The following is a 288358-nucleotide window of genomic DNA, read 5'->3' on the forward strand; positions in this document are numbered from 1 at the left end:
GGGCTGAACGCATGGTGCATCGCAAAAAGGACTTGAAGAAGACGACTCACCTACGGGACTGGCATCAACACAGGGGCTGACTTTCCTTTATCGCGCACACCACCCCTTCTTACAGGGGGAGTCCAGCTGAACGAACTTCGGGGGGGCCAACTTACTACTAGACTTGACCGGTTGCATCCGGACAGACTGCCTTCATCTACCTCACATCCTAGGGCACCTAGACAACTACTTGTGGGTGCCCCGGTTTGGGCTCGCAATTACGGGCCTGGTCATACATGGGTCCCCGCTTCTGTGTCCAGGATCACAGGTCCTCTCTCCTACGAGGTTGCCCTGGACAACGGTCGTGTCCTGCGTCGGCACATCGACCAACTTCGCTCTAGGCGAGACTTTTCTGCTGAGACTCCTGGGTCTTTTCCAGGGGGGGAGGGGGACCCTTTGGAGCAAAGGGAAGGGCAAGAGCTACTGCCCATCTCCACTGAGGGAGCCACAAACGGCTCGTCCCAAGATTCCGCAATTGCTCCGAAAAGGAAGTCATGGAGCTTACCCACACAACAGGCACTCACGCCTACTCCAGCCAGGGAGTCACCCCGGGGGCATACTCACTTTCCACATACGTCACACAGCACTCCAGTCACGGAGGATACCCGGGGGCATCCCAACAAATCATTCCCCGCAAGAGAGCTGGCACACAATTCCCAAGGTTGGCCTGACCTTACCCCAAATCCTACAGGGGGTCAAACATACACAGAGCTAGTCGAGGAACCAAGTCCCGACTACAACAACCCTAGCACAAATCAGGGAACACCTGAGTTTTGGGAAAGTACAGAAACCCACACGAGCCCGAACACAGAATGGGGTTCAGGGAATGGACAGCCTCCTGACAGGTCTTGGACTGACCTAGGAGGTCCTACAGAGACGCCCAGCAGCGGCTATCACTTCAAGGGGCCCGAGGGTCTACAGCTAGGCAGGTCAACCAGGTCACAAAGCAACAGAAGCCCTGGCCTGACGAGCCCGGTGGGCAAGCGAGCAGGCCAGGCATTGGGGCACAGTCCTTGGAAGACACCAGGGCACAATAGAGAGAAAAGGCTCACGCCTCCCTCCAGTCAGGGGACTTATGCCAGTAATCCAGAGCTAAGAAGGTCACAGAGAGCAAAGAAATCTCCCAAGTACCTAGAAGACTACATAACATTGCTGGCAAAGCAAAAGCCAGTAAACAGTGGGAACATTGGGGAGCAAATGTCGTATAAAATAAATGTTGTATGTTGGTAGTAGTTTTAGCCCGGGGGAAAGGGGTGTTATGTCCCGAGCCTTGCAAACGGCTCGGGCGTTTGCAGGCAGTCCCGGGCAGGTGCAAAGCTGCCCGGGACCAGACAGGCTGTCGCCAGCGCCGTGCGCATGCGCGGGTGCTGGCGCGGGAAAAGTAACCCATTTACCCGGGAGTTGCCTATATAAGAGGCTGCGAGGCGTTTGGGCGAGGCTGAAGCCATCTTCCTGTAAGCTGAACGCTGAATAAAAGAAACTGAGAACTCCAGCTGCTTCTCGTGTCTGCTTTCCCGCCAAGGACGCAACACTCTTCATTCATGACCTCTTTTTTATTTTATTTTATTTTTTCTCATCTTCATTTTTTTCCTGGGCCCTTCTTCAATTTAAGATGAGCATTGATAACAGCTGCCTTTTATTTTTCCCACTTTGATCCCCTCGTCTGAATATTCTGTCTTTTCATAAGTTTGATGAATAGGATATTTTTCATCTGTGGACATCAGAGCTTTTCATTAACCTTTATTGATTTCAGCTCCATAATTCCCTTTTGAAGAGAGTAGGCTTTGGTGTAGTTGTTGGATACTTTTTATATATATATATATATATATATATATATATATATATATATATATATATATATATATATATATATAGGTCTTTGGTTGTTCGGGTTTTCTCCCTCGTAAAATTGGAAGTGTCTTGGCAACGTTTCGACGAAGTCACATTCGTCATCTTCAGGCTGGTGTTTTTAGCTTCTTGCTTTGAGCAGCAATGTGTGGTTTTAGCTGTTTCTTCCTTTTAACTGCCAGTGAGGGTATGAACTGATTGGATGGGAGCTTGGCTGTGTTCTGATTGGGTGGAGGTGTGTTCTGAATGGTTAGGGGCTTGGCTGTGCTCTGATTGGCTGGGGGAGTGTTCTGTTTGGTTGTGCTCAGGTTAGTCTGAGTTGCAGAGGGGTTTAAGATTTTGGGGTTAGGGAGTCGTTTGTCAATAAGGGCAGGTTTCCAAATGGCTGGTAGGCGGGAGGTATCATCTCGCTTGTTCATGCTGTGTGGGCGTTTTTCTATCTCGATGGCTTCTCTGATTATTCTTTTATTTTATTATTACAAACCTAATCCAAAAAGAAACCCCCACCAAAATCCAAGACAAAGAACAAGAAAACGGCAAAGCCCTCCTCCCATACATAAAAGGCACCACAGACAGAATCAGTAAGATCCTTCATAAACACAACATCAAAACAGCATTCTGCACAAACAGAAAAATATCCACCATCCTTAGAAACCCCAAAGATAAAATTGAATTAGAAAATCAAGGAGTATACGAAATCCCATGCACCACTTGTCCCACCACATACATCGGACAAACCAACAGAAGAATAAGTGCACGCATTGAAGAACATAAGAACTCAGTCAAAAAAGAGGAACCAACATCTTCCCTGGTCCAACACCTTAAAGCCACAGGACATGAAATTGACTTTAAAAATACCAGAACCATTGCCAAAAGTGAACATTTTAATAACAGAATAATCAGAGAAGCCATCGAGATAGAAAAACGCCCACACAGCATGAACAAGCGAGATGATACCTCCCGCCTACCAGCCATTTGGAAACCTGCCCTTATTGACAAACGACTCCCTAACCCCAAAATCTTAAACCCCTCTGCAACTCAGACTAACCTGAGCACAACCAAACAGAACACTCCCCCAGCCAATCAGAGCACAGCCAAGCCCCTAACCATTCAGAACACACCTCCACCCAATCAGAACACAGCCAAGCTCCCATCCAATCAGTTCATACCCTCACTGGCAGTTAAAAGGAAGAAACAGCTAAAACCACACATTGCTGCTCAAAGCAAGAAGCTAAAAACACCAGCCTGAAGATGACGAATGTGACTTCGTCGAAACGTTGCCAAGACACTTCCAATTTTACGCGGGAGAAAACCCGAACAACCAAAGACCTATATACAAATACCCGCGAAAACCTCAGAAAACAAATATCGAACCTCTACGGGGAGGAAATCCACCATCTGACCAGGACCTATGAAAAACTTGAAGTCCAAAGAGCTTCCATTTTATGTGACCTCGCATTCCTACGTAACTGCCGAGATCAAAATCTAATCCCCACATGTTTCCAACTGAAATTCCACTCCAACTCTGCAGCCACCAAACGGATCCTGAAAAGAACAGAATTGGCCCTAATCAGAAATGAACTTCACACAAAAAGATTCCTCCTAGACCGAATTAACAAAGATCTCCTCACACTCCACCTCAAACTCAGCAACAAGATCCACCCCGCACTTTGGGACAAATCCAAACAACTCGCCGTCTGGAGAGCCGAAACACAGACCACCCTCAAGACAGATACACACACCAACAAACTCCGAAGACTACAAGAACGCCAGAAACAAACCCCTCCTCCCTCACAGCCACACATGAAACAAACAGTGCATAACATCTCAGATAGGATCCTCACCAAAGCCGAAACCAATGTCCTTTCCAAAGGATTCAACTTTGCAGTCGCTCCCAAACACATCCCCACTGAAACCATTATATGTGGAGTTGAAACCAGCCTGACCAAAATCAACCCCGATGACGCTAACAAAATCAGACTCAAAATCACCAACATCCTCTGCACCAGCAAGCCACCCAAAAGCAACTTACCCAAAGAGGAACAGACAGCACTACGTAACCTGAAAGAAGACACCAGCATAATAATCCTACCAGCAGACAAGGGCAACGCCACGGTGGTTATGAACACATCTGACTACCAAACCAAATTAACCAACCTACTCCAAGACTCCACATACAAACCCCTAAATACAGATCCCACCACCTACCTGGAAAAAACCACCAGAACCAAGATAAAAGCCTCCCCCATTAGCGAAGAGATCCAGCAAAGAATCATTCCCAGAGAGAAATCATCCAGATGCCCTAAACTCTATGGTCTCCCCAAGATACACAAAGAAGGAACCCCACTCAGACCTATAGTCAGCTCCATAGGCTCACCTCTACAAAACCTAGCCAAATTTCTCGCCAAACAACTACAGCCCTATGCAGAATCCATCACCTCACACGTAAAAAACTCATTCCAGTTTATAGAGATCATAAAGAAACAAAGCTTACAGCCCAGCGACCTACTAGTGAGCTTCGATGTCATATCCCTCTTCACCCAAGTGCCTATCAAAGAAGCCTTGACAGCTATCCAAAACAAATATAACCCCCCCAAACACATCTTAGATCTGACCAACCACTGCCTATCCAACACATACTTCATCTATAATGGACAAAAATACAAACAAACAGAAGGAGCACCCATGGGATCACCCCTCTCACCTGTCATTGCCAACCTCTACATGGAACACTTTGAAACCCAAGCTCTAGAAAAATCGGATCACAAACCCAAACTCTGGCTCAGATACGTAGACGACACCTTCATAATCTGGCCACATGGGAAAGAAAAACTGGACAACTTCCTCACACACCTCAACAGCCTACACCCCAAAATACAGTTCACCATGGAAACAGAAGCTAACAACCAACTTCCCTTCCTGGATGTCTTAGTCTACAAGAAATCCAATGGCTCCCTAGGACACACCATCTACCAGAAGAAAACACACACAAACCGCTATCTGCACGCTCTCTCACACCACCACCCAGCACAGATCAACTCTGTAGCCAAGACACTCATCTCCAGAACAAAACGCTTAGCTGACGAACAACACCTAAAACCCGAACTACACACTCTCACCAATGTACTAACATCCAATGGATTCCATAGAAATAAGATTACAAACCTAATCCAAAAAGAAACCCCCACTAAAATCCAAGACAAAGAACAAGAAAACGGCAAAGCCCTCCTCCCATACATAAAAGGCACCACAGACAGAATCAGTAAGATCCTCCATAAACACAACATCAAAACAGCATTCTGCACAAACAGAAAAATATCCACCATCCTTAGAAACCCCAAAGATAAAATTGAATTAGAAAATCAAGGAGTATACGAAATCCCATGCACCACTTGTCCCACCACATACATCGGACAAACCAACAGAAGAATAAGTGCACGCATTGAAGAACATAAGAACTCAGTCAAAAAAGAGGAACCAACATCTTCCCTGGTCCAACACCTTAAAGCCACAGGACATGAAATTGACTTTAAAAATACCAGAACCATTGCCAAAAGTGAACATTTTAATAACAGAATAATCAGAGAAGCCATCGAGATAGAAAAACGCCCACACAGCATGAACAAGCGAGATGATACCTCCCGCCTACCAGCCATTTGGAAACCTGCCCTTATTGACAAACGACTCCCTAACCCCAAAATCTTAAACCCCTCTGCAACTCAGACTAACCTGAGCACAACCAAACAGAACACTCCCCCAGCCAATCAGAGCACAGCCAAGCCCCTAACCATTCAGAACACACCTCCACCCAATCAGAACACAGCCAAGCTCCCATCCAATCAGTTCATACCCTCACTGGCAGTTAAAAGGAAGAAACAGCTAAAACCACACATTGCTGCTCAAAGCAAGAAGCTAAAAACACCAGCCTGAAGATGACGAATGTGACTTCGTCGAAACGTTGCCAAGACACTTCCAATTTTACGCGGGAGAAAACCCGAACAACCAAAGACCTATATACAAATACCCGCGAAAACCTCAGAAAACATATATATATATATATATATATATATATATATATATATATATATATATATATATATATATATATATATATGATTAAAAAGGTTAAAAATATGAATATATATATATTTTTTTTATATATATATATAAAAAAAAAACCCTGAAGGTGTTGGATGATTCCAACGAAAGCTAGGTTATTAAAAGTTTTACTACTTTCTCTTGGTGATCATTACTTATTATGGATAATACACCCAAGAGTCGTATTTTTAGTTGTATAGTCAACCCATATATATAGATTAAAGACTCAAAGTAAAAGTGCAGTCTGTGGTCTTTTTTAAAAAACAACAACAGGAGTTTGAATATTAAATATCCATGGTGGTTGTCTTTATTTTTCTGTTTAATGCTTTACTTTTGATGCCCATCCAGATGACGTGGACATCTGGATTGAAAAGACACATTTAAAAAAATGCAGTTTCATACGGTCTCCCTTTTAGGTAATATCAGAAGAATAATTTGGGGCTCCAACTCAAGCTGGGGCTGCAGAAGAATAAATAAAAATGAGATCCAGACAGCTGTGAGGAAAGAAGAAGTATTTATTCCAAAAGCAAAACAAGTTTGCCTTTAGAGACCAACTGCAGGGAAGTGGGGTACAACAGGAGATTTTTATAAGGGGAGCTTGTCCTGGATGTGGAAGTGTCTATGTGCTGATTCTTGGGTGATACGGTGTGTGTATGTGTGTGTATATGTGTGTATGTTTATTCTTGTGAACATGCAGTTCCACTGAGAGACCTAATTTAATTAACTCTGTTTGTGTTTCCAGACCTTATCTTTGATATGTGGATAAGGTCTGGGTAACTTATTTGGAGCCTCTTGATGCGGGTGAAGAAGGAGAGTTCAAAAGCTGGCTTGAAACTCAACATTAAGAAAACCAAGATCATGGCATCCGGTCCTCTCAATTCCTGGCAAATAGATGGGGAAGAAATGGAGGTAGTAACAGATTTTATCTTCCTGGGCTCCAAGATCACCACAGATGGGGACTGCAGCCAAAAAATGAAAAGACACTTGCTCCTGGGGAGGAAAGCTATGGCAAATCTAGACAGCATACTAAAAGGCAGAGATATCACCCTGCCAACAAAAGTCCGTATAGTCAAGGCCATGGTTTTCCCAGTTGCAATGTATGGCTGTGAAAGTTGGACCATAGGAAAGGCCGAGTGCCAAAGAATTGAGGCCTTTGAACTATGGTGCTGGAGAAGACTCCTGCAAGTCCCCTGAACTGCAAGGTGATCAAACCGGTCAGTCCTAGAGGAGATCAACCCCGACTGCTCTTTAGAAGGCCAGATCCTGAAGTTGAAACTCAAGAACTTTGGCCACCTAATGAGAAGGAAGGACTCACTGGAGAAGAGCCTAATGCTGGGAAAGATGGAGGGCAAGAGAAGAACGGGACGACAGAGAATGAGGTGGCTGGATGGAGTCACTGAAGCAATAGGCGTGAGCTTAAATGGACTCCAAAAGATGGTAGAGGACAAGAAGGCCTGGAGGAACATTGTCCATGGGGTCGCAATGGGTCAGACCTGATTTCACAACTAACAACAATAACTTATTTGGGAGTTTGAGGAAATTTGCTAATTTTACTTGATCAACTTAGCTTCAGCTCGACTGTCAATTATCTAGTGGCGGTACTGATTCTTACACTCTGTTAATTTTTTTAAGGGAAGATGGAAACAATAGAGAGAATAAAATATATTTAGATATAAAATGTCTCACAGTAGCTAGATCTTATTCTTTTTCGCTTTCCTTTCAATTGTATCTGATTCTTAGAGATGGTCTGGACCAATCCCTGCAGTTTGCTTGGCAAGGTTTTTCAGAAGGGGTTTGCCACTGCCACTGCCACTGCCACTGCCGCCTTCCTAGGGCTGAAAGAAAATGGCTGGCTCAAGGTCACCCAGAGAAAGGATATGGCTGAGCAATAGGCCACCTAATCATCGCTATGTTTGGTAGTGAATATTCAGAAGCTACAGCTGACACAGAATGCAGCGCCATAGATCAGGCATCTTCAGACTTGGCCCTTTTATAATTTGTGGACTTCAATTCCCAGAATTCCTCAGCCAGCGTGCCTGGCTGAGGAATTCTGGGAGTTGAAGTCCACAAGTCATAAAAGGGCCAAGTTTGAAGACCCCCTGCCATAGATGGTTCTGCCAGCCCCCAGGGTGGCCCATATAACACGGCTGTTTTGAGACCTGCACTGGTTGCTGGTCTGTTTCCAGAACCAATTCAAGTTTCTGGTTATGACCTTTAAAGTGGTTTATGGCAAGAGTCCAGGCTAATTGAGAAACCTTCTCATCCCAATGTGATTGGCCTGCCTCACCCATGCCAGCAGAAGGAGGACACAATGGATTCCATTGGATGAGGAATTTTGGACCTCTCAAGGTCCAGGAGGGAGGCTTTTCTTCCAGAGCGGCTTCCACCCTCTGCAACATCGTGCCCCTTGAGGTGAGATCTTCCCCCAACCTCTTGGCCTTCCATAAGGCCTCAAAACCTGGGTCTGCCAATTGGCCTAAGGCCCCGACATGAGAATTCCATGTTGGAGGTCATTAGTCAGTGGTGGGATTCAGCCAGTTTGCACCAATTCAGCAGAATCGGTAGCTAATTTTTTGTTGCCCAGGCCCAGAATGGACTTCCGGAAACGGCATCCACACAGAGAACCAGTTGTTCACATATTTGAATCCCACCACTGTCATTAGTGGACTTCTTCCAAGATCCCACCTCCACCCGATCATATTCTGGTTTTTAACTTATTGAATGTCAGTCTATATAAAGTTTTAATGTTTGCACCTCCACTTTTTTTAATGGAGATGCAATAGCTCAGCCGCTAAAGACGCCGAGCTCGTCACCTGGAAAGCTGACAGCCAGGTTCGAGATGCGAGTGCTATGCAATAGGGTGAGCTCCCGTTCCTTGCCTCAGCTACTGCCACCTAACAGCTCGAAAGCAGTGCAAATGTGAGTAGATTAATAGGTACCACTTTGATGGGAAATAACAGTGTTCCAAGCCCCTCAGGGTGGAGTCATGTTGGCCACATGACCACGGAAATAACTTTGGACAACGTGACTCCCATGGCTAAGAAACAGTCCCTCAGCTAAGAGCACCAACCCCTAGAGCAGGGGTCTTCAAACCTGGCCCTTTTATGACTTGTGGACTTCAACTCCCAGAATTCCTCAGCCAGGCACGCTGGCTGAGGAATTCTGGGAGTTGAGGTCCACGAGTCATAAAAGGGCCAAGTTTGAAGACCCCTGCCCTAGAGTCAGAAATGACTGGACACGGGAAACTTTTGCCTTTACCTTTTACCTCTGTTTTTAGGAAGTTTGCGCTTTTAATAAAGGATGGAACCTCAGTGATTTTGCTATGATCGTTGCTTTTCTCCGTAATGAAGTAATTGTCTAAGATGAACCTCTGTTGTCCTTTGTCAGCTGCATCTTATGTATTGAGGTGAGTAATATTCCTCTTTTGGGGAGACTGAAAGTCTTAGGAGGTGTGTTTTAAGGGCAGGAATAATTATTTCAAGTCTGAGGGGATCATATAAGATAGGTCAGTCGCTATACCTGGTGTCTGTCATGTTTACAAGAGCAGGCAAAATGGCCTAGAAGAGGAATTTCATTCTCCTTGCCCCAACTCTGAGTATGTCACCAAATGTTTGAGAACCTTGTGAAATATATTTAGTACATCCGGAACTAATAAATCAGTGAGAAACATCCAGCTGAAAATTCTGCCTTGTCCCTGGTTTGATGCAATTCTGTGAGGAAACATAATTCACATGTTCGATCTGCAGCCTCAAAACCTTTGACTAATGTATAGGAAGGTCACCTGATGCTTTGTGGTGGTTCTGATCAACGATAGTGGATCAACCTTCATGAGACAAATAAAAGAACTTTCATGCACTTAGGTACATCAGCCTCAAAAAACGTTACCCAGGTCAGCATGTGTTTGTGTACAGACACACACACGCACATCCAACACATCAAAATGGGGTTGGGTAATCCAGGGTTCAGAGTATTGTGGGAACACGGGCTCTATTGTGTGAACTAGGCTATTATACTGTATGAAGCTATCAACACACGATAGGTGAATTGTGTTCTGTTAACTTGGATTTACAGTTTAACACAGGGATATTCAAACTCGGCCCTTTTATGACTCATGGACTTCAACTCCCAGAATTCCCCAGTCAGGCACACTGGCTGAGGAATTCTGGGAGCTGAAGTCCATGTGTCATAAAAGGGCCAAGTTTGAAGAGTGCTGGTTTAACATATTGGCTGAATCTAACTATAGAGTGTGTTGATTTTCCCCAGGTGTGGAAGCTATGTGAGCTGTTTAACTACTTCAGATGAGTCCTATATAATCATCTGAACTGTAGTTTTCTAACATCCACCCTCAGCATTATAGAAAATGGGATTATAACGGTTGTGATTTATTGATTCTTGCAGAAAACCCATTGCGAGCAATCAGATTTCAGCATAAGAGATCTAAGTTCCATCGTATTGTACAAGAGCTCAAACGGATCTGGAGGTGTATTCCTAAACAAGAACTTTTGATTGTCGTTTATGTTCCCAGTGCCCTACTCTAGATATCTAATCCCTATTGATTTGCTGCATTTCAGTTTATTTGATCAATCACAGTAGATAATGGGAAGTCAGTGTGTTTTGGATTCTGTTCAGTCAGGTATTAAATATAACTTTCATGCTCCTTATTTTTCATGTAAGTGTGATGCTTCTTTGTCAAGATCTGTAACAAATTCATGACTTTGCAAGGTCCCACTTACAGAGTATCTTGTGAGATCTTCTTCATGAGGACTTTAGGGGACTGGAGGCTAAAACATATAAGGAATGGTTGCTGGAATTGGGTATGTCTACCTTAATGAAGAGAAAGACAAGGGGGGAATGATAGCTGTGTTCCAATATCTCAGAGGCTGTCACAAAGAAGAGGGAGTCAAGTTATTCTCCAAAGCATCTGAAAGCAGATAAGAAGCAATGGATGGAAAATAATCAAGGAAAGAAGCAACCTAGAACTAAGGAGAAATTTCATGACAGAGAGAAAAATTAATCAGTGGAACAATCTGCCTTCAGAAGCAGAAGCTCCAACACTGGACATTTTTAAGAAGAGATTGGACAACCCTTTGTCTGAAATAGTAGAGCAGGCATGTCAAACTTGTGACGTCATGTGACATCGCACAATGTATCGGGCCGGTTTTGCCATTGCCAGCAACGGGGTGGGCACGGCTTCACGTGATGCGTCTGGCCCGTGGGCCAGCAGTTTGACACCCCTGTAGTAGAGGGTTCCTTGCTGAGCAGGGAGCTGGAGTAGAAGACCTCCAAGGTCCCTTCAAACTCCATTACTCTGTTAATCTTATGGTCAATCATTTGTCACTGCGGCCAAAACAGGTGGTCCTCTAGTAACACAGGAGCTTCTACTCAGCAGATGATCATGAACAAGTATCTTCTACCTGTCAATTTCCTACACCCCTTTTACATCATCTCTTCCTGTCAGAGAGTGTGGCTGCACTAGTGAGGCCACTCTTGGAATACTATGTCTAGTTCTGGTCACTAGAATATAAAAAAGATGCCAAGACCCTAGAACAGGGGTCTTCAAACTTGGCCCTTTTATGACTTGTGGACTTCAACCCTCAGGCATGCCTGGCTGAGGAATTCTGGGAGTTGAAGTCCACAAGTCATAAAAGGGCCAAGTTTGAAGACCCCTGCCCTAGAAAGTTGCAGAGAAGAGCAGCAAAGATGACCAGGTGTCTGGAAGCTAAATTGTGTGATGAACCATTGAGGAAGCTAGCTATGTCTAGAGCAGTGTTTCTCAACCTTGACAATTTTAAGGCATGTGGACTTCAACTCCCAATTGCTGGCTGTGGAATTCTGGGAATTGAAGTCCACATGCCTTAAAATTGTCAAGGTTGAGAAACACTGTCTAGAGTCTGATGAAAAGAAGGACAAGGGGGATATGATCGCCATCTTCCAGTACTTGAGAGGCTGTCACAGAGAACAGGGGGATTGACTTATTCTCCAAAGCACCAGAGGGCAGGACAAGAAGCAACCTAGAAGTAAGAGGTAATTTTCTGACGGTGAGAACAATTCATCAAAATGGAATAAAATAACAGTGTGAAAGAGGAGGCAATTGATGCACTGTAAATAATGAATTCTAGGGCTGTATAGCATCTCCAGTTTGACCCCATAGAGGTTCTCCAGAAGGTGGGGAGCTGCAAACATCTTTGCTCTGCAACCCTGTACAGTAGGCTACTCATACCATTCCCAGGATTTCACTGTCAGTTGCACCAGGTAGACTGGACCAGGAAGCCATCTCCACAGGAAGGTAAAACTACTTGGATTGAAATTGACTTCCATTCATTCAGACAGACAAATGGCTGTCCAGTCTCTTCTTAAAAACTTCCAGTGTTGGAGTATTCACCGCTTCTGGAGGCAGGTTGTTCCCCTGGTTAATTGTTCTCACTTGTCAAGAAGTTTCTCCTTAGTTCTAGGTTGCTTCTCTCCTTGATGAGTTTCCATCCATGGCTTCTTGTCCTACCTTCAGGCACTTTGGAGAATAGCTTGACTCCCTCTTCTTTGGGGCAGCCCCTGAGATATTGGAACACTGCTATCATGTCACCCTTCATCCTTCTCTTCATTAAACTCGACATACCCAATTCCAGCAACCGTTCCTTATATGTTAATATAATATAATAATAACAGGGCTTTGCTAGTCTGTTTGTGTTATACGTCCATCCCCTTCTTATCCTGCGGTAAATCAGGATAGTTTGTCCAAGTCTTTGGCACATATTTTCTATCTATTGTTTCACTCCTTGTCACTTTGATAACAAATCTTGCATATCTCTGCCAAAGTAATTTTCCTTACTCTCTCTACACAACAGCTGGTGCATGGATTTGAGAAAAGGACAGAGCTACTTTCAAGAGAAGCAGACAGGTGTTACATTTGCGTTCCCATGCTCTCCAAAACACCTTTTGGGGGATCAAATCCAGCCCTTGTCAGTCTGCACTTGACAGATGTCAGTGAGCAAATAAACTCTGCATAAATAGTCTGTCATCAATATTTATTTCTGGATCAAAGACGGCAGAAGGGTTGAAATAAAATTCAGCTTTCTTGACACACAGAGACAATCTGATGTTTCCTTTATATTTTTAGTTTTTCTTTAAAGGATTTGTATCAGAATTTTCCCAAACCTATTGGAGGATTGGTACCTTCAACCCCAGGCCATCATTTTAAAAAATAACCTCTGCTTTTTTTACTACAGGACCCAGAATTAACAGCTGTAAAACAAGGACCTCTTACACTATGGTAACACTAGATAAATTTGCTGCCCTTCACTTCTCCCTATATCTAGCAATTTTTTTTTCTTTCTTTCTCCCGCACCCTTTGCAGATGGTTGCCAAAGAAGGAAAGAAAACAGAAATAAAAGATCCACCCAGCCTCACCTTTTTCCATGACATCTGGGGAAGCAGGAAATAAAATCTGAAAGAGTTTGCAATTCATACTTTCCTAGGAAAGTCTTCTCAACTAGCATTGCTAAGCACATGGTGCTATGGTTCTGCTTTGCTTTGCTGTGGTTTAGCTTATGTAAGACAAGACTTCTGGGTTAGTTTTGTTCAGACAGACCTGGTTAGAAGTGTCAGAAGTAAGTCTTCATCCTGGTTCATCCAAGCCAGGGATAAATAAGCAACATGGCAACTGCTTTGGGAAGAAGGTTACAATTTATTGAAGAAGCAGAAAGATGGTCCTTGCAAGAAGGAGCAGAGGAGAGGAAAGAGGAGTTGAGCACATGGGCAGTAGGTTTTTATACCCCCTCTAGCCTTTTGTTTGGAATAGTTTCCTGTTCTTGTGGCATGAACCTTGAGGCTATTTCTGAGTGTTTTTCTAGGCCTTAATATTTGTGGTTTAATCCTACTATCATAACCTGCTTCCCAGGTGATGGGGCTAATGACTCCTAGAGTTTGGGTGGGGCATGCAGATCTTCTCTTTGTCTTCTTGAGTGCTCTGGCTTCAACTTTCTGATGGTTTTACATCTGCATTTGTATGGGGCTAGCTCTTGCTTGGGGCAGAGAGATAGATTTGGGGCCAGGTTTGGTTTTAAAAAGTCCTTTTGAGGAAAAATATATTTTTCTGCCCTTTTAATATTTCCTTCTCTGGGCTAACTTCCCTCAGAAATGTCCAGTACATTTATTAGGGTTCTTATTTAGGACAGCATATGGGAATGAGTTAGAATCAGCCATTGTTGAGGCTGATTCTTAAGGTCCCAAAAGGATTGGTACATAAATTCAGGACAGTTTTGGAACAACATGGAGTAAACTGAAGTCAGAGCCATTCATCTTAAAAGGTGATTTAACAAGTTTTGATGGAAACAGAGAAGAAGGAAGGATTCTACTCATATCATAGGAAGGGGAAAATCTAAAAGTTTTTTTTTTCCAATCAGAGAAAGCAAAACTGTGACAGAGAAAGGAGCAAAAGAGGTGACCCTTGCTTGCTCCTTAATGCCTCCTTAATGCCTCCAGATCAGGGATTCCTAAACATCTTCCATCACATCTCCCTTTAGTGTAACCTTAATGTACACATCTCCCCTAAAAATCTAACTCCAAAATGAACACAAATGAACACAATGAAAACAATAGAGAGAGACTTTTCCAGTAGGTTACAAGTATTCCTCATCCTACAGCCAGTTGCTTAGTGAGTATTCAAAGATATGACTATGATGAGCTGCCAAAAAAAGCCAGCCCTGTGCTAGGCTGCATTAATAGAGGGATAGAATCAAGATCCCGTGAAGTGTTAATATCACTTTATAATGCCTTAGTAATACTTCATCCAGTTTTTGTCCCCACAAAGAGACTCTAGAGAGGGCACAGAAGAGCAACAAAGATGATCAGGGGACTGAAGGCTAAAACATATAAAGAAGAAACAGAGTTATACCTAAAGTTAACTTAACTCTACTCAACCAGTCACATTATGGGAACACCAAAATAAATCAGTTGCCTTATGTTTGCAGAAGACAACCAGACTGAGCCTGACGGTAGGGTAGGGTCAAATATATCATCAGTCTGGAGTTCCTACGCCCCTGAAAGAGACCTTAAGTCTAGCTCCCCTTGAACTCCATTGACTCTGGCACCAATATGACTTAACTATTAGTAGATCAGATTCTTGTGGATAGGTTGCATGAAATAAACTCATAGATCGTTTTCTTGAGCTCGATCTTGGCTCCCAGTCACTGGAAAAGACCCTGATGTTGGGAAAGATGGAAGGAGACAGCAAAGGAGATAGTTAGTGTCATCAATGCAATGAACATGAATTTGGGCAAAGTCTGGGAGATAGTGGAGGGCAGGAGGGGGGCTGGTGTGCTGTGGTCCATGGATTCGCAAAGAGTCGGACATAATGTAGCAGTTGAACAACAACAGCAACAACAAAATCCTGGCTCCTGGTTTCTTATGCCTGACAATTCTGCCTAACTAGTCCTCCAGGACAGATGCAAAAAAAGTCACAATTTTTTCTGTCCCAGATGTCAATGCTCAAGCTTGGTAGAATACACCACATCTGCCAAATTGGCTGGCCATCTGCTTAATGAGGAAGGTGTCTAGTAATAAACCAGGTAGGGCTGAAAGAAGGAGGGAGAGAGTATATATCCTCTTTGATGAAGTGGGTCATACAGAATTTATTTGGACAAATTAAACAGAAAAACAATAGTACCTAAACTTATATACCACTTCACAGGACTTTACAGCCCTTTCTAAGTGGTTTACAGAGTCAGCATTTGGCCCCCAACAATCTGGGTCTTCATTTTGCTGATCTTGGAAGGGTGGAAGGCTGAGTCAACCTTGAATGGGTCAGGATCAAACTCCTGGCAGTAGGCAGTCAGCCTGCAATACTGCATTGTAACCACTGTGCCACCAGAGAGTTTGCTGGCTAGGGAAAGCTGAAAGATCTTCCAGATTCTAGAGGGGTGAGGTGCATCTCTCTGCAATTAATGTTTGGCAGCAGTACTGCATAATTTTTTGGACAATCCTTGCAAAAGGATTACGTTGATTTCATTAAGACAACTCCAGCCCGAGCCAACCATAACTATTGTTTCTGAATAATTAACCAGCGGCTAGGAGAATATAAACTAGGAAGTGTATTTTATTTCTTGCATTAAGGCAAATGTTTCTTTTTGAAGTACCTACGGCGTTGCAGGTCATAGTTTAGCATCTGTTGCTTTTGCACATAGCGATCTCCAGGGAGAAGGATGGCATAAATTCTGGGTGTTCTAAGTCTGTCCCCGAGGGTGAGATTAGCAAAAGTGCAGCCAAGACAGTTGACGATGCCACAAAATGTGACAGAAGCAGGGATAGAGGACTTTATTCTCCAGACTAAGGAATGCACTTAACCTTTGGATGGTGCGTTGGATTTGAGGCCACGTAAAAACAAAAGCTAAGAAAGAGAACTGTGTGAGGCTGTGGGGAGGCCAGGAAAGAAATGGAAGGAGAGGAGACGTTGGCTATTCAGAGAGAGAAAATTACCAAGCTGATAGCTTATCTCAGCTCAGCTGGCGAGAAACCCACAAAGCAGCATTTTAAGTCACTCAAAGCCTTCACCTCGACTACCACATTGCAAAAGAGGGTTGCAAATTCCTCTTGAGCAGTGGTTCGCAACCTTTTTAATGCCGTGACCCCCAACCAGTCGTAAGTCGAGGACTACTCAACCGGTCGTAAGTCCAGGACTACTCAACTGGTGCAGCACCGTTTGCAGAATGGGACTTTGGCGGGCTCAGCAGGGCAGAGACAGCCTGGACAATTCCTATTGGCTTTTGAAAGCCAATAGAATTAGACTCTATTCAAGAGAGTCTATTCTATTGGCTTTCAGAAGCCAATAGAATAAAAGGGAGTAGCACAGCTAAGGAAAAGGGGGGAAAAAATGACGGACTGCGTTGTTTGGCGACCCCCGTGAAATGGTCGTTCGACCCCAAATGGGGTCCCGACCCACAGATGGAGAACCACTGCTCTTGAGCTTTTGAGAGGCTGAATTTATCCCAGACTTTCATGGAAGCTATCTCGTAACAGGTAGACCGTAATGGGGCCTGCCCAGGGTAAGTCATGACAGTCATAAAACAGAATCACCTACACCAGTGGTTCTTAACCTGGGCGATATTGCCCCCTAGGGGCGATTTTATTTTTCAGGGGGGCGATGAAATGAAAAGGGGTGACTACGGGGGCGAAGGAACGAAAAGGGGGTGATATGGGGGCGATGGAGCAAGAAGTTTTGGGGAAACTTTTGAGACTTTTTCGTACAGTGAATCGCTGTATATCTATTGTAAAAAACATCAGATCGCTCGCTATTAATGGACTGAATTATGTTTTCAAATGTTCCTCCAGCTAGCTTCAGTACAGAATGCCGTACATATGCAAAGACGCATCGGTTATCTTCATGTGCATTGTGCAGCAGCCTCTACCCATACAGTGGCACGCCATTGGCCAGAATATGGGAGATATGGGAAAAAGACTGGAAATAAATAATTTGCATCGATATGTCCTGATGAACAATTTTAAAGAAAACAAAAAAAATGTTTGCATAAATTGAAGAATTATTTCCCATGTTGTGATTGGGAGGTTATTTTGGGGGAGGGGGGTGATGACAACTTCCTCATTGGCTCAAGGGGGCGATTCATTCAAAAAGGTTAAGAACCACTGACCTACACGACCAACCTGATTTTACAACCTTTTTTGCAATGGTCATTAAGGGAACCCAGTGGTCAAGAAGCAAACCCACTGTACTCTACAGCAGGGGTCCCCAACCCCCAGTCCGTGGACTGATACCGGGCTGCAGCATGCCAGCAACCAGTCTGCACAAACAAGCAAAGCCCCATCCGTGGGATGCGGGCAGCACACAAAAAACTATTCACTCTCCGGTCTGTGGAAAAACCTTTATCCACAGAACCGGTTCCTAGTGCCCAAAAGGTTGGGGGCCACTGCTCTACTGAGCAGGTTTGGCTGAAAACCAGAAGTAAATGCTGAATTTTGGTAAAAATGTTATAAAATGACCATGGGACACAGAAAACAGCTATAAATGCAGGATGGTTGTTGAGTGTGCAACCTGTGCTCGTGTGGCCCACTTGGTCACATTCCAAATTTATAATCGCCATGAGAAGTAAAGCAATCGACAACATACAAGTTGATGAATAGAATAGAGCAGGAAGAGACCTTGGAGGTCTTCTAGTCCAGCCCCCTGCTTAAGCAGGAGAACCTACACCATCTCAGACAGATGATTGTCCAGTCTCTTTTTAAAGATCTCCAGTGATGGGGCGCCCATGATTTCTGGGAGTTGGTTGTTCCACTGGTTGATTGTCCTCACTGTCAGAAAGTTTCTTCTTAAATTCAGCTTGCTTCTCTCTTTGGTCAGTTTCCAACCATTGTTTCTCGTTCTTCCCTCTGGTGCTCGGGTGAACAACCTGGCCCCCTCTGCCTTGTGGCAACCCCTCAGATACTGGAACACTGCTATCATGTCTCCCCTATTTCTTCTTTTCTTTAGACTGGCTAAACCGCAGCCGTTCTTCATATGTTTTAGCCTCCAGGCCTTTGATCATCCTAGTTTCTCTTCTCTGAATTTTTTCCATAATTCCATAATATAATAATTCCATAATAATTTAATTAGATGGCCAGTTTTAGAGAGGGGCTGTAACTAATGACTGAGGTTCTTGGAAGCTACAAGTACTCCTCTTCTAAGCCTCCTTCCAGAATCCCATCCCTTGTGAAATTATGAAAACAACTTCCAAAATTCTGAGCCAGCATTTATGAAACTCGTCCAACGCATCTGAACAATGCCCAGTGGCAGAAGCTTGATCTAGGGAAGGATTGCTAGCTTTTACATATTAATTATTATTTTTTTTCTACATTTTCCATCATTATAACTAAACAAGGCTCTTGAGAAAAAAAATGAAATTTCAGAAACCAGAACACATTAATTAGGTAATTGGAACAATGGACAAATAAAGCATATGTTTTATGATTGTATTTGCCCATTACTGTTCACTGGATTTGCTGAGTTGTCCCAAGTCCATTATCTACCTTTTTTTAATTACCAGAGGTTGTAGCTCTGCCAGAGATTCTGGAAGACACCCCTAAAAAAGAAAGAATATAGAATAACAGAGTTAGAAGGGACCTTGCAGGTCTACTAGTCCAAGTCCCTCTGCTTCAGCAGGAGACCCTATATCAGCAGCCCCCAACCTTTTGGGTACCAAGGATCAGTTCTGTGGAGAGATTTTCTGTGGACCCGAGAGAGCTTGGTTTTGTGTGCTATCTGCATCTATCACCTGTATGGATAAGGCTTATTTGCATGGCCCAGTTTCTGGAGCACCGTGGAGTAGTGTCAGCCAATGATCTGGAGGTTGGGGACCCCTGCCCTATATCATTTCAGACAAATGGCTACCCAGTCTCTTATTAAAAACCTCCAGTGATGAAACACCTACAAGAGGGGTCTTCAAACTTGGCCCTTTTATGACTTCTGGACTTCAACTCCCAGAATTCCTCAGCCAGCATGCCTGGCTGAGGAATTCTGGGAGTTGAAGTCCAGAAGTCATAAAAGGGCCAGGTTTGAAGACTCCTGACCTACCACCTTTGAAGGCAAGCTATTCCACTGATTAATTGTCCTCACTGTCAGGTCACAACTCAAGTCTGATGGTAACCGTACAAGAATAACAGAATTGGAAGGGACCTTGGAGGTCTTCTAGTCCAACCCCCTGCTCAAACAGGAGATCCTATACCATTTCAGACAAATGGTTGTCCAATCTCTTCTTAAAAATCTCCAGTGATGGAGCAACCACAATTTCTGAAGGCAAGCCGTTCCACTGATCAATTGTTCTCACTGTCAGCAAGCTTCTCCTTTGACTGCGGTTCTTTTGGGCTATAATTCTCATCAGCTGTGATAATTGGTTGTGAATATTGAAGATGGGATTCAACGTTTGGAGGAAGTTTACATTCTCCACCCGGAAATTGGCATTTCTGGATTAAGGTGGACAAACACTCCAATGGAGGTAGTTCTGAACTTATGACCAAAATTGGGATCAGAATTTCTGTTGCTAAGCAAAGTGCTTGTGAAGGGAACCACACCCAATTTTACAAACATGTTTTAGCCATGGTTGTTAAGTGAATCATTGCAGTTAAGTGAATTAACAATAGCAACAAAACTTAAGATTTATATACTGCTTTACAGGGCTTTACAGCCCTCTCTAAGTGGTTTACAGAGTCACCATCTTGCCCCTAACAATCTAGGTCCTCATTTTACCAACCGTGGAAGGATGGAAGGCTGAGTCAATCTTGAGCCAGTGAGAATCGAACTGCTGTCAGCCGGCAGTCAGCAGAAGTAGCCTGCAATACTGCATTCTAACCATTGCGCCACCATGGCTCTTATATAGCCATTAAGCAAATCTGTCTTTCCGTTATTACTTTGCTTGTTGGAAGCTGGCTGGGAAGGTTGCAAATGGCGATCATATGACCCCAGGATGCTGCAATTGTTGTAAATACATGCCGGTTGTCAGCACCCAAAATTTGATCATACGACTGTGGGGATGCTGCAACAAACTTAAGTGTGAGAACCGGTTGTAAGTCACTTTTTTCAGTGCCATCGTAACTTTGAATGGTCACTAAACAAATGGTTTTTAAGTCAAGGGCTACCTGTAGGCTAAATCATACAATGAACAGCTAAAGGAATTGCCGTACTTTTCAGCGTATAAGACGACTTTTGCAAGCGTTAAAATCGGCGCCGAAGTCAGGGGATCGTCTTATATGCCGAGTTGTCTTATACGCCGGAAATAATGGTAGTTTCCGGCGTATAAGACGACTTTCTAGGCATGCAACTTAGCACCAAAGTCGGCGGTCATCTTATACGCCGGGTTGCCTTATATGCCGGAATATACAGTAGATACAGTTAGCCTAACTAAGAGAAGACTGATAGCAGTCTTCCAATACCTGAAGGGCTGTTACAGAAAATTAGACTATCGACTTATTCTCCAAAGCACCTGAGGGCAGGACAAGAAGTATTGAGTGGAAGATCATTAAAGAGGAACCCAATCTAGAATTAAGGAGGAATTTCCTGACAGTAAGAGCAATTAATCAATGGAACAGCTTGCCTCCCAGAATTGTGGATACTCCATCACTAGAGGTATTTAAGAAGATATCGGGCAACAGTCTGTCAAGATGGTAGAAGGACTCCTGCCTTGGGCCTTCAAGAAGACCTCTAAGGTCCCTTTTCAACCCTATAATTCTAGGAAATCTGAGAACTGGCCACCATACATCAGTTAACCCAGGGATCTTCAAACTTAGCCCTTTTATGACTTGTGGACCAACTCCCAGAATTTCTTAGCCAGCATGCCTGGCTGAAGAATTCTGGGAGTCGAAGTCCACAAGTCATAAAAGGACCAAGTTTGAAGACCCCTGAGTTAACCCATCCATCCAGGGCAATAGAAGAGAAGCCTACAGCTTTCTGGTATGAATAATTCAGTTGACTCGCTACAAAGAACAGATCTAATTCACCGTTGCCCTAAATTTCCAAACTGGAGAACATTTATTTATCTTCCTACCTAGAGATACTAAGGGCTGGGACTTTTTGCATAAAAAAAAAACATTTGCTCTACTTGAGCTAATGAAAATGCCTGCTTTCTTGATCTTTCTTTTCCTTTCTATTTTAATTTTCTTTGGCTTCCTCTTCCTACATGCTCACAGCTGTTAAAAAAGGCTGAGGCTGCATCTGGCAAAGTTGGATGAATAACCAAAATTACTTTATGTTTTGTTGGAAAATCCACTGTGGACTTATGTTCTAATACTGTCAGGTCACAACTCAAGTCTGATAGTAACCGTACAAGAATAACAGAGTTGGAAGGGATCTTGGAGGTCTTCTAGTCCAACCCCTTGCTCAAACAGGAGATCCTATACCATTTCAGACAAATGGTTGTCCAATCTCTTCTTTAAAATCTCCAGTGTTGAGAGGAAGAAGAGGGAAGTAGGGAAGAGAAGAAAGGGAGAAAGAAGATAGAGAAGAAGGAGTGTGGATACGGTGAAAGGGGAAATGGGCAAGCAACATCAAAAGTCATGTATATGTATTTATTTCATTTTATTAAAAGTATCTTATATATGAATGTAAAAAGAATGTATGTTAACATCTGATAAATATTACGGTATATGTATGGGGGAGAGGTTGGAAAAATAAAAAATTATTAAAAAAAAAAATATCTCCAGTGTTGGAGCACCCACAACTTCTGGAGGCAACTTGTTCCACTGGTTGATTGTTTTAACTGTCAGGAATTTTCTCTTTAGTTCTAGGTTGCTTCTCTCCTTGATTAGTTTCCATCTATTGCTTCTTGTCCTGCCTTCAAGTGCTTTGGAGAATAGCTTGACTCCCTCTTCCTTGTGGCAGACCCAGTGGTGGGATTCAGCTGGTTTGCACCACTTCGGGAGCTAATTTTTTGTTGCCCAGGCCCAGAATGGACTTCCGGAAGTGGCATCCACACAGAGAACCAGTTGCTCACATATTTGGGCAGACCCTCAAATATTGGAACACTGCTATCATGTCACCCCAACCCAATAGCATATAATTGAATGAATGAAATAAAAATGTTGAAATAAATCCATGATGCTTAAAATCCTTAAAACATGGGAACCTGATTATTATGTAGTGGTTTAGGGAGATGATCTGGAAACAAAGAGAATGGGGTTTAATTCCCAATTAGATATGAAGCTCGTTGAGCAATTATCCACTCATAAGGATATAGATTCATATTATGACAGGACCGAGATAACAAATAACACCTTGTTGGCTTAGCTGAAACAATCAGTCCCATTGATGGCTACAGATGGGTGTGGATAGTCACTGAATAAATAAAGTGGGGAACACATATTATTATCATGGGAATATAATACTTGCAGAAACAAATGAAATAGCAGCCCCAGGTTCACTTATAAAGATGGCATTATGACAAAAATATACTTATTTTTTTCCCATTGGCTCTGTTGTTGCAGAAGGCATCATATTTAGACTGAGAAAGGCATTAATCCTCATACCCAATCACCAGGGATTGTAACTGCTGTTATCAGTCTAAATAAGCCAAGCCTTAAATTGCAAAGAGGTATGCATGACAGTAATATATTGGAATTTTTCTTTTAAATTACACCTGTCATGGGCAGTGGAAATGCAGACCCAATCTGAAAGTTATTTACTTGAAAATGTGTAAGTGACAGATGGCAAATTAAATTTCCACATTCCCAACTCTTCTTGCCAAATATTTATTAACACAGGCAATTGTTTAATTGATTCAGGAAGGTTTATTTGCTAACAATGTGAATATTGTGACCAATTGCTACCCTCCCCCAAATGCTGTTTTTCACAGCAAATGGGCGATAGGAGGAATTGCTATTTCAAAGGAGTTTTAATGTGAGAAAAAAAAATAGATATGTTTTGCAAGGGTTGTTGCTTTTAGTTGCGATTAGGTCAAAGAGTAATCTCTGCAAATGAACAATGGAGTTTAACTGGAAATCACAACACAAATTCATTTGGTGTGTTAGCCTCGCATTTCGCGGGGGGGGGATATAAATGCTAATGAAAAATCCCCATCGAGGGCCGTTTAATAGCCATCCAATTTCTTGCTCAGAATAGCTCCCTTTATTTTTTTTTCCTACACATCCATAATTATTGGCTTCAGGAAACATAGTCATGCAATCAATATGGAGAAACTCCAAATATCCAACACAGTGTACAGACCTGAAAGGTCCAAAGGGAAAGTCTATCAACTGGATATGAGAAAAGGTTTTGAAGATCCAGATAGTTGTTGATACGGGTGTGAATTTTTTAGGAATGGCCTAATTAATTCTTATTAACAAGCTCAGACTTTTAGCGCAGGATGGAAATTTAATTGGAGCAGTGGGTCCTTTAGGCATGCTGGATGCACAGATGCTACTTTGTGTCTGTCAAGGAGAGAGAGACTGGCTGAACCAGGGTTAGGAGCCAATCAGAATAGAGATGGAAGGGACCTTGGAGGTTTTCTAGTCCAACCCTCTACTCAAGCAGGAGACTCTATACCATTTCAGACAAGTGACTATCCAGTCTCTTATTAAAAACCTCCAGCGATGAAACACCTACAACAGGGGTCTTCAAACTTGGCCCTTTTATGACTTGTGGACTTCAAGTCCCAGAATTCCTCAGCCAGCATGCCTGGCTGAGGAATTCTGGGAGTTGAAGTCCAGAAGTCATAAAAGGGCCAGGTTTGAAGACTCCTGACCTACCACCTTTGAAGGCAAGCTATTCCACTGATTAATTGTCCTCACTGTTAGGAAGTTTCTCCCTAATTCAAGGTTGCTTCTCTCCTTGATTAGTTTTCATTCATTGTTTTTTGTCTTGCCTTCGGGTGCTTTGGAAAATAAGTTGACCCCCTCTTCTTTGTGGAAGCCCTCAAATACTGGAATACTGCTATCATGTCCCCCATGGTCCTTCTTTTCTCTAAACTGACCATAACCAATTTCTGCAATCATTCTTCGTATATTTTCATCTTCAGGCCTTTAATCATCTTAGTTGCTCTTCTTTGCACTTTTTTTTTTCCAAAGTCTCAACCTCTTATTTGTAATGTGGTGACCAAAACTGGATGCAGTATTCCAGGTGAGGTCCTACTAAGGATTTATAAAGAGGAACTAATGCTTCATGTGATTTTGATTCTATGCCTCTGTTTATACAGCCAGGGATTGTATTCGCTTTTTTGGCTGCTGCCGCACACTGCTGGCTCATGTTTAAGTGATCGTCCACTAGGACTCCAAGGTCCCTCTCACAGTTACTGTTTTTGAGCTAGGTTTCGCCTAATCTGTACTTGTAGTTTTGGTTTTTCTTAGCCAGGTGTAAAACCTTGCTTTTCTCCACACTGAAACTCATTTTGTTGGATAGGGCCCATTGTTCAATATCTTTTTGGATCCTGAGCTTGTCTTCTGGGGTGTTGGCTATTCCTGCCAGCTTCGTGTCATCTGCAAATTTGATGAGTTCCCCTTCTATTCCCTCATCTAAGTCATTTTTGAAGATATTGAAGAGTACTGGGTCAAACAGGGAATTAGTCTGGAATGCTTATGTGGGCACAAAAGGGCAAGGCCTAACATTATTTGAACGCCGTTAAACCTTATCTAGTTTAGTCCAGGTGCAAAATGCCCAGTCTGGAAAATTCCTGTGTAACAAGCATGAGCAATAAAACAGCTAACTGAACTCTTCACATGTGGATCTGGTTGTTGGCACCCAACAGTAGCTCCCTTATTCTAAATTTCGTTTCATCTATTCTTTCTAAAAAAAAAATTCTCACTGAAAAAGAAAGTCTGAAAAACATCGTAAGAAATTTCTTTGACCACGAAGCCATCTTCTAAAATACTTTTAGCGTTCCTGTCAATTCTATGCCATCTGGAATTTAGGGAGGGTAACCTTTCGTTGCTGAAAGCATGGCGTTCCTTTCCAATGTCACTTTGATCGGTTCATTGTTATGCTTTGCATTAGTGTCTGCAGCGCACCTGGCCTCGCTGAACTGCCAGCTCGCTTTTCAAATGCTTCAAAAGCTTTCTGACCCCTCTGCCATTTGCCCCGCCAATGCAAAAAATAGTAAATTCACAACTGTGTTATGACTGATAAAGAAGAATATTCTACTGTATGCAGGTAGTCTTCGAGCCCAACATTTATATTGCTAAATGAAACATTTGTTAAGTGATTTTACAACCCTTTTTTCACTGTTGTTAATTGAATAACTGCAATTGTTAAGTTAGTATCATGGTTGTAAAGTGAACCTGGCTTCCCTGTTGACTTTGCTGGTCAGAAGTTCACCAAAAGGGGATGATCACGTGACCTTGTGACTTTGCAACAGTCATAAATATGTACCAGATATGAAGTATCTGAATTTTGATCACGTGATCGTGAAAGTGCTGCTACAGTTGTTTAAGTGTAAATAACAATCATAAGTCACTTGTTTTTCCAGTATTGTTGTAACTTTGAACCGTCACTAAATGGCTGTAAGTTGAGGACTACCTGTATTGTATATAGCAGAGGTCCCCAACCTTTTGGACACCAGGGACCAGGTCCGTGGAGAAAGGTTTTTCCGAGGATCGGAGAGTGTGTGGTTTTGTGTGCTGCCTGCATCCCACGGATGGGGCTTTGTTTGTGCAGACCGGTTGCTGGCATGCTGTGACCCGGTACCAGTCCATGGACCAGGAGTTGGGGACCCCTGGTATACACAATATACAACACAATAATATTGTATGTTATGTTATATTGTATTCTGACTAATATCCAAGCAACAGGAGATGTTGAAAAGGGTTTATTGGCTTGGTGGATTTTCAAGGGAGGGAAAAATCAAAGGTTTATAGATCATATTATATATATATATATATATATATATATATATATATATATACACACACACACATACATACACACACACACAAACCATATATATATATACATATATACATGTATATCTCCTCCCCCTGTCTCTCTCCTGACAGCTAACAAAGTGAGAGAGAGCCTGTGGCTTAGAGGTTATAACAACTGCCTAACGTGCAGATAGCCCAGGTTTGAATCACAGAAGAGTAAGTCTGGCTGAAGAGAGTTAAAGGAACTCGAAATAGCTATACCAGCTCTCTCTTTATTCTTTGTTAGCAACCTAAAAATGTAAAATGATGTTGCAGTTGGCGACTGCTGCTTGTGATGGCTCTAGATTGAGCTGATACAGGCAAAAGAAAAGAAAAAGAAAAAAGATTTCTTTCTCCCATATTTGGGCTGACAGGGTGCACATTCAAGGTAAAATCTGCTCCCCCTGTCTCTCTCCTGATAGCTAACAGAGTGGGAGAGAGCCTGTGGCTTAGAGGTTATAACAACTGCCTAACATGCAGATAGCCCAGGTTCGAATCTCAGAAGAGTAAGTCTGGCTGAAGAGAGTTAAAGGAACTCGAAATAGCTATACCAGTTCTCTCTTTATTCTTTGTTAGCAACCTAAAAATATATATGTATATGTGTGTGTGTGTGTCTATGTGTGTGTGTGTGTGTGTGTGTGTGTGTGTGTGTGTGTATGCACATACACTCCCCTTCCCCAGATAAGGGAGATGTACATGATGAAATTGTGGCTGTATGCATGTGACCAATAATCTTCCAGGCATGCTCCCATCAGCCAAATAATGCACACTCATTTGGGAAGCATTTGGTGCCACAGATATTACAACTCTTCTCTTGCTTTCTATTTCCTGTCTGTACAATTATTTCGGCTGAAGATCATAAAACTGTGAAACATCTTTTTACATATTAACAAGACAGCTCTTAAGATCCACTGAGTAGATTTTGCAATGATAGCAACTTACAGCAGAATTTTCAGGTCGCCAGGAACACAGCTTCTCTTTTAAGATCACTAACGAACAGGTTTTCAATTTTAATTCCAAGAGAACGGCACTATCGATTCACATATTTGGAGGTTTTTATTTAGAATGCATCATTCATCCCTTTTGCAGAATTAATTTAATCCAGCAATACTCGAGGTACAGGAAAATAAGTTTTAGCTTCCGAGGGAAGCTAGTTATTTCTGAAGGACATATCTAGATATTTATAAGCCTGTAATATTAGTTTTATTTCATATCTGCTGCAGAAGAGTGACTCATCAGGGTTTTTTAAAAAAACCAAATTATAGTTATAAAACGAGTCTGCTCCCAATGAGATCCCTTTCCTCTTCCTCCTCTAGCTCTAAGGTGGATAGTAATACATCACTTAAAGCTTTGCAGGATGGAAATAGCATAACCTGATGCAAAAATACATAGAGATAGACTTCAGTTGTAGCAAAAAATAGATTTTGGTGACCAGAAAGTCTCTCTTATGTACATTAAGGATTTAAAGCAGCTGGAAGTAACTCTTGAGTAGTGAGAGTTGCATTGAATATTGTGGGGAGGGAGGGTGGACACAAGGAGATAACGACCTCTTTGGAAGTCAAGGATGGTTTAGCTTTTAGCCACAATGTTTACTTTTTTGTTTTGTATTGCACCTAGTAATATCGTGTTGTTGTTGTTTTTTTTACTTATTCAGAGTTGCTATGCGTTATGTGTGTTGGGAGTTGTGCATTATTTTTCCTGTCTTACTGTGGAGGTTTTACTCTATTTTTCTTTTTACTAGATATGTTTTATTTATGCTTGTAACCCACCGGGAATTTCAATGATTCAGTGGCCTAGGCATCCAATAAATAATGGGGAGGTATTAAGAATTTATTTCAATTCTTGGGTTTTTTTTTCTTAAAAAAAAAAAAACCCATATTAAGTCTAGTCAAGGACTTAGCCAACTGTGGCAGTCTATCTTTCCAGCAAAACTCCAGGGAAAACAACTGGGTCACCGAGAGTTAATAAGTATGCTTGTACACAGGGTCTGGGGTCTGCCACCCCTTCCCCAAATGAGATTGCCTATTTATATTTTAAAATTCCATTTATTTGGTAGACGTTTCTTCAAAACCTTAGACGTAATAGGCCACAAGAGTTAAAGTCTAAGCTGTTTTGTATGTCAGATGATAGAATTTCCGCTCACAATCACAAACGGGTGCTTCGATAATGTAAAAATTCAAGGATAAAAGAAGTCAGGTTATTCCGGTGTTTTCCCTTCTCTCTTTCTCCCTCAGAATAAAAAAATAATCAATCCCTGGTTTTAACCATGACCTGTTGGCATTGTTCCTCAGATGTTGAAGGGCAAACTCTTCATATGGCTGGGTGTCAAGCATAACGTATCTTCTCTCTTCTCCCCTAAGCAAATTGAGAAGCAACATTCCCCCTTGGATCAGGGGTGTTCAACCTTGGCAACTTTTAAGACCTGTGGACTTCAACTCCCAGAATTCCTGAGCCAGCCATGCTGAGGGGAAAGGGAGAGGTTTCCAAGCTGAGCCATGCTGGCTCAGGAATTCTGGGAGCTGAAGTCCACGAGTCTTAAAGTTGCAGTGTTGGACATCCCTGCCTTAGACAGTCCTGCTAGAATTACTAGCCTGGTGGAAACACTCTTGCTCAAAATCATATCCCCTTTTCTTTATGGAGAGCAGAATGGGAACCCACTTCTTAGAACTATGGACAAGATACCTAACGCAATTTTGCTTGAGCCTCTTAGCATCCCTTTACTCCTCTCTCCGAGAAGGCCTAGTAAAGATTAGGCTTTCTCTAGACCAGCCCTGGTGGACTCTTGTCAGGATGTCGCCATAAACTCCCCTAAGATGCCCTCAGGACGGCCAATGTATTTCATGGCAAATTGGTTTAGTTTTATAAAGACAGATTAACCATAATGGATGTGAGCTCTGGCTACTGAGCTGGGTTGTTCGTGACAAAAAATGTTCAAACATTTGTCAGACAAAGGAAAACAGGACCCCAAACTCCGCTTTATCACTCTGTATTTCACAGCTTCCTTGATGTTAAATTGCTTCTCTATGGCTCCAAATGGCATTCATTATGTATTATGAGGAACATAACCCAACAGTATGAAACATCGATCAGAAATATAGTGGCCAAGTTCAGGGAAAAAAAAAACCCCAGCCCATATTTTTTATACTTCTGAAAACACTGTTGTAATCTTGCAAAGGGGAGCAGGGAGGAAAGGCAAAATGAAACCTCAGGGACGGTCACAATGTCCTCAGCCTTTCCAAATTACCTTCAATTTATGTGTCCCCCCCCCAGTACGTGGTAATAATAAAACACTTCCTATCTAAGAGGAACCAGACATCTGAGAAAAGTACAGGGGCAGCTTTGCATCCTTGAGCAACGGGAAGGAGCTGAAATTAAAAGATGAATGATCTAAAAGAGAAACCAGTTCCTTCAGATAAAACATTCTTGAGTCTTTGAAAACTCAATCCCGTTCTGGTTTTTTTTTTTTTCAAACTCACAAAGCAAAGCTCCTTTAAAAGGGAGAATTCTTTCTAGTAGCAAGTTGGGAGCCGATGACGGGAAGAAATACAGTAAGCTATATGCTTAGAAGCAGCTTCACTGCCTGGGCCTTCTGTTTTGCCCGATTGTCCTTTTTGGCCTTCTCAAGAAGCTTTTCAAACTGTGATTAAAAGAGTCTTTTAAACTCTACCATTTTTTTTTTCTTAAAGTGCATACAACACACCCGGATAGTTTTATCCAGCCCCGTGGCACTTTGCCAGCGATTGCTTCTTCTGGTTTCTTGGCTGCCGTCTCCTCACACAGATGTTGTTCAGGAGGTTTATTTCATCCCTGAAGAATGTGTATCAGCATCGGTGTAATAAGAGGTTGGGATCTCTTGAGTTCCTTGGGAGAAAGAGAAAAGGGGATTTGTGAAAAAAGGCATATATTTTTAAAAAAGAAAAAAAGAAAGAAGAAGAGATGGATTATGACTCAGGATGTGTCAAAACGTCTTCAGCAAAAAGCCATTAGAGCAGGGGTTCTCAACCTTGGCAAGATTTAAGACAGGGGTCTTCAAACTCGGCCCTTTTATGACTTGTGGACTTCAACTCCCAGAATTCCTCAGCCAGCCTCCATTTTGTTTGTTAGATTTAAGACAGGGTCTTCAAACTCGGCCCTTTTATGACTTGTGGACTTCAACTCCCAGAATTCCTCAGCCAGCCTCCATTTTGTTTGTTAGATTTAAGACAGGGGTCTTCAAACTCGGCCCTTTTATGACTTGTGGACTTCAACTCCCAGAATTCCTCAGCCAGCCTCCATTTTGTTTGTTAGATTTAAGACAGGGGTCTTCAAACTCGGCCCTTTTATGACTTGTGGACTTCAACTCCCAGAATTCCTCAGCCAGCCTCCATTTTGTTTGTTAGATTTAAGACAGGGGTCTTCAAACTCGGCCCTTTATGACTCGTGGACTTCAACTCCCAGAATTCCTCAGCCAGCCTCCATTTTGTTTGTTAGATTTAAGACAGGGGTCTTCAAACTCGGCCCTTTTATGACTTGTGGACTTCAACTCCCAGAATTCCTCAGCCAGCCTCCATTTTGTTTGCTAGATTTAAGACAGGGGTGCTAAAAACAGGATCACCAACATGATCGCCAACGTCCGATAACGGATATGGCACAAGAAGAAGAAGAAGATTCTGTTACTGTGACCTTACAATGAAGGTAGTGTTAAGGTTTGGTTTCCTGTCTGGACCACCTCAAAGGGATGACAGGACCACAATATCTGGAGCTGATGGAATTTGTGCTCCAGCAAACACTAGTTTCCCTGATGCTGCAAGAAATCACACGTCTTCCCACTGGGAATCATTTTTAATGCTCACAGAAATGGGTTGCTGATCAACCCAAGAGTTGGTTTAGTGCAGGGGTCTTCAAACTTGTCCCTTTTATGACTTGTGGACTTCAACTCCCAGAATTCTTCAGCCAGGCATGCTGGCTGAGGAATTCTGGGAGTTGAAGTCCACAAGTCTTAAAGTTGCCAAGGTTGAGAAACCCTGCATTAGAGGAAGTCCTCGACTTGTAACCGTTTGTTTAGTGACTGTTGGAAGCTACAGTGGCACTGAAAAGAGTGACTTACAGCCAGTCCTCACACTTACGACCGTTGCAGCATTTCCACGGACACATGATCAAAATTCAGGGGCTTGCATCCAGAAATGGTTGCCGTGTCCTGGGGTCATTTGATCCCCATGTGCAACATTCCCCGTTGGTTTCCAACAAGCAAAGTCAATGGGAGAAGCTGGATTTGCTTAATGGCCATGTGGCTCACTTCCAACTGCAGGGATTCGCTTAACAACTACAGCAAACGGGTCATATAATCGGGCATGGCTCACTTGACAATCACCACGCTTAGCAATGGAAACTCTAGTCTTCATCGTGGTCGTTAAGTCGAGGACTACCTGGAGTCCAATCAACGGCCACCCTCACATCTACCAGATCAATAGCTACAGGAAACACTTTTTAGGCTTGCTGTCAAATATACATTGGGAAATAATTTAGCAGTGTCAGGAGATGTCTAAAGGTTGAATCATGGCAACTGGATCAAAGTTTGTAAATCTCAGACGTTTCGTTGCCCATCCAAGCAACTTCATCAGTCAGAGCAAAATTAGCTAGGCAGAGAATAGCCATAGCCCTTACACTTATATACCGCTTCATAGTTACAGCTTCACAGCTCCTCTCTAAGCAGGTTTACAGAGTCAGCATATTGTCCCCCAACAATCTGGGTCCTCATTTTACCAACCTCAGAAAGATGGAAGACTGAGGCATCCTTGAGCCGCTCAGGATCGAACTGCTGGCAGTTGGCAGAATTAGCCTGCGATACTGCAGTCTAACCACTGCACCACCACAGCTCATCCTATGGGTTTTGACAGGTTTTCCTTGCTTTGCCTTGGTGACCTGTGGCCCGAAGCGCCTAACATTCCCTTCCTCAATCTGATTTACCTATTCTAGCAATATAAACGGAGTAGCAAAATGAACCCCAAATGTACATACTATTAATTTTGGACTCAGTTTTCTGAAGATGATTAGGTTATGTGAATGGTCTTCATGCTGCAATATCACTTAGACCAGTGGTTCTCAACCTGTGGGTCGGGACCCCATTTGGGGTCAAACGACCATTTCACGGGGGTCGCCAAACAACGCAGTCCACCATTTTTCCCCCTTTTCCTTAGCTGTGCTACTCCCTTTTTATTCTGTTGGCTTTTGAAAGCCAATAGAATAGACTCTCTTGAATAGAGTCTAATTCTATTGGCTTTCAAAAGCCAATAGGAATCGTCCAGGCTGTCTCTGCCCTGCTGAGCCCGCCAAAAGTTCCATTCTGCAAACGGTGCTGCACCAGTTGAGTAGTCCTCGACTTACGACAGGTTGAGTAGTCCTCGACTTACGACTGGTTGGGGATCGCAGCATTAAAAAGGTTGAGAACCACTGACTTAGACTTTTATACCGCTCCACAGTGCTTTACAGTCCTCTCTAAGCAGGTTTACAGAGTCAGCCTTTTGCCCCCAACAATCTGGGTCCTCATTTTACCGACCTCGGAAGGATGGAAGGCTGAGTTAACCTGAATCAGAGAGTTGTTGGAATGTACCAACTGTTGCCACACCAACATCAGGGGTTTCTCCCCAAAATAGCTTGCAATATGTCAATGAAGACTCAACATCCAGTGCCGGGAGGCTTACCTGCCTACTTACCTGATTTAGATGTCCTGTCCAGATTGCTCCTGCTCTTCCATCGGCTGCATGGCTTCTTGCACATAAACAATCAGTTCTGAGGCTTCTCCGCCCTGAGTATAAACGGTCACTGTCCCAATGCCTTCCACATCATCTGAGGAGACCACCAAATGATGCTGCTCGGCCAACTCCATCGAAGCTGGTTGCAAAGTTTCCTGAATCATCACGGTGTGATTAGCTGTCTCTTCCTCTTCGGTTACCTGTCAGAACAACGGGAAAGTTACAAAACGCTTGCACAAGGGAGTGATAATGAAGAGGAGCAAAACTGGTAAGACCAAAGGCCTAGATCCCATCACATGTCAATTACTGGCTCCAGACTTCAGTAGTGTAAACTTCAGGGAAACGACAGACCAGAATTGACTATGGTGGGTTGTTAAGTCAAGCATGTACTGGAATTGCCACGTATGGGCAATCCATCACAAGAAGATGTTTGCTGGATTTCTGTTCTGTCCCAGCCTACGTGAGTCCTTGTTATGCTCACAAGGAGAAACCCCTCTTCCAAGAAACAGGCAGGAACCGTAAGAAAAAACCAACCCCTTTCATTCTCACAGACCTGAGTCAATATCCAAGGCAAACAAACACAGTCCACAGAAACTCGATCTTCAACACGAACGGTTGCCTTTGGCAACCAGCACCTCCCATGCCTTCCCTTTTATAATTCAGCCAAGGCGTGGCTTACTAATGCCTTCTCCTTTGCCTTTGGAGCCGCCCCATTGCATTCCTCTGTCCTTTTTGCTTCTCTTGCCTGCGCTTTCGTGCATCCGGGATTTGTCCCAGCTGTTCTTCATCACTGTCCAACTCAGGGTCCCAGCACAGCTGTGTCTCAGCCTGAGCGCAAGTAGAGGGGCCAGGCTCCTCATCCGACTGTAAGTCTTGAAGCTCCTCAGAGCCTTCTTCTGACTCTGATGTCACTCCAGGCCCCTCCTCCTCCTCTGAGTCCTCAGACTCAGCTGCCGGATCCACTGGCTGGCTAGGAATCACAACAGTTTTCAGCTGGTCATCGTTACATGGCAACTGAGCTGAGATGGCTTAGTGTGTTCTAGATGGTTTCTCTTTATGGTAGAAAATGAACCAGGAAAAACCAACAACAAATATATTCTGAAAGTTCTACAACTGGCTATTGAAGCAGAGAGCTCTGCAGATTTCATACAATAATAGAAGAGTTCTATTTTTGTATACATTTCTCTCTCTGGACCAGAAGCCACTGGTTTAAGCCATTGTAGTCCTTGACTTCCAGCCATTCGTTTAGTGACCATTCAAAGTTACAACAGTGCTGAAAAAAGTGATGTGACCAGTTTTCACACTTTACGACCACTGCAGCCTCCCGATGGTTATGTGATCAAAATTCGGGCGCATCCTTCCCCAGCTGGCTTCCAACAAGCAAAAGCAATAGGGGAAGCCAGCTTTGCTTGATGACCGTATGTTTTGCTTAACAACTGCAGGGATTCACTTCACAACTGTTGCAAAAAAGGTCGTAAAATGGGGCAAAACTCACTTAACAACTGGCTGGCTTAGCAACAAAAAATATGTCGAGGACTACCTGTATTCCATAGCAAGCACTAAGAAATGTATCAATGTCGACCAGCATTTAGGCTAGACTGTATGTAAGCATCTTGTGCTTTTCTACAAGAAATTATTTATTTATTCGTTAAATTTATGTGCTGCCCATCTCACTAAAGGTGACTCTAGATGGCTTACAATCAATCGGTTAAAAATGCCAATGTAAAACAGTTTGGTTTGGGACAAGGGCAGAAAAAGTGGGTGTGGAGCTCACTTCTGGGAACATGATATTCCAGAGGGTAGGAATCACGGCACAAAAGACTCTTCTCCTGGATCTCACCTGCCAGAATCCCTTGACCTACGGGATCCACAGCAGGTCCCTTCTGCCATGCCAGGATGGGCTAATCCCATTGGGTGAGGTAGTCTGAATCTATGCCATGAAGTGATAACCCACACCTTGAATTGGACTTGGAACCAAACTGCCAAACAGTGCAGGTTGGGGAACAGGCGTAACATGGGCCATCCTACGGGCCTCAGAATATGTCAGTGAGGCTGCATTCTGTGTCAGCTATAGCTTCCGAATACTCTTCAAAGATAGCCCCATGTAGAGCACATTGCAATAGTCCAAGCATGAGATCACCAGGGCTTGAGAGATTGAACCCAGGGATGCTCCAGAAAAGGGAACAACTAGTACACAAGATATTGAACAACAACAACAACAATAACAATGACAAAGTAGCAACAATGGTGCATTGGAAGATCTGCAAGAAATATCATTTGCCTGTAAGCAAGAACTGGTGGGATCATAAAATAGAGAAAGTCATAGAAAATGATAAAATTAAACTGCTCTGGGACTTCAGAATTCAAACAGACAAGCACCTGCAACATAACACTCCGGACTTAACAATTGTCGATAAGAAAGACAAAAGATAGTGGCAGTACCTGGAGACAGCAGAATAGATGAGAAAGAACTGGAGAAGATAACAAAATACAAAGACCTACAAATAGGAATAGAAAAACTGTGGCAAAAGCAAGCAAGGGTAGTACCAATAGTAATAGGCGCCTTGGGTGCAATCCCAAAACAATTGGAGCACCACTTGAATCCCATTGGCATTGACAAATTCGCTATTAGTCAATTGCAAAAGGCGGCCTTATTAGGAACTGCTTCCATCCTGCGACGATATGTGTAATACCATCAAACATCCACATCTGCCTATCCCAGGTCATTGGTAACAACTCGATAGGTCGACAAAAATGCCAAATCCAGTCTGAACATCTGGCTGACTGTGCGATGATCCATCATCATCATCATCATCATCATCATCATCATCATCATCATCATACTAATAATAATAAAGTTGGAAGGGACCTTGAAGATCATCTAGTCCAACCCCCTGCTCAGGCAGGAAACCCTATACCATTTTGGACAAATGGCTGTCCAGTCTCTTCTTAAAAACTTCCAGTGTTGGAGCATTCACCGCTTCTGGAGGCAGGTTGTTCCACTGGTTAATTGTTCTGACTGTCAGGAAGTTTCTCCTTAGTTCTAGGTTGCTTCTCTCCTTGATTAGTTTCCACCCATTGCTTCTTGTCCTGCCTTTAAGGGCTCTGGAGAATAGCTTGACTCCCTCTTCTTTGTGGCGGCCCCTGAGATATTGGAACACTGCTATCACGTCCCCGCTCGTCCTTCTCTTCATTAAACGAACTTCTATTCCCTTACTGGAGGACCTGACTTTAATACTAAAACCAACCCTACATTTTAATGGCCCTAGATCAAAGACAAGAAACAATAGGTCCCTACTTGCTAGTACACCAGTTTCTAGAGCAGTGTTTCTCAACCTTGACAATTTTAAGGCATGTGGACTTCAACTCCCAGAATTCCACAGCCAGCAACGCTGGCTGTGGAATTCTGGGAGTTGAAGTCCACATGCCTTAAAATTGTCAAGGTTGAGAAACACTGTAATCTAGAGGGACATCTCCTTCTCCTCAAATCTTCTCCTCTTGCTCTATCACCTATGATTCTGTTGCGCTTCCATGTTTTTCTTTATGTCAGAGGTCTTTCTCCATTATATCCAAAAAAGAGAATAAGACTTTTTTCTGCCCAGATTGCAACCAAGTGAAGTCTTTGTATTCTCTGTTGCATGTATGATCAGTTCCCAATCCCTACAACAGGAATTTTCAAAGATGACTAAAGCACCAGATATTACCAGGCAAGTCAGAAAGGTTCAACCAGTTTATGCTATGAATTTTCTTTCCACACGGATGTGTAATTCCCATAATAGTTTATCTTAAGGAAACAACTGACCCCAAACTGCAACTATAAACCACGTAAATTACACATCCGGTAGACTAAGAATGAAAATATTGGATGGCCAAGGCTTCCTTCTATCTCAGACATGAGCAGCAAATGGAGCAAAGAATGGAAGAGAACAATTGTGCGCTTATTTTATTTCAGAACACAAACACAATCATTCTGTGCCAAAAAGGTCGTTATACGATATGCTTACATTCAACAAGACACGATTTTAGGTGAACCTGCCATAGTAGATGTATCATAAAATTGATTTAAGCTGACTTCTTTGGGGCACCAGAAAATGCATTGGCTAGATTCGGATTAATTTATCATGAAAGAGCGGGAGAAGCATCCAAGTATCACACGCCAGAAAATGCAACATAGCATGTCACAGAGATAGACATTGACAGACGAGCTGGATAGACATTCCTGTTCTTTATGTCAATACAGTTTGGGATGTCCTGTTTCTCAAATGAAAGATCACGAACTGGAATCTAGCTTGATTACAGGATAAAAAATGGCACATGTTAATGACCTCGATAAATATTCACACATTGATATAGAAATTATCAACATGATAGCAGCTTCTTGTGCGTCAGGTGCAAATAATCGGGAGCATCTGTTGAGTTCAAAGCACAGAAGGGTTTATTATTGCTACCTATTGTTATGACCCAGATTGTCTAGGCCAGGGGTAGGCAACCTCGGCTCTTTTATGACTCATGGACTTCAACTTCCAGAATTCCTGAGTCAGCATAGCTGACTCAGGAATTCTGGGAGTTGAAGTCCATGAGTCATAAAAGAGCCGAGGTTGCCTACCCCTGGTCTAGGCAGAGGCAGGCTTCCATAGAGTCTTTTATTGCTCTGCTAATTCCACAAGAAATGACCCTACAATGGCAAGGAAAGCTCCACTCCAATCTTCCCTGAAGGCAGCCGCCCACAGTCCCACAAACAAAAGCCAGTAATCACCAAGAATTTGCAAAGGCAAAGAGGATGTCTAAAAACAAGGTGGAAGTTCACAGGGCAAGGTCTGTAAGTTGTCCACAAGGCAAGGTAAGTCGACAAGAAACACGAGTCAAAAACAGAGTTTTTCCAAGGCCAGAGAAAGCAGAAACAATTGTTCCCAACAAAGGTGTCTATCTCTCTTGTTCTGCATAGTTTTGTACATTGTTTTGCAGTATTTGTAGATTCTGGGTGCTGGATATCAAAGCACAAATGGTGAAAAATATCAATGCAAAATAACACTACCTATGATGTTGGTCCATAAATTAGGCTCAAATATACGTTGGAATAGTACAATTTTTAACAAGCATGCAGCATGCCGAAAAGGTGGGGCCGACTTTCCAAGGCACGGGGAAGATCCATCCTCTACTTCTCACCCCATAACTTCTTGAGACGTAGAAATTCTAACAGTTTCCCTCACAAAGTTTGGTTTGGGATAAGCAGATACAATTCGGACAACGCCTTGCCCGGTAGGTCCTCCAGATGTGATTCTATAGAAGACTTTGCAGATAGTAACTGAGGGCCAGTTTGGTACAGTGGTTAAGGCACCAGGCTAGGATATGAGTTCTAGTCCTGCCTTAATCATGAAGTCAGTTGGGTGACCACTATCTCCCAGTGCTAGGAAGGAGGCAAAAAATTCAGGGATTTGACCAGAGTCAACAATGACACCCACACATCAGTGATAACTGGCACTTTTAATTGGTCTGGAAACTGTTCTATCCCAGCCTATTGCCGTCCTTGTTAAAGGCACAAGGACCAAACCCCTGCTGATACAACAGGCTGGAGACTTTAAAACAAAACAAACCCCTTTTAATATGGGTGACAAAGCTGCCAAACAGTCCAAAACACAAACAGCAAAACTCAAGTCCAAAGGAAGGAAATAGTCCACAGGAAACACGATGCAAACAGAAGAGTAGTCAAAAGCAAGACGAACAGACCAGGATTCCAAAAAGTACTTTGCAAATGGTTGTCTTCAGCAACCAGCACCGCCCACACTTCCTCTTTTTATAAAGCAGTCCCAAGGCGTTGCTTCTCAGTGCCTTCTCCTTTTACTCTGGAGTTGCCGCATTGAATGCTGCTGATTTACTCTTGCTAATTGACGACGTGTACGTACATCAATTAGCATGTCCATCAGGTGTGAGTCTTCCGAGTCTGACTCATTCTCCTCACACAGCTGAGCTTCATCAGGAACACAACTGGAGGGCCCAGGCTCTGCATCAAACCGTGAGTCCTGTAATTCATCAGAGCCTCCCTCTGCCCCTGATGGCCCTTCAAATGCCTCCTCCACCTCCTCCTCAGATTCCTCAGACTCAGCTGTTGGGAGCACAAGCTGGCACGGAATCACAACAGAAATCTTCTAGTAAACAGTACAGGTAGTTCTTGACTTACAACCATTCCTTTAATGACTGTTCAAAGTTATGATGACATTGGAAAAAAGGGACTTATCACCGTTTTTCGCACAACCACTGCAGCCTCCGCATGGTCAAAATTCAGATGTTGGATAATTGGCTCATATTTATGATGGTTGCAGTGTCCCCGGGTCACGTGATCACTTTTTCCGACCAGCCAAGTCAAGGGGGAAGACAGATTCTCTTAACAACCATGTGACTAACTTAACAACTGCAGGGTTTCACTTTACCACTGTGGCAAAAAAGTAAAATGGGGTGACAATCACTTAACAACTATCTAGCTGAGCAAAGAGAATTTTGGGCTCAACTGTGCTCATAAGTTGAGGATTATTTGTACAATGACTTTGGAGCTAGTGTTCTTCTGCTAGGGAGGGGTCTGCATCACTGGCAATCTGGCCACAGCATTCTGCATTGTTGAATTACTTGCCGTTTTCTTTTTCTTTTGTATATTACAAAGGTAAATTTAAAAGGCAAATTTAAAAATGGAAAAAAAAATTAAAATGGGTGAGAATAAACGATCTCCTTCGGTGCTTCATGTTTGCAATAGAGGTATCTCACTAAAATTTCATACATCCTTGATCAGACAAGGCGTGCGTTTTCCAAGCTGATTCTCAACATCTCTCTTACATTTTTAAAAACGATAGGCCATTTTCTTTATAAAACAGATTTTGTAAGAAGCTGAATCTCTCTTGAGGTCTCTTAGTACCACAATATAAAAAACGATGTTGAGACTCTGCAAAGAGTACAGAGAACAGCAACAAAGATAATTAGGGGGCTGGAGGCTAAAACATATGAAGAACAGTTGCCAGAATTGGGTATGTCTAGTTTAATGAAAAGAAGGACTAGGGGGACATGACAGCATTGTTCAATATATGAGGGGCTGCCACCAAGAAGAGGGGGGTCAATCTATTTTCCCAAGCACCAGAGGACAAGACAAGAAACAATGGATGGAAACTAATCAAGGAGAGAAGCAATGTAGAACTGAGAAAAAATTACCAATAAATCCACAACTGCCTTCAGAAATTGTGCGTGTCCCATCACTCGAGGCTTTTAAGAAGAGACTGAACAGCCATTTGTTTGAAATGGTAGAGCAGGGGTGTCAAACTCAATTTCATTGAGGGTTGCATCAGCATTGCGGTTGCCCTTGGGGGGTCGGGTGGATGCGGCCAGGGTGGGTGGGCGTGGATGGAGTGGGCGTGGCCTACTGGATGGGCATGGCCAATTCTACATCGTTCGTATCAAGGGTGCCTGTGTGGGGGCCTAGGCAGGAGTGGGACAGATCTGAGGGTCTCTGGTGAAGGGGGTGGGACCGGGGCAAGCGCCAAGGCATGGTCCATTTCTTCATTCCTCACAAAGGGTGACACCTCCCCAGCATGCACCCAGGGGGCGGGGCCAACACGGCAGTGGCTGGTTCCTTGCTGTTTCCAGATGGCCTTGTGGAGCTAAGACTGAATGCGTTTCAGCATAGATGGCCACCACAAAATTGTACATTGGTTCCCGGCTGGCTTGGGCCATGGCCAAGGCAGCGGGGGCCGTTCCCTCACTGTTTCCAGGATGGCTTCGCGGGCCACATGAAACCACTTCGCAGGCCGCATCCGGCCCCTGGGCCTTGTGTTTGACATGTCTGTGGTAGAGGGTATCCTGCTTGAACAGAGGTTTGGAGGAGTACAAAACCTCCAAGGTCCCTTCCAACTTTGTTATTCCTATGTTTTATATTCCATCTCCTCCCTTTTTGCACTTTCTAATAAGTGGATTTGACAAGGCTGGAAAAAAACAAAACCTTTGTCAGACCGTAACGGGGATTTTAAGGAGCGCAGTTAAGGCAAAGATACAATAAATTGTCCCTGTACTATACTAACAGGATGGGGGCTGAAAATTACTTTTTTAACATTATGGCATCTCCTGCTGCCAAGTGTCCATAATTCTTTATTATGTTACCTATGATTCAGGTGGCAATCATTTATGGATAGCATGAAAAGACTTCAAATTTTACATAAGACTGTTGACATAGGTCTGCGGGCAAAACCTGTATTGTTAAGCAACTGTTCGTACATAACTCATTCGGAGGCCCTGCTTGTAATAACCAATGCCTTGATCACTTCTTCTTTCGATTAATGTAATGCTCTCTACATGCGGTGTCCTTGAAGAGCACTTGGAAGTTACAGCTAGGCCAGAATGCAGTTTTTGATGTTCCTTGTTACACCCATGTAACATCACTGCTCTGTCAGCTGCAATGGGTCCACTAGGCTTCAGGTACAGTACAAGGTGCTGGCCAACAACTATAAAGTTCTCTGTGGTATAGAGTGAAGAGGCTTGCAAGATTGCCTTTCTCCTGTTGTTTCTGCTTGTTTCTCCACCAAATCTAGTAGAGAGGACATGCTCTGGGTCTTTTCTGTCAAATAATGCCATTTTGCTGGACCCTGAAACTGTGCCTTCTCACTGAGTGTTTTTGCTGAAGATAGAATGGAATAGAGCTGGAAGGGACCTTGGAGGTCTTCTAGTCCAGTCCTCTGCTCGAGCAGGAGAGCCTATACCATTTCAGACAAGTGACTGTCCAGTCTCTTCTTAAAAACCTCCAGTGATGGAGCGCCCATAACTTCTGGAGGCAAACTGTTCCACTGGTTAATTGTCCTCACTGTTAAGAAGTCTCTCTTTAATTCCAGGTTGCTTCTCTCTTTGGTCAGTTTCCAACCATTGTTTCTTGTTCTGCCTTCAGGTGCTTCGGAGAATAGTTTGGCACCCTCTTTTTTGTGGTAGCCCCTCAAATACTGGAATACTGCTATCATGTCATCCCCGTTTCTTCTTTTCTTTAGATTGGCCAAACCCAAGAGGACATGCTCTGGGTCTTTTTTGACAAATAATGCCATCTTGCCGGACACTGGAGTTGTGCCTTCTCAACAACAGCACCTGTCCTATGATGGGACAGCATCCCCCAGAGATTCAGAAATCCCCAACAAGTCTTCTACAAGGCATGGATGACCTGGCTGTTTCTTTAGGCATTTGGGACAAATAAGCTCTGTTACTACTAATGGTGAGTGGGGTCAATAATAATAATAGTAGTAAAGTTGGAAGGGACCTTGGAGGTCATCTAGTCCAACCACCTACTCGGGCAGGAAACCCTACACCATTTCGGACAAATGGCTGTCCAGTCTCTTCTTAAAAACTTCCAGTGTTGGAGCATTTACTGCTTCTGGAGGCAAGCTGTTCCACTGATTAATTGTTCTCACTGTCAGGAAGTTTCTCCTTAGTTCTAGGTTGCTTCTCTCCTTGATTAAGCCTACAGCACCCGGTATTCCCAGGCGGTCTCCCACCCAAGTACTAACCAGGCCTGACCCTGCTTAGCTTCCGAGATCAGACGGGATCGGGCGCGTTCAGGGGCTCTGGAAGATTATCTGTGATACAGGTAGTCCTTGACTTACGTCCAAAATTGAGTCCAAAGTTTCTGTTGCTAAGCAAGACAATTGTTAAGTCAGTTTTGCCCCATTTTATGAACTTGCTTGCCACAGTTGTGAAGTAAATTACTGCACTTGTTGAGTTAGTGACATGGTTGTTAAGTGAATTTGGCTTCCCCATTCACTTTGCTTGTCAGAATGTTGCAAAATGTGATCAAGGGAGCCGGGACACTGCAAGTGTCATAACTATATGCCGAAATTTTGATCCTGCGACCACAGGGATGCCGCTTCAGTCGTATGTGTGAAAAATAAGTCATAATTCCCCCTTTTCAGTGCTGTGGTAACTTCGAACGGTCACAAAGTGTACTCTTGAAACTTGAGGACTATCTGAAGTTTGAATCCTATAAGCATCTTGGGTGATATGGACTGCTATATAAGTCATATATATGTAGGGATGAATAAACATTGTGACAACAAGCTTCTATAATTAGATCAGAGCTTTCATACAGAAGTAGTAATAGTAATAGTAGTAAAGTTGGAAGGGACCTTGGAGGTCATCTAGTCCAACCCCCTGCTCGGGCAGGAAACCCTACACCATTTCGGACAAATGGCTGTCCAGTCTCTTCTTAAAAACTTCCAGTGTTGGAGCATTTACTGCTTCTGGAGGCAAGCTGTTCCATCCACTAATTTTGTCACTTGGTCAAAGAATGCAATAAGATTTGTCTGGCATGATCTATTTTTGACAAACCCATGTTGGCTTTTAGTAATGACTTTGTTTGCCTCTAGGTGTTCGTTGATTCGTTGTTTGATTATCTTTTCCAGGATCTTCCCAGGTATTGAGGTCAGGCTGATAGGTCTGTAATTTCCTGGATCCATTTTTTTTCCTTTTTTGAGGATGGGAACTACATCAGCTCTTTTCCAGTCCTCTGGTAGTTCCCCTGTGTTCCAGGATCTTTGAAAAATATAGTTCAGTGGCTCCGATATCACATCTGCCAGTTCCTTGAGAACTCTGGGGTGTAATCCGTCTGTTCCTGGCGATTTGAACTCATCTAGGCTGGACAGGTGCTCACTAACGATTTTCTTGCCTATCTTAACTTGTGTTTCTGTTTTGTTTTTTGTGGCACTATTTTTGATAGGTTGGTCTGTTTTTTCCCTTTGTGTAAAGACAGATGCAAAAAAGGAGTTAAATAGTTCTGCTTTCTCCCTGTTGCTTGTCACCTTCTTGCCACTTTCACCCACTAATGGACCAATCATTTCCTTCACTTTTTTCTTGTTTTTACATGTTGAAAGAAGCTTTTTTTGTTATTTTTGACTTTGGTTGCAAGCCTTAGTTCATTTTGAGCCTTAGCTTTCCTCACTTCATCTTTGCAGGCTCGGGCTATTTGCTGATATTCTGACTTAGTTATGTTCCCCTCTTTCCACTTTCTATACTTGTCCTTTTTATCTTTCAATTTGTCAGAGATTTCTTTATGCAGCCATGCTGGTTTCTTTTGAGAGCTGTTATTTTTCCTCTTTGTTGGTATTGTGCTAGACTGTGCTTTTATTATCTCATTTTTCAAAATTTCCCAAGCTTCTTGAGTTGTTTTCCCCTTGAGGATTCTCATCCATGGAATCCTTCCCAAGCCCTCTCTAAGTTTATTGAAATTAGCTCTCTTGAAGTCCAAGACTCTAGTTTGACTGTGTTCTATTGGTTGTGCTTCTATAATGTTGAATTCTAATATTGCATGATCACTTCCTCCCAGGGTTCCTATGGCTCCAACACCGTCTATCATTTCATCTCTGTTAGTGAGAATTAGATCCAAAATGGCTAATCCCCTAGTTCCATTCTCTACTTTTTGGGAGACAAAGTTGTCTGCTAGGTTTGCCAGGAACCTGTTTGATCTTCCACTTGGTGCGGAGTTTGTCTCCCAGTTGATGTCAGGGTAGTTAAAGTCCCCCATTACTATTGTGATGTGCTTCCTACATACCTTAGTTAGCTGACTAGCAAAAAGTTCATCTATTTCCTCTGTTTGGTTGGGTGGTCTGTAGTATACACCTATGGCAATGTCATTTCCCCCCCCTTTTATATTGACCCAAATGCATTCAAGACAGTTTTTATCATTGTTGTACTCTATTTCTGTGAAGATGTAGTTATTTCTTATATAGAGAGTCTGGGGCGATGAAACAAACAGCTGTATACTTGCTAATTTTATAGCTATATTTGTAACCGCAGCTACAGGTATTTTAATCGCTGGTCTTTAGCAGAGGCCCCAAAACCGTGACACCTTTTGAAGACGAGAATGGAATCTGGTAACCTACCACTTTTAAAAAGCAGTTGGAGGGAGATCATAAGGCTAAGGAGGACACCAACTAATTGATAATCATTGTCATCTGACGAGCGTTGAGAACACTGAGCTGGAAGCCAAATTGAATTGTACCTTATTAAATGGACTTGCTGGCAGAATCAAAGGTCTTGTGGGGGTTTCCTAAGCTGCTGGATCAATCAGAAGTCTTACTCCCTGTGAATGGGGTTGGCCTTACAACTGAATGACAACTCAAACAGACAACCAAATAGCCCCTCACTTGAGAAGCACACTTCCAAAAGTCATGTGTATGTATTTATTTCATTTTATCAAACGTATCTTATATATGAATGTAAAAAGAATATACTGTATGTTAACATCTGATAAATATCATGGTATATGTATGGGGGAGAGTTTGGAAAAATAAAAAATTATCAGAGAAGCACACTTGCAGTGTTAACCCCCACTAGACAGACCACGCCAGGAAATCAATTCCATAAAAAAGACCAATACTATTTTTCTTGAAGATTTGCTATTATAGCAGAATCTTGGAAGTTCAACTGTGATGGACTATTTCTTACAGTCCAGTGAACAGGAATGTGTCTGTCTGAACTGCTTCTAAATGCTATTTGGCAGTTCTGGACTTAATACGTGGCTTAGTCTCATTTTCCTAAGCAACAGCTCCTACATACTTCTATCAAAATCTTCTTTCTCACTCTTGACTTATAGATAGCAGCATCTTTGTAAAGACGGGATCACCGTAACTTTCACAGCAGCCCACGTCTTGTACTGACTTAAAAAATACTGTGGCTGTGTAGCATTGGAGAAGAGGGTATAAAATGTCCAGACACAGAAGTCTACTGTATATTCCCAAATTGACAAAAAATAAAATAGTTGAAAAAATACCCAACTTTCCCTGAAATTTCAAAAGGGTGACACATGATGGGGTGTGCTTCCGTTCCTACCCCAGCTCCTGCCAAACTAGCAGCTGGAAAGTATGCAAATGCAAGTAGATAAATAGGTACCACTTTGGTGAGTAGATAACAGTGTTCCCACGGAAAGGGACAAGTCTTTGGACAATGCTGGCTCCCTTGGCTAGGAAACAGAGATGAGCACTAGCTCCTAGGAATGGATATGACTGATGAGGGGAAGACTTTACTTTTTAAAAAAATTATTTAATCTACTTGCCCATCGAGGGGACCTCTCTATGAAGTACTGGTAGCAGAAAACTGAATGTGGTGTTGATACTTGGTATCAAAGTCAACTTACAGCAGACTGGTCTGTTGATGTATGATAATACTAGCAGAACTTGGATGAGCGGCAATGCTAACTTTTAATTTGCTCCTCCACTTGTCCCAAGACTGGTCATCTGAATCAATAAACTATTTACAATGTCATGGTTCCGATTAGAAGAATACTGTATATTCCGGCGTATAGGGCAACCCGCTGTATAAGACGATCCCTGAGTTCGACGCCGGGTCGCAAGACAATCGACGCCGAGTCGCAAGACGATCGACGCTGAGTCGCATGCCTAGAAAGTCGTCTTATACGCCGGAAACTACCTTATTTCCGGCGTATAAGACGATCGACGCCGAGTTGCATGCTTAGAAAGTTGTTTTATATGCCAGAAACTACCTTATTTCTGGTGTATAAGATGACTTGGCGTATAAGACGACCCCCGAGTTCGGAGGCTGTTTCAACACTCTCAAAAGTCGTCTTATACACCAGAATATACGGTACTTCAAAGAACTTCAAGGCATTGTTTACCTTAAAGTCTCTTTATTAGTACAGCATCCTTTGGCACGAACATGGTGGAGGCCAAGATCTGAATTCCCCTCCCCTGAGCACATAATATTCAAGCACAGTTCCCTCCTCTAATTAGCAGTCATAAATCACATTCTCCAATCAGTTTGAAGGGCAAAGTTTCCTTTCCCTTCTGTAGCCTGAGGTTTCTTATCTTAACTAATCCCCACATACATTCTTTCTCCTCCCTCCCACCATCATCAAATTTAACTCTAAAAATCCCACACAGCTTATACAGAGAGTGACTGCCTCTTCATATTTTGTCAAAGCAAGAATGTCCAATGTTAGCAGCGTTGACATTACACGTATGAACATCCTACTGAGATTCAGATGGTTCTGACCATGCTAATCTTTAGGAAGGCCTCACATAGATGATTATTCCCTGAAGTACTGGGTCAAGATGTTCCTGGGATGATTACAACCCCTAGTTTAATGAAAAGAAGGGCCAGGAGAGACATGATAGAAGTCTTCCAATATTTGAGGGGCTGCCACAAAGAAGAGAGGGTCAACCTGTTATCCAAAGCACGTGAGGGCAGGACAAGAAGCAATGGATGGAAGCTAATCAAGGAGAGAACCAACCTAGAACTAAGAAGAAATTTCCTGACAGTTAGAACAATTAATCAGTGGAATGATACCCTCTAGAAGTACTCCATCACTGGAGGATTTTAAGAAGAGATTGGACAACCATTTGTCTGAAATGGTATAAGGCAGGGGTAGGCAACCTTGGCTCTTTTATGACTGGTAGACTTCAACTCCCAGAATTCCTGAGCCAGCCATGCTGAGAGGAAAGGGAGAGGTTTCCAAGCTGAGCCATGCTGGCTCAGGAATTCTGGGAGCTGAACTCCACGAGTCATAAAAGAGCCAAGGTTACCTACCCCTGGTATAGGGTTTCCTGCTTGAGCAGAGGGCTGGATTAGAAGATCTCCAAAGTCCCTTCTATCTCAGTTATTCTGTCATTTTGTTATGTGAGTTATTTGCCGTTGGTGTGGCAAAACTCAATGACTAATTTGTACTTTAACGTTTTAATCTCCAGGAAGGCCAGAGTCACTCAACCATTTAAAAAGAGAAGGAGGGAGGGAAACAGGGACGGCGGAAAGAAGGAAACAAATTACAGTTTGGTATGAACTGCTCATCTAATTAACCAGCCTGAAGCACCACTGGGCAGGGTTTGGTGATCTGACTTATCTGCAAATGTTTGCTTTGAAAAGCTATGTTTTTACTGCTCTCCAGAAATCTAGTAAACAGGGAGTGGCTCAATTATCTAGGAATTCTCCTGTTCCAAAGGAGGGGAGCCAAGACCAAGAAATCCAAGATGGCTGAAGGTGGCATTCTTTTGATGGTGGGATTCTCAACCAGACAATCAGTTTGAAGCTATTAAAGCCAGTGCATCTCTACCCATTAGCGGGAATGAAGAAATAAATACAACTCTAAACAAAGGATCTGAATTTGGGAACTTCTGGCTTAGAGAAATGCATTTTTTAATATCCAGAGACATGCACATTTGGAGGGCCAGCTGCGGTTCGGTTCACATGTTTGTTAGGATAGAATTTCTAATTTTGAAAACACAGGGGAACTCAAATTAATTTCTCCCCATCTCTCGACTAACATCACAATTATCTGAATGCATTACAGGAGAGCAGGGAAAGCGACCTACATCTGTATAGGCTGCCTCTGGTAAAAAAAAAAAAAATGATACCAGTAAGTTAGTAGGCAAAGGAGAAATTAGATGAGTGAGCAAAGAAGAGACGTCTAAGGCTAAACCACTCAGCTCTAATTGTGTTAATTGAATAATGCAGACTCCCTAATGAGTCATTCCCAGAATAGCTTGTTCCAGCTCTGAAGCCTAGTTTGGTGCTCACTGGAAAAGATTTCAGATCCACTGGCATCTCAAGAGAGGATCACTGAGTCTTTTTGCTGAAGATGAAGCTTTTTGGATGAGAAGCAAAACTTCCTCCTCAAAGATAAAAAAAAAAAAATTGCCTTTTGAAAAAGCAGCTTTGAGGCACTTGGAAGCTAGGCCGGAATATGGTTTTTGATGTTCCTTGTTACACCCATGTAACATCACTGCTCTGTCAGCTGCAGTGGGCCCACTAGGCTTCAGGTACAGTACAAGGTGCTGGCCACCAACTATAAAGTTCTCCGTGGCATAGAATGAAGAGGCTTGCAAGACTGTCTTTCTCCTATTGTTTCTGCTTGTTTCTCCACCAAATCGAGTAGAGAGGACATGCTCTGGGTCTCTCCTGTCAAATAATGCCATTTTGCTGGACCCTGAAATTGTTCCTTCTCACTGAGTCTTTTTGCTGAAGATAGAATGGAATAGAGCTGGAAGGGACCTTGGAGGTCTTCTAGTCCAGCCCCCTGCTCAAGCAGGAGAACCTATACCACTTCAGACAAGTGGCTGTCCAGTCTCTTCTTAAAAACCTCCAGTGATGGAGCGCCCATGATTTCTGGAGGCAGGCTGTTCCACTGGTTAATTGTCCTCAATGTTAGGAAGTTTTTTCTTTAATTCCAGGTTGCTTCTCTCCTTGATTAGTTTCCAACCATTATTTCTTGTCCTGCCCTCTGGTGCTTTGGAGAATAGTTTGATGCCCTCTCCTTTGTGGCAGCCCCTCAAATACTGGAACACTGCTATCCTGTCACCCCTGTTTCTTCTTTTCATCCCTGGTGACCAAAACCTTGGGGGCCACTGTTCTAGTCTAGAGGAGACCCTCTACCATTCTACCAGTGGCTATCCAGTCTCTTCTTTAAAAACCTCCAGTGATGGAGCACCCACAACTTCTGGAAGCAAGCCGTTCCATTGGTTAATTGTCCTCACTGTTAGGAAATCTCTCCTTAGTTCTAGTTTGCTTCTCTTTTTGATTAGTTTCCATCGTCTGTAAACTCAACAGGCTTAATGATTTAGAACAGTGGTTCTCAACCTGTGGGTCGGGACCCCATTTAGGGTCGAACGACCATTTCACGGGGGTCGCCAAACAACGCAGTCCGCCATTTTTTCCCCCTTCTCCTTAGCTGTGCTACTCCCTTTTATTCTACTGGCTTTTGAAAGCCAATAGAATAGACTCTCTTGAATAGAGTCTAATTCTATTGGCTTTCAAAAGCCAATAGGAATTGTCCAAGCTGTCTCTGCCCTGCTGAGCCTGTCAAAAGTCCCACTCTGCAAACGGTGCTGCACCAGTTGAGTAGTCCTCGACTTACGACCGGTTGAGTAGTCTTCGACTTACGACCGGTTGGGGGTCGCGGCATTAAAAAGGTTGAGAACCACTGATTTAGAATTTGCAAGCCACGCATTTGTAATCACTTATAGCACAGAATCTAAACAGGTAATCAACAGTAACAGATGGGCTACTGAAATCAGAAAATTGTACCATCTCACCCATCCCTGCCTTGGTGCAAACAGATAATTCATGTGCGGTGAATTGTCAAGCTTGTTGTTCTATGGCAGCCAGGTGTTGCTTAATGTCACAACATCACAGGACAGACCTGCAATATATCCTGCAAATGGCACTCTGCAGCACCTACAATTGCCGTGGCAACAAATCGGATTGCTTGGGATAGACAGATATTAGGTGCAGGGGGGCTTGCAAGCCAAGGATAATATAGCCTGAATGGATGCTCAAAAGGGCTTTTTTTTTTTTTAGTCGAAAGCCCTGCATAATTTTAAATGCCGCGGAGACATGCAAGTAAATAACACGGCAACAAAAGGTGAATAGGAAGGTGGCTGCTGTAAAGGTGAGCGGAAACCAAAAATCTCATTGGGGACCAAGGCATCGAGCTGAATGCTTATTCAATTTGATATTCTCCTGAAATGAGAATGGTCAATAAACAAATTTAGCAGCTTGCCTAGCTGCTCTTATCCATACGTTTCTGCTAGTTTTGTCATTCGGCCTGAGTGCTGTGACGCCTCAGCTCTGTGTCTCTGGTGGACATCAGTCTGCATCTTTTACCATGACAAATTGCTGTGTTTCTCGGGGTATGTTCAAGTCAAATCAGATCAGTGTTTAAACTCCTGCCAAAGGGCGCCTGTTGAACTGAAACACTCAAATGCCACCTATCTGAAACTTTAATTTTATATTTCTCCGACAAGAAAAGAAAACAGGTTCATAGCAGCTGTCAGATCACATGGAGACGCCCTTCCACTTTAATTCTTTTTTTTTTTAATCCTTCAACACTGGAGGTTCTTAAGAAGAGACTGGACGGCCACTTGTCTGAAATGGTAAAGGGTCTCCTGCTTGAGCAGGGGGTTGGACTAGATGACCTCCAAGGTCCCTTCCAGCTCTATTCTGATTGACTTCCTTGGTAGCATTGACATAAGAAACCCGCTTTGCTAAACAGTAGGCAATCAAACAGTTGTTACACACTATTTAGTGTTAATTTATTATTAAGTTTGTAAACTGCCTGATTCCCAGAGTGATACTTCCACTCTTTCTCTTTTTGAACTACAGGTAGTCCTCGACTTACAGACTTGTTTAGTGACGGTTTAAAGTTATAACAAAACTGAAAAAAAAAGTGATCTAGGACCATTGCAGCATCTTCCATGGCACATAATCAAATTTCAGACACTTGGCAACTGACTCATACTTATGATGGTCGCAGTGTCCCAGGGGGTCATGTGATCCCCTTTTGCGACCTTCTGACGAGCAAATTCAATGGGGAAGCCAGGTTCACTTAACAATCGTGTTGCCAACTTAACAACTGCAGTGATTCACTAAACAACTGTGGCAAGACAGGTTGTAAAATGGATGGGCATGGCTGCAGTGGTAATGGCAGACTGGATGGGACTAAAAAGTTCAATCAATTCCAACTTTGCGAGATCTTTTTTTTTCCCATGAGAAGTTGAAATTGATTGATTGAACCTTTTTTTTTTTTGCACACGGCACCAGAGGCCTAAAATGAAAAAGTTTTATAAAACCCAGCTGAAGGCCTAGGACTGGGGCGACGGTGCATGGGCCCACATGCATGCCATAGGTTCGCCACCATGGCTATAGGGTGACTTTGGCTGAAAATCAGAAGTAAATGTTGATTTCTGAAAAAAGATGTCATAAATCACGGTTTTGCAATGTATGGCTGTGAAAATTGGACCATAAGAAAGGCCGAGCGCCAAAGAATTGAGGCCTTTGAACTACGATGCTGGAGAAGACTCCTGCAAGTCCCCTGGACTGCAAGGCGATCAAACCGGGCAGTCCTAGAGGAGATCAACCCTGACTGCTCTTTAGAAGGCCGGATCCTGAAGTTGAAACTCAAGTACTTTGGCCACCTAATGAGAAGGAAGGGCTCACTGGAGAAGGGCCTAATGCTGGGAAAGATTGAGGGCAAGAGAAGAAGGGGACGACAGAGAATGAGGTGGCTGGATGGAGTCACTGAAGCAGCAGGCGTGAGCTTAAATGGACTCCAGAAGATGGTGGAGGACAGGAAGGCCTGGAGGAACGTTGTCCATGGGGTCACGATGGGTCGGGACATGACTTAGCAACTAACAATAACAAATCACAGTTATATCACTGTGGGGTGCTGCAAAAGATGGTATATGTGGGCCAACTGTCCAGTGCTGAAAATTCAATCACTTAACTCAGGCAGGGGGAGGGACAAATGTCATAATTTTGGAACTGGGTTGTAAATAGTACTTTTTTGTGTGGGGGGGGGAGAGGCATTGTAACTTTGAAAAGTTGCTAAACAACTAGTTATAAGTCAAGGACTAACTGTAAAGACCCAATGGGACTGAAAAAATGGATTGTGAGTAATATCACATGTGCACATGTCTACACAGATAGATGCAGAAACACACACATACACAAACACACTTACTTTACTGATAAAAATTGGTGGAATTGGCCCTCTTTCAAAAAACTACTGACAGAAGGTATTTGGAGATGAGTTTTGTAATTAGGTAAGTAATTAGGACTGAGAGATAAACGGGACACAATTATCTCCTTCAAAAGAACTGTGGGAGGGGGATTGAAATCTGTCCCTTTTCTTCTGCCCACTCAGGCCCCCCCCTTTTCTGATTAGAGGGATTTTTAGATGACAAAAGTGGCGATAAAGAGACTCGTGACACCAATGCATTAAAATAACCTCCAGTTTTTTCACTGTTTTCAACAGCTGAAAGTCACAGGGCTCAGAGAATGCCACAATATCCCCCCTCACCAAAACAAACAACAATCAACTGACTTTAAAATCATATATTGAAGAGTGATGAACCCAAAATGAATAGAGATTGAAAAAGCATCCATTCTCCCCGTGGATTTTTTTCCCTCACGTGGTGGACAGACTTGAACACTGGGCGCTATCTAACAAAATGAAATTCAATGGTGAAAAAAGTAAGGTTCTACATTTAGGCAAGAAAAACCAAATGTACAGGTATAGCATAGGGGTACCTTGCTCAATAGTATTAACTGTGAGAGGGATCTTGGAGTCCTAGTGGACAATCACTTAAATGTGAGCCAGCTGGTGTTGCAGCTGCCAAAAAAGCCAACACAATGCTGGGCTGCATTAACAGAGGGATAGAATCAAGATCACGTGAAGTATTAATACCACTTTACAATGCCTTGATAAGGCCACACTTGGAATACTGCATCCAGTTTTGGTCATCATGATGTGAAAAAGATGTTGAGACTCTAGAAAGAATGCAGAGAAGAGCAACAAAGATGATTAGGGGACTGGAGGCTAAAACATATAAGGAATGGTTGCTGGAATTGGGTATGTCTAGTTTAATGAAGAGAAGGACGAGGGGGGACAGGATAGCAGTGGTCCAATATCTCAGGGCTTGCCACAAAGAAGAGGGAGTCAAGTTATTCTCCAAAGCACCTGAAGGCAGGACAAGAAACAACTGATGGAAACTAATCAAGGAGAGAAGCAACTTAGAACTAAGGAGAAACTTCCTGACAGTTAGAACAATTAACCAGTGGAACAACCTGCCTCCATAAGTGGTGAATGCTCCAACACTGGAAATTTTTAAGAAGAGACTGGACAGCCATTTGTCCGAAATGGTATAAGGTCTCCTGCCTCAGCAGGGGGTTGGACTAGATGACCTCCAAGGTCCCTCCCAACTTTATTATTATTATTATGGATCATCGCACAGTCAGCCAGATGTTCAGACTGGATTTGGCATTTTGTGTACCTATCGAGTCCTTACCCAGGACCTGGGATAGGCAGATGTGGATGTTTGATGGTATTACAGATATCGTCGCAGGATGGAAGCAGTTCCTAATAAGGCCGCCTTTTGCAATTGACTAATAGCGAATTTGTCAATGCCAATGGTGTTCAAGTAGTGCTCCAGTTGTTTTGGGATTGCACCCAAGGAGCCTATGACTATTGGTACTACCCTTGCTTGCTTTTGCCACAGTCTTTCTATTTCTATTTGTAGGTCTTTGTATTTTGTTATCTTCTCTAGTTCTTTCTCATATTATTATTATTATTATTATTATTAAAATGTATTTAAATGGCCTTATTTATTTATTATTCAAGAAAATGTCTTTTTCTTCTTAATAATCACTGATAAAGATGGTAGGAGGTTGCGGGGGAAAAAAGCACAGCAAAACCAAGACCACAACAAGAAAACAATCATATCATTCATGCAAGAAGCAGGCTACAAAGCCAAAGATCATGAGTTCAAGTCCTGCCATAGCCACAGAAGCCAGCTAGGTGGCTTGGGCGAATCACCAGAAGACTCTGAGTTCTAGTTAACCTCCTAGGCATGAAAGCTGCCTAGATGCCTTTGGGTCAATCACTTTCTCTCAGCCCAACCTGCCTTAGATGGTTGTCATTGTGGGGAGACAGGAGGAGGAAGGTGTGTTGGATATTCCAATGGAATAGCTTGCTTTCAGAAGTTGTGGGTGCTCCATCACTGGAGGCTTTCAAAAAGAGACTGGACAACTGTTTGTCTGAAAGGGTATAAGGCAAGGGTCTTCAAACTTGGCCCTTTTATGACTTGTGGACTTCCACTCCCAGAATTCCTCAGCCAGCATGCCTGGCTGAGGAATTCTGGGAGTTGAAGTCCACAAGTCATAAAAGGGCCAAGTTTGAAGACCCCCTGGTATTAAGTCTCCTGCTTGAGCAGGGGGTTGGACTAGAACACCTCCAAGGACCCTTCCAACTCTATTATTCTCTGTCAGGTGAATTATTTGTAAAATATAATTCCTCCACATCCGTTTCTGCCATCCCAGCCCAGTGCCTGGATCTCAGCGGGAGGCTCTTCCAAAGGGTTGGGCTAGCTATAGAGGAGGCATCTTTCTTTTTTCAGCAACATTATGAAGCAGCTTCTGAATCCAGAGAAGAGCCCGGGCATTTATTTAGCTCAACTTAATTGAGTTTCTGCAAGGCTAGCTAAGGAATTGCTCAAGTCCTTCATGTCAGGTAATTTGGTGCTCGCCTGCCTGCCAGCTCAATTCCTTCACTCATCACTTCTTTCAGCAGGACAGCCAAGAAACTCAGCAAGATAATCAACAAAAACAGAAGAGGGCCTCGGACAAGCAGGGAAGGGCCAAGGTGGCAGTCCAAGGCTACAAAGGTGTTTTGATCAGCCTGAAAGAATTTATCATGGTCACTCAGCGAAAGCGGGAAGCGGGCCAGCCTTCTCTGCTCCTTGTCACAAGCATTCTTGGGGGGGGGGAACATCATCTCCAACAGCTTGTGGGGGCAGCTACAACAGGATTATTAGCCATTGCAAACAACTACCAAATGATAGAAGGGTTGAACTGTGGGGTCCTTGGTATTCTCCAAGCTTGGTGGTTTTCTTGCAGACATTTCATGACCTGACTGGGTAACATCATCACTGCTCAAAGGAAGTGGCGGTTTGCTCAGAGAGCACCAAGGACCCTAATAAAAGACATTTCTTCCCTAGCACTGACTTAAAACCCATCGTACCCCAAAATAGTGGTTACGATAGGAAGCTTGATCAAGCTTAATGTCCATAGAAGCTGCTTTGCCAGTGAGCTTGATAGCAGTGTTCCAATATCTCAGGGGCTGCCCCAAAGAAGAGGGAGTCAAGCTATTCTCCAAAGCGCTGAAGGCAGGACAAGGAGCAACAGATGGAAACTCATCAAGGAGAGAAGCAACCTAGAACTAAGGAGAAACTTCCTGACAGAACAATTAACCAGTGGAACAACATGCCTCCAAAAGCTGTGGATGTGCCAACACTGGAAGTTTTTAAGAAGAGACTGGGCAGCCATTTGTCTGAAATGGTATAGGACCGTGGTGGCGAACCTATGGCACGCATGCCACAGGTGGCAGGCAGAGCCCTCTCTGTGGGCACGCATGCCATCGCCCCAGGACTTTAGCTGGGTTTTATAAAACCTTTTTGCTTTAGGCCTCCACCGCCATATGAAAAAAAAAAAAAAGGTTCAATCAATCAATCAATTTCAACTTCTCGCGGGAAAAAAAAGGTCTTGCAAAGTTGGAATTGATTGATTGAACTTTTTAGTCCTACCCAGTCTGCCGTTACCACCGCAGCCACGCTTACCCAATGGGCTATGCCCACCCAATGGGCCACACCCACCCAATGGGCCACGCCCACCCGGCACCCAATGATACATAAGTGGGTTTTGGATTGCAGTTTGGGCACTCGGTCTCTAAAAGGTTCGTCATCACAGGAGGTTGGACTAGATGACCTCCAAGGTCCCTTCCAACATTATTATTATTATTATTATTATTATGGATCATCGCACAGTCAGCCAGATGTTCAGACTGGATTTGGCATTTTGTCTACCTATCGAGTCCTTACCCAGGACCTGGGATAGGCAGATGTGGATGTTTGATGGTATTACAGGTATCGTCGCAGGATGGAAGCAGTTCCTAATAAGGCTGCCTTTTGCAATTGACTAATAGCGAATTTGTCAATGCCAATGGTGTTCAAGTGGTGCTCCAGTTGTTTTGGGATTGCACCCAAGGAGCCTATTACTATTGGTACTACCCTTGCTTGCTTTTGCCACAGTCTTTCTATTTCTATTTGTAGGTCTTTGTATTTTGTTATCTTCTCCAGTTCTTTCTCTTCTATTCTGCTGTCTCCAGGCACTGCCACGTCCACTATCCAGACTTTTTTGTCTTTCTTATCGACAATTGTTAAGTCTGGGGTGTTATGTTGCAGGTGCTTGTCTGTTTGAATTCTGAAGTCCCAGAGCAGTTTAATTTTATCATTTTCTATGACTTTCTCTATTTTATGATCCCACCAGTTTTTGCTTACAGGCAAATGATATTTTTTGCAGATCTTCCAATGCACCATTGTTGCTACTTTGTCATGCCGCTGCTTGTAATCAGTCTGTGCAATCTTCTTGCAACAGCTTACCAAGTGGTCCACTGTTTCTTCAGCTTCTTTGCATAGGCGGCACTTACTGTCTGTTGCTGTCTTCTCAATTTTGACTTTGTATGCATTTGTCCTTAAGGCTTGGTCTTGTGCAGCCAGAATTAGTCCCTCGGTCTCTTTCTTCAATTTTCCTGCTCTTAGCCATTGCCAGGTTTTATTATTATCTGCTTTCCCAGCTATTTTTTTCATGTATTGGCCATGTAGTGCTTTGTCTTCCCATGCCTCTATTCTGTTCTTCATTTGGTCTTTCTTGTAGGCCAGTTTGGTCTCTCCAGTAGTAGTAAGCCTTCCTGATATACTAATTTCAGTGCATCTTCATCATTGTTCTTCAGATATTCTTCCAAAGCCATTTTTTCTTCTTCAACCATCTGATGTACTTGTAGCATTCCACGCCCACCTATTTGCCTTGGTAGATAAAGTCTATCAATGTCACTGCGTGGATGAAGGGCATGATTCATTGTCATTATTTTTCTGGTCTGCCTATCCATTGCTTTTAGTTCTGCTTGAGTCCAGTCCACTATTCCAGCTGTGTACCTAATGACTGGGATTGCCCAGGTGTTGATTGCCTTTATGGTATTTCCTCCATTGAGTTTGGACTTTAAGATCTTCTTCACTCTCTTGATGTATTCACCTCTAATCTTTTTCTTGACTTCAGTGTGCTTGATGTTGTCAGCTTGAAGAATACCCAAGTATTTGTAGTACTCTTCCTCATCCAGACTCTTAATGTTATTTTCGTGGGGCATCTTGATTCCTTCAGTTTTCACTCACTGGGGGTATTATTATTATTATTATTATTCTCAATCATCGCACAGTCAGCCAGATGTTCAGACTGGATTTGGTATTTTGTCTACCTATCGAGTCCTTACCCAGGACCTGGGATAGGCAGATGTGGATGTTTGATGGTATTACAGGTATCGTCGCAGGATGGAAGCAGTTCCTAATAAGGCCGCCTTTTGCAATTGACTAATAGCAAATTTGTCAATGCCAATGGTGTTCAAGTGGTGCTCCAGTTGTTTTGGGATTGCACCCAAGGAGCCTATGACTATTGGTACTACCCTTGCTTGCTTTTGCCACAGTCTTTCTATTTCTATTTGTAGGTCTTTGTATTTTGTTATCTTCTCCAGTTCTTTCTCTTCTATTCTGCTATCTCCAGGCACTGCCACGTCCACTATCCAGACTTTTTTGTCTTTCTTATCGACAATTGTTAAGTCTGGGGTGTTATGTTGCAGGTGCTTGTCTGTTTGAATTCTGAAGTCCCAGAGCAGTTTAATTTTATCATTTTCTATGACTTTCTCTATTTTATGATCCCACCAGTTTTTGCTTACAGGCAAATGATATTTTTTGCAGATCTTCCAATGCACCATTGTTGCTACTTTGTCATGCCGCTGCTTGTAATCAGTCTGTGCAATCTTCTTGCAACAGCTTACCAAGTGGTCCACTGTTTCTTCAGCTTCTTTGCATAGGCGGCACTTACTGTCTGTTGCTGTCTTCTCAATTTTGACTTTGTATGCATTTGTCCTTAAGGCTTGGTCTTGTGCAGCCAGAATTAGTCCCTCGGTCTCTTTCTTCAATTTTCCTGCTCTTAGCCATTGCCAGGTTTTATTATTATCTGCTTTCCCAGCTATTTTTTTCATGTATTGGCCATGTAGTGCTTTGTCTTCCCATGCCTCTATTCTGTTCTTCATTTGGTCTTTCTTGTAGGCCAGTTTGGTCTCTCCAGTAGTTAGTAAGCCTTCCTGATATACTAATTTCAGTGCATCTTCATCATTGTTCTTCAGATATTCTTCCAAAGCCATTTTTTCTTCTTCAACCATCTGATGTACTTGTAGCATTCCACGCCCACCTATTTGCCTTGGTAGATAAAGTCTATCAATGTCACTGCGTGGATGAAGGGCGTGATTCATTGTCATTATTTTTCTGGTCTGCCTATCCATTGCTTTTAGTTCTGCTTGAGTCCAGTCCACTATTCCAGCTGTGTATCTAATGACTGGGATTGCCCAGGTGTTGATTGCCTTTATATTATTATTATTATTATTATTATTATTATTATTATTATTATTATTATTATTATTATATGTTGTAAACTTGACTTGTAGACGCTCCACTTATAAACCGACCATATAATTGATCATTTTAACTAACATTAAAATAAATCTTAAAAATGCATAAGCGTAACAACACCAATATATGGTTTGAAGTCATAAAAGCAGAGGAGGCGATTTGACAATTCATGGAACGGCCTTTTTCAAAATGGTCTAACCCAAAGTAACACCAGTGTTTTATAGAATGGTCCATTTACAGTATTGCCGCAGGCTTGTGGGATCTACAAATACATACATTATTCAAAAGTGTAGTTTATATGGAAACTATAATGTTTTTTTTAAAAAAAATATGAGTGATGAAAGCTTTTTTTTAAACTTCTCTGCAAGCAGGAAATGCAAGTGTATAACTGAATAACAGAGTTGGAAGGGACCCTGAAGGTCTTCTAGTCTAACCCCCTTGCTCAGGCAGCAAAACTTATACCATTTCAGACAATAAAATGATCTCTTTTTAAAAACCTCCAGTGCTGGAGCACCCACAAGCCGTTCCACTGGTTAATAGTTCTGTCAGGAAATTCCTCCTTATTTCTAGGTTGCTTCTCTCCTTGATTCGTTTCCCTCCGTTAATGCTTGTCCTGCCTTCAGGGGATGGGGAAAACCTTTTTTAACGTTTATGTGAAAGGCCCACTTTCTGATGATACAGGTAGTCCTCGAAATACAACCATCACAGAGCTTGCTCATTATGGCTGTATGTTGTGATGGTCGTTATTTGGTGACCAACCTGATTTTATGAACTTTTTGCGGGCGTCATTAAACGAACATGGTGTAAAGTAAACGTAGCAGTCATTAAACCAACATTGTGATTGTTAGCAAACCCATCATATGTGAATTAAGGGAAATTAAGTAAAACATGATTGAGGGGGAACCGTCGGAACTTTAGATCCACTTTGTAAGTCCCCATTTTGGGGGTTGGTGGTAATTTCAAAAGGTCACTAAATGATTGGTTGGAAGTTGAGAACTACTTCTGCAGTTTTAACAGATCAGGTAGGTCTTCCTCAACCATGATGCCTTCAATTAATTGGAGATGGGCTTCCTCGTTAAGCCTGATGGGCAAGTGCTGTAGGGCACAGATCTTTTTCAGCAATACAGCTAGTCATGTATTGACTATAATTGAGGCCCAGTGTGATGACCCAGGGCACAGCACCGAGGCAATGCAGTCAGCTGGCAATTCAAACCGCCCTTTAATTGCTCCAAATTCTCCCCAAATGCTCCCACGTTTCTGGCAAGCCTCCAAACACAGGAAGACACATACACCTCTGGTTGCAAGTAGTTTCATGTACAGTCTGATTAGGAGAGGAATTTGCTCAAGGCCATGGAGATAAGAAAGAATGACACATACATCATAAACCTAATGAGTCTGTGTGAATACATGCTTGCCTGAGCAGTTTCAAAAGGGAATCCAACATACAGTCTGAATTCTTGAAACATCCAAGCAACATTGTCAGCCAGTCCAATGGCCAGAGTTTCCGGGTTTCCAAGCAGAAGTCACAGAACAAGAGATCAGCAACAACACACACAAAACTGCAAAGAATCAACGTTTGTTCTCAACAAATGCCCCTCCCCACAGCGTCTCCTTAAATCTCTCCAGGTGTGCCTTGTGGAGGGGGATGGGATGCTTAAGTCTCCAGATATACCTTGTGGAGGGGGGTGGGATGCTCTCCTCCCTAGTAGTTGAGCCTGCCTGCATTGTTCCCTCCTTCTCTCCACTCTCAGTGCTCTAGGATCAGGTGGGGGTGGCCCTTGCTCATCGCCTGAACTCTGCCTCTCCTGTTCCTCCTGTCCCACTCCTGAAGGGCCCTGGCCTGCCTCGGCCTGCTCTTCCCCACATTCCTCTGAAGCCACAGACACCTCTCCCTCGACCTCCATAGGATCCTGTTTCAGCTCATTTTCCTCCGCAGATTCAGGCTCCCACAGAGGCATGACACCCAGATTTCTGTTGCTAAGGGAGACAGTTGTTAAGTGAATTTTGCCCCATTTTACAACCTTTCTTGCCCCAGATGTTAAATGAGTCCCTGCGGTTGTTAAGTCAGTAACATGATTGTTAAGTGAATCTGGCTTCCGCAGTGACTTTGCTTGTCAAAAGGTTGCAAAAGGTGACCACAGGACCGCAGGGACACCACAACTGTTATAAATATGAGTCCGTCGCCAAGCGTCTCAATTTTGATCACGTGACCACGGGGATGCTGCAACAGTTGCAAGTGTGAAAAATGGGCACGTCACTTTTTTTTTTTTTAATGCTGTTGTAACTTTGAACCATCACTAAATGAACTGTTGCTAAATCTAGGGCTACCGATACTTGTTTCTAGGTTGATTCAAACAGCAGTATTGTATGCCTGTGTGTATATATTTATTTATTCATCTTCCTTAGTGGCTGCATTTGAACAATTCAGCAAAGCTCGTGTAGCCAGTCCAATTGAAGGAAAGAAGAAATATTTACACAAAGAGAGGAATCACACAGAGAAGGCTGGTAAGGACAGCAGCTGAGAGAGGAGGAGAGGCAATTCTCACAGCAGCTGGAGACCAACTATCACTTTGATGGGGGGAGAGAGAGAGAGAGAGAGAGAGAGAGAGACAGACAGACAGACAGACAGACAAAGAGAGAGAATTCAACTGGGAATGAAAAGTTACCTGTTTCACCACAGTGACGGTTCCTGGGGCCATGGCAACCACAGAAGCTAGAGCAGCGCCGTCATGGGACTCTGATCCCAGCTCTATGATTTGCTGAAGGATGTTGACAGCTGTGGCATCCAGCCTTCCTCCTTATGGGGGAGAAGCATTAAGATTAACACGATGGGGATGATGCAAACTTTGTGGCATTGTGACCACCATTCCCCTGACTCACCTTCCCGCACTGCATCCTCTAAACCAGCGGTTCTCAACCTATGGGTCGCGACCCCATTTGGGGTCGATCGACCATTTCACGGGGGTCGCCAAGCAAGGCTGTCTGCCATTTTTTTCCCCCTTTTCCGGCGGGTGCCTTACCTCCCATGGGCTGGGCCAGCTAGTGGCCCAGCCGGTGGTCGGCCTGCTCCGTCTCTGCCGCTTGCCAGCTATGCCTTTGCCAGCACAGGGGGCGGCACCACGCATGCGCGGCACTCCCGGGCAGGGAAAGTCCTCGGCTTACGACCGGTTGGATAGTCCTCGACTTACGACTGGTTTAGTCCTCGACTTACAACTGGTTTAGTCCTCGACTTAACGATCGGTTGGGGGTCGTGGCATTAAAAAGGTTGAGAATCACTGCTCTAAACAACCACTCTACACAGTAAAGGTAGCCCTTGATTTACAAGCATTTTGTTTAGCAAGTTACAATGGCATTGAAAAAAGGGACTTCTAACCGATCCTCACACTTATGATTCTCACATCCCCACAGCCACGTGATCGAATTTCAGGTGTTGGGCAACCAGCATGAATTTACTGTGGCTGCAGTATGCTGGGCACATGTGAACGCCACTGAGAACCTCCCAACCAGCTTCCAACAAGCATGGTCAATGGGGGAAGATGGATTCATTTAACCACGGCTCAAGAACTGCAGTGATTTGCTTACCAGCCCTGACAAAAACAGTCGTATAATTGGGCGTGATTCACTTAAGAACCACCTTGCCTAGCAAGGGTAATAAGGGTAATAAGTCAAGGACTACCTGTAATGCCAAACATCCCTCCGGTCTTCTGACTTCCAACTTCTCACCACCCTCCTTTCATGCTTATTTTCTCCTTCATGGGGGCTTTATTGCATTTTATTCCAATTTCCTCCCAGCATCGGGTGCAAATTTCCTCTTCAAGTTATTTCATCTTTAATATTAGTTGAATGCTCATGCTGTCTTTTCTTCTTATCTTTCAAATGTGTTAACTGACAGCTTGCCCCAAAGTCACCCAGCCGGCTTTCATGCGAAGGCAGGACTAGAATGCTCCATCTCCTAGTGATTGGCCCAAAGTCACCCAGCCAGCTTCCATGCTTAAGGCAGGACTAGAATTCACTGTCTCCTGGTAATTGGCCCAAAGTCACCCATTGGGTTTTTGTGCCTAATGCAAGACTAGAGCTCGGAGTTTCCTGGTTTCTAGCCTGGTGCCTTAACCACTAGACCAGGGGTTCTCAGCCTTGGCAACTTTAAGACTTGTGGACTTCAACTCCCAGAATTCCTCAGCCAGCAAAAGCTGGCTGAGGAATTCTGGGAGTTGAAGTCCACAAGTCTTATAGTTGCCAAGGTTGAGAACCCCTGCACTAGACCGAGCTGGCTGAAACATCAATTAAACACCATTTTTTCAACTATGGTGCTGGAGAAGACTCCTGCGAGTCCCCTGGACTGCAAGGCGATCCAACCGGTCAGTCCTAGAGCTCAACCCTGACTGCTCTTTAGAAGGCCAGATCCTGAAGTTGAAACTCAAGTACTTTGGCCACCTAATGAGAAGGAAGGACTCACTAGAGAAGGGCCTAACGCTGGGAAAGATGGAGGGCAATAGAAGAAGGGGACGACAGAGAATGAGGTGGCTGGATGGAGTCACTGAAGCAGCAGGCCTGAGCTTAAATGGACTCCAGAAGATGGTGGAGGACAGGAAGGCCTGGAGGAACGTTGTCCATGGGGTCGCGATGGGTTGGACACGACTTTGCAACTAACAACAACAACAACAAAGAGCATTTTACCATTCTCTGAGGTATATCTTAGGTCCTGCAGAGCGGCAACAGCAGCTTCAGTGCCTTGCAGATCTCCAGCTTCGGTGATATGAAGGTATTGCGTAGAGGATTCTTCAGAAACTTCTGTAGTTTGCTGAAAAACAGAAAGCAGTTGGAAAAGAAATGAAGTGAAGAGGCACCAGTATATTACAGAACTGCCAAAATACTTACTTACAGTTCAAGCTTAAGTATATCTTTTTGAACAGAATAGCATCACAAAATGGCTCTCGACAATGAAACAAGTTAGAATCTTTTGATGTATGAAGGAAGCAAAGATTCAGCAACAAAAGAACATTTTATTTTATTTATTTTTTTACCAGAAAAGTAATCTGGAAATGACTTGTCAAGGTCAAATACAAGCCAGTTGCACAACTGGGAGATTCTTATCAAATAAATCCTATCTCTCATCATTATCAATCTCATTAATTTTACTAGTGGGTGCATAAGGATATGTGCATAAAAAAAATCAGCAGGATTATAGGCATGAAAGTAATTCTTTTGATCAGAAGAAAACTGTTACTTATCGCATTACTTTCAATCCAGACTTTGCCTAAAAAACACCAACAGTTGAGGTTCTAATTTTTAAGTTTAACACGAGTCATTAAGATTTCTACTTATCTTCACAGTTTTTCCCATCATTTTTTCAAGGAGACAAATGAGACTGCAGTCTTATAACCCCCATTAATAATCTCCATCAAATGCAAGGGGCTTCTTTCTAAATAAATATGTCTAAGAAGATTGCACTGCATAACTTTATTGTAAAAAAAAGGTAAAGAAGACCTGTGAATTTTATTGAAATTTTTATAAATATTTTACAATAAAATCCCACCCCACCTCTCTCCCTCCCTCTCCCATTAACCCTCCCCCCTTCCCAGAGCTGAATACAGAGCTAAAAACAACAAAAAAAGAACATAAAAAATTAAATAAACATCAATCAATTATACATAAATCCTAAAAAAATTTAAGAACCCCTTTAATTCCATTACAATAAAATCAACAAATCTAACCATAACAACTTTACACAATAAGTTATTCAAAAGCTAAATAATACTTTCTAATCCCATATTTATTCCGAACAAAATTTACCCATCTTTTCCATACTGAATTATATCTCTCTTGTGAATGGTCTTTCAAATAAGCCGATATTTTTGCCATTTCTGATAAATAAGAAACTTTAAAAAACCATTCCTCTAAAGTAGGCAAGGAGTCTTTTCTCCAATATTGCCCAATCAATAACCTTGCTGCCGTAATAAAATTCAACATTAAAATAATCTCTTTACTATCACAATCTTCAATAATACCTAACAAAAATAGTTGTGGTGTGAATTTTATCCTTCTATTAAATTTTTTTTGAATATTCCACCAAATCTTTATCCAAAAAGCCTTTATATTTCTACAAGACCACCAAATATGATAATAGGTTGCGTCCATACAACCACATCTCCAACATTTGGGCTGTAAATTAGGGTACATACGGGACATCTTTTGGGGATCAAGGTACCATCTATAAAACATTTTATAAAAATTTAAGACCCTGTGAATTTTACTCTGCTTCTCGCTATAAGGGCGGTGCTCATCTCCTTTTCAAGGCCATTAAGCAAATACTGTCCGAAGATGTTTCTGCGGTCATGTGGCCAGCATGACATCGTGGGGCACTGTTACCTCCCCACTGAAATGGTACCTATTAATCTACTTGTGCTTACATCCTTTTGAACTTCTAGATTGGCAGGAGCTGGGTGAGGACGGAAACTCACCCCATCGTTATCACCTTTAAAGCCCTTCATGGCATACGGCCAGGTTACTTACAGGACCGCATACTGCCGCACAGTTCCCAGAGACTGGTGAGGTCCCACAGATTGGGCCTCCTTCAGGTCCCGTCGGCCAGACAATGTCGGCTGGCGGGCCCTCGGGGAAGGGCCTTTTCTGTGGTGGCTCCGACCTGGTGGAATCAACTTCCCCCCGAGGTTCGAACTACTCCCACCCTGCCGGCCTTTAGGAAAGCCATTAAAACTCTCCTGTTCCGGCAGGCCTGGGGCTGATGTCCCCGGGGGGGGGGGATATGATCGGACATGCTGTATGAATGTATTTATTTTATTGTTTTATTGTCATATTATTGTTTTAATTTTGTACGCCGCCCTGAGTCCCTTGGGACTGGGCGGCATATAAATTTTAGAAATAAATAAATAAATAAATAAATCGTGTGGCGCTTGGACTGTGAAACTGGGCTGTCAGCTCTTCAGGCGACAAGCCCAGTGTGTTAACTGCTGAGCCACCGTGCCACCCTAATTTTATTGTACTAATTAATTTTAACACATTCCCAAGGCCCTTTTTAAAAATCCAAGATTTAGTTGTTTTGTCATCAAGCCTCCAATTTAATATTTCACTACATCGGTACGACCAAATTGGGACCAGAATTTCCATCACTAAGTAAGTCTGTCGTTAAGAGAGACATGCCTGGTCTTGTGACTTTTTTTTGCCATGGTTATTAAGCGAATCACTACAATTGTTAAGTGAATCACACAGTGGTTAAACGAATCCAGTTCCCCCCTATTGACTTGACTTGTCAGAAGCCAGCAGGCTGTTAAGTTAATGACACGGTCGTAAAGTGAATCCCCCTCCTCCATTGACTTTACTTGTCAAAAGTTTGTGAAGGGCGATCACATGATCCTGGCACACTGGGACTGTCCTAAATACATGCCCATTGCCAAATGACCAAATTTGGATTCTGTGACTGTGGGAATGTTGTGACAAAGTGCAAAGATAGGTTATAAATATAAGAACTTTTTCAGTGCCGTTGTAATTTTAAACGCTTGTTAAATGAATATTTGTAAGTTGAGGACTAGCTGTAGACACATTCATTTGTGAACTGAATTTGGACATAAACGCATTTCTTACTTCCGTTCTATCTTTATCCCCAGTATAATAGCTATTGAAATAAAGCTTGGAGGTCCACCTTTAGAGGGTCTAAAGCCTAAAGAAACTTCCCATAAATGCATTTGTACAGTGCTGATCTCTACATAATGACATTGAGATAATGTTCTACATTGGGGTCAACTCCCAGTAAGAGTGGAACTTCTGTGGTGAATATATTGAATAAAACGTAATGGATTAAAGGGGACATTCTGTCAAGGAAAAACTGGAGAGGAACAGAACTAACCTAAAGGATTTTATGGTATTATGGCCTGCCTTCCTGGGCTCCATGATCACCACAGATGGGGACTGCAGCCAAGAAATTAAAAGACGCTTGCTGCTGGGGAGGAAAGCTATGGCAAATCTAGACAGCACACTAAAAAGCAGAGATGTCACCCTGCCCAAAAAAGTGTGTATAGTCAAGGCCATGGTTTTCCCATTTGCAGTGTATGGCTGTGAAAGTTGGACCATAACAAAGGCTGAGCGCCAAAGAATTGAGGCCTTTGAACTATGGTGCTGGAGAAAACTCCTGCGAGTCCCCTGGACTGCAAAGTGATCAAACCGGTCAGTCCTAGAGGAGATCAGCCCTGACTGCTCTTTAGAAGGCCAGATCCTGAAATTGAAACTCAAGTACTTTGGCCACCTAATGAGAAGGAAGGACTCGCTGGAGAAGAGCCTAATGCTGGGAAAGATTGAGGACAATAGAAGAAGGGGACGACAGAGAATGAGATGGCTGGATGGAGTCACTGAAGCAGTAGGTGTGAGCTTAAATGGACTCCAGAAGAGGACAGGAAGACCTGGAGGAACATTGTCCATGGGGTCGCGATGGGTTGGACATGACTTTGCAACCAACAACAACAAATACTTTACTTCCCATATTGATTACTGGTTAAAAAATACCATTAGAATTCTAAAAAAAGAGGAATAAACAAAAATACTAAAGTTCCTAGACCTTTCCCTTAAATCAAGGGTGGCCAACTAAGGCCCCTTTATGACCTGTGGACTGCAACTCCCAGAATTCCTGAGCCAGCTATCCCTGCCTTAAACTTTGCTATCTGGTGCAACATCCCCGTGATCACGTGATCAAAATTTGGACACCTGGCGTGTATTTATGACAGTTTCAGTGTCCTGTGATCATGTGGACCACTTTTGACGAGCTTCTGACAAGCAAACTCAACAGGGAAGTCAGGTTCACTTAACATCCGTGTTACTAACTTAACAACTGCAGGGATCTCCTTAACAACTGTGGCAAGAACAGTTGTAAAATGGCAAAATTCACTTAACGATCTTGCTTAAGCAACAAAAATGTTTGTGGTCGTAAGTCGAAAACTACCTGTATAGAAATGCGACTTGAACTGAGTGTCCCAACACTCATTCAAAAAGTGTATCTTCTGGCTCAGGTTTCAGCTTGGAGACCGAAATGCCTGGGCTGATGTTGGGAGTTGTGATGGATGTTAGCCACATGTTGTTGCTATGGCCACCAATTCCTCATGTGTAATTTCAGCCTCATAAGAGGCTTCATTATAAAGCAATAAATGACATTGAACAATTCATTTGCACTGGGTAACCCTGCCTGCATAAAAAAATATAGAAGCAGGATATTGCAAAAATATAGAAGCAGGATAATTAAACCGTTTTGTTTTTAGTATTATCCTGGTGTTTGGATTGTTTTATGTATGTATGTATGTATGTATGTATGTATGTATGTATGTATGTAGGTCTTTGGTTGTTCGGGTTTTCTCCCACGTAAAATTGGAAGTGTCTTGCCACTTCCAATTTTACGCGGGAGAAAACCCGAACAACCAAAGACCTACATACAAACACCCGCGAAAACCTCAGAAAACATATATATGTATATATATGTATGTAGGTATGTATGTAGGTATGTATGTATATATAATATGTAGGTCTTTGATTATTTGGGTTTTCTCCCACGTCAAATTGGAAGTGTCTTGGCGGCGTTTCGATGAAGTCTCATTCGTCATCTTCAGGCTGGTGTTTTCGGCTTCTTGCTTCTAATAACCAAAGACCTACATATATATATAAAATTAAAAGGATCCAACATATTATATATGTAGGTCTTTGGTTATTCGGGTTTTCTCCCGCATCAAATTGGAAGTGTCTTGGCAATGTTGCGACCAAGTCTCATTCGTCATCTTCAGGCTGGTGTTTTCGGCTTCGTGCTTCTAGAAGCAATGTGTGATCATAGCTGTTTCTTCCTTTTAACTGCCTGTGGGGGTATGAACTGATTGGGTGAGAGCCTGGCTGTGTTCTGATTGGGTGGAGGTGTATTCTGATTGGTTAGGAGCTTGGCTGTGCTCTGATTGGATGGGGGGTTGGCTGTGCTCTGATTCGATGGGGGAGAGTTCTGTTTGGGTGGGGCCTTTGTTGTGCTCAGGTTAGTCTGAGTTGCAGGGGGATGTGAGATGCTGAGCTGCATTGCTATAGTTTGGCTTCACGTTCGTGGTCGTGCCTCATCTTCATGGTGGGTGTCAGTTTGCTTCATGTATGGATTGGAGGGGTTTAAAGTGGCTAATGATGCAGCTGTGGTCTGGCTTCTGGTTTGTGGTCGTGCCTCATCATCGGTGTGGGCTTGGGTTTGCTTTAAAGGCTCTCACCCAATCAGTTCATACCCACACTGGCAGTTAAAGCAAACCCAAGCCCACACCTAGAAGCACGAAGCCGAAAATACCAGCCTGAAGATGACGAATGGGACTTCATTGAAACGTCGCCAAGACACTTCCAATTTGACGTGGGAGAAAACCCGAATAACCAAAGACCTATATACAAACATCCGTGAAAACCTCAGAAAACCTCAGAAAACATATATATATATATATATATATATATATATATATATATATATTGTCCTATAAATTCATTTTATAGGACAATGTTGCTCCAATTTTTCCTCGATTCCCCATAACGTTTCAGGGAAAAGGCGATATTTTAGACAGCTGTTGCTGCTTGCATTTACCTCCCACTTGCCTTCCGCATCCTGCTCCATTATTTTAAGTCCGTGTTTGTTTTTGAGGTGTCTGTTGAATTCCCATTTTGTGCCGTACACAAAATTGCACACAGGACACTTGATACCACCTGAGAGGGAAGGAAAAAAACAAACAAAAGAGTGTATGTTTAGACCCTGATCAGAGATTAGAATCCAGGCCACAGATATTAAATGATAAAAAAAACATACTGTAAATGTACCAGGATACAAAGGTTTTTTTTTTTTTTTTTGTTTAATGATTCCTAATCTGTTTTACCCCACTAACCTTTTCGCAGGTTCTGTATTTCTCTCTTCTCCATACAGGTAGTCCTCGACCTAGGATCACAACTGAGCCCAAAACTTATGATGCTAAGTGAGACAGCTGTTAAGTAAATCTTGCCCCGTTTTACGACCTTTCTTGCCACCGCTGTTAAGTGAATCGCTGTGGTTATTAAATTAGTAACACAGTTGTTAAGTGAATCCGCCTTCTCCATTGCCTTTCCTTATCAGAAGGTCGCAAAAGGGGATCACATGATCCCGTGCCACTGCAATCACTTGCCAAGCACCCAACTTTTGATCATGTAACCGTGGGCACGCTGCAACAGTTGTAAGTGTGAAAAGCAGTCGCAAGTCACTTTTTTCAGTGATGTTGCAACTTTGAACACTCACTAAATGAACTGTTGCAAGATGAGGTGGCGCAGCAGTTAGAGTGCAGTACTGCAGGCCACTTTAGCTGACTGTGTTCAGCAGGTCAGCGGTTCAAATCTCACCGGCTCAAGGTTGACTCAGCCTTCCATCCTTCCGGGGTAGGTAAAATGAGGACCCAGATTGTTGGGGGCAATGTAAATATATATATACATTGCTTACTGGTGTACACCGCTTAGAGAGTGCTTGCACTTAAAACGGTATATAAGTCTCATAAATAAATAAATAAATAAATGAGGCCCACCTGTACTAAACAGTCATCGGCCATTTCGTAGAAAGATTTTTGGAACACGGTTACAAATTGATGGTAATATGCACAACTATATTTCGGATGAATATTGCTTACTTGTAGGAATATGTGAATTATATATAGCTAGTCCTCACTTAACAACCCAAAATGGGACTGGCTGCTTGGTCACTAAGCAATGTGGTCATTAAGCAAAGCATCATGCAGCAGACTGCAGCAGACTTATGACCCTACGCCCATTGTGGTCGTTATGTGACTCATTCATGGTTGTTAAGCGAGAGATCAGTTGTAAAGTGCCTGAATTGCGATCACATGACCGTGAGGATGCTATGAGGGTTGTTAGTGAAAGGACTGGTTGTAAAGTTACTTTTTCAGCATAGTTGTAGTTTTGAAGTCACCAAACAGAACAACTGTTAGGGTGAGGACCATCTGTTTATTGATGGAATACATATCATCTATATCTCTTTTGAAAAGTCTCTAACACAATGGTTTTTAAATTCTCTCTCTCTCTCTCTCTCTCTCTCTCTCTCTCTCTCTCTCTCTCTCTCTCTCTCTCTCTCTGTGTGTGTGTGTGTGTATGTGTGTGTGTGTGTGTGTCAACTGAGAATTACAGTTAGTCCTTGACTTATAACAGTTCATTTAGTGACAAATTGCTCGGACTTACAATAGCGCTGAAAAAAAATGACTTATGACTATTTTCACACTTACAACCGTTGCAGCATCCTCATGGTCATGTGAACAAAATTTGGACGCTTGGCAACCGACTCACTCATTCATACATTCATGACGGTTGCAAGGTCTTGGGGTCATGTGAACACCTGTTGCGACCGTCTGTCAAGCAAAGTCAATGGGGAAGCCGGATTCACTTAACAACCGTGTTGCTAACTTTAACAACTGCGGGGACTCACTTAACAAATGTGGCAAGAAAGATCGTAAACTGGAGCAAAGCTCCCTTAACAAATGCCTCGCTTAGCGACAGACATTTTGGGCTCTATCGTGGTCGTAAGTCGAGAAGTGCCGGTACTCCTGCTAATTCATTTAGGAAAAACTAAGTAAAAATTAGGTTCTTTGCTGAAATTTATTGGTCTTCAAGGATTCAAAGACTGGACAGGCACCTGTCTAAAATGGTACAGTATAGGGCAGGGGTAGGCAATCTTGGTTCTTTTATGACTCGTGGACTTCAACTCCCAGAATTCCAGAGCCAGCCATGCTGAGGGGAAAGGGAGAGGTTTCCATGCTGAACCATACTGGCTCAGGAATTCTGGGAGTTGAAGTCCACAAGTCATAAAAGAGCCAAGGTTGCCTACCCCTGGTAAAGGGTCTCCTTCTTGAGCAGGGGGTTGGACTAGAAGACCTCCAAGGTCCCTTCCAACTCTTCTGCATTTTTTTCTGTATTTTTCTGATTTTCTAGGACCTCCACCACTACTACCTTTAAACCTGTTAGACATCTCCCTGATTTTATTTTAAGCTGGACATGCTTCTCTGTTAAATGCCTTTATATGCCACAGCACATGACTCTTGATACAGGACAAAGGCATCACCAGTTACAAAAACCCGAATTAAACTATTCATTCCATATTCCCCTCTTAATAAAAACTCAATTAGAAGGGAGACTTTTGCCTTCTTTCTTTTAAATTAAAATAACTGCAACAATAACACTCAGTTAATTAAAATAGCCACCTTTGTCACTCTGACTTTAATTAAGGAACAACAAATGAAAGTATGCCATTGAGCCACTGGCATATTCGGCAGGGCGATTAATTGACATCACAGCTGAAGAAAATTAATTTCTCTTCAATTCATTAACTGGTGTGGCAATATAGAGCCAAAAGGTCACTAAATGGCGTACCTTATCTGCTTCTGACACTGAAGTACACATAAAATTGAAGGATTTCTCTTTTCTGAAACAGCGAGGCAGCTCAATTTCCTGCCAACCCAGACTCCTAAAAAAATGGCCCTTTGGAAATGATTTCATTTATATTTCGCAGGATGGACTGAAAATATATTCTGAGGATTAATGCAGGGAGAGCTGCAGGAACACAACTTTGTTTTACAAATTCCTGACTGCTCAAATCTGGGAAGAGGAAAATGCGAAGGATGCCATGGAGATACTTACTGAAAACAGTGCAGTATTTATGCCTGTATCTGTAGCTGGAACCCCAAGAGAGTCTATGGGTTTGCTATATAGGGTGGCTTATATTTAAAGCGATTTGAACTTCACTGTACAAACCTATCTATATATTGTGACCGATATTATAGTCATACTGTTTTCTTTCAGGGGTAAGGTAAAAACAGGTTGGCAGATAACAACAACAACAACAATAACAACAATAAAGTTGGAAGGGACCTTGGAGGTCATCTAGTCCAACCCCCTGCTCAGGCAGGAAACCCTATACCATTTTGGACAAATGGCTGTCCAGTCTCTTCTTAAAAACTTCCGGTGTTGGAGCATTCACCACTTCTGGAGGCAGGTTGTTCCACTGGTTACCGTATATGCCGGCGTACAAGGCGACCCGGCGTATAAGACGACCCCCGTCTTTATCGCCGAGCTGCATTCCTAGAACATCGTCTTATACGCCGGAAACAAGTATTTCCGGCATATAAGACGACTCGGCATATAAGACGACCCCCGTCTTTGGCGCCGATTTTAGCGCTCGCAGAAGTCGCCTTATACGCCGGCATATTCGGTAATTCTTCTAACTGTCAGGAAGTTTCTCCTTAGTTCTAGGTTGCTTCTCTCCTTGATTAGTTTCCATCCGTTGCTTCTCCGGTCAACGGAAAAACCTCTCTCCACGGAACCGGTCCCTGGTGCCCCAAAAGATGGGGACCTCTTCTCTACACAGCATATTAAACCACAGTAGTTTGATTCGTATAGCATATTTAGCCAAAATGAAAACAGGTAATCCTCGACTTACAACCGGTTGCTTAGCGACTGTATGAAGTTATGATAGACCCCGAATCACCTGGATTCAAAGTTCTGATGGCTGGCTTCCTCTCTGGGGTCATGTGACCATCTTTTGAACAGTGGACAACTAGCCTGCATTTATGGGCGGCTACAGCCTGCATCTGATAGTCATGTGACTGAGATCCATGACTTTTTTTTTTTTGGCTGGAAACTCGTATTTACTTTCAGTTTCTGCCAAAAAAAAAAAAGTCCCCTAGTGAACGTGGTTTTCAACTGACAATTACAGTGTTTGCTTAAGGATGGTAGCAAAAAATGGTTATAAAATTTGTGTCGTGGTTCCGACAGATGAAACTCTTCAAAGAACTTTGAGGCACTGTTTACCTTAAAGAATTTTTATTAGAGAAGCATAACATCGTCACTAACACAGTCTAACCAAAAACTGAATTCCCTTCCCCTCAGCACTTAGTATCAAAGCACAATTCCCTCCTCCAATTAACAGTCATAAATCACATTCTCCAATTAGTTTGAAATGTAAGCTTTCTCTCCTGTTCTCCAACCTGCCAATTCTTATCATCTCTTATTTCAATAACCTTGGTTCACACACTAGGTCCAGCATTGTTATGTCTAGCTAAACTCTCATGCACGTTCTTCTCCCCAGCATTATCTAATTCTAACTCTAACTCTCAAAGTAAAACTTAAGAAGAAAATGGTTGCATCTCTAACTGTTGTCAAAGCAAAAACATCCCATGTTAGCAGCGTTGACAATCTGGTCTGCTCACATGGTGAGCCACTTAACGACCATCATGTCTCATGACTGAAGTTGTACGCTCAATTACTGTCCTAAGTCGAGGAATACTTGTATAAGTATGCTACTTCTATTTATAATATTTTATTTTCCTGGGCTTATAGTGCTGATTCAGTTGCTGCTGCCTCCGAGCAACATCATCCATACTAAGGTTAAAAAAAGAATGCGTTAGCAATCAATATAACGAAGGACAGCATCCACAATGCACCAGGGAACAATTAAAATGCAATTAAAGGAGCATTCTACTTCAAAAGGAAACAGCTTTAGCACAGGTCCACCCCAAGGCCTGCTAAAACAACTAGAGTTGGCTGGCTTTCCTGAATCCCAGGTGGGTTGGAATAAAGAGTATCGCATCCCTGGAGGCTTTCAAGAACAACCATTTTTCTGAAATGGTATAGGGTTAGGGTTAGGAGGGGATTGGACTAGAAGACTTCCAAAGTCCCTTCCAATTCTATTATTCTATGTTCTAAGAGGACTCATGGAGAAAGCTGTTCCAAAGATGGCATCATCCATATGTCTATCATGATATCTCATTCAATAAACTTCTAAAAACTTGGGATTCGTCAAAAAGCAGCACTATAACGGTATATACTGTTTGTTGATACATGATATATCTTGCAAGTAGGAAGGAATCAACAAAGCAATTCCTCCTCCCTGTAACCAAGTCCCAAGCTGGATCATGTACAGGTAGTCCTCAAGTTACGAATGCAATTGAGCCCAAAGCAAGACGGTGATTAAGTGAGTTTTGCCTCATTTTACAATCTTTCTGGTCACAGTTGTTAAGTCATTGCAGTTGTTAAGAGAATCTGGCTTCCCCATTGATTTTGCTCATCGGAAAGTCACAAAAGGGGATCATGTGACCCCGGAACACTGCAATTGTCATACATTCATGACAGTTCCCAGGCAGCTGAATTTTGATCATGTGACCACAGGGATGGTTCAATGGTGGCTAAGTGTGAAAAATTGTCATAAGCCCCTTTTTCAGTGCCATTGTAACTTCAAATGGTCACTAAACAAATAGTTGTACATTGAGGACTATCTGTACTTCATATTACCTGAGCAACTTGCTTTCCTAGCACATACTGTGATAAACACATCCCTCTATGAAGTCATCATAAACTCTTGTTATTCTCAACCATGGCCAGGACTCTCAATAGCCTCCCATATATTTTATGCTAATCTGTCTTGCTCAAATTTCTTTGACACTGGAAGGAAAACTCAATGCAAATTCCTCGACACATTTGTCTCGTACCCCCATTTCCATGCGGCTGAAACATAGATTCATGCTTCTTATAGACATAAATTCTTTGGGGAGGAGAAAAAAAAAACCAGCAAAGAAGAAAGAATAATTTGGCAATGCTTTAAAATGTCATGCTTGGGAAAATTATGTTTTATTCATTACTCAGAGCAGCCTTGCATTATGCTGGCATCTATTCTAGTGTAACAAAACGGGGGAAATTTTAAATCCTCCCAAGCTGCTTTTAAATGGGGAAAGAGAGTTTTACATAACATCCATTCAAAGTGGAAAGATAACGTGGAAACAGTCAGAAATAAAATAAGAAAAGTCATCTCGCTCAACGGACCAAGTGTTTCAAATTAAGACACCACAATCTAAATTGGAGACCTTTATTTCTGCATTGGCAGGGATGTTGCATTCTTTTGTGATGTCCTGGATCTTTTAAATCCATTTCATACCTTGCGAGATATTTGATTGTATGGCCAGGCTGCCAAACTGCACAGCAGCACAGTGTCCGTTAAGAAATGAAAGACAATTTCCTGAGAGATTACATTTGAATACTCTACTGTTCTCTCTTTAAAAAAAAAAAAAACTTATTTTGATGTCCAAAAAAAAAAAAAGAAGTATTTCTTTTTCATGTGCCATCTGTCTGGCCAATTTTTTGATGCTCAATTCTCTGTTTGGAAGAAGGTCCAGCTAATTTTACATCTCTAGGAAGTAAATCTGTTTTGGAATGAAATTTGAAATGAATGTGGCCCAGGGAGCTTCACAAAAGAGAGTTACCGTACTTTCCGGCGAATAAGATGACTTTTGAGAGCGTTGAAATCGGCGCCGAAGTCGGGGGTCGTCTTATATGCCGAGTCGTCTTATACGCCGGAAATCATGGTAGTTTCCGGCGTATAAGATGACTTTCTAGGCATGCGACTCGGTGCCGAACTCGGGGGTCGTCTTATACGCTGGGTTGCCCTATACGCCGGAATATACGGTAACTAATCAGGATTCTAACTTCAGGCCACATTCATAAAGATCTGGTCCAGGGGTAGGCAACCTTGGCTCTTTTATGACTCGTGGACTTCAACTCCCAGAATTCCCCAGCACAGCATGGCTGGCTCAGGAATTCTGGGAGTTGAAGTCCACGAGTCATAAAAGAGTCAAGGTTGCCTACCCCTGATCTGGTCAGTACTTCTTGTAATGAATCACATGTCACACTTACACAATCAGATGCATTTTAGGCAGGACACTTCATTTTGATAGAAATGACCTCTGACCCTTGAAGTAGACAGTTGAAGGCCAGGGAGGCAGTTGCTTTAACAAGATTGTGACTCTGTCAAGTGGTGAGAGGCCAGGTGTCACCTCATTTTGAACAGACAGATAGTGCTTTGTTAGAAGGAATGATTGAAGCAAAATATCTCTCCCAAATTTTGTACAATCCCAAAGGATTTATCAAATCTGATTGACCGTTGTCGCAAGGCGGGTGGGGGTTATTGTTTCAACTGTTTTTCGTAAGTGGTCCAGAGTCACTGAGAGTGAGTGGATGACTATATATATTCTCTTAAAAAAATAGAAAATAAACAGAAATCAAAGCTGGTGAGATTCGCAGGCCAGAGATTGATGGAAGTTGATTTCCATGTTCAGGTTTGGAGATGCCGGACCAAACCCAATTCAACTCAACCAAGCCAACTCATCCAACCCAACTCAGCGTTACTGACCCAACCCAACCCAACTCATCCCAGCCCAGCCCAGCCTAGCTTAACTCAACCTAACCCAACCCAACCCATATATGGCCAATTAGACTGTTGCTCCTTTCAGATGTTTCATATGAAAACGCAGAAATAAACTTGGCTTATTTTTCCCCCGGTGAAGAACAACACCATATTAGAATTCTCATTCATGTTTTTTATCAGTTTCAACTTAAACCATTTTTCTTTCTTGGAGATGAAGCTCAAAGTCATTCCATAGAGAGGGAAGGAGAAGGAAAGCCATCATTTATCAGAGGAAAAACTAACTCAGGCAACAACTGCAAAATATCCTCTTTGTGAGAAAAGTAACCACAGGTTAATGGAAAGGAAAGTCTCTGTGCTTTCAGAAAAGACAGATTACCTTGCTGGAGAAGGGCTTCAGCTGCAAATTCACCAGAGCCTGCATTAACGTACTCTTCACTGGGATGTTTCCGGTTATAATGCCTTTTGAGGGAACCAGATATGTTGCAGGAATAATGGCAGTGAGCACAACGGAAAGGCTACAAAAGGTAAAAGGAAATGAATTAATTATATCCGGCTTCAGATGCTGCACATCTCACTGTTAGGTTAACATAATAAGATTTAGATCTGTCTTGCTACGGATTTGAACAAGTAAACTTGTCCCATTATGAAAACAAAACATAAAATGGCAACACATCTTAGATTTTATTACCTTTTTAGGCCCCGTGAAGTTTTACATCATGATGGAAAATTATCGGCACCAAACATTCAGTGAACTATTTATTTGCCATGACGGCTAAATTCCGCTCTCTTTCATAACGAGATAGATTGCCAGAGCAAATAAATTTACAAAAACAACTGCAACCTTTTTACTGACTAAATAAATTACCCGGCAATAAAATTAATGCCCTGTGCTAATTTACTGGCTTATGTCCAAATGCAAAGAGACAGAAAAGCAGAGTGTTGAGCCCCGTTCAAAAATGATTTCTAAAGTGAGACTAATACGAGCAGGAATGCACCATATGCAGAAATTGCTCACAAAAAAAAAAGGCATTTGTTCCAAGAAGTTTTAGGCTGCAGAACTGCACTTTCACAAAGCCTCAAAAAGCCAACAAATAAGAAAGCTCACATGTTTCCATTTTCAGTTAATGTATGCTGAATTTTTAATACAGTTGGCATCCAAGATTTATACCTAGAAGGCCTGGACCGATTTAAGCTTGTTCAATATGTGAAGATGAGTGTCATAATAACAAATTAGCGACTGAATATAGACCAGGGGTAGGCAACCTTGGCTATTTTATGACTCGTGGATTTCAACTCCCAGAATGCCTGAGTTAGCATGGCTCAGCATGGAAACCTCTCCCTTTCTTTTCAGCATGGCTGGCTCAGGAACTCTGCGAGTTGAAGTCCACGAGTCATAAAAAAGCCAAGGTTGCTGTTGTTATTATTATTAGTATCATTCACTTCCTGCTTTTCTCCCAGAACATTTTATCCCCATAATAATATCTCTGCAGATGAGTCGATCTGAAAAACAGTGACTAGCCCATAAATTACAGAACTTCCTGTATAATTTTTTATTTTTTGGAAAAAAACAACCCAACCCTAAATAAAACCTAAAAATAAAATATAGACATTTATCAGCAAATAACTATACCAGTGGTGGTGAACCTATGGCACGCGTGCCAGAGGCAGCACTCAGAGCCTTCTCTGTGGACACATGGGCCATTGCCCCAGCCCCACTTCCCCCTGCAGCCCTCCCACCAGCAGCCCCCCTGGAGGAGAGTCGCCCCCGAGTGCGGCCCACACAGAGCAGCACAGCCAAGGACATGGCAATCGGAGATAAGACTCCACCCTCACAGCCTGTCACGCACAGTTGATGCTGTGGGACACGGGCGGAGGACGTGGCTGCCATGGCACTGCTGGGCTGCCTGGGCAATCTGCAGCAGGCCGTGGAAGCGGTGGGTGGCCCTTCAGGTGGGTGGGGCGGGGGTGGAACGGGTGGGGTGGGGTGGAGCGGGCAGGGAGGGGAACGGAGCAGGGGGCGGGGCGGGTTTTGGGCACTCGGTCTCTAAAAGGTTCGCCGTCACTGAACTATACCGTCCAATATAATCTGAGCACAGATTACCATCAAAATGGAAAGACCTGAAGCATCATGCAGCATTTCATGTCGAGTGGGATATAAGTGTTTGTGTTGTTTATCTAGACTAGAGCAAGTAAAAAGAAACTCAAAAACACCTTTTCCAGCAAGGAGTTTCTCCAGTTGGATCTTACTGCTGAAAAGAGTCTATCTCATCAATCTAACATTAGGTTCTGATGATTATCATAGATAAAGAGGCAGATTCATGTGGAAGGAGGTGGCCTTTACAGAATCCCTAAAGAATCAGGTCTTTTGCACAACAAAGTTGCCACTTGGAGTTATGGTACTCAGTGTCTGAGCACAGGATATTCTGGCCTTCCTCCTGTCCCTCTGACCAATGTTTAATCACCATGTAGCTAAGATTATGACGCTCTCTCCAATATCTGCCCCATGTAGATAACCTTAATTGGTTATAGATGTTAAATCATAAATCACAGGGACAAAAGTCACCCTAGAAAGGGAATGAAGTATAGCAGGAATCCTAGATGGAAAGAAACATAATGGCTCAAAGAGTGGATGAGTTTATAGATCTATATCCAAGGTTTATGAAGAGACTGTGTGGCATAGACCACAATCATCCTGTAAGCTCGTCCTAACTACAGGCACGAAACCCATAAATTAGGAACGATGCAGGATTCAACGAAGTCGTTTGGTTTATTACGTTGCTACGTTGAAGAGAAAGTCAGCTCTGGGAAGCTTCCTATTCCAGCACGCTAAATAAGCCCCGCCACCACACCCATAGTCCACACCCTAATCACCAATTACCACTCCGCCCACACCACGCCCTCATGTCTGTCAGACCCAGCATCCTGGTTTTCCGAAAACAGCAGATTAGTCCAAATCAACCCTCAGACGCGCGATATCCTGTATTTCATACTGTCCCGGTGTTACAGGTCCAGGAGGATCCGTATGACTGTCCCTTCCTATCGGCTTTAACAAACTCACGTGAAAGACCGGATGTATTCTACCAAGGAAGACCGGCAGTTGGAGTTGTACCGTAACAGGATTAATGATCCGTATTATGCGAAATGGACCCACGTATTTCGGCGCCAACTTCTTGCAGGATACCTGTAACTTAAGATATTTGGTCGAAAGATATACCTGGTCACCTATTCGGAATTGGGTTGATATTCTATGGCCCTTGTCTGCCTGTTCCTTTGCTATTTGTCCCGCCTGTGTCAGCGCTTTCTTTACTGTATGCCACACTTGGCTAGCATGGGACATCCAGTCCCCTGGCTTCTGGGCCAGGGAAGTCAGTGGTTCACAACTTGATATGGGATTCAGATCGTAGCCATATACTACCTGAAAGGGGGTCAACCCGGTACTCTTATGTACTGCATTGTTATAAGCTAGTTCAGCAAAGGGTATATACTCCATCCAATCCGCCTGTTGGTGAGATACATAGCAACGGAGATATCGTGCAACAGCTGCATTGGCTCGTTCCGCTGCCCCGTTGGTACATGGATGGTATGCGGAGCTCAACCCTTGGGTGGTTCCAATACAAGCTAGAAATTGATGCCAGAATCGAGCCGTGAATTGAACCCCGCGGTCTGAGATGATTCGTCGGGGAGCTCCACGTAATCGATAAATGTGTTGTACAAATAGCTTCGCTAGTTGCGCTGCAGACGGCAGCCCTTTGCAGGGTATAAAATGGGCCTGCTTGGAAAATAAGTCTATCACTGTCCATATAAGTGTGTAACCTTTTACATTTGGTAACTCCACAAGGAAATCCATGCCAATGTCTTGCCATGGCCGTACTGGATCAGACACTGACTGTAACAATCCCATTGGCTTCTTAGGTATTACCTTTGCCTGTGCACAAACTCTACATTTTTTTACGTATGTTTCAATATCTTTTCTTAAGCTTGGCCACCAGAATCGCCGTCTTGCTAGGTGTAATGTTTTTACAAAGCCAAAGTGACCTGCTACTTTGGAGTCATGACATTGATGGTATACCCGGCTCCGCAGTTCCTGAGGGATATACAACTTATCTCCATACCAGGCCAAACCATTACGATGGGTCAGTATACCGGGATTTGCTGATATCCAAGGATCGGTTACTAAAGCTGTTTTTATTTCTTCTTCAAAAGTTGCTAGTTTTGTGCAGACTTCTACCTTTTCGGACTCCCTATCACACTGAGGTATGACAGCCTGGATCACCTGTTCTCTCTTGCTATCATATTGGGGCATTCGGGAGAGTGCGTCTGCTAGAAAGTTCTTTCCACCCGGGACAACCTTTAAACAGAACTTGAACCGTTGAAAGTACTGTGCCCATCGGACGTGTTTAGGCGCTAGTTTTCTTGGTGTTTGAAGCACTGTTAGGTTCTGGTGATCTGTCCAGACCTCGAAGGGATGCTGAGCCCCCTCCAACAGATGGCGCCAGGTGGACAATGCCCATTTCACCGCGAATGCCTCTTTTTCCCACACTGCCCAACGTCGTTCTGTTTCAGTGAATTTTTTGGAAGTGTAGGCACACGGTTGTAGCATGTTTTTCTCATTACGCTGCAATAAAATAGCGCCAACGGCTACATCGCTAGCGTCAGCCTGTACAATAAAGGGCTTATCCGGGTCAGGATGTACCAACACCGGCTCCTGTGCAAACAAGCTTTTTAACTTTTCAAAGGCCTGTTGGCATGCCATGGTCCATTCCAACGGTTGTTATGGCCGGGGTTTTCCAGCATTTTGCTTAGTCCGTAATAACTGAGTCAAAGGTAGAGCCACATCAGCGAAGAACGGTATGAACTGACGGTAAAAATTAGCGAACCCCAAAAACCGCTGTAATTGGCAACGAGTTCTTGGGGCTTGCCATTCTAATACACTACGTATCTTATTAGGATCCATTTCTATTCCCATCGCAGACACCCGGAATCCTAAATAATCAATACGGTCTTTGTGGAATTCACATTTTGATACTTTACAGTATAGTTTGGCATCCAGTAACTTTCTCAACACCGTTCGAACTAATCGTATGTGGTCTTCCAGTGTATGCGAGTATATGAGTATATCATCTAAGTATACAAGTACACCCCTGTAAAGATGGTCATGCAACACTTCGTTAATTAACTGCATGAATACAGCCGGAGCCCCCTGTAGTCCGAAAGGCATCACCTTAAACTGATAGCTCCCTAATGGACAGTTAAAGGTGGTTTTCCACTCATCTCCTTCCCTAATCCGTATCCTATAATATGCCTCACGAAGATCTAATTTTGTGAAAATCTTGCCAGTGGCCAAGTGGGCAAGGAGGTCTTTCATGAGAGGTAGTGGGTATATGGGTTCTACGCATACCGCGTTAAGCCCTCTGAAATCGACGCATAACCGTAATCCTCCGTCCTTTTTCCCCTGAAATATTACGGGTGCTGCTATTTTAGAGCGCGCCGGCTCTATGAAACCCCTAGCCAGGTTTTTATCGATATACGCCCTCATTTCCTTTAGTTCTGCGAATGTCATGGGGTACATTCTGGGTTTAGGCAACTTTGCCCCAGGAATAAGTTCGATGGCACAATCCGTTGCCCTATGGGGTGGCAGGGTATCACACTCATGTTCACTAAATACTGCTGCCAGATCGTTGTAAACTGACGGGTATCCGAATCCGTCCCCTTCCGGTACTGGTTCTACAGCACCCAGCCCTTTGTCTCCACTATGATCAGATGTAGGTGGCGGCTGAGGACCCACGGGCAACCGCAAGCGTCGGGACCCATCCTCCCACCAGATGGTTGGTGTCCACTTATCCAGCCAGGCCAATCCAAGAATGAGGGGTTCGGACATAGAAGGGACCACGATGAATCTGATAACCTCCCAATGACCACCTACATCCATTCTGACCGGCTCTGTCACCAACGTGGTTGGAGCCCCCCCTAGCAATGAGCCATCCACCTGCTCGAAGCGGATTGGGGATTTTAGTCGAGTCACCCTAATCCCCATCTGTTGTGCTACTCCCCTATTAATTAAACACCGGGTGCACCCGGTATCGAGCAATGCTTGAAAAGACCGCGCTTCTCCAGTAATCGGACCTGTAAGAGTTACTGGAATGGTGAATGGGATGATGGGTTCACTCACCATTGGATCTTCTACAGGACCGTCCTCCTCGTATTCCTGCAACATGGGGGAATGATCACCGGAAGGTGGCTGTATCAGTGTCTGCCCCGTTTGGTTGGCTACCCGTGACTTCTCCGCCGTTTTCTTCGGGGTAGACCCTGGTTTGCCGATCGCCGTTGGTGGACCCAGTATTGCTGGTAGTCCGCACTCTGCCGCTCGGTGTCCTGGTCGGTTGCATCGGAAACACCTAAAGACGGCCTTCGGGCGCGCTGTCTCCGGTGCGGCCTGGGCCGTCCGACCTGTGGGCTGGTCTTGGCTCCGGCGGGGTGGTGGTCTATTCTCACGCCCACTGGAATGCTCCCGCAACCCAATGTCCAGTTCCATAGCAGCTTTAAACCAATCGGTCAGACGTCCCCCTATCCCTCTAACTATACATGCTCGGCGTATCTCGTTATCCAATCCATTACGAAAGTGGTGAACCAGTAAACGATCCGGCCACGATCGCAGTCTCCCCGCTAATTTCTGGAACTCACGGATGTAGTCTTTTGCTGGTCTTCCTCTTTGTCGCAGGCCCACTAACTGGGCCTCCGCCCATTGTAAGCGGGTTGGGTCTTCGAATCTAGTTCGTAATGCATCTAGGAAGAGCCCCACATCAGCTAGTTCTCTGGCCTGGTCACTATAGAGATCAGCTGCCCATGCAGCTACCTCTCCCTGGAGACTCGATGTGACTGCAACCACCATCGACCAATTGGACGAATATAGAGTGGAGTAGCGATCTAGGTGGTTCAGTACATGGCTAAGAAAGACTGCCAAGCGATCTGGATCCCCGTCAAATGTAAGTGTTATCGGGGGAGGGTTCCACACCATGTTCTGAGGCCAGGGAGTTGGCGCTTGTCCTCCGTACCGACCAGCCTCTGGGGATGGCCTAGGGCGAGTCCCTGCTCCTCCCCCTGTAGGTCCTGCACCCATTTCCTCAGGGTCTACTGGCCTGTTCCCCAGTCCCCGCACTCCTATTCCATAACGTGTACGCTCCGTCCCCACCTGCCTTGCAGTAGGATCCCGTAGCGTGAAACGGTCGTCGGGGTGCAGGTTGAGGTCTGTACCAGATAGCTGGAACTGGGAAGTGTAAGGCCGGCTATCCTTGGCAGGACTGTGAATAGTAGTGGGGTATATGCGTTCCCCAAACTGGTCTCTGAGCACATCCAACGTGTACTGCCCCGGGGCTGTGGAGCAGCTCCATTCCTCTTCATGGTCCCCAGTTACCCGGCGCTCCCTCCAACTAGTAAAGCTTGGCGCCAACCGTCGTCCGCGACCATCCTCAGGAAGCCCCAGGGTCGGGCTAAACCACCATTCGGCCCCCACATCCACCGGACGTTGCTGTCGGCTTCTTGAACCCTCGACCATGGGAGCACATACTTTTTCCTCCCCTGTGCCGCCCGCTGCCAGGCCCTCCAGCTGTTCACCGGACTCCTCCGAGTCCTCACCTATGACAGGGTCCTCTCCCTGTGTTCCTTCCGCCATGACCCCTTGTCTCTGACGAGCGCCGGGCGTTATGAGTGAGAGAGAGCTGACTTAATGTAAGCTCGTCCTAACTACAGGCACGAAACCCATAAATTAGGAACGATGCAGGATTCAACGAAGTCGTTTGGTTTATTACGTTGCTACGTTGAAGAGAAAGTCAGCTCTGGGAAGCTTCCTATTCCAGCACGCTAAATAAGCCCCGCCACCACACCCATAGTCCACACCCTAATCACCAATTACCACTCCGCCCACACCACGCCCTCATGTCTGTCAGACCCAGCATCCTGGTTTTCCGAAAACAGCAGATTAGTCCAAATCAACCCTCAGACGCGCGTCGCCGGGAGGATGTCATCAGCTGAGCGTCGGCAGCCCGTTGGAACCAGCGCCGACCAAACCAACCCCCAAACGCGCGTCGCCGGCAGGACGTCATCAGCTGAGCGTCGGCAGCCCGTTGGAACCAGCGCCGACCATCTGACTCGCGGCATCGCCGAGATCGCCTAGCAGCGTCGCAGCCCGCCTAGTTGGTAAGTTGTGCGCTGGGTCTGACACATCCATCCACCGTGACAGAAATTTATCTATAAGAAATTATAGGTACATACATATCTATAATGGTGCTCTCCAAATGTTTTAGCATTAGAACTTCACGCTAGTAGGGAACTGTGATACATCTTGAAATTAGTAGCTTTCTTTGAGGACACTGATCAGATTGTTCCAGAGATTCTTTGCCAACATTACAGTCCATTTCCATTAGACAAAGAGTCAATCTAACCCAACTTTAGAGACTTCTCTGTTCTCAAGAGGTCATACAACATACAGTGGTTCCCACTTGGAGATGTGTCCCTTTTGAATTATTGTTGTTCGGTTGCTAAGTCGTATCTGTCTCTTCATGACCTTATAGACTACAGCACACCCTTGTCCTCCTCTGTCTCCCCGAGTTTGCCCAAATTCATGGTCATTGCATTGATGACACTATCTAACCATCTCATCCTCTGCTGTCCTCTTCTCCTTTTGCCTTCAGTCTTTCCCAGCATCATAGTCTTTTCCAATGAGTCTTCTCTTCTCATTTGGTGGCCAAAGTATTTGAGTCTCAGCTTCAGTATCTGTCCTTCCAAGAAACGTCAGGGCTAATTTCCTTTAGGATGGACTGACTTGATCTCCTTGCAATCCAAGGGACTCTCAAGAGTCTTCTCCAGCACCACAATTTGAAATCATCAATTCTTTGATGCTCAGCCTTCCTTATAGTTCAACTCTCACAGCTCTGCATTACTACCTTTCTGAAACGGGAGACTTTATTTTGTTATGATAACTCACAGCACTGAAAGTGTGCCCTTTTTAATTTTTAATTTCATTAAAAATTAATGTATTTAATTTCATATATTTGCACCTTTAAAAAAAGATGGGAAACTAGTCGAAGCACTCTTATATTGTGTTGGAAAATACTTCTTTTACCTGTTCAGAATTTATACCAAGAGATAAACAGATGAAAGATGGGCTTAAGATAGATCACAATGTCTGAGGACTCTTTGAAATCAAAGAGTTTTCAAACAATTTCAGAGGTAATTGTTTCATATCTTGTATACCAGCTAATGTTCTGAATGCTATTAGAAACAATGACCAGCCTTTAACCATAGCTATAAATAACAGCTTCCTATTTGGCTAACCTAATTGTAATTAAATGTTCCAGTAATTAGCATTTTAGAGGCTGAACTTGAGTGAAACTTTGGCTGGGCGGTCAAGCCCTTTACTCAAATCCTGAAGAACACAATTGTTTGAAGTTTTACAATTATCTTAGAGGCAAACTAGCCAGGAGAGTACAAATGGTCCTTGACTTACAACCACAATTGAGCCCAAAATTTCCATTGCTAAGCAATGCTTAGTTAAGTGAGTTTTGCCCCATTTTTCAACCTGTCTTGCCACAGTTGTTAAGTGTGCAGTTGTTAAATTTGTAACCCGGTTGTTAAGTGAATCTAGCTCCCCCATTGACTTTGCTTGTCAGAAGGTCACAAAAAGTGATCACATGACTCTGGGGCACTGCAGCTGTCATAAATACGAACCAATTGCCAAGCATCCAAATTTTGATCATATGACCATGGGGATGTTGTAACGGTTATAAGTATAAAAAAGGGTAATAAGTCACTTTTTTCAGTGTCACTGAAACTTTGAATGATCACTAAATGGTTTTAAGTCAAGGACTACTGTAGTTTTTGTATTTAAATATTTTATTGTACATTGTCCAGAGTCCCTCTATGAGGGAGATGAGAGGTTTAATAATGTCATAGATAGATAGATAGATAGATAGATAGATAGATAGATAGATAGATAGATAGATAGATAGGCAGGCAGGCAGGCAGGCAGGCAGATATAAACAGAGATAGACAGATATATAGATAGATGATAGATAGATAGAAACAGAGATGGACAGATAAACAGAGATAGATAGATAGATAGATAGATAGATAGATAGATAGATAGACAGATAGATAGATATAGATAGATAGACAGATAGATAGAAACAGAGATGGACAGATATAAACAGAGACAGACAGACAGACAGATAAATGATAGAATTTATTTCCCAAAATGTTTGTTTTCATTATTGTCACACGTTTAGTCATTTTGCCTTAGAACTGGAGAAGCAGTCTGAAATTTGAAAATATCCTCACTCCCTAACAGAATAAAGGTACTGGTTTCAGAGCTAATCCATCTAAAATGAAATCTTATGTGTGGCAAAAATAATCACTTTGCAGAAATCAATTAGTGCAGATGTCCTACAAAATTCCCTGAGGAGGCCACAAATAAATCCATGTTTGCTGATGAGAATTCTGAACATGTTTTAACATTTCTAAAACATGCCCTGGGCACACAAGAACTCTCAGTGTTAGACATTCCTGTTCCCACATTACTAGTAAGGAACACAAGATGAATACGTAGTAGAAATCATAAGCTAAGAGGATTCCGGTATGGTTAAGCCCACTCTGGAGAATCACAATGGCTCAGTGGTTAAGATGCTGTGCTTGTCGGCTGGAAAACTGATGGCCAGGTTCGAGACCCGAGCATCACTTGATGGGGTGAGCTTCCCATCTTCACCCTAGCTCCTGCCCACCTAGTAATTTGAAAGCACGCAAACGTGAGTAAATAAACAGGTACCATATGGTTAGAATGCAACACTAGTTAGAATGCAATATTGCAGGATAATTCTGCCCACTGCCAGTTCAAGCCTGACCAGCTCAAGGTTCACTCAGCCTTCCATCCTTCCGAGGTTGCTAAAATGAGGACCCAGATTATTGGGGGCAATATGCTGACTCTGTAAACTGCTTAAGGCAGACATGTCAAACACAAGGCCCGGGGGCCGGATGCGGCCCGCGAAGTGGTTTCATGTGGCCCGCGAAGCCATCCTGGAAAGAGTGAGGGAACAGCCCCCGTTGCCTTGGCCCTGGCCTAGGCCGGCCGGGAGCCAATGTACAATTTTGTGGTGACCATCTATGCTGAAACGCATTCAGTCTTAGCTCCACAAGGCTGTCTGGAAACAGCAAGGAACCAGCCCCTGCCGCATTGGCCCTACCCCCTGGGTGTATGCTGGGGAGGTGTCACCCTTTGTGAGGAATGAAGAAATGAACCATGCCTTGGCACTTGCCCCGGTCCCACCCCCTTCTGCCAGAGACCCTCAGATCTGTCCCACTCCTGCCCAGGCCCCCACAGGCACCCTTAACGCGAACGATGTAGAGCTGGCCATGCCCACCCAGTAGGACACACCCACTCCATCTACATCCACCCAGTAGGCCGCACCCCCCCTGCCCGAGGGCAACCACAATGCTGATGCGGTCCTCAATGAAATTGAGTTTGACACCCCTGGCTTAAGGAGTGCTGTGCCCCCTTCAGAACTGGGTCATGGAAGTGGTAGGCACGTGTGCACACTTGCATTTGTGAAAGTGACAAATGCGTGAGCGTGAAACCATCCCCTCTCTTCCCCCTTCGCCGCTGGTCAACCGAGCCGGAAAAGTTGGAGACCGGTGCTATAGAACATAAGGTTGTAAAGCATTATGAAGTGGTATATGCTATTGCTATTGTGACTACTTCAGTGGGAAGATAACAGCACTCCGTAACATCATGCCGGTCACATGACCACAAAAACGCCTTCTGACAGTGCTGGCTCAATGGCTTTTAAAATGGAGATGGCTCCCTGAGGATTTTACTTTACCACCCCCATAGTTGGCAATGATTAGCGGAGTAAAATCCACAGGGACTCCTTTACCTTTTTTACTTAAGGCCACTTTGAAACACTTTGATTTAATGTGCTTTCTGGAATGAACTGTGCCTTGCCAATTCCAGACAGTTTTGAAAGCTACTGAGGAGCTGGATGTATCACAATCTGGAAAGAATGCAGAGTATAGAGAAGAGCGATAAGAATGATTAGGGCAGTGGTGGCAAACCTATGGCATGGGTGCCAGAGGCGGCACTCAGAATCCTCTCTGTGGGCACGCATGCCGTCGCCTCAGTCCTAGGCCTTCATCTGGGTTTTATAAAAACTTTTCGCTTTAGGCCTCCGCCGCCGTGTGCAAAAAAAAAACAACAATCAGTCAATTTCAACTTTCTCAGGGAAAAAAAAGATCTCGCAAAGTTGGAACTGATTGATTGAACTTTTTAGTCCCACCCAGTCTGCCGTTACCACCGCAGCCATGCCCAGCCAATGGACCACACCCACCCAATGGGCCACACCCACCCGGCACCCGACGATGCATAAATGGGTTTTGGGTTGCAGTTTGGGCACTGGTCTCTAAAAGGTTCACCATCACTGGATTTGGGGACTGGAGGCTAAAACATACGAAGAACGGTTACAGGAACTGGGCATGTCTAGTCTAATGAAGAGAAGGACTAGGGGAGATGTGATAGCAGTGTTCCAATATTTGAGGGGCAAGACAAGAAACAATGGATGGAAACTAACCAAGGAGAGAGGCAACCTAGAACTAAGGGAAATTTCCTAACGGTGAGAGCAGTCAACCAATGGAATAGCTCGCTTTCAGAGGCTGTGGGTGCTCCATCACTGGAGGCTTTCAAAAAGAGACTGGACAACCACGTATCTGAAATGGTATAGGGTCTCCTGCTTGAGCAGGGGGTTGGACTAGAAGACCTCCAAGGTCCCTTCCAACTCTATTATTCTATTAGATCAAGGATGGGCAATTAATTTTTCCCAAGGGGCCACCTGAGAAACTGGGACTTTTGTGGAGGGCTGAACCAATTTGAACTTAAACGGACTCCAATGTGAACTTAAACGGACTCCAGAAGATGGTAGAGGACAGGAAGACCTGGAGGAATGTTGTCCATGGGGTCGCGATGGGTCGGACACGACTTCGCAATTAACAACAATGAACCAATTTAACCATTGTGGTTCCGGCTAATGAAACACTTCAAAGAACTTCCAGGCATTTATTTTCCTAAAAGTCATTGATTGTTACAAAATGTCGGCACAGGCATCTTCCTTTGAGCAGTTAAATTATCAGCATGTTCCCTCCCTAAATTAGCCATCATATATCACATTATCCAATTAGTGTGAAGGTCAAAGGTTTGTTTCCTCTTTCTTTCCCTGGCTTTGCCCCCACCCCCCTTCTGCTCTATATTAACCCCATAAATACCAGACAGTTCTGCATATTGTCAAAAGCAAGAATATACAATATTTGCAGCGTTGACATCAACCTGATTTCAGGTCCTCAGACTCCATCTACTCAACTTCTCAGGTTGCTCCAAGCAAGGGCTGATTCACAGGTACCAAAATGCGCTTTCTTCCCTCCCGTAGCCACCAGCCAACTGAAGGAACCAACTTGGCTTCTTCTTCTGCCCCCCTGCAGCACACTTACTTACATTTGATTTCAAATTTCCAATTGACCTCCCACGGGCAGGAGAGGGACAGTTAAAGGGCTGGATGTGGCACGGGGGGGTCATAAGATGCCCCAGTGAGATTTAGGATTGATTTTAAGACCAGCATGGAGATCTCTGCCCTATTGAGAATGAAATCTTATTAAATTTGGGGGACCATTGTGCAATTTTTAATACGTGAGAGAGAAGTGGAACCAAGTGGGACAGGAAGGAAAAGAACAGTAAGCATGAAAAAAGGTCAATCAATAAGAACAGAGCTGGAAGGGACCTTAGAGGTCGTCTAGTCCAGCCCCCTGCTCAAGCAGGACCCCCTATATCATTTCAGACAAGTGACTGTCCAGTCTCTTCTTGAAAACCTCCAGTGATAAGGTAGGCCAGCCAAGCCTAGAGTTAGGGGTTGTGAGAATCCAACATTATAGAGGAACTTCACTTTAATTGAGTATGGAAGTATGGTTTATATAAAATATAATATCTAATTCCTTTAGATGGAGACTAAAAAAATGTTGCTACAGAAAGAAGCAAGAGTGGAAGATTGTAAAAAAACATTTTTTTGAAAACAGTTTTATTTATTTAGCGTATGGCATCCACAGATGTCATGCAATCACTAATATACAAAGTTAGTTTAAATAAAGTGTGATAGATAGATAGATAGATAGACAGATAGATAGATAGAGTGGACAATATAACATAGGAGATAATATATTAAATTAAAATAAAACCATAATAAAATCACCTTAACACGGAGCCATAGAATTGCAATGGGATAGATATTAGAATTCATAATTGAAAACAATTGAGGTAAGAACACTGATGTAAGAAAGGTTGGGATGAAAATAACATTTTTATTAGTGGTTATTAATGTACAGGTAATCCTCAGCTTAAATCCCTATTAGTGTACAAGTAATCCTCAGCTTAAATCCCATTATGGTTTTATGTCTTGATGGTCATATTGGAGAACAGTATTCTGCTCTGTTGAATGGCCACAAGATTATTCAATGGCTGACCCTGACCTGAGGTATTCTTTGTAGTAAGGTGCACCTAGAAATAAACTTTCCATAATACTGAAAGGCAGTAAAGATGTTTTCATTCTCGCAGGCATTTTAATCACTTAATGCTTAATGTTTAATCTATTAAATGTTTAATTCATTAAACATATTTGCTGCTTAGAAATTATTAACTATGCCAGCTGTTGCTATAATCTTTTATCGTTGTGTACTTTAATTATTGTGTTTTAATGTTTTATTTAATTTTTCATAATTGTAGTTGGTGCCATTAACATGGTGTGACCTACCCCGGGAAACGTTGGGTTTGAAGGAAAGCATATAAACATTTAAAATAAATAAGTAATAAGTAATAGATTATGAATGAAGTTTCCCTCAGATGCTGAAATTAGCAACCGAGGCCTTACCTTTTCCTTTGCTAAGAAATTTAAGTGATGACTGCAAACAAGGATCCTTTTGATAGTAGAAGCCACTCCACACTCTACTATTAATAGTTTATTTATCTCACCAGGAATATAGCTGTGATTCTGAGTGGTGATTTAGAGATGCTTCTGATAGATCTATAAATATGCATATATGTATGCATTTCTTTGATGCAGTTTAATTTCATCTTGTGCAGCTTTGTAAAGGAACGTTAAAGTGTCACAGATCACCTTGTGAGACCGACATTCCTTGATCTATTTACACCAGATTAAATAAACTTGTTACTGTCGCTTGCCTTCGTAAAAGTAGTTTTTGCTATGTCTTTCCCTCTCCGACATCCTCAGATTTGCTCCCAGCAAAATGAACAAGCAACTCAGTTTCTAACATTCCCAGTTAGAAGGTAGATGTGAAGATCTCAGGTGAACTTTTGGAGAACGGATGTCAACCAAGGAAGACAGATTCTTTAGAAGAAATATCAAAAACTCTAATTCCATTAGATAGTAAAGATGGCTGATGACAATACCTCAGTAAGTAGACCAGGGGTTCTCAACCTTGGCAACTTTAAGACTTGTGGACTTCAACTCCCAGAATTCCTCAGCCAGAATTCTGGGAGTTGAAGTCCACAAGTCTTAAAGTTGCCAAGGTTGAGAATCCCTGAAGTAGACAGAAGATCACAACTGGCAAAAGTGAGTTTCCTAATGCCGTTCCACATGTTCTCTTACTTACTAAAAATATTTCTTGGATTTTGAATTCTCAGAGTATTTCAGACTCTCTTGTATCATAGTCTGGATCCATTTTTATCTTTTTAAAATATGGAACATAATGTACAACTACTGTACAAGTAGTTCTCGACTTACGACCAGTTGTTTGGCGACTCTTCAGTGATACAACAGCCTCCCCTCAGCGGCATTTACAACCTGGTTCTGAAGTTCTGACAATCGCTTCTCCATAGTCGAGCATTTGGCAACCAGCCTACATTTACGGCCATTTGCGGTCACATGACAACTTTTTACTGAAAACTGACGTTTACTTCCGGGTTTGTGGTAAAAATGGCCTAGAGCGAACAATGGGTTTGCTTTATGATCATCCTGTTTGCTGAACAACCATTACCACCACAAAAAGGTATTAAAAACAGATCCGGACAGATGGTGACCCACTTTACAATCATAAATCATAATGGGCAGGTCCATTACAGTCGTAAGTTGAGGACTCCCTGAATCAAAATGAAAGAATGTAAATTCCTATTTCATTCCATCCGATTGGCTAAAAGTGAAAACCACTCTGTTACAGTTCCAGAATTGATTTATAGCAGGGGTCTTTCAAACGTGGCCCTTTTATGACTTGTGGACTTCAACTCCCAGAATTCCTCCAGCCAGGCACACCTGGCTGAGGAATTCTGGGAGTTGAAGTCCAAAAGTCATAAAAGGGCCAAGTTTGAAGACCCCCTGATTTAGAGGCTGTTAAATTGCGGTCCTGAAATGAATCACATTTTACAAAACAAGGCCAGTGGCAGGCTCCTTACTTTGAATGAAGCGTGTTGTTCCATGTGCCTTAGAAGCTGTGGCTTTTGGGCAGCAGTATAATCACACACTGTGCACTTGAACTGTTTTCCTGAAACAGAAAATGGAGAAATTCGGATCCAAATGGGGAAAGAATATAATAAACGGAAGTGAACTGTTGACTGTTGAGGAGCAATTTCTCTCAAGCATAAAGAGTTGGTTGCCCAAAGAAACATAAAGGATAAGTGAAAAATTCTCAGCTCAACTGTGGCCGTAAATAAAACAGGGAGGAAAGCCTGTCCCATAAACCAAGAAAGAAATTAGTTCTTGCAATAGTGGAATCGATTAAATCAACTTGATTTAATCGATTCCACTCATCTATAAGAACTGAATTTTCTCACACCTGCATTTTGAGCTGGAAACAAATTGACACGTGCAAAAACAAGAGGGAAATCAAAGAAATGGTTTGACTTGCTGAATGGAGGAGCTAGCCAGATGGTGATAAGCAACAGGGAGAAAGCTGGAACTGCTTAACTATTATTTTACATACATCTTTTTATACCCAAAAAATTGCTCTGATTTGTCAAAAGGTGCATTACAGGGGACAGCAGAGAAATGTAGGTCAAACTACAAGCCCACAAGTCATTGGTTTTCCACTGCATGGATACTTTTAATATTCTTCCCTCCGGCAAATATTTATTTGTTAAACCTTTATGCCAAAAAAGTCCTCGACTGTACAGCAGCTTCCATTACTAGTATACACAAAGTACATTTGTCCTCTTCCCTCCTCATTTTCAGCTTTTTGTTTTTTTCAAAACAAGTCTTAGTGGTTTAGTATTTAGAAAGCATATATTAAACCCACACAGAGATCTGATCTACTCCCACTGTTCCTATAGAACCAGGATGGAGAAATGCTGTTTGAAATCCTTTCAGAAAGAGCTGTCAAAAACCTGAAAAAAAAAAAAAAATCCCAAAGTGCAAAAGGCAGAGTTCCACTAATGTGAAGAAAACTTGTCTCTAAATTTGAAAGTGCTGCAGAAAGTTAGGAGCAGCTGATGCAGAAGATGACAGTTTTCCTGTAATACTAAAAAAAAAAAAAAATAATCTGATGCTTAAATATTCTCTGTGCTTGTGAAGAAAGAAAAAGTCAGATTTTGATGAACATCACTGTTGCCATGAGCCATAATGAATTCAAGCAGTGAGGTTTTATGTTGGGACACTCTTCTGGCTCAGAATATTGAAGTGAGTGGTGTCCTTGACTTACAATAATAATAGAGCCTAGAATTATGGTGACTATGTTGAGCCAACCACTAAATGAATTGCCATGTGACTGCACCCAATTTTATGACTTTTGCAGTCATTATTAAGCAAACTATATGATTGTTCCTTTCCAAATCTCTACAACTATCATACAACCTGGTCATATGACTGCAAGATGCTGCCAATGACTATAAACATGGCCATGTTGCTAAGCACCCAAAATATGGTCACATGACTATGGAGGAGGAACCATTGGCATTTTGGAACCGGATCATAACTCCCTTTTTAATAATAATAATAATAATGATGATGATGATGATGGTGCAGTTGGAAGGGACCTTGGAGGTCATCTAGTCCAACCCCCTGCTCAGGCAGGAAACCCTATACCATTTCGGACAAATGGCTGTCCAGTCTCTTCTTAAAAACTTCCAGTGTTGGAGCATTCACAGCTTCTGGAGGAAGGTTGTTCCACTGATTAATTGTTCTCACTGTCAGGAAGTTTCTCCTTAGTTCTAGGTTGCTTCTCTCCTTGATTAGTTTCCACCCATTGCTTCTTGTCCTGCCTTCAGGTGCTTTGGAAAATAGCTTACTTCCCTCTTCTTTATGGCAGCCCCTGAGATATTGGAATACTGCTATCATGTCCCCCCTTGTCCTTCTCTTCGTTAAACTAGACATACCCAATTCTAGCAACCGTTCCTTATAAGTTTTAGCCTCCAGTTCCCTGATTATCTTTATTACTCTTCTCTGTACTCTTACTAGAGTCTCAACATCTCTTTTACATCGTGGTGAAGAGAAGGGGGGACATGATAGCAGTGTTCCAAAGCACCTGAAGACAGGACAAGAAGCAACAGATGGAAACTAATCAAGGAGAGAAGCAACCTAGAACTAAGGAGAAACTTCTTGACAGTTAGAACAATTAACCAGTGGAACAACCTGCCTCCAGAAGCGGTGAATGCTCCAACACTGGAAGTTTTTAAGAAGAGACTGGACAGCCATTTGTCCGAAATGGTATAGGGTTTCCTCCCTGAGCAGGGGGTTGGACTAGATGACCTCCAAGGTCCTTTCCAACTTTATTATTATTATTAAGGCCTGGATGGTCTCGTTTCACTCGCATCCTTCAATTACCCCTTCATTTGCCATCTGGAACAATGTTTCCAAACCTTACCCAGAGCTACTCACCGTCAGCAGTGTGAAGGAGCTTATGGCTTTTCAAGGTGCCTTTTGACTTGAACTTCTTCCCGCACCTGTCGCACAGGTGTGTCTTCTCAGTGCTGTGCCGGTTCATGTGAGCTTTGAGGTTGCTTTTGCTGCGAGTGGCGTATTCGCACAGAGAACATTTGAATGGCTTGATGCCTAATAGGGAGAGAAACCGTTTTATGCAGTTGGTCTCTCCAGCTTTATCAGGATGAGATAATGTTTTCATTCTCCCAAGCTGGTTGAGAACGTGGGGGTTGCATTTACAAGGTATTGGGGGGTGGGGACATCAAATTGGGGAAGGCTATTTTGGGACTTCATCTCCTTACAAAAACCAAATAAGCAAAACTGTGCTGTGGAACTCCATATCAGCGTATGTGTACGTGCAGGGGCTGGTGTTTATAAGCCATGGATAAGATAGTGTTGCCACCACTACAATATAAGACAAAATGGGGGAAGAAAAATTCTGTTTGGGATTGTGCCAGAAGACAAAGAGTTTATACCTGCTCATTTCACAACCTTGACATGTCTCAGTCCTCTCCCGTTCATATCAATTGTTAATGATTCTGGGGTGATGCTTAATGGCTCGGTTTGCACAACATCCTAGAGTTTTGTTGCTTCAGCAAACAATACCCCAATCAAGGAAGTGCCAACAAACTAACAGTAAACAGCCCAAACAAAGAACCCCCCCAAGACCACTCCCACCGACACTGAGAGGGCAAGCCACTAGAATATAAAATGAAAGCAAACCTCACTCCCTACTAGTTCTGATGATGTTACCTAACTAGGTAATGAAATGTCTGCGAGAAAGCCACCAAGCCTCAGAGAGCACCAAGGAACTCACAGTTTAACCATGAGCTGCAAATATTCTCTTCTGTCAGCATCCTTGAAAAGGTTAAATGGTTTTGTGTATCCTAATCTAGACCAGGGATAGGCAACCTTGGCTCTTTTATGACTCGTGGACTTCAACTCCCAGAATTCCTGAGCCAGCCATGCTGAGAGGAAAGGGAGAGGTTTCCAAACTGAGCCATGCTGGTTCAGGAATTCTGGGAGTTAAAGTCCACGAGTCATAAAAGAGCCAAGGTTGCCTACCCCTGGCCTAGATGATAGGAAACTTGGCTCTTTTATGACTCATGGACTTCAACTCCCAGAATTCCTGAGCCAGCCATGCTGAGGGGAAAGGGAGAGGTTTCCAAGCTGAGCCATGCTGGCTCACGAATTCTGGGAATTGAAGTCCACCAGTCATAAAAGAGCCAAGGTTGCCTACCCTTGGTCTAGGAGGCTCACGGCTTAGAGCAGGAGGACTTATGCCAGGGTTAGGCAACCTTGGCTCTTTGATGACTCATGGACTTCAACTCCCAGAGTTCCTGAGCTAGCCACGCTGAGGGGAAAGGGAGAGTTTCCAAGCTGAGCCAGGCCGGCTCAGGAATTCTGGGAGTTGAAGTCTAGATCATGAGTGTCAAACCTTTTGGCTTGCCAGGGTCACACATAAGATATATAATATAGTTAATGTATATAAATAACATAATGTTAAAAGTTTATGATTTTGTGGGGCTGCATTACTAGCTGTCCAGGGCTGTGGCCTGTGAGCTGGAGGCTGGACATGCCTAATCTAGAACATAACATAACAATCATGGCTTATTTTTCTGGACATAACTCATGTAAACGCTGGAACTGGGAAGTTTTATTTTATTTTAATTCTGTCCCTTTCAGAGTCCCTTGTTCAGGTGGGCAGCCACGTAAATTGGATAAATAAACAGATACTGTGTTTTGCTTCTCTAAGTTTAGGACTTAAATGTTGTGCAAATCCAAGTCATTCTTTTTCTGGTTTACCATTCTCTCTTACCCATCTCTTTTGCTCTGAGCTATAATCATAAGATTGCAAAGTTCCTTGAATAAGAATGTATTGTCTTGCGGTTTGTAGAGTGCCGTGCACCTTTATGGAGGGTGGGAGGAGGAGAGGTAATAGCACAGCACACTGAATTTTGTTGCCTTTTTTGTGCGGCCAGCAGCTTTGAAAATGTGTGAATATTAAAAAATCCTTCGCAAATGGTAATATGCTAATTTAACATTTTCTTTGTAGGTACATATCAAGAAAGAATTACTTGCCGGAGTAACCCTGATTCATTAATTTAGCAATAAAAGGGATTCAACATATTGATTCCTGAATAACTGTGGACTTCAGCTGCTGAGGCAGAAAAATCACAAAACAAATACCCTGAATGAGATGAGGCACAAACAACTGATTTATACTAATTCCAAAATAGGGTAAAGGAAGGAGTTCTGAAAACTGATGTCATTACATACTAAAGCAATAAAATGGGGCTAGGGAAGAAGTTGCATTATAAATACTATAAATGAGGAATGCGTTACACAACATCAACAATGGGAATTAAAGATTAACCTTGTGCTACTATGCTCTGTGCTAGATTTTGCATCAGCTCAGACAACCTTTTAAATGATGTGGAAGTGTTGTTATGGTTAAATATGCTTGTATTTATTAAATGATACAATATGAATAAAAAAGTAAAACAAATTTGAGTTGATGATACAGTTGTCCAATGAACCCTGATGTGGAGTAAATCCCAAATTGTGCTTTGAATTCTCTCTGCTCCAATTGACTTTATGGCATTGATATCCTGCCTTTATTATTTTTATAAATAACTCAAGGCAATGAACATATCCAATGTATCTTCTTCCTCCTTCTGTGAAGTGGGTTAGGCTGAGAGAGAGAGATTGGCCCAAAATCACCCAGCTAGCTGGCTTTTATGGCTGAGGCAGGACTTGATATGATTTTGTTCATCATTTAGGTCAGGGGTAGGCAACCTCGGCTCTTTTATGACTCATGGACTTCAACTCCCAGAATTCCTGAGTCAGCTATGCTGACTCAGGAATTCTGGGAGTTGAAGTCCATGAGTCAAAAAAGAGCCGAGGTTGCCTACCCCTGATTTAGGTATTGGTGCTGAAGAAGGTCTTTTAATAAAAGGGCTGAAATATGAACAGCTCATTGTATGCATTTGTATAAGAACATGCCATGTTTGCTTCCTCGGTTTTTGCCTTCCTGATTTTTTTTTTCTCACTGGCAAATTACTGCAATTATGGACAGACAGGTCCTTGCTCCACCCCATTTACCTTCATGAGCCCAAATGTGACGCTGGAGATCCGATCCGTTCTTCATGAAATAAAAATTGCAATAAGGGCATTTCATAGCTCGTTTTCCGATAAGTCCTTTGAGCTGAACTCTCCTGCCAACAATCTTGGAAATTGTGTGCATAGACACCTCTGAAATTGAAAGGGGGGTGGGTGGGTGGGGTTAGAGAAGGATGGAAGAAGCAGAAAAGGAAAGGAAAGGAAAGGAAAAAGATAAGTTCTAGCCTTCAGGGAAGACATTTCAAAAACCAATAAAATATAGATTGTTTTGACGGCTGGTTGTTGAATCTTTTAAGCAGTACTCCTTTCGTAGGTTTTCTTTTCCCCAGCTAAGATTTCAACGTGAAAGAAAGAGCCTCATTAACTGATGGTTTTTCCAACATTGTGTATTAGGCTGCTTTCTCTAGGGCTTACTCTTTGAGTGACAAATTAGAGACCGAATGGGCTGTTGATGCAGAAACTACTTTTTTGTCTGTGTGTGTTTTCTCGCAGGAAGCCTTCTCAAACAGTAAACACCTAAGCAGGGCAGCTTCACTAACCAAATATTTATGAGCTTTAATAGTCTCCGAGAGCTGCTAACATTTGTTCAAGGCTTCACCCAGGATCTCTGGAAGGGTTGGGAATTCCAAATAAACAGCTTGTTTAACAACTGCAAAAGGCCTAAAAACCCAGATGGGATGGTATAATTGCCAGAAAAGAAGGATGCATTATTTAGACTCAGTGAGGGAGAATAACCAAACGTAAGCAAGTGGCTGTATCTTTAAAACAGTATTTCTCAACCTTGACAATTATAAGGCATGTGGGCTTCAACTCCCAGAATTCCACAGCCAGCAATGCTGGCTGTGGAATTCTGGGAGTTGAAGTCCACATGCCTTAAAATTGTCAAGGTTGAGAAACACTGCTTTAAAAGGATGCGTAGAGAGGTAGTCCTTGAGTTACAGCTGTAATGGAGCTTGGCCCTTAGTCGTGACAGTCATAAATCGGGTCGCCCATGTGACATTTTTATGAACTGTTTTGCAGCAGTTCTTAAACAAATTGCACAGGCGTTAAGGGAACCCATGGTTTGTTAAGAGCTGCTTTGGCCAAAATCTGGAAGCAAATGCAGGATTTTGGGCAAAACCATTGTAACACGCAGTTAGGTGACCATGGGATGCTGCAAACAGCCATAATTTCAGGCTGGTTGTTAAGTGTGTGGAGGTGTGATCGAGGTGGGAGGGGATGGGGAAGAGGGCTCTGTATTCAATACTTTGAATGCAGGTCATAACGAGGTTGTCTGGGGTCTGTTGCTAAGCAACCAGTCACAAGTCAAGGTAATCCTTGACTGCTAACACAACTGAACCCAAAATTTCTGCTGGTGGTAAGACAGCTGCTGAGTGAGTTTTGTCCCATTTTGTGACCTTTCTTGTCAAAGCTGCTGACCGAATCACTGCAGTTGTTATTAACACGGTTGTTAAGTGAATTTGGCTTCCCCGCTGACTTTGCTTGTCATACAAGGTGATCACGTGACTCCGGGACACTGCAACCGTCATAAATAGGAACCAGTTGTCAAGTCTCTGAATTTTGATCACGTGACCGTGGGGATGCTGCAGTGGTGATTGTAAGTGTGAAAAACGGTCATAAAACATTTTTTAATTACCTTTTTCAGTAACTTCGAAAACAGTTACTAAATGAATGGTTGCAAGTGTAAATTGAGGGCTACTTGCACCTTCCATCTTGGGGAGATCATATAGGGCACACAAATTCCCACAGAGACTTTAAGTCACTTTTTTCATTGTCATTGTAACTTCCTAGGGTCACTAAAAGAATGGTCATAGGTTGAGGACTACTGTATGTCTTTGTATGCCATATGGACTTGGTTATAGCTACTAGAAGCAAAAATAATTCAAGGGTGACTTGCATCCTAAGCTCTACCGTAGTGGCCAAAATTGTGGAAACCTTTTGGGAAAAGTGTATTTTTGAGGTTTGATGGCTAATAACACCACTTTCTTTTTGGAGTAGTATCATAAAATTATATAAAGATAATTTAATCAAAGCAACAAAGTTTGTTCAATTATAATGCAACAAAGTTTGTTCAATTATCTGTACTGCAACAAAGTTTGTTCAATTATCTGTACTGTATTCTATTCTATGAAAAGTTATAGCCAAATAACCAGAAAAAGGAAGCACAACTTGCTTAGGTTGAGATCAGGTAGCTTTCCTTCATCTGATTGTAGCCAATGAGCATGAGTGTTTAGAGAGCCAATCAGGTGTCATCCTGTTTTGGCAATGAGCCAATCAGATCACAGTAGGATTCAGTGATTGATGTCACGTATTGAAGCCGAGAGGAGAACATTTGTCAGTGTGTTATGTAATTGTTATCAAGTTGGTTGGGTTTTTTTTATGTTTTTTCATTTAGTGAGCTTGTAAAACGTAATAAAATTAAAGTCATGGTGCAAAGAGTTGACTGGTCGCCCAGAAAGCGATGTAAAATAGTATTATTAAGTGAACAAGGCTACAATTATAAAGAAATTAGAAGAAAAATTGGTGGAAACTTAACCAAAGGTGGCATTTTTACTGTACACTTCTCCCAAAAGGTTTCCACAGTTTTGGCCACTACTGTATGTCATCATTTCAACCAGAGAGAGGAGTGAACCCTAGTGATTTTGGACTGATTTAAAAATCTGACGGGCTAATTCAAAGTCTCTCTATTCTCACTCTGCAAACCATTCCTTAGGTCAGGGCTTTTCAACCTTTTTACCCATTGTACCACTTTTAGAATATGGCAACATCTGAGTACCACCAGTCGCCTAGCAAGGTGTCAAAAACTTGATAACCCCCCCCCAAAGGGAAAAAGTGACATACAGGTACCGTATATGCCGGCGTACAAGGCGACCCGGTGTATAAGACGACCCCCGTCTTTGGCGCCAATTTTAGCGCTCGTGGAAGTGGCCTTATATGCCGGCATATACAGTAGTCCTTGACTTACAACAGTTCGCTTAGTGACTGTTCGAAGTTACAATGGCACTGAAAAAAGTGCCCCCCAAGCCATAGCTGAGCAAGACACCTGCCTGCCTGCCCGGTGGCGCTCTTCCTCCTATCTGAGGTTTTCATTGTTGTGAGAATTTCTGTTGAGGATTGGCAGCAGAGGTGGGGTGGGGGGGTGTTTGGTTTTTATTCCCCCCGTCTGCTGGGTGGTTGCAGCAGGTTTTGGTCACTTCACATGACCCTGGGACACTGTGAGTCTCCAGGGTCGGAGTCAGTTACTCCGACCCTGGAGATGCTGCAACATTCCAGCTGATCGGCGCTTCTTCTGGGCTCAGCAGAAGTGTCAGGATCAGTGCTGCTTTCCAGCTGATTGGTGCTTCTTCAGGGCTCAGCAGAAGCACCAGGTTCAGCACCGAGCTCCAGCTGGAGGCTGGCGCTAATCCTGGTGCTTCCACTGAGCCCTGACAGCCTCGAAGAAGTGCCGATCAGCTGGAAAGCAGCACTGATCCTGGCGCTTCCGCTGAGCCCTGACAGCCCTGCAGCTCCAGCCATCTCTCGCTCAGGCTTGTGCAGTGCTGCTACCAGTTCAGCTCATTCCCCTCCCCTGCTACCACTTTTCTAGGATGGTCGCGTACCACCTGCCAGGTGCCAATGGTTGAAAAAAGCCCTGCCTTAGGTCATTGCTACTTGAGAGAGAGGAGAGGAGAGGACAGTCCTATCCAGAAGAAAGTTCTCTGAAACAGTTTGAGAAGTGAGCCAGGAGATGGTGTGTGTTCACACACCCACTATCCCTCTGCAGACAGAAGTTGGCAAGTCACAATTTCCTTCCCTCCTTGCTAACACCTCCAAAATCTATCCAATTGTTTGCTGGAAACCGAAAATCCTTTGAGCAACTTGGCAGGCAGGAGAGGGGAAGGTTATAGAAGCACTTAGGAGCCATTGTTAACTACTCATATGCAATACATCTTCAATTCTAGAAGGAAGATTTGCCTCGCTGATTTCAGCCTGGCGAATTACTATTCATAGTATAAGTGCTGGGACACTACATAATTTAATCCCCCAAAGGATTTCTTTTTTAAAATTATCTTCCTCATGATGATAATGACAATAACAACAGTAACAATGAAAGCCTAATAGTAATAAGGCATAATATAACAGCAGAATGTTCTTTAGCTGGCGCCCTTGCCTGCACGGTTACGCTGCATTCGAACCCATCAGCGTGGCTTATCTTACCTGGATGGTTTGTCTTTATATGAGCTTTTATAAGTCGGTCTTCAGAAAATGATTTCTCACACACAGGGCAGGAATAACTCTTTTTGTCCTTTAAAGGAAAGAAAAGGGAGAAGAAGATGGTATCGGTTCACTGAACTGATTGCTAAACTCATTACACAGTGAATAATATCTGGCTCCCAACAAGATGAGGCTCAAAGGTGGATTTTAGTTGGCGTCTGAAAGGACAGAACAGTTATCATTATCACAATGAGCCATATGGAAAGGATTTTTCTTTTTTTTTTTTAAAAAAAGAGCTGTAAGCACATGGGTGATTTCAAAATAATTCATAGCTTTGGTTTAGAATAATCTTGGCAACTTGAAGATCGGTGGACTTCAACTCCACAGGTTGGTCCACGGGTCTTGAAGTTGCCATGGCTGGACAACCCTGGTTTAGAGCAACAGAGGGAGGAGGGAGGGAGGGAGGGAGAGAGGGAGGGAGGGAAGGAAGAAGGATAGGATGGAATGGAATGGAATGGAATGGAATGGAATAGAATAGAATAGAATAGAATAGAATAGAATAGAATAGAATAGAATAGAATAGAATAACTTTATTGTCACTTTAAATGTATATTAATCAGTATACATTAAAATGAGATGTTGCATGCATGCATACACCTCTCAAAGGGTAACCACCTCCAATATACACTGCATAAATATGACCAAAATAATAATAATTATGCATATACCTACATAGCAATAGCACTTAGACTTATATACTGCTTCATAGTGCTTTACAGCCCTCTCTAAGCGGTTTACAAAGTCAGCATTTTGGCAACAACAATCTGGGTGCTCATTTTACCGACTTCAGAAAGATGGAAGGCTGAGTCAGCCTTGAGCTGGATAGGATTGAACTCCTGGCAGTGGACAGAGTTTGCCTGCAATACTGCATTCTAACCACTGCACCGGGAGGGAGGGAGGGAGGGAGGGAAGGAAGGAAGGAAGGTAGGTAGGTATTATAGTTCTAGGTCAAGTATGGCCAAGCTGGAAATTTTGGGAATTCGGTATGATCTAGTGCAGTGGTTCTCAACGTTTGTGTGACGGCGACCCCCGTCACACAAACGTTATGCGCATGCGTGGCGCCCCCATGTGCGGCGCGCATGTGCGGTGCACATGCACGGCACCCCCCATGCGCGGCGCACATGCGCGGGCCGCCCCATGCGTGGCGCGCATGTGCGGGGCCCGCCCCATGCACGGCACGCATGCGCGGGCCCGCCCCCATGCACGGCACGCATGCGCGGGCCCGCCCCCATGCATGGCACGCATGCGCGGCAGCGCCCCCTGAGGGGAGAAAATGGCGGATCGCCGCCTTTGGCGACCCCCGAAAAATGGTCGATCGACCCCAAATGGGGTCGCGACCCATAGGTTGAGAATTGCTGATCTAGTGAGTGACAATCTGTTTACCAATACTGTACAGGCATATTACGAACCAGCTCTCACAAAGGACAGGTGCAGCCTGGCAGTCCAATCTCCTTGAATTTAACAGGTCATGGAATTCAAAATTAAAACTGGTTTTAGAAATGGTAGGTTTTAAGAAGATTACCTCTGCAACACTGAAATTGCTTTTCCCCCCGCAAATGTTATGTGTAAATGATATTTGGGACCATTTCATCCCACGTGGAGAAAACGAAAAGCTAATTGGGAATGGATTCCAAGCCCCTAAACTATTATTTCTGTCAATATTTGAATATCTGCTCAGTGGGAATTGAATGTTTCAGAAACCAGAAAACAAGTACGCAAAACGTCAAGTACATTATCATTCCAAAGCTAATAATTTTGAAGCCAAGTTGATGAGCTGGAGACTCTAATTCGATTCTGAACATATGCAGCCAGCTCCATAAAGGCTCCTGGGAACTTTTGACAGTGTGGAAGAGACAGATTGCTCCACTTCTTCAAATGCCAAGGTTTGCTTTCCGAAAAAGCCAAATGTTGCATGAGACTCAGAGATAAAAATTAGATTTCCTTGCAGAGTAAGAGCGGCCTGCAAAGGAAAATTCCAGCCACAAAGAGAAAATCAGAAAATTCTCATTGCTATATGCGAGACCTTTACTTTGCTGAGATAATAAGTAAAAAATAAAAATCTTGTCGGAATATGTGCTTATTAGAAAACGTTTTCGGTGCTGAGCTGTTTTCAGCAGCAAATCTCAGTGATAACCAATCATTTTTAAATATCTCTGGATCTGGAATTCTTTTATCAAGGAGAGATTAGAATTTGGGATTTGACATTTTTAGCATCTTCAGACATTTTGGCTTAAATGTAAAAGAATTAGATATGTTCGCTATCAAAAAGCGTCAAGGTTTATAAGAGGAAAAAAAGCATAACATGAACACATTTTCTAGTATGAATAGAACATACAGAACATAACATCATAAGGCTGGAAGGGACCTCAGAGGTCTTCTAGTCCAATTCCCTGCTCAAGGCAGGAGACTGTATAACATCCCGATCAAATGGTTGTCCAGTTCTATTTTCAAAAACCTTCAGTGATGGAGCACCCAGAATCCAACAGTGGTTGGAAACTGATCCAAGAGAGAAGCTTGCCTCCAGAAATTGTGGATGCTCCATCACTGGAGATCTTTAAGAAGAGGCTAGACCAGGTATAGGCCACCTTGGCTCTTTTATAACTCGTGGACTTCAACTCCCAGAATTCCTGAGCCAGCCATGCTGAGGGGAAAGGGAGAGGTTTCCAAGCTGAGCCATGCTGGCTCAGGAATTCTGGGAGTTGAAGTCCACGAATCATAAAAGAGTCAAGGTTGCCTACCCCTGGGCTAGACAGTCACTTGTCTGAGATAGTATAGGTCCTCCTGCTTAAGCAGGGGGCTGGACTAGAAGACCTCCAAGGTCCCTTCCAGCTCTATTTCTGTTCTACTCTACTCTACTCTACTCTACTCTACTCTACTCTACTTGTTGGAATATTCATGAACAGGAAGAGTCATGTGGTAACTCAGTCAGCTAATGTGAGGAAAGTGCTACTGAGTCTGTGCAAAAGAGTATTGAGTTAGAAGCTGGATTTCCAGTCTCAAGGTTTATCTCTGGTCTGTCTCTGTAAGAAGTCTTCAATTAAGCTATGTTGCTGTAAAGAAGAATGGTATTGTAAATATTTTTATATAAATATAAAGTTATTTGAATCAGCTAAATGCAGTCAACTGTGAGAACTTCTGATTTTTCACCAATAGAGAATTTAAAATTCTCTATTCTATTCTATTCTATTCTATTCTATTCTATTCTATTCTATTCTATTCTATTCTATTCTATTCTATTCTATTCTATTCTATTCCAAGAGGCAAGCTATTCCATTGATTAATTGTTCTCACTGTTAGAAAATTCCTCCTGAGTTCTAGATTGGATCTCTTTATAGCAAGCTTCCACTTATTATTCCTTGTCCTGTCCTGTGGAGCTTTGGAGAATAAATCAATCCCCCCCCCCTGTGACAACCCCTCAAGTACTAGAAGACAGTTATCACATCTCCTCTAAACCTTCTCTTCAATAAACTAGACATACCCAATTCCTGCAACCGTTCTTCATATGTTTTAGCTCCCCAGGCCCTTTATCATCTTCCTTGCTCTTCTCTGCACTCTTTCTAGAGTCTCAGCATCTTTTTTGCATCATGGTGACCAGAACTGTATATAGTATTCTAAGTGTGGCCTCACTTGTGTATGTATTATCACTTCTCATGATCTTTAAGACTGGATCAACAAGGGTTAATCTCAAGGTAACACTTCTAAAACTCCTTTCTTTAGAGCAGTGTTTCTCAATCTTGACAATTTTAAGGCATGCGGACTTCAACTCCCAGAATTCCACAGCCAGAGTTTAACATGTTCTATCAAACCAACTGGTCACAACATTTTATGGCAATTAATGACTTCTGCAAAAAGGTGGGTCATGTGGGTGACCCACACTTTACCACAGTCACAACCTATGACTATAATGGACAAATGTAAGTCGTAAGTCGAGGACAATCTGTATTGTACCTTATTTTTTATTTTTTTTAAAGAAAAAAATAACAGAGGCAGAAAGAGAGGATGGTGAGTAGTATCCAATTTAGGCAAAAGGTAAATTGGAAGTTTTACCTAGATTTTTCTCTTGTTTTTCTCTGGCATCTGTTAAAAACCCTGCTATTCAATCAACGTGCTAGGCTCTTAAGCACTTCGGAAACTGTATGTACCTTTTCGATAGACACAAACACACACAGAGCACAGCAGTTTGTAAGAAATCAACTGCTACAAATAAAAATTGAGCCTGTGATCTGAAAACAAGCCCAGGCTTTCCATGCAAAATGAATTCAGCTGAGCATTCTTTTCTAAAATCAGGCTATAATGATCCTAATAAATACCTGTAAACACTATGGTGCAATGACAGAAGGATTCCCCCATTTGCTCAGAATTTCATGCTGCTTTCTCAAAAAGCAACTGTGGTTTTCAGAGTCACGGTACTTAGTCAGAGTAGGAAGCTGGCTATTCTGAACATTCCTATTTTTTTCCCCAAAGGTATACAACCTGTTGGAGATATTGGCCAACAGTCTATCTCCTGTCAGAATATAGGAGCTCTACAAACATCCAATGCATCATGCTGAACATTTCTTTTTAAGGAAAAATGCATAAACACAGTTGGGCATCAGAGAGGGAGGGGGAAAAATAGTATTAACAAAATTTCCTCATGCTCTTCTATGGCATCAAAAATTCTAACATACAGGGAGGCTCATGGTGGCTTAGTGGATCCTGACGTCTTTCAAGATCTTGGAACAGAAGCCAATCATTTCAAAATATGACCTAATTAAAAAACACAGACTAGTAAAGTAGATTAAAAGACTCCCAAATTGGCTTTTCTCTGTAAACACGTGTTAGGTGGAGGGGACAGAATATTTCCAGCAAATTTCCGGTCAGTTCTGCGTTTCTTCACTTTATGTTAAAGAGAGAACCATCCTAGGAGATATTTTTTGACAACGAGAACAATTAATCAGTGGAATGGCTTGCCTTCAGATGTTCTAAGTCCTCCAACACTGGAGGGTTATAGCAATAGCAAAAACACTTAAGACTTATATATCGCTATATTTTAAGTACTATGTTATTTTCTCTGTTCTGTTACAACTGCTTTCTTCTATTCTTTTGTATTTTTGTATTTTTTTTTCTCTCATTCTTTTTCTCTTCCTCTCTCTTTTTTACTTTTATATTTAATACTTAAGAAACACAAAAATGTGAGATGGCTTATATGGAAAAAATAGAATTAAGTCTGACAATCCAAATGTAACTAATTGCTACCAGTAAAAATACTCAGAATTTGGTGGGGGAAATAAACTAAAATAAGGACTGTAACAGGATTGATGATGATAAGGCAATCCAAATGAATGGAAAGAAAAAAAATGTCTTAATATGATGATTATTTTTTAGGAATATTGGAAATATATATATACTAAATTGTCAGTTATTAAAACAATAAGAATTATATTAATGCAATGTTTGCAAAAAAGAATGTTTTTAGGGGAAGAGGAAAGTAAATAAAATTAATATATGAAATACAGACTATAGAAATTAATTGTTAAGGACTGTTTTTAAAAATGTAACCCAGTCACCACACTGTTTACCAACTATTGAATGACTTATGTTTGTGTAAAAAAACTAATAAAAATTATAATAAAAAAAAGACTTATATATTGCTTCACAGTGCTTTACAGCCCTCTCTAAGCGGTTTACAGAGTCAGCATCTTGCCCCCAACAATCTGGGTCCTCATTTTACCGACTTCAGGAGGCTAGAAGGCTGAGTCAACCTTGAGCTGGTGAGAATTGAACTGTGGAACTGCTGGCAGTCTGCAGTCAGCAGAATTAGCTTGCAGTACTGCATTATAACCACTGTGCCACCGCGGCTCATATGAAGAGATTGGACAGCCATTTGACCAGGATAATATGAGTCTCCAGCCTTGAGCAGGGGGTTGGACTAGAAGACCTTTGAGGTCGCTTCTAGCCCTGTGATTCTGTGTTCTATGCAATAAAAGGGTTTCTTATTGCTTTTTCTCAGGGCTATCGCTTCTCCTTCACTGATTGTATCTTACCCTGCAAACAAAGAGCACAAATAAATTGGTCCCAGCCATCTTCCTCTCTACATAAATCCTGCACAAGACTCATGTCCAAGGAAGCTGCAAAGGCAAGCAATATTATTTTTCAGGCCTTTTGTTGTCTATGGGCTTACTGAGACTTTGGCCAGTGTATCAAGGAGAGAAGATGAAAAGATAATTAAGGCCGAAGGGAAGGGGAGGACTTTGATAAGCTTGACTGAAGGGCATATGGTTGGTGTGCCAAGGGGGCGAAGAGATTTAGTCAAGGATGCTGGGGACATGGCTGGAGGCAATCTGCTCCTAGATAAGGCCAGAAAATTAGCAGTCCACAGAGGCAACTTTATATACATTTCTCTTTTCTTCAAAAAGGTAAGGAGAGGGAGGTTATATGTATTGCTGAATAAATTTGCCTCAACTCAATCGAGGAAGAAAGGAAAGGAGGGAGAGAGGGAGGGAGAAAAAAGAAAGAAAGAAAGAAAGAAAGAAAGAAAGAAAGAAAGAAAGAAAGAAAGAAAGAAAGAAAGAAAGGAAGGGAAGGAAGGTATGGGAAGAAGGAAGGAAGGAAAGAAGGAAGGAAGGAAGAAAGAAAGAAAGAAAGAAAGAAAGAAAGAAAGAAAGAAAGAAAGAAAGAAAGAAAGAAAGAAAGAAAGGAAGGAAGGGTCATTTTCACGACCTTTCTGCATTTTTGTAGGATTTAATCTGTATAACTGAGATGTCATTTGTATTTCCATAAAGGCGTGTCATCTAGTGAAAAGATCATTAGGGCAGGGCTTTTCAACCTTTTCACCTATTGTACCACTTTTAGGATATGGCAACATCCGAGTACCACCAGTCACCTAGCAAGGTGTCAAAAACGTGATGATAAAAAAAAAAAAGGAAAAAAGTGATAAAGTACAGGTAGTCCTCGACTTACAACAGTTCACTTAATGACTCTTAGAAGTTACAATGGCACTGAAAAAAGTGCCCCTCAAGCCACAACCGAGCAAGACACCTGCCTGCCCACCCGGCCGCGCTCTTCCTCCTCTCCGAGGTTTTCATTGTTGTGAGAATTTCTATTGAAGACTGGCAGCAGGGGTGGGATGGGGGGTGTTTGGTTTTTATTCCCCCCGTCTGCTGGGTTTTTGCAGCAGGTTTTGGTCACTTCACATGACCCTGGGACACTGTGACCGTCATAAATATGAATCAGTTGCCAAGCATCTGAATGTAAATCACAAGACCCTGGAGATGCTGCAACATTCCAGCTGATTGGCACTTCTGGGCTCAGCAGAAGCACCAGGATCAGTGCTGCTTTCCAGCTGGAGCCTGGCGCTGATCCTGGCACTTCCACTGAGCCCTGACAGCCCCGAAGAAACGCCGATCAGCTGGAAAGTGGCACTGATCCTGGCGCTTCCGCTGAGCCCTGACAGCCCTGCAGCTCCAGCCGTCTCTCGCTCAGGCTTGTGCGGTGCTGCCACCGGTTCAGCTCATTCCCCTCCCCCGCTACTTTTCTAGGATGGTCGCGTACCACCTGCCAGGTGCCAATGTACCACAGGTGGTACCCGTACCACGGGTTGAAAAGCCCTGCATTAGAGTATATAGATATTAACAGTGAGTTGCTTTTCCCCATAAGCTGCCCTTTTTAAAAAATCCATCAGTGATCAAGCCAAGAAATGCTCCCCAAATTCTGCAAATCTCTTGATTACTTAATCTAAAAAGAAGCCCAAAGTTGAATTATGCAGCATAATGCAAATGCAACCACTTTATTCAGATACCAAATCTGCCCAGCATATAAGGAACTCATCCAGAGGTTGGGGTGCTCTAACGGTATGCAACTTTTTTCCTTTATAATTCAACCAATCCATAATCACAGTCCCAAAATTCAGACTTTCCCACACCTGAACCTAGGAACAAATAAGGTGGTACTGTTGAGCTGGAGACGTTTTGAAAGGCTGGTAACATCTATTTATAGAGAAATACAAACAATACAGTGATAGACCTTTCCATTTGAGCCCCGCCCTGCAGAAAATGGGGCAAATTTTGGTTTCAAAATCCCCACAGGTCAACTGACGTTTAACAGTTGCTTGCCTCCTTCAAATTTTATGCACTGTTTTTAATTTTTATTTTATTGTTTTATTTGTACACCACCCGGAATCGCCCTGGGAAAAAGATGGTACAGGTTGTCCTCGACTTACAACCACAATTGAGCCCAAAAATGTGTGTGGCTAAGTGAAACAATTGTTAAGTGAGTTTTGCCCCATTGTATGATCTGTCTTGTTGTTAGGTGAATGCGGTTGTGAAGTGAATTTAGCTTCCCCCATCAACTTTGCCTGTCCGAAAGTCGCAAAAGGTGATCACGTGACCCTGGGACGGAGACTGCGACCGTCATAAAGGTGAGTCAGTTGTCAAGCAGCTGAATTTTGACCGTGTGAACCATCAGGACGCTTCAATGCTCGTAAGTGTGAAAAATGGTCATTGGTCACTTTTTTCACTGCCATCGTACCTCCGAACGGTCACTAAACAAATTGTTGTAAGTCGAGGATTACCTGTAGTTTTAAAATCTGGTAAGCATGTAAATAAATTGAAAGCTGAAACAAAGGTACTATTAAAATTCCAGGCTTACCAACTCCGAGTGCACTTTGAGATGGGCCTGGAGTTTGTACTTATCCGGGGTAGAATAATCGCAGTCTTCGGTCGGACACTTTAGCAAAATGTTGCTATGCTTCTGGATGACGTGGCGCTTAAGGCAGTTTTTGGTGATGGAGGAATAGTTGCACTGCGAGCAGTAATGGAGATGCTCTCGTGTGTGTGTGCGGACGTGCATGTCGTAATGCACCTGGTACCAAAACAACTTGCCTGAAAACAACACAGAGAAAAACTAGTAAGTAGATGGTTCTGTTCCCAAAGTAATAATAATAATAATAATAATAATAATAATAATAATAATAATAATAATAATTACTAACTGGTGTAGTAGCTGATGCAGTGCAACAGCATCTAGTTGAAAACAATCTCTTTCCACCTGAGCAGAAAGGAAACCGCCCCAATAGCAGAGGAACAAAAGATCAACTCCTAATAGACAAAATGATCTTGGAAAACTGCAAGAGAAGGAAGACCAACCTGAATGTGGCATGGATTGACTACAAAAAGGCATTTGACTCTATGCCACATGATTGGATTATAAAGTGCCTAGAAATAACAGAAGTCAGTAGAAACATCAGAAAATTTGTGCAAAGATCGATGGCACAATGGAAGACACAGTTGCAGATCAATGGTGAGAGGCTGGGAGAGGTTAATATCAAGAGAGGAATATTTCAAGGAGATTCATTATCACCATTACTATTTGTTATTGCACTGTTTCCTCTGTCAACAATACTGAATAACTCAGGACATGGCTATCAAACATCAAAAACATCTGCCAGACTATCCCACCTCCTTTATATGGATGATCTGAAGCTGTATGGAAAAACATCATCTGAAATAGAATCGCTGCTCAACACTGTCCGTATATATAGCCAAGATATTGTAATGGAGTTTGGCTTGGACAAATGTGCCACACTTACTATCAAACAAGGAAAAATAATGAAAACTGAAGGAATCAAGATGCCCCACGAAAATAACATTAAAAGTCTGGATGAGGAAGAGTACTACAAATACTTGGGTATCCTTCAAGCTGACAACATCAAGCACACTGAAGTCAAGAAAAAAATTAGAGGTGAATACATCAAGAGAGTGAAGAAGATCTTAAAATCCAAACTCAATGGAGGAAATACCATAAAGGCAATCAACACCTGGGCAATCCCAGTCATTAGGTACACAGCTGGAATAGTGGACTGGACTCAAGCAGAACTAAAAGCAATGGATAGGCAGACCAGAAAAATAATGACAATGAATCATGCCCTTCATCCACGCAGTGACATTGATAGACTTTATCTACCAAGGCAAATAGGTGGGCGTGGAATGCTACAAGTACATCAGATGGTTGAAGAAGAAAAAATGGCTTTGGAAGAATATCTGAAGAACAATGATGAAGATGCACTGAAATTAGTATATCAGGAAGGCTTACTAACTACTGGAGAGACCAAACTGGCCTACAAGAAAGACCAAATGAAGAACAGAATAGAGGCATGGGAAGACAAAGCACTACATGGCCAATACATGAAAAAAATAGCTGGGAAAGCAGATAATAATAAAACCTGGCAATGGCTAAGAGCAGGAAAATTGAAGAAAGAGACCGAGGGACTAATTCTGGCTGCACAAGACCAAGCCTTAAGGACAAATGCATACAAAGTCAAAATTGAGAAGACAGCAACAGACAGTAAGTGCCGCCTATGCAAAGAAGCTGAAGAAACAGTGGACCACTTGGTAAGCTGTTGCAAGAAGATTGCACAGACTGATTACAAGCAGCGGCATGACAAAGTAGCAACAATGGTGCATTGGAAGATCTGCAAAAAATATCATTTGCCTGTAAGCAAAAACTGGTGGGATCATAAAATAGAGAAAGTCATAGAAAATGATAAAATTAAACTGCTCTGGGACTTCAGAATTCAAACAGACAAGCACCTGCAACATAACACCCCAGACTTAACAATTGTCGATAAGAAAGACAAAAAAGTCTGGATAGTGGACGTGGCAGTGCCTGGAGATAGCAGAATAGAAGAGAAAGAACTGGAGAAGATAACAAAATACAAAGACCTACAAATAGAAATAGAAAGACTGTGGCAAAAGCAAGCAAGGGTAGTACCAATAGTCATAGGCTCCTTGGGTGCAATTCCAAAACAACTGGAGCACCACTTGAACACCATTGGCATTGACAAATTCACTATTAGTCAATTGCAAAAGGCAGCCTTATTAGGAACTGCTTCCATCCTGCGACGATATCTGTAGTACCATCAAACATCCACATCTGCCTATCCCAGTTCCTGGGTAAGGACTCGATAGGTAGACAAAATGCCAAATCCAGTCTGAACATCTGGCTGACTGTGCGATGATCGATAATAATAATAAAGTTGAAAGGAACCTTGGAGGTCATCGAGTCCAATCCCCTGCTCAGCACCAGGTGAAGATGAACTGCATGGGTTTTGGTTGAAACATCTAACTGTTATACACCCACTCATTGCCAAGCAGTTCAACAATATACTACAAGGTGGAGAAATTGAAAAGTGGCTAACAACTGGGAAAACCTACCTAATAATGAAAAATCCAGCAAAAGGGGCAACATCAGGTAACTACAGGCCAATTACCTGCTTACCAACAACATTCAAATTACTAAATGGTGTGGTAGCTGATGCAGTACAACAGCATCTAGTTGAAAACAATCTCTTTCCACCTGAGCAGAAAGGAAACCGCCCCAATAGCAGAGGAACAAAAGATCAACTCCTAATAGACAAAATGATCTTGGAAAACTGCAAGAGAAGGAAGACCAACCTGAATGTGGCATGGATTGACTACAAAGAGGCATTTGACTCTCTGCCACATGATTGGATAATCAAGTGCCTAAATAACAAGAGTAAGTAGAAACATCAGAAAATTTGTGCAAAAATCGATGGCACAATGGAAGACATAGTTGCAGATCAATGGTGAAAAGCTGGGAGAGGTTAATATCAAGAGAGGAATATTTCAAGGAGATTCATTATCACCATTACTATTTGTTATTGCACTGTTTCCTCTGTCAACAATACTGAATAATCAGGACATGGCTATCAAACATCAAAAACATCTGCCAGACTATCCCACCTCCTTTACATGGATGATCTGAAGCTGTATGGAAAAACATCATCTGAAATAGAATCGCTGCTCAACACTGTCCGTATATATAGCCAAGATATTGTAATGGAGTTTGGCTTGGACAAATGTGCCACACTTACTATCAGACAAGGAAAAATAGTGAAAACTGAAGGAATCAAGATGCCCCACGAAAATAACATTAAGAGTCTGGATGCGGAAGAGTACTACAAATACTTGGGTATCCTTCAAGCTGACAACATCAAGCACACTGAAGTCAAGAAAAAGATTAGAGTGAATACATCAAGAGAGTGAAGAAGATCTTAAAATCCAAACTCAATGGAGGAAATACCATAAAGGCAATCAACACCTGGGCAATCCCAGTCATTAGGTACACAGCTGGAATAGTGGACTGGCCTCAAGCAGAACTAAAAGCAATGGATAGGCAGACCAGAAAAATAATGACAATGAATCATGCCCTTCATCCACGCAGTGACATTGATAGACTTTATCTACCAAGGCAAATAGGTGGGCGTGGAATGCTACAAGTACATCAGATGGTTGAAGAAGAAAAAATGGCTTTGGAAGAATATCTGAAGAACAATGAAGAAGATGCACTGAAATTAGTATATCAGGAAGGCTTACTAACTACTGGAGAGACCAAACTGGCCTACAAGAAAGACCAAATGAAGAACAGAATAGAGGCCTGGGAAGACAAAGCACTACATGGCCAATACATGAAAAAAATAGCTGGGAAAGCAGATAACAATAAAACCTGGCAATGGCTAAGAGCAGGAAAATTGAAGAAAGAGACCGAGGGACTAATTCCGGCTGCACAAGACCAAGCCTTAAGGACAAATGCATACAAAGTCAAAATTGAGAAGACAGCAACAGACAGTAAGTGCCGCCTATGCAAAGAAGCTGAAGAAACAGTGGACCACTTGGTAAGCTGTTGCAAGAAGTTTGCACAGACTGATTACAAGCAGCGGCATGACAAAGTAGCAACAATGGTGCATTGGAAGATCTGCAAAAAATATCATTTGCCTGTAGGCAAAAACTGGTGGGATCATAAAATAGAGAAAGTCATAGAAAATGATAACATTAAACTGCTCTGGGACTTCAGAATTCAAACAGACAAGCACCTGCAACATAACACCCCAGACTTAACAATTGTCGATAAGAAAGAAAAAAAAGTCTGGATAGTGGACGTGGCAGTGCCTGGAGACAGCAGAATAGACGAGAAAGAACTGGAGAAGATAACAAAATACAAAGACCTACAAATAGAAATAGAAAGACTGTGGCAAAAGCAAGCAAGGTAGTACCAATAGTCATAGGCTCCTTGGGCGCAATCCCAAAACAACTGGAGCACCACTTGAACACCATTGGCATTGACAAATTTGCTATTAGTCAATTGCAAAAGGCGGCCTTATTAGGAACTGCTTCCATCCTGCGACGATACCTGTAATACTATCAAACATCTACATCTGCCTATCCCAGGTCCTGGGTAAGGACTCGATAGGTAGACAAAATGCCAAATCCAGTCTGAACATCTGGCTAACTGTGCGATGATCGATAATAATAATAATAATAAAGTTGGAAGGAACCTTGGAGGTCATCGAGTCCAACCCCCTGCTCAGGCAGGAAACTCTACACCATTTCGGACAAATGGCTGTCCAATCTCTTCTTAAAAACTTCCAGTGTTGGAGCGTTCACTGCTTCTGGAGGCAGGTTGTTCCACTGGTTAATTGTTCTAACTGTCAGGAAGTTTCTCCTTAGTCCTAGGTTGCTTCTCTCCTTGATTAGTTTCCATCCGTTGCTTCTTGTCCTGCCTTCACATGCTTTGGAGAATAGCTTGACTATTAGCTTCTTTATGGCAGCCCCTGAGATATTGGAACACTGCTATCATGTCCTCCCTCGTCCTTCTCTTCATTAAACTAGATATACCCAATTCCAGCAGCTGTTCCTTATATGCTTTAGCCTCCAGTCCCCTAATCATCTTTGTTGCTCTTCTCTGTACTCTTACTAGAGTCTCAGCATCTTTTTTACATCGTGATGACCAAAACTGGGTGTAGTATTCCAAGTGTGACCTTACCAAGGCCTTGTAAAGTGGTATTAACACTTCACGTGATCTTGATTCTATCCCTCTGTTAATGCAGCCCAACACTGTGTTGGCTTTTTTGCCAGCTAGCCCAGTTCAACCATAAGGCTGAACACCAAAAAGCATCAACAGGCCCAGTCCATTAACGCACACAGGGTTAAATTAGCCTCGAACAAATCTAAGTTGGTTAAACGAAGTCTAATCCTATCATGAAAATACCTAATCCTATTGAATCAAACCCTTGGGGGAATATCTACTTCCTCCATCTCCCAAAAAATTTGGAGTAAATTTGAAGCAGCTTGAAAAAATAGGTCATGATTAAGGTCTGACAGCAGAGAACTTACTTCCTAAATACTTACTGATAAGAGTGACCAAACCATGATACTGCTGCAATTTTGGACAACAAGAAAGGGGATTGTGAGGTTGTGAAGCCTTGCCAGGCCTCCCTTAATAACAGAATAATAGAGTTGGAAGGAACCTCAGAGATCTTCTAGCATTGCTGGCTGTGGAATTCTGGGAGTTGAAGTCCACATGCCTTAAAATTGTCAAGGTTGAGAAACACTGTTCTAGTCCAATCCTTTGCTCAAGCAGGAATCCCTGTATCCTTTTAGATCAGTGGTTCTCAACCTTTTTAATGCCGCGACCCCAACCGATCGTAAGTCGAGGACTACTCAACTGGTGCAGCACCGTTTGCAGAATGGGACTTTTGGCGGGCTCAGCAGGGCAGAGATAGCCTAGACAATTCCTATTGGCTTTTGAAAGCCAATAGAATTAGACTCTATTCAAGAGTCTAATAGAATAGCCAATAGAATAGCCAATAGAATAAAAGGGAGTAGCACAGCTAAGGAAAAGGGAAAAAAAATGGCAGACTGCGTTGTTTGGCAACCCCCGTGAAATGGTCGTTCGATCCCAAATGGGGTCCTCACCCACAGGTTGAGAACCACTGGTTTAGATAAATCATTGTCCAGTTTTTTCTTAAAAGCCTCCAGTGATGGAGCACTCACAATTTCAGGAGGCAAGCCATTCCACTGGTCAATTGTTCTCACTGTCATAACATTTCTCCTTTGTTCCAGGTTGGGTTCTCTCCTTGATTAGTTTCCATCCATTGCTTTTTATATTGCCTTCAGGTTCTTTGGAGAATAGATTGACCCATTCTTCTTTGTGGCAGCCCCTTAGGTATTGGAAGACAGCTATCACGTCACCTCTAGTCCTTCTTGTGGGATAACAGGGTTTCTCAAAAAAAAAAGGGGGGGATTGCCCAAAATAAGGAGATGTTCTGCCACAGGGGTCTTGAAACTTGGCCTTTTGATGACTTATGGACTTCAACTCCCAGAATTCCTCAGCCAGCGTGGCACGCTGGCTGAGGAATTCTGGGAATTGAAATCCACAAGTCATAAAAGGGCCAAGTTTGAAGACCCCTGTTCTACCAGAAGTATTGATAAGGAGATTTGGTTTGGATAGCAGCTGTACTAAGTTAACATGTTGTGAGAACACAACGGCTAAGATTGCTCTTTCGGAAGCAAAGCATAAAAACTCCGTTTAAATATACTTTTTTTTCTCAAGTAAATGAATTTGAAAAGACTTGATGAAATGGATTTAATTATTTCCAGAAAGACAGAACCTCATCTGGACATAATTAACTGACACTCCTCTGCCAATTGTGTCCCTAATGAGAAACATTTCTAAAAGGTATTCTGCTAATTGAACTGTTCTTAATGTGTAGAATTGTTATGAAATGTGATTTTCAGAAAGCACTTGAATCGGGGAGCCTTATTAGTGAATTAGGAGAACTTAGATGGCTACCCAGGGAAGCATTTTTGCTATAACAGCTGTAGGAAGCAAGGAGTTTAGTTGGCTCAGATTTAAATATAACAGGGGAACAAATAAAGTAGTATGCAGGACTCACTGCATACAGTTAAAGAACGGAGACCAGACATGGTTTCAACAGAAGGGAATATTTATAGCTCATGGTTTAATTGTGGGATCCTTGGTGCTCTCTCAGCCTGGTTCTTTTTCTTGCAGACATCTGCAAGCAAAGAACCAACTCAGAAAGCACCAAGGATCCCACAAAACATGGGGATGGGAAATGTGAAAGTGCAGATCTTCAGTGGCAAGTTGGAAGCTGAAAACAGGCAAGCATTGCTAAGAACAGGGCCAGCAAGATTCCAGGGTTAGTGGATGAACACAGGTTTAATATTAAGACTGAAGCTCTGTAGATTCAAGTTCTTAAATAGCTTTTTTCAGTTGTTTAGTACAAGGAGAAGCACAAATTCCCCAAGGTAAAATATTGCCTTCTTCAATCAAAACAAAAAACAGCTTGGGTTCTCTACCTGACAGTTAATGCCAGTCAAAGATAAGCTGTCACAGCCAGTGCACTGGAATAGGTTGTTGTTCAAGATTTTAGGAAAAAAGCCCAACTTTTAATTCTTGGGTTGATTGAAGGCCTTGGCAGCCTCTTGAAATTTTTCTCTTTCTTCTTCTTCATTATTTATATATATCTTCTCATGGAAAAATGACAGATTCTGGGGGTGCCCATAGAAGGCAAGAACGGATTTAAACCATGGATTTGCCTGGTACAGAGGCAGTACTAGAAGCTCAAACACTAGAAGCTCAGTGGTGGATTTAGTAGGGCAGAATAGAGTAGAACGCCCTTATCCTTTCTCAATGAGGCATTAGTCATCTGCTGACTCTCCCATTCTGCCCCACCAAATCCGCCACTCAGCCCAACAAAAGGGAGATGCTTAATCCTTCACAGTATGTTTAACTCTCTTCTCACTTTGTGTTCTTTTAGGCCAGGGTTGTCCCAAACTCCCAAACCGTGCCAAACTAAGAAGTGGCAAAGAGATCAATGGGGCTTATACACATATGCTCCAAAGGATCTTATTGCAAGGCATAAAACAGGTCTCCACCCTTGACAAATTTAAGATTTGTGGACTTCAACTCCCAGAATTCCTCAGCCAGCCCTGAGCCCAATAGAATTGTTGAACTGCTAGGACTGCCTCTATTCCTCTATTCCAGGGGTAGGCCAACTTGGCTCATTTATGACTCGTGGACTTCAACTCCCAGAATTCCTGAGCCAGCCACGCTGAGGGGAAAGGGAGAGGTTTCCAAGCTGAGCCAAGCTGGCTCAGGAATTCTGGGAGTTGAAGTCCACGAGTCATAAAAGAGCCAAGGTTGCTCTATTCCAGTGGTTCTCAACCTGTGGGTCGGGACCCCATTTGGGGTCGAACGACCATTTCACGGGGGTCGCCAAACAATGCAGTCTGCCATTTTTTCCCCCTTTTCCTTAGCTGTGCTACTCCCTTTTATTCTATTGGCTTTTGAAAACCAATAGAATAGACTCTCTTGAATAGAGTCTAATTCTATTGGCTTTCAAAACCAATAGGAATTGTCCAGGCTGTCTCTGCCCTGCTGAGCCCGCCAAAAGTCCCATTCTGCAAACGGTGCTGCGCCAGTTGAGTAGTCCTCGACTTACGACTGGTTGGGGGTCACAGCATTAAAAAGGTTGAGAACCACTGCTCTATTCCAAGCTCGGAGAGTACCAAGGACCCCCCCCCAGTTCAACCATGCTTTTCCTTAACTCTGTTTGTCCAACCAGGTCTGCTTCTTCTTTACCAATCTGATGTGCCCTGCTCCTGCTTTCTGACCCTTGTTCCAGACTCAACATTTACTTAAACAGGACTAGGAACAGCCTCAAGGTTTTAAATCCCAGATCCCTCTCTAGGTTCCTCTCACAGGGCAGACGATCTCATTTTGAGAAGAAGCCAAATCCTGAATTTTGCTTCTTCAAGTCAGTTACAAAATAATTAATTTCAGAAGGATAGCAACACTCCTTCCTTGGGTGGCCAGAATCACCTACTGCTCTGGTGATTACTATGGAAACAAACGTCTGCTATTCATGGGTCCTAAGAGAAAACAAGCCATCAACATCCTGCTCACCACAGTATTCGCATTCCAAGTCTCCGTAGACCTTCCTGATCTTCTCACACAAGGCTGTACTCATCTGTTGTTTTTGCAAGTTGTCCAAAATCTGCATAAAGGCGGCAGCTCCAGTTCGATCCTCGGAAGGCTGAGGACAGGACTCTGAATTCTGATGAGCTTCTATGCTGGATTCTAGAAGGGGGAGGGAACTGGAGGACTCTGTCTTTTCAAGTGTTGCGTTGTTGACTACCTGGTGATGAAGACAAATGGTCTGACTCTCTTCTTCGGGATCAGGAACGCTCTCTGGACCTTGGCATTTCTGGTTGAGACTGGAGTTTTCATCTCCCAAAAGCTGTTCAACTTCACACTGGACGTTCACTGAAGCGTTGAGTGGCAGCTGGTCTTTTGACAATGGGGCCTTTTCTCCGTCTGAATCGGGCGAAGCGTTTTTCTGTAAAAAGCTACCGGAAGCATTGACCAAGCTAGCGCGTAAGGACAGCAATTCTATTAGTGGCTCACCAATTGGATCTGGTGTGTTTGCTGCTGGTGGACTTTCAAAATCCAAAAGGAGAGCAGGAGATGTTCCCAAGCTCTCAGCAGGGTGATTTTCGTGGTTTCCCTCGATGGCGTTTACTTCTCCCGCGGAAACAGACTTTACTATACAGAGTGCCTTGGAGTTTAAGAGGGACAGCTCAGCAGCCGTCTGGGACAGTTCCTCCCCAAGGGCTTCCTGCTGGATGTCTCCTCCAGGTTCCAGCAAACAAAAGCTCTGATTGATGGAACGATCAAAAACAGATGTCTCCAACAATTCCCCGTGGGCATCTTTGATATGCGAGCGGAGCCTGATGGAGCTGACAAATTTCTTTGAGCACTCACTGCAAATGTACACAAAGGGGTGCTTGCGGACATGAAGCTCCAGAGCTTGGTACTTGGTGGCTCCATGGCCACAGAGCTCGCAAGCAAAAGGTCTCTCATCCCCGTGGACGAGCATATGCCTGTCACGATCCAATTCGTTTTTGAACTTGCGTTCGCAGATCTGACAGTCGTACAGAAGCTGCCTCTTGCCTTCTCGAGTCATCAGGCAGAGCTCGTCAAAGACATTCTTCACCTTCTTGTCCTGCAAGTCATGGGCCTCCTTGATGTGCTTGATCAGGTTTTTGACATCCGAGTACTTTTTCTTGCAGAAGCGGCAGTGCTGCTTGATCTTCTTGTGGACTCTCTCCACGTGGACTTTGAGGTGGCCTTTGCTCAGGCAGGTGAAGGGGCAGTAGTCGCAGGAGAACTTCTCTCCGGTGTGCTTCCGCAGGTGGACGTTCAGGTTGGCTTTGATGGCGCTGGCGTAGTTGCAGAAGGAGCACTTGTAGGGCTTCTCGTTGGTGTGAATCCTCAAGTGGGCCTGAAGGGAGTGCTTAAATTTGAACACCTTGTTGCAGTACTCGCAGGTGAAAATTTTTAACTGAGTGGCTCCCAACCTAAGGAGAAGAAGAAAATCAAGTCATCAATTGCTAAAGCAGACATGAGAATAAGAGCCATTCGGAAAGACCCGGGTGGCCCCGAGGACTGCTTCCCAAGAGCTCCTCGCCAGCAATCAACATTGAGATAGCAATAGCAATAGAATTTAGGCTTATATACTGCCCCATAGCGTTTCACAGTACTCTCTAGGCCAGGGTTAGGCCACCTTGGCTCTTTTATGACTCGTGGACTTCAACTCCCAGAATTCCTGAGCTGGCCGTACTGAGGGGAAAGGGAGAGGTTTCCAAGCTGAGCCATGCTGGCTCAGGAATTCTGGGAGTTGACGTCCAGGAGTCATAAAAGAGCCAAGGTTGCTCTATTCCAGTGGTTCTCAACCTGTGGGTCGGGACCCCATTTGGGGTCGAATGACCATTTCACGGGGGTCGCCAAACAATGCAGTCTGCCATTTTTTCCCCCTTTTCCTTAGCTGTGCTACTCCCTTATGCTGAGGGGACAGGGAGAGGTTTCCAAGCTGAGCCAGGCTGGCTCAGGAATTCTGGGAGTTGAAGTCCAGGAGTCATAAAAGAGCCAAGGTGGCCTACCCCTGGACCATACCAAGGATGTCCAACTTTAGCAACTTTAAGACCTGTGGACTTCAACTCCCAGAATTCCTGAGCCAGCCATGCTGAGGGGAAAGGGAGAGGTTTCCAAGCTGAGCTGTGCTGGCTCAGGAATTCTGGGAGTTGAAGTCCACGAGTCATAAAAGAGCCAACGTGGCCTACCCCTGCTCTGGGCAATTTACAATGCAAGCATTATTTGCGTCTTGCCCCCAACAATCTGGGCCCTCATTTTATCGACTTCGGAAGGATGGAAGGCTGAGTCAACTTTGAGCCTCATCAGGATCGATCTCCAGGCTGTGGATAGAGTTTGCCTGCAATACTGCACTTTAACCACTGCCCAATCCGGGCTCTTAGATAAGCAGGGATTAACACTAGGATTAATAGTAATAGTAATAGTAGTAAAGTTGGAAGGGACCTTGGAGGTCATCTAGTCCAACTCCCTGCTCGGGCAGGAAACCCTACACCATTTCGGACAAATGGCTGTCCAGTCTCTTCTTAAAAACTTCCAGTGTTGGAGCATTTACTGCTTCTGGAGGCAAGCTGTTCCACTGATTAATTGTTCTCACTGTCAGGAAGTTTCTCCTTAGTTCTAGGTTGCTTCTCTCCTTGATTAGTTTCCACCCGTTGCTTCTTGTCCTGCCTTCAGGTGCTTTGGAAAATAGCTTAATTCCCTCTTCTTTATGGCAGCCCCTGAGATATTGGAATACTGCTATCATGTCCCCCCTTGTCCTTCTCTTCGTTAAACTAGACATACCCAATTCTCGCAACCGTTCCTTATATGTTTTAGCCTCCAGTCCCCTAATCATCTTTGTTGCTCTTCTCTGTACTCTTTCTAGAGTCTCAACATCTTTTTTACATCGTGGTGACCAAAACTGGATGCAGTATTCCAAGTGTGGCCTTACCAAGGCATTGAAGAGTGGTATTAATACTTCACGTGATCTTGATTCTATCCCTCTGTTAATGCAGCCTAGCACTGTGTTGGCCTTTTTGGCAGCTGCAGCACACTGCTGGCTCATATTTAAGTGATTGTCTACTAGGACTCCGAGGTCCCTCTCACAGTTACTACTATTGAGCATGGTGCCACCTATGCTGTACTTGTGCATTTGGTTTTTCTTGCCTAAATGTAGAACCTTGCTTTTTTCACCATTGAATTTCATTTTGTTAGTTAGTGCCCAGTGTTCAAGTCTGTCCAGATCCTTCTGTATCTGAAGCCTGTCTTCTGGAGTGTTGGCTATTCCTGCCAGCTTGGTGTCATCTGCAAATTTGATGAGTTCCCCATCTATCCCTTCATCCAAATCGTTGATGAAGATGTTGAAGAGTACTGGGCCCAGAACAGAGCCCTGGGGCACCCCACTACACACTTCCCTCCATATAGATGCAGTTCCATTGAGGACCACTCGCTGAGTACGGCCGGTCAGCCAGCTACGGATCCATCTGGTGGTGGTTCTGTCTACCCCACATTTTTCTATCTTGTCAAGTAGTAGGTTGTGATCTACTTTATCAAATGCCTTACTGAAGTCCAAGTAAATTATGTCCACAGCATTCCTCTGATCCACTAATTTTGTCACTTGGTCAAAGAATGCAATAAGATTTGTCTGGCATGATCTATTTTTGACAAACCCATGTTGGCTTTTAGTAATGACTTTGTTTGCCTCTAGGTGTTCGTTGATTCGTTGTTTGATTATCTTTTCCAGGATCTTCCCAGGTATTGAGGTCAGGCTGATAGGTCTGTAATTTCCTGGATCCATTTTTTTTCCTTTTTTGAGGATGGGAACTACATCAGCTCTTTTCCAGTCCTCTGGTAGTTCCCCTGTGTTCCAGGATCTTTGAAAAATATAGTTCAGTGGCTCCGATATCACATCTGCCAGTTCCTTGAGAACTCTGGGGTGTAATCCGTCTGGTCCTGGCGATTTGAACTCATCTAGGCTGGACAGGTGCTCACTAACGATTTTCTTGCCTATCTTAACTTGTGTTTCTGTTTTGTTTTTTGTGGCACTATTTTTGATAGGTTGGTCTGTTTTTTCCCTTTGTGTAAAGACAGATGCAAAAAATGAGTTAAATAGTTCTGCTTTCTCCCTGTTGCTTGTCACCTTCTTGCCACTTCCACCCACTAATGGACCAATCATTTCCTTCACTTTTTTCTTGTTTTTTACATGTTGAAAGAAGCTTTTTTTGTTATTTTTGACTTTGGTCGCAAGCCTCAGTTCGTTTTGAGCCTTGGCTTTCTTCACTTCATCTTTGCAGGCTCGGGCTATTTGCTGATATTCTGACTTAGTTATGTTCCCCTCTTTCCACTTTCTATACTTGTCCTTTTTATTTTTCAATTTGTCAGAGAGTTCTTTATGCAGCCATGCTGGTTTCTTTTGAGAGCTGTTATTTTTCCTCTTTGTTGGTATTGTGCTAGACTGTGCTTTTATTATCTCATTTTTCAAAATTTCCCAAGCTTCTTGAGTTGTTTTCCCCTTGAGGATTCTCATCCATGGAATCCTTCCCAAGCCCTCTCTAAGTTTATTGAAATTAGCTCTCTTGAAGTCCAAGACTCTAGTTTGACTGTGTTCTATTGGTTGTGCTTCTATAATGTTGAATTCTAATATTGCATGATCACTTCCTCCCAGGGTTCCTATGGCTCCAACACCGTCTATCATTTCATCTCTGTTAGTGAGAATTAGATCCAAAATGGCTAATCCCCTAGTTCCATTCTCTACTTTTTGGGAGACAAAGTTGTCTGCTAGGTTTGCCAGGAACCTGTTTGATCTTCTACTTGGTGCGGAGTTTGTCTCCCAGTTGATGTCAGGGTAGTTAAAGTCCCCCATTACTATTGTGATGTGCTTCCTACATACCTTAGTTAGCTGACTAGCAAAAAGTTCATCTATCTCCTCTGTTTGGTTGGGTGGTCTGTAGTATACACCTATGGCAATGTCATTTCCCCCCCCTTTTATATTGACCCAAATGCATTCAAGACAGTTTTTATCATTGTTGTACTCTATTTCTGTGAAGATGTAGTTATTTCTTATATAGAGAGCAACTCCACCTCCTCTTTTATTTGGTCTGTTTCTTTTAAATAATTTAAATCCCTCTAGCTGTGTGTTCCATGTGTGAGTTTCATCCCACCATGTTTCCGTAATGGCAACAATATCGTATCTGCCCTCATTAACCTGAATTTCTAGTTCACCCTGTTTGCTGTTCATACTTTGTGCATTGGTGTATAAACATTTGAGTCCTTTGTGGGTGGCCCTGTGTTTCCTTTCTACATAACCTGTGTGGTGCCTGAGTTCCCCTATTGTCTTACCACCTATTTGGTTAGTGCACTTTATATGGCACTCGCTATTAGAGGCTTCATTTTGATTGGTAGCAAGGTTGGTATTCTTGTCCACACACACATCTGTGCTACATGCACTGATAGCCCTATAGTTTTTAAATTGCCGGGGACAGGGTTGTTCCGTATCAATTAACTCCCTGTCCCCGCTGTTTAGTTTAAATTTCCCTCCAGAAAATCTGTGAATTTATAGCCGAGTAACTCAGTCCCTTTTTTTGATGGATGCAAACCATCTCTTTTGTACATCTTTTGATTGGACCAGCTACTGACATCGTGACTAATATATCCAAAGCCTTCCCCTTTACACCATTCCTTTAGCCACATATTGAATTGTGCTATGCGCTGGCCTTTTCCGTTTTGCTCCTTATACACTGGTAAAACCTCTGAGAAAGTAAGCCTACAGCCTATTCTGCTAAGTTCCTTCCCCAAGCTCTGGAAATCATTCTGCACAGAGAGTACATCTTTTTGGGACAGATCATTAGTGCCAAGATGTACAATAGCCTCCACATCACAGTCCTTGCTGCCATTCTTGATTATTTTAGAAATACGCTTCTTGTCCCTACTGGCAGTAGCACCTGGAAGACACCTGACCTCTTTCAAAGCCTCTGTGTCCTTTCCTAAATTTACATCCCTTATAATTGAATCACCTACCAGAAGGTAGCTTCTCTTTTTGGGAGCCTTTCTATTCTTGCATGACTGATGTGCAATACCTGATTCACACTTCTCCCTATCAAAATCTAGTTCTTCATCTCGGACCACAATCCCCTGCTTATTTGAGTTATCTTCACAAATACCTTTACCAGTCTCCTTAATGTCCCTATTAAGGTCAGCAAGAGCACTGTAGCTGTTGTGCAGGGACACAGCGAAAGCTTTGTGTTTATGGTTCACAGCTCTCACCCTGCCAGATCCCACGGTTGTCCACACTGCCCTTTTCCTGCAGGATCTTTGTGGTAAAGGGGGCTGATAGCAGGGAGGCTTACTAGAGTAGAGGGGCTGAACTGGACACCTAATTTCTGCCCGAAGAGCACGGATTACAGACCCTAGGTAAATGATCTGTCCTTGTAGGCTAGTGATTTGTTTACAGATAGGACAGTTTCCAAGTTTGAAAAGGGTACTGCGAAGGACGGCTGCAAAGCAGGTGTTGCACTGAACTAAGCCGGACATCTTAGATATAGGGGATGTCAGACACACTTGCCCTGAATGTACTGCTACTGTTTGTGATTTTTAGTTATATAGTTATATAATTCGCGCGCCGTTAGGCGCGCGGGCCGCTACTTTCCTGGTGGATTCTCCCAAAACTTACAGTTTAAGCAGCAGCTGGTGGAATGTAGCACGTTCCAGCAACCCGATCAGAGTTGGAATGGGGTTTAAATAGAGTATAATACCCTATAAATATAATGGAGATCCAATCAGGGCCTTGCTACTTTCCTGGTGGATTCTCCCAAAACTTACAGTTTAAGCAGCAGCTGGTGGAATGTAGCACGTTCCAGCAACCCGATCAGAGTTGGAATGGGGTTTAAATAGAGTATAATACCCTATAAATATAATGGAGATCCAATCAGGGCCTTGCTACTTTCCTGGTGGATTCTCCCAAAACTTACAGTTTAAGCAGCAGCTGGTGGAATGTAGCACGTTCCAGCAACCGATCGAGTTTAAGCAGCAGCTGGTGGAATGTAGCACGTTCCAGCAACCCGATCAGAGTTGGAATGGGGTTTAAATAGAGTATAATACCCTATATATATAATGGAGATCCAATCAGGGCCTTGCTACTTTCCTGGTGGATTCTCCCAAAACTTACAGTTTAAGCAGCAGCTGGTGGAATGTAGCACGTTCCAGCAACCCGATCAGAGTTGGAATGGGGTTTAAATAGAGTATAATACCCTATAAATATAATGGAGATCCAATCAGGGCCTTGCTACTTTCCTGGTGGATTCTCCCAAAACTTACAGTTTAAGCAGCAGCTGGTGGAATGTAGCACGTTCCAGCAACCCGATCAGAGTTGGAATGGGGTTTAAATAGAGTATAATACCCTATAAATATAATGGAGATCCAATCAGGGCCTTGCTACTTTCCTGGTGGATTCTCCCAAAACTTACAGTTTAAGCAGCAGCTGGTGTTAGCCTTGATCCTCAGGGCCTTGCTACTTTCCTGGTGGATTCTCCCAAAACTTACAGTTTAAGCAGCAGCTGGTGGAATGTAGCACGTTCCAGCAACCCGATCAGAGTTGGAATGGGGTTTAAATAGAGTATAATACCCTATATATATATAATGGAGATCCAATCAGGGCCTTGCTACTTTCCTGGTGGATTCTCCCAAAACTTACAGTTTAAGCAGCAGCTGGTGGAATGTAGCACGTTCCAGCACCCGATCAGAGTATAATACCCTATATATATGGAATGGGGTTTAACCAGCGATCTATATATATAATGGAGATCCAATCAGGGCCTTGCTACTTTCCTGGTGGATTCTCCCAAAACTTACAGTTTAAGCAGCAGCTGGTGGAATGTAGCACGTTCCAGCAACCCGATCAGAGTTGGAATGGGGTTTAAATAGAGTATAATACCCTATATATATAATGGAGATCCAATCAGGGCCTTGCTACTTTCCTGGTGGATTCTCCCAAAACTTACAGTTTAAGCAGCAGCTGGTGGAATGTAGCACGTTCCAGCAACCCGATCAGAGTTGGAATGGGGTTTAAATAGAGTATAATACCCTATAAATATAATGGAGATCCAATCAGGGCCTTGCTACTTTCCTGGTGGATTCTCCCAAAACTTACAGTTTAAGCAGCAGCTGGTGGAATGTAGCACGTTCCAGCAACCCGATCAGAGTTGGAATGGGGTTTAAATAGAGTATAATACCCTATAAATATAATGGAGATCCAATCAGGGCCTTGCTACTTTCCTGGTGGATTCTCCCAAAACTTACAGTTTAAGCAGCAGCTGGTGGAATGTAGCACGTTCCAGCAACCCGATCAGAGTTGGAATGGGGTTTAAATAGAGTATAATACCCTATATATATAATGGAGATCCAATCAGGGCCTTGCTACTTTCCTGGTGGATTCTCCCAAAACTTACAGTTTAAGCAGCAGCTGGTGGAATGTAGCACGTTCCAGCAACCCGATCAGAGTTGGAATGGGGTTTAAATAGAGTATAATACCCTATAAATATAATGGAGATCCAATCAGGGCCTTGCTACTTTCCTGGTGGATTCTCCCAAAACTTACAGTTTAAGCAGCAGCTGGTGGAATGTAGCACGTTCCAGCAACCCGATCAGAGTTGGAATGGGGTTTAAATAGAGTATAATACCCTATATATATAATGGAGATCCAATCAGGGCCTTGCTACTTTCCTGGTGGATTCTCCCAAAACTTACAGTTTAAGCAGCAGCTGGTGGAATGTAGCACGTTCCAGCTTGACCGACGTCTAAACAATACCCCAATCAAGAAACTGCCAACCCAGAAAAGCAATCAAACTGTCAGAATCCAATCATATTTCATCTTTAATTATCAAATATAGAAACTCCCAATTCTGCCTTCTCTGGATTCTGCCATAAGAGGGAGAGAAGGGGGAGAACAAAGGGGCTTTATGGCCCTCACTTCCTTCAGTAGACTTCTAGGGAGCTGAATGCTGAATGTGTGTTTATTGTAACCTCAAAGCGTTAGCATACCAAAGAACATCACCATAACAAAGAAGGGTATTTGCCTTTCATGTAGTTATCTGAAGTCTCCATCCAGACGGAAGAAAGCATCAAAGGGGTGGAATTGTGATGCCTGAAACTATCACTGGAAGGGGGGTTGATTGGGTGGGACTACTGGGGAACCCCTTAAAACCTTGAATGGGAGGGCTTGGACCCCAAGTCCTGTCTAGCATGCCTGCAACCACTTCTTCTTAATAAAGGATTCCTGTTGGAAGAATTATTCCAAGAGTTCTGTCTTCTTAAGATGCAAAGTGGGGTGGGTCCTTACACAAACAGTAAACAACAGCCTAATCCAGGAATTATCAAGAACACTTCCACCAATATTGACAAATCAAGGAATTGTATTTAAACTCCACTCTTTTCTAGCACTGAGAATGTCACCTAGCTGGTAATGAAGTACCTGAAAGAAAACAACCAAGCTCAGAGAGTGCCAAGGATCCCACAGTTCAACCTTGAGCTACAAACAATGTCTCCTACTCTGAATTATGCTTTCCAGCAGTGATGGAGGCTTGGGCTGAAAAACAGGAAAGAAATTAGGGGCCTATACCTATTGTCAGGTTGAACTCAAATCATATTAAATACAATGCTAATGACGTTAGCATCAATATCATCCTTTAGCATTATGGACAGGCAATTTCAGAGTGTGTTTTATAGTAAAGTTTCTCAAATACAATTCATCACCAACGAAGCACTCAAGGTTATATTTTCTTCAATAAATCTCCCTACTGGCTAAAACGGAAATAAGTTTTCAGGCAATATGGAGTGGATTCAAGGATAGAATATACACAGTGATATTCTAATTAAATCCTCAGCCAGACTTCTAATTGAGAGCTCCTAGGATCATTCCTTGGAGAAGTAAAAGTGTTCTAGCTACCCAACTGGCATTTTGATGCTCTCTGGTTGTGGCTGACTTACCCACTACATTTTACCCAGTTTTGCATTTCTTCTTTCCTTTGGCTTTCTCATTGCCTTCTTCCTGCAGACTACATGATCAGAGATCATCTGTAGTGGAAAGTAGTCTGGATTCTCAGGAGGGAAGGGCTCCTTCCCAGAGGGCAAATAGTCTGGATTCTCAGGAGGGCAAAGAGGCAGCGGAGCTTGTAATGCCTAGCAGGCAGAAGGATGGCTAAGGTGGTCACTGCCTAGCAGTTTGGAATAGATCTACAGTTATGCAGATATTTGCTTTACTTTGACAAGATTGATGTCCGGTCCCAGAACTCGAATACTTCGAAATCTGGGACAAATTTTACCGTTGGTATGAATTAAGAAGAACTGCTCGGATCTCAAGTTAATGATAGGATTGAAATGTACATATAATTGTATATTTAATTGTATTACACAGAAGGATGAGGCTTATGAATTATGCTTTCTAGCAGTGATGGAGGCTTGGGCTGAAAAACAGGAAAGAAACTAGGGGCCTATATCTATTGTCAGGTTCAACTCAAATCATATTAAATACAATGCTAATGACGTTAGCATCTGTACATATAATTGTATATTTAATTGTATTACACAGAAGGATGAGGCTTATATAGAGGTTAAGAATGGTGCATTATCTTTTTGTACCACGAGAAACAAACTATTTGGAATACTTACTCTGGAATGTTACGCTTGTCCATTTCTGTTTTAATTGTATTACAAATAAAAAACTTTAAAAAAAAAGATTGATGTCAGGTCCCAGGAAATCAAGAACTACAGGGGGGGGGGTGTTACTTCTGAGTAGTTTCTTTATTGCTGTTTCCCTACAGACGGAATCTTGCCGGAATAAAGGGACTATCACTATACTCTGTGAATCGCTAGGGAAAGGCCGTCTTAGTCCTCTTCCTGCTTACCAGACATTCCAACTGCCGCTGCCTCTTTGCTCTTTAGGAAGCAGCCCCTCCTTCCTGGGACTCCAGACTACATTCCACCCCTTCCTCATATGGCTCCCCTCAATCACGCTAATGGTTTCTTAAAACTGGGTCTCCTGACAAGCGTACCATTTTATATACGCCATTAGTTAAAGAGGGGAAAACAGCAATGCAATGTTCCAAATAACAGCTTTCTCACATGCTAACTGCTACCTAGCTTCTATCAGGAAAGCTGTAGCTTTCCCTAAGTGATGAAACATCCTTAGCATGAATTAAAATTCCTGGAATTTTAAAAGGATGCCTATACTCTATTTAGCATCAACACAGGGTCTCCCAGCGTCTTTCTAAAAACGCTCCTTCTCAGTAATTTAAGCTTCTGCCCAAAAGGCTACCCTGTGCTTAGATTTGTAAAATGGAGATTACCTGCTTGATTTCATTGGCTGCTCATAAGGAGTTTGCTGAATGGCATATTCCTGATAACCTCTTCGCTGAGATGTGTCTGGTACAGAGGTTTCTGAGTTGATGGGCTGCTCATCTTTGGGAGAAGCTGCTTCCACAGGAACTATCTTTGTGGCACCTGCAGCAAAAACAGAAATGCAATTCACCTAAAAAAACCTCCAAAATACTATATACAGGATAAGCAGAAAGCAGGGTAGTCCTCAATTTAAAACGATTTGTTTAGTGATCATTTGAAATCACAGCAGTGCTTATGAATAGTTCTCACAATTGTGACCGTTGCAGCATCCCCATGGTCACAACATCTGAATTTTGATCATAAGGCATTTTCACAAGCCATTTTATTGGTCTGGCCTCAAGCCTCGTTTATCTGATTGTTGTCTTGGTATTGGAGCTTCCTTCTGCCCTTCAAGGCCATCCTGTAAACCAGGGGTCCCCAACCCCTGGTCCATGGACCGGCACCGGGCCAAGGCATGCCCGAAACTAGTCCACGCAAACAAGTAAAGCCCCACCCAGGCAGTACATGAAACCACGCCCCCTCCGGTCTGCAGAAAAACCTCTCTCCATGGAACCGGTCCCTGGTGCTCAAAAGGTTGGGGACCTCTGCTCTAGACCACTACTGTGGCCTCTCTATTCATCCCAAACAATTTTTGAATGTTACCCTTGTAGCATTCTCAGCTGCCAAGCTACACAACAGCTTCTGATAATAAACTCAAGCTATTTACTGCAGTAGTATATCTTACCACAAAGCATACTAAAACTCAAAGCTGACTTTAGAAAAAGAATCTGAACGCACAAATCTCAAGAGTGTCAAATTCAATTACAGTCCAAGATTCCCAGCAATCAAGTCAGAGCCATAAGGAGGAAATTTGAAAATGTTTTGCCATCAAAAACCAGTTACAAAAAAAAGCCATCTATTTTGTAACTGGACATCACTTTGAGCAATAGGTTAAGTGACATTTTTTTTTTCTTCCTTTCAAGACGACAGATGAGTCTCCTCAAACACACTCTTTAGCTAATTCCTTTCAGGCACAAAAACCAGTCCCATACAGTATGTGAAGAGTTCAAATTATCTACTTTATTGCTCAATGCCTGACAGTTTGTACCTGGGCAAGACTAGATAAGCATTCCAGGAGAGGAATAATAATGATAATGATAATAATAATAACAACAACAACAACAACAAGATGAAGAAGAAGAAGAAGGAGGAGGAGGAGGAGGGGGAGGAGGAGGAGGAGGAGGAGGAGAAGAAGAAGAAGATGGAAGAGACCTTGGATGTCATCTAGTCCAACCCTCTGCTCAGGCAGGAAACCCTATACCACTTCAGACAAATGGCTGTCCAGTCTCTTCTTAAAAACGTCCAGTGTTGCTTCTGGAGGCAAGTTGTTCCACCGGTTAATTGTTCTAACAATCAGGACGTTTCTGACCTTGTCCTCTTGTGCCTATGTAAAGATTCCAGACTAATTGCCAGCTTCACTTCTCTACTGGCTCAGCCAACTTCTCCATATATAAACTGAGGCTTGATCCCTAACACTCCCCTACAAAAAGTCCTACTCTGAATCTAGAAGCAAATCTAACCTAGATAGAAGGAAGAGACAATCTTGAGGACATCTGCTGGTAAGAAATGGCAAACTTAAACATGGCTTCTTCTCATCCATTCGTTCACCAATTCCTTTTTTTGCTAGTGTCCCATCTGGATATTATCACCCGAATTCTGAAATACCCCCTTGCTGAGTTTTAGCTGAGTTCCAACAATTTTTCTTAATTGATGAACAACTTTTTTTTTTGAAGAATAACAACACTTCTGTGTGGAAGTAGATTAACGATCTTGAAACGTGAACAATATGGCTTCATATTTTAATTTCAACGTGAGAGCTTATCTACAAAGGCCACAGTGAAAAAACAGAGGAAAGAGAAATGAGTAGCAAACAGTTAAGACAACATGAGAAAAAGAGACTACCTGGAAAAAAAAGATAAAGCTGAAAGCTGACATTTAGAACAGAATAGGAAGCTGTTTGATAAACAATAATGAGTGTTTTTTTTTTCCGTTCTGTAACCCATCTCATTTTTTACTTTCTTTATTGTCTATCAATTAGTTTTACTCATACTTATTAAGAGAAATAACACATATTTTTTTGGCGTTAACAATAGAGCATGGCCAAAATATGGAGAATGGTCCTTTCTTTCTTTTGTTTAACACTCTAAAAATAAAAGATTTGAAAAGCACAGATTTCTTAAATCAGTGGAGTTTACCACAGCTTGTTTAATGACTGAGATTACAACAGCATTAGAAAAAGTGTCCTATGGTTGTTTTTCACACTTATGACCATTGCAGCATCCCCATGGTCACATGATCAAAATTCAGATGCTTGGCAACTAGCATGTACTTATGACGGTTGTAGTGTCCTGGGATCATATGATCCTATTTTGTGACCATCTATGAAACAAAGTCAATGGAGAAGCTAGATTCACGTGAAATGATATTTACCAACCTTTCTACTGCATCCATGGAAGAAGAGTTGATTAAAAAGAACTCCATGTCTACATAGATAATCCTCAACGTATGTCCACAACTGAGCCTGAAACTTCTGTTGCTAAGTGAAACATTTGTTAAATGAGTTTTGCCCCATTTTATGACATTTTTGCTACAGCTGTTAAGTGAATCGCTGCAGTTGTTAAGTTAGTAACAAAGTTGTGAGGTGACTTTCCTTGTTTGAAGGTCGCAAAAGGTGATCATATGACCCGTTATAAATATGTGTCAGTTGCCAAGCATCTGAATTTTGATCACGTGACCGTGGAGATGCTGCAACGGTCGTTAAGTGTGAAAACTGGTCATAAGCCACTTTTTTCAGTGCCTTTGTAACTTTGAACGGTCACTAAACGAACTGTTGTAAGTCGAGGACTCCCGGTAACAGTTGATTAAAAAAAAATCCATATCTATCATTCAAATCCAGAGTATTCCAAGTACTGGAATAACGTTATTTTGTGCAGTCAAAAGGCCAAATTTTGCACAAGACAGAAAGAAAGGATTTTCCGTAGCAGGAGACGCTGTCCTTTTAATTCTGGCTACGGGTTTAAGACCATTCCTAGACCAGGTCACCCATGTAATTCCCATGCTCTGCGCAATTAACTTGGATGCACAAGAGCCCATTAGTAGAAGTTCAAAGCTTATGTGGGTCACAAAAACCCTTTCGGGTCCTCAAACCATTATTTTACAGCTCACAGTTAAGCTCCAAGGCTCAGCCATCTAGAATTCTTCATGATTTATAGGCAACTAGGTTTGCCATCCATAATTTCAATTTTTTTTCCACTTTGCAAGTCTAATGAGCAGACAAGAAGCGAACCCCCGTTTTTTCCATGATTTGGCAAAATCTTTCAGCTCTTGGGTCAAAAGCGGTATGTTGCGTACTGAAACGCAACAGTAGGAATGCAGATTCTATTACATCCATATTGCATAAAACGCGAGGGCCTAATTATACCATCTTTATGGAAAGATGAAAGAAAGGTGTCATCTAGCATCAGGCTAGAAACTGGAAGACTGTCAGTTCTAATCCCACATTAGCCATGAAAGACATTGGGCAACTTTGGGCCACTTACTCTCTCTCAGCCCAACTCACCTCACAGGGGTTGTTGTTGTGGATAAAATAGGAGAAGGAAAACATGTTGAATATGTTCGCTGCCTTGAATTAATTGTAAAAACACCAAAGATCTACTGTAAATGGAACGACATCAAATTTTGACCTGTCTCCAAATTCTCTTTTTGGATTATAATAATAATAATAATAATAAAGTTGGAAGGGACCTTGGAGGTCATTGAGTCCAACCCCCTGCTCAAGTAGGAAACCCTACACCATTTCGGACAAATGCCTGTCCAGTCTTTTCTTAAAAACTTCCAGTGTTGGAGCATTCACCGCTTCTGGAGGCAGGTTGTTCCATTGGTTCTGTCAGGAAGTTTCTCCTTAGTTCTAGGTTGCTTCTCTCCTTGATTAGTTTCCACCCGTTGCTTCTTGTCCTGCCTTCAGGTGCTTCGGAGAATAGCTTGACTCCCTCTTCTTTGTGGCAGCCCCTGAGATATTGGAACACTGCTATCATATCCCCCCTCATCCTTCTCATCATCAAACTAGACATACCCAATTCCAGCAACCGTTCCTTATATGTTTTAGCCTCCAGTCCCCTAATCATCTTTGTTGCTCTTCTCTGTACTCTTTCTAGAGTCTCAGCATCTTTTTTACATCGTGGTGACCAAAACTGGGTGTAGTATTCCAAGTGTGGCCTTACCAAGGCATTGTAAAGTGGTATTAATACTTTACATGATCTTGATTCTATCCCTCTGATTCTATTCCTCTGCATCTCCTTTGTTCAATAAGTTCATAAAGCCCACATTTTCTTCATAATCTACTTTTCTTCCATGCTCTGATCATTTGGTGTTCAGAATTTTGTCAACTAAGAATAACAGAATAACAGAGTTGGAAAGAAAGAAAGAAAAAAGAAAGAAAGAAAGAAAGAAAGAAAGAAAGAAAGAAAGAAAGAGAAAGAAAGAAAAAGAAAGAAAAAAGGAAAGAAAGAAAGAAAGAAAGAAAGAAAGAAAGAAAGAAAGAAAGAAAGAAAGAAAGAAAGAAAGAAAGAGGCAAAATCCCCCCTCCCCCGACAGAAATAGTTATGGTTACCTGGAATTGCTTCATGGGCTGTCAAAACCACACTTATAATAGGATTCTTAGCTCCTGAGCCCTGGTCTGTTTCTTTTGAGGAAAGACTTTTCTCAGTCCTTTGTACCCGCTGCCTCTTGGATGGTTTTTCTCGCTCATCTTCCCTCCTGTCAAGGTCAACATCAGAATCATTACCTAAAGGGCAAATATAAAAAAAAAGAACATAAAGAGAACGATGAGTAGTTTTCATTCATATTTACCATCCACAGGATTGTGAGCTTCACCCTTGCTTTGTTGAAAAAGAAAACACTTGCAAAAGGGAGGCTGGAGTCCCCTCTCCTAAGAAGGTCCGTCTAGCAAAGAGGTGGGCAACTCTGGCAACTTTGCTGCCTGTGGACTTCAACTCCCAGCATTCCTTGAGCTGAAGTCCACAGGTCATAAAGATGCCCTAGCTGCCCACCCCTTGATCTAGTGCAGTGTTTCCCAAACTTGACAATTTTAAGGCATGTGGACTTCAACTCCCAGAATTCCACAGCCAGCAATGCTGGCTGTGGAATTCTGGGAGTTGAAGTCCACATGCCTTAAAATTGTCAAGTTTGGGAAACACTGATCTAGTGGGATTAAGAAGGGCCCTCTCTGTGATGGCTCCTTCCCTGTGGAAATAATCATCCCTTTGGAAATAAGATTGGCTCCCAGTTTGACACCCCTTTCACAAGCTCTGGAGACCTGGTTTGGCCAACGGGCCTGGGGACACCGGAGTGGGATAGAGCCCACTACATCACACCCTTGTCAGAAGCATCGAGGAGCTTCTGTGTTGAAAGGGTTAACCGGTGCCCACGGGATGCCCAGTTGAGGGCACCTTTCATGTCCCCGGCAGGAGCTGGAGCAAAGGACAGGAGCTCACCCTGCCCCACGGCAGCACTTGGATCTTGAACACAGGCTTGCTAACCTCCAAACCAGCATCTTAACCATCACAGCCACTGGGCTCCTTAAGGAGCCCGTCAAATGGCTTAAGTCAGTGTTTCTCAACCTTGACAATTTTAAGGCATGTGGACTTCAACTTCCACAATTCCACAGCCAGCAATGCTGGCTGTGGAATTCTGGGAGTTGAAGTCCACATGCCTTAAAATTGTCAAGGCTGAGAAACACTGGCTTAAGTGATTGTTGTTGCCAGAAGGTTCCAGGTTATTGCTTTTAATTGGATTTTTTTTGCTATTGGATTTTTTTTATCTTGTAAGCCGCCGGGAGTCACTGAGAGGGAGTTGGGCAGCCATAGAAATTTTCATAAACAAACAAACAAACAAACACAGAAGACAATTCACTACTATAAGTACAAAAGATTGGGGAAACCAAAAGATTCTCAGTGTGATGCACAGGATCATCCCATCATTTTTGATCTTCTGCCTGAACTCCTCCCTAAATGGTCCTTAATAATAATAATAATAATAATAATAATAATAATAGTAGTAGTAGTAGTAGTAGTATAGTAGTAGTAAAGTTGGAAGGGACCTTGGATGTCATCTAGTCCAACCCCCTGCTCAGACAGGAAACCCTATACCATTTTGGACAAATGGCTGTCCAGTCTCTTCTTAAAAACTTCCAGTGTTGGAGCATTCACCACTTCTGGAGGCAGGTTGTTCCACTGGTTAATTGTTCTAATGTCAAGAAGTTTCTCCTTAGTTCTAGGTTGCTTCTCTCCTTTGCTTCTCTTCTCGCTCGTCAGGTCTCATGCTGAACCTATCCTCAGCTCAATAATGTCCATTAATTTGTGGAAGGCATTCATTGGCAACATGCAACTGTATTAAAGCAATTAGTGCGCGAAGGATTTCACGGCTTGTCCTTATCGTCCCTTTGTTTAATTCCTTTTTAATTAAGTACTTCTAAGAACGTGACACAAATGAGCTAGAGTGGAGAGGTAGTTGAATCCTGACATCTTGTATGCCTAAGTGGTCATTTGTACAAAATAGCAAATTCTAGAGGTGAAATTCAGTTTTTTATGCAGACCAAGGTAAATGTATAGCCGCTGTGCCAATGTAAAGAAATTAGTTCAACATATGGGACAAATCTATTTGGCAATGAAGCTCAGAGACCAAATTAGTCAGCAAGTACAGTCTGCCGAGATTCGTGAAGGTGTTGACAACACGATAGTCAGTGAGTGCCTAATTAGTGTGGTTGAAAGGTAAAAATATCTATATATAGAGAGAGATTAAGCATAAAAGCAAGTGACTTGTTTGTCTATTTGGCTTTATGAAATGACAAGACGCTTCTTTCTTTCAGAGTCAGAAAAGACGTGCCTCAGAAATGGATGGTCTATAACAGTGATGGCGAACCTTTTAGAGACCGAGTGCTCAAACTGCAACCCAAAACCCACATGCATCGTCGAGTGCTGGGTGGGTGTGGCCAATTGGGTGGGCGTGGCTGCAGTGGTAACGGCAGACTGGGTGGGACTACAAAGTTCAATCAATTCCAACTTTGCAAGTTTTTTTTTTCCCGCGAGAAGTTGAAATTGACTGATTGAACCTTTTTTTTTTTTTGCACACGGCGGTGGAGGCCTAAAGCGAAAAGGTTTTATAAAACCCAGCTGAAGGCCTAGGACTGGGGCGATGGCGCGTGTGCCTATAGAGAGGGCTCTGAGTGCCGCCTCTGGCACCCGTGCCATAGATTCGCCACCACGGGTCTATAAACTGAGGACAACCTATCCCATCAGAAGGCTAACAATGTAAGAGACTCTTTCCCATCATCAAACAACACATGATTTTCCCAACAACACGTTCATAAGCAAACCACAGAGTGGAGGTATGTGAAGCTGGAAGAAAAGGCCCATCTCCCAGTTGCTGTCTCTAAACTTGGCAATTTTAAGACTGGCTGGCTGAGGAATTCTGGGAGTTGAAGTCTTCGAGTCTTAAAGTTGCCAGCTTTGTAGGTCCTTGGTCTACAGCAGGAGTAGGCAACCTTGGCTCTTTTATGACTCATGAACTTCAACTCCCAGAATTCCTGAGCCAGCATGGCTCAGCTTGGAAACCTCTCCCTTTCCCCTCAGCATGGCTGCCTCAGGAATTCTGGGAGTTGAAGTCCACAAGTCATAAAATAGACAAGGTTGCCAACCCCTGGTCTACAGGTAGGAGAATTTAAATTCAGTAATTCACAAGAGTTTTGCAACTGTTATCTCCTTTGTCCATTTGTTGGAGAAACCCTAGATCTAGAAAAAAAATTGTACAGGTAGTTCTCGACTTATGACCGTAATTTAGCTCAAAATTACCATTGCTAAGTGAGATATTGATTATGTGAGTTTTTCTCCATTTTACAACCTCTCTTGCCACTGTTGTTAAGCAAATCACTGCAGTTGTTAAGTTGGTAACACAGCTGTTAAGTGAATTTAGCCTCTCCATTGACTTTGCTTGTCAGAAGGTCACAAAAAGTGATCACATGATCCTTGGATACTGCAACCATCCTAAATATGAATCAGTTGCCAAGAATCTGAATTTTGATCATGTGACCATGGATATGCTGCAATGGTTGTAAATGTAAAAAATGGTCGTAAGTCACTTTTTCCAGTGCTGGTGTAACTTCGAACGATCACTAAATGAACTGTTGTAAGTTGAGGACTCCCTGTTCTGGGAGAGTTTACAGCAGCTGAATATTGCATTATTATGAATTACGCTGCATTCAACAAGTTACAATCTGATGAAGGTATAATTTAGACAATGGTCGTTAAGCAAGTATGATTAGCTTTGTGAGTACAGATAGTCCTCAACATATGTCCGTAATGAAGCCTGCCCATTACAATCATATGCCATTAACAGTTGTAAAATGGGTTTATTTATTTATTTATGAGACTTATATACCGCTTTAAGTGCAAGCACTCTCTAAGCGGTGTACACGAGTAAGCAATGTATATATATATATATATACTTTGCCCCCAACAATCTGGGTCCTCATTTTACCTACCTCGGAAGGATGGAAGGCTGAGTCAACCTTGAGCCGGTGAGATTTGAACCGCTGACCTGCTGAACACAGTCAGCTAAAGTGGCCTGCAGTACTGCACTCTAACTGCTGCACCACCTCGGCTCTTGGCATCACAAAGATGGCTGCTGTCAGTGCTGCGCAAGGTCTTTTACAACCCTTTGTGTGGTGCTCATTAACTGAACCAGTGGTTCGCTATGGGTGTGGTTTCTGCCTATCGTAAAATGGGGCCACGTGACCACAGGATGCTCCAAGAAGCCATAAATGCAGCTATGTTGTTGACCAACCAAAGTTTGGTCACATGACCATGGAGGGGGTGCTGATTGTTGGAATCTTGAATCCAGGTCATAAATCTCCTTTTCCAGATCCATTGTTGAGAATAATAATAATAATAATAATAATAATAATAATAATAATAATAATAGTAGTAGTAGTAGTAGTAGTAGTAGTAGTAGTAGTAGTAGTAATGTTGGAAGGGACCTTGGAGGTCATCTAGTCCAACCCCCTGCTCAGGCAGGAAACCCTATACCATTTCGGACAAATGGCTGTCCAGTCTCTTCTTAAAAATGTCCAGTGTTGGAGCATTCACGGCTTCTGGAGGCAGGTTGTTCCACTGGTTAATTGTTCTTACTGTCAGGAAGTTTCTCCTTAGTTCTAGGTTGCTTCTCTCCTTGATTAGTTTCCATCTTTCGTTGCTTCTTGTCCTGCCTTCGGGTGCTTTGGAGAATAGCTTGACTCCCTCTTCTTTGGGGCAGCCCCTGAGATATTGGAAGACTGCTATCATGTCCGCCCTCGTCCTTCTCTTTGTTAAACTAGACATACCCAATTCCAGCAACTGTTCCTTATATGTTTCAGCCTCCAGTCCCCTAATCATCTTTGTTGCTCTTCTGTGCACTCTTTCTAGAGTCTCAACATCTTTTTTGCATCGTGGTGACCAAAACTGGATGCAGTATTTTATTATATAAAATCGATTTTCAGGATTAGGTACAGAATAACAGAGTTGGAAGGGGCCTTGAAAGTCTTCTAGTCCAACTCTCTGCTTAAGCAGGAGACACTATACCATTCCGGACAAATGGCTATCCAATCATTTCTTTAAAAACTCCAATGATACAGCACCTAAAATGTCTGGAGGTAAACAGTTTAACTGATTAATTGTTCTCACTGTTAGGAAATTTCTCCTTAATTCTAGATTTAATCTCTCTTTGATAAGCTTCCATTCCTTATTTCTTGTCTTGCCCTCAGGTGCTTTGGAGAATAGATCAAGTCCCTCTTATTTGACAGAGCCCTTCAAATATTGGGAAGCTGCTATTATTTCACTCTTAGTCTTTTTCTTTATACCTAGTTCCTGCAATCGTTCATCAACTGCATCGTGTGCTTTAGACTCCAGTTCCATAATCATGTTTGTTGCTCTTCTCTGCACTCTTTCTAAAGTCTCAGTGTTTTTTGGGTAGTTGTTCTATTCTATAGTTGACCAATTTGAACACTGGACTGAAAATTGCATGTCATATTTTGCTTATTGCCATTTTATATTGCCATTTCCCTGAAAATAAGCACTATTGTTCAAAAAAAAAATTGTACTTTTAACTTCCATCATCCAAGCAAACTTTTTGGGGGATAACCAGCTATGACAGCCCTAAACTCCCATAATTTCCAGCAAACATGGACAGGAAAATCTCAATGTGTTTATACAGCATCAGGAAAAGTTGGACTCAAACAAATGTTTTGCAATAGCATTTTATTCTCCGTCTTGCAAGCAGCCTGATTGAGATGAATAGTCTTCACTTCTGCTCTCTCTTGCAAAGGAACATTAAGCAATCAGTTTGAACAGCTGGCACTTTGATTTGGCAAACTAATAAACTGACCTCGTGTACCCAGATTTAGGTGATTTAAATCCAATGCAGCATGCAAAGAGTAATTTGATGCTGGGCTGCCTCTATATTCACATAGCATTTGCAAGATGCCTGCATTTCTACTGACGATCAAGGCGGCTGTCAGAGACATATGAATCACTGTGTTCATTTCAAGCTAGACTGTTCAAGCCATCCAGATTTTCTCTTTGGGGGTTCCTAATTAGAGACTCAGCTGCTCAGTGTGCATTCTTAATTGGAGAAGGTCCCAGCTGAATGTTTAGGATATATATTGGTCTCTTAATTGTCAGGCTTTGAACTCGCTCTTCCTTGGTGCATTTGTAGATTTTCATTATTATTATTATTATTTTTAAAAAAATAGCACTGGCTTTCATAGAGATCATCATCTCAGTTTAAACATGGGCAAGTTCTTGGATCAGGTTTGTACAAACCCAAAGATTCTTTTAAAAGCACGGTGACAATTCAAGAGATTTCAGTTTAAATGAATAAATTTGCTTTGCTCCTTCTTTTAAGATAAATGACAATTAGGTGTTGAGCACCTAGAATTGGTGCTGGGTTTTCTCCCCTCTTCTAGAATTTTTTCCCAGATTTTTATCCCACCTTTATTACTTTATAAATAACTCAAGGCAGTGAACATACCTAATATTTCTTTCTATTTTTCCCATAACAACAACCCCCTGAGGTGGGTTGGACTGAAAAAAAGTGACTGGCCTAAAGTCATCCAGCTGGTTTTTATACTTAACGTTGGACTAGAACTCAGAGTCTGCTGGTGATTGGCCCAAAGTCATCCAGCCAGTTTTCATGCCTAAGGCAGGACTAAATCTCACAGTCTCCTAGTGACTGGCCCAGTGACACCCAGCTGGCTTTCATGTTTAAACTAGGACTAGAACTCACTGTCTTCTGATTTCTAGCCTGGTGCCATAACCACTAGGCCAGGGGTAGGCAACCTTGACTCTTTTATGATTCGTGGACTTCAACTCCCAGAATTCCTGAGCCAGCATGGCTCAGCTTGGAAACCTCTCCCTTTCCCGTCAGCATGGCTGGCTCAGGAATTCTGGGAGTTGAAGTCCACGAGTCATAAAAGAGTCAAGGTTGCCTACCTCTGGCCTAGGCCTAGACCGCTTTATGACTGGTGGACTTCAACTCCCAGAATTCCTGAGCCAGCATGGCTCAGCTTGGAAACCTCTCCCTTTCCCCTCAGCATGGCTGGCTCAGGAATTCTGGGAGCCATAAAAGAGCCAAGGTTGCCTACCCCTGGCCTAGACCAAAAAGGCTCCATCAGACAAATCAATCATTTTGCTGACCCTGCAAGCAAAGGAGTAGACTATCGTAACTGGACTCGCTTATCAAAACAAATTTTGGGCTCAGCTGTGATCCTAAGTAAAGTACTACCTGTACAGCAATATTTCCAGGAAGGCTTAGGAAAGACTAAAACATCCTCAGTAGCACTATCTCCTCAAGGACTAAGCTGCAGACTCAAAGCTTGTCTATCTTATCTCTTCAACAAACACAGATGTTACAAATGTCTGTTAGTGGAGTTCCTTGTTACAGCTGTTGAGCAACTCCCCTCAACCTGCTGGGAGTGAACTGTGAGTTCAGTTGTTGGTTTAGGGTGCAAAATCAATGCACTCTCAAACTAACCCATCTACTGATAAGTGAACAATACATTTTGTCTTCCCTGGTTATCTGGTTTACAGGAGAGAAGTGGATTATTAGCTATCCAAGATGTTTCTAAGCAGTATTCTTGACATTCTGCTAAATTGTTACGTTGTGCTATCTGGGTTTCAGACGGAATGTCTAGGCAAAAACTGGCAAACATCGTCTCACACTGGGTGGAATTTGGAATTGATCTGGGACATACAACAAGGATCTGATTTTTTTCCCCTTTGTTTCTTCATTAGATTTTTATCCCGCTTTTGTTACTTTATAACTCAAGATGGCGTACATACATAATATTACTTCCTCCTTCTCTTTTCCTGACAACAAGAAGCCTATGAGATGAGTTGCCCTAAGAGAGAGTGACTGGCCCAAATTCACCCAGCCAGTTTTCATGCTTAAGGTGGGACTAGAACTCACAGACTCCTGGTGACTGGCCCAAAGTCACCCAGCCATCTTTCATGCCTAAGGTAGAACTCACTATCTCGTGATGATTGGCCCAAAGTCACCCAGACAGCTTTCATGCTAAGGCGGAACTAGAACTCACAGTCTCCTAGTGATTGGCCCAAAGGCAGCCAGCCAGCTTTCTTTCCTAAGGCAGGATTAAAACTCATGGTCTCCCACTTTCTAAGCCAGCACCTTAACTTTTTAGATAAAACTGACTCTTAGTACCTATTTCATAGATCACCTTTTATGGAAAGAATCCTTATTTCTGAACCGTCTAGTTAAAATTATGATTTTTCACAAAAAGTACCGTATTTTCCGGCGTATAGGATGACTCGGCGTATAAGGCGACCCCCGACTTCGGCACCGATTTCCATGCCTAGAAAGTCGTCCTATACACCGGAAACTACCGTAATTTCCGGCGTATAAGACGACTCGGCATATAAGACGACCCCCGACTTGGGCGCCAATTTCCATGCTTTAGAAAGTCGTCTTATACGCCGGAAAATACGGTATATCTTTCATGAAATAATGATTATGAATCTATCTCTTATATGTTCAAAGGAAGACTATATTGGAGGTCTAATAATAATAATAATAAAAAAATCTTATGAAGGAAAGCTGTGTGTGACCACAATTAGGAGTGAGCTCGTACTTAAGAAACGATGCAAATACAGTAGACATATAGGTATGTACTGGCCTCACCCATTAGTTCTTATATTGGATCCATTCTATATGTTATCTTACGTGCAAATATATTTCCTGTTCAGACACGCACCAGTCCTGCTGAAACACTGATAAAAAGAACCCCAAAGCAAATTCAAGTCCCAAGCGTAAGTTTTAAATGTTCACCTTGAGAGTTAATGCAACAGCGAAAGTTCACATTTAATATTCCAAATTAATTTTGGAGTAGTGAGGTAGAAATCCCCCGGGCACTGACTATAATTGGATTGCCAACCATAGGCATCATTGTCAAGTATTAGGGAAAAATTGAAGCAGTGCATTTTGAAAAGAGATTTAAATTGCCTGGCCAGACTGTAAACACATCCATGTTCTCAATGTTGCTAGGGAATTATAGGTTGGACATGATGGTTTCTTATACAAAAATTCAATCCTTGGGTAATTTATGTAGTGATGTCTCTCTGTAATCACTCCTGATTATATATAATTGTATTATATTGTATTGTACTGTATTATTTTATTATATTACATTATATTACTATTTCTACATATATAGTGTGTGTGTGATCCTGGGCTTGCAATAGATCCTCTGTGCTCTGCTTCATGACCACAACTGGGAGAATATGGATAGTGGTCATTAAGCAAAGTGGTCTGGTGGGTACCTTGCTTAATGACCACCATGACTTACAAGCATAATGGACAGATTCTGTTACAGTTGTAGATAAGATAAGATAACCTTTATTGTCATTTTTTTACTGTGGGCGCAACGGCACACATCAAAAATGAAATTTAGTTGCCCGCTCTCAAAGTGAAACACATACATGACACACACCTAAACATACTATGAACAAAATATGTATAGACCCATATCCCTACATATATGTAGCAAATAAATATTAAATACTGTCCATCTTGAATATATAACGGAAGGAGGAAGCTTGAGAGTTCACAAGGTTAATGAAGTTGTGAATCGAAAACAAGGAAGTAAATATTAATGCATGTTCTATAGTGTGCTTGTGCTTGTTATCCAGAAGCAAATGCACAATCTCCTATAGCCACTGCTGAGAAAGAGGTGGAAAAGAATTTCAAAAACCAAACCTGTATGATGATATTTCTACCATATGAATTTAGTCATAAAGCACTAGCGAGGCATTATGAGGGTTCAATCACTAAACGTCCGGTGTTTTGCATGCTCTTCCATGCAGAACACTAGGCGAATCCAGGGTTGGCACCAAACTCCGTATAGGAAAGCACTACGGCTGCTCAAATTCTTTTATTGCATCTCACCTAGTGATACTTCTGTGTATCACCAGGTGATAGATAGGTATCAGGTATTTGTGTTATGAGTGCAATGGAAGGCAGTGGGTGGGCCCTGTTCTGAAACATGTGGACAGGGGGGTGGGAAAGAGGAGGATTTTAGAGTTTGGCATTCAACAACCTTCCAAGCTACTTCTGGATCATCTCTGCTTCAGGGATATCTTTCTTGTCTGGCTTTTTTGTCTGTCTCTTTGTTTGTTTCTCCACAATTACTAGCTAGGGTCTGGCCCACTTTCACTCTTGGTCTTTGTTTTGTCAGCTTCCCCACCCACACCCTCCCCCACACACCAAATTATCTTACTCGTGGACAGAATCCAGAGGCCTTTTACATCAGTTCTTTCCAAGCTCCAGTCCCCTTGCCAAAAACATTTTTGTTGGGATGGAGAGAAGAAAAAAATAATAACTTCCCATCCTACATGGAATGATGTGTTTGCTTTTGTCAAATGAGCAGTTTCCCCTTTTGTTTTACTGAATAGAGATGTTGATTCTCTTAGCAAAGGAGAAACTCCTTTTTATTTATTTATTTATTTATTTATTTATTTATTTATTTATTTATGAGACTTATATACCGCTTTAAGTGCAAGCACTCTCTAAGCGGTGTACACCAGTAAGCAATGTATATATATATTTACATTGCCCCCAACAATCTGGGTCCTCATTTTACCTACCCCGGAAGGATGGAAGGCTGAGTCAACCTTGAGCCGGTGAGATTTGAACCGCTGACCTGCTGAACACAGTCAGCTAAAGTGGCCTGCAGTACTGCACCCTAACTGCTGCGCCACCTCGGCTCATTGGAAAAACCTCCTGTGTTTGAAACAAAACAAAACAAACAAAAGGAACTCCCCCCCCCCCAAAAAAAAAAAAACCCCACAAAGCTCCCCCACCTAATCACTACTTCAGACTTTTTATGTTTTTAACAAGCACTTAGGACAGTGGTGGCGAACTTATGGCACTCAGAGCCCTCTCTGTGGGCACGCGTGCCATGCCCCAGAGATGGCAACTGTCCCTCTTCAACCAGCCGCCCACTAACTCACCGAGGTACCATGTGGCCAGATGCATCCCAGCATGGCTGGTTTCCCTCCCCCCCCCATCCCTCCTGGCCTCACATGCTCTCCTTTTCCCAGGCATGAACCATTGCATCGCCTCCTCAGTCAGTCCAGCTCAGAGGCGGCTTCTTTGAACTGCTGGAGGAAGGCGGTGGAGCGCCGGTCAAGGGGCTGGCAGGCTGTGGCTGTTGATGGACACTGTTGGCCCCCAATGCGCTTACTGGCCTCTGTGTGCAGGGGACGATGGTGTCAGGCAGCAGCCACCTCGGCCCCTGCCCTGCCTTGCCCTGCGACAATGGCACCACTGCCCTGCCTCGCCTCGCCTTGCCTCACCCTGCAGAATGAGCCTCTTGCCCACTGCCCCATCTGCCAGAGACCCCTGGATCTCCCCCAACCCTGCCCGGCCCCCACAGGCATCCCTCCCCACGAGCAACATGCCCATCTTGGCCACACCCACCCAGTCTGCCATGACCACCACAGCCACGCCCACCCAGTGGGCCACACCCACCTGGCACCCGGCGATAAATAAGTGGGTTTTGCGTTGCAGTTTGGGCACTCGGTCTCTAAAAGGTTCGCCATCACTGACTTAGGACAAGATACACCTAAATTCAGTAACACAATGTTTATTTTTAAAGGGAAGGCACTAAACCCGGTTAGAGGTAAATGTACTTTATACGTGTTGCTCCTAGGAAGCATTCAGAAGGGACAAGGGGCAAAGCCTCTTAGCTGTCATAAATGGGAAAAGCCAGATGACCCAATACAGGTAGTCCTTGACTTACAACAGTTCATTTAGTGACCGTTCAAAGTCACGGCAGCCCTGAAAAAAGTGACAAACGACCATTTTTCACAGTTGTGACCTTTGCAGCATCCCCATGATCATGTGGTCAAAATTCAGATGCTTGGCAACTGGTTCATACTTACGACCGTTGCTGTGTCCAAAGGTCATGTGCTCACCTTTTACGACCTTCTGACAAACAAAGTCAACGGGGAAGACAGAATCAATGAACAACCGGGTTACTAATTTATCAACTGAAGTGATTCACTTAACAACTGTGGCAAGAAAGGACATAAAATTGGGCAAAACTCCCTCAACAACAGAAAAGTTGGGGTCAACAGTGGTCATAAGTTGAGGACTACCTATATATACTAAGGCTGTGCCGTGCTTTGGACCCGATTTCCCAAAAGCAATCAAGAGCAGGCAGAGGCAGGAACAGAGCACACATCTGCCTTTGCGCTGCTATGTGATCCTGGGCAAAGAAGCAGCTGTAAACAGCTGGAGACTGGAATTACATCCATGCTCCAAAGCCTCTAGTAGAAATCAATCCAAATCAGAGAGCCCTACTTCATCCAAACTTAGAGGGAATGCTGATTTATCAATGATGTATTTGCTCTTCTTAATAACAGAAATAGAAATGGGATAAGTGTCAACATGGGGCCAGTTTATGGGGTGAAATCAAAAATAAAGGAGTTGGAAGAAGTTACACACACACACACACACACACACACAGAGAGAGAGAGAGAGAGAGAGAGAGAGAGAGATGGGGGAGAATGATGGCTCTGACAACCATCAAGCCATCTGTACTGTAGTTATTAGTAACTCATTAGTAACTAATATTACTTACTAGTAACTTATTAGTACTTATTTGTAACTAAAAGGTCTTAATGAAAAAACATAAAGTATTAGTTGACCTTTCACTTAGCAGTTTGAAAGCATGAAAATGTGAGTAGACTGTACCACTTCGGTGAGAAGATAACAGCGTTCTGTGAGCTTCGGCTTATAGTCATGCTGGCCACATGACCACGGAAAATGTCTTTGGACAATGATAGCTCCCTTGGGCAAGAAATGGAGATGACCACCTTGACCTAGAGTTGGACACAACTGACAGGGAAACCTTTACCTTTATCTTATTAGCTGGCCAGCTATTCCAAACCAGGGTGGGCACATTATTTGAAGGATTGTCTTTTTCCAGTTATATCTAACTGACCTACCAGAATGGAGAGGGAGGCAAGGTTATGGCTCTCTTCTCCTAAAAAGATCCATCTACTGCAGGGGTAGGCAACCTTGGCTCTTTTATGACTCGTGGACTTCAACTCCCAGAATTCCTGCTGGCTCAGGAATTCTGGGAGCTGAAGTCCATGAGTCATAAAAGAGCCAAGAAGAAGGGCCTTCTCTGTGGTGGCTCACTCTCTGTAGAACATCATCTCTGTAGAAACACTCTTTCAAAAGGCCCTGAAGATATGATTTTGCCTCTGAACCAGGGGGATACAAAGCCCATCAAGTGGGTGGTTTGATTTTGTTGCCAGGGGAGTGAAGCTTTATTACATTTTGTACAGGGGTTTTATTTCTGTAAGTCACCCAGAGTCAGTGGGACTGAGTTGGGTGGCCATATGAATTCCCTTACTTAATCCATAAAACTCCAACGATGAAGCTTTCTATGTGTCTACTTTTCACTCGTCTTTGAATCACAAGGCCACACCTTGAAGAATGCACCGTAATACATTTGCTCACCTGAATCCTCATCTTCTTCCAAGTCTTCATGCTTAACCAGAATACAGATGTGCTTTCTGAGCTGTCGAGAATTAGAGAACTTCCGGTTGCACTTCCGGCATTGCAAGTTGTCTACAGACACATCCACCAATTCTCCTCCTTCTTCAGGTCCTGGTTGAACACCTTCACTTGGAGCAGAGGTCGTGCTTTCAGCCAATTCTTCTTCAGCGTAACATTTTTTGGTTGATCCTTTAGGCCTTCCTCTCTTCCTCTTCACTACAAGCAGTTCTGTTGGAATAGGGAACGGGAGAGAAATTAACCACTTAAAGGGTTATTCCGGCTTTAATGAGTATGTTGCCTCGTCTTGACTTCACAACCAACAGACACAGAGCCACCACGTCAGGAACGAAGAACTTCTAATTTATTTCAGCAAAATAACGATTTAAAGTCAGCACTGACAACCATTACAATCATGGTTCCTTTATACATTTCACAAAGTCCCCGCCTAGCCCACACCCACGCTACCACCCATCCACCACCACCCTCTTCCGGACCGCCCAATTTTCCCCTAATGGCCATCCATCCGACTGTACTGTTCTTCAGCTGCCACCTCCCAACGCTTCCCGACGCTTCGACGGCTTCCCGATGCTTCGGCAGCCTGTAATGTTTCACTTATTGTCGTTCGCCTCCTCCCGGTGTCCGCGCATGGGTACTGGGCAATTTTAGCCTTTCCACCCATCTGCGCATGTGCTGTACTATCCAGATCACCGTCTGCGCATGTGCAGATCCAGGGAGGCCAGCTGGCTGTCGGAGCGGCTCCTGTGCATGCCCGCCAATCAGCTGGATGTCGGGCCGTCAGGACGCGCGTTCAAGGAGTCGGGGCGTCTTCGGAAGAGGTAACCGGGACGGCCTCTGCTACAGCCCGACAGAGTATTTATTGAATAAACGTGCAGCAAAGACATTCCAAGAGATTCTCACCACAATTGATTTTATACGGCCAAGGGTCTTCAGATTATATTTACAGCAGGCTGGTCAATTAAATTACAAAGCAAGCCAACCTACTTCCCAACTTCACTCAAAGACTCATTGTACATTCTAGACATGTGTTGTTATTAATGACAAGTCACAGTAAAATCTAAGCAACTGAGCTTCCTCTTTATGAATCAGCATTAGTGTTTAGCAATTACCACTTTAAGGGAAGATGGAGACTCAAATGCTAGTGAAGGCTGGAAAAAGCTAAGAAAAATATGGTACTTGTATGAGGAAGAATAAAGTTTTTAAAGAGAATGTTCCAATCTTTGAGAGGCTACCACAAAGATGAGGGATCAACCTATTTTCCAAAGCACCAGAAGGCAAGAAACAATGGATGGAAACTAATCAAGAAGAGAAGCAACTTCAACTAAGGAGAACTTTCTTAATTGCAAGAATGATTAACTAGTGGAACAGTTTGCCTACAGAAGTTGTGGATGCCCCATTCATGAAGGCTTTTGAAACTGGGCAGCCACTTGTTTAAAATGGCATAGGGTCTTCCGTTCAAGCAGGGGGTTGGACTAGAACAGTGGTGGTGAACCTATGGCACGGGTGCCAGAGGTGGCACTCAGAGCCCTCTCTGTGGGCATGCGCGCCATCGCCCCCATCCTAGGCCTTCATCTGGGTTTTATAAAACCTTTTCGCTTTAGGCCTCCGCCGCCGTGTGCAAAAAAAAAAAAAAAGGTTCAATCAATCAGTCAATTTCAACTTCTTACGGGAAAAAAAAAGATCTTGCAAAGTTGGAATTGATTGATTGAACTTTTTAGTCCCCCCCCCCCAGTCTGCTGTTACCACCACAGCCACGCCCAGCCAATGGGCCACACCCAGCCAATGGGCCACACCCACCCGGCACCCAACGATGCATACTGTAAGTGGGTTTTGAGTTGCAGTTTGGGCACTCGGTCTCTAAAAGGTTCGCCATCACTGGACTAGAACAGGAGTAGGCAACCTTGGCTCTTTCATGACTCATGGACTTCAACTCCCAGAATTCCTGAGTCAGCATGGCTCAGCTTGGAAACCTCTCCCTTTTCCCTCAGCATGGCTGGCTCAGGAATTCTGGGAGTTGAAGTCCACAAGTCATAAAAGAGCCAAGGTTGCCTGCCCCTGGACTAGAAGATCCCTTCCAATTCTGTTATTCTATTTAAAGAATGAAAAACATGGTAAAAAATGATTATCGGGCCTTGTAAGTGAGCTGGCCATTGGCTGACATTTCCCCTGATGAATACGTATTCCAAAATTACCCATGTAAGGATTCTTTTAGGGAAGGATTTCTCAAAAAAATAAACGATTGGGAGCCAAACCAACTGGATTCAAACACAGTGCAGGAAACCAAAATCAGAGTTTGGTTCGGTTTGGCTTAAGCATCTCGAGTTAACTGAACCTATGGTCTATAACTGTGAGCTGTGATTTATGTGAATCTCACCAACTGAGCTTGCAAGAGACAACAAGGCTTGGTACAACATGTGAACCCATCAGTGTATGGAAAAGTGATGGCTCCGGGAGACTTCCGGAGAAAGATGACGGATTAAGATGGCTTTAGTTTTAGCACAGCAGATGATTGGGGTTGAAAGTGGGAACTTTGCCTAAGCGAGGGTTCTCCAAACTTGGCAACTCTAAGACTTGTGGACTTCAACTCCCAGGATTCCTTAGCCGGCAATGCTGGCAACGCTGGCTGGGGAATTCTGGGAGTTGAAGGGTCCACAAGTCTTAAAGTTGGAGACCCCTGGCCTAAGCCTCAGTTGGAGCCTTTCATAAGCATACTGGGTTTGGCTATCTTGCCTTTTAATCGCTTTTATTTGAAATAGCCTATAAATTGCTTTTTTGACCTTTTAAGAACCTCCAGAAAGACAGGTTTTATTACACTGGGTGATTTTCCTCCAACCCGGCAATGAAAGAAGATTTATGTAAATTTGAAAACTTAAAAACTTTTTTTTTTTAAAAAATTTGGAAAGAAGCAGTAAAAGGGTGATTAGAATGTTGATTTTGGAAAGCTTTTAAATGGACTTGGGGGCCAGACTGACTGGAAACAAGATTTTGAAAAAGTCTTAAGAATATTTCCTGCTGTTTGTTTAAAATCCTATTAAAATATATGAAGATCTGAGCTTTAAGAGTCAGAAACCTCTTTCTGGGAAATGAATGTTCTGTTTGAGAACACAACATGATAAGAACAGACCTTGAAGGTGGGTTACGAGAGGCAACCAGAAAGATTATAATTAAAAGGGAACTTCCATTAATAAAGAATGGAGAAAAAATATATTAACTCTGGAAGAATATTTGGCAACAATGTACTCAGAAGTTACTCTTTAGACCAGACATGTCAAACACAAGGCCCCGGGGGCCGGATGCAGCCCGCGAAGTGGTTTCATGTGGCCCGCGAAGCCATCCTGAAAACAGTGAGGAAATGGCCCCCGCTGCCTTGGCCCTGGCCCAGGCCAGTCGGGAGCCAATGTACAATTTTGTGGTGGTCATCTTGGCATTTGCCCCAGTGGACCATGCCTTGGCACTTGCCCCGGTCCCACCCCCTTCTGCCAGAGACCCTCAGATCTGTCCCACTCCTGCCCAGGCATTCTTGACGTGAATGATGTAGAATTGGCCACGCCCACCCAGTAGGCCACACCCACTCCATCCACGCCCACCCAGTAGGCTGCACCCACTCTGGCCACACCCACCTGCCCCTCCCAGGGCAACCGCAATGCTGATGCGGCCCTCAGTGAAATTGAGTTTGACACCCCTGCTTTAGACTGTCTGATACAATAAAAATGGCTTAAAAGAAGAGATAGAAGGGATCTAGCTGAATATCAAAGTGTTTTGAATATGGATTTAAATCTAACAGGTTACGTGCATATTGACAATGCCGAACAAATGAAGCTGGCTGAGATTTCCATAGTCAAAAAGGACATGAAAATAATAAACCGGATTAATGACTTAGATATGTGGATTTTAACTCAAAAAAGTGATTTTGATAATTTGCTTACTTTGGATTAAAGAAAAGATGTGTTATACCTATGAAGCAATTCAGTAGAAAAAAAAAAGAAACAAGAAACCAGCTTTTAGGATATTACCTAAAAGGAATAATTAAAACCCTTAAAACAAAAATTTACAAAGTGGGGGCCTATTTGATCAAGGTTAAACTGTATATTACCCTCTTTTTTTCCTAACAGTTTTAATGGGTTTTCTTTGAGACGGAGTGAATGAGGCTTTAAAGATTTGTTTATAGATAAGATATGGGAAAAAAAGAGTTTTGTTCTATTCATAGAGAAAGTGATAAACTATGATGTTATAGCTGAGAGGAGATGAAGAGAAGATGATCAGAAATTAATTTGTGGGATATTATTTGAAGGGATTAAAGATATTTTCAATTTGTTCTTTCGAGTGGCTCTTAATGGAATTTTTCTTGATTAACTTTGATATATGAAGTTTTAAAGATTTGTTTATAGACACGGGAGGAAGAATTTTGTTTACATATATATTTTAGAGTAAGTATTAAAGTAACATGTAAAGGAAAAGAATTATGAAATTGATTTACTTGTTTAAAGTTAAAAATATATACTGTTATTTCCAGTAGCTCTTAATGGATTTGCCGATTTAAGATTGAAAGATGAGGCTTTATTACTTGTCAATATATAAAGATGAGATATGGGATGAAGAGAATATTGTTAGAAATATTAGAGAAGGTTTTAAACTATTAGAAATGCTTAGACTTACTGTATAAAGACTTACTGCAAAACCATTATAATCTCATCAAGAGATGATAAAGAGAAATTCAGCTAGGAGCTGCATATTCCCCCGCCCTCCTTTCTTTCATTTTGGCCACTGTTCAGCCATTTTAATCTGACAGGGAACAAAGAATGAAGAAGGTATGTTTTCCTCCGTATGTCAATCCAAGATTATACAAAAAAATTGATAGAGATAAACTTCAAATATTTTGCAAATTCAAAAAATACAGAAATTGAATGGTGAAAGTCTAAAAACTCTTCACACACAGACATCCCGAACACGTGCTTCCATACGGAGGGGAGAGGGGTTACCTAGAACAACATATATCAAAAAGAGAAAAGAAAAGAAAAATGTTTAGATTTATTCTTGATGAAGAGAGAAGATCCATCCATCCATCCATCCATCCACCTACCTATCTACCTACCTACCTACCTACCTATCTATCTATCTATCTATCTATCTATCCATCCCCCTCTCCCTCTTTTTCTCCTTTTTGCACTATATTTTCTTGCTTATGTTTTTCTTGGTTTATATTGGTATATAATAATAATGATAATGATGATGATGATGATGATGATGAAGAAGAAGAAGAAGAAGAAGAAGAAGAAGAAGAAGAAGAAGAAGAAGAAGAAGAAGAAGAAGAAGAAGAAGAAGTAGTAATAGTAGTAGTAGTAGTAGTAGTAGTAGTAGTAGTTGGAAGGGACCTTGGAGGTCATCTAGTCCAACCCCCTGCTCAGGCAGGAAACCCTACACCAGTGGTTCTCAACCTTTTTAATACCGCGACCCCCCAACCGGTTGTAAGTCGAGGACTACTCAACCGGTCGTAAGTCGAGGACTACTCAACTGGTACAGCACCATTTGCAGAATGGGACTTTTGGTCGGCTCAGCAGGGCAGAGACAGCCTGGACAATTCCTATTGGCTTTTGAAAGCCAATAGAAATAGACTCTATTCAAGAGAGTCTATTCTATTGGCTTTCAAAAGCCAATAGAATAAAAGGAAGTAGCACAGCTAAGGAAAAGGGGGAAAAATGGCGGACTGTGCTGTTTGGCGACCCCCGTGAAATGGTCATTCAACCCTAAATGGGGTCCCAACCCACAGGTTGAGAACCACTGCCTTACACCATTTCAGACAAATGGCTGTCCAGTCTCTTCTTAAAAACTTCCAGTGTTGGAGCATTCAGGTTGTTCCAGTGATTAATTTTATCTTTGTAATTTTAAACTTCAATGAAAAGTATTATTTTTTTTAAAAAAGGGGGGGGGGGAGATGCCTCAACCTTTCTGCTTTTAACTCCCAATCTAGGTCTTCCCTGGCTAGAACTTAAGAGAGCCGTCTAGGTAAGACCGTGTAAGCCAGAGGTCTCCAACCTTTCTCGGTTGGCGGACTGGAGGGAAAGGGAGTGGGAAGCATTTTACACATGCACATGCACGCACACACGAAGGGGCTGCGAACACGTGTGATGCAAATGTGGCAGTGCTAGCACCCATGTGACACTCGGTAGCACCGCTCTGTTTTTGCTGCGCGAGTGCTAGCACTGCCCCGTTTGTGCCACGTGGCACCACGTTTGCATAGCAGTGGCGGTGGTGCTAACGTGATTGGGAGGGAGTGTGTGCACTGGCCAGCCTGTTCCGTGGCCCGATGGCTAGTAGGGGACCAGATTGGGGATCCCTGGTGTTAGCAGACTCCCTCTTTTTTTAAAAAAAAAAATATTTTCCCTTTATGTCCATGATTAGGCTTAGAACAGTGGTTCTCAACCTGTGGGTCGGGACCCCATTTGGGGTCGAACGACCATTTCACAGGGGTCGCCAAACAAGGCTGTCCACCATTTTTTTCCCCTTTTCTTTGGCCACGGCCCTGGCACCCGGTGATATATAAGTGGTTGGGGGGTCACCACAACATGGGGAACTGTATTATGGGGTCACGGCATTAGAAAGGTTGAGAACCACTGGCTTAGAAGAAAGATCACCATCCAAAATTGGTCTGCCTGCTAGGAAAACTGACTCACTCAGTGTCCTGCTACAGTGCCTCTTCTCCCCAAAAACGTGAGAAAAGCATCTCATTCTAGACAATTCACAGAAATGACATTTTTTTTTATGATGGGATCAGAGAAATGAATGAGTTACCCTAAGCACAGAGCCATTATGCTGTTCTTTCCTAAATGTACTTTTTTTCATTCAAGCATCAACTAATCATTTGGTAATAACTTGCCTTATTTTAGCATGCATACCCTGGTAAGGGGTGAGGTGGGCGAGGAATTAAACGTTACTACTGCGAAATAATGGACGTTGCATTATCTAGGCTTTTATTATTCCCTGGTGATTTATATCGAGACGTGCTTGCTTTTTACAATACTGAACTTCATTAAAAATGTATTCAAGAATGCACAAAGGAAAATGCATGACTGTAAATGTGTGTGTTTGTGTGTGTGCGTATTCAGACACACAACCTCATGGAGAGCAGCAGGTTTTGCTGAATTACTGACAGGCTGTGGCTTCTAACTGAAATTTTTACCTGTTTGCTAACATCAAGAGTGGCAACCCTGCTGAATTGTAATTTTTATAACACTTAGTATTAGTATGCTACTCTGGATGGCCCTTGTGCCAAATCATGATTATCTAAGGAACAGGTCAGGGAATTGCGTAGCCGGTATCCAAAAGGAGTCAGAGATGCTGACACAAACTTCTAGCTTTATATAAATAAATATATTTAACATCTATGTTTACAGCAAACAAGATAGTCAGGCACATCACTATGTCATGAGGTAAATCAGACATGTCAAACCCGTGATGTCACATGACATTGCACAACATATCGGAGCTTTTTCGCCATTGCTGGCAATGGGGTGGCCGTGGTTTTCCGATGACACGTCTGGCCCGTGGGCCAGCAGTTTGACACCCCTGAGGTAAATCATCACAGGGCACACAAAAGAAAAAAGGTGGGGAAAAAGGGAAACTCCCCCTTTGCATCCAGCAACCAATCATAATGTAGAATTGCCTCATGCAGGAGCCCACACTCTCCAACCAATCAAATTAACTCAGTGTGTTCTGGCCCATTATCCACTTTACCGTTCCAGCTATTAAATTAAATATCTCAATGCAGGCATGTCAAACTGCCGGCCCATGGGCCGGATGTGTCACATCGAAACCGCACCCATCCCATTGCCCGCAATGGGGAAAAAGTCGTGATATGTGGTGCGACGTCACATGACGTTGTGAGTTTGACATGCCTGTCTTAGCGGAACGTGATTTAACCTGGTCTTCAATCTGAAGACAAGGAACTTACATATATGGAGGAAAAAGAAAATGTATGGTTCAAAATGCAACTTCAACAATCACTGATGATTGTTTGCTGATGAGGTTGCCTAGCTGGGTCATGAAACGTCTGCAAGGAAACAGCTGAGCTTAGAGAACATCCAAGACCCCTCATTTTTACTCTGAGCTATAAATAATCTCCTTTATGGGTAACTTCAAATTTCCCAGAGAAACAGGAACTATGGTTCCTAGAATTCCTTTTGATGGAAACTATGGACCTCACGTAGGGGGAAGGACGCTAAGCAAACTAGTTACATTCCCTTCTAACAGGGAAGTCTGCCTCGCCAGTTGACCTGGCAGGACATCCCAGAGTTTCAGAATAAGAGTTGGAAGGGACCTTGGAGGTCTTCTAGTCCAACCCCCTGCTCAGGCAAGAGATCCTATACCATTTCAGACAAATGACTGTCCAATCTCTTCTTAAAAACCTCCAGTGATGGAGTACCCACAGCTTCTGGAGGCAAGTCGTTCCATTGGTTAATTGTTCCATCAGGATATTTCTCCTTAGTTCTAGGTTGGTTTTCTCCTTGGTTGTTGAGAATGATGGGTGCTGTCTGCCCCAGCCCAGCTGCAGGCCCCCAATGAAAGAGACTTGATCCTCCATGTGGTTCCACAAACAGGAGGGTGACACCTGCAGCAACACATGGAGGTGAGGTCCTCTTTAGGACTCTTTCCAATTCTGCTGTGAGGGATGCGGAAGACCATCTTCCCAAGCATGGTGGCAACCGAGGAATTAAGATGGCTCCTGGAAAAGACGCAGGGTTGCACAAGGGGCTCAGGGGTGCAAGAAGAGGGGTGCAAGGTCTTGACTCTAGCCAGCACACCCTCAAAGAAGAAACCCCATCTCAACTACAGCAAAGGAAGAAGCTGAAAGAGCAACTAAAAGTCCATGCATAGCAATAAGAGAGGAGAGTTCGTACTGATTTCATACTGAGTTACCCTTCAGACTGAATCATACATAGCCCCAGCAGATTCAGCTATTTTTATGAATGTTCAACAGACTAGATGGCCACTTCCAAACACAGACATTTATTTGATGAAATTTTTATATCATCTTTCCGGTAGCAGCTTAGGCCAAGGCTTTTCAACCAGTGGTACGGGTACCACCTGTGGTACATTGGCACCTGGCAGGTGGTACGCGACCATCCTAGAAAAGTGGTAGCTGGGGAGGGAAATGAGCTGAACCAGTGGCAGCACCATATAAGCCTGAGCAAGAGATGGCTGGAACTGCAGGACTGTCAGGGCTCAGTGGAAGCGCCAGGATCAGCGCCAGACTCCAGCTGGAGCTCGGTGCTGATCCTGGCGCTTCTGCTGAGCCCAGAAGAAGCACCAATCAGCTGGAATGTTGCAGCATCTCCAGGGTCTTGTGATTTACGTTCAGATGCTTGGCAACTGATTCATAATTATGACGGTCACAGTGTCCTAGGGTCATGTGAAGTGACCAAAACCTGCTGCAACCACTCAGCAGATGGGGGGAATAAGAACCAAACACCCCCCCACTCCACCCCCATTGCCAATCCTCAACAGAAATGCTCACAATAATGAAAACCTCAGACAGGAGGAAGAGCGCCGCTAGGTGGGCAGGCAGGTGTCTTGCTCGGCACTTTTTTCAGTGCCATTGTAACTTCGAATAGTCACTAAGCAAACTGTTGTAAGTCAAGGACTACCTGTACTTTATCACTTTTTTCCTTTTTTGGGGGGGGTCATCAAGTTTTTGACACCTTGCTAGGCGACAGGTGGTACTCGAATGTTGCCATATCCTAAAAGTGGTACAATGGGTGAAAAGGTTGAAAAGCCCTGGCTTAGGCCACACCCTTAGCAATTGCTCCTTTTATTTTTCTCCATAGTCACAGAGAGACTTCCATGGCTGAGAATGGATTAAAACGTGGCTCTTCCTGGTTCTTAGCTATAAGGAAGGTCCATGCGTCTTTTTTTTTTTTCAGACAAATAAAAAAAATTTGATTTTGGCTGAAGATGTTGTACGAAGTAATGCAGCCACTTTGCAGGAATTGACTTTACTCTTCGTAAGATAAATACTGGCTGAATTGCACAACACAGTAGATTAGGTTAAAAGGAAACTGATACCCATTGAATTATCATACGGTATACATCAAGCCCATTGCATTAAACCATGGTATTACTTATTTCTTGGAGAACAATTCTTCTCTTGGAGCATAACTGAGTAAATACAAAAACTGTGCTTTGTTTATCAGGAGTAAAGTGTTGTACGAACCTAGGAATTTCTTCATAGACCAGAACAGATCCTACACGCTAAACCCTAAATCCTAGTGAGCAAAATACAATTGCTATGTTTGCATAACGGGATATGCTCAAACAAACGTGTCATACTTGTATGATGGCCTGGTCATACAACCTACTAAGATGATGCCCACATTTCATTTTATTTATGTATGAAATCAAACCTAGAGGCTGCCTCAATCATTTTTGCAACTCTAGATAGTTTGCAGAGTATAAATAATTAAAACACACACACACATACGGGAATAATAATAAGGATAAAACATCCATATCAAGAAAAACAGCAGGTATGGTTACAAAACCATACAAAGCATCCAACACAGAGAGATCACAATCCACTCATCCCAGGACCTGCTGAAAAAGCCTTATCTTCAAGGCTTTAAAAAACACAACAGGGCTGGGATTGAATAGATTTCAGAAGGCTGCTATGTCAGAAAGCTGGAGGGGCCACCAAAAAGATACGTCTCCAAGATGACGTAAGATGGTAGAGCTTAGCCAATGAAGCGAACCCATCTCCCCATGTTAACGTTAATGGCAGAAACAAGCAGAGAGTCGCAGTCCCATAAGTATCCAGGCTTTTAAGCCTCTACATGATGAGCTAAATTACCTCATCCCATTTTATTAGTATTTAATTTGGCATGCCTTCCTATCAAAGGCCTTTCACGACTGCAAATTTTGGCAGTTAAAAAAGCACACAAAAGAGAAGTCAGACTTCCTTTTTTTGCAGCAGCAGTCATACTTTTCATACAGGTGCTCCTCGACTCACATCAGTTCATTTAGTGACCGTCTGAAGTTACAACAGCACTGAAAAAAATGACCTTCATGACCGTTTTTCACACACGCCGGAAGGCACGGCAAGAAGCAACGGATGGAAACTAATCAAGGAGAGAAGCAACCTAAGAACTAAGGAGAAACTTCCTGACAGTAAGAACAATTAACCAGTGGAACAACCTGCCTCCAGAAGCGGTGAATGCTCCATCACTGGAAGTTTTTAAGAAGAGACTGGACAGCCATTTGTCCGAAGTGGTATAGGGTTTCCTACCTGAGCAGGGGATTGGACTAGATGACCTCCAAGGTCCCTTCCAACATTATTATTATTATGGATCATCGCACAGTCAGCCAGATGTTCAGACTGGATTTGGCATTTTGTCTACCTATCGAGTCCTTACCCAGGACCTGGGATAGGCAGATGTGGATGTTTGATGGTATTACAGATATCGTCGCAGGATGGAAGCAGTTCCTAGTAAGGCCGCCTTTTGCAATTGACTAATAGCGAATTTGTCAATGCCAATGGTGTTCAAGTGGTGCTCCAGTTGTTTTGGGATTGCACCCAAGGAGCCTATTTATTATTATTATTATTATTATTATTATTATTATTATTATTATTGACGACCTTTGCAGCATCACCAGTCACATGATCAAAATTCAGATGATTGGCAGTTGACTCATATTTGCAGGGTTCTGGGGTCATGTGATCCCCTTTTGAGGGGGTCGTGTAATCCCCTTTTGACTTTGACAAGCAAAGTCAATGGGGAATCCAGATTCACTTAATAACTGTGTTACTAACTTAACAACTGCAGTAATTCACTTACCAACTGTGGCAAGAAAGGTTTGTAAAATGGGGCAACACTCACTTTACAAATGTCTCACTTAGTAACAGAAATTTTGGGCTCAATTGTGCTCATAAGTCGAGAACTACCTGTACTGAGGCAGTGTTCAACGTAAGAGTTTAGTGTATACAGAAGAATATATGAAGAAAGATTAAATGAAAGTTAAAGTACACTTTCATAGCCTTGCCTTGGCTTAGCTAGGATGTCCACAGTATAGAAATTTCCATTTGATTTGTGAAAAGAAAACCACAGAGAGTTTTATAATACATTAATTAGACCTCCAACAGCTACTCTTTTGAACACATCAATGGCCAGACAGATTTACTGCCCTTCAATTCCTGCCACTTGGTTCACAGCATTAATTAGCAGAGATGGTGGTTCAGCTGTTTGAGCAACTGCTAAGAAACAGAGCTTTTATTTCTTACTTGTGGCCAACCTTAACTTTTCACTTTTAAGGCTAATCTTACTTATTGTGTGAATCCAGCAACGAGGTAACCTCCAGTGTGTGGAAGACGTAACCAACTGGCACTTGTGATCCACACCCTGTCCCAGTTTGATAATGTATATCTGAAAAAGTGTTATGGTGTTAAAAATATCTATACCCTAAATCAGGGGTCTTCAAACTTGGCCCTTTTATGACTTGTGGACTTCAACTCCCAGAATTCCTCAGCCAGCATGCCACGCTGGCTGAGGAATTCTGGGAGTTGAAGTCCATAAGTCATAAAAGGGCCACGTTTGAAGACCCCTGCCCTAAATGCATGGCAAGTTAGCAATAATGGGAAATAAAATTAGCTTTTAGAAGTATAGATTTCTGCACTGGAGAAGGGGTTGGACTAGAAGATCTTCAAGGTCCCTTCCAACTGTATGATTCTATGCCCATCTAGAAAAATGACAAGATAAATGCTAGATGCTGTTTTAACACTTGCTCTTACAACGATGGAGGTACTTGATTTACAACATTGGTTGTTTCTCTCACTGCTGTTGGGCCGCAGATGGCTTGGCTTATAAGTTGTGCCACTTTTATTTTTCGTTTTGTCTTTCCCTTCAACACAACTGTAACAATATTAAAACCAAGCATCAGAAAAGGGCTTAGCAAGTGCCGTCCAGCCTCCTGATTATTTGAGCACCAGGGACAATACCGTTCATAGAAATGAAAGGAAAATTGTATATTTGTCATCCTGTTTAGTTAGGACAACAATCATCGGCTGAGCCACTCAACCTTTGTGCTGTATGCCTTTTTGGCTAATACGCCAGTGTTAATTTTCTATTATAAATTATGAATGGTCCCAGTTCTGCCTTTACGGAAAATGAGAGCTATTATCTAAAATGAATCACAAGAATTATTATTATTATTATTTACAAATGCCAAGTTAGCATCCAGCCAATTGACTTGCCAAATGACAGCGGCCTCTTATTTGATGTGGTGGCTGCTTTCCAAAGGAAAGTTCCCCTAATGGCTCTCTAAGAGCTAGTTAACCGCGGAGAACCAAAATAAAGGTTTTAGAAACAAAGCAGAGCTCTGCTTATATTTAAAACCAACGAGTAGCAAGCAATTGTTCCATCTTGGAGGTGATAACCCTCATTACAAAGAGAGGCTCCATATTGCTCTATTGCAGTGGTTCTCAACCTGTGGGTCGGGACCCCATTTGGGGTCGAACGACCATTTCACGGGGGTCGCCAAACAACCCAGTCCGCCATTTTTTTCCCCCTTTTCCTTAGCTGTGCTACTCCCTTTTATTCTATTGGCTTTTGAAAGCCAATAGAATAGACTCTCTTCAATAGAGTCTAATTCTATTGGCTTTCAAAAGCCAATAGGAATTGTCCAGGCTGTCCCTGCCCTGCTGAGCCCACCAAAAGTCCCATTCTGCAAACGGTGCTGCACCAATTGAGTAGTCCTCGACTTACTACTGGTTGAGTAGTCCTCGACTTACGACCGGTTGGGGGGGTCGTGGCATTAAAAAGGTTGAGAACCACTGCTCTATTGCCATGATGGAAGCCCACCACATGGCATGCTGCTTTGGAGACCCTCAAAGCCTTCCTCGCCTTACACAGAGACATTTAATCACGGTAGTCGGAATTGCATGAAACACACAAAGACCCGCTGCTCTTATGAATTGAGCGGACGCTTTGGTTGCGTTAAGGCTGAAGGAATTTAGGACAACCTAGGGTTGCCACAGTGCAAGAAGGGTTCACATCTTTGGCTGATTTGGGCTGGTACCTTCTCCGTTTTTATTCGGATTGCTGGGCGTCGTGAGTGGCTTGAGCAGAACGATGATTTCATCCACCTTGGTCCCATCTTCGGAATGCTTCTCAGAGACGTGAGACAGCAATTCGGACTGGCTGGGAGAAAATAAATTACACAGCTTACACATGAAGATGGATCTGTTCCCTGGAAAACATAAAACAAAAAAACCAAGTTGGTTATTATTAATTTTTTTAATTGGGAGAGTTCGTTCGGGAATCTACTATAAAGTTACACAGTTAACTTACGACCCACAACGGAGAATTTTGGTTGCAAGTCGTGTCACTACGTGACTGGACTCCATTTTACAGTTTCACAACAGTCATTAAGCAAGTTGCTGCGGTCGTTAAGCAAATGAGCCGAGGTGGCGCAGCAGTTAGAGTGCAGTACTGCAGGCCACTTGAGCTGACTGTGTTCAGCAGGTCAGCGGTTCAAATCTCACCGGCTCCAGGTTGACTCAGCCTTCATCCTTCTGGGGTAGGTAAAATGAGGACCCAGATTGTTGGGGGCAATGTAAATATATATATATATATATATATATATATATATATATATATATATATACATACATACATACATACATACATTGCTTACTGGTGTACACCGCTTAGAGAGTGCTCGCACTTAAAGCGGTATATAAGTCAAATAAATAAATAAATCATAGGGTCACAAATCCAAATCCAGCTTATCCGGTAGGCGATTTTTGCCAGAAAATGGCAAAAAAAAAAAAATATCACAAAATATAATAAGAAGATTGCAGGACACTACAATTGGTCATAAATGTAAGCTGGTTGCCAAGCGAATATGGGAGATGATACAGCAAATGCTAACTTTGAGAATGGACTGAGAGTCACTTTTTGGAATATGTTGCAACTTCAAACAGCAATAGCAATAGCAATAGCAATTAGACTTACATGTTGCCCCATAGTACTTTATAACACTTTCTGGGCAGTTTACAATGTCAGCGTATTGTCCCAAACAATCTGGGTTCTCATTTTACTGATCTAGGAAGGATGGAAAGCCGAGACAATCTTGAGCCAGTCAGGATCAAACTCCTGGCAGTGAGCAGAGTCAGCTTGCAATACTGCATTCTAACCACTGCACCACCGGGGTTCCAAACGGTCATTAAGGGACCAGTCGTAAGTCAAGGATTACTGGTATTTATTTATTTATTTATTTATTTATTTATTTATTTATTTATTTATTTATGGGACTTATATACCGCTTTAAGTGCAAGCACTCTCTAAGCAGTGTACACTAGTAAGCAATGTATATATATATTTACATTGCCCCCAACAATCTGGGTCCTCATTTTACCTACCCCGGAAGGATGGAAGGCTGAGTCAACCTTGAGCCGGTGAGATTTGAACCGCTGACCTGCTGAACACAGTCAGCTAAAGTGGCCTGCAGTACTGCACTCTAACTGCTGCGCCACCTCATGGTATACCCATGCATCTACCTTGAATGGGGAACTCCGCCTGGTGATCTCAGAAATGTAGGCCAGATGAGCAACTTTGGGTGGGAAAAAAACATCCCAGAAGCAACAACGTGAAAGTGGTTTATCCTTTTTCTAGGATGTCCCCACCACCAAATTCCTAGTCTGGCCTAATCTCCGGGATTTCCTGGTGGTCTCCTATCCAATCACCACACAAGCTAATCTGGTTTATCTTTTAAAAAATTTTTAAAACGTTTAGATAAGTGCTACTATCTGATGTACTTAATAATAATTAGGCTCAACAATTAAACACTGAGCGTCCATTTAAAGTTTTAACAGACCTTTCAAAAGATACATATTCCAAAATTTCGGCAGCCACCACCACACCATCCTGTCATAAGATTGCATTTTGGACATTTGGCAACCAACTCATATCTAGAGCCATTTGCAGTGTCCCAGAGTGACATAACTGTGATTTGTGATGTTTATTTATTTATTATTTATTTATTTATGAGACTTATATACCGCTTTAAGTGCAAGCACTCTCTAAGCGGTGTACACCAGTAAGCAATGTATATATATATATTTACATTGCCCCCAACAATCTGGGTCCTCATTTTACCTACCTCGGAAGGATGGAAGGCTGAGTCAACCTTGAGCCGGTGAGATTTGAACCGCTGACCTGCTGAACACAGTCAGCTAAAGTGGCCTGCAGTACTGCACTCTAACTGCTGTGTCACCTCGGCTCCATTTTCTTTTTTGAAGAAGAAGGGCATTTTTTTTCAGTTTCTATCAAAAACCACCCATAGCAACCAATAGAACACCAGTGTTCACTTTAGTGACTGCCACATTTGCTTAAGAATCATTGCAAAGCACAGTTGTAAAAATCAGGTTAGTCACATGATGACTTGCTTTCCGACCGTCGTGTCTTATGACCATAATTGCTGGGCTCAATTATTCCACTAACTGAATAAATAGGAAGGCAGGTAGTCCTTGACCTATTACTATAATTGAGCCTGGCAATTAGGGCCAAAAATTGAGGACTACCTATATTCTTATTCATCCAATTACTGGAATGATTAAATCATGCAGGATGACTGCTTGACATTTGGTTTTGAAGACTGTGGTGACGAGTAAACAAGCAGAAGAGAGACGAAAGAAGGAACTTCTGTTTCAGAGCATGAAGTGGAGTCAAGACATCACCTGTCAAAACTAGATTTTTTTTTTTTACTTGTTATCCCACAGAATCTTATCCCATCTTCAGTCTATTTAGGGCCCTGCCTCTAAATTCCGAAAAAGAAAAGCCAAAGTGCTTTCTTTACAAATTTGCTGCAAAATCTGAAAAAAAGTGAAATTATGCTACACACTGCATAAATAATTATTGCTGCTATTAATAATAAAGTTGCTGCTGATCTCTGTAGCATCTGAATAAATATGTGAAATGTAATGGATAAATCAGCTGATAATTAGGCTGGGAATCTACAGGACAATAAATGAAAGAGCCAATTAAAGGTAAAGAATCAAATAACCAGTATTCCAAATTAAGCATGAATGGAATTGATGAGGAGGCCGTGGGTAATTAATTAGGAGGGAAGTCAACAGAGCAATTAATTAGACAAAGAATTAAATATGCAGAGAATCCAAGAAGCTGTTAATCAATTAAGTATGCAGATACGCTAAGGAGACATAGAACTGGCGAAATATTTCAGCTGGCTGTACGCAATCTTCTTGTAGCCTACAAACCTAAAACCTTATTTACTATTCCAGACAACTTTCTTATGACATGAAAGCTTTTGGAAAATAAATCTAATTATCTGCTATCGTTATTTCTGTATTATCATAAGATTTGTCTAACTAGAGCAACAACTGTGGCAAACGTGTTAGAGAAGAAACGTCAGTGAACAGAGTGTGACTCACTTCGGTGTAAAGATGGACACAGTTGCCCTGTGTCATCTCATACAGAATAACAGAATTGGAAGGGACCTTTGGAGGTCTTCTAGTCCAGCCCCCTGCTCATGCAGGAGACCCTACACCAGGGGTAGGCAACTTTGGCTCTTTTATGACTTGTGGACTTCAACTCCCAGAATTCCTGAGCCAGCCATGTAGAGGGGAAAGGGAGAGGTTTCCAAGTTGACCCATGCTGGCTCAGGAATTCTTGGAGTTGAAGTCCACGAGTCATAAAAGAGCCAAGGTTGCCTACTCCTGCCCTACATTATTCCAGATAAATGACTATCAGGTATCTTTTTAAAAATCTCCAGTGATGAAGCACTGACAACTACTAAAGGCAAGCTGTTCCACTGATTAATTTTTCTCACTGTTAGAAAACTTCTCTTCAGTTTTGGATTGCTTCTCTCCTTGATTAGTTTCCATCCATGGCTTCTTGTTCTGCCTTTTGGAGCTTTGACAAATAGGTTGACCCCCTCGTCTCTGCGGCAGCCCCTCAAATATTGGAACAGTGCTACCAGAAGGAAGCTGCAGCCACTGAACCAAGATCAATATCATTCAGACTCTCATTTCACAATGAACCAATACAACAGTAAAGATAATTACAATAATAAAAAAAATTGTCGGTAAGAAAGAGTAACTGTTGATAAGATAGACCAGTGGTGGCGAACCTATGGCATGGGTGCCAGAGGCGGCACTCAGAGCCCTCTCTGTGGGCACGCGCGCTGTCGCCCCAGTCCTAGGCCTTCATCTGGGTTTTATAAAACCTTTTCGCTGTAGGCTTCCAGCGCCGTGTACAAAAAAAAAAGGTTCAATCAATCAGTCAATTTCAACTTCTTGTGGGAAAAAAAAAAGATCTTGCAAAGTTGGAATTGATTGATTAAACTTTTTAGTCCCACCCAGTCTGCTGTTACCACCACAGCCACACCCACCCAATGGGCCACGCCCACCCGGCACCCGACGATGCATAAGTGGGTTTTGGGTTGCAGTTTGGGCACTCGGTCTCTAAAAGGTTCGCCATCACTGAGATAGACCAACGGATCACTGGATAGTGGACGTGGCAGTGCCTGGAGGTAACAGAATGGAAGAGAAAGACCTCGAGAAGATAACAAAATACATAGACCAGGGGCTCCCAACCTTTTCTAAACCCTGCACCCCTAGAACGCTTCTGATATATTCTCGCACCCCTTACAAAAGTTCGAAATAACGGCAACAAATTATGCTTATACACTATAATTTTGAAAACCCAACTTTTCACACCCCCTGGAATATCGTCTCGCACCTCCAGGGGGGTGGGAACCCCTGACACAGACCTACAAATAGAAACAGAACAATTGTGGCGAAAGAAAGCAAAGTTGAAGCAATAGTAATAGCCGTTTTAGGAAAAATAGGGCTGTACATGGATGTCCCTGACTAAAGTGCAATTGTTAAGAAAGAAACCCAGGTGTGAAAGGAAGAGGTGCAACATATTTTAAGGGTGTCTTGTCTTATCGAATGTATGCACCCCTATATAAAGACTTGATCAGCTCCTTAATAAAATGCTGAGGACTTCAGAATTCAAACAGAGAAGCATCTGCCCCATAACACATCATACTTAACAATTGTCAATAAGAAAGACAAAAAGTCTGGATAGTGGACGTGGCAGTACTTGGAGACAGCAGAAGAGAAGAAAAAGAACTGGAAAAGATAACAAAATACGAAGACCTGCAGACAGAAATAGAACAGCTGTGGCAAAAGCCAACAAAGGTAGTACAAAAGTAAGAGGCACCTTGGGTGCAATCCCGAAACATCTGGAGCCCTACTTGAAGACCATCGGCATTGACAAATTCACCATCGGTCAATTGCAAAAGGCAGCTTTACTAAGAACAGCTTACATCCTGTGACGATATCTGAAACCATCAAACATTCACGTTTGCTTATCCCAGGTCTTTGAGAAGGACTCAATAGGTGGACAAAAATGCCAAATCCAGTCTGAACATCTGGCCGACTGCATGATAAAAAATAAAAAAATAAAATATGATCCCATGTACCAATGAGGAGAATATTTGTAGCTCAGAGTTGCAATGAGGGGTCCTTGATGCTCTCTGAGTTTGCTTGTTTTCTTGCAGATGTTTCATTACCCTAACTAGGGAACATCATCCGTGATAGGGACTGATGATGTTACTTAGTTATGGTAATGAAACATCTGCAAGAAAACAAGCAAAACTCAGAGAGCATCAAGGCCCCCTCATTATCCCACGTCCTTGGGGAAGATTCAAAAGGTGGATAAAACTGTCAAATCCAGTCTAAATATCTGACTGACTGTGTGACTAACTATATACTGTAATTAATAAATACTATTTTTTTTTTTAAAAAAGAAGACCTTAAAGCAGGGGTCCCCAACCGCTGGTCCATGGATCGGTACCCATCCGTGACATGCCAGCAACTGGTCCGCACAAACAAAGCCCCATCCGTGAGATGCAGGCAGCACACAAAACCACGCCCTCTCCGGTCCGCAGAAAAACCTCTCTCCATGTAACGGGTCTCTGGTACCCAAAAGGTTGGGAACCTCTGCCTTAAAGTATCAAGGTTTGAAAATTGAAACTGAAAGATTATTTAGCAGAAATGGCAAAAATGTCCGCTTATTTGAAGGACTGCTCACAAGAAAGATATATTTCGGTTTGGAGAAGATGGATAGATTATATTCAGAATAAATATGAGACTAAAAAGTATTATCTAGCTTATGAGTAAATTTCAGATTATTACTAATAGTTCAATATGGTAGAATGTATCTTACTCTTAGTTTTATGGTTTAATTATATTATTATTTTTGTATTTAATTTGTTAATATTTACTTTGAAAAGGAGTTAAAGCATGTTATGATTTGACTGTTTGTATAGTTAGGTAATGTTAGTTAGATTATGATTGTTTATTTGTAACCCTGTAATCAGCTCTGGGAAGTGGAGGAGGGGGGATTTGGGATATATATTGTACAAAATCTTTAAAACTTTTAATAAAAAAAGAAAAGAAATTGAAAGATTATGGCATAAAGCAGCCGTGGTGACCCAGGGGTTATCAGCATACTGGGAGCCATACCAAAAAATCTTGGATGGCACATAGAAAATCTGGGCCTTGACAAAATGTTCATTTTCGGTTGCAAAAGGAGACACTGATAGGATCTGTACATATACTATGTCAATGCATTACAACATCCCAGGTCCTTGGGAGGAACTTGATGCATATGAAGGCCATCACCAGCGAAAAACTGGCAACTGGGACTTCACATCCTTATGAACAGATTCTAATGATGTGACTATCCTGTTTTTGATTGTCTTTGTTGACACCTTCCAAAGTAGAAAATAGCCGTTCTTATTCTTAACAGCTAGACCAGAAAAGTTGGAATCTTGCTGGATCAGGCCAAAGATCTATTCAGTCTAGTGCAGTGATGGCGAACCTTTTAGAGACCGACTGCCCAAAAACCACCTCCCCACCCCTGTCCCCGCTCTGCCCTGCCCACTGGGCTACCTACCACCTCCACTGCCCGCCACAGATCACCCAAGCAACTCAGCAGCGTCATGGTGGCCACGCCCTCTGCCCATGCCCCACAGCGTCATCTGTGTGCAACGGGGTACAAGGGCAGAGTCTTGTCCCCACTGTCCGGCTACCATGTACTTGGCTGCACTGCTTCGTGTGGGCCGCACCCAGGGGCGACTCTCCTCCGGGGGGGGGGCTGCTGGTGAGGATGGGGCTGTGGGGGGAGGCAGGGCTGAGGAGACAATGTGTGTGCCCACAGAGAGGGCTCCGAGTGCCACCTCTGGCACCTGTGCCATAGGTTCACCACCACTGGTCTAGTGTATCATATAGTAGCAATCCAAGGGCATCTGGGCATTAGAACATTCACAAGCAGGATATGAGTGGACAACCTTCTTTTATTGTGGCTTCCTAACATCCAGTTTGGTGTAGTAGCTAAGGTGTTTGCTTAGGAGATGGGAGACAGTGAGTTCTAGTTCCGTCTTGGGCATAAAAGCTAACTGGATGACTTTGGGCTAATCACCAGGAGTCTGTGAGTTCTAGTTTCGTCTTGGGCATAAAAGCCAGCTGGGTAACTTTGGGTCAATCCCCAGGAGACCATGAGTTCTAGTCCCACCTTAGCTATGAAAGCCAACTGGGTGACTTTGGGCCAATCCCCAGGAGACTGTGAGTTCTAGTCCCAGTTTAGGCAGGAAAACCGGCTGGGTGACTTTAGGCCAGGGGTCTTCAAACTTGGCTCTTTTATGGCTTGTGGACTTCAACTCCCAGAATTCAACAAGTCATAAAAGGGCCAAGTTTGAAGACCCCCTTGCTTTAGGCCAATAATTTTCCCATGCTGGCTGGGGAATACTGGGAGCTCCCACCCTTCTTTTTGGCCTTAAGTACAGTTATTTTTTCAGCCTGGTCTCCATCAAAACCATTCCTCAAGGCTGTTTGCTACAGGCAAAGTTTCCTGATCCCGGAAAGATACTGGTGATAAAAGGTGTCTTTGTGCTTTATTTCCTTTAATAAATTGGTACGAGATTTATTTTGGTATGTATGAATACAGGATTAAGTAGATTATTTCTATCTTAGACACTGAGTTCATTGTGAGGTTTTTTTTCCCTCTTCCATTCAATCAAGTCCAATTTTCAGAGACTACCCAGATAAGTCCCTGCAGTTTTCTTGGCAAGGTTTTTCAGAAGCAGTTTGGTTTGTCATTGCTTTCTTCCTAGGGCTGAGAGAAAGTGATTAGCTCAAAGTCATCCAGCTGGCTTTGTGCTCCTGGTCTCCCAATTTCTAGCCCCATGTCTTAATCACCACAACAAACTGGCTCTCTGCATTCTTTATTGTTGTTGTTAGTTGCAAAGTCGTGTCCGACCCATTGCGACCCCATGGACAATGTTCCTCCAGGCCTTCCTGTCCTCTACCATCTTCTGGAGTCCATTTAAGCTCACGCCTACTGCTTCAGTGACCATCCAGCCACCTCATTCTCTGTCGTCCCCTTCTTCTATTGCCCTCAATATTTCCCAGCATTAGGCTCTTCTCCAGTGAGTCCTTCCTTCTCATTAGGTGGCCAAAGTCCTTGAGTTTCACTTTCAGGATCTGGCCTTCTAAAGAGCAGTCGGGGTTGATCTCCTCTAGGACTGACCGGTTTGATCGCCTTGCAGTCCAGGGGACTCGCAGGAGTCTTCTCCAACACCATAGTTCAAAGGCCTCAATTCTTTGGCACTCGGCCTTTCCTATGGTCCAACTTTCACAGCCATACATTGCAGCATTCTTTATTACTGCAGCCATTGCTAGAATTAACACAGTGCTTTTCAAGAATCATCATTTTTTTTAAAAAAAAAAAGAAATGCGTCTACCCTGAAATTTCTGGAAAATTGCAGACTTGTTTTAAGCATAATTCCTTATCATCTATCTTACAGCCCGACAAAGAGTTAAAACAACCTAACTGGTTAAATACAGTTTTGATTTTTAAGTTAAATCCCAAGTGGATCTTTTTGAAGTAGCTGTCTTCAGAATGTTAACAGCGGCCTCTAGTGGCCACTGCGTTAGAAAACTCAACTGCAACTGCACCGAAAACTTTAAAAAAGAAACAAGCTGAAAATGCTAACCTAGAAGAGAGCTTTCCAGTCTTAGCACTGTAGCTTTAAGAGGTCTGGATTTCAACTCCCAGAATTCTCATGCTGGCTGGGAAATTCTGGGAGCTGAAGTCCAGATTTCTTATAGTTATTAAGGTGGAGAAACACTGACCTAGACTAGCTCATGAAAATGGAAAGAAAGGAAGCAGCACCGAAAAGCATCTGACAGCAACTTTGGTGGGTTCTGATTCTGGGAATCATCTTATGAGAGAGGAGGAAAGCAAGGGATGCACATTCAAGGCAGGTATTTTGGGCTTCTTTCCAAATGGTATTTAGGGACCAGCTTCTAACTTAACTACGTTGTCAGGGCAGAGACTTTAAAGTACAGTATGTCATTTCTCAATTTTTAGACAATTGAGCGGTATGTGTGGTGTTTCCAGGCACCTGGAACCTGTGACCTATTGGGATCACACTAATGAGTTTCAAGACGACAAAACCAGTCAAAGAGAGCTCAGTGTAATTTAGTTTACTATGGTGCTATATTGGTTAGATCAGTGGTTCTCAATCTGTGGGTCGGGACCCCATTTGGGGTCGAACGACCATTTCACGGGGGTCGCCAAACAACGCAGTCCGCCATTTTTTCCCCCTTTTCCTTAGCTGTGCTACTCCCTTTTATTCTATTGGCTTTTGAAAGCCAATAGAATAGACTCTCTTGAATAGAGTCTAATTCTATTGGCTTTCAAAAGCCATTAGGAATTGTCCATCCAGGCTGTCTCTGCCCTGCTGAGCCCACCAAAAGTCCCATTCTGCAAACGGTGCTGCATCAGTTGAGTAGTCCTCGACTTACGACCGGTTGGGGGTCGCGGCATTAAAAAGGTTGAGAACCACTGGGTTAGATTAATCTTCTTTCCTTCAAAACCATGGCACTTCTTCTTTTGGGTGCCTGGGAGGGTGTTTGGTGGGGTTTGTCTGTTTTAATTGTATAATAAGACATCAAGAGTCACTTGTATGAGATAGATTGATAGGTAACCAGATCAGCGGTTCTCAACCTTTCTAATGCCCTGATCCCTTAATACAGTTCCTCATGTTGTGGTGACCCCCCAACCATAAAATTATTTTCATTGCTATTTCATAACTGTAATTTTGCTACTGTTATGAATCGTAATGTAAATATCTGATATGCAGGGTGTATTTTCATTGTTACGAATTGAACATAATTAAAGCATAGTGATTAATCACAAAAACAATATAGCAATGCTCGATGGAGAACCTTATTCTTCCTTGCTGCCTGTATTTTGTTTATATACCTATCTAGTTACTAGATAGGTATATAAACAAAATACAGGCAGCAGAATAAATAAGAGATAGAAAAAATGTGAGGGAATTCTGCCACATAACACACTATACGTAACAACTTTCAATAAGACAAAAAATTCACCACTATTGCAAAAATAAAAAAAAGTCTGGATAGTGGACGTGGCAGTAAATGCAGACAGCAGAACAGAAGAGAAAGAACTGGAGAAGATAACAAAATACAAAGTCCTGCAAACAGAAATATGTCATATAATACATGTGGGAATATGCATAATTCTGTATAATTTTTTTGTCATATTTATGTAGTGTATATCGGAGGTGGTGACCCTTTGAGAGCTGTATGCAACGGAATTTCATTTTAATGTATGCCGATCAGTGTACATTCAAAATGACACTAAAGTTATTATTCTATTCTAAATAGAATAGCTGTGGCAAAAACAAGCCAAGGTAGCTCCAATAGTGACAGGCTCCTTGGGTGCAATCCCAAAACATCTGGAGCATCCCTTGAACCCAATAGGCAGCTTTACTCGGAACAGCTTCCATCCTGTGATGATACCTTTAACGCCACCAAAGGACATCTGCCTATACCAGATCCTTGGAAAAGGCTCAACAACTGGAATAAAACACCAAATCCCATCTAAACACCTGGCTGACTGTTATAACGGATTAGCATAGGGGTATTCAAACTTGGCCCTTTTATGACTTGTGGACTTCAACTCCCAGAATTCCTCAGCCAGGCACGCTGGCTGGGGAATTCTGGGAGTTGAAGTCTACAAGTCTTAAAGTTGCCAAGTTTGGAGAGACTAGAACAGGGGTCTTCAAATTTGGCCCTTTTATGACTTGTTGGTTTCAACTCCCAGAATTCCTCAGCCAGGCACGCTGGCTGAGGAATTCTGGGAGTTGAAATCCACAAGTCATAAAAGGGCCAAGTTTGAAGAGCCCTGGATTAGCGTAACCAGGGCTGCGGTCTGATGTTTTCCAAGGGCCACCCCGGAAGGAGGGAGGGAAGGTGGCATCCTGCACTTTCAGGTAAGAGCCAGACTTCAATTCCCAGCATGCCCCGGGCTGGACTTCAACTCCCGGCAAGCCGCGCGCCAAAAGAAGAAAGGGCGCGTGGGGGGGAGGTCAGATTGAGCTCCGTTCATCGACCACTAAATAAAGGCAACAGAGGAAGAGCGGCGGATTTTTAAATCACGGTTCTGCGTGTCGTCCGGGTTGGGGTGGGAAGCCTGGTTCCACACCTACACGCATATATCTACACGGGTCATCCTGCATAACACATGCAGGGTTAAAAAAAGGGAAAACGTTGGATGATCAGCCACCTGGCGAGCATGTGAGGTGTGCAGGAGTAGACCGACTCCTGAATATGGACTAAGGAGGCTGGGAATGATGGGGATGGGAGTCCCAGTGCTACTTTTCCGAGCGGAGGAAGCTGGGAGTTCGCTCTTCCATCGCAAAGAGGTCTGATAAGAGGCGCACTGAAGGTGATATAGATACTTCCGGTTTCTCTTCGACGCGTGCGTCTGACTCGCCTTCCCGCTTGCCACTCAACCGCCCCGCAAAGTCGACAGAGAACCGGAAGTGCGGAGCGGCCCCTGCCAGTCCGCACGGGATCCCTCCGCCGCGCGCCTTCCTGCCTCGGTTCTTGGCGCGGACGGGCCCGAGCCGCCCCCTCCTTACTCACCGGCCGAAAGAGACGCCATGGCAGTCCGGGCTTGCGGAGCAGGAAGAAAATTCGGGTATTTTCCTTTTCAATTGCCAGAAAGAGAAGGGGGAAAAAAGCTCGGCGCACTTCCGTCCCCTCGGAAAAGCGCCGTCCGCCGATGCGCCTTTCCGGAGTCCCCGGAGGGATAGGAAGCGCCTTTAAAAAAAGAAAGCTGGAAAAGAAGCCGGCCCCGACCCGTATAAATATTAATTGCGGCCGCTCTGGAATGGCGGCGGGCGAAGCTGCCGGACGGGATTATGGCGAATCTGCGGCGCCCGACATGGCGGCGGTTTGAGCTTCCTCGAGTGACGTCAGAGCTGCGCGCGGGGAGGGCGGGGCCGTCCCCTTCGCTTAACGCGGTTGGGCGGAGCCAGGTCTCCCCATGGTGCGCCTGCGCGGTGATGGCGCCTCCTAGTGGCTACTAGAAAGTTTCAAAGCAGCTGGAGGGAATTTGCGCTGGATTTCTGCGGACTGGAAATTGGGAGTTCCCCAAATCGCATCACACTGAACGTGGAAGGGTGGTACATACTACAACAGCTGGTAGCAGTTAATTGACCGCTTTTCTCAAAAGGACGCAGTTAGTGCTTGGATGGGGGACCACCAGGAGATCCAAAGGCTGTGATAACAAAACGGAAATCGGGCAAGCCGCTTCCTTAATGCCAAGAAAACTGCATGGAAGACTCTCTGTACCCATCAGGCGTCAAATTCTTTTGGAATGGACTGTAGTTTTAATCAAAATGCAACACACTGGATTCTCACATTTCTGTACTGCCAAAAAGCGCCCACATTCAAATGTTTAGCAAACTTCCAGGAGTTGAGCTGCCTTGCAAATGTTTATGTAGACACAGCACGCAGTATACTCATTTATTCCATTTATATTCAGCCAGATTGTTAAGGACAATTTATTTTACTTGAAAAGCCTCAGAGGTGACAAACTGACCAGGGTAGAATGTCAGTGAAAAGAATTGTCATACGTTACTCAACAATTGTTCTGAATAGTTTGTATTTGCTACTAAGTTTCAGTCGAGTTTCTCACCCTCCCCGCCTCCCCCTTATTTGACAGTAAAGGCTACATCCCAACTTTGAAAGAATGAAAAACAGCAATGCATGAATGGAAAGTTAAGACTGGAAGACAATGTTTTCACTATTAACATTCAGTGGGTCTGCAACAATCCTCCTGGTCACTAAGCACAGCAAAGTACGGAGATTTTTGTATTTCTTGACTGCCATCTAGTGGCAATAATTTGTTGCAATCCAGATATAGAAGAATAGAAATTAGAATAGGACAAATAGAATAAACACAATTGGAAGGGACCTCAGAGGTCTTCTAGTCCAACCCCCTGCTTAGGCAGAAAACCCTATACCATTTCAGACAAATGGTTGTCCAATCTCTTCTTTAAAACTTCCAGTTGGAGCATTCACAACTTCAGGAGGCAAGTTGTTCCACTGATTAATTGTTCTCACTCTCAGGAAATTCCTTAGTTCTAAGATTGGTTCTCTCCTGGATTAGATTCCATTGCTTCTTAGCCTACCTTCAAATGCTTTGGAGAATAGCTTGACTCCCTCTTCTTTGTGGCAGCCCAAGATATTGGAAGACTGCTCTCATGTCCCCCCTCGTCTTTCTCTTCATTAAACTAGACATTCCCAATTCCAGCGACTGTTCCTTTTAAGTTTTAGCCTCCAGTCTCCTGATCATTTTCGTTGCTCTTCTCTCTACTTTTTCTAGAGTCTCAACATCTTTTTTACATCGTGGTGACCAAACCTGGGTGCAGTATTCCAAGTGTGGCCTTACCAAGGCATGATAAAGTGGTATTAATACTTCACGTGATCTTGATTCTATCCCTCTGTTAATGCAGCCCAGCTGCAGCACACGGCTGGCTCATATTTAAGTGATTTTCCACTAGAACTCTGAGATTCCTCTCAGTTACTACTAGGTACCTAAACTGTACCTGTGCACTTGGTTTTTCTTGCCTAAATGTAGAACCTTTTTTCACCATTGAATTTCATTTGTTAGACAGCACCTATCTAATATAGTAGCCCTAAGGTTACTTTCTGGCACGCTGGCTGAGGAATTCTGGCAGTTGTCCACAAGTCTTCAAAGGGCCAAGTTTGAAGACCCCTGACCGAAAGACTCTAAACACCACATGGGAAGTGTCTATGGAGATTCCCAATCATCCAGGTCATGGTTGTCCCAAAGGTGCTTTTACAAGAGGCAACTGGACTTCTTTTGTTTTTCCTTGAAGACATTTTGCTTTTCATCCAAGAAGATTCTTCAGTTTTGACAAAAGAACTGTCGGATGAGAAGTGAAATGTCTTCAAAGAAAAACAAAGGAAGTTCAGTTGCCTCTTGAAAAAGCACCTTTGGGAGAATCACGGGAAGACGCTGAAGTACTTGCCAGAGACATCCCTTGCTGCCCGATTAGCTACACAGCATGGGAAGATCTAATGCTAATGCTACAATTTTCCTGAACTTCACACTCCTGTGAAGGCCTGCATTAACACTCTGGGCTGATGGACAAAAGCCAGCCGTAGAATCAAAATGGCTGCATTTCCCAGACCAGAGAGGTCACTTTGGTAGGGTTTTTTTGTTTTTGGTAGTTGTTTATCCTCACTTAAAAGGAATGGATTCGAGCAGATGACCGGTCTGCCTTGTCCTCAACATGGGATGCTCAGCAAGGCTCGTCATTCCAAGTCAGTTGAAGTAAACTTCCATTCCCCTCAGCCTAGGGGTAGGCAACCTTGGCTCTTTTATGACTCGTGGACTTCAACTCCCAGAATTCCTGAGCCAGCCATGCTGAGGGGAAAGGGAGGTTTCCAAGCTGAGCCATGCTGGCTCAGGAATTCTGGGAGTTGAAGTCCACAAGTCATAAAGCGGCCTAGGCCTAGGCCAGAGGTAGGCACCCTTGGCTCTTTTATGATTCATGGACTTCAACTCCCAGAATTCCTGAGCCAGCATGGCTCAGCTTGGAAACCTCTCCTTTTCCCCTCAGCACGGCTGGCTCAAGAATTCTGGGAGTTGAAGTCCACGAATCATAAAAGAGCCAAGGTTGCCTACCCCTGCAGCCCAGCCGTTTCATGTGATAAAAGCCGAGTGTTGGATGTTTGCATGAACTAAGAATCAGCAGCAATGTTTTCAGACATCAACTATGCCAAATTTAAGGAAAAGAAATAAAAGCGAAGCCTCCTTTATCAAACCTGAACTTTCCCCTGAACGCCGTTAACAAGCAACCGCAACGTTCAGAATACAGGTAGTCCTCAGCCATACGACCACAATAGACTCCCAAATTTCTGTTAAGTGAGACGTTTGTGAAAACTTAAGTTTGGCCCCATTTTACGACCTTTCTTGCCACAGATATTAAGTGAATCACTGCAGCTGGTAAGTTAGTAACCTGTCTTTAAGTGAATCTGGCTTCCCCATTGACTTTGCTTGTCAGAAGTTCTCAAAAAGGAGATCATATCCCCCCCTCCCGGATGCTGCATCGGTCATAAGTATGAACCAGTTCTCAAGCGTCTGCATTTTGATCACCTGATCATGGGGAAGGCTGCAAAAGTCGTAACTCTGAAAAATGGGCCCAAGTCACGTTTTCAGTGCCGTTGTAACTCTGAACCGCCACTAAATGAACTGGTGTAAGTCGAGGACTGCCTGTACATTTAAAGCAACAGACATTTTTGTAAATGGCGAAGAAAAAAAACGGGGACTGTACTTTTTTCTTCCTTTAAATATTTATTAGTTTTTAATAGCGCTGAAGGACATATTTAAAAAACAACATCACAGCAAGAACAAAGGAATAAAAATTATGCTCAGCTATTAAAGAAAACATGTAGGATTCTGTAAACCAAAGATACAGAATAGCTAACAAAAGCATGAGGACAAACCAAGACATGAGTAACTTGGCGGATCTTTCCTTGGGCTACTAGGGATCTCCAAAGGGGCCCAAAAGTGGGCTATAAAACTCTAATAATTAATAATATTAATATTTCATTGTCCTTCCAACTAAATAGTGATAATGGCTTCTTCAATGCTTTACGTATTTAAGTAAGGCTATGATGGAGGCGCCCAAATACATTTAACCTTTTGAATTTATATGAAATCTGCTTTGTAATTAGTCATCACCAGCTTATTCGGAAGTTGGATTTCAGATGCGACTGCACCTTCCCGTGACTAGAACATTTGTGTCTTTAAACATGCAAAGGGCTAGTTGTTTCTTTGTGCAATTTAATATCTTCTTTTCCTCAGGAGCAAACAGCAGCTGCCACCTTCTGTTTTTCAATTTTTCCCCCCCACCACAAAAAAAATTGATGGGGTAATTGAGTAGAGATGCACTGATTTGAGAGAGATGTGTGTGACCATAACACAGCGGACTAAAGTCAACTTGTAAAAAGAGTTGGCAGCATGCACATGTGACAACAATAAACAAATAGAGGAAAAGATAGGACACATCCAAACGTTCAGGAGCATATAGTGCTATTCCTAAGTTTCAGATGTCAGTGAAGTATTCTGTCTCTGTTTTCCCTAATCATTCAGCTCTCAACGGGATGCCAAGAAGCTTAATGAATGTACGAAAGTGTGTGGGTGTTTCTCAAGTTGTCCAAAACTGTAATCTTTAAGAAGCAGAAATGCTCAGGGTCTCCTGTTTGAGAAAATAAGCAAATAGCACTACTCGGTCTTAGAGGGAATATATTAAAGCAAAAATTGGGGGGGGGGAGAATTGGATAGAGGGGGGGGGAGGCAACCTTGGCTCCTTTATGACTCGTGGACTTCAACTCCCAGAATTCCTGAGCCAGCCATGCTGAGGGGAAAGGGAGAGGTTTCCAAGCTGAGTCATGCTGCCTCAGGAATTCTGGGAGTTGAAGTCCACGAGTCATAAAAGAGCCAGGGTTGCCTGCCCCTGGCCTAGATGATAGGAAGCTTGGTTCTTTTATGACTTGTGGACTTCAACTCCCAGAATTCCTGAGCCAGCATGGCTCAGCTTGGAAAACTCTCCCTTTCCCCTCAGCATGGCTGGCTCAGGAATTCTGGGAGTTGAAGTCCACGAGTCATAAAAGAGCCAAGGTGGCCTACCCCTGGCCTAGGCCTAGGCCGCTTTATGACTTGTGGACTTCACTCCCAGAATTCTTGAGCCAGCATGGCTCAGCTTGAAAACCTCTCCCTTTCCCCTCAGCGTGGCTGGCTCAGGAATTCTGGGAGTTGAAGTCATGAGTCATAAAAGAGCCAAGGTGGCCTACCCCTGGCCTAGGCCTAGGCCGCTTTATGACTTGTGGACTTCAACTCCCAGAATTCTTGAGCCAGCATGGCTCAGCTTGAAAACCTCTCCCTTCCCCTCAGCGTGGCTGGCTCAGGAATTCTGGGAGTTGAAGTCCACGAGTCATAAAAGAGCCAAGGTGGCCTACCCCTGGCCTAGGCCTAGGCCGCTTTATGACTTGTGGACTTCAACTCCCAGAATTCTTGAGCCAGCATGGCTCAGCTTGAAAACCTCTCCCTTTCCCCTCAGCGTGGCTGGCTCAGGAATTCTGGGAGTTGAAGTCCACAAGTCATAAAAGAGCCAGGGTGGCCTACCCCTGGGATAGACCTTACAATAATCTCTGCCTCAAGGCTAATAGCATTGCAATTGGCTTTTGCTGCCCATAATGATCAATGGCCTAACTCTGTACAGGTAGTCCTCCATTTCCAGCCACAATTTCTGTTGCTAAAGGAGGCATTTGTCAGGCGAGTTTTGCTTAATTTTACCACCTTTCTGCCCACAGCTGTTAAGTGGATCACGGCAATTGTTAAAGTCAGTAAGGCGGTTGTTAAGCAAATCTGGCTTCCCCATTGACTTTGTTTGTCAGAAGGTCACAAAAGGGGACATGAACCCCGGGACAGCGCAACCGTCATAAATGTGACACAGTTGAGCAGCGTCTGACTTTTGAGCTCGTGAAATTGGACATGTTATAATAATGGTCGTAATCTTGAAAAATGCTCGTAAGTCACTATTTGAACTTTGGAAAAAGTTCAGAGAAGAGCAACTAAGATGATCCAAGGCCTGGAGACTAAAACATATAAAGAACGGCTACGGGACTTGGGTTTGCCTGGTCTAAAGAAAAGAAGAAATAGGGGAGACATGATAGTAGCATTTTAGTATTTGAGGGGCTGCCACAAGACAGAGGGGGTCAGGGGGTCAGCACCAGAGGGAAGGATGAGAAACAGTGGTTGGAAACTGATCAAGGAAAGAAGCAACCTGGAATTAAGGAGAAACTTCCTGACAGTGAGGACAATCAACCAGTGGAACAGCTTTGCCTTCAGAAATCGTGGGCGCTCCATCACTGGAGGTTTTTAAGAAGAGACTGGGACAGCCACTTGTCTGAGATGGTATAGGTCCTCCTGCTTGAACAGGGGGCTGGACTAGACCAGGGCTTTTTAACCCGTGGTACGGGTACCACCTGTGGTACATTGGTACCTGGCAGGTGATACGTGACCATCCTAGAAAAGTAGTAGCGGGGGAGGGGAATGAGCTGAACCGATGGCAGCACCGCACAAGCCTGAGCGAGAGATGGCTGGAGCTGCAGGGCTGTCAGGGCTCAGCGGAAGCGCCAGGATCAGTGCCGCTTTCCAGCTGATCGGCGTTTCTTCGGGGCTGTCAGGGCTCAGTGGAAGTGCCAGGATCAGCGCCAGGCTCCAGCTGGAAAGCAGCACTGATCCTGGTGCTTCTGCTGAGCCCAGAAGTGCCAATCAGCTGGAATGTTGCAGCATCTCCAGGGTCTTGTGATTTACATTCAGATGCTTGGCAACTGATTCATATTTATGACGGTCACAGTGTCCCAGGGTCATGTGAAGCGACCAAAACCTGCTGCAACCACCCAGCAGACGGGGGGAATAAAAACCAAACACCCCCCATCCCACCCCTGCTGCCAATCCTCAACAGAAATTCTCACAATGAAAACCTCGGACAGGAGGAAGAGCGCCGCTGGGTGGGCAGGCAGGTGTCTTGCTTGGCTGTGGCTTGGGGGGCAATTTTTCAATGTCATTGTAACTTCGAACAGTCACTAAGTGAACTGTTGTAAATCGAGGACTATCTGTAGTTTATTACTTTTTTCCCTTTTTTTTTTTGGTCATCATGTTTTTGACACCTTGCTAGGCGACTGGTGGTACTCAGATATTGCCATATCCTAAAAGTGGTACAATGGGTGAAAAGGTTGAAAAGCCCTGGACTAGAAGACCTCCAAGGTCCCTTCCAGATTCTATTCTATTCTATTCTATTCTTATTCTATTCTTCTGTTCTATTCTCAATATTCTATTTATTCTACTCTATTCTACTCTGTGTTGTAAATTTGAATAGTCACTAAACAAACTGTTTTAAGTTGAGAACTATCAGTATGTGTTAACCACATTTACTGATCTTGACAAATCCAGGAGAGGAAAAATAGATCAACCCCCAGGAATTGATCACTCAGGCACTTGTCCAGAAAAATCTGACATTCCCCTTTAAAGTCAACTGGAGAATTTTATCATCCATATTGCCAGATATTTTTTTTCCCTCCTCTCAGCCAAAGCCTTTATTATAGATCCCAGAAGAAACAGGCAGACCTCAGTACCTGCCAGCTTTGAAACAAAGCCTCTTTATAATGGATCTTTTCCTTCCAGCGTTGTTTATAAGTAGCCGGAAGTAGCAAACATCGGACTGAAAGCTATGTTTCCCAGCTGCCAGTCGGGGATGTTTACAACATCAGACTACCATTCTTTGGGGTGCAGGGACGGCTCATCTGGAAAAAGACAGAAAATTAAAAGTGGGTGAAAAACACATTTCTAGGTTCTCCTTTATTTTAAAGCACACGTACTGGAAACAATATAGCAATGGCAATAGCACTTAGACTTATATACCGCTTCATAGCGGTATATAAGTCTGCTATTGCCATTGCTATATTGTTTTACAGTCCCCTCTAAGCGGTTTACAGAGTCAGCATATTGCCCCCAGCAATCTGGGTCCTCACTTTCCTGACCTCGGAAGGATGGGTCACACTAAGACAGCTGATTGAATATAATCTTTGGTTCAGTTACAATTAGATTTTCGTTAGTCCGAAAGTTTCTATGTCACGTGCTGATAAGTTAGAGCAGAGGTCCCCAATCCCGGTCCGTGGACCAGTACTGGGCCACCGCATGCCAGCAACCGGTCCGCACAAACAAGCAAAGCCCCATCCGCGAGATGCAGGCAGTACACAAAAGCACACACCCTGCGGTCTGCAGAAAAAACTCTCCACAGAACCGGTCCCTGGTGCCCAAAAGGTGGGGGACCTCTGAGTTAAGAGTGATTTTTTTATGGTGCACAATAAATCAACATTATGTACAATAGGCTTCGTTGTGACTACCGCATACATGCAAGGCAAATAACACCAAATAATCTAAGTCCAAAGGGGGGGGGGAAGATCCAATATTTTCTGGAAAGCTTTTATCAGGATTATGTGATCGCAAATACCTGAATCCTGCCGTTTGACTGCATACGGTGATTGGATCCCATCTGGTATTGTCTTACGGTATTATACTGCGATTTGCCCAGCGTCAATTGGAGCTGGATGATGCCTAGATTGAATTGAATAAATTCCAATAAGTTGGGTTCCACTTCCTGGATATTGATCTTGTAGTAACTGAGCAGTATCTCAACAACTGAGTATTTCAGCAGGCCAAAACCCCATTCTTAAATATAAAATAACAGAGAGCAGAGGCCAATCTTCTACAAGTTCGACATCATAAAACAAAGAAATTCAATACATATATAAATATGAGATGCCGTGGTTACAGGTAGTTCTTGATTTACGAGTATTTGTTTAGTAACTGAAGTCAGACTGCAATGAAAAAAGTGACTTACGGCAGGTTTTAATCAACAGGATGATAATCAGATGTTGACTATGGGGGTTTCCACCTTATTTTGAAGTCTGATCTCCACAACACAATTAGGTGGAAGCATGTCACAGCCTGAACAAAGGAGATTCCTGAAGACCTCAGAAAAACAGCCTTTGATGCTGAACAGGCTGGAAAGGATTTCAAAATTATTTCTCAAGACTTTGCACTCCACAGGTTCACGGTCGAGCAGATGGTATACAAATGGAGGAAATTCGACACCCTTGTTCCTGGTGGCTCTTGACTGATGCCCACAATTCAGCCCAAAATTTAACCATTGTTAAGTGAGTCACTGCAGTTGTTAAGTTAGTAACACAGTTGTTAAGTGAATCCGGCTTCCCCACTGACATTGCTTGTCAGAAACGGTGATGACATGATCCCGGGACACAGCAACCATCGTAAATATCTACCAGTTGCCAAGCGTCCAAAGTTTGATCACATGATCATGGGCAAGGGTAGGCAACCTTGGCTCTTTTATGACTCGTGGACTTCAACTCCCAGAATTCCTGAGCCAGCCACGCTGAGGGGAAAGGGAGAGGTTTCCAAGCTGAACCATGCTGGCTCAGGAATTCTGGGAGTTGAAGTCCACAAGTCATAAAAGAGCCAAGGTGGCCTACCCCTGGCCATGAGGATGCTGCAACTGTCGTGTCACTTTTTTTTAGTACCGTTGTAACTTCAAGATTACCAGTAACCTCCCTGGGAGTGGCCGATCAACCAACCAAGACCATACCAAGAATAAGACATCTCAAAGAATCCCGATGCAACAGTAAAGAACTTGAATTGTCAGCCACATCGAGAATTGTTTACTGAGATTGGCAGCTATAGAAATGAAATCAAACCGATTAGACCAGTGGTTCTCAACGTTTGTGTGACGGCGACCCTCGTCACAAAAACGTTATGCGCATGCACAGCGTGCATGCGCGGCGGCGCCCCCATGCGCGGCACCGCCCCCTGAGGGGAGAAAATGGCGAAACGCCGCCTTTGGCGACCCCCGAAAAATGGTCGATCGACCCCAAATGGGATCGCGACCCATAGGTTGAGAACCACTGGATTAGACGAATATATGAATAAATGAATGAATGAATGGCCCCCTTTGCATTGGCCAATGTTAAGTGTCAGACCACCATCAGCAGAACACCAAACACCAATGGTCTTCATGGCAGGCTTGCAAGGAGACAGCTTCTACTCTCCAAGAACACTACTACACATCTACACTTTAGAAAGGCCATCTGTGATTCAGAATAGAGCTGGAGGGGACCTTGGAGGTCTTCTAGTCCAACCCCCTGCTCAAGTAGGAGACCCTATAGCAGGGGTGTCAAAATGCTGGCCCATGGGCCAGATGCATCATAGCAAAACCACGCCCATCCCATTGCCGGCAATGGGAAAAAGTCGCAATATGTCGCGACACGTCATGTGATGTTACGAGTTTGACACCTCTGCCCTATACCATTTCAGACAAATGGCTGTCCAGTGTCTTCTTAAAAACCTCCTGTGTTGAAACACCCACAGCTTCTGGAGGCAATTTGTTCCATTGGTTGATTGTTCTCACTGTTAGATTCAGATTCAGAATAATAATAAGAGTTGGAAGGGACCTGGATGAGGCAGAAAGTCTACTGGAAGAATGTCATATGGATGGATGCAAAACAAAATTAAAAAAAAAAAAAACCTTTCCAACTGGAAATTTCATCTGGAATATAGATGGGCACCTTCACTGATTGCTTTTGGGAAGCTACCGAAGACCGTTCCAGTGGGTGCTTGACAGATGAATGGACATCATTGTGCATATTGTTCACCTGTGTATTTTGACTAATTTCCACTTTATATTTTTCCAATTTTTTTTTGAAAATGATCCTCGTCAACTGCTGGGACTTGACATGGAACCCAGCAGCACATAAATATAACAAACATTTTCTTCAATAAAGTTATTCTGACATCTGAGCCATCTGAAAAGCTGAATTAGCCAGAAAATCCATCTCTCCTTGATAAACATTACAATTGCTGTTTCTTTAAAAAGTCAAAGCTGCACTTTTTAGAGGATTTCTTCACGTTAAGAGGAGAAAAAAACAGCAACAAGGTGCAAGAAATGACGATTCGTGTGCAGAAAAATCCTGTGATCTACTTCCGACATCATATCTTTAACCTTCAGATAGGAGACAGTGAAAGTTCCGTCACGATGGCTCCCCATGCTGTTGACATTTAGCATAAACAGATTCCTCACCTGACATTAAAAAGTAAACTTCACTGATGCACACAAGTATTGTTCTTAGGTGAGAGACGAGTCAATTCGGGGCAAGGAGATTGAAGTCTTCTGTGCTGGATGAATCAGCTCTAGACGTGCAGTTTGGAAAGTTAATTTCTAGAAACATCCAACTGTTTGGAAGGTTGTAACAATCCTACCTCGGATTCAATTTGAGCTAACAATGAAAAAAGAATAGGTATGGCTTCTTGGTTCAGTCAAGCAGCACGGCGAAAGTCCATACTGCCACATTTTGGACTACTCAACAACTCTTAGAAAGAGTGCTAAAGACTGCAAGGAATGCAAATCCTTCCATCCTCCACCATTCAGTCAGAACTGAATAAACTTCTTTGATGAGAAGGGAAATGTCTTCAGGAAAAAAAAAACAAAGTCCAGCTGCCTTTTGAAAATGCACCTTTGGGACAACCATGACGTGGATGACTGAGAATCTACAAATGTGTTGTGATTCCTCGCCAGTCAGTGGACCCGGCAGCTGAGTCTGAGGAATCAGAGGAGGAGGGGGGCCTGGAGTGACATCACAGTCAGAGGAAGGCTCTGAGGAGTTCCAAGACTTACAGTCTGATAAGGAGCCTGGCCCCTCTACTCACGCTCAGGCTGAGACACAGCTGTGCTGGGACCCTGAGTTGGACAGTGATGAAGAACAGCTGGGACAAATCCCAGATGCACGAAAGCGCAGGCAAGAGAAGCGAGTAGGACAGAGGAATGCAATGGGACGACTCCAAAGGCAAAGGAGAAGGCATTAGGAAGCCACGCCTTGGCTGCATAATAAAAGGGAAGGTGTGGGAGGTGCTGGTTGCCAAAGGCAACCATTTGTGTTGAGGAATTGAGTTTCCGTGATCTGTGTTTGTCTGCCTTGGACATTGACTCAGGTCTATGAATAATAAAAGGGGATTGGTTTTTTCCTGCGGTTCCAGTTCTTGTTGGAAGAGGGGTTTCTCTTGTTGAGCTTAACAAGGACTCACGTAGGCTGGGACAGAACAGAATGTAGAAAACTTACATCTTGGTATTAAGACTGAAGACAATTAAAGTTTGATGGCTTTGCATAGAGTAGTCAACTAGCTCAGTCCTCTTAAATATAGGTAATCCTCAAGTTACGAATGTAATGGAGCCTACCAATTACATTCATAACCTGAAGATTTGTTGGGGTGAATCAGGTAAAATGAACGTGAAAATTCCCTGCTTTCGCGCACATTCTTTAATCGAATGTGCAGATTGTTACATGCACATGAGGGATCTCAGAGTGGGGAAGGCCATGGGGGGAAGGCCATGGAACAGGCCACCTGCTTAAGACCATCCAAGGTCTCCCCCGGCCCATTGAGACACCTCAGGCTCCCCACAATTGCTTTCCTCCCCCCTCCATCCTGCTGTGATCTCGCGGGACATCCACTTTTCCAGAGAATGGGGGCCTGAAGTCCCGTGAGAAGTTTCCCAGAAGCTTCCAGTCTCTGTGCAAAAAGTTTGCAAGCCGACGGGAGGCTTGAAGCAATGTGATTTTGAAGCAGCAGGCAGCCTCGGTGAGTCAGAGAAACTGAGCAGGATGTGCTCGTCCCGCTCTCCCTCTGCTCTCACCGCTCCCCTTTTGGAGCGCCGAGAGCAGGCAAAGAAACCGCGGCAAAGAGGCCGGAGAGGAAAGAGAGAGAGAGAGCTAGATCTTCGCAAGGTGAATCTCCACAGGCCCAGTCCCTGTGGAGACACGGCAGGTGGCAGTGGGGAGAGGCAGTGCAAATGTTGCAGTGCCTCTGTGGTCATTTGTAAGGGTGAATGACTGCCATGGTGCTGCAACATTCATAACTTCAGGATTGTATCGTAAGTACTTGGGAGGGTGATGTTGTAATTTTGAACAGCCGCTACACAAATTTTCATAACTCGAGGATTACTCTATTTTTAATTTTGCTTCTGCATAAGCTTGTATCATTATGTTATCCATAAAATTCAAACATATTGTTAATGTGTTCTAATTGGGCAGCAACTATTGTTGATCAATGTCCCACAGACCAGCCATTCTCAGACGTGGTCATCTCAGGACCCGTTTCGTTCCTTAAAAACAATTGAGGGCCTGAAAGAATTTTTGGTTTATGTGGGTAGAAGAGAATATTTGTAGATCAGAGGTAAATGGTAAGCTCCTTGGTGCTCTCTGAGCTTGGCTGTTTTCTTGCAGACGTTTCATTACCCAACGAGGTAACGTCCTCACTGATAATATTACCTCACTGGGTAATGAAATATCTCCAAGAAAACAACGAAGCTCAGAGAGCACCAAGGACCCCATATAGTTTATGTAAGTTATATTTATTGATAGTTACTGTATGAGAAATTGAAATGGAGAAATGTTAAATATTTATTTGACTTTTCTGGACCCCCTGAAAGAATTCTGGGGACACCCAGGGCTTCCACACACATACTTTCAAAACCACTGCCGTAAAACAATCAAAGTTAGAGGGGTTTTTTTAAAAGAAAGAAATACTATTTCCTGCTTGTGAAAGACTCCCAAGATATACAGATAGTCCTCAACGTACGACCACAATGGAACCCAAAATGTATGTCGTTAAGCGATAAATTTGTTCAATGAGTTTTGCGGCTTTTCTCGCCACATTTATTAAGCGAATCACTTCAGCTGTTAAATTAGCAACACGGTTAAGTGAATCTGGTTTCTCCATTGACTTTGCTTGCCAGAAGGTCGCAAAGAGGATCACGTGACCCCAGGACACTGCAACCATCATAAATATGAGTCAGTTGCCAAGCGTCTGAATTTTGATCACGTGACCATGGGGATGCTGCAACGGTCGTAAGTGGGAAAAATGATCGTAAGTCACTTTTCTCAGTGCCGGTCACTAAGTGAACTGTTGTAAATCAAGCACTACCTGTATTTAAACTTTAAATGGGTTGAAATTCTTCCAAAAGTCTGTGTCTCTTAGTCAGACTAAACAATGACATAGAACTAGATTCCTTGGTGAGGAATCTAAATTATTAGCACAGAGATGACCTTCCCTGACCCAATTTCATTTGGATCAGTGAACGTTAACTGTTTTTTTGTTAGCTTCTCTTCTGCTGCTGCCCTAACCCTTTTGGGGAAAATAGACACTTCCAACCAAGGTGTTTAAAATTAGACTCTTCCACTGGAACTTGCTGGCAGCAATAATTATAGTACCGGTCAGGTATAGTCAGCATCCTACCAGACAGATGAAAGGAAAGTAATATATTGAAGACTGCATGGTTCTAAAAAGCCTCTTCTGGGAATTAAGTGCACAACCCTGAATACAATGTCTATCTAAGAGAACACGTGGTATCTTTGTGTTGATCTCCAAGGTCAATAGGAAAAGCTGTGTAAAGCCATCCATCACCAGCTGAGAAGGTCATTGTACTACAATCCTAAGTAATTTCATGTCGCCCTGTAGTCCAGTTTAAGAGAAGCAAGAAAAGTTTCCAAGACAGGAAAAATGTTTATAACTGGGCGATTCAACTCTGACTTGGCCTAGATTTCGGCCACTTTGAAAATGGATAAAGACCTATTTCAGGAAACAGACATTTCTTACAGAGGTGCGTTTATAAGGCGGGCAAATAACAGTGACGTGGTTATGAGTTCTTCCTGACTGGACCGTGCTGTTTTTCTGACGCAGGTACAATTTCTCAGGCATTTGGGCACCTAAGCAGAACGTGACACAAGGAAAACGAACGTGGCCTTCTTCGAAGGATGCATCTATTTAAAAAGAGGCTGGTTGGAGAAAGATGATTTAAAATCTCAGATAGGTTTTACCTACAGGTAGTCCACGACTTACGAGATTTTACTTAGTGACCGTTCAGAGTTACAACAACACTGGAAAAGATTACTTATGACCATTTTTCACTCATTTTTATGACCCCATTGTCACGCGATCCAAATTCAGACAGTTGGCAACTGACTCACATTTATGATGGTTGCAACGTCCCGGGATCATGGGATCAACTTTTGGAAGCAAAGTCAATGAGTAAACCAGATTCATTTAACAACCGTGTTACTAACTTAACAACTGTTATGACTCACTTAACAACTGTGGCAAAAAAGGTCATAAAATGGAGCAAAACTCACTTAATAAATGTCTCGCTTAGCAACGCAAATTTTGGGCTCAATCGTGATCGTAAGTCAAGGACGACCTGCGCTTAACCAGCATTCTAGTTGATTTTTCGTACACACTACAACTCACACCATCCAAATACTGCATACTAAAATCTACAAGGTAATTTTCTGGACAGACACGACTTAGAACAGTGGTTCTCAACCTTTCTAATGCCGTGACCCCATAATACAGTTCCCCATGTTGTGGTGACCCCCAAGTGGGTGTGGCCATCAATAAGAGGGAGTAGGACAGCTAGGGAAAAGGGGAAAAAATGGCGGACAGCATGGTTTGGCGACCCCCGTGAAATGGTCGTTCGACCCCAAATGGGGTCCCGACCCACAAGTTGAGAACCACTGACTTAGAAAATGGTTATCCTTGCCGAACTGGCTAGGTGAATTCCGTCAATCAATCAGAATAGAGCTGGAAGGGATCTTGGAGGTCTTCTAGTCCAGCCCCCTGCTCAATCAGGAGACTTATGCCATTTCAGATATGTGGTTGTCCAGTCTTTTGTTAAAAACCTTCAGTGATGAAGCACCCACAACTTCTGTAGGCAAGCTGTTCCACTGGTTAATTGTCGTCACTGTTAGGAAGTTTCTCCTTAATTCCAGGTTGCTTCTCTCCTTGATTAGTTTCCATCCATTGACTGCTTCCTTGTAAGATAACCTTATCCCTTTTGGATATGAAGAAGCAGGCTACAAGGTAGAACTGCAGTCAGAATCTAGGCTAGAGGGAAGGAAGTGGCAAATACAGGCTGCAGTTGTGTACGCCATCATACTATAGCTTTATTGTACTGTAGCTATTAAATATACACTCCCTGTTCTTGAACAGCAGTGGACAACATCTGAATTCTCAGTGGCTGCTCTGTTCTACAGACAATTGTTGGGTAGAGTGATCTTTGACACCCAAGTCATAAATAGCCAGGCTCCATTAAAAAAGCATCAACTCATCCCAATTGTATACACCCATTCTAGCTGTTAAAAACAAAGTGCCACAAATAATCAAAAAGTTGACTGAAAAAGCAATTTCCTATGTTCTTCAGGGCTAATGACAATTTCTCCCAGTGCTAAAAAGAAAAGCTGGAATTTTCTTTAAGCCATTTGCCTTCAGCATTACTTGTGTTTATAATCTTCATAACTTCTATTGTGATCCCAAGTCTTACAGGACATGCTTTTTCTCAAAGAAACATCACTTATGATCAGGAAAATGGTTACAGGAGGATAGGGGAGGGCAGGATAGGGCCGGTCTTGTAAAATATAAGTGTAAATTAAACCTCCATGGAATCAGTCTCAGTTCCTAATAACTTGACGGAGATGTCAAGAGGTTCTCCTGACAACAATTTGAGGCTAGTATGCCATTGTCATTGTCTAGGATAGGGGTAGGCAACCTTGGCTCTTTTATGACTCGTGGACTTCAACTCCCAAAATTCCTGAGCCAGCTATGCTGAGGGGAAAGGGAGAGGTTTCCAAGCTGAGCCGTGCTGGTTCAGGAATTCTGGGAGTTGAAGTCCACAAGTCATAAAAGAGCCAAGGTGGCCTACTCCTGCCCTACACCATTCCAGATAAATGACTATTTATGACTTGGGTGTCAAAGATCACTCTACCCAACAACTGCCATGTCATCAGAAATTCTGGAATTTTAGCAGTAGACCATCAGGTTGGAGAACATAGCTTCATAATGTAGCTATGCTGGCTCAGGAATTCTGGGAGTTGAAGTCCACGAGTCATAAAAGAGCCAAGGTTGCCTTGGCTGGTCTAGGATTTTGTTCTTCCAGGCCTATTGACCTCCTCTTCAAGTCCAAACCAACCCCGCCTCTTGTTTGTTTTCCTGGGGTCAGACCAGGTTGGCTAGATCAGGCCACCTGCTATATGACATGTGGGATTTATAGAAATCTTATTTTCTGTGTGGAAGATATATATGTTCCTTACTCTCTCCGGGAGCAAGATATAGTTGCCTTCTTGACCCTGAGGTTATCTAATATTTCCCAGAGAGCAACTAGCACTATCCCAAGGGCCATTGCAATCAGATCACAAATGGGAAAAGGTTACATACGGGAAGCGAGAACATGGCAATAAGGAATAATTATAGCTTTACAGGCTGGCTCCTCATCCCCTGTGGAATTGTTCTTCTATCTGTCTTAACGTACAAATGAGTCTGCATGAACAGCCACTCCTCCCAAATTAGAAAAACACCGCTACATTATGCAGCTATGTTCTCCAACCTGATGGCCTACTGCTAAAATTCCAGAATTTCTGATGACATGGCTAGCAGCCATGATGTTCGGGGAAGCCTTCAAGTTGCGATTCCAATATATCAGGTGTGGATGAAGCTCATTTGAAATAATGGCGACATCTTGTTTGATTACAAAAGGGTGGCCCTGCAGTCACGCGTGCCCTTGTCATCTTAAAGCTATTCAATCTATTTCAATGGGCTCTCTAATTAGGGCGGCCCTTGAAGACTACTCATAGGCTGCAAATGGTCCAGAATGTTATGGCATGAGTGATGATGGACCTGCCTCGTTATGCTATGACACCCCTGCTTCCAGCTGTCATCCAAAGTTCTGGTTATTACCGATAAAGCCCTACATGACATGGGATCCTGTCATTTGAAGGACTACCTATCTCCTGTGGTTGCTGCCCAGCTGGCAAGAACCAATGGAATAGGTGTGCTCCAGGTCCCTTCAAACAAACAGTGCCATCTTTCAGGATCCAGAAAGCAGGGGCTCCTCTGTCATGGCCCCTTCCCTCTAGAATGAAGTCCAAACAGTCATTGAATCAGTTGGTCAGTAAGCAAGCTCTGCCTGTGCCGTTTCTATATTCTGTTTTGTATAATGAGATGTTGGAGATATTCTGGAAATGGAAATAAATAAATTACTACCGGAGGCTATAGTACACCTTTAAAGAGGACTGAGGCACAGGAATAAGGACATTAACAAAACATAGCATAGGAGCAGGAGTGGAAGAAACTGGGGGCAGAGTTAAAAGAGGGATCAGTCTAGAATCCTTAGGTAGCCACAAGCAGACAAGTCCAACTTCCCTTGAATTTCACTGACCCTTGTCTAATCCCAAGCAGGTGGTAACCATTAGTTGAGAAGATTCCTGTGTGCATAGGCTGTTTAACCATAAATCATTTTAATTGGACCTTCACGTGTGGACCTGGTCTTGCATGCCTGACACACAGAAGATGACAGCAATTAGATGATGTTGAAAATAGCTAAGGCGAGGCTCGATCTGGGTGCTCAAACACTACTAGGACATTCCAAAAATTAAACTGGGATCTCAACTAAAAATTACAGAAGTAAACATATAGCAAACTGTTTGTTTTGTTGCCTAGTAGGTCTATGTATTGACCAGAAAGCAAGACACCATCAATAAAAATATTTGTTCCTTGTGGTGCATTTATATTTCTATATGGTAAGGAAACTCAAACTATTGGATTTAAGCCTTTCTTGATACAGTTAAGTAATATGGAAAAGAGTTAAACCAAACAGCAGCATTAGACAAGGAACAGAACAACAATGGACTAGTAATTATCTCAAAAGAAACTCCAGTTTGGGATGAAAGAGATTATGTTCACCTCTGGAATATTTGCAGATGTCCCAACACTACAATCAAGAGCCCTAACCCAACTCTCTGATATTGCATCTTCTATTATAATGTTTTTCAGGCCTTCCCTCCTGTTTTCACAGAGATAAAAACATAACAAGTACCAAGCCACCTTGAAGCTTACAGACAAAAGCTTACAGATCCAAACCTTTGATCTTTAAAAAGAAACAAACCAGATCATGGTCTGCTACTGCTATCTCCTCAAAGGCAGCTTGATACAGGAGCATGAAGGAGAAGCACCCAAGGGATACTGTAAATCAAATCGTGATGCTCAGAGGACAAAGTTTACATATATTACAAGGTTGCATGATTCAGCCACAACACCCAAGATCACGCTGGGAGCTAATGCATTCAGCCTTTATTATAATGTTCTTATTTATGACAACGAAAAGCAATCATCCTACATGACAAAAATAATGAAGTGTAGCCATTCAGCCTGAGCCGTCATCACGATTCCTCATCAGAAAAGAAAAATAAGATATAAATCAAATAAATAACCAATTGGTGGGTTTTTTTTTCCAATTCAGTTGGGTTTCATTTGCTCTTTCTCCCTCAAAGGGATATTAAAAATTACACAAAAACAGACTGATGCCACTCTCCTGGACATTTCAGAAACAGCTCAGAGAAAACTTCAGATGCAACAGCTGCAATGCTACCTAGGGCACTTCTTGTTAATATTTTGTTTTCCTTTCATTGTCTAACTTTCACTTCCACTTACAAGTAGATAAATGTTGGGCCTAGCTGATTTAATCTATATCTGACTTAGAGTGTTTGTTACTACAGTCAAAATCGCTCCCCAGGTAAGCACACATCTGATCAATACCAAAATGCGTCCTACATTCTACTCGAGCCTGACGGGAGAACTGAAAAATTATTGATTTTTCTTATATTCCACAAATTGACGATTTCAAATCGGTTTGTTATCACTTGCGCCTAAAGCTAACCTGACTGCTCTGCAACAAACACAAACTATATGACACTTTAATGAAATATTAATAAACGGCAGATCAAGGCAATAGAGGCAGTCCTTGACTTACAACAGTTCACACTTATGACTGTTGTAGCAACCCCAAAGTCATGTGATTTACATGTAGATACGATGACTCATATTTATGACGGTTGCCGTGTCTTGGGATCACGTGATCCCCTTTTGCGATCTTCTGACAAGCAAAGTCAATGGGGAAATTGTTGTTCTCCTCCTTTGCTCAGAAGATTTTCAATGATTCCTCAAGTCTCCTTATCATTCTACTAGTACAGGGGTCTTCAAACTTGGCCCTTTTATGATTTGTGGACTTCCACTCCCAGAATTCCTCAACCAGCGTGCCTATCATAAGGCGGCAATTTTAAATGGGTCTTACAGTAAATTCTAAACTAGAAACACAATAAAACTCACACACACATCCCTGATTCATGTATTTAAGCCACGAACTCATTATTGCACAACTCTGCCTAGAAATAGACACTTTTTATGATACAGTTCACACATGCTGCAGTCATGTTCTCACTTGCAGCTAATCAGAGTACAATTATTCCTTAGCAAGATGTTTGTTCTCTCATATCTTTATGACGCTGTGTTCATATAGTCTCTACCCCATGAATGAGTCAAGCTTCATATCTCCCATAGTGGCCCCAATGCTAAAATAATTCAATACTTTCTCCTGCTTATCCTGACACCATGCAAGGGCAGCCTTAAGATGTACAAAATCTCCACTATATTGATCACTGACATTGACTACGTCTAGTTTAATTAAAAGAAGGACTAAGGATGACATGATAGTAGTGTTCCACTATCTGAGGAGACAGTCAACAAAGAAGAGGTCAACCTATTCTCCAAAGTACCTGAAGGCTTTGGAGAACGCAACAGATGGAAACCAACTTAGAACTAAGGAGAAATTTCCTGACAATTAGAACCATTAATCTGTGGAACAACTTGCCTCCAGAAGTTGTGGGTGCTCCATCACTTGAGATTTTTAAGATTGGACAACCCTTTGTCTGAAATGGTATAAGGTCTCCTCTTGAGCAGGGGGTTGGGACTAGAAGACCTCCAAGGTCCCTTCCAACTCCGTTATTCTGTAACAAAACAAAACACTGTATTCTATTCTACCAAAGGTCCTAGGCTTTGCCACTCATGATCATGGAAGCAAGTGAGCAAGCTACAAAATAAGACCACAGAGGCAGGTTAGGGATCAGGAATGGAGATAATAATAATAATATAATAATAATAGTAGTAAAGTTGGAAGGGACCTTGGAGGTCATCTAGTCCAACCCCCTGCTCGGGCAGGAAACCCTACACCATTTCAGACAAATGGCTGTCCAGTCTCTTCTTAAAAACATCCAGTGTTGGAGCATTTACTGCTTCTGGAGGCAGGCTGTTCCACTGATTAATTGTTCTCACTGTCAGGAAGTTTCTCCTTAGTTCTAGGTTGCTTCTCTCCTTGATTAGTTTCCATCCGTTGCTTCTTGTCCTTCCTTCAGGTGCTTTGGAGAATAGCTTGACTCCCTCTTTTTTGTAGCAGCCCCTGAGATATTGGAACACTGCTATCATGTCCCCCCGCCTCGTCGTTCTCTTCATTAAACTAGACATACCCAATTCCAGCAACCGTTCCTTATATGTTTTAGCCTCCAGTCCCCTAATCATCTTTGTTGCTCTTCTCTGTACTCTTTCTAGAGTCTCAACATCTTTTTTACATCGTGGTGACCAAAACTGGATGCAGTATTCCAAGTGTGGCCTTACCAAGGCATTGACGAGTGGTATTAATATTTCACGTGATCTTGATTCTATCCCTCTGTTAATGCAGCCTAGCACTGTGTTGGCCTTTTTGGCAGCTGCAGCACACTGCTGGCTCATATTTAGGTGATTGTCCACTAGGACTCTGAGGTCCCTCTCACAGTTACTACTATTGAGCATGGTGCCACCTATGCTGTACTTGTGCATTTGGTTTTTCTTGCCTAAATGTAGAACCTTGCTTTTTTCACTTCATGATGGAATAGGTTTCAAGGATGGAAGGAGAAGACTTCAACTCACCAATAAGGAATGGTTGTAGGAGAATTGTCAGTACTTGTTATTAGCCTACAGAAGTTGCACAACAAAGTTATTTTCGGGAATACCTGAAATTACAAATCAAATTCTTGAAAACGCTGTGGGGATATTTTGCTGCACAAGGTATAGAGCTACTACTTGTGGGGCAGTGGCCACACCTGGAAGGGCGGAGGAAATAAAACATCTGTCTCTCTCTCTCTTCCCCAAGGGAAAAAGATGCCAAGATGTAGCAGTTCCCAAGGCCTGATCCATCAAGAGAAAAGGGATCCACCTACTGATGTTCTAATTCTTTCACAAGTACGCACATTCCAGTATCATCCACTAATTAGGACAAACAACACTGGATAAATGTAGACCAGTGTTTCTCAACCTTGACAATTTTAAGGCATGTGGACTTCAACTCCCAGAATTCCACAGCCAGCATTGCTGGCTGTGGAATTCTGGGAATTGAAGTCCACATGCCTTAAAATTGTCAAGGTTGAGAAACACTGATGTAGACACAAGGATTTCTCCTTCGTTCTGTCACCTATCCCAATTGTACACAGGTTTTTCTGTCTATCTTTTTCCTTTAATCTGCAACAAAGCAACTATCACTGTTAAGCGCAGATGTAGTTAAACAAGTTTTGCAAGTTCAAAGTGAATTTTGAATACCCTCCCCTGGCTGTCTTCTAAACAAAGAGTTTTAGAAAGCTGCAAGGTCAGAAATAAGACAAGAGAAGCAAGCTCTATCAATCTACGTTGAACTTGACAGGTTTCAAGAGGAAGCTTTAATATTTTTAATTAAATATACCCGAGATAAGTGTTGCTACAGATTCTAAAAGTGATTTTCAAAATCACTTTAGTTTCGTTGCCAACTTTTTTTTTTTTTTAAAGTAATGTCAGATTTCATTTTTCAAGGTTTCTGAAAAAATTATTCAAGGAAAACTAACCCGTAAACACTACTTTCAAAATTTGTAAAGTTCCCACCCAGTCAATTTTATCTAACCTTGATCTCTGTTTCTCTAATGTTTCAAGCTGGGGAGATATATTATTTTCCCAGTTTCAAACATTAGAGAAACTTATATAAAGATAATAACTTACAGTAAATTAAAAACTATATTCAACTTCTACTTTATCAACTATTCAGTGAAAAAATCTCAGAATATTTATTCCTTAAGACTGGAAAACTTGGTTGGAAAGCTTTGGGCTTCATGAGGCCTCTTGACCTGGGGCGCCTCTAACTTCTCCTAACTGAATAAGCATTTATTCAGTTCTCAGCCCATCCGTTTGTATTACGTGCAGACTTCAAAATCAAAAACATTAGCCATAAAATCTGAAATTATGAAAGATGATAATCTACAATACCAATATTGCATAGTTAAAACAAAAACAAAACAAATACAGGCGCTCCTCAAACTTTCAAACGCAACTGAGCCCAAAGTTTCACTTAATAGGCAGCTATTGAGTTTTGCCACCTTTTACGATCATTTCTGCCACAGTTGTTAAACAAATCAAAGTTGAGTCGTGTGGTCATTAAGCAAATCTGGCAGCTTCCCACTGATTTTGCCAGAAGTGTGAAAAATGATAATAAGTCACTTTTTTCAGTCCGTTGTAACTTCAAACGGTCACTAAATGAATGGTTGTGAGGAAAACCTGTCAAGCAAAAAGCAGGTAGAGTTTTATTTCTGACGTTAATGTATGTGTTGTTGGAAACAAAACTAAGCAAAGTCTAACTTGAAAGAAGTATATAATCACTAATTTACTCCTATAGAATTTATACGGTAGTATAAAGCTTTAAAAATCCAGTTTTCCCATAAATGCAGTGCCTTTTACAATCAAATAATATATTGCACTTCCTATCTATATTGTAAAATAAAGTTTAGCTTAGAGCTCTGTTACTTTTTCAGGTTCTATTTTACAATTCTCTTCACTTTTTCCTTTTCAACTATTATATTTTCCATGTAAACTAAAGTTTGACTTGCAAAAGCAGAATTAATAAACCTACACAGGCGCACTGTACCATTATTCCATTGAATAATAATTATTTCCATTAATAATAGAAAATCTCTGAGCTGAGCGACATTTGGTAAAGCTTGTTATATTCTTATTTTATCACTCAATTTCAGCCACTATGCCCCAAGATTTACTACCTATTGATCTGAAAAAGTGCCAATTACCTTGGAAAACTAATCTACAAGCCATCTGAAATCCATCAGATCTGAAACTATTCAGCAACTGCTTCTTGTACATACTCCAAGGTGTAATTTCGAAACTGCTTCTGCATTTTTGTGGAACAAATTAAAACAAGCGAACAATTGTTTTGTTTTGTTTTTAATTCAGTCTGCTGAGCCTTAATACTTTCATTTCCTTTCCTGAAACTATTTCTCTGTTCCATGACATACCTACTAACTTTGCTCTGGGAACGTAAATCACCATATTGCACTGAATTACAATTATTAAAGAGCACTTTCTTTCAACTCGATGATAATCAAACTCTTTTTTTTAAAAAAAATCAAGAGTTCCCTTTCCCCCTAAATTAAATTCCTGCTAATTAGTTTTGCTAATTAGTCATAGCCCAGTCTAATTAAGCAGAATGTGCAGAAACATATCCTTAGGAATAAGAAATCCAGTGAAGCAATTGAAGGAAAGGATTGAAGCATTTTACTTCGTTAATTAAATGAATCAATCATTTGTCAATCTTTATTCCGGTGGTGAAAGTCTCCGAAGGCAAAAACCAGCTGGGAGGAAAATATGTCCTGAAGTGAAAATATTAAAAAGTTTATTTTTCATTAAAGCCAAGACGTTTATTCACCTCAGCATTCTTTACTGCCGCCCTGCAAAATGGTGGAAGTGAAAGGAGAGGGGAGGAGATAGAAAAATAACCTGAAGTCAGCAAGCTTATATCTTTGGTGGGTACAAATTAAGATTACGCTGTGAAAAATTCTCAGCTGATTCTGAAGGAGTTGACTTGTGGTTAGCTGAACACAGCACTTTATATCCCATTCTCACCCGAGGAACATTTCCATCTTGTTTTAAAACAATTGCTCACTTGCACATCCAGGTGCTTTCCCTACTAAACATGCCAATGTGTCATCCCCAAGCTTGCACACGTATGGTGGCTTTGTGTTATGAAAAATAAAGGCAGCTTTCAGATGAGCTGAGCACCAAGTAATTACATGTGGACCTGTCAATGTGGTTTACATGGGAACATTGGTTAAAAAAGAGCCACACGCACATCTTTAAAACCCCATGGATAATCTTCAGAGATCTGACTTTGTAATGAAGCCATTTCCAAAAATTCTTTGAGATGTTTGTTCTAAACAGCAATGTTCTGTTAGGAGTCACTCAGTTTTCTCCTAAAAAAAATTGCTGCCAGAAGAAAGTTTTTGAAAGTAAACCCAGCCTTCCTTTTACACAAAAACTCTCTTTTTAGTTACTCTGCTTTTACCACAGTGAATGGAACTCCCTTTTTTTAATCTGTCCTTATTAGACATAAAAGGGCTTTTTTCCCCCAATTTTTAAAAAAATCATGTATTTCCTGCAAGCAATCTTTCTGAAATCAAAACCCCAGCATCTGACTTTTAGCATTTGCAATCTGGAAGGAAGGTAGTACTTATTATACAAAACTGTTTCCCCGGGGGTCTGATGTTTCTTCATCTGTTTCACTATATAGAACTGATATTTTTACAAACAAATGCTGAATGCATACTTCAATTCAGGTATATAAATGGGCGTTGTTAACCTTGCAATCTCTTTCAACTTAAACACAACATAACACTTCCTCAATTCTATGTATCACCAGGCTAACAACTGAATTTTTTTCTCCCAACTACTGTACAGGTAGTCCTCAACTTACCACTGCAATGAGTCCAAAATTTGTTGCTAAGCAAGACAGTTGTTAAATGAAGTTTACTCCATTTTACGACCTTTCTTGCCACAGTTGTTAAGTGAATCACTGCAATGGTTAAGTAACGATTTAGATTATGAGGGGGTTATTAATTAAATCTGGCTTCTCCACTGACTTTGTTTGTCAGAAGGTCGCAAAAAGTGATCACTTGACCCCGGGACACTGCAACAGTCATAAATACATGCCAGTTGCCAAGAGTTCAGATTTTGAACACGTGACCGTAAGGGATGCTGCAACGGTCGTAAGTGTGAAAAACAGTCATGTCCCTTTTTTTCATTGCCATTGTAACTTTGAACAAACGGTTGTAAGTTGAGGACTACCTGTATCTTTAAAGAACAGAAGCTACCAGACCTCAATCCAATTTGTTGTCTCAATCGCTCCGTGGTAAAGGGAAAAGACAGAAAAAGAAACCCAGTTTTAACTTTGTGTGCGCAAAATTGTGGGACCGAACGATGTTGCAACTTGCTTGGAGCCAAAACAGGATCCAACATGGCCTTTTCCTCCCCCCCTTGAAAATGCTTTCAAGGGGAGTGACCTACAGACACCAAAAACATCTACTTCCAGGCCAACCTGACTTTTATCCCCTTCCAAAGCCGATGGGTCTTGGTCTTGGGTCTCCAGCTGTGGCTTTCCTCTGCTTGAAAAAACCTCAGCAGCTCCTATCCACCCATCCCGAGGAGAAACTATATCCAAACAATACTTCTTCCCCACCCCACCCCGTCCACTTTTCCAAATGTCAGGCAGGACAACCTCTTAAAAGCAACTTTTCCTTATGGATTACAGATAAGCATGTTGAAAAAGTAAAGAAAAGCAAGTCTGAAGAGGACAATTAGAAGAAACTGCAGAAGGAAAAGAGTTTTTTTCTTCTTCTTCTCTTTTCTTGTTGTGGAGGAGAGAGAAAGAAGGCAGAAGAATTCAATCTCTAAGGAAGACGATGAAATCCTTCAGTGGCAATTTCTGGCAGGCAACTCTGTTCCCACACTTTCTAGGGAGCCAATTTGCTCAACCTTTGCCACAGTTCACCTTTTCCAAGTCTTTGTTCTGCAAAACACTGCAGAACTAGGGCACTTCTGCATTTCTTTTAAGGCATCAAGGGTTCCGTCCGGAGCAGTGGTTTTCAAACTGCAGCAACTTTAAGATAGGTGTGGACTTCAACTCCCAGAATTCCCCAGCCAGCATAGCAGAGCTGGCTGGGGAATTCTGGGAACCGAGATCCACTCCTTTTAAAGTTGCCAAGTTTGAAAACCACTGACATGGACCTTAGGGGAAGGGGGCAGAAATAGCCATTCCCCAATGAGGTCTTTTTTGCCTCTGGGGGGGGATGCTGCTTCCTGGACTTTTTTGGGGGGGTCATAGGGATGCTGAAATAAGGGTGGCTTTCTGGGGGGTGCACAGATGGGGAAAACTAGGAAAGTGAGGCAGTTGGGGGGGGCACCCCAAACATTCAGGTGGGGGGGGCACCCTTCTAACTTTTGGGGCAGGAAACAGAAGGCGTAGCCCCCCCCTCCTTTGGGGGAGAATGGGACCCCAGCCCAAGGGGGCGTTCCTCGCGCCCTTGCTCAAGGTGAGTTAAGGGGCGTGGCCACGAGTCCCCCGCTTCCCTCCCTCGCCCGTACCTGCCGGGAAGGGGCGCCGCTCCAGCCGCAGCCACCGCTTCTCCGGCTCGCCTTCAGTTTGACCTTTTCCGCGTCTCTCCTCTCCCCCTCGTCCCCGGCTCGTTGACGTCACCGGCCTAGCAACCAATCCGCGCTTCCCCCCTCCCTCCCGCCCTCCCACCACACAAGCGCTCACGCTCTCGCACACACGCCCCTCAGGCTGCAGGAGGGAGGAGGAGCGAAGTTATGCAAACCACCTTGGCGGGGCGGCACCCAATCAGCAACTCCGGACGCCGCAAGCTCCGGAGGAGGGGAGGGGAGGGGAGGGGAGGAGAGAGAGAGAGCGAGAGAGAGAGAGCGAGAGGACGCGAGCAGAGGGGCGGGGCCGGGGCACGCCCTCCTCCGAACGGGCGGGGGAGAGAAGAGAGGAAAAGAGGGAGCTGGGGAAAAAAAAAACTTTAGAAGGGATCGCTTGCGCATGCGCGCGCTTGGCCATTTTGGCGGCAAAGAACTTTTTGACTTTCGTCTGTTTCATACTTTTTTCCCTGAAGAGAAACAAAAACGCCTCCAATGCTTCCCGGGCATTTTTTTGTAGGTTATTTCCCAGCCATGCTTGCCCATCCGATAAGAAATATAAGTAGTCCTTGACTGATGACCACAACGGAGTTGCTAAGTGAGATAGTTGCTAAGTGAATTTTGCCCCATTTTGTGACCCTTCTTGCCACAGTTGCTAAATCTGAACTCCCCAGTTCTCATTTAGTGTGCTTGAAGGGCAGGTCAAATAGCCTCTTTGAAGGACCTTAAAAAGTGAGACACAGGTTGTGCTCAACGTGTGACCACAATTGAGCCCCAAACTTCCATGGTTAAACAAGACGGTCATTAAGTGAGTTTTGCCTCATTGTATGACAGTTCTGGCCACAGCTGTTAAGTGAATCACTGCAGTTGTTAAGTTAGCAACACGGTTGTTAAGTGAACCTGGCTTCCCCATTGACTTTGCTCGTCAGAAGGTCGCAAAAGGGGATCCTGGGAACACTGTGACCGTCATAAACACGAGCCATTTGCAGAGCCTCTGAATTTTGATCACGTGATCCTGGGAATGCTGGAACAGTCATAAGTGAAAAACAGCCAAAAGTCACTTTTTTCAATGCTGTTGTAACTTTGAACGGTCACTAAGCGAGCTGTTGTAAGTCAAGCACTATCTGTAGTACTAGTATTGGAACAATTTTCGTCTTTGCTGGTTTAATTGTGGGAACTGGATAACGAATCGGGGAATTAAAGAGGGGTGTTTTAAAATGGAGCAACGATTACAGAGAGGAGCTACAACTGAGAAGATTCTCATTTCCCATTTTTATTTCCCATTTACAAACTGCTCCTGCTTTTCTTAGGCAGGGGGGGTTGGACTAGACAACCTCTAAGGTCCCTTCCAACCCTGTGATTCTTCCATTACAGATAGTCCTCAAATGACGACCACAAGACAAGCCCGACATTTCTGTTGCTAGGCAAGGCCGTTGTGAGTTGTGCCCCATTTTACGACCTTTCTTGCAACAGTTGTTGAGTGAATCCCTGCAGTTACTAAGTTAGTAAGTTAATTGTAAAGTGAATCTGGCTTCCCCCATTGACTTTGCTTCTCTGAAGGTTGCAAAAGGGGATCACACGACCCCTGGACACTGCAACCCGTCATAATTATGAGCCAGTGGCCAAGAGTCTGAATTTTGAATACATACCGTACTTTCCGGTGTATAAGACGACTTTCTAAAGCGTTGAAATCAGCGCCGAAGTTGGGGGTCCTCTTATACGCCGGGTCGCCTTATACGCCGGAAAATACGGTAATCATGGGGCTGGTGCAATGGTTGTTAAGTGTGAAAAATGGTCACGTTATTTTTTTCAGTGCCATTTTAACTTCAAACGTTCACTGAACGAACGATTGTAAATCAAGGACGACTTTTATATGTTAACAGTTTCAGGTTTACAAATATTGTAAAATAACAGAAGCAAAAGGCTGGGAGGAGCTAGAAAGCAAACGTTCTTTTTTCTTTCCCTCTTTTTTTTGTCTTTGTGTGTGTTTTAATTGTTATCACATTTGCTTTGTTCATGTTTTTTTTTCCTTTTTTTCTCCAACATGCATAAATAATATTAGGAAACAATACCGTACAGATTTTAATATAAAGCAATCAACTTAAGATCGAAACTCTTACTGTGCAACACATACTCTGATGCAATCTGCAGTGGGTTTTTGTTTTTAATGGTATATTCAATTCTGAGTGAAAAAGCTAAATAATCTTAAACTCATCAACGCTGACATTTTAAGTGATAATACTAATACGATGCTTCTCTTATATCTTCAGTAGGCTAAGTCAGTGATGGCGAATCTTTTAGAGACCGAGTGCCCAAAAACTGGCCCTGCCTCCGCTCCATGTCCCCTGCCCGCCCATGCTCTGCCCCCCCATCCCCCGTCCCGCCTGCCCACAGGACCACTCACTGCCTCCAGGACCACTCACTGCCCAGGCAGCCCTGCAGCACTATGGCGGCCACACCCTCTGCCCGTGCCCTGCAGCATCAACTGTGCACAATGGGGTGTGAGGGCATAGTCTTGTCTACACTGCCTGGCTGCCATGTCCTTGGTTGCGCTGCTCCGTGTGGGCCACGCTCGAGGGCGACTCTCCTCCATGGGGGGCTGCTGGAGAGGGGGTCACGGGTGGAGGCAAGGCTGGGGCAATGGCACGTGTGCCCACAGAGAGGTCTCCGAGTGCCACCTCTGGCACCCGTGCCATAGGTTTGCCACCACTGGGCTAAGTGATCTAAATACCTGAACATTAATATTTAGTCAATGCTGTACAAATACCATTGTAATGTATCGTGATACAGGTAGTCCTTGACTTACAACAATTTGTTTAGCGACCATTTACAGTTACAACAGCACTGAAAAAAGCGACTTACGACAGATTTTCACACTTGCAACCATTACAGCATCCACATGATCCTATGATCAAAATCTGAACACTTGGCTAGGAGTTATAACGGTTGCAAGGTCCCAGGGTCATGTGATCCCCTTTTGAAACCTTTTGACAACCAAAGTGAATGGGGAAACCAGGTTCACTTGACAACCGTGTTGCTAATTTAACAACTGCAATGATTCACTTAACAACTGTAGCAAGAAAGGTCGTAAAATGAGGCAAAACTCACTTAATGACTGATTTGCTTAACCATGGACATTTGGGACTCAGGTGTGGTCATATGTTGAGCACAACCCATGTCTTGCCTTTTAAGATCCTTCAGAGAGGCTATTTGATCTGCCGTTCAAGGCACATTACATAAGAGCCAGGGCATTCTCAGTCAAAAAAGCCAAGATGGTAGATTTATCCTTGCCCCTTTTATATGAATGTTATACTTGTGGCATACCTGTTAAACAAGGGGATTGGGATTTGATCACATTGTTATATTTGCCATTATATTTGATTTTGTTTTGTTTCCTCTGTAAACCCTTTGGCTGAAAATCTTCTTGGTCACTGGTCTCAGATTTATATTGCCAAGAGAGATCAATATAATTCTATCTCTATCAAGAGGAAGGGAAGGAGGGAGGGAGGGAGGAAGGAAGGAAGGAAGGAAGGAAGGAAGGAAGGAAGGAAGGAAGGAAGGAAGGAAGGAGAAAAGGTGAAGAAAGGAAGAGAAGGAGAAGCTAACGAGGAGGAGGAGGAGGAGGAGGAGAAATTTTAAGTCATGCTCAAACTTTTAAGTCATGCTTAATTTTTGATGACTTCATGAAGAAGGATAAGGATAAATAGTGAATCCTGAGTAAAATATAATTTCTGAACCAGGAGAAAGGAGAATGATGGCAGATTTTTTTTTCCTCTTAGCTTTGGAATCTCTCTCAGTCATTTTGGTGAACCTCTGGGCGGTGCTGTTTTCGTTCCTTGAAGAAATAACCATATTTCAGGACAGCTATTAGGAAACTCAGCTGTACTGCTGAAATAAGAAGAAATGCTGGCTCCTACTCCAATCCTTTAAAATACTGCCTTCAACACTTATTTATTTTTCTTTAAATATGAGAACTTTTCGACCATTTTAACAATTTACCAGGAGCCATTCACACCATGGAACAGCTCAACTGTGGATTACCAAGTGCATTCATCATCTCAGCTGCAATTTTTCAAGATGACCCAGAAAGAGGCAACGCTTTGGAAGCAAAACAAAACAAAATAGCACAAGTTAAGTCCGGGTTTGGACCAGTTCTTCTATTGCAGTGGTTCTCAACCTGTGGATCGGGACCCCATTTGGGGTCAAACAACCATTTCACGGGGGTCGCCAAACAACGCATAGAGTCTAATTCTATTGGCTTTCAAAAGCCAATAGGAATTGTCCAGGCTGTCTCTGCCCTGCTGAGCCCATCAAAAGTCCCATTCTGCAAACGGTGCTGCACCAGTTGAGTAGTGCTCGACTTATGACTGGTTGAGTAGTCCTCGACTTACGACCGGTTGGGGGTCACGGCATTAAAAAGGTTGAGAACCACTGCTCTATTGCTTATGCCACAAATGGACAACATTGTACAGGCAAAATTTGCCTTTCGAGCTTGGTTTCATTTTATACTTTCCCTGTGTAATGTATTGTTGAATGAAAAATCTTCATCAGGGTCCAGTCCAAGCTGGGAATAAACAAAATGGAGACTGCTTTAGAAAGGTTGTAGTTTATTAAAGAGGAGAGCCAGACAGAAATGTGGCTCTGGGAAAGCTGACCACATGTAATAGGGAATGCTGGATTTTTATACCTTGTGGGGCTTTTGAGGTTGTTTCCTGTTCCTGTTTGAGGCTTTGTATTTCCTATGTCATGTACTTTGACCTGAGTCTGAGTGTGCCCTTTGGGTATTGGTGGGTTAATCCTATTATGTTTCCTGTCCTTAGGGTTTGGGTGGGGGTATGTAGTCGTTGAGGTCATTTGGACCCTGAGGACACAGATAAACCTCTAAATGGCCTCAATGACTCTCTAAAAGAATGCAAATGACCAGCTGTCTGCAAGGAGTATAAATCCTTCCATTCTCCACCATCCAGACAGTGCTGAAGCAGCTTCTTGGACGAGAAGTGAAATGTCTTCAAAGAAAAACAAGGAAGTCCAGTTGCCTTCTCAAAAACCAACTTTGGGATGGCCTTCCTCGTGAAGGAATCCATGGTTACATCAACCTCCTCCTCTTCCCACCCCCCCAGAGGGCCAGCCAGTCTCTGCTTGACACTTCTTCCAAAGGAGACATCAAGATCTTTCAAAGCAATCTGGATCTGGTCCATTGTTCAACAGCTCATACCATTAGGAGGTCTTTCTTGGTGTACAATGCCATATAATGTACTGCAGTAGCCCACAAAAGAGCTTGGTGGTTTATGTTTCAGCACGTTGAGAAGACAGGCATCATCTTCACAGGTTGTATGAATCAGGTGATCCTGTGAAGCTGTAAAATGATCCATTTGATCCAACACAGCATGTTACGTGAACACCCACCTATCCTACCAGATCTGGCCTATAAAAAAAATCAAGCCCATCATTAAGGGGCAGCAAAGAGCTTTGGGTATCCCTTTGCTGCCATCTAGTGGTCATTTAGTTGGACCATAAGAAAGGCTGAGCGCAAAAGAATTGAGGCCTTTGAACTATGGTGCTGGAGAAGACTCCTGCGAGTCCCTTGGACTGCAAGGCGTTCAAACCAGTCAGTCCTAGAAGAGATCAACCCCGACTGCTCTTTAGAAGGCCAGATCCTAAAGTTGAAACTCAAATACTTTGGCCACCTAATGAGAAGGAAGGACTCACTGGAGAAGAACCTAATGCTGGGAAAGATCGAGGCAATAGAAGAAGGGGACGACAGAGAATGAGATGGCTGGATGGAGTCACTGAAGCAGTAGGCGTGAGCTTAAATGGACTCCAGAAGACGGTAGAGGACAGGAAGGCCTGGAGGAACATTGTCCATGAGGTTGTGATGGGTAGGACATGACAATTAACAACAACAAAGTGGTCTTTAATTCCATAAAGCTATTGTCTATAGCAGGAGATTGTTTTTCTTAAACGGCATTAATTAGACTCAGCGGCTCTGCAATTTAATGATTTTGCTTTGTTGTCACGTTAAAAATTACAGTTTGGTCACCTTTGCTTAAAAGTGTGCCCCTTCCAATATTGCCCCTGGTGAGTCTCCCTTACAGAGAAGTATACTCCACATTTTTTCTTTTATCTCTGAGTCATTAATTTCTGCCCTGAAGCCTAATTATGTTAGCTTTGTGTTAGGTCATGTTAGCATCTGCAAAATCAACCTTAATTATGTTGTGTGGATCGCTTGGTTATAATGCTTTATACTTAACAGTATTGTTAAATATATATGCTGATTTCCCCACCCTCCAAAAAAATGTTAAGTATACCTGAGCTCTGAAATAAGCATGTTTAGATCCGATTAGCATGTGGATGGGAGACCACCAGGAATCCACCCAACCAGAAAATAAGAGGGGGAGACAGAAACATTCCCCTTCCATAACATGCCAAGAAAACTCATTACCGGTAATCCTTGGCTTACAACCGTTTTTTAGTGACCATTCAAAGTTACAATGGCACTGAAAAAAGTGATTGATGATTGTTTTTCACACGATTGTTTCAGCATTCCCACGGTCATGTGATCAAAATTCAGATGCTTGGCAACTGACTCATATTTATGACGGTTGAAGGGTCCCGGGGCCATGTGTTCACCTTTGCAAGCAAAATTGATGGGGAAGCCAGGTTCACTTAATAAGTGTGTTACTAATTCAACAACTGCAGTGATTCATTTAAAAGCTGTGGCAAGAAAGGTTGTAAAATGGGGCAAAATTCACTTAACAAATGTTTCGCTTAGCAATAGTACTTTTGGGCTCCATTGCAATCGTAATCCAGGATTATCTGTAGATGAACCGAGATTTAGGCTGAGGTTATCGAAAGGATCAGCCGCTTAAATGCAACTTTGCTTGAAAATAAAAGCCATTATCCTAGTTGGTTTCATAACCAATTCAAGGGTTTTTGCCTTGACAAACTGGCAACCTGGTTTGGGTTAGTTTCTAGAAATTATCTGCATCGTTTGCCACCAGGCTGTGCTCTCACACTACATATTAACATTCCATGCACTTATTTTTCCACTCCCAATGCATTATTCAGGAGACCGAACATGGTAAGCGCCAGGCGTGAGTCGTACAATGTCATAAGAAAATGCTGAATAATTAATGTGAAGGTAACTTCAAATTTCATCTCGACGGAAACTCTCTGGATTTTTTTCTTCTTTTCTTCCAGACACCCACACAAAGCTTGAAAACGGGCCCAGCTCTTGCAGTCAAATGCACAGAGTAAGAAAGAAATCCTAGCTTGAAAAGAGAATTTAGTTCACAGGACAGTGGGTCACCTAATGAATCAAATACCCTAAATCAACTCTGCTCAGTTTATTTATACAATGAAGAAGCAGTCAACTTTTTTTTTTTTTTTTTTAAGAGACCCACAACTGCACTGCCCAAATTGACTGTACCGGCAAGCTGCTGAATGACAATGGAGCAATTTTTAGCTCCAAACAAAGTAAGCTCTGGGAAAGATATTCATTTGTTTAGGGTTAATGTTGGCATCAGTGTGAGTGCTGGTAAGGCAGTTGGCCTACTGGTTAAGGCAACAGTCTAGAAACTAGGATATTGTGAGTTCTAGTCTAGCCTTAGGCATGAAAACTGTCTGGGTGACTTTGGAAAATCAACAGGAGACAGAGAGTTCTAGTTCTACGTTAGGTGTGAAAATCAGATGGGTAATATTGGGCCAGTCCCTCTCTCCCAGTCTAACTGACTTCATAGGGTTTAGCACCAGTGCTAAAAAGGAGTGAGGTTAGCACTCTAGCACTGATGATGTTATCTAGTTGGGTAATCAAACATCTGCAAGAAAACAGCAGAGACAACCAAGAAGCCCACAATTTAGCTCCGAGCTACAAATATTCTTTTATATCACTCTTTTCAGGTGCTTCTCTAGCTAATGTGGTGTGGGAGGTCAGCCCCCCCCCCCCCGAGAAGGAAATATTAAACAGGCAGAAAAGCATGCCCAGTTTTCTTAATAGCCCTAAGTCTCCCTTCCCCAAACCGAAACCATCTCTGTAGAAATGCAGATGTAAACCATTCAGGAAGGTTGAAGTTAGAAGATTAAGAAGACAGACACCTAAAATCTACATACCCCACACAAACTCTAAGACAGGACATAATAGGATTAAACCACAAATGCCAAAAAGGCACATTCAGACTCAGGTCAATGTTCATGCCACAGGAACAACTCCAAACAAAAGGCTCAAGAAGGTATAAAAACACACTCCCTACATGTGCTCTTTCTCTTTTCTTCCAGAGCCATCTTCCTGCCTGGCTCTCCTCTTCAATAAACTGCAACCTTCTTTCTAAAGCAGTCACCATGTTGTTTATTCCCAGCTTGGACTGAACTATGATGAAGACTTTCCCCTCAACAGTGGGCTGAAGTGGGGTACTCATCTCTGTAGTACCCCAAAGTTTAGGACCCACCACATTGCTCTCCACCAACCCATGGGCAGCTTTGGGGGGGGAACGGGGGGAAACAGAGGGAGGAGGCAAGTGTCATCATCTGAATCCCGATGTCATTGCATAAATGATGTGAGTTACATAACTGGATGAGATTTTCATTGTTTGCATTGTGACACCTTAATGAAAGAGAGGTCCACACAGCTTGAATATAGAACATAGAACAATACAATTAGAGACTAAACATACGAACAATGGCTGCAGGAATTGGGTTTGGCTAGTCTAAAGAAAAGAAGAAACAGGGGTGACATGATAGCAACATTCCAGTATTTGAGGGGCTGCCACAAAGAGGAGGGGGTCAAATTATTCTCCAAAGCACCAGAGGGCAGGACAATGGTTGGAAACTGACCAAAGAGAGAAGCAACCTAGAATTAAGGAGAAACTTAACAATTAACCAGTGGAATAGCTTGCCTTCAGACATCATAGATGCTCCATTACTTGAGGTTTTCAAGAAGAGACTGGACAGTCACTTGTCTGAAATGGTATAAGTTTCCTGCTTGAGCAGGGGGTTGGACTAGATGACCTCCAATGTCCCTTCCAGATTCTATTCTATTCTATTCTATTCTATTCTATTCTATTCTATTCCTAGTCCAACAGGAGATCCTATACTATTCTGGACAAATGGCTGTCCAGTCTCTTCTTGAAAACATCCAGTGATGGAGCACCCAGAAGTTCTTGAAGCAAGCCGTTCCACTGATTTAGTGTCAGGAAATTTCTCCTTAATTCTAGGTTGGGTCTCTCTTTCATGGTTTTCCACCTGTCACCTCTTGTCCTACCCTCAAGTGTTTTGGAGGACAGGTCAACTTCTTTTCTGTGACAGGAAGACTGCTTTCACATCCCCCCCAATCCTACTCTTTATTAGACTAGACCTATCTGGTTCCCTCAATTATTCACTGTATGGTTTAGTCTCCAGACTCTTTATCATCCTTATTGCTCTTCTCTGCACCGTTGCTAGAGTCCCAATATCAATTTATATCAGGGTGATCAAAACTGGATGCAGTATTCCAAGTGTGGTCTTCCCAAAATGGTATAAAGTGGTACTAACGCTTCATGTGACCTTGAGGCCATTCCTCTGTTATTGTAGCCAAAGACTATATTGGCTTTTTTTTTTAGCAGCTACAGCACATTGTGGGCTCATATTTAAGTGGTTGTCCACTAGAATTCCAAGATCCCTCTCACAGTTACTGCTGTTGACCCACGTAGCACCTATTCTATACCTGTTCATTTGGTTTTTCCTGCATAAACGCAGGATCTTATTTTCCACACCATTGAACTGCATCACGTTGGATAAAGCCCAGTGCTCAAGACTGTAAAGATCCTTCTGGGTCTTCGGCCTATCTTCTAAAGTGTTGGCTATTCCCCCCAGCTTGGTGTCATCTGCAAATTTGATTGAATTCCCCTTCTATTCTTTTTTATCCTGCATGCTTAGGTACCCACCATAATTTTCTTATGCTTTTCTAATATTTCCTTCTCAGTCCCTTTGTTCTTGTGGCTTGCTTTCTGGTAGAAATAGTAAATGAAAATAGAGGTATTTTCTCCCCAATTGTCCAAATATTTTTGCCATTTTAAATTAAAGCATGCTGGGTTGTTAAATGCTGAGCTCTGGAGTTTTGCTGTTTGTTTGTTTTTCTCTAGTCCTCCTGATATCTGTCAGGAATGTTGAGAAAATTACACTACCATCTTTTGGTTATTACTATTTTCTATAAACATACAAAATTAATCATTTTCTGCCTCAACCAGGAAAGAGCAGATCCCATAAAATAAATAAAACCTGCATCTTCTGTCTCTATATATCCTATGGAAAAGGTGCCATATATAATTCATAACTCTGCTAGTACACATTTTATCCATTCTGCAGCATTTTATACTTTTATTATTGTTTTTATAGCAGCAAGAAAGCTTTATAAGTATTAATGTCTGTGTTCCGTTTCTAGCTCATAGAGGAGATGAATCGAGTCCAAGTTGGGCCAACCTTTTCTTCTTTCTCATCTGTTGCAAAAATGTACAATGATTTTTGGTGGCTTGTACCACGGAGACCAATTGCCAAACCTTATTCTAGCATTCATTTACTCAATAAAATAGATGCAAGCATTACTCAGCCGAGTTAAAATTTCTGCTTCTCCAAAGCGCCTGAAGGCAGGACAAGAAGCAACAGATGGAAACTAATCAAGGAGAGAAGCAATCTAGAACTGAGGAGAAATTTCCTGACAGTGAGAACAATTAACCAGTGGAATGACTTGCCTCCAGAAGTTGTAGGTGTTCCAACACTGGAGGTTTTTAAGAAAAGATTGGATAAACATATGTCTGAAATGATGTAAGATCTCCTGCTTGAGCAGGGGGGTGGAGTAGAAGACCTCCCAGGTCCCTTCCAACTCTATTGTTCTGTTACTGTTGTTGGAAGAAAAGTCTTCATCATGGTTCAGTCCAACCTGGGAATAAACATGGCGACTGCTTTAGGAAGAAAGTTGTAGTTTATTGAAGAGGAGAGCTGGACAGAAAGATGGCTCTGGCAGAGAAGAGAAAAAAAGGGGCTGAGCACATGTAGGGAATGGGTTTTTATACCCTCTGGAGCCTTTTGAGTTGTTTCCTGTTCCTGTGGCATGAACTTTGACCTGAGTTTGAGTGTGCTTTTCTGGTATTCTGATGGTGATGGGTTAATCCTATTATGTCGCAAAGGCCATATCCTGCTTCCCTGGAGCTGGGGCTAATGACTCTTAAGAGTTTGGGTTAGGTATCTCCTAGCTTCAACCTTCCTGATGGTTTACATCAGCATTTGTACAGAGCTAGTTTCTGCTTGGGGGAGGGAGACCTGGGGCTATTAAGAAAAGTGGGCATGTTTTTCTGCATCTTTAAGGTCCTTTGAGGAAATATATTTTTCTGCCCTTTTAATATTTCCTTCTCTGGGGGACTGACTTCCCACATTGTGTTATTCTTCTCTTTTTCTCCCCACATAACTTCCAAATGTTTAGTCTGAGGTGAATTTATGGAAAGCCCAATAATATCTAGCAAGATCATTCCGTTCTCAACTATCACAATTTGTCTTGTTTTTACACTAAACTACATTCAGCTAATATTGCCCAGACTTGCATTTTCAAAGTCTCGATAACTTTTGGAAAAGGGTTGGCCCGACTCACAAAACATTCTAGGTTTCTCCAGAGATTGCTGTTCTCCAATTGTCTTGAATATCACACCATTCACTCTTGTCACGTTCCCTCTGCCTCTCGTTAAAGCCTGCTCCAAAATGGTCAGTTTAATTTCCATTTTCCCATATCTATTTCAATCCCCTCTTTTTTATAAAAAAAATATGGATTGGAAGTATGGAAATCTGAGCAGACTTAACCTGTTGAGTTCAAATACAACAGTTTTTCTGTTCATTTTCCCCATTTGAACTACAGCTCTAGCATAGCATTTTACATCCAAACACTAAGCTGGCATAACCCTGCTTAGTTTTTCTTAAACCAACCATCGGCGACTGTTACTACCTGTGGACCATCAAGACAGGGATAAAATTCATTTTCCGTCATTGATGAAAACAGCATTTATTTATTTAGATTTTTTGATCTTACCTTTATGATTTTTATAAGTATCTCAGGGTGGTAAGAGAAATTGGGCGGAGTGGTGGGTGGAGAGTTCCTAACTGGCTTTCATGCCTAAAGTGGGACTAGAACTCGCAGTCTCCTGGTGATTGGCCCAAAGTCATCCAGTTGGGTTTCATGCCTAAGGCGGAACTAGAACTCACCATCTCCTGGTGATTGGCCTAAATTCAGCCAGCTGCCTTTCACACCTAAGGTGGGACTAGAACTCACTATCTCCTGGTGATTGGCCCAAAGTCAGCCAGCTGGCTTTCATGCCTAAGGCAGGACTAGAACTCACCATCTCCTGGTGATTGGCCCAAAGTCACCCAGCTGGCTTTCACGCCTGAGGTGGGACTAGAAAAAACAATCTCTTGATGATTAGCCCAAAATCACCACTTGGCTTTCATGCCTGAGGTGGGACTAGAACTCACGGTCTCCTCATGATTTGCCCAAAGTCACCCAGCTGGCTTTCATGCTTAAAGTGGGACTAGAACTCACGGTCTCCTGGTTTCTATCCTGATACCTTAGCGACTAGATCTAACTAGTTCTTTTCCATGGATCCACATTTATTTATTTGTTTGTTTGTTTATCTATTTATTAAATTTGCAGGCTGCCTGTCTTACCTCAAGATAACTCTGGGCCGGCTTACAATCATAAAAAATAAAATTATATCAGGCACCCCAAGAGACCAGCAATAGCATCACTTGGGTCCACATGCTAAAAGAGTCATTTCTTGTCTATGGAGCGTCTTGTCTGCGGGGTACTGAACTTCATATCCTCAACAACCCTTTGATCTGTTAACACTACATCTGGAAGAGCAGCTCTGGGTCTCTAAAAGGACAAAGATTGTCAGATAATTCTCTCAGAAAACATCTCTTGCAATAGCTTTGTGAATCCAGTCTGAGAAACTAAAATAACGGTAGTGATATGAAATAATTGGCTTTTCTGGAAGTGAATTGGTCTCATTCATGGTTTAAAGTTGCCTTCCCCTGCACTGTACGTAAACAGAAAGATTTAATTCTTATTTCCTTGCACGTTGGCTGCCTGCTTCTCTTTAGAAGTGGGAAAGCTCACATATCTTGGAGATTTTAAAATTCATTTCCTGAATGTTAAGGAGCTTTGTGCTGTAATGTGTGCATAATGAAAAGTCTGATCAAAACAGCTTTGAAAGGTGGCTTATGAAAGCAGGCATGACCTGGTTTTGGGAAAAGATAGCTGGAAAGATGTGCTTCCTTCGTAGCGATCCACACTGAATTAAGGGTCTTGATATTCCTCATCACGACATAAGCCTAAGACTGAAAATCAGGCTTGTCAGATGCTATATTTTTTCTATCCTACTCTATGGAGTAGAGAGTTGGTCTCTGACAGAAGGCCACCTGAAGAGACTAGAAGCATTTGAAATGTGGATTTACAGGCAGCTGTTACGTATAAGCTGGGTTGACAAGATCAGAAATGAGGAAGTGATAAGCCGCCTGGGAAAGCCAAGTGAAATCATCAAAACAATTAAAAAATGAAAATTAGAATATTTTGGATATGTGATGCGACACCCAGAAAAATATGGCATACTCCATTTAATCCTCCAGGGAAAGATTGAAGGCAAACGAGGTCCAGGCAGAAGAAGAAGGTCGTGGCTTCAAAATCTAAGGGACTGGTTTGGACAAAACTCAGCAGCACTTTTTCGTGTGGCTGCTGATAAAAACAGGATCGCCAGCATGATCGCCAATGTCCGATAATGGATATGACACAACAAGAAGAAGATATTCCTCACTTTCATCCAAGGTAGAACATAAGAAACTAGTTGCAATAGCACCTCTGAATTTTTGTCACCAGCTGATGTAAAATATCTGATGGTTTCTTATAGGCTGATAGTCCCAAAGGTGCTTTTTTCAAAAGGCAACTGGATTTTATTTTTTCCTTAGGAAAAACAAAGTTCAGTTGCCTTTTGAAAAATCACCTTTGGGACAACCATGACTGAGAATCTCCATAGACTGCCTGATTGCCATAATTAACTAAAACAAGAATAGGGATATCTTATTTAGGCTGCAGAAACACAGATGATCAGCAGGTGGCAGCATGTCATTTTCCCCTATGTTCTGGTATCTCTGGATCCCTCTAGTGGAGAACCAAGGTTCTGCAGCCAATATATAATAGTCTTAGACAATAAGCACTATTGAATTCCAACTCCCTGAATGGCTTAAGGGCGCTCTGCCTTCAAACGTGTGGATTTCCCCTTGTAGAGCATTGCTTTTTTGAGGCATACATCAATCACAACTATACTAGTTGGTCTCAAAACTGCATTTGTGCATCATTGTCTTATAAAAGGATATGGCAACGTACAAGTCCAGGCCATGTGCCTCCACAAGCATCCCAAACAAGCACAAGGCAGGCTGTCACAATGCAAACTCCTGTTGGTATATGTGTTGTGGTATATGTGTTGTAGGAGGGAGCTTGCAGCAACAGCATCCTTTTGACAAAAGCATCAGACACTGTGTGTGCCTGAGCCTGTCACCCTCAAGGTTGCCCACAGGATGCATGATCAGTCAAGATAGCAGTCCCAATGGTGTGATCAAAATGCCACCCATTTTTTTTAATATTCTTCTTGCTACCAAGAAGATTGTGGAGAGATCACCATTAAGTTACATCAACTACCAGGAGGCAACATCTGATGTTTTTTTTTTTCCTATTGGGACTTATCAGATGTGGGCAAGAGATGTTATTTTATGAGATTGAAGCCCTCTATATTTTACCTTGCTTTATTGAAATGATTTCTTCCTTTCACATGTGTCTCCCTGAATTTTAGGGACATCAAGAGACATTCTTCTTCACTCTTCCTCAAGAGTTGAAGAATGGTCGTTGTTGCTTTTCATAGGGGCTGGTGGCCTCTCCAGTTTTGGAAAATCCTCCTAAGATATGCTTGTCCCTGACATCTTTATTAAAAACCTACTTGTTCTGAATACTTCTTCCAATTCCTCCAGCCCTTTGAAGATCATCTTTAATACTGTTAGCTTCTTTTAATTAAGGTGATAAATATTTCAGTCTCTGCTTTCAGCAGAGCTGGAATTCATTTTGACGTTACTTTTGCCCTTTAAACATTCTGAGCTGGGAGATTTTTCTAGAGCTGGGCAACAATCTGGAGTCCAAAGACAAATGGGAGTGAGAGCATATAGATGGGTGTGTACACAGCACTTTTGAGAGCACTGCACAAATCTAGAAAAAGATGCAGCAGCGCCTGCATTTTTTGTGCCACATGAGAAAAGCACATCTTCCTTCCCCTGTCCTGACCACTTTCTACAGGGGGACGATCGAGTGCATCTTGTCATATAGCATCATAGTCTGGTTTGGAGGCATCACTGCTTCAGACAGGAAGGCAGTGCAGAGAGTGGTGAGGATGGCTGAAAAGATCATTGGCAGTTCCCTCCCTCCCATCCAGGACATAGCACAGAAGCGCTGCTTGAGCAGGGTCCCTAAGATTATCTGGGACACAACACATCCTCTTCACGACCTGTTTTCCTTGTTCCCTTCTGCGAGGAGGCTTCATGGTATCCAAAGCAGAACATCCAGATTCAGCCATAGTTTCATTCCATACAGCATTAACCTTGCGAACTCTCAAGCTTCCTCCTTCCGTTATATATTCAAGATGGACAGTATTTAATATTTATTTGTTATGTATATGTAGGAGTGTGTGTCTATACATATGTTGTACATAGTGTGTTTAGGTGTGTGTCATGTATGTTTTTCACTTAGAGAGTGGGCAACTAAATTTCATTTTTGATGTGTGCTGTTGTGCCCATAGTAAAAAAAAATGACAATAAAGGTTATCTCATCTTATCTTATCTTATCTTATCTTATCTTGTCTTGTCTTGTCTTGTCTTGTCTTGTCTTGTCTTGTCTTGTCTTGTCTTGTCTTGTCTTGTCTTATCTTATCTTATCTATAAGGTCCTATGTTCTAATCACCCATTTGCTTTTCAAATTTAGATTGTTCCAAAGCTTTGGTCTTTAGTCTTGTTTTGTAACCTTGCATTTCTCTTGGTTTCTTTGTCTGTGATTTTATAGACTTACAGTACTTTATGGACTCTTTAGGTTTTTTTTTTTTAAATCCATTCTGTTGGTCCTATGAATCTAATGATTTTTCCACTGCAGACTTCATTGAAAAAGTAGGACTTTTCAACAATAACAGAAGATATGCTTTTAATACAAAACTATCTCCTCTAGTACCCAGCCAACTCCTATTCTTTGTTTAAGTTGTTTTTGGTGTCTGGATTATCTGCCCACAGGATCCTTACTTAACTTAAGTGGTGATTTCATGTGACATTCAAAAGTGGTTATTTTTCAATATGATCTATCCTCCGATGTATATAAGTTGCCGGACAATGAATATGTGTCGCATCTGGGCCAGATCTTCCAATTAAAACTATTAATTACTGTTAATTAAACTAACATATTACTTTCATAAATTGTGTAAGTTAATTATTTGCATTAATCATTTAACTACCATTAGAAGCAGCCACTATGAAATGCTTTCACTGCATTCAAAATACTAATTAAAACTGATAAGAGATTGCTGTCAGTGCGGTTTTCCATCTGTTCTTTTATTGAAACCTGCAATAGCACCACACAGAAGCATTGAAGCTAACAGTTGTTTTAAATCACATTGAAATGAAGCTAATAGGCTTAACTGTACTTGCCTTTTCAGAATGGTGCAAATTGACTGTCTGTTCAAGACTTAACTTTATGGACGCTTTGGGGCTGGGCTGCTGACTTTTAACAGAAAAAAACAACGGGCCCCCCAAAAATAAAGAAAAACCTCATGGCTCAAAGGCATACAGTTTGCTAAACTCTTGTTCATTTTCATTGTGCTTTCTCATATTGGTTATGGTTTGTTAAACGAGGCATGGTTGGGTTCATGCAGAAACAGTAGGCCATAAACTGCAGGTTGTCCTTGACTTACGATCACAACTAGGACAGGAATTGTCATTGCTAAGCAAAGAGGTTGTTAAGTGAGTTGCATCCAATTTTACATTTTCTGCAATGGTTGTTAAGTGAATCCAGTTTCCCCTATTGACTTTGCTTGTGGTAAGCCAGCTGGTAAGGTCGCCAATGACAATCACATGACCCTGGGATGCTGCAGCATTGTACATACATGCCAGTTGCCAAGGGACCAGGTTTTGATCGTGTGACCATGGGGATGCTGCAAGAGTTGGGTTAGGACTGCTCGTAAGTCGAGAGTTTGATCTAGTGGTTAAGGCACCAGGCACAAAAGCAGGAGACTGAGTTCTAGTCCCGCCTTAGGCATGAAAGCCAGCTGGCTGACTTTGGGCCAATCACCAGGAGATGGTGAGTTCTAGTCCCACCTTAGGCATGAAAGCCAGCTGGCTGGGCCAATCACCAGGAGATGGTGAGTTCTAGTCCTGCCTTAGGCATGAAAGCCAGCTGGCTGACTTTGGGCCAATCACCAGGAGACTGTGAGTTCTAGTCCTGCCTTAGGCATGAAAGCCAGCTGGCTGACTTTGGGCCAATCACCAGGAGACTGTGAGTTCTAGTCCCGCCTTAGGCATGAAAGCCAGCTGGCTGACTTTGGGCCAATCACCAGGAGATGGTGAGTTCTAGTCCTGCCTTAGGCACAAAAGCTGGGTGCATGACTTTGGGCCAGTCACTCTCTTAGTTCAATCCACCTCGCAGGGTTGTTACTGTGGGGAAAATAGGAGGAGGAAAGTGTGTCAGACCTATTCACCACCCTGAGTTATTTATAAAAAATAATAAAGGGGGATGCAAATAAATAAATAAAAGTCACTTTTTTCAGTGGTGTTGTAACTTCCAATAGTTGCTAAACAAATGGTTGTAAGTGGAGGACTAACTCTATGGTTAAATTTTAGTCGCTCGGTTGACAAAATTTAGGAAGAAAAAACGAGCATACAACTTACTTGTTCAGCATGTTGTGAAAGTTCAGTCGTGATTAATCATCAATGTGTTAAGATCTTAACATAATGAAGTGATGAGAGGTTTGTACTTACACATTTTGGATTTTCCAAGAACTAATCAATACAATACTTTGCACAAAAAAGTAGGACATAAATTTTCAAACCTGCACATGCAGAAAAAAAAAATGTTGACATACAGTAGCTTCTCCCAAGCCTGAAAGACTTCAAATATTTGGGCTTAAAAGTCCCCATCTTATCAGTTAACAGGCTAACTTGAAATGCCAACATAATTAGAAGATGTCATACTAGGGAAGCTGTCATTTTGTTAAACCCATTCCTGATTTCTATAAGGGTGGAAGTGTGCAGTTTTTGGAATGGAATGGAATGGAATAGATTGTAGAATAGAATAGAATAGAATAGAATAGAATAGAATAGACATTAGAATGGAATGGAATGGAAGAGAAGAATAGAATAGAATAGAATAGAATAGAATAGAATAGAATAGAATAGAATAAATATTAGAATGGAATGGAATGGAATGGAAGAGAAGAATAGAATAGAATAGAATAGAATAGAATAGAATAAATATTAGAATGGAATGGAATGGAAGAGAAGAGAATAATAGAATAGAATAGAATAGAATAGAATAGAATAGAATAGAATAGAATAGAATAGAATAGAATAGAATAAACATTAGAATGGAATGGAATAGAATGGAATGGAAGAGAAGAATAGAATAGAATAGAATAGAATAGAATAGAATAGAATAGAATAGAATAGAATAAACATTAGAATGGAATGGAATGGAAGGGAAGAATAGAATAGAATAGAATAGAATAGAATAGAATAGAATAGACATTAGAATGGAATGGAATGGAAGAGAAGAATAGAATAGAGTAGAGTAGAGTAGAGTAGAGTAGAGTAGAATAGAATAGAATAGAATAGAATAGAATAGAATAAACATTAGAATGGAATGGAATGGAATGGAATAGAATAGAATAGAATAGAATAGAATGTTTCTCAACCTTAGTAACTTTAAGATATATGGACTTCAATTCCCATAATTCCCTAGCCAGCCATACTGTTTGTGAAATTCTGGGAGTTGAAGTCCATATATCTTAAAATTGCCAAGGCTGAGAAACAATGGAACAGAATAATCATTTCATTCTCAAGGTATTATTCTTGACTTCCCAAACTTAATTTTCAGGCCTAGCATTTTCTGATGATTGTTGGAGATCCTAATGAACCCTAACCCTGTTTGCTAACAAACCAGACAAAATATTCCCGTGTAGGCTTTTGCAGCAGGCATGAATGAACCAGTGATGAGCTTTGGGGCTAAATAGCCATGGTTTGGTTTTCTGGTGTTCTTCCCAACACTTCATCAGCTCTGTGATTGGCATCTCCAGTGAGCTACTTTGCTCACTTGCCCTTTGAAGATTTGGGATAGGGATTGCAAAAACAGAATAAGCACACTGCTGTTCTTTCTGTTCCCTTGATCCACATCTTTGGAAGGACTTTCCACATGTTTCAGTCTTTGCCCAAGCAAGGAATGATGGGAAATGCAGCTCCAGCCCACTTGGAGGCCTCTAGTCTAAGTTACCTAAGGTTGCTTTAAAACACCCCTTAAATAGGCAGGGATGTCTCTAAAATGACAAAAGTTGCCCTCAGATCTCTGTTCTATACGTAAGTAAGAACCGTTTGGAACAATTCCCTAAAAAGGCGACACATTCATCTTTATTTATCCACTGGCAAAATCACAAATTGCCAGCGGATAAATAAAGATGAATGTGCTGCCTTTTTAGGGAATTGTTCCGAACGGTTCTTACATACTGGAATTCTTTCCCCCACTTTCTTTATGTGGGTGATTGTGTTTATCAGACAAAAAGAAGGGACTTATGGCAGTGTGTTATTTAGGAGTTGATGAACAGCCTAAAACATGAACCTGCAAGGGAACTTGAAGGTCTTCTACTCTAACCCCTTACTCTAACAGGAGACCCTATACCAGTGATGGCAAACCTTTTAGAGACCGAGTGCCCAAAGCGCATCCCAAAACCCACTTATATATTGTCAGGTGCCAGGTGGGCGTGGCCCATTGGGTGGGTGCGACCCATTGGGTGGGCATGGCCCATTGGGTGGGCGTGGCTGCGGTGGTAAGGGCAGACTGGGTGGGACTAAAAAGTTCAATCAATCAATTCCAACTTTGCGAGATCTTTTTTTTCCCTGCGAGAAGTTGAAATTGACTGACTGATTGAACCTTTTTTTTTTTTGCACACGGCGGCGGAGGCCTAAAGCAAAAAGGTTTTATAAAACCCAGCTGAAGGCCTAGGACTGGGGCAACGGCATGTGTGCCCACAGAGAGGGCTCTGCATGCCACCTGGGGCACATGTGCCATAGGTTCGCCACCAAGGCCCTATACCATTCCAGACAAATCTCTTGAGTGAATCCAGTTTCCCCCATTGACTTTGCTTGTGGTAAGCCAGCTGGTAAGGTCGCTAATGGTGATCACATGACCCAATCTCTTTTTAAAAGCCTTCGCTGATGAAGCACCCACAACTTCAGAAGGCAAGCTAGTCCATTGGCTGACTGCTCTCACTGTTAGAAAATTTCTCCTTAGTTTTAGGTTGCTTCTTTCCTTAGTTTCCAACCATTATTTCTTGTCTTTTGGTGCATTGGAAAATAGTTTGACCCCCTTGTCTTTGTAGGAGCAGTGTTGGAACAGTGCTATCATGTCATCCTTAGTCCTCTTTTTTTCTAGACTAGCCATACCCAATTCCTGAAACCATCCTTATGTTTTAAGGCCCTTAGAACTTGAGAATCCTACCCTAAATATCAGTTTTTCTTCTGCCATTTGTCCTGAATGGTATAGGGCAGGGATAGGCAACCTTGGCTCTTTTATGACTTGTGGACTTCAACTCCCAGAATTCCTGAGCCAGCATGGCTCAGCTTGGAAACTCTCCCTTTCCCCTCAGCATGGCTGGCTCAGGAATTCTGGGAGTTGAAGTCCAGGAGTCATAAAAGAGCCATGGTTGCCTTCCCCTGATATAGGGTCTCTTGCCTGTGCAGGCGGTTGGACTAGAAGACCTCCAAGTCTGTTGTTCTCTGTCAGTTCCAAATCACATTATTAGCAAGACGTTCCATTTAATCCAGCAGAGCCCTTCTTTAATTCCATCCTTTCCCCACCCTTGGCCTCCCCCCCCCCAACTCTTTGAAATAGCAAACCAAGAGCTGAACTGGGGAATATATTTTGGCCTCTTTGAAATCAGGATAATGGAAGCGATTTCCCTTTCCTATCAGGGATTACTTAATGCAGGGGTGTCAAACTGCCATCCCGCGGGCCGGTTGCCTCATACGGAGGCCGCAGCCACCCCAGCTGCGGCGATGCAAAAAAGTCACGATACATTGCGACACATCACGTGATGTGGCGAGTTTAACACTCGTGACTTAACCTGTTGAAAAAGACTTTTCTTCTTTTCACCCCTCTTGGGGAAAAGAGACAAGACACTCATTCAGTTCTATTGACTGTCAGCATCATCTTCTTCTTCTTGGAGATATTTCTTTCTTTTATTTTTAAATCGCTCTGCTATTTTCTATTTGTATATTCAGAGCAAATACCAACGGTTTTGTCCCAAGTTCTAAAAGGTGATGACAAAGGGAAAAGGCACTCATATTGTTTTGCTTTACGTCTTCAAGATAGGAGGAGGACTTTATATGAATATAGGACAAATGCCAGGCTTTGAATAAAAACAAAGTTGTCCCTCTTTAGATGTCTGAGCAATACAAAACAAAACAAATAAATTTCCAAGATGTGTGGGCCTAGCCACTTCAGCTAGCATTCAAGTTTTATAATGGCCGACCACCCAGTCCTTCTCTATTTATTTAGAACATTTATTTAGACTGTCACCCACTTCTCTAATGGTTTTTGGTGTCTGCAAGGTACAATAAAAACAGTCATAAAAACAATGTTAAAACACAATGGATAGAGAACATAAACACTAAAGTCAGTGGCATTAAAATAAACACTTGGGAAAATAAATATATATTTGAGCCCTGTCCTAAATTTTAGCAAAGGAAGGGGTTGGTTTCAGCACCAGGAGCAGTTTATCCCACTATGGGATGTGTCACCAAGAAAGCCAGATTGGTAGTTCATATCAAATGCATCTGGAGGGAATCCATATATTTGCAATCCCTCTCAACAATCTGTAGACCAGATGGAACCATAAATAACTTCGGCTAGCCCTTTATGATTCCACCAAATTTTAAATCAAATTTAAAAGAATTCAACCAGGATTCCTTCATAACATTTTCTACTTCTCTGGTATTCCCATCCTAGGAACTTCTGGCTGGAATGGAAGTTCTTGTTGCCTAAGAAAAATATTTATTATGTTTTGGCCATCACTGAACTTGGAAACCAAACTTCTAAATATGAGATAATACGAGTATCTTCTTTCATGCTGATCTCAGATAGTCTCCCTTGGGTCTTGCCTAAATCCTCGTCTCAGCTCCACTAGGTACACCAGACCAGGAGGGTCTAGGACAGAGGTGTCAAACTCACAACATCACGTGACGTGTCGCAACATGTCACTTTTTTTCTATTGCAGGCAATGGGGTGGGCGTGGTTTCACTATGATGCATCCAGCCTGCGAGCCGGCAGTTTGACACCCCTGGTCTAGGAGAATTCGATGCAGCCAACTTACCACAGCCAACTCGTCATGGCCAACTCACCACAATCAATTTGCCATGGCCAACTCGCCATGGGTCAAGAGTTACACTAATATATATATAAAAAAAAATGGTGGAACAGAATAATTAAAGCAAGGGTCTTCAAACTTGGCCCTTTTATGACTTGTGGACTTCAAGTCCCAGAGTTCCTCAGCCAGGCATGCTGGCAGAGGAATTCTGGGAGTTGAAGTCCACAAGTCATAAAAGGGCCAAGTTTGAAGACCCCTGTTCTAAGAAATGTGAGCATAGAGCCTGGCTGGCTGAGGAATTCTGGGAGTTGAAGTCCACAAGTCTTAAAGTTGCCAAGTTTGAAGACCCTTGATGTAAGTTCTAAGACAGGCATGCTGGCTAAGGAATTCTGGGAGTTGAAGTCCACAAGTCATAAAAGGGCCAAGTTTGAAGACCCCTGTTCTAAGAAATGTGAGCACAGAGCCTGGCTGGCTGAGGAATTCTGGGAGTTGAAGTCCACAAGTCTTAAAGTTGCCAAGTTTGAAGACCCTTGATGTAAGTTCTAAGACAGGCATGCTGGCTGAGGAATTCTGGGAGTTGAAGTCCACAAGTCATAAAAGGGCCAGGTTTGAAGACCCCTGAATTAAAGACAGGATGCCAAAGGAGGGACAAAATGAAATGTGAACAACAAAAATTAAAAAAAAACATTTTTAATAATTTTAAATAATTAAATTGGATTGTTGAATTGTCCTGCGGCAAGTTGTCCCAAGTTGAGTTGGCCATGGTGAGTTGCCCAGTGGCAAGTTGGGAGTGATGAGTTGGCTGCCGCAAGTTGGCTGTGAGGAATTGACCATGGTGAGTTAGCTGTGGCAAGTTGGCCGTGGTGAGAGGCCCCATTCCAGACCAGGAAACCAACTGCACAGAAGGGCTAAAACTATTTTCACTGAGATTGGCTATTACAACAAAACCCCGCATGTCCGATTGTGCTATTATTTCTTCTCCCCCTCCTATGCTCCTGTGAACGAGGAAGGTGTTTGCCTGAGCTGACTATTTTCTGTCCATTGCAGGCTACAGATATGTTTTACCTCTTGTTGCTTTGGTAACAGAGCTTAGATATCTCCATAACTCTTTGCATCTGGTGATCACACAGACACATCCATGTAGTTTTATGCAGTGGTGGGATTCAGCCAGTTCGCACCAGTTTGGTAGAACTGGTAGCTATTTTTTTCTTGCCCAGGACCGAAATGGACTTCCAGAAGCGGCATCCACACAGAGAACCGATTGTTCACATATTTGAATCCCACCACTGGTTTTATGGGCACAGTACAGCAATTTGCTAAGCCCTTCGCCTGAGATATTTCTTCAACTTCCCAGCTGCACCTACAACCTTAGAATTTCTGATAGTCTCCTAACTAAGTGTTAATCACTTCTAAGCCCATTAAGATTTTTCAAGATCAGTCAAGATTAGCTAAGTGGATTCATCCTGCTTGATAGTGCTTATCTGTGTGCCTTTTGATTAATTGCTTGACAAAAGCTGGAAGATTTATCTGATGGAGACATGCTTATAAACATATGTATGTATGTAATGTTTTATTTCATCTTGCCTTTCCTATAGACCAGTGGTGGCGAACCTATGGCACGCATGCCAGAGGCGGCACTCAGAGCCCTCTCTGTTGGCACATGTGCCACCGCTGCCAGCAGCAGGTCCATCAGGCCGCCACCACCTCCCAGAGCAGGAGCCCCACCCAGCACAAAGGAGGTGAAGCGGCTGACTAGCAAGCTCGAGTACAGGTGGTAAAGCAGAGGTCACCAACCATTGTTGATTGGTGGACTGGAAGAAAAGGGGGGAAGCATTGCACATGCGTGCATGTGTGCATGCGGGCACGGGACCGCGAGCATGCATGTGCTGCAAATGGGGCAGGGCTAGTGCCTGCATGATACTAGCCCTGCCCCATTCTTGCATGGTCATGGTACAGTGCCTTGTATTTGCACCCCGTGGTGCAGCAGCGGCGGCCATTTTTGTGCCTTGCAGCATGGTGGCCCATTTTTGCACTCCCAGTTTTTGCGTTCCAGAGGCGACACTCAGAGGCGCCTCCCTGCCCCCCCCAAAGGCACCACAATGCTGATGCAGCCCTGGCACTTTGCGATAAATAAGTGGGTTTTGGGTTGGGGTTTGGGCACTCACTCTCTAAAAGGTTCGCCATCACTGCTATAGACTGACACATCCAGCTAGATTCCAGAAAGTTTAAAGCATTTCCTGTTGGAGGAGGGGGAGCGGAACCTGGATGTGGAGTTAAAAGAAGTATCAACCTAGAATCTCTACACAGTCACAAGTGAAGTAACTCCAACGCCTCTTGAATTATGTTGATCCATTAACTGGAGGTGTAAGGACCCACCCCACTTTGCATCTTAAGAAGACAGAACTCTTGGAATAGCTCTTCCAACAGGAATCCTTTATTAAGAGAAAATGGTTGCAGGCATGCTAGACAGGACTTGGGGTTCAAGCTCTCCCATTCAAGGTTTTAAGGGGTTCCCCAGTAGTCCCACCCAATCAACCCCCCTTCCAGTGATAGTTTCAAGTATCACAATTCCATCCCCTTTCTTCTTCCGTCTGGGATGGATGGAGACTTCAGATAACTACATGAAAGGCAATTACTCTTCTTTGATATGTTAAAGCTTAGAGGCCACAATAAACACCCATTCAGTCCTTTGAAGTGTGCTGAAGGAAGTGAGGGCCATAAAGCCCCTTTGCTCTCCCCCTTTTCTCCCTCTTATGGCAGAATCCAGAGAAGGCAGAATTGGGAGTTTCTATGTTTGATAATTAAAGATGAAATATAATTGGATTCTGACATCCGGCCCCTCTTAACAATAAGAGAGATCCACCTGAAAGAAAACACAAGTAAAAAATTTAGTTAGGCTTGTTAGGATACTCTGTGTGAAACTTCTTCAATAGCTTCGGGGCTCTGACGTGACGTTTATGGACCCACTCATTTTGTGAGGCAGGGAGGTGTTTCCAGGCAACTAGGTACTGAGTTGTTCCACGATATCTCCTAGAGTCAAGGATCTCTTTTATTTCGAAGTGTTGTTCCCCCTCCACCATGATTGGAGGTGGTGGGGGGGGGATTTTTGGCCGTAGAGGTGACTGATGCTCTCTTTTCAGCAAGCTGCAATGAAAAATTGGGTGTATTTGCCTGAGGTTTTTGGGTAATTCTAATTCTACTGTTACTGGATTTATGATCCTTTTAATTGGAAAAGGTCCTATATATTTTGGTCCAAGTTTTTTACAGGGCTGTAGGGACTTTAGGTATTTTGTAGATAAGTACACCATTTCTCCTATAATGAATGGTGTAGGCTCAACCCTTTTTTTATCGGCTTGTGCTTTGTATGCCCGCCTAGCTTCATCTAGTGATTTTCTGACTATTGGCCAGGTGTTTTGTAGGCTTTCCATCCATTCTTTCAGTGAAGGGATCGTTGGTTCTTTTGGGGTTAACTCTGGCATAGGGTTGAAACTTTGGCCGTTGGCTATTTGAAAAGGAGTGTAGCCTGTGCTGGAGTGGACTGCATTATTGTAGGCAACTTCTGCAAAAGGAAGTAAGTCCGTCCAATCACTCTGTTGGAAATTTAAAAAACATCTCAAATATTGCTCAAGTACCGACTGGCAGCGTTCCGCTTGTCCATCTGTCTGAGGGTGATGGCTAGATGTCAGTCCCTGAGTGGTCCCTAAGAGGGATAAAAATTCCTTCCAAAATGTAGACGTAAATTGCACTCCCCTATCAGAGATGATGCGTTGGGGTGCCCCGTGCAATCTGTAAATGTGCTGGATAAAAAGTTTTGCTAAGGCCTTTGCAGTGGGAATTTTTTGGCAAGGGATAAAGTGCACCTGTTTGGAAAATAGGTCCGTGACTGTCCAGATAACAGTATTCCCATTGCTTTCAGGCAATTCCACTATAAAATCCATGGCTATTTCCCTCCAGGGGGCTGAGGGACTTGCCACTGGTTGTAACAGCCCTGGCGATTTCCCTTGCAACCTCTTTGCTGATGCACAGGTTGGGCAGCTGGCAACATAACTTTCTATGTCCTTTTTTATTGATGGCCACCAAAATTGCCGTTTAATTAAGTGTAAAGTTTTTACAAATCCAAAATGCCCTGCTGATTTTGTGTCATGGCAAAGTTGCATGAAAGTTAGTCTTTGAGTTGTTGGTATATATAACTTTTCCCCTACCCAAGGCAATCCGTCTCTCATTGTGCACACATGTTTGTTTTTCTGGAACCAATCATCTGTTTCCAAACTTTTTCTGAATTCAATCCCAGTTTGGCTGTCCAGTTGTGGTTTTATTTTGGCTTGGGTTCTTGTGGTTACTGGCGCTGCCAGTTGTGATTCTGCCATTATTGGTCTAGAGTCTGTGGTTCGTGCGCTGTTATATTGGGGCATGCGAGATAGTGCATCTGCCAGGAAGTTCTTTCTTCCTGGTAAATGTTTGAGCTTAAATTGGAATTGGTGAAAATGCTGGGACCAGCGGGCTTGTTTGGGATTGAGTTTCCTGGAAGTTTTCAGGGCTTCTAAATTTTTGTGATCAGTCCATACCTGGAAGGGGATTTTGTTGCCTTCCAGGAACTGTCGCCACGTGAGTAATGCCCAACGTATCCCATAAGCCTCCTTCTCCCATACGGGCCAGCGCTGTTCTGTTTCCGTGAGTTTCTTAGATGTATATGCACAGGGTTGCAATACTGCATCATCATTTTCTTGTAATAGCACAGCCCCCACTGCCACATCACTTGCATCTGCCTGTATTATGAAGGGCTTGTCCATGTCTGGGTGCCTTAGTACTGGTTCGGCAGAAAAAAGTCTCTTTAGTCTCTCAAACGCTGCTTGGCACTCCATTGTCCATGTTAGTGGCTGGCTAGGTTTTACTGAGGATGTTCCCTTCGTTTTTAGTAAGTTGGTGAGGGGCAAGGCTATCTGTGCAAATGAGGGGATGAATTGGCGGTAAAAATTTGCAAAGCCCAGGAAACTTTGTAGTTGCTTTCTTGTGCGGGGTGGTGCCCATTCTAATACTGCTCTGACCTTCTCTGGGTCCATTTCAATGCCCTGTGGGGATATGCGATAGCCTAGGTAGTCTATCCTTTCCTGGTGGAATTCGCATTTTGAGAGTTTGGCATATAGGTGAGCGGCTCGCAGCTTCTTTAAAACCGCTCTGACAAGTTTGACGTGTTCTTCTTTTGTTTCGGTAAAGATAAGAATGTCGTCCAAGTAAACAAGGACCCCCTTAAACAGGTGCTCCCTTAGAACGTCATTGATTAATTGCATAAAGACTGCAGGGCCCCTTGTAATCCAAATGGCAAGACTTTGAATTGATAGCACCCCATGGGGCAGTTAAATGCAGTCTTCCATTCGTCCCCTTCCTTGATTCTCACGCGATAGTAAGCTTCCCTTAAGTCTAGTTTAGAAAAAATTTTCCCTTTCGATAGGTGTGACAGCATGTCTTTCATGAGGGGCAGCGGGTATAGGTTGCTTTCACTGATTGTGTTCAGGGCCCTATAATCCACGCATAAACGTAAAGAGCCATCCTTCTTCTCTCTAAAAAGGACCGGGGCAGCCACTTTAGGCTTAGCTGGTTCAATGAAACCTCTCTCCAGGTTTTTTTTTTATAAATCTTTCCATTTCCTCCTTCTCCTTTGGGCTCATGGAGTATAATCTGGGCTTCGGGAGTTTTGCCCCAGGCTTGAATTCAATGGTACAGTCTGTGGGTCGGTGGGGGGGAAGCTCATTCGCCCTCTCCTCACTGAAGACTTCAGCAAGGTCCCTATATTCCTCTGGTATTTCTGTTAATCTTTTTTCCTCTCCTATGGATGCTTTTTCTATTCTTGATTCTGGTAGCCTCTCTTGGGGTTTTAAGTCCATAGGGTCCCCCTTCGGGAATTTGATTTCTGTCGTCCTCCAATTTACCCAGGGGTTCCATTTTTTCAACCATTCCATCCCTAGAATCATTGGGCATTCCATACCTGGGGTCACCACAAACGTTAAGTCCTCTTCATGGTTGCCCAGGGAGAGATGTATTGGCAGAGTGGCTAGGGTAGCTGGCACCCCCCTGCTATGGATCCATCTAGCTGGCCAAATGAGATTGGTTGTTCCAGTCTCCTGGATGGGATGCCCAGATTCCCCACTAGTGTTGGGCTAATGAGGCAGCGGGTGCAGCCAGAGTCTATTAAGGCTTTCACCTTCACAGCTTCGGGCATGGGGGGGATTAATATAGTCACTGTTTTGAAGATGGGTGTGATGCGTCCACTTACCAGGGGTTCGCCTTCCGAGCTGTCATCTGAGGCATCCACCGTCCCTGTGGTGTAGGCTGGAGTTCTTTCCCCTTGGTGAGCAGAGGTGGGGTTTTCTGCAATTTCCATCATTTTCATGGCTGTTTCTTTTGGCTTAGCTGAATACCCTCTGGGTTTGTTGATTGGGGATCTGTCTGGGTTGTGCTGGGGGGCCTTTGAGCGGCATTCTACAGCTCGATGCCCTTCTCTTCCGCACTTGAAACACCCCATCTGCTTCTTGGCTGTATCCGATGATTTCACCGGTTGGTGTGTCAGCTCAGGCGGGGGGCGGCTCCATTGTTTTCCTCGGCGATGCCTCTTCAATATGTCGATCTCTGCTTCCTCTGCCAAGACGTACCATTCCTCAAGTCGATGTGGGTCTCCTCGGGGCAGGCAAGCATCATATAGATCATAGTTTAGTCCGTCTTTGAAACGGCCAAGGAGGATGTCTTCTGGCCAATTCAGTTTGCTGGCAATGGCTCGGAATTCTTGTGTATACTCAGCCACTGGGCGTTTGCCCTGCCTCATCGTTGTTATTCTTTCACGGGCTTTGCGATCAGCCAGGGGGTCTTCAAACCGTCTTCTCAACGAGGACATGAAACGGTTGAAGTTACTGAGTTCTGGGGCATTGGAGTCATGCAGGTTCACCACCCAATCTGCAGCTGGTCCATCCAGGGCAGATTGCACGATCCGGATGCGGGCTTTGTCGCTGGGGATGTCCTGCCCATATTCCTCCATGTAGCTGAGGACTTGGGTTAGGAAAAACCCCAAGCGTGTTGGCTCCCCTTTGAATTTCACCTCCAACGGTGGACGTCTTGGAATGGATCGGTGCCTCCATTGTGGGTGGTAGTGTCTTCCGTCCAGATTTCCATCTGTGGTCCGGTAGGGGGTGGGAGCTCCTGGATCAGTAAATGTCCCTGGGGTTGCAGTTTCCACGTCCCCCTCGGTGTCTCTCCCTTTGTGGCTCCAGGAACTGGGGCGGGCGTAGGGCTCAGGAATCTCCTCTCCTAGGGAGCTGAGAGTTCTCTTCATCAGGTCCATAGCTCTCTCTAGGATCCAGTCTGAGTACGGCATACAGCTTCCTCCCTCTTCACTTGCGTGCAGGGATTTCTCCATCTCCTGCTTCCATTCTGGTTGCTTGGTTCCCCGTCTCAGGGTCACTTTTCTTGATTCCTTTCCCCACTCGCTTTTCTTTCCAACGCCCATCGACCAGCGAGGCTTGTGGTCCTGTGTCTCCACCACTTCTTCTTCTGAGAAATCTGGCCTCTCGGATCCCAACATCTGGCAAGGTTCCAACTGGGTCAGCGGCTCTCTTTCCAGGGAGTTTTCTCCCTCTCTTGCTTCGTTGTCTGACATGGTAAATTTTTGCAAAATCCCCCGGCAAGGGTCTACCTTCCAGGTGGATTAATTTTGCAAGTCCTGTCTAATGTAAGGACCCACCCCACTTTGCATCTTAAGAAGACAGAACTCTTGGAATAGCTCTTCCAACAGGAATCCTTTATTAAGAGAAAATGGTTGCAGGCATGCTAGACAGGACTTGGGGTTCAAGCTCTCCCATTCAAGGTTTTAAGGGGTTCCCCAGTAGTCCCACCCAATCAACCCCCCTTCCAGTGATAGTTTCAAGTATCACAATTCCATCCCCTTTCTTCTTCCGTCTGGATGGAGACTTCAGATAACTACATGAAAGGCAATTACTCTTCTTTGATATGTTAAAGCTTAGAGGCCACAATAAACACCCATTCAGTCCTTTGAAGTGTGCTGAAGGAAGTGAGGGCCATAAAGCCCCTTTGCTCTCCCCCTTTTCTCCCTCTTATGGCAGAATCCAGAGAAGGCAGAATTGGGAGTTTCTATGTTTGATAATTAAAGATGAAATATAATTGGATTCTGACAGGAGGTTAGCCAGAATTGTAGGTCTGCAGAAGAAAGCACTTTGACAGATGAGTTTCACAAAGGACAGAGAGCCTCACATACTTCAAAGCAAAGACAACCTGCTGCTAATGGCTCAACAGGAGCTACCTAACAGATGGAACCAAAGGAGATCAGGTGAGCTGAGTTTACTAAACTCACTTGCTGGTGTCAGCTAGAAGGAACCAAGCGGAGTAATTAGGGCCCTGACAGCAGCTTTTCAGAGCACTGGGAATCTGGTTTGGGATTCTTATCATCTTCATTGCCTGTGAGAGTTTCCAGAAATAAAGTCTGTGTGCCAGTTCTCTTCAATGCAGTGGCTTTCTTGTGATGACTTTTATTGCAGTTAACTTGACCCTCACTTGCTTGTGATTACTGTTTTTATATATTGGTTGGTTTTTCTTTTTAATTAATTGTTGCATGCTACCCAGAGGTCATGTTTTGATAATATGGCTGGCCATACAAATTAGATAGACAGACAGACAGACACCGATAGAAGAGAATATTTGTAGCTCATGGTTGAACTGTGGGGCCCGTGGTGCTCTTTGTGCTTAGTTGTTTTCTTGCAGAGATTTCATTACCAAACTAGGTAACATCATCAGTACTATATATGGATGTCAAATGCTTCGGAAAGCATGCAACTGGGAGACATTTGCATGTAGGCACACCTTCACCAAGGAACAAGTATATCTATGACAGCATGCCCTGCCCACCACTGTCAGATACAAACCTGCAATAAACGGCACAGCTGGATGAAAAATAGTCCAAGAAAGTGGGCAGAAAATCATATGGTCTAGCACTGACAATGTTACCTACTTGGGTAATAAAACATCTGCAAGAAAACAACCAAGCTCAGAGAGTACCAAGGACTCCACCGAGAGATGATAGATATTAAAAGGTAGATAGCAATAGCAATAGCACTTATATATTGCTTCATACTGCTTTACAGCCCTCTCTACGCAGTTTACAGAGTCAGCATATGGCCCCAACAATCTGGGTTCCTCATTTTATCAACCTCGCAAGGGTGGAGGACTGAGTCACCCTTGACCCAGTCAGGAACGAACAACTGGCAGTTGGCAGAGTTAGCCTGCAATACTGCATTCTAACCACTGTGCCACCATGGCTAGCCAGCCAGCCAGCCAGCCAGCCAGACAGACTGATTGATTTGATTTGATTTGATTTGATTGATTTGATTGATTGATTTTTGGGCAAACTGTTAAAGGAGCAGCCACACCAGACTGCTTTTATGTAATTGTTACAGCTTTCTGCCCAAGCCCTTTAGGGACCATGATTCTTTCAAGGGACAGGAACAAAGAGTGTCTCTGTGGCCTCATAATTCTAGCTTCCTTGGGTGGCCAGGAGAATGCAATGGGCGTGCAGTCTTTCCCAAAATGGCTTGCTCCCAGCTCCAGCAATCTGTTCTGCATCTGCGTCAGTAGCACAGCAGCTGTTAACTTCTGAGGACACTCTGGAAAAAACAACAGCAAAACACTGTCATAATGATTAAAGATCTTTACCTCTCTATCAATTCTTTTATATATATATATATATATATGTAGATCTTTGGTTATTCGGGTTTTCTCCCGCGTCAAATTGGAAGTGTCTTGGCGACGTTTCGACGAAGTCTCATTCCTCATCTTCAGGCTGGTGTTTTTAGCTTCTTGCTTTGAGCAGCAATGTGTTTTTTAGCTGTTTTCTTCCTTCTATACCCTCATGGCGTTACAAGTAAGAACAGCTAAACCACACATTGCGCTCAAAGCAGAAGCTAAAAACAACCAGCCCTGAGATGACGAATGTGACTTCGTCGAACGTTGCCAAGACACTTCCAATTTTACGCGGGCGAAACCCGAACAACCAAAAGCCTATATACAAATACCCTCGAAACCCTCAGAAAACATATATATATATATATATATATATATATATATATATATATATATATATATATATATATATATATATATATTACTAGAGTGTCAGAGTTCCGACAGATGAAACATCTGCTAACATTGGATGGTTTTGCTTTGACATAAGAGTTTTGCCATGTAGTGGGAAGTCTGTGCCCACCCCAATTAACTTATGGGGTGCAACTTCAGTCTTTTTGGGTTAATGGATATGTTGAAGGATGACAATTCAGACTGTCCCATACCGGATTTCCAGATGTCTTTAATGAAAGAAAATAGGAAAAGGCATTTGGGGTAAAAATGGAAAGTAACAAGGAGCTCACAAAATAAAATCAAAGCACAAAAAAGAGAATGGAATGGAATGAAAAGGGGACAGAGGGGAGGAGAGGAGAGGAAAGAGGAGGGGAGAGGAGAGGAGAGGAGAGGAGGGGAAGGGGAGGGGAGGGGAAGGGGAGGGGAAAAGGGAGGGAGGTTGATGTGGAGGGGAAGGGAGAAAGGGGAAAGATAGAGGAGGGGATAGGAGAGGAGAGGAGAGGGGAGGAGGGGAAGGGGAGGGGAGGGGAAAGGGGGGTAGGTTGATGTGGAAGGGAGGGGAGAAAGATAGAGGAGGGGAGGGGAAGGGGAGGGGAAAAGGGAGGGAGGTTGATGTGGAGGGGAAGGGAGAAAGGGGAAAGATAGAGGAGGGGATAGGAGAGGAGAGGAGAGGGGAGGAGGGGAAGGGGAGGGGAGGGGAAAGGGGGGTAGGTTGATGTGGAAGGGAGGGGAGAAAGATAGAGGAGAGGAAGGGGAGGGGAGGGGAAAAGGGAGGGAGGTTGATGGGGAGGGGAAGGGAGAAAGGGGAAAGGGAGAGGAGAGGAATGGGAGGGGAGGGGAAAGGGAGGGAGGTTGATATGGAGGGAAGGGAGAAAGGGGAAAGAGAGAGGAGAGGAGAGGAAGGGGAGGGGAGGGGAAAAGGGAGAGAGCTTGATATGGAGGGGAAGGGAGAAAGGGGAAAGAGAGAGGAGAGGAGAGATAGGACTTAGCTACATGCTGAAGCATTTTCTGCTGCAAAATGACCCTACATATCTCTGATCTCTGTGTAGGGTAGAAGTCATATCATTGCCAATGATGCCCTGTCTCTTGGTAGATGCATGTGATGTCAAGCCACTAGTACTGACATGGAAGACCACCAGGGATTTCCAGGTACCAGGGCTATAAACTAGGTTGAGGTGAGAAAAAAAAATCTTAGAAGACAGTGAGGAACAATTTCTGTAATGTTGTTATGAGTAAGATATGTCATGAAGTCATCAGAACATAAGCATGATTTTAAAGATTTGAACATCTTAAAAATTCTTCTTCTTCTTCTTCTTCTTTTCTTCTTCTTCTTCTTCTTCTTCTTCTTCTTCTTCTTCTTCTTCTTCTTCTTCTTCTTCTTCTTCTTCTTCTTCTTCTTCTTCTTCTTCTTCTTCTTCTTCTTCTTCTTCTTCTTCTTCTTCTTCTTCTTCTTCATCCTCCTCCTCCTCCTCCTCCTCCTCCTCCTCCTCCTCCTCCTCCTCCTCCTCCTCCTCTTCTTCTTCTTCTTCTTCTTCTTCTTCTTCTTCTTCTTCTTCTTCTCCTCCTCCTCTTCCTCCTCCTCCTCCACCTCCTCCTCCTCCCCTCCTCCTCCTCCTCCTCCTCCTCCTCTTCTTCTTCTCTTCTTCTTCTTCTTCTTCTTCTTCTTCTTCTTCTTCTTCTTCTTCTTCTCCTCCTCCTCCTCCTCCTCCTCCTCCTCCTCCTCCTCCTCCTCCCCTAAATTATTCAGCTAACAAGGTTTCTTAAATGTTAATTGCACAAAAGTTCTTGCTGGAATGAACAAGAACATTTTGTGATTGCTGGCGCTTACTATCTACAGTCCATAACATAAATGCCTTGGAATGAGATGGCAAGTTCAGTGAAACCACTGAAAGAAGCAGATGCTTGATCTACGCATATTACCTCAGTACTGCACCATTTGGTTCCCATCTACCACAAGACACACTTCCCGGGCTGTTCTCTTGCCACAAGACACACTTCCCGGGCTGTTCTCTTGAAGTTAATTTCCCCTCAGTGTTCCCTAGACTCCTTTTGCTAGTTTCATTTTTCACTCACCAACCATTACAATTTGGAATAACCCCACAGTCTACATTCACAGTCTGTATTCCTCGCCTGCTGTAAATGAAGATGTTGGTTCTTTAGAAAACCACCAGTTTGTTTTTCCTCTCCTCTCACTACTGCACTGATACCTTTTGCCCTATGCTTGAGTCGTAAACAAACAATAAAGCAGGCATGACTTTTTTTTTTTTCCCCAGACTCTGCCTATTTCTCCCACAATTAAAATTCTAAGCATGGGTGTGTGGACTCGACTGCATTAATAGCAAAGCAGATACAGCGCTGTGTTAATTAACAAGACATGTTACTTTCCTGCCTGCACATCTTTAGCTTGTAAATATGAAGACTATGGTGTGGTACACTAGCTGAAAGGTAGAGATATGTATATGAAGCATGCGAACAATACAGTATAGAAGATAAAATAATAAGGTCAGGTAAGGTAAGAAGGAAAGGAAAGGAAAAAGAAAAAAGGGATGGGGAAAAGGGAAGGAAAGGAGGGGAAGGGGAAAGGGAAAGGGAAAGGGAAAGGGAAAGGGAAAGGGAAAAGGGAAGGGAAGGGAAGGAAAAGGGAAAAGGAAAGGAAAGGAAGGGGAAGGGGAAGGGGAAAGGGAAAAGGGAAGGAAAGGAAAGGGAAGGAAAAGGGAAAAGGAAAGGAAAGGAAGGGGAAGAGGAAAGGGAAAAGGGAAGGAAAGGAAAGGGAAAGGAAAGGGAAAAGGGGAAAGGGAAGGAAAGGAAAGGAAAGGAAAGGAAAGGGGAAAGGGAAAAGGGAAGGAAAGGAAAGGGAAGGAAAAGGGAAAAGGGAAGGAAAGGAAGGGGAAGGGGAAGGGGAAGGGGAAAGGGAAAGGGAAGGAAAGGAAAGGGAAGGGAAAGGGGAAGGAAAGGAAAGGAAAGGAAAGAAAAGAAAGGGAAGGAAGAAAGGGAAGGAAAAGGAAAGGAAAGGAAAGGAAGGGAAAGGGAAAGGAAGGGGAAGGGAAAAGGGAAGGAAAGGGAAGGAAAGGAAAGGGAAGGGAAGGGGGAAGGGAAGGAAGAAAGGGAAGGGAAAGGAAAAAGGAAAGGAAGGGAAAGGGAAAGGAAAGGGAAGGGAAGGGAGAAAGGGAAGGAAGAAAGGGAAGGGAAAGGAAGAGGAAGGGAAAGGGAAAAAGGAAAAGGAAAGGGAAGGGAAGGGGGAAAGGGAAGGAAAAGGGAAAAGGAAAGGAAAGGAAAAGAAAGGGAAAGGAAGGGGAAGGGAAATGGGAAATGGAAAAGGGAAAAGGGAAGGAAAAGAAAGGGAAGGGGGAAAGGGAAGGAAGAAAGGGAAGGAAAAGGGAAAAGGAAAGGAAAGGAAGGGGAAGGGAAAGGGAAAAGGGAAAGGGGAAAAGGGAAGGGAAGGGAAAGAAAGGAAAGGGAAAGGGGAAAGGGAAGGAAGAAAGGGAAAGAAAAGGGAAAAGGGAAGGGAAGGAAAGGGTTGGGAAGGGGGAAAGGGAAGGAACGGGGAAAGGGAAAATATAATATTAATATAATATTATTATAATATATATTATATAAATGTATAATTATATAATTCAATATCTAAGGAAGCTAACCCTCTAACATGGAGCCACCTGAATTGAACCAGGACAGGCCAAGACAGAACTAAGGCAAAGTTCTTTAAGCGGGGAATGGCCGAGAACCCACAATGCAACTCTGGTACATTGGAACAAACCATAACGCATATAGTTCGAGGATGTCTCAGAAAATTTCAAGCCACCAGGGATGATCTCATGGCAGCCACACCAACCCTGGGGTGATCCAGGGTCCGGTCCTGCCCTTAGCTTGTAGATTCCCTGGTATTGTTCAGAGATGGAAGTGGTGGACCTAGAGTCAGAAGATCCAGGTTTTAGTCCCCTCTCATCCATGAAGCTCCTTGGCCTGATCCCTCTCCCTTAGCCCAACTCACCTCATGCACTGTGGTGAGAGAGAAAAAGAGGAGGGGCCCATTTCACCTCCTAAATGAAAGATACAGTACAAATGTAATCAATGATCCAGCAAAAGAGCCTCAAAAATACATACTACTCCTTGCAGAAAAGAGTAAAATAACTGAATAACAGAACAACAGAACAATAGTTCCCAAAGAATCATAAAGAACTAGTGACAACTCTGGTTAAAAAAACAACAACATGGTGTCTATCACATGGCCATGGAAATCCACCTTTAAAAAAAACATGGCTGCCATCTTGTTTGTTTTTTTTAACCACACCCTTGAGAGACCCTGGGCGACATGGTGGCTCAGCAGTTAAGAAGCTGGGATTGTCGACTGGAAAACTGGCAGCCCAGGTTTGAGACCCGAGCACCACATGATGGGGTGAACTCCCATCCTCGTCTCAGTTTCTGCCAATCTAGCAGTTGTTGAGACATGTATTGACACATCCCCTGGAAGCTGCCAGAAGCCCCCGTTGAGCAACTCAAGGTAGTAAAAATGAAACAACAACCGAAAAGCCATATCTATACTCATGATCCTGATTGATGTTGACACCAATTAGCAGGGAACAAAATTCTCCAAATAAAGCAAAGAAGGTTTTTATTAAGCCTTAAATGCCAATGCTCTGGACTCAGTGCAAAATTCATTAATGCTTTTGGCAGAAGCTCTTAACAACTATCGCTGCTAGGGATGTGAGGGTGAATATTCTATAAATAGCTTCAGGCCATAGTTTCCAAAATTGGTGTAATTTTAATCCATTACTTGCTTGTTTATTTGGAAGAGAAATGTTGCAGTGTTAGAAGGCAAAACCCTCAGGCCACCCTTGCCACCCAGATCACTCACTAATCCCGACCAAGCCTGACCCAAGCAACAAAACAAACCATGGCTTAAGCTTTTCTGTTCATATTGACACGTAAAACTGACTAAGCACATCTTTCATGGGACATTGGTTGATAAACAGCAACACAATTAAAACCACAAGAAGTTCTCTCAAGGTACGGAAATCCTTTATGTACACAATAAGATTCTCCAGATCCAGACCCACCATCCAAGGTCAACATCTGGGCACACAAAGAGGCGAACATTATCTCGCCTCAAAGGACAAGAATTGTGGGGTCCTTGGAACTCTCTGAGTTTGGTTGTTTTCTTGCAGTCATTTTCTTGCTAGCACTGATTATGTTACCTAGTTTGGATAATGAAACATCTACAAGAAAACAATCAAGCTCAGAGAAATGAAGGACTCCTCATTTCAATCCTGAGCTACAAATATTCTCCTTTATTGATGAGAACTGCATTTCCTCCCTATTGGACTCAGCTCAACCTCCAAGGTAAATCTTGTTCCATGCTTTCTAAAACAAAGACTGAACTTTCCTTTAAATATTTCTATCCATGCCTTTCAATCTGTGGGCACCTTCAATTGCTAAGCTGTCAGTTTCGATGCCAAATAACTTCTACCTCCTCTTCAAGCAGTTGTTGAGTGCTCTTTGACCCAGCCCAGAACAAACCAGAATGTTCTTCTAACAGCAATCTTGTTAGCAATTTGTGAGGCAGACTGGAGTCCAAGGATGGAGATTACATCAAAAAGTGTAGGTGCAAATCTCAAAATGAGGTCTCCAAAGCGGGAACAATCAACAGACCTGGAAAGGGTGGTACCATGTTCATATGTGTGACATGAAACCTAACTGCAGATACGGGATGAATGTGTCTCCATTGTCAAAAGAAAAACTTACTTCCATGCTAAGGATCTGTCATGGTTCCGAAAGATGAAACTCTTCAAAGAACTTTGAGGCATTGTTTACCTTAAAGAATCTTTATTCGAGCAACATAGCTTCGGCGCATACATAGTCGAAGCCAAAATCTGACTTCCCCTCCCTTCAGCACGTAGATCAAAGCACAGTCATAAATCACATTCTCCAATTAATTTGAAATGCTGGCTTTCCACCCAGTTCTTTATTCCGCCATGCCTTATCAGCTCTTATTACAATTTTGTATGTCTAACTAACTCCCATCACATTCCTCCCCCTCCCCCAGTATCATCTAATTCTAAGAGTAAGTATTAGAAAGAAAAAGGCTGCATCTCCATATGTTGTCAAAGCAAAAACATCCAATGTTAGCAGTGTTGACAGGATCATTAAAATAGGCAATCAGTAATACCATACTTTGTTATTTTAGGGGGAAGCATCTATCAGAAAGGTTTCAGATGAATTGGACAAAATGCTGCAAGCAGCAACTAAATGCAGAGGTCTTAAGGCCATTCCCTGATGTGGAGATGGTAATTAAAAATGGAGAACACAGAAAGAGGTGCAAGACAGAGAGAAGAGAAGACTTCTTCACTCATCGCATATAGCTAATTCTGAGCAGAGAAATTTCCCTGTGTAGTTTCTTGATGGGCCTCACTCTGCTTGAGGAAGGAGAGTTTTCTTTAGAAGTTCTTTCAGATGAGAAGAAAATTTCGGAGAAATTCTGAAGGGTGGAGTGAGCTGTTCCTTGAAGAGGTGGCTAAAAAGTCTGTGTGAATCTCTTGCTTTCTGGTCATTTTCTGAAAGAGTCATAGCTTCACATCTGCTACTTAAATCCTAAGGGAAGATTTCAGGAGAAACTTATTTTGGTGGCAATATAGTGTGGGAAGTCACCCTCCCCTCCCGAGAAGGAAATATTTTGGGAAATATTAGAAAGGCAGAATATTATATTGTGCCGAAGGATCTTAAAGGCAGAAAAGCAGGCCCAGTTTTTCTTAATAGGCCCAAGCAGAAACTAGGGAGAGGCCAGGTCTCTAGAAATGCAGATGATTTGATAATCCTTTCAGAAAGACTGGAGCCAGGAAGCTTGGAGCTGATGGGATTAGAAAGACAAAAATCCCTAGAACCAACAACCCCTCACCCATCCAACACAGGATGTAGCCATCAGCCACAGCCACAGGGAAGCAGGATATGACCTTTAGGACATAATAGGATTAACCCACCACCATCAGAATACAAAAAGGACACGCTCAAAAGCTCAGGTCAAAGTTCATGCCACAGGAACAATTCCAAACACAAAAGCCCAAGAAGGTATAAAAACCCATCATCCCAGAAACATGTTGTCAGCTGCCCCAGAGCCACGTATCTTGTGATTCTGCTCTTTAATAAACTACAACCTTCTTTCTAAAGCAGTCTCCATTTTGTTTATTCCCGGCTTGGACTGGACCTTGATGAAGATTTTTCTTTCAACAATAGTTTATACCAGAAAGACCATCTCTTGGCTTTGACTTATCTACTTGGCTAATTTCTCCTTTCCCTGAAGAGAAACCCCTTCCTTCACCCAATTCCTCACATCTGGGGAGAATTTCCAGAACTGATTTGACTCTAAGCCACTTAAATGGCATCTTCAAGGGTTTAAGCAAAGTTGGAAAGATATTGCTCCTCATCAGAAACTGGAAAGCATCCCACCATTTTTTTGAAGTGATGTCTTAATTTTCCCCCGGTTGTACCTCTTAATCTAGACAAGGCAGCTGGTAGCAGGTGCACAGTCTCTTATCCTGATTGAAAGCTATGATTGACCTATTTGGCATGCTGTGCTGAACGTGGCTCTAACTCCCCGGTGAGCACAACATCTGCCAGGAGCTGACAGTGTGTACTAAACAGCAAAATATGAAGCGCTTCAAAGGAAGAAAGTTGGGCTTGGAAGCAAACAATAGTTCAATAACTCAAAGTGTCTTCTCTTCATGACACGAATTACCATGTCCAGAATGTTCCCAAATAAACATCCCTTGCCGGCGGCAAGGTGGGGGCGAAATTGACCTATCAAAGCATGTGTGGAGACTAATGGGGCCACCAGAAATGTAAAAGTTGACTCGGAGCAGCAGCAGTAAGGCTGTCATCGGCCTGACATGTTGCCTGAGGGATGTAGAGAGTGGGACGTGAAGGAGAGTAACACGAGGCCAAAGGGCTGTTTAAGAATTGATCTGCAGAATTGTTGCCTGGAGACTGTGGGATATCTTTTTAAAGGACTGGTTTGTCTGAAAACTTGGCACATTGTTTCTGTGTTCTCAGCAGAAGCTAGGAAGGCACAAATGGAAGGTACAAGCTGTTTCTCATGTTCTTGGGAGATCTTGAAGCAATGACTCCGCCATGGACCTCCAACTTCTGCAGTTTTGTGGGAACATTTCATCTTTTCACCCATACCCTGACAGAGACATTTCAGTAATTGTGTTGTCTTTATTCATGTTTTACACCCATTTGTGAGTCTGTTGAATGAGTCCAGTTGCAAAGCCATAGAGTAGGTGGCTTTTAGGATATACAGGCACTCTTCATAAGTCATAAAATGAGTCATCACACAACTGGCCCCATTTTACATCATTTTTTACAGCACCCATTAAGCAAATCATCATCAGAGTCATTAAGAAGTAGACACTGGTTTTTGGCAAAAAAAACCAAACCACATTATAAATTGTAATTGTGGGACTGTGGGACACTGTGAGACACTGCAAACAGCTGTAAATGTGAGCTGATTTCTGAGCACCTGAAATACAGTCACAGGACCTCAGGGGAGGGCAGCCATCAGAAAATTTGGACCTAGGTAAGTAAGTACTTTTTGGTAGGCCCACCATAATTCTGAATGGTTGCTAAGTGACCGGTTGAATGCTGAGGACTGCTTGTTAAGCTTCTCCTCCTCAGATTTATTTTTGTTAGATTTATAATTCCAGGAGCTCAAGGGAACATACATAGCACTTCTTCTTTCCATTTTTCTCAACACCATGGTGAGATATGTTGAACTGAGACAGAGAGAGAGAGTAACTCATCCCAAGTCACTAAGGAGCTTCTGAGGCTGAAAGTGGACCCAACGCACGGTCTTAGTGCCAGTCCAACATCTTCACGGCTAGTTTAGAAATTAGCCAGTTTTCTGCAACGTGATGCCTGTTTGGATGTCAAATCGCATAATCATCCAACTGGCATGACCAGCAGAATGTCGAAGGGCACTTAAAGGTTGTTAGAAGCACAAGCCCCAAAAGTTCCAGAAAGCAAAAGATAGTTAGGACTAAAGAAACTCAAGGGCTATGAAGGCTGAAGTTTCACTGGGAGAGGAGAAGACTTCTCTTTGATTGATAAAAGTCCTGGGATGTAATAGGTTCTCCTGCTCAAGCAGGGGGTTGGACTAGATGACCTCCAAGGTCCCTTCCAGATTCTATTCTATTCTATTCTATTCTATTCTATTCTATTCTATTCTACTCTACTCTACTCTACTCTACTCTCTATTCTGCTCTCTATTCTACTCTATACTCTACTCTACTCTACACTACTCTGCTCTGCTCTGCTCTGCTCTGCTCTACTCTACTCTACTCTACTCTGTTCCATTCCATTCTATATTCTATTCTCTATTCTCTATATTCTATTCCAGTGATGGTGAACCTTTTAGAGACCAAGTGCCCAAACTGCAAACCAAAACCCACTTATTTATCGTAAAGTGCCACGGCTGCATGAGCACTGTGGTGGCCTCGGGGGTGTGGGGCGGGGCCCACTGGGTGGGCGTGGCTGCAGTGGTCATGGCAGACTGGGTGAGTGTGGCTGGGGCCTGTCCCTCACCATCACTGGGGCATACCCAGGGGGCCAATGCCGCTTGCTCGCTAACTTCCTGCCCTGTCACTTCCAAATGCCCTGTACTCGCTATTCTGGCAAACTCTGCTGGGTTAACAGCATGTGTGCCCACAGAGAGGGCTCTGAGTGCCACCTCTGGCACGCGTGCCATAGGTTCGCCACCATTGTTCTGTTCTGTTCTATTCTATTCTATTCTATTCTATTCTATTCTATTCTATTCTATTCTATTTGAACATGGATTTCTAGAAGTTTAACCAACATATTCTGTACTCCAATTTCTTGTGCCTCCTCAACTTACACTGGTTCTATCGTCGTTAATTGCAAATTAAATCTAGTCATTGAATTATTTTATTCTTTTATTTCAGGAGTGGGCGTTAGATTTCAGGTAGTCCTTGACTTATGACCGTAACAGAACCCAAAATTTCCATTGCTAAGTGAGACAGCTATTAAGTGAGTTTTGCCCCATTTTGTGACCTTTCTTGATACAGTTGTTAAATGAATCACTGCAGTTGTTAAAATAGTAACAGGGGTGTTAAACAAATCAGGCTTCCCCATTGACTTTGCTTGTCAGAGGGTCACAAAAGGGCATCACATGATGCCGGGACACTGCAACTGTCATAAAGATGAGTCAGTTGCCAAGCCTCTAAATTTTGATCATCTAACCATGGGGATGTGGCAACAGACGTAAGTGTGAAAAATGGTCATAAGTCACTTTTTTTCAGTGTCATTGCAACTTCAAATGGCCACTTAAATGAACTCTTGTAAGTTGGGGAATATGTGCAATTAGTTCTTACTTAGTGAAAACCAACACGAGAACTCTGATCATTGCAAAAAAAGGGGGGGGGCTTAATGCTCTATTGCGAAGGTCTTATGCTGCCCATGCTGGCTCAGAATGATGGGAGCCACGGTCCAATTATATTAGGAAAAGGCCATGGTAGAGAAAGATGGTGTAAGGACCTACCTGCCTCAACTAAGTCTCCCAAGAAAGCAGATCTCTTGAAACAGGCATTGTCTGAAAAGGAACTTTTATTAGGAGTTAGTGATAGCAAGGAAGCAAAGCGAGGTCTGAGGAAATAGCCCGCATAAGCAGTATATCAAAAGCAGTATTCGTTACTCCTGCTTCCAGGGTCCCAGGGTCCATTTGAATCTTGACCAATCCACAGGTGGTATATTGTTTTGGTAACTGGCTCCTTTGGAGCGCTCTTCAAGGTCTCTCTTGGTTTCATTTTCCTCCAGCTCCAAGCATAAACCACGATGGCATTCAGCTGCATTCCTTCCCCTGGGGGAAGGGCAGTATGGCTTGGGCAAAGCAAAGCATATAGTATATCCCCACAATGGATCCCCTCTGCCAATAGAATGGTAGCCCCCAAAAAGTGCATGATACATTTAGAAGCATGATACATTTAATAATAATAATAAAGTTGGAAGGGACCTTGGAGGTCATCAAGTCCAACCCCCTGCTCAGGCAGGAACCCTACACCATTTCAGACAAATGGCTGTCCGGTCTCTTCTTAAAAACTTCCAGTGTTGGAGCATTCCCCGGTCCGGAGGCAAGTTGTTCCACTGGTTAATTGTTCTAACTGTCAGGAAGTTTCTCCTTAGTTCTAGGTTGCTTCTCTCCTTGATCAGTTTCCATCCGTTGCTTCTTGTCCTGCCTTCAGGCGCCTTGGAGGCAGCCCCTGAGATATTGGAAGACTGCTATCATGTCCCCCCTCATCCTTCTCTTCGTTAAACTAGACATACCCAATTCCAGCAACCGTTCCTTATTTAGAAGCATGATACATATAGAAACATGATACATTTCTTTGGGGATCTGACAGCTGGTCCAGGAGCTTGCCATATGCCCACATCACCTTTTGGTGGAAACTGTGGATACGAGTTTCTCAGTCTCTGTCGCAGGCTTTGCATGGTCCTGCATGGGTTGAAAGCAGGACCCTAAGAAAGTCTGTGACAGCAGCCTGCCGACTGTCTTCATTAACATCACAGCAAACTCCAAATCTGAATTTTGAATGAGAGATATGCTGTTATAATCCTTGGGAGTAATGAGTTCCGTGGATGGAGGAAATGGAGAAAAGAGCCCATTAACCAAGAAAACTATTTTGAGATAATTGCATCACATTTAGGACTGTCAAGCCAGGAGTGTAAGATATATTGCAGGAAAGAAATCTGTCAGTTGCCATAATTAGACACGTATGGACAGAGTTTATACACACATACACACATATAGTTTAAATATATATATATATATAAAGTTTATATATATATATATATATATATATATATATATATATATATATATATATATGTAGGTCTTTGGTTGTTCGGTTTTCTCCCGCGTAAAATATTTTACGCGGGAGAAAACCCGAACAACCAAAGACCTACATACAAATACCCGCGAAAACCTCAGAAAACATATATATATATATATATATATATATATATATATATATATATATATATATATATATATATGTACAAACACCCGCGAAAACCCCAGAAAACATATATATATATATATGTGCAAATTTTCCAGCATATATATATATATTTGGTTATTCGGGTTTTCTCCCACGTAAAATTGGAAGTGTCTTGGCGACATTTCGACGAAGTCCCATTCGTCATCTTCAGGCTGGTGTTTTCAGCTTCATGCTTCGAGGAGCAATATGTGGTCTTAGCTGTTTCTTCCTTTTAACTGCCAGTGGAGGTATGAACTGATTGGGTGGGAGCTTGGCTGTGTTCTGATTGGGTGGAGGTGTGTTCTGATTGGTTAGGGGTTTGGCTGTGCTCTGATTGGATGGGGGGTTGGTTGTGCTCTGATTGCATGGGGGGTTAGCTGTGCTCTGATTCGATGGAGTGTTCTGTTTGGGTGGGGACTTTGTTGTGCTCAGGTTAGTCTGAGTTGCAGGGGGATTTAAGATGGTGGGCTGCCTTGCTATTTTTTTGCTTCGCGTTCGTGGTCGTGCCTCTTCATGGTGGGTGTCATTTTGCTTCATGTATAGATTGGAGGGGTTTAAAGTGGCTAATGATGCAGCTGTGGTCTAGCTTCTGGTTGTGGTCGTGCCTCATCATCAGTGTGGCTTTGGGTTTGCTTTTTGCATGGATGTGTGGTGGTGACATCCGGTGTGGTTTTAATTTTAATTTAATTTCATTTCCCTTTTTTGTGTGTTTTACTGTCATTACCTCAGCGAGGGAAGGTAGGTATTAAAAAAAGGCTTATTATGACAATTTTTACCCTTGTGAGTTGGATGTAATTGAAACTCTGGCTCATACCATCGTATTTTGCTACTTTAATAAGGATTTTCATGATGCTTCATTATATCTTATAATTTACAAACTCTCCCTGGTGGATCAGATGAGGCCTATCGTAACTATTTAGTTGAAAATCAAGTTTCTACAATTGCAAGACATGTTGCAAATTTGTCTAGCTGCTAATTGAGCTAGGTATCACTCTTCAGGGAACAAAGAAGGAAAGTCAGATAAAATAATTGTTCATATCTCTATTTAGGAATATGTTAGCTAATTTATACGAATTTTGTATTGCTGCATACTGTGTCTATCAACTTAAGTGCTGGTCAGCGATCGCAATAATATTATGCAGTCCTAGGCTGCACTAACAGAGATGTGGAATCAAGAACTCGCAAAGTATTAATACTAGTTTATAATGCCTTGGTAAGAGAATACTTAGACTATTGCATCCAGTTTTGGTCATGACGATACAAACAAAGGTTGTGACTGGAAAGGGTGCAGAGAAGAGCAACAAAGATAATTAGGGGGCTGGAGGCTAAAACATATGACGAACAATTGTAGGAAGTGGGTAGGTCTACTTTAATGAAAAGAAGGATTAGGGTGACATAAAAGCACTGTTCCAATATCTAAGAAGCTGCCCCAAAGAAGAGGGAGTCAAGCTATTCTCCAAAGCATCTGAGGGCAGGACAAGAAGAAATGGATGGAAACTAATCAAGGAGAGAAGCAACCTAGAACTAAGGAGAAATTTCCTGACAGTTAGAACAATTAATCAGTGTCCTGTGGTGCTTTGGAGAATAGTTTGATCCCCTTTTCTTTGTTGCAGCCCCTCAAATACTGGAATACTGCTATCATATCATTTCTTCTTTTCTTTAGACTAGCCAAACCCAAGTCCTTGTTCTTCGTATGTTTTAGTCTCCAGGCCTTTGATCATCTTAGTTGCTCTTCTCTGAACTTTTCCCAAGGTCTCAACATCTCTTTTGTAGCATGGTGACCAAAATTGGTTGCAGTATTCCAGGTGTGGTCTTACTAGGGTTGTATAAAGCGGTACTAATACTTCACCTGATCTTGATTCTTTTAAGAAAATGAATCAAATTCCAGACCATAATCTGAAGGGACTAAAGATGAAGTTGTTAAAAAGGGAAAAGAAGATATATAAAATTGGTTTATTTGATCAAGGTTAAAACAGGTATGTTGTTATATTTGGTAATCCTTAATGATTACCAAACTCTTAATGGTTACCAAATGCTTATCAGGACTGAAACGATGAATCTTTAAGGATTTATTTATGGATAAGACATGGATTATGGAAAAAAGAGATTATTTGGTGTACCTTAAGAGAAGATAAGTTACTAAAATTGTTTATATCTGTGATGAAGGGGGAGTCATTTCTTTGTATATTTTTTTTTCTTTACTACATCTCATTTTTTCTTCCCTTTCTATTTGTTTCTTTTATGGATTTTCTATTTTTCTCTTTACTCTTTTATGTATTTTTTTTAATTTGTACTAGTTTTCATCTTTTTAATTGTAACATTTAATAAAATTACTATTAAAAAAAAAAACAAAGTCCCAGGGGGACAGTTTGCATCTTTGTTCAACTGCACTAACTTAAGAAGAATGGGCAGAGAAAAGAGCATTGAACTTTTCTTGGAAATAAATAATTGAAGCACATCTTCTTCATAGAAAAAGTTGTAATGACCCTAACTAAAGCATTACAATTGTTGTGAGATTTGTAGTGTGCATGAAGCAAAGTATGGAGAATATAATCTGATCGGCAAAATAGAGTGTATAGAGGCTGAAATTCTGCTTTTTCTGAGGGGGGGGGGGAAGGATAAGTATTTACTCTTTTTTTTTTTTTGTCCTAGGATTTCAGGATATTAAAAAGCATCGCTCTGGATTGACTGAAGAGTTGATATATGTTAAGGATGGTAAAACAGTTGGATCTTTGCATATATGCAAGAGCATGGATGTCTAAAGGGAATATTTAGATTTTCTATTCCAATGTATCTATGGTGCAGCAAACCTGCAACTACCTATTGATGTGGGTGAGTGCTCCTTCACTGGAGGCTTTTAAAAAGAGACTGGACAGCCATTTGTCTGAAAGGGTATAGGGCAGGGGTAGGCAACCTTGGCTCTTTTATGACTGCTGAGGGGAAAGGGAGAGGTTTCCAAGCTGAGCCATGTTGGCTCAGGAATTCTGGGAATTGAAGTCCACGAGTCATAATATACCCCTACCCCTGGTATAGGGTCTCCTGCTTGAGCACGGGGTTGGACTAGAAGACCTCCAAGGTCCCTTCCAACTCTATTATTCTATGTTTTATGTACACACACAAACCCAGCCTACTGTATGTAGTGCCATGGGTCAATTTTTATTAGCAATAGAAAGGAAAAAAGAGTTAATGATTTATTTTTAATTCTAACTGGAATGGAATCAGAGAGTTATGTGTGTTACAGTACTACTAAAATTTTAATTTGCCTGCTATTTGGGGTAGAGATCAGTTGGGAGGGAGAGGGGGAGAGAGGAAGGAAGAAGGAAGGAAGGAAGGAAGGAAGGAAGGAAGGAAGGAAGGAAGGAGGGAGGGAGGGAGGGAGGGAGGGAGGGAGGGAGGAAGGAAGGAACTATTTGAATCCCTTAATGAATTAATCTGCACCAGAACTTGACTGAATATCCTTGATTACTCTTTATTCTTGCTATGATAATGAAAACAGAGACAATTACTCTCAATTCTCTGCAGCAGGACTATACACAGATGGCAAAATGAAAAACAAAAACAATTCATAGATGCCAAAATGAGATACCTGACCATGAGCTTTCAAAGGTGGCTCCAGAGAAACTAATTTCTTCAATATCTCCACCCTGTTTTTTTAAAATCCTGTCCATTTCATTATCTAGTCCAGTGTTTCTCAACCTTGACAATTTTAAGGCATGTGGACTTCAACTCCCAGAATTCCACAGCCAGCATTGCTGGCTGTGGAATTCTGGGAGTTGAAGTCCACATGCCTTAAAATTGTCAAGGTTGAGAAACACTGATCTAGTCATTACTGTTGTGTCTTCACTCACCATGACAGCGAGACACTTGAAACAGAAATAGTTTCCTTCTGCTTGCTACCTCACAACTTTTAGAAAAACTAATTCCAATGAATCTGCAAGAATGAGAACATACACAGGAAGCCTAAGGTAAATCATAGGTCAAAAGGCAAACTAAATCAACCAGTAAAAACAATTATTGAGTACAGTGTCTCTCAGCCTCAGTAACTGTAAGGAATGTGGACTTCAACTCCCAGAGTTCCCCAGTCAGGGAATCCTGGGAGTTGAAGTCCGTACATCTTGGTCTAGTACACCACAGCTACTTCAAAAGGAGGGGCAGGGATTAAGAGATAAATGATGACTAGAGTCTGTGGACCAGGGGTGTCTGCAGAATGTAGTGATAAAAATCAAGATGGCGACCACAATGATGTGATCCAAAGCTCTACTTGTTTTTATATGCTCCATAACAGACAGTCCTCCTGCTGTGGATTTTATTATTTTCTTTAGACAAGAGCAACGCATACCATCAACATGAAATGGGCTTGTATCTAGATAGGAAATAGAATATTTTGGGGGTAGGTATGTCTGCCCATGTCCACAATAGAAAAAGAAGTCAGCTCGCTCCTTCACATTTCATGAACTGGTGGATTTGTTGAGTCTACTCAGCCATAATGGAGTCACGCATATAATTACAAATAAAGAGGAAAAGAATCCCTCAAGTGGACTGCAGGTGACCACATAACTCATCTATATAAAGAATTTGAGAGCAGTAAGAAAATGGTTGACTGGCGCCTACTTCAGAAATATTGTTGCCATTGTATATTTCTCCAATTCTGGGTTTTCCTGATCTTCTCCTCTGCAAGATTAACCAAGTGTATTTCTGCTTAGCATTTTTTAAAAATGTGTGAAGATGACTTGCAGAATACAGAACAATAGAGTTGGAAGGGACCTTGGAGGTCTTCTAGTCCAACCCCCCCTGCTTAAGCAGGACACCCTATACCATTTCAGACAAGTGGCTGTCCAGTCTCTTTTTAAAAACCTCCAGTGAGGGAGCGCCCACAATTTCTGAAGGCACGCTGTTCCACTGGTTAATTGTCCTCACTGCTAGAAAACTCCTTACTTTTAGGTTGCTTCTCTCCTTCATTAGTTTCCATCCATCATTTCTTGTCTTGCCTTCTGGTGCTTTGGAAAATAGGTTGACCCCCTTTTCACTGGGGCAGCCCCTCAAATGTTGGAACATTGCTACCATGTCAGCTCTAGTCCTTCTTTTCCCTAGACTAGCCATACCCAATACTTAAGGTTTCCTTCTGCTGTGACATGATTAGGGATGGGAGAGAGATATTCTCAATTTGCACATTCAGCCCATTCAATAAAGTCCTTTATCCTTCAACTGTCACTCTATGTCAAATCTTTCATCCCATCCTCGTGGTTTCTCGACGTGTTCATGCGATAAAAGTGTGTACAAAGAACACACGGATCTACAGAAGTAATGCAGGAATCATTCATTCAAAATATAACTTGGTCTATGTGCTAGACCAGCGGTTCTCAACCTGTGGGTCGTGACCCCATTTGGGGTCGAACGACCATTTCACGGGGGTCGCCAAACAATTCAGTCTGCCATTTTCCCCCCTTTTCCTTAGCTGTGCTACTCCCTTTTATTCTATTGGCTTTTGAAAGCCATAGAATAGACTCTCTTGAATAGAGTCTAATTCTATTGGCTTTCAAAAGCCAATAGGAATTGTCCAGGCTGTCTCTGTCCTGCTGAGCCCGCCAACAGTCCCATTCTGCAAACGGTGCTGCAAGTTGTCTGCAGCGAAGGTGAGCTGTCTGGAAGTTTCCACCCCTCCCTGCTGAGCAACTACTAAAAATGTAAGTAAAAGAGGGCCAGGGCTGGGAGGTGGGAGGCTGGCGGGCACCGGGAGGGTTGCTGGTGTGCAGGGGGCCCGGCGGGTGCCTTACCTCCCTTGGGCTGGGCCAGCTGGTGGCCCAGCCGGTGGTCGGCCTGCTCCGTCTCTGCTGCTTGTCATCTACACCTCGGCCGGCGCAGGGGGCGGCACCACGCATGTGTGGCGCTCCCAGGCAGGGAAAGTCCTCAACTTATGACCGTTTGGATAGTCCTCGACTTACAACCGGTTGGGTAGTCGCGGCATTAAAAAGGTTGAGAACCACTGTACTAGACAAATGGCTTACTAGAGTATACGCACAAAGAAATACATTGCTCAGAGCAGACTTCTGCAAACTTAAATTCAAGCTGAATTTAAGAGAGGACATAAAACAAAAACTTTTGAATTGCATGAGAAGAGTGCAAAGGATTAATCCCTTCCATGACTGTGTCACTGGCCCTGAAGGGAAGGGATTAATTTCTTCGGTACAACATTTTTATGTCTGCAGCTAACAGAGAGGCATTGCAGTTTTAGATGCCATTTCCAGAAAACATAGGTACATCATAAAGTTTGATCAGAAAAAAAAAATGGTACTTAGTTTAACATACATGGATTGCTTTGATCTGAATTGCCAGAAGTGTTTGCTGATTCCTGATGACTTGCATGCCCATGGAAAGCTGATTCACTGGGACAGCTAGGATAAAATCACAGCATGGAATCCATGCTCAAATGTTCAAAGCTGCTTTATATATAGTTACCGTGTCTGGGTTCCCAAAATCTGGGTGATAGCAGACAGATGCATGAAATAGAAGAGAATATTGTGGCTCATGGTTGAACTGTGAAATCCTCCTTTTTTTCCCCCAGGCTGCTAATGATTTTATTAAATTTATCAAAGTACAAAATGAAAATGAAAATAGTGGGAAAAGGGAAGGGAAAGGGGAAAGAAAAAAAGAAGTGTAGAGCAAAGGGGGGAAAAAGAACGAAAAACATTGACTTCTGACTCTTTTTTAGCCCAGTAGAATAAAACAGTAGCATTACAGCTCCAATTTTTTTTACTTTTACGTACTTAATGTTATGTCCCGAGCCTTTGCAAACGGCTCGGGCGTTTGCAGGCAGTCCCGGGCAGGTGCAAAGCTGCCCGGGACCAGACAGGCTGTCGCCAGCGCCGTGCGCATGCGCGGGTGCTGGCGCGGGAAAAGTAACCCATTTACCCGGGAGTTGCCTATATAAGAGGCTGCGAGGCGTTTGGGCGAGGCTGAAGCCATCTTCCTGTAAGCTGAACGCTGAATAAAAGAAACTGAGAACTCCAGCTGCTTCTCGTGTCTGTTTTCCCGCCAAGGACGCAACACTGGCGACGAGGTGGGATGCCTTGCACTACCTGGAAAGGAAAAAGTGTAAGCTTACCCAAGGAGTCCTGAGCGGCGGAAGAGGAACGGCGTCGACTCGGCAGCTGCCCGCCAATCCGGTGCGCATTCGGGGGTAGGCTGGCTGATAGACCCGTCTCCTGAAGATCCGAAGATGGCGAAAATCGGAAGGCTTTCGGAATTCGACGTCTCACATCCAGAGCGGTGGGAGTCCTACGTATCCAGAATGGAGAACTACTTCAAGGCAAACCAAGTGAGGGAAGATAGCTTGAAGGCCGCCACCCTGCTTTGCGTTTGCGGCCAAGACGCCTTCGAAATCGCAGAAAATCTTGTAGCACCTGTTCCAGTAGAGTCTGTAAGCTACGCAGACCTGAAGAAGCTGCTGAAAGAGCACTTCCACCCCAAGGTGTCCGTTATCTCATGGCGCCACACCTTCGAGCAGAGGGATCAACGGTCCGGTGAAACAGCCAAGGAATACATCGCCGCGCTACGGAAGGCCGCCAAGCCCTGCGAGTTCAAGGACCTCGAGGAACGACTGAGGGACCGATTCGTGTGCGGGCTAAGGCATCGAGAGCTACAACAGAGACTTTTTGCCAAGGAAGAATTATCCTTCCAAGACGCCTTAAGGGAAGTCACCGCAGAAGAAGCAGCAGGCGGCGCCATCAAAAACATGCGGCCGATCAGAAACAGTGCAGAGGGTGCGTCCGTGCACCAGGAAGACGTCCGACGAAACTCCGAGGAGGATCCGGACGAGGAAGTCGACCGTCTACACCCCGCGAAGGAAGAGAACCAGAAGGGAAGCTCTTCGGCTCTGCTCAAGTGCATCGGCTGTGGAGGTCGCCACAGGAGAACCGACTGCAAGTTCCGCTCCGCTACCTGCCGGGCATGCGGCAAACAAGGGCATATTGCAGCTGTGTGTCTGAGCCGACGAAAGGCACAACCCCAAGAAGAACGCCTGAAAGGTACCAGATTCCCCAGCCAGAATAGGGTAGGTTTTTGCGCTTCGCGAAGAAGCATCTGTAGAACAGGCACACACAAGCCCATGAAGAAAAAGCTGTCACTCAACGTGAAGCTACAAGGGGTTCCATTATCTATGGAACTAGACACAGGGTCTGCCCTGTCCATCATTTCATTGCATACATTTAGGAAGATTTGTTCCAGTAGTGGGTCTAAGGCCAAGTTAAGGCCTTCTGATATTGTATTAACAGATTTTCAGAACTCAAGAGTGTGTGTTAAGGGGGAGGCCACCCTTAACGTGCAATACAAGAGTTTGAAGGTCCACTAGACTTATTAGTAGTAGGGGGTGAACGAACGAGTCTCATAGGACTCGATTGGTTTGAGGCCCTGGGGATACACGTCACAGGACTCAACAGCTTACAAACACTCGACCTACAGGAAGTCTGCAAAGAATTTGCAGATGTTTTCAGCCCCCAGCTGGGCACATTCAAAGGACCACCTGTGTCCTTAAAGCTAGACCCCACTGTCACTCCCATTAGGATTAAAGCAAGAAGGGTCCCTTTTGCTTTAAAAAGTAAGATTGACACTGAATTAGACAAACTAATCCAACAGGGAATCCTAGAACCTGTTGATTCCAGCCCTGGGAGACCCCCATTGTCACGCCTCTAAAGGCAAATGGGGACATTCGCATTTGTGCTGATTACAAATGCACACTCAATAAGGCATTGCAGCAACATGCCTATCCTGTTCCTGTGGTCAGTCACATCCTGGCCTCTCTCAAGGGGGGGCGTGTTTTTGCAAAGCTTGACCTAGCTCAAGCATATCAACAGCTGCCTGTTGATGATGATGCTGCCATAGCTCAGACCATTGTGACCCACAGGGGAGCCTTTAAAGTAAAAAGGCTACAGTTTGGAGTAAATGTCGCTCCTGGGATTTTCCAAAGCGTAATGGAAAACACACTACGAGGTATACCAGGGGTCTGCCCCTACTTTGACGATGTCTTGATTGCAGGAGACTCCACACACATTCTAGCTGAAAGACTTAGGGCTGTCCTGTTAAGATTCAGGGAATCAGGCCTCAAGCTCAGAAAAGACAAATGCAAGATCGGGGTGCCTTCTACTGAATTTCTGGGATTCAAAATTGATGCTGCTGGGATTCATCCTGCTGAATCCAAACTAACTGCTATTTTACAAGCACCCAGGCCAAAGTCTAAGGCCGAACTTCAGGCCTTCCTAGGCCTCCTGAATTTCTACAATTCTTTTCTTCCACATAAAGCTAGTGTAGCTGAGCCTCTTCACAGGCTACTAGACAAACAAGCTGTGTGGCTGTGGTCACAAGCACATGAGGCTTGCTTTAAAGAAGTCAAGGCCTTGCTCACTTCTAACAGTGTTCTTGCACATTTCAACGAGTCTCTTCCTGTGTGCATCGCTTGTGATGCATCCCCCTACGGGGTTGGAGCTGTCCTGAGTCACCTCAGGTCTGATGGAACTCAGGTTCCTATTGCATACTACTCCAGAACACTGTCTTCTGCCGAGCGCAACTACGCTCAGATAGACAGGGAGGCTCTGGCTGTTGTTGCTGGAATTAAAAAATTCCACGATTTTCTATATGGCAGGCATTTCACGGTCTTCACTGACCATAAGCCTCTGCTGGGACTGTTTACCACACGTAAGCAGACTCCCCACATCATTTCCCCTAGAATGCTTAGGTGGTCTATTTTCTTGTCTGCATATGATTTTTCATTACTCCACAAGCCTGGGAAAGAAATGGGCCATGCTGATGGCCTCAGTAGGTTGCCTCTGCCAGTAGTAGAAGCTGACCCCGCGCCAGCTGTCAACATTCTATCAATCCAAGCCTTGCCCGAGCTCCCTCTTAGTGCCAGGGATGTTACCGCTGAAACGGGTACAGATCACACACTTTCACGTGTCCGCTCCTGGGTCCTGTCCGGGTGGCCTGAGCACTGCCCTAGTCCTGAGTTTCAGAGTTTCTGGTCCAAAAGGAACGAACTGTCCCTTTCTCAGGGTTGTCTGCTTTGGGGAAACAGAGTTGTCATTCCCACCTCAATGAGGACTAGGGTCTTAGAATCCCTCCACGAGGGTCATCCTGGCATTGTTCGTATGAAGGCTCTTGCACGAAGCCACTTGTGGTGGCCTGGTTTAGATAAAGATATTGAGGCTAAGGTACACGCATGCCACCTGTGCCAACGATCTCGCCCAGAGATGCCCCAAGCTCCTGTGCATAGATGGGAGGAAACACAGTCCCCATGGTCTAGGGTGCACATTGACTACGCTGGGCCCTTTCAGGGCCAGTTCTTCTTGGTCCTTGTTGACAGCCATTCAAAATGGCTTGAGGTTGTGCCTGTCTCATCCACCACCACTGCAAAGACTATTCAGGTACTGAGGGGGATTTTTGCTGCACACGGGCTGCCAGATGTCATTGTGTCCGACAACGGCCCTCAATTCACCTCCTCCGAATTCCAAGCTTTCTTACAGGCAAACCTGATTCGTCATGCCACGTCTGCGCCTTTTCACCCGTCCACCAACGGTATGGCTGAACGCATGGTGCGCATCGCAAAGGACGCCTTGAAGAGACTCACCTACGGGGACTGGCATCACAGGTTGGCTGACTTTCTCCTTTCTTATCGCACCACACCGTCCACTTCTACAGGGAGAAGTCCAGCTGAACTTCGTTGGGGGCGCCAACTTACTACTAGACTTGACCGGTTGCATCCGGACAGACTGCCTTCATCTACCTCACATCCTAGGGCACCTAGACAACTACTTGTGGGTGCCCCGGTTTGGGCTCGCAATTACGGGCCTGGTCATACATGGGTCCCCGCTTCTGTGTCCAGGATCACAGGTCCTCTATCCTACGAGGTTGCCCTGGACAACGGTCGTGTCCTACGTCGGCACATCGACCAACTTCGCTCTAGGCGAGACTTTTCTGCTGAGACTCCTGGGTCTTTTCCGGGGGGGAGGGGGACCCTTTGGAGCAAAGGGAAGGGCACGAGCTGCTGCCCATCTCCACTGAGGGAGCCACAAACGGCCCATCCCAGGGTTCCGCGAGAGCTCCGAACAGGAATTCCATGAGCTTACCTAACTACCAGGCATCCACGCCTACTCCAGCCAGGGAGTCACCCCGGGGGCATACTCACGGTTCCACACACGTCACACAGCACTCCAGTCACGGAGGATACCCGGGGGCATCCCAACAAATCATTCCCCGCAAGAGAGCTGGCACACAATCCCCAAAGTTGGCCTGACCTTACCCCAAATCCTACAGGGGGTCAAACATACACAGAGCTAGTCGAGGAACCAAGTCCCGACTACAACAACCCTAGCACAAATCAGGGAACACCTGAGTTTTGGGAAAGTACAGAAACCCACACGAGCCCGAGCACAGAATGGGGTTCAGGGAATGGACAGCCTCCTGACAGGTCTTGGACTGACCTAGGAGGTTCTACAGAGACGCCCAGCAGTGGCTATCACTTCAAGGGGCCTGAGGGTCTACAGCTAGGTAGGACAACCAGGTCACAAAGCAACAGAAGCCCTGGCCTGACGAGCCCGGTGGGCAAGCAAGCAGGCCAGGCATCGGGGCACAGTCCTTGGAAGACACCAGGACACAATAGAGAGAACAGGCTCACGCCTCCCTCCAGTCAGGGGACTTATGCCAGTAATCCACAGCTAAGAAGGTCACAGAGAGCAAAGAAATCTCCCAAGTACCTAGAAGACTACATAACATTGCTGGCAAGGCAAAGGCCGGTAAACAGTGGGAGCACTGGGGAGCAAAATGTCATATAAAATAAATGTGTATGTTGGTAGTAGTTTTAGCCCGGGGGAAAGGGGTGTTATGTCCCGAGCCTTTGCAAACGGCTCGGGCGTTTGCAGGCAGTCCCGGGCAGGTGCAAAGCTGCCCGGGACCAGACAGGCTGTCGCCAGCGCCGTGCGCATGCGCGGGTGCTGGCGCGGGAAAAGTAACCCATTTACCCGGGAGTTGCCTATATAAGAGGCTGCGAGGCGTTTGGGCGAGGCTGAAGCCATCTTCCTGTAAGCTGAACGCTGAATAAAAGAAACTGAGAACTCCAGCTGCTTCTCGTGTCTGTTTTCCCGCCAAGGACGCAACACTTAATATGTAGTAGCTATTTCTATGACCACAAACCCATCTAACTGGCAAAACTCATGGTCAGTCTTTCATTTTTCCCCCCATCTGAAGTATAAAATCCAGAAGCAGTTTCGAAGTAGAAACAAAATTGGATGTGTTCTTTTCTTTGATTAAAGCAGTTAATTTAGCCATCTCTGCTAGTTCCATCAGTTTTTCCAGCCATTCATCTATTATGGGAATTAAGAATAACTTGGCGTCTTTTTGTGCATACAGCATTCTTGCTATGTCAACATATATAATAGCAAAGATCCAAATGTTTTTCAGGTTCTTTCTGCTGATAGAATATTTGTTGTTCTGGGTTGAACTGTGGGGTCCTTGATGCTCTCTGAGCTTGCAGACATTCCATTACCCAGTTAGATAACATCATCAGTGCACTGATGATGCTACTTAGCTGGGTAATGAAATGTCATCTGCATATTTCTGTATCCTGTGGCAGCCGGCTTTACTCTGCAAGAAGAGTTCACATTTAGATAAAAGCTATTTTTAAACCAAGGACTGCACGTTTGAAATGACGTCTTTCTTAATTTATTTTATACATTATTTATACTTTTAAAAAATATGGCAAGGATCCTTCAAAAGAGAGCCAGTTTGGTGAGGTCCAAAGTTTTTCAAACCCAGCTGGCAGAGGAATTCTGGGAGTTGACGTTCACAAGTCTGAAAGTTGCCAGGTTTGGAGAATCTGGTCTAGTGGATAAATGTCCAAAATAGAAATTATGAATTCTTGTTCTGCCTTAAAGTGGAAGCCTGTTGGATGACATTGGCCAGTTGCCCAGATTGAGAAACACTGGATTATGTCCTACAGTCCTAATGGACAAGCACTTAAATATGAGCCACCGGTTGCTGCAGCTGCCAAAAAAGCCAACACGGTTCTAGACTGCATTCACAGAGGGATAGAACCAAGATCACGTGAAGTGTTAATGCCACTTTATAATGACTTGGTAAAGCCACACTTGGAATACGGCATCCAGTTTTGGTCACCACGATGTAAAAAAGATGTTGAGACTCTAGAAAGAGTACAGAGAAGAGCAACAAAGATGATTAGGGGACTGGAGGCTAAAGCATATAAGGAACGGTTGCTGGAATTGGGTATGTCTAGTTTAATGAAGAGAAGGACAAGGGGGGACATGATAGCAGTGTTCCAATATCTCAGGGGCTGCCACAAAGAAGAGGGAGTCAAGCTATTCTTCAAAGTGCCTGAAGGCAGGACAAGAAGCAATGGATGGAAACTAATCAAGGAGAGAAGCAACCTAGAACTAAGGAGAAACTTCCTGACAGTTAGAACAATGAATCAGTGAAACAGCTTGCTTTCAGAAGTTGTGAATGCTCCAACAGTGGAAATTTTTAAGAAGAGATTGGAGAATCATTTGTCTGAAATGGTATACTGCCAAAGCAGGGAGTTGGATTAGAAGACCTCCAAGGTCCCTTCCAACTCTCTATTCTATTCTATTCTATTCTATTCTATTCTATTCTATTCTATTCTATTCTATTCTATTCTATTCTATTCTATTCTATTCCTACTCTACTCTACTCTACTCTACACTCTACTCTACTCTACTCTACTCTACTCTACTCTACTCTACTCTACTCTACTCTATTCTATTCTATTCCATTCTATTCCTACTCTGCTCTACTCTGCTCTACTCTACTCTACTCTACTCTACTCTACTCTACTCTACTCTACTCTACTCTACTCTACTCTACTCTATTCTATTCTATTCTATTCTATTCTATTCTATTCTATTCTATTCTATTCTATTCTATTCTATTCTCCCTCAACCCTAGAAAGAAGGCAATGGCAAACCACTTCCAAAAATGTTTCCAAGGAAACTGAATGAACTTGTCCATGTAGACCCTGGGAATCAAGAGTGACTCAAAGGGTCACCCATCTCTCCACCCTTAAATAGCCAAGTCTCTCTGGATCACTGGGATAGCCTAACCAGAGGGGACAGTCTCTAGGGACTTACCTATTTTGAAAACCTGAGGGGAGTCCCTTGCAGGGCTACCATCTTTGACTCTTTTGGCCACCCCTTGCAGACAACCCTGACATTATATCACCATTGGGAAAATGTCCCTCCAGTCCTGATGCTCCCCATAGAAATCTGTGATGCACGGCATTGCTTTCACGTCTTTCAAAAGCAGCTCTGTTTCAACCCATCAGATGCCTTTGCTGGAATTCAAATGCAAATGCACAGATAGACCCTCCCTTTCTAAAGGCTGTTTGTTTGAACTCCCAGAGACCTTTGTTGGGATCTTTCAACAATTAGTTGCCATCTGGGGACCCAATGCCTTTTTCCAAGAACAATAGGACACGGCAATCTCAGAAGCCAGCCTTTGTCACCGGCCTTGAAGTCTCTTAAAATGAACCTCCTTGAGGCTGCTGGCTTTGTGCTCCAACACACAAGGAGAGGATCTTAGGCTTCAGATGGGGCTCAAAGACTTGCCTCATCTATAGAACAATAAAGTTTTGAATTGGAGAAAAACCATTTTTTTTCCCCTGAAATAATTGTATCCAGAAGATGGAAAGCTATTAAACTCTCAATGTGGAGCTTTCTTGCAACTGTGACCTAGCCAGCATCAGTTAATCAAATGACTGGGATTTCAATTTTGCACTTGGGGAATGGAGGCTGACAATTGGAGGTGAGGCCTCTGCAAAGCGGTCTGGATTCATTTGCCAAAACGATGTGGAATTTGGAAGCAAAGAGATTCACTTTGTGGAATGAAAGAGGCCCCTTCATGGGCTTTGATAAAGAAAGTTGAACTACCTGGGAACAGTGGGGTCCTTGGTGCTTTCTGAACTTGGTTGTTTTTTTGCAGATGTTTCATTACCCAGTTAGGTAATGTAATGTTGGAAGAAAAGTCTTCATTGTGGTTCAGTCCAAGCTGGGGATAAACAACATGGCAACTGCTTTAAAAAGAAGGTTGCAGTTTATTGAGGAGAGCCAGACAGGAAGATGGTTCAGAAAAAGGAACTAGCACATGTAGGGAGTGGGTTTTTATACCCTCTGGAGCCTTTTGTTTGGAGATGCTTCCTGTTCCTGTTTGAGGCTATTTCCTGTGTCATGTATTCTGAGCTAAGTCTGGGTTTGCCCTTTGGCCTTTGTGAGTTAATCCTACCATGTCCTGTCTCAAGTGGGGTATGCAGATTTTAGGTCTTTGTCTTCCTAAGGTTCTAGCCGGGGCCTCCTACATCTGCATTTGTACAGAGCTTGAGGGAGGGAGAGCTGGGGCTATTAAGCAAACTGGGCATGCTTTTCTGATTCTTCAATATCTTTTTAGGAAATATATTTTTCTGCCCTTTTAATATTTCCTTCTCTCGGGAGCTGACTTCCCACAGTAACATCATCAGTGATAGAAGGGAGAGGAAGGAGGAGGAGGAAGATGAGGAGGAGGAAGAAGAGGAGGAGGGATAGAGGAAAAGGAAGAGGAGGTGGAGGAGGAAGAAGAGGAGGAGGAAGAGATAGAGGAAAAGGAAGAGGAGGTGGAGGAGGAAAAAGAGGAGGAGGAAGAGATAGAGGAAAAGGAAGGGGAAGAGGAGGAAAAGGAAGAAAGGAGGAGGAGGAGGAGGATTGTGGGATCCTTGGTGCTTTCTCAGCTTGGTTGTTTTCTTGCAGATGTTTCACTGCCCAACTAGGTAACATCATGAGTGCTTGAAGGGAGTGGGGTTAGCACTCTGATAATGTTATCTAATTAGGTAATGAAAGAAAACCACCAGGCTCAGAGAGCACCAAAGATCCCAGAGTTCAACACTGAGAACAAATGTTCTCCTCTACAGTATTTGTGCCCAGGATCAGTTCTGGAGGACTGATCCCTTCCTCACTACTGGCCAAAGTGCTTTCAAGCTTCATGGATGGCATCCTTGGAGATGCTTGGGGGATGCACTGCAAGTGGTACTGCCTGGAAGACTTCTGACATCTGGAAGAAGCTCCAGGCTGGTGGCCTCCACTATGCACTGCAGGATTGCCTTGAAGATGCTCCCATTTGAAGCAGTTTGGGCAGTGCTTTAGGAGAAGGCTGCCTTCAGTCTTCTCCCATAAGCTCTGAGATGGAATGAAGCCCATGAATCCAAATGGTTGCTTCACTTTTAGAACTCAGAATAATAGAATAACAGAGTTGGAAGGGACCTTGGAGGCCCAACCCCCTGCTCAAGCAGGAAAACCTATACCAGTGGTGGCGAACCTATGGCACGCATGCCAGAGGCGGCACTCAGAGCCCTCTCTGTGGACACACACGCCATGCCCCAGAGATGGCAACCGTCCCTCTTCAACCAGCTGCCTGCTAACTTGCCAAGATCCCATGTGGCCGGATGCATCCCAGCACCCATCTGCTCGCTGGCCTATGTGTGCAGCAGCCGATGGTGTCAGGCAGCAGCCGCCCCGGCCCTTGCCTCACCTTGCCCTGTGACAATGGCACCCCCACCCTGCCTTGCCTTGCCTCGCCTCATCCCACAGGACGAGCCTCCTGCCTACTGCCCTACCTTCCAGAGGCCCCCTGGACCTCTCCCAACCCTGCCCAGCCTCCACAGGCGTCCCTCCCCATGAGCAACATTGAGGTGATCACTCCCACCTTGGCCGCACCCACTCAATCTGCTATGACCACCACAGCCATGCCCACCCAGTGGGCCACGCCCACCTGGCACCTGGCGATAAATAAGTGGGTTTTGGGTTGCAGTTTGGGCACTCGGTCTCTAAAAGGTTCGCCATCACTGACCTATACCATTTCAAACAAATGTGTGTCCAGTCTCTTCTTAAAACCCTCCAGTGTTGGAGCATTCACAACCTCGGGAGGCAAGTCATTCCACCGATTGGTTGTTCTCACTGTCAAGAAATTTCTCCTTAGTTCTAGGTTGGTTCTTTCCTAGATTAGTTTCCATCTGTTGCCTCTTGTCCTGCTTTCAGGTGCTTTGGAGAATAGGTTGACCCCCCTCTTCCTTGTGGCAGCCTCTTAGATTTAGGTACATTGCTATCATGTCACCCCTGGTCCTTCTTTTCATTCATTCCTACAACCATTCCTTATATGTTTTAGCCTCCAGTCCCTAATCATCTTTATTGCTTTTCTCTGCACCCTTTCCAGAGTCTCAACATCTTTCTTATATTGTGGCCACAAAAACTGGATGCAATATTCCAATTGTAGTGGAACTAAGGGGGGGGGAGGGAGGGGGAACTCCATCACTTTCTGAAGAACTTTCAAAAGATGCTTACTCAAGCCTTCATCTACTCAAACCTTCATAACATTTGCACAATATTATTGGTAATGTGTGTCCATAGTCACTAAATCACTCTGGAACAGAGGTGCGATATGGCACTAAATTTTATAGGTCTCTCTGATTTGGCACAGCAAAAGGATTGCACTGATTTTCTTGAGAGCAAAAACCCATCACTCTTTGCAAAGTGGGGAAGGGCAGTCCCTAACCTAAAACTGCATGCAAAAATAATATATATTTTTTTCCTGGTTCTTATCAAGTCACACCGAACCTCTCTTTGATATTTGGCAGGACAAGTGCCAGAAACCAAGTAATATGGGAAAAAAAAAAGATGGATGATAGAAGGAGTTAGCTGATTTTCGAAGAATAAAATAAAATGCAAATCGAAATAGCTGATTATATGCATTTTGAAAAAGAGAAAGCTGAGTGATATCCGCATAGCTTTGGTTCCCGCTTTATGTGAATTCTCTATTTTTGTAAGGTCTGTGCTTTGGATAACATTTCAGGCTTTTGCTGTGCAAAAGATGCTAGGCTACATTAACAGAGGGATAGAATCAAGATTATGCGAAGTGTTAATACCACTTTACAATACCTTGGTAAGGCCACACTTGGAATCCTGCATCCACTTTTGGTCACCACGATGTAAAAAAGATGTTGAGACTCTAGAAAGAGCACAGAGAAGAGCAGCAAAGATGATCAGGGGACTGGAGGCTAAAACATATAAGGAATGGCTGCTGAATTGGGTATGTCTAGTTTAACGAAGAGGGGGGACATGATAGTAGTGTTCTAATATCTCAGGGGCTGCCACAAAGAAGAGGGAGTCAAGCTATTCTCCAAAGCGCCTAAAGGCAGGACAAGAAGCAACAAATGGAAACTAATCGAGGAGAGAAGCAACCTAGAACTAAGGAGACACTTCCTGACAGTTAGAACAATTAACCAGCGGAACAACCTGCCTCCAGAAGCTGGGAATGCTTCAACACTGGAAGTTTTTAAGAAGAAACTGGACAGCCATTTGTCTGAAATGGTATAGGGTTTCCTGCCTGAGCAGGGGGTTGGACTTGATGACCTCCAAGGTCCCTTCCAACTTTATTATTATTATTATTATGGATCATTGCACAGTCAGCCAGATGTTCAGACTGGATTTGGCATTTTGTCTACCTATCGAGTCCTTACCCAGGACCTGGGATAGGCAGATGTGGATGTTTGATGGTATTACAGATATCGTCGCAGGATGGAAGCAGTTCCTAATAAGGCCGCCTTTTGCAATTGACTAATAGCGAATTTGTCAATGCCAATGGTGTTCAAGTGGTGCTCCAGTTGTTTTGGGATTGCACCCAAGGAGCCTATGACTATTGGTACTACCCTTGCTTGCTTTTGCCACAGTCTTTCTATTTCTATTTGTAGGTCTTTGTATTTTGTTATCTTCTCCAGTTCTTTCTCTTCTATTCTGCTATCTCCAGGCACTGCCACGTCCACTATCCAGACTTTTTTGTCTTTCTTATCGACAATTGTTAAGTCTGGGGTGTTATGTTGCAGGTGCTTGTCTGTTTGAATTCTGAAGTCCCAGAGCAGTTTAATTTTATCATTTTCTATGACTTTCTCTATTTTATGATCCCACCAGTTTTTGCTTACAGGCAAATGATATTTTTTGCAGATCTTCCAATGCACCATTGTTGCTACTTTGTCATGCCGCTGCTTGTAATCAGTCTGTGCAATCTTCTTGCAACAGCTTACCAAGTGGTCCACTGTTTCTTCAGCTTCTTTGCATAGGCGGCACTTACTGTCTGTTGCTGTCTTCTCAATTTTGACTTTGTATGCATTTGTCCTTAAGGCTTGGTCTTGTGCAGCCAGAATTAGTCCCTCGGTCTCTTTCTTCAATTTTCCTGCTCTTAGCCATTGACAGGTTTTATTTTTATTATTATTATTATTATTATTATTATTATTATTATTATTAAAGATCTCATCTTCCTAAAGCTTCAGCAAGGAGATGGGAAATCACTGTAAACTCTAACTAAATTAATCATGTAGAGTCACACCAAATATTAGGTATTTTTCTAATTTGCTAAGAGACTCCTGTCTTACTTTGAGCGTGGATATGCTCCTTTATACATTTATTTCTTCCCTCCCTCCCTCCTTCAGTCTCTGCCTTCTTGCAAGATTAGCAAAAATATCACCTACAGATCATTAATCACAATGGCTGTCCTGCCCTTGAATTATTTAATGCAATATTTGAGGAGCTGTGAATTATTTAAGGCAGTAGTATGCAGAAGGTCCTCTCTGAGAGACATGTGGCGATTATTAAGAGCTGTTGCGAAGTCTGGCTTGAGTTTGCTATGGACCCACAACAATGCAGTGTGTGTTTCATCAACACAACTTGCCCCTTTCGGTTTGCAAAGCCAAGGAGGAGAGAAAGGAGGCAATAGGGGCAAATGGGCTACTTCTAGTAAAATAGCAGAAGAGCAGCAGTTTCATTTCAGCGGTCTCAAATTTACACTGTCCTGCAAAGTATTGGGGAAAAGTAAGATAATAACTTCAGGGAGTTTGGGCAATGAAAATGTTTGGGCCAACACTTTGGCTTTTTCTCAAATGTGTTGGGTACTTCTTGCTTGCTCTGACTCTATAAACTTAGGAAAGCTAGATCCAGGGGTGTCTACATGGTATGGACAGCAAGTATAAACCAGGTTTTCCCTAAACCAGGGGTAGGCAAGCTTGGCTCTTTTATGACTTATGGACTTCAACTCCCAGAATTCCTGAGCCAGCCATGCTGAGGGGAAAGGGAGAGGTTTCCCAGCTGAGCCATGCTGGCTCAGGAATTCTGGGAGTTGAAGTCCACAAGTCAGAAAGCGGCCAAGGCCTAGGCCAGAGGTAGGCAACCTTGGCTCTTTTATGACTCGTGGACTTCAACTCCCAGAATTCCTGAGCCAGCCATGCTGAGGGGAAAGGGAGAGGTTTCCAAGCTGAGCCATGTTGGCTCAGGAATTCTGGGAGTTGAAGTCCATGAGTCATAAAAGAGCCAAGGTTGCCTACCCCTGCCCTAAATCATGGCAACTTGAAGATGGGTGGACTTCAACTCTCATTTTTGGCTGAGGAATTATGGGAGTTGAAATCCATCCATCTTCAAGTTCTCAATGTTGAGAAACACTGGTACTAGATAGAACACAAAACATAGAATAACAGAGTTGGAAGGTACCTTGGAGATCTTCTAGTCCACCCCCTGCCTCAGCAGAAGGCCCTATAACAGGGGTGTCAAACGGCCGGCCCACGCGCCAGACATATCACGATGAAACCGTGGCTACCCCATTGCCGGCAATGGGGAAAAAGCTCCGATACATAGCGTGACATCACGTGACGGCGTGAGTTTGACATGTCTGCCCTATACCATTTCAGATAAGTGGTTGTTCAGTTTCTTTTTGAAAGCCTCCAGTGATGGAGCACCCACAACTTCTGAAGGCAAGCTGTTTCATTGGTTGTTTGCTCTCACCATTAGGAATTTTCTCCTTAGTTCTAGGTTGCTTCTCTCCTTGGTTTCCATCCATTGTTTGTTTTCTTGCCTTTTGGTGCTTTAGAAAATAGTTTGACCCCCTCATCTTTGTAGGAGCTGCTCAAATATTGTATCATGTCTTCCCTAGTCCTTCTTTTTATTAGAGTAGACATACCCAATTCCTGTAACCATTCTTCCTGTATTTTAGCCTCCAGCCCCTTAATCATTCTTGTTGCACTTCTCTGCACTCTTTCCAGAGTCTCAACATCTTTTTTTATATTGTGGTGACCAGAACTGGATACAGCATTCCAAGTGTGGTCTTACTAAAGCTTTTTAAAGCAGTTCTACAACTTCACGTGATGTTGATTAGATGGTGATTACGCAACACAATCAAATTCAGTCATTCTTCACATGAAATGCACCCATTATGGCTGACATCTTGAGGGTTATTTTTTCTTTTTATCCAATCTTGCAGGAACCCCTGGTTAGATCTGCATTCCAACTTTCATTGGCCTTCCTTCTAACAATATTTACTTGAGCTAAACTTGTTCAATCAACACTGTGTTTTCTTTCATTTATTACACTTGTTATTTGATACATACCAGAATTATATTTATTAAGAATAGGGGATCATTTCGTTTACAATGCAGCAAAGTTGCCTCTCTTTTTTCAAAGGGTGAAGGGACTTCAGACACTTAATTTTTCACCAATTTCCCTGCTCCGACTAATTTTTCATAGCATAAACTTCTCTGATTGAAGAACCTGTTATTGCCAGTTCAGAGAAACCATCATTTCAGCATATACAGGCTTGCGAGTTAATGACATCAGCACCATGAATTTCTCATTCCAGTTCTGCTAAATTACTAGTCAGCTGGAAAATCAAAAAAATGGGTGTGAAATGACTTGGGAGCCTATCTACTGCTCACTGTCTCATTCTCCAGGGACCCAGCAAGACAAGAATTTGCATTCAATCAGACAACAGTAACTGAATGCTTAAGCCTTAGGCAACTCTAGTTCAAGACAGACTCTGTGGCTGGAAAAGTGATATTCAGTATGTTTCTCAGCTCTTCTGCAGGACGATGAGACTATAATTAATTGGAGATTGGGCTGTCATTGCAAACTTCATTCCTGTCTTAATTTCTCCCACAATTCCCAATCAGGGCTGAATATCTACCTATATCAACACATAACGGAGTTGGAAGGGACCTTGGAAATCTTCTAGTCCAGTGGTTCTCAACCTTTTTAATGCCGCGACCCCCAACCAGTCATAAGTCGAGGACTACTCAACCGGTCGTAAGTCGAGGACTACTCAACTGGTGCAGCACCGTTTGCAGAATGGGACTTTTGGCGGGCTCAGCAGGGCAGAGACAGCCTGGACAATTCCTATTGGCTTTTGAAAGCCAATAGAATTAGACTCTATTCAAGTGAGTCTATTCTATTGGCTTTCAAAAGCCAATAGAATAAAAGGGAGTAGCACAGCTAAGGAAAGGGGAAAAAATGGTGGACTGCATTGTTTGGTGACCCCCGTGAAATGGTTGTTTGACCCCAACCCCACAGGTTGAGAACCACTGTTCTAGTCCAATCCCCTGCTCAATACCATTTCAGACAAATGGTTGTCTAATCTCTTCTTAAAAATTTCCACTGCTGGAGCATTCACAACTTCTGAAAGAAAATCACCCCACTGATGAATTGTTCCAACTGTCAGGAAGTTTCTCCTTAGTTCTAGGTTGCTTTTCTCTTTGTTCAGTTTCCAGCCATTGCTCCTTGTCCTGCCTTCAGGTGCTTTGGAGAATAGCTTGACTTCCTCTTCTTTGGGGCAGCCCCTGAGATATTGGAACACTGCTGTCATGTCACTCCTAGTCCTTTTCATTAAATGAAACATACCCAATTCCAGCAACTGTTCTTTATATATTTTAACCTTCAGTCCCTTAATCATCTTTGTGGCTCTTCTCTGTACTTTTTCTAGAATCTCAACATCTTTTTTACATTGTGGTCACCAAAACTGGATCCTAGTATGGTCTTACCAAAGCATTGTAAAGTGGTATTAACACTTCTGACAGAAGGCCACCTGAAGAGACTAGAAGCATTTGAAATGTGGATTTACAAGCGGCTGTTACATATAAGCTGGATTGACAAGATCAGAAATGAGAAGGTGATAAGCTATCTGGGAAAGCTAAGGGAAATCATCAAAACAATTAAAAAACGAAAGTTAGAATATTTCGGACATGTGATGCGACACCCAGGAAAATACGGCATACTCCATTTAATCCTCCAGGGAAAGATTGAAGGCAAACGAGATCCAGGCAGAAGAAGAAGATCATGGCTTCAAAATCTAAGGGACTGGTTCAGACAAAACTCAGCAGCACTTTTTTGTGCGGCTGCTGATAAAAACAGGATTGCCAACATGATCCCCAACATCTGATAACGGATATGGCACAAGAAGAAGAAGAATTAACACTTCACGTTATCTTGATTCTATACCTCTATTAATGCAATCCAGCACTGTGTTGGCTTTTTTGGCACCTGCAGCACACTGCTGGCTCCTATTTAAGTGATTGTCCACTAGGACTGTAAGACATAATCCAATGTTTCTCAACCTGGGCAACATTTTTCTAATACTGATATACTGTCAGAGTTTTCTGCAAGGGGTGGCCAAAAAGTCAGGAAGGTAGCCTTCCAAAGGACCATGCTTATGTTTTCAAGGTAGGTAAGGCCTTAAAGACAGTCTGCTCTGCTTGAAAATAGTATTCTATCCCAGCCTATAGCCATCCTTGTTAAAGGCACAAGGACCAAACCCCTGTTGATAAAATAGGCTTGTGCTTTAAAACAAAACAAACCCCTTTTAATATGGGTGACAAACCTGCCAAATAGTCCAAAACACAAACAGCAAAACTCAATCCAAATGAAGGAAATAGTCCACAGGAAACACGATGTAAACAGAAGAGTAGTCACAAGCAAGACGAACAGACCAGGATCCAAAGAAGTACTTTGCAAACGGTTGCCTTCAGCAACCAGCACCACCCACTGGGATGGCAAATGTTTTGCAGATTCAGTGCATCTGAATTCTGGGAGCTGAAGGGGGTCCAACCAATTCTCCAAAGTACCTGAAGGCAGGACAAGAAACAATGAATGGAAACTAATGAAGGAGAGATCTAATTTACAATTAAGGAGAAATTTCCTGACTATGAGAACAATTAATCAGTGGTATGACTTGTCTCCAGATGTTGTGGGTGCTCCATCACTGGAAGTTTTAAAGGAGAGATTGGACAGACATTTGTCTGAAATAGTATAGGGCAGGGGTAGGACACCTTGGTTCTTTTATGACTCGTGGACTTCAACTCCCAGAATCCCTGAGCCAGCCATGCTGAGGGGAAAGGGAGAGGTTTCCATGCTGAGCCATGCTGGCTCAGGAATTCTGGGAGTTGAAGTCCACAAGTCATAAAAGAGCCAAGGTTGCCTACCCCTGGTATAGGGTTTCTAGCTTGAGCAGGGTTGGACTAGAAGACCTCCAAGGTCCCTTCCAGCTCTGCTATTCTGTTAGGTCCATAGAAATCCATGTGTCTTAAAGTTGCCAAGGTTGGGAAGCCCTGCATTAGAACATCTCTGACAAATGATTAGCCAACCTCTTTCAGAAGACCACCAGCAACAGAGAGTTCACCATTTCACATGATAGCCCATTTCCTTGATAGACACCTCAAACCACCAGGAGGTTCCCCCTCCCCCCCATAAGACTGTGACTCCAGACAAAATAAACTATTGCTGAAGCAATCATAGATAGTTTTGCCAAGTCTGACTTCCCAGGTTTTCCCCATTTATTTATATTTCTTATTTCTTAAAAAAAAAAAAAAAAACCTCATCTCTCTCAGATGCCAAATCTTCATTTTTCTACGAACCTTTGAGTTCCTGAAAATCCACTGTTACATGTTTTATGTGAGGAGGGTGCTATTCTGACTGAAATATTTGATGCTTAGAGAAGAAAAGTGCTTTAAGTCACTCTTGTGCTATTTCAGTTCTTAGACGGGAGTTACAGCTTTATCTATTTCCCACCTAATTCAATAAGCCTTGTACCTAAACTCAATCTTGTAGCTGCTCAACAGCCTAAAATCGCAGGAAAAATTAGTTTATACACACACACACACACACACACACACACACACACACACACACACATATGGATTTCTCTAGACCAGGCTTCCTGAATTTATTCTTCTACTAAATTTTTCCCCCTCTAGGATTTATTAGTCTGTAAATAATTCACTTCTAATAAATTCCTTAAATGAAACCAGGATTTGCTTTAAAAATTAACCATCTGTGTATAGTAGCACAAGAACGCTTTGGCAGCTAAGTTCCAATTGTAGAGTAGAGAAAATAAGATAGAGGAAAGAACATGCAAGTTCTGACTGCATGTATGGCCATTTGCCATGCCTGATGGTCACGACTGCTTTTTTTTCCAATGGTTTTGCCAAAAGTTGACACTTATTCTGGTTTTCGGCAAAACCGCACCATAACAAACAATGGGTTCACTTATTGATTGTGTCAGGTCCCCAAAACCTCTGTGCTTTCCCTTGCATACGTATTCTACTTTTGGGGCCTGCCATTCTGCTGGGGGGGGGAGCTTGGGATAACTTTTGCTTTCTATTTTCCCTCTCCTTCATTTACCCTTGAGAAAGGAATGTGTCTCCCTTATCAGGGAGATGGTTACAGAGAAACGAAAGCTGAGAAGACCTTGTGATGTAATAATAATAACAACAACAACAACAACAACAACAATAATAACAACAATAATAATAATAAAGTTGGAAGGGACCTTGGAGGTCATCAAGTCCAACCCCCTGCTCAGGCAGGAAACCCTATACCATTTCGGACAAATGGATGTCCAGTCTCTTCTTAAAAACTTCCAGTATTGGAGCATTCACCGCTTCTGGAGGCAGGTTGTTCCACTGGTTAATTGTTCTAACTGTCAGGAAGTTTCTCCTTAGTTCTAGGTTGCTTCTCTCCTTGATTAGTTTCCACCCGTTGCTTCTTGTCCTGCCTTCAGGCACTTTGGAGAATAGCTTCATACCACATGTTGATTGGCAGAATTTCAAATGGACATTATGACTTTGGTGGGAGGAGAAATATTGCTAGCTTAACTATACCGTTTGCGTGGGTTTTTCCCCAGATCTCACCTTGACTTCCCTACTGTCACTGACCCCTAATAAAAATATCCTTTTGAGACAATGCCTGTTTCAAGAGTTCTGCTTTCTTGGGTGGTTAGTTGAAGTGGGTCCTTACAGATCTTGAAGTTTGCTTAGTGACTATCACAAAAAAAGTCATAAAAATCATAAGATCAACCCACATTATAACCATTATGATTTACACCATAATGGGCAGGCTCCATTATGGTCATAACTCAAGGGCTACCTCTAATCTATTACCTATATTCAGTTTTCAACAAATGCAAAAAATTGAGATTTACAAGTAAGTAAGAGTTTGTACCTGTAAAGTGAAATCTACATTAAAGTCGAAAATATTGCCTTTTCAAAAATGGATAAACAATGTACATGTGCTAAATTCAATTCTTAGCGTTTGGAAAAATAAGATATATATATATATATATATATATATATATATATATATATATATATATATATATATATATATATATATGTAGGTCTTCGGTTGTTCGGGTTTTCTCCCACGTAAAATTGGAAGTGTCTTGGCGACGTTTCGACGAAGTCCCATTCGTCATCTTCAGGCTGGTGCTCCCACTTACGTGGGAGAAAACCCGAACAACCAAAGACCTACATACAAATACCCGCGAAAATCTCAGAAAACATATATATATATATACATATATTAAAAATTACATTAAAAATTGAAGAATAGCGATTCCTGGGTACATACATTTCAGTAAAAAAGGAAAGCGATCACCAGGAAGTAAAACACCAAGGTTTTAATAAATAAAATCAAGCTTTCGATGGCTAACATCTGCCATCATCGTCAGGATACAAGCCAGTTAGTGAGGAAACCTGCTTATAAGCCTGGGTGTATACATGGTGAGAATAAAATATGATCACGAGGAAAAGTTAAAACATTAAAAGTTTTAATATAAAACAGAAGTTTTAAATAAAAACATTAAAAGTTTTAAAAATTAGCAACCTAGCTTTCGTTGGCTCCTGCCAACTTCATCAGGGCGTACACAAATCAATGGGAGTAAACATTTATACATAAGTTGACGCCTGCACTCGACTCTTGGACCATGTAATAGGTCCAGGTCGGCCAATCATAGCATTCCCTGTAATTGCTGCATGATTGAATGACTCATCTACTTGTATCACGCGTCCCTCATCAGAGTTTAAGCAAGCCTCCTAGAAGCATGAAGCCGAAAACACCAGCCTGAAGATGACGAATGAAACTTCATCGAAACATCGCCAAGACACTTCCAATTTGACGCGGGAGAAAACCCGAATAACCAAAGACCTACATACAAACACCTGCGAAAACCTCAGAAAACATATATACAATTCCTCATAAATGATGTATCCAATGTTCCTAAAACATAATTCCATATTTTGAAAACCAAATTCAGGCTAACTCAGTCTCTCTGGCAGTTCTGATCTAGAGTTGGATATTACTGGATATTGTCTATTGTCCAGACTGATATAAGCATCTACATATACATTGCTTCTCCAACTTGAGTTTAGCAACTAGGTCAGCCCAAAATATGATCTAAGGCTCATACATAATACACCTATAGGACAGGATCCTGTCAGTCCTTGTGTCCTAGGAGAAATTGTTTACAGTCCTTCACTGACATGAAATTAAAAGAACTCTGCAGTTTCTTAGAGGCCACAAACATATTATACATTATGCACATTATTGGCCTTACAAAAGCCGATGAAAACCAAAACCACGTTGGTTGTCGATGTTAAATTGCATGTATTTGCAATCCCTAGTGACAACCTGTAGAGCAGATGGAACCATAAACAACTTCTACTAGGTCTTTATGATCCCATCAAAGGAGATCATAAAGGAGAAATTTCCTGACAGTTAGAACAATTTACAAATGGAGAAGTTGTGAATGCTCCAACACTGGAAGTTTTCAAGAAGAGACTGGACAACCATTGATCTGAAACAGTATAGGGTTTCCTGCCTGAGCAGGGGGTTGGACTAGAAGACCTCCAAGGTCCTTTCCAACTATTATTGTTTATTATTTATTATTTATTTATTGCTTATTACTTATAATTTATTATCATACAGTTTTCATTTCTTCTTCTTTCCCAATAATTTTCAATTTACACATTTTAACAATTCTATGATCCACCATTCCCTCAAATAATTTTTTGTAAGGCAAGAGTATTTCTTCATTTGTCCATTATATCCATGAACAGCAAAGTGGTAGAAACGTCACCCTAGTCGTGGGTAATTAAAACGCCTTGTCTTAATTTTACCAATCTGCATTTTAAAGTGATATGATATGTTTGCTTGGCTGCAAAGAAGGATAGGAAAAGACAATCTGTATCAAAGCTTAAATTTCAAAAAACAGTCGAGGCGAAATGAACCTCATGCTGCTGAATGTCCTAAACTTATAAATAAAATATAAACAACTTCCGTTCACATTATTTTCATTTCATTTTTCCCTCCTGTAGATGACTATCCTCCTCTACCTGTTGCAGTCTGAATATTATAAGAGGCTGGGGAAAATATATTAAAAGTATAAAGGCAATCTGTAAACTCTTGATGTGCTGAATATTTAATAGGTGCAGTATCATATTTAATTCCAGATAATATATATCCTTCATCTCCATTATTCATTTGAATTCTGCAAAAGTAGGGGAAATGGATAGAAAAATATTGAAACCGAATCCCTGAGTAGCTGTGATTTCTATGGTATGGATGTGGCTTATGGATTTTGTGCAGTCGATCCATTTCACACAGAAACAAGTAGGAAGCAAAACAAGGTAGGGATTTAGGGAACTGAGGGCATTGTCCCTTCCTATGTTTCTTGAAAATATGCAATCTGTAGAACATATTTTCACATTTCTCTGGGAGTTGGAAGCTGATCACAAACCCTACAGAGATGCATCTGTTCAACCAGTCATCCAGTTCTGCCTCAGAGGTATGACAAAAAGCATGAGATATTCCTTGTAAAATAGCTATGACTCAGGTGACACTTCCCTAAAAATGAGTCCTACAATCCAGTTGATGTTAAATCCTTGTTAAACCTGCCAAAAAAAAGTCCGTATAGTCAAGGCCATGGTTTTCCCAGTTGCAATGTATGGCTGTGAAAGTTGGACCATAAGAAAGGCTGAGTGCCAAAGAACTGAAGCCTTTGAACTATGTTGCTGGAGAAGACTCTTGCGAGTCCCCTGGACTGCAAGGCGATCAAACCTGTCAGTCCTAGAGGAGATCAAGCTCTTTAGAAGGTCAGATCCTGAAGTTGAAACTCAAGTACTTTGGCCACTTAATGAGAAGGAAGGACTCACTGGAGAAGAGCCTAATGCTGGGAAAGATTGAGGGCAATAGAAGAATGGAACGGTAGAGAATGAGGTGGCTGGATGGAGTCACTGAAGCAATAGGCATGAGCTTAAATGGACTCCAGAAGATGGTAGAGGACAAGAAGGCCTGGAGGAATGTTGTCCATGGGGTCACGATGGGTCAGACACAACTTCGCAACTAACAACAACAACAAATCTTCTTAAATGTGCGTCCATGTGTTGAATCAGCATTGACACTTAATGTCTGCCTGGGAAAATCCCTGTGGTTTTCTTGGCTACATTTCAGAAGTGGATTGTCCTTGCCTTCTTCCCATGGCTGAGAGAAAGTGATTGGACCAAGGTCACCCAACTGTCTTCATACCCAAGGCAGATCTAGAACTTCTGCCCTCCAGATTTCTAGCCAGTTGCCTTCACCACTACACCAAACTTTTTAACTGTAGCTGAAGAAATAAAGTCATCCCACTCTGTTCTATGTTGGTTATTATAGCACTTCTAGGCATTACAGCACATTCTTGCTTTTGATGCCACATTTTAAGAAAAACATTGAAAACCTGGATTGTGGCCAAACAGAAGATGGAATCTCACAGGATCTAGAAGAAATCTATTTTGGGAAATGGTTGAAAAACGCTGGGAATAGTCTGGAGAATTTAACAATCTGGAGTCTGAAGAGGTTAAGATTAGGGGGAAATAGGATATCTCTACCCTGTTGAACAGAAGAATTAAGGGGATACATGATAACTGCCTTCCAGTATTGAGGGGCTGTCATAGAGAAGAGGGGATTGATTTATCCTCCAAAGCACCTGAGGGAAGGGCAAGAAGTAATAGGTGGAAGCCTGTTAAAGAGACACAACCTAGTAGACATTTCCTGACAGTGAGAACAATTAATAGATGAAATAGCTTGTCTCTAGGAGTTGTATGTTTGCTGGGTGTTTACCAAAATAGACTGGACAAGCATTTATCCAGGATGGTACCTTGAGCAGGGGGTTGGACTGGAAGGTCTCTGAGGCCCCTTGCAGCGCTATGATTTTATGTTTTGTGATGTTTGAAGAGAGTCATGAAGGGAATGAAAAACAGTTCCTCTCTCTATTTTATAGATATTGTCAGAAGTAATAGAAGCAAATGGCTGTGAAAGTTGGACCATAAGAAAGGCTGAGCGCCAAAGAATGGAGGCCTTTGAACTATGGCGCTGGAGAAGACTCCTGCGAGTCTCCTGGACTGCAAGGCGTTCAAACGGTCAGTCCTAGAGGAGATCAACCCTGACTGCTCTTTGGAAGGGCAGATCCTGAAGTTGAAACTCAAATACTTTGGCCACCTAATGAGAAGGAAGGACTCACTGGAGAAGAGCCTAATGCTGGGAAAGATTGAGGGCCATAGAAGAAGGGGACGACAGAGAATCAGGTGGCTGGATGGAGTCACTGGAGGCGTGAGCTTAAATGGACTCCAGAAGATGGTAGAGGACAGGAAGGCCTGGAGGAACGTTGTCCGTGGGGTCCCAATGTGTCGGACACAACTTTGCAACTAACAACAACAACAATAGAAGCAATTAAACATTAGAAGAAACTGCAGCAGAATTCATGGTAAACTTCTTGATCGTGGAACAGGCAGCCTTGGATGAGCTCGGTGCCATTAGAAGAATTTCTGCAGAAGGCTGGTGAATGACCCAATTTTCAACTGTAACATTCCTACATCAGGCAAGAGATTTACAATAGATAACTTCACTTTGAGTGGTCTACTTATAGAAATGCAGGGATTTAGCTTTAGCTTAACATGTTCTGCTAGTTTACCTAGTTATGTACATATGGAATGAGTCTGGAGTGAATCAGACTTCCTACAGAAGGGAATATTTGTAGCTCAGAGTTGAATTGTGGGATCTTTGGTGCTCTCTGAGCTTGACTGTATCAGAAACGTAGAGATAAACAAGAGATACATACCATTAGAAAGAGACAATCAAAAAATTAACAAGGAAGCAAAAGAAGCCAAAGGACCAAAACTTCATCATCAGCAAGCTACACCCAGATAAGCAGAGATTAGCACCAAAATTAACGGTTCTCAACCTATGGGTCGCAACCCCATTTGGGGTCGATCGACCATTTCATGGGGGTTGCCAAGCAAGGCTATCCGCCATTTTTTCCCCTTTTCCACCGGGTGCCTTACCTCCCTTGGGCTGGGCCAGCTGGTGGCCCAGCCGGTGGTCAGCCTGCTCCGTCTCTGCCGCTTGCCAGCTACTCCTCGGCCGGCTCAGGGGGTGGCACCACGCATGCACGGCGCTCCCGGGCAGGGAAAGTTCTTGACTTACGACCGGTTGGGTAGTCCTTGACTTACGACTGGTTTAGTCCTCAACTTACGACCGGTTGGGGGTCACGGCATTAAAAAGGTTGAGAACCACTGCGTTAGATCAACAATCAAGAAGCAAACAATAGCTCATTCAAGGAATTACCAGCTTAGACAAACAAGCTAACATTAAACGGCAGCCTAAGCAAGGAACCAGCAAGCCACTTATATATAAACAGAAAGCAAACCCCATTCCTTTCCAGCACTGATGATGTTACCTGGTTTAATAATGAAACATCTGCAAGAAAACAACCAAGCTCAGAGAACACCAAGGATCTCACAAACGGCACTTCATTTTGCTAGTCATAATAGATATTAAATATAATACATTTTAATATACTCATTCAGCTAAACAATACAGATATAGTGCCTGCATTTTCTGCATCACATAAGAAAAGCACATCTTCCTTCCCCTGTCCTTACCACTTTTTACAGAGGGACCATCCAGAGCATCCTGTCATACAGAATCATAGTCTGGTTTGGAAGCCTCACTGCTTCAGACAGGAAGGCGGCGCAGAGAGTGGTGAGGATGGCAGAAAAGATTATCAGCAGTTCCCTCCCATCCATTCAGGACATAGCATATAAATGTTGCTTGAGCAGGGTCCGCAAGATTGTCTGGGACATTACCCATCCTCTCCACAACCTGTTTTCCTTGTTACCTTCTGGGAGGAGGGGGCTTTGTGGTATCCAAAGCAGAACATCCAGATTCAATCACAGTTTTGTTCCATACAGTATTAACCTTGTGAACTCTCAAGATTTCTCCTTCTGCTATGTAATCAAGATGGACAGTGATTAATATTTATATGTTATTTATACGTAAGGGTGTAGGACAGTGGTGGGATTGAAATATGTGAACAACTGGTTTTTTGTGTGGATGCCACTTCGAGAAGTCCATTCTGGGCCTGGGCAACAAAAAATTAGCTACCAGTTCTGCCAAACTGATGTGAACTGGCTGAATCCCACCACTGGTGTAGGATTATACATACCGTATATGCTGGCGTATAAGACGACTTCCGCAAGTGCTAAACTCGGCGCCAAAGACGGGGATCGTCTTATACACCGAGTCGTCTTATACGCTGGAAATACTGGTAGTTTCCGGCGTATAAGACGACGTTCTAGGAATGCGGCTCGATGACAAAGACGGGGGTCATCTTATACGCCGGGTCGCCTAATACGCCGGCATATACGGTATGATGTATATAGTATGTCTAAATGTGTGTTATGTATATGTACACTTTTGACAGCAGGCAACAGAATTTCATTTTTAATGTGTGCTAGTGTGCCTAACAGTAAAAAATGACAATCAAGGTTATCTATCTATCTAGATCAAAATATATTGCCTAAATGAAAAATGGTTGGGCCTGATCCAGAGTGGGTGGGGAAGTGAAAGGGATCAAGAATGATTGTGGGGTGTAGTTTTGTGTATGTGAGAGAATGGGGAGAATCCCTACTACACTTCCAAAGGGAACACCGAGCTTTGATACATTTTGCACTAAACAAAAAATTGTGATAATTGTGCTCTGCAGCTATAATCCAGGGATTTCCCACTACCAGCATGGAAGGGATGGCGATTCTGCCACAGGCTATGTTTCATTTTCATTGCCTAACGCAAAACGGCTATGACCTCTCATATTTTTATCTCTTTTGATGACCCTCATCCAACTGGATGGGGGAGCAATTAAAGCCCGGCGATAAATCTTTCCAACAATAAATAGCTTGCCACGCTTTTTTTCCTTCACTTGTTAAATGCTTGCTCGGAATGCCCCCCCCCTCCGTTAAAGACTGCATGTTTGAAGAATGTATAATTACCTGATTCACCTTTGCTAATTCTGGGATGAACTTTCCTTCCTCCATCTCTTTCCCTGCCGTAGCTCCAGATCTGTTTTCTTTTAATAGCCCACCTCGTCAGCTTCTGATGGTCGTCTTCATTAAAGAGAAATTAAAAACTACCTCCGGATCGTAATTTTTATGTGCTGCTAGAGAAGAAGCCGTTATGATGAGTCCCAGAGTGCCCACGGACTCCTGGAAGACCGACTGCAAATGTGTCATTTTAAAGAGCTGTTCTTGAAAGCTGCTTTGGAAAGATTTGGGAAGAAAAAAGAGAAGAGAAATGGCCGCAATAAATCCAACATGGATGCCCGTTGTTTTATAGCTAGAAGTGACATGGCTGCCTTAATTCATGACCTTCCTTGAAGGGCTCAGGGTGGCCGGAGGTAGTACTTTTTCTCCCTGGTTTTTTTCTATAACAACAGCCCTGTAAGGTAGGTTGGTAGAGAATGGCAGACCCAAAGTTCCTAGATTTGAACCTGGATCTCTCCAGAGTTACACCATTACCTTTAACGCAATAGAATAAAGTAGTAGCGTTACAGCCTTAAGTTTTTACTTTTACACACTTATTATGTATTGACTTTCGACCTCAGCTGAGTTCCAAGTTTCCATTGTTAAGCAAAACAAGTGAACTTTGCCCCATTTTAAGACTTTTCTTGCTACAGTTGTTAAGAGAATCACTGCAGTTGTTAAATTAGTCACACGGTTGCTAAGTAAATCTTGCTTCCCCACTAACTTTGCTCATCCGAAGGTGGCAAAAGGAGATCATGTGACCCCAGGACACTGCAACTATCACAAATACATGAGAATTGCCAAGGATCTGAATTTTGGTCATGTGACCATGGGGATGCTGGAAGTGTGAAAAACAGTCATAAATCCTTCCAATGCCATTGTAATGTCAGATGGTCACTAAATGAATGGCTGTAAGCAAAGGACTACCTATATTCCACTTGTCATGGTTCCGACAGATGAAACTCTGAGGCATTATTTACCTTAAGGGAATCTTTATTCAAGTAGCATAACTTCGGCACTTACATAGTCAAAGCCAAAATCTGAATGCCCCTCCCCTGAGAACATAGTATCAAAGCACAATTCCCTCCTCCAATTCACAGTCATAAATCATATTCTCCAATTAGTTTGAAATGCAGGCTTTCCCTCCTGTTCTCCAGCCCGCCAATTCTTATCATCTCTTATTTCAAAAACCTTGATTCTCACACTGGTTACAATATTGTTATGTCTAACTAAACTCCCATGCACATTCCTTCTCCTCCTTCCCCCAGTATCATCTAACTCTAATTCTAAGAGTAAAACACAAGAAGAAAAATGGTTGCAACTCCATATGTTGTCAAAGCAAAAACATCTGATGTTAGCAGCGTTGACACCACTCTGTTCACTCTCTCTGTGTGTCTCTTTTTCAGTTACTGGTCCAAAATTTCATCCCCAGCTCCACTGATGCTATAATGATCCATCAAGTTGGCTTAGTAGGAAATCCACCCATTTCTACTGCAAAAATACAAACAAACAAAGAAACAAAAATCCTTTATCACTAATCTCCTAATCCAGGAGAGAACCAACCTAGAAATAAGGAGACATTTCCTCAGAGTTAGAACAATTAATCAGTGAAATTAGAATTGATCTAACTGTAGAACAATTATCCCCTTGTTCTAGAGTTAAAACAATTAACCGTTGTTCTAGAATTAGAACAATTAACCAGTGGACCAGGTTGCCCCAGAGGTTGTGGGTGCTCTATCATTGGAAGTTTTTAAGAAGAGATAACCACTTGTCTAAAATAGTATAGGGTTTTTTGCTTGAGTAGGGGGTTGGACTAGAAGATCTCCAAGGTGCCTTCCAACTCTGAGTCAATCTTCAGACCTTCTCTGAACTTTGCTTCATTCTGCAGCAATCCATCATTTCAGCCCCATCAACTATTTCTCTTTGATAGATCAGTTCCTGTTTCAGCTGGAAGAACTATTATATGCAGGAGACACTGTCTCTAACACCATTGATCGCCCAAAATGATTATCCGTTTTTTGTGGATATTGATGAAATAGCCAGTGTTGAAGGCCACTTAGAATTCAGATGCTGCAAAAGCAATTGATATATGTAATCAAGTAACAGTTCATTTGCACAAGAAAGATTTGTACCAGTCTACCCCTACCATTGGGAAGAGTGAACGGGCCAGTGTAAATTGTGCCTTATCTGGTAATTTTTCTTCTATGTATTAATCACGCCATGGCATCAGGGTTGAAGTATTTTAGGTCTAATGCCAACTGGGTTAGAACATAAAACATAGCATAACAGAACTGGAAGAGACCTCAGTGGTCTTCCAGTCCAACCCCTGGTTGTTCAATCTCTTTTTGAAAGCCTCCAGTGATGGAGTACCCACAGCTGCTGAAGACAAGCTGTTTTACTGGTTAATTGCTCTTAATTTTAGGAAATTTCTCCTTAGTTCTAGGTTGCTTCTCTCCTTAATTAGTTTCCATCCATTGTTTCTTGTCTGGCTTTTTGTGATTTGGAAAATAGTTTGACCCCCTCATCTTTCTAAGAGACCCTCAGATATTGGAAGAATGCTATCACGTCTCCCCTGATCCTTCTTTTCATTAGAGTAGACATACCCAGTTACTGTAACCATTCTTTGTATGCTTTGTCCTCCAGCCCCCTAATCATTTTTCTTGCTCTTCTTTGCAGGCTCAACATCTTTTTTGTATTGTGGTGACCAGAACTGGATGCAGTGTTCCAAAGTCTTACTAAGGCTTTGTAAAGTGGTACTAGAAGTTCACATGATCTCTATTCCATCCCTCTAATAATGCACCCTAAGATCAAATTGACTTTTTGGGCTGTGGCCACACAATGTTGGCTCATATTTAAGTGATTGTCCACTAGGACTCCAAGATCCTCTCACAATTACTGGCATTAAGCCATGTTTCACCTCTATACCTATACAGTTGTTTTTTCTTACCTAAGTGTAGAACCTTGCTTTTATGTATATTGAATTTCATTTTGTTAGATATATTTAGGTCCAATGCCAACTGGTTTCTATATATTCTCCATTTTCTCTGAAAAGAAAATATTTCCGGATGGCCACAGTATAATTAATTCTCCTAATTTTGATCCTATTCTACAAATTCTAACAGGAAAAAGATATACTTGTTTTAGAATTTGTCAAAAAAAATATCAATGAGCCAAGGTTACTTTTTAATTATTATTTACAGTCAACCTGTAGAACAGGTGTTATAAAAATATCTTATTTAGGAACTCACAAGCTGTGCACTTGGAAATTCCTTCAAAAGGCATCCTGGAAAACATCTGTGTACAATTCTCCGATGATTCATAGATCAATGAGTTTCACGTCCAAAGGTTTTTCTCTGAAATCAATTCTATAATCTTCTATTGAAAGGCTAAACTTGTATTTGGAACTACACAAATCTCACGATCATGAGAGTAATGTTGCCAATGTTTTTGCCCCTGCTAATAAATTCAGTTACAATTGTTTGAGCACAATAAAAGTTTTAGGGATACCAATCAACTTAGGGGCTAATCCCCCCTTCTTTGCAAAGTTTGGTAGTGCAACAGATGTAGGGTACAAAAATCTAGATGACCAGTACAAGCAGATAGGAGAGTACTTCAGTTTAGCAAGATTCTATCTGTAGGTATTGATCAATAAATAACTGTGCTTGGAAGAATCACTACATGACTTTCTGGATTTGGCAACAGGAGAGACATACTCCTGCCCTACTACTTTTGCATCTGTAATTTGGGGGTATGTTGTCCCAACCTGGAGGTACCATTGAGTCTTCAAGACCACCATCCCTCAATAAAAAGTCCTCCATGAATTTTGTCCAACCCAAGTTAATGACCATCACTGTGATCTATATAATGACTTTCATGGGTTAATTATTCTATATATTAATCCTCTTCAAGGTAGGGGATTCACTATGATCAGGGTACTCAATTATTTCCATTAAAGGCAGCAATTACATCACCCTGCCAACAAAAGTCCGTATAGTCCAGGCCATGGTTTTCCCAGTTGCAATGTATGGCTGTGAAAGTTGGACCATAAGAAAGGCTGAGCACCAAAGAATTGAGGCCTTTGAACTCTGGTGCTGGAGAAGACTCCTGCGAGTCCCCTGGACTGCAAGGCGATCAAACCAGTCAGTCCTAGAGGAGATCAACCCTGACTGCTCTTTAGAAGGCCTGATCCTGAAGTACTCAAGTACTCTGGCCTCACTCAAGTACTTTGGCCACCTAATGAGAAGGAAGGACTCACTGGAGAAGAGCTTAATGCTGGGAAAGATTGACGGCTATAGAAGAAGGGGACGACAGAGAATGAGGTGGCTGGATGGAGTCACTGAAGCAGTAGGTGTGAGCTTAAATGGACTCCAAAAGATGGTAGAGGATAGGAAGGCCTGGAGGAACATTGTCCATGGGGTCACGATGGGTCGGACATGACTTCGCATCTAACAACAACAACAACAGCTTCACTACAGAGATACCCCCTGAAAAGATGGGCGGCCATTAAACAAACAAACAAACAAAGAATTCAAATAATCCAAAAGTTATAGACAGCCATTTCACTGAGTTTAATGGATTTTTTTAAAAAGAGGAAAAAAAATATTGATGTAGGATGAAGTGAGGAGGAATTTTAGGAAGTTGGAAGAGTCATTCTATTCCAGTCCACAATCTCACCAAAAGTGTGAGGTGGCCAGATGCTTCAAGCAGACCCTAACATTGGTTTGCCCACGAAGACTTCATTGGGGTGTCATCTTCTTTGGAATAAGCATGAAAGATGCTGAAAATGAGGGTTAAAGCTATATTTTTTCTCTTCTGAAAACTTCGCCTATGGAGGGGTGGGGGAGGGAAGAAAGAAACATCCTTCTTTTGATGCCAGAATCGAGAAATGAATATAATTTAGGGAAATTGGAGAACATCCACCCACTCACTATCTGTGCGATGCAGATGGCTCAGTGGTGGCTATGGAACAAAATGCTGAAGACAACACAGGACACAGCGGTGTCTAGCAAGGCCTAACTCAGCTCCCCACTGAGCACAGATCTGCTTCTTTTCTCCCCATGAAGTTCATCTATTTAAAGAGTGAAGTTTGTTCTAGGTTCTTATGATACCACGCTCATCACTCGGCCAAAAGTCTGGCTTCAAAAATCAGAAGAGAAAGAAGATTCCTATAGGAATGGGGTGACTTACAATAATTTGCCTTTCTCCCATGCTCAGCTCTCTGGTTTCTTGACGGAATGATTTTTTCCCCTCCCCATATAAGTGTTTTCAAAAAGGATGGAATTGAGGTAAAGCTACAATTACGTTTGCTTGATTTCAGCGGCACTAACTCCATAGTCTTTGGAGAAAAAGCTTGGCAGCTGGAAGATAAACATAATAATACCATTAGACAGGTAGAAATGATATCTTTGTTGCAGGAAATAGATGCTCTAATACTGAGCTGTGGACTTTTCCTAAAATATTCTGATTGTGTTGAAGTTGGATCAGACTATGAGCCATCTTGGGGGGTTTTAAAGTGATTTTCCAGGATGATGGACACATGCAATGCACTCTACATGGGGCTACCCTTG

General features: G+C 42.9%; 1 protein-coding gene, 2 long non-coding RNA genes and 1 pseudogene across 4 annotated transcripts; all 4 read right to left on the bottom strand.

Moving 5' to 3' along the window:
- Positions 1-18529: 18529 nt before the first annotated feature.
- ZFAT (zinc finger and AT-hook domain containing) lies at positions 18530-178423 on the bottom strand. Of its 2 annotated transcripts, none has more exons than XM_039324690.1 (17): positions 177012-178423; positions 165038-165208; positions 150920-151186; positions 137457-137630; positions 132757-132910; positions 121415-122868; positions 112277-112509; positions 103595-103682; positions 99380-99529; positions 96233-96406; positions 93817-93905; positions 77707-77845; positions 69699-69817; positions 63782-63905; positions 61771-61901; positions 33039-33277; positions 18530-19049 (listed from the first exon to the last, which is right to left on the bottom strand). In XM_039324690.1, the coding sequence occupies exons 1-16, from the start codon at positions 177028-177030 to the stop codon at positions 33044-33046; spliced, it is 3720 nt and encodes a 1239-aa protein (XP_039180624.1). In that variant the 5' UTR covers positions 177031-178423; the 3' UTR covers positions 18530-19049; positions 33039-33043. The 2 variants fall into 2 exon arrangements, with proteins under 2 accessions (XP_039180624.1, XP_039180623.1); XM_039324689.1 differs by lacking the exon at positions 18530-19049 and adding an exon at positions 27380-30207.
- LOC120299667 lies at positions 42550-42671 on the bottom strand (annotated as a pseudogene).
- Positions 178424-180736: 2313 nt separating the features above from the next.
- On the bottom strand, positions 180737-186240 carry LOC120299665. Its single transcript, XR_005554467.1, has 2 exons — positions 184605-186240; positions 180737-181663 (listed from the first exon to the last, which is right to left on the bottom strand). It is a non-coding gene; the product is annotated as an uncharacterized LOC120299665 (long non-coding RNA).
- Positions 186241-199380: 13140 nt separating this feature from the next.
- Positions 199381-204459, bottom strand: LOC120299666. Its single transcript, XR_005554468.1, has 3 exons — positions 204397-204459; positions 201051-201707; positions 199381-200526 (listed from the first exon to the last, which is right to left on the bottom strand). It is a non-coding gene; the product is annotated as an uncharacterized LOC120299666 (long non-coding RNA).
- Positions 204460-288358: the final 83899 nt, after the last annotated feature.

The sequence above is a fragment of the Crotalus tigris genome, unplaced genomic scaffold (assembly GCF_016545835.1).
Source record: "Crotalus tigris isolate CLP2741 ecotype Arizona unplaced genomic scaffold, ASM1654583v1 scf7180000024306.450007, whole genome shotgun sequence".
Lineage (NCBI taxonomy): Eukaryota > Metazoa > Chordata > Lepidosauria > Squamata > Viperidae > Crotalus > Crotalus tigris.

What these genes read in the sequence shown, in the direction of transcription:
- ZFAT (XM_039324690.1), bottom strand. An exon ending in TCCGAATAAAAACGGAGAAG is followed by an intron (nt 151,187 to 165,037) that starts GTACCAGCCCAA and finishes CTATTCCAACAG; the next exon opens with AACTGCTTGTAGTGAAGAGG. An exon ending in AACAACACGCTTCATTCAAA is followed by an intron (nt 77,846 to 93,816) that starts GTAAGGAGCCTG and finishes TACCTTTTGTAG; the next exon opens with CCTTTCCGTTGTGCTCACTG.